Here is a 288,358-nt window from a genome sequence, read left to right as displayed (position 1 = left end):
CTGGCATGCTTAACAAACCAAAGAGAACAATGACTTTGCATGATAACACATATTTTGTGTACTTTTCAAGCTGCAAGACTGGCAGAATAACGGTAACACAGGGAACAACAGAAATCAAGAGCAAGAGAAGAGTTAGGCAGAATCACTTACAGAATGTCAAAGCAATGACATTTCAGGGACAGGAGAGCAGAGCAGTAGTGCCTTCTGACACATGTTGAAAGCAAGAAGCAAGACTGACTGAGAAATTAGAGGAAAAGGTCAGTCAGATAATCCAGATACATTTTCTGAATTATTGTTATCTGCTCTGGAGCAAAGACCATTAAATGAAATTTAGCAGATAGCAAACTCTTGCTGTTTAAAAATATAGGTGTCCATCTGGTGACTGATGTATCTGTGTATCTCTGAGGATTTGCTTTCAAATCATCAAGCGTCAATGGGCTTTCCTTCCAAAGTACTGAATCCAATGACCTTTGTGAAGGCTGCCTGTTATTTCCACTTTTCTTTAGCTAGCAGATGGGTCTTTGGGAGAATTGTCAGATGTGAACAGGATGGCCAGGAACATTTATGAAATCTTTAAAATTTTATCTATAGCACTTTAAAAAAGTTGTTCCACACTCTGAAGGTGTCTCCATTGATCTGAAAGGAAGAAACCATTCAGGTGAATAATAACTTCATCTGCTGCAAGGTTTCCCTAACATCTTCATTTATTGCATGAATGCATCTTTCTATTAAATTCTCCTATCTCCTCCCCTCACAAAGCAATGAATACTATACCATCTTTGAGGGTATCATTTCTAAAGCTAACTTCAGTTAATTCTTATCAAAGATGGTTGAATTCCAATACAGTCTAACTCCAAGAAAGGTGATAGTACCACATCTCAAGTGTACTGGCAACATCATGTTGAAAATAAGCTCCATTTTTCTCTTAGTGTGGAAATTATGTACTTCCATTTTACAGTGAAACATGCCATTCACATTATAAAAATAGATTTCACTTCAAAATAAGAAGTTTAGTGAACCTGATGTATTCACATTTTCTAAACACAATTTCTCAAACAACAGCATAAATATCTGTAAAGCTCTAGTCTTTTTATAAGAGTCTTTTCTTGTTTAAAAACAAATCAGAGGCACAATTTTCATGTGGAGGAGAAAGCCTAGTCTGAGTCTTATAATAGTCCCAGAAGATTTCTGGGCTTCTGCATTGTGTTCAAACTGCCAATTTTCAAAGATGACTCAGGATTAACTTTTCAAAAACATCTAACCATCACAGTAAGTGCCTGTCTCTTTTAAAAGTGTCAGTAAGGCCCATAAATCACTTAGTTTTAATGGGAATTTTAGAACAAAATCCCTTCGTCAGATTTGAAAATTTCAACCAAAGTAAAACATATTTTTATTACTCTACTTGTGAATACTGAACTTGAAAACTCTGCTGAGTCTCATACAAAAGTTTGTTACACTTTCTTTCTTTAATCTGCAATTTTTGTGTTTAGCTAGGAATAGAAATAAAAGTGGCAAAATATACATTCTTGAAAAGATGCTCTAGTCCAATTGGAAACAAATATAAAAGAAAAGCTGAAGGAAAGGTTTCCCTATGGAGATTTCCAACCGAAACAGATTTAGAGAATTTCTAGATTTCCTATACCTACAGATACAAAGCTTCTCAGGATTAGCCTAACCCTTCTGAAAAAGATAGACTAAGTTAGTTCATAAATGTGGGTCCCTTTTGAATAAGCCCTTTAACTAATGTTTAACAATAACTCCTGGTCAGCACTAGAAGATACATTTTAATTCAGATTCGCAACCTTAGCTAAGCTAATTGCATAGCTTAAGTCAAATATCTTAGCTCGAATTTTGGCACCATCCACACTGCGAAAGTCAAAGAGAACACTCTCCCTTTGACTTCCCTTTCTTCTTGAAGAAGCAGGACTGCTGGCATCAACAGGAGTCTCTCAGTTCAAATTAGAATAGCTTCACCAGCCCGCTTATTTGAACCCTGGAAGATTGAGTGAGGCTGTTTCAATCTTCTCTGTGGTATAGATATGGCCTAACATGGTCGATTCATAAGTAATGTCCACTGTGATGAAATTTCATTTCAGTAAGATAGGTATAATTTATACAGAGGGGACAGAAAGAGGTAGTTCCAGAATGGGTGAGAAAAGGATATAAAAAGTATATAATAAAAAAAGAGAGAGTGCGAGTTAACAGTTTTTCTGGCATGTAATTTAGCATAAAATTATGAACAGTAAATTGTATCACCTTCTGTATCGCTTCTGAATTTGGAACTGAACACCGAGTATCAAGAGTTTCACAGGCATTTAGGTACTAAATGGGTGTTCAGTGGCATCAAAATACCTTTAAACATCTAACCCCAAGTTCCCAAAACACAAGTCTAGAATCTGTTTTTACCTACTTTTCAGCTCTCATGTACAGTGGTTGTGTATTCAGCTGATTTGTCACCTAAGTAACTACTTATGGGCTCAGTGATGTTGTGATCTGACTATGAAATGCTGGGATTTTTTTTTTAAGTGCAAGCTTATCCTGAATTTCCTTAGTCTACTTGCAAGATTTGAGCTCCTCACTGATTTCTTTTTTCAATTCCTGTTTATTTTAGTAAAGATTTTAGACTGGGAGTTCCCTTAATTTGTGACATTACTGTTATAGCCAATGTAAATAAATATTACATATGTATTTTCTAGCTACAGAAGGGAAAAGCATTAGAAGCATTTTCTAGAGTTTACCATGTGCTGATTTTTAAATGTTATCTTTAAACAAAATGGCTGGTTCAATTAATTTCAATTACTGTGAGATATTTCTTTATTGGTCAGAGACCATAACTACCTAATTTCTATCTACAATTCCATTACTTGTGGATTTTACAGCTGTGTGGGGAGGGAGATAGGGAGAGGAATCAAATCATGTTTAAACTGGTGCCTGTGGTTGTAACTATGGTGTGGCTACAGTTTGAGAAGTGCTTTTGGGATCCTTCACATTTCTTTTTTCTTTAATTATTGATTAAATGAAACCACTAACATTAATATATTTTCCTATAAAAATTCAGTTTGCTTTTAAAAAAAGGTATTTTGAAATTAAAACAAAATGTCATGCACAAGTTGGCAAACTAAGATTGCTATTTCCATTCTGTCAGAAGAAAAAAAAAATTCTGACTAGGAAATAAATATGTTGCTATGTTGCTTTGTGTCCAACTTTAATTTCTAAAAGACAATTATAAAGTAATGAGCTGGTCCAAAAGGCTACATGTACCACTCTGCATACCTGGCAGTATATTTGAGTTTGAAAGTAAAATGAGTTGCCAGAAATAAATCAGGAACATAAAATAATGAGGACAGACAGCTCCATTCCTCTCCAGTCTTCTCACCTGCTTCAAGAAAAGATTACTTCAGGACATTGGACCTGTAGTCCCTCATACACAGTATGTGTAAAATAACTCTTAAATATGTGCTGATGGGCACATATTGCTTCTGCATTCATAGTTTTATAATAGTGCCTATCAGAGTCTCTAAAGGTGTGTGTAGACTACATCCCTCTTTCAACAGAGGGATGTAAATTAGACACTTCAAAATTGCAAATGAAGCTGGATTTGAATTTTCCACACTTCATTTGCATAATCACATCATGGCACTCTTTCGAAAAAGTGCTATTTCGAAAGTGAAACCGCAGTCTAGACACGGTTCTTTTGAAAATAGAAGCCTTTTTTTTTAAAGATCCTGAAAACCTCTTGTGCAAAAAGCAGTTATTCTTCATAGAAGTGGTATACCTACACCGCAAAAAGCCCTCTGTTCTGCCAGTTTACTGTAAATTTTCATGCGCAAAAACATGCTTGAGGTATGGACATTCCATGTGTTTTTGCGTAAAAACCCTGTAGTGTAGACATAGCCCCTGTGTCTACAGCTACAAACTATGCAATCTCCTGCAGCATATGCAATCTCATTTCAGATGGGATCCGCATGCCCCAGTCAGAGGAAAGTTATCAGAAGGAAGCAATGGGTGGGAGTTCCTGCCAACAGTCCTGCCAGCCAGGCTTCTGACGAGATCGAATAAACTGCTTCTCTTTTCTGGTGGCAATGAGAGATGTGGAGGCAGGGTTAGCCCTCACAGTACTATACTTGTTAGTTGCTTTGGGGGTCCACAGTAACCAGCTGAGGCTATGTCTATACTACACCCGTTTTGCACAAGAAATATGCAAATGAGGCTAAGCATGACATATCACCAAGCCTAATTTGCATAATTAATGAGTGCCCACTTTTTGCACAAGAGGCTTTTGTGCAAAAAGGAGCCATCTACATGGCTCCTTTTTGTGCAAAACCCCCCTCTTCCACAAGAGCCATTCTTCCACATTTTTTCCAGAAAAATGGCTCTTGTGCAAGAGGAGGGTTTTGCGCACAAAGGAGCTATATAGACGGCTCCTTTTTGTGCAAAAGCTTCTTGCACAAAAAGCGGGCAGTCATTAATTATGCAAATGAGGATCAGTGATATTCCATGCTTAGTCTCATTTGCATATTTCTTGCGCAAAACGGGTGCAGTATAGACATAGCCTGAGTGAAGCAGCCTGGAGAGCAGAGCATCCTGAGGAACCAGAGATAAAACCTCTTGAAGCTGCCTACAAGTTGGCTACCCCCCTAGTAGGGCAAACCTGGGGAGAAGGAAGTTAGAGATGGATGCCATCATGAGAGCTCAGACTCATGGATAGAATGAAGGTGCCTAAAGAATCATGACATAAAGCTCATTTGTGAAAGTGAATTTTTACTTCAAAGACCGGTTGTCTGCTTTTCCATACTTTCCACAATGTGTCCTATCCAGGTGCTTCATTTCTTTATCAAGAAGCACCGAGGATATACAGCATTTCCAGTGCTTTTAACCATAAACTGACAGCGTAAACCTATTCAGGTTTGTGCCTGTAATAGATGCACCATTCTTTGTAGCAACCCAGGCATGCCAATAGCAGTAGGGAGGAGGGCCAAGGAAGTAGTTGCTCCAGGGCTCAGAGATTCTAAAGGGGCCCAGGGCTCCTGGACATCATCATGGCTACTGCAGCAGTGGCAGTGACCACAGACTTGACCCCTTTAAAATCGCCACCCAGAGAATCACGTGGTGCACTCCAAGCAGCTCAGAAGCTACTCTGTCCCCATGCCTTCTGCCCAAGGCCTTGCCCTATCTAGGAGCATGGAGCTTCCTCCCTGATCTCGCTCAGGGGCCTGTGGCGGCCATAACTACACTTAGAGTAATCTCTTATGGCATAAACATCCGTCTCAATTATCTTCCTCTAGATTTCAGTGGTCTTATATGGTGGTGAGTAAAACATCATAGTTCTATAGCTTCTATGGAATCAATGTCCCTGACAAATAAAATACTGGACAAAATCAGCACAACTTCCTCACCTTTTCAACAAATGCGTTTGGCTTCTCTTTGGAGTCCCTCATGCAAAGATAACCCTTCCTCCTCCTCTCCTTCCCACCCCTCCTCCCCCCAAAAAAACAGCAGCAGCAAAATATAAACTAACTTCTACCCATCTCAGGCCTAAGTCCCTAAGTTTTCCCTAGTTCTCCATTTTTCTATAGAATGCTGACAGTACTACTGCTTCCCTGGACTTCCTTTTTCAGAGCCCATCACAAGAGTTAACTCTAGTTCTGTAGACTTCTCATGGGTCTCACTTTGTCTGGTTGCTATTAGGTCATTAATTCCACAGAGAAGGAACCTCCAGACTATTTTTTTCCAGGGTCCCCTTCTTCCAACTATTTTTAATTTCTTCCATTTAACACTTCCCTGAGTCAAAAACACCCTCCTGCTGTAAAAAGATGGTGCAAATGAACTCACAAGCTCCAATTAGCCCCTTCTTGGCCTATAGAATTTATATACCCCAGAACATGTCCATATTGTATTTACTGCACAGCAAAGAGTATAGATTTTTCTGAACAATTCTCTAAAATTGATGTTCTTTGATATTATACACACATGTAGATTGCTGTGTGTGTGTGTGTGTGTGTGTGTGTGTGTGTCTAAGAGATGTATCTGACATTGCTCAGGACCTTAATCCAATTAAATTTTTAAATAAAAGGAAAATGTACATGCTTCATTGAAACTATTATATTTCTCAAAAATACAGTATTATTTTTATGAAGTTAATGTTAGTATTTTTAAAAGGGAAATTCTATCAAGTATATTTTATTTCTTCACCCCCTATAAACTCTTATAATTCACTATGTTTTAACAAAGAGTTGTACTTAATTTGGTTTCCAATAACATTGTCTCCTAGTTTTCAAACCATAACCATTGGTTTACCTGTACCTAAACAGAGCAGTACTCCAAATTTCACCATTTTATATCTTTTTCATAAGATGTAATGAGAAGCCATCCGATTCCAGGTTCATCCTATTTTTCTGGCTCATCTTGGTTCATCTCTTTTAACATTTGCAGTTATGTCAGTTTTGAGGACTGTACTTAATCTGGTGATTCTCTCTTTTCTGTTTGCTTTTATGAGAAGCAATCCCATTCTATGAACATCCTGTTTTTCTGGCACAAGTAAACTTTTACATTCCTTGAAGTTGTGTTGAAAGGAAGCTGAATTTGGTGGGCCTTGCTCTTACCATTTAGGAGGATCTCTTGATCAAATAGGCAGACAATATATATTTTTGTCAGGACAATGATCTCGATTCTATCATTATGGAACCCAGTCTTTCATCTTCTTTCACAGCCATCACTTGGGAAACAGCCATGAAAACTTGGAGGTTCACGTATTTTCCATGTTAATGGAATAGAATCAATCAATAGGATCCTATCAATGAATACAATCAATGAATAGCATGCTCATAAAGAAGTTCTTATGTACCTCCATGTATGGAAATTGCTTTCAAAGTAGCTTTTTCTGTATATGTGGTTTAGCTGATACAATGAGATCTATTAAGGCAGTGAAGAAAAAAACTACAATGTTCCTGACTATAAGAGTAAGTTGGACATTAGGAAAAAGTTCCTAACTGTCAGGGTAGTCAAACACTGGAATAAATTGCCCAGAGAGGTTGTGGAATCTCCATCTGTGGAGATATTTAAGAGTAGGTTAGATAAATGTCTATAACGGATGGTCTAGACAGTATTTGGTCCTGCAGTGAGGGCAGGGGGCTAGACTCGATGACCTCTCGAGGTCCCTTCCAGTCCTAGTATTCTATGATTCTAAGAGGGCATCAGTGGGAATATCATCACTTCAAAATGCATCATATTATTGCTGGTAAGGTATGAGAGCAAACTGAATGGCTGTAGAGAAATGTGGCCAATGTGCCTTTTATACATTTAAACAAATAGGAGTAATTAATTTCCTACAACTAAAGCCGTGACTCTGCTTCCCCTTAATCCACCAGACAGTGCAAAATTAGTTGTACCTGTTAATAGGGGTATCACAATGCACTCCCTACACATAGCCCTGGCCTATACTAGGGAGCTATTTTGAAATAACATCCCGTATTTTGAAATAATAAACAGAGCGTTCGCACTACCAAGTCTGTTATTTCAAAATAACGGGCTGGTTATTTCAAAATCTGTACTCCTGCTTTCATTGGAGAATATGCTTATTTCAAAATAGTTATTTCAGGAGTTATTTCAAATTTAGTTACTTTGAAATAATTTCCTAGTGCAGACATGCCCATATACACTTACCTGCCACCAAGGAACAAGAAGGTGGGGGTGGGAGAATTGGTGACTGCTGTCTCTTGGATTGGCACAACTACATATCATCTCTTACTCAAAGCTCAGTCTAGTCCTTTTAACACTTATCTCTGCCTTTCTTCATTCATTTCCATTTCCTTTTCTTCTCTTTTTTCCTGATGTGCCAGAATATTTAATTTCATTTTGTATAGCTTTTATCCTCTTGTACATCATTAGTTTTCCTCACTGAAGCTTTGAACAGTCATTACTATGGCGTCTTTCTTTTATCTTTCACTTGCTTTGTATTTTGTTTCTGCTTTTGGGTTTTGACCTCTCTGTTTCACCCATTGTTTATTTCATTCCATTTATAAAATAATTAGGGAGGTTTTTTTAAATGATTTATTTTTCTTCAACTTGTTTGCATTTTTATTTTATCATTAAATTATTTTAGTTTGCTTTTTCTCCATTTGCTTTATTTTCAATGGTAGTTGATCATCTTATTCTCCTCCTTCACTAAGTCCACATCCCTTAAATGAATCAGCCACAGTAGCTGGCCACCTTTATGGCACATTACTTGGCTATCTACTGTAAATGGCTCATTACAGCTGAACTAGCAGCATAGCTATACAACAGTAGGGGGTGTTTAATTGCTTAGCAACTACCGTTATGCTCAGATGAATATACACAAATTTGAGGCTGTAAAAACAGAAGAAAATTCCCAACTTCCCTCTCCTACCAAACTAGATACTTCTCACTATTTTTCTATTTATTAGCTGAACTTATGTGCTAGGATATGATCAAAATTCAAGTGCTTAAGAAAGGCTGCATAATGGATATCACTTAGTGCCATGTCATTTTCACAATCTCTTGTATTTGTGCATCAGCCATGTGCCACACAATTGTTGTTAATGTCCTCCTCACACTGAGGAACTGCTTGCTGCAGGATGAAGCCTGTATCTGCACTTACAGAGATGGGAGAAAACTGGTTTGCAAAGTGAGGGTACAATGTCTCAGATCAAATGCTTCATGGGGTAGCTGAGTTAGTCTGTACAGGATAAACTTAAAAAACAACAAATGTTCTCGTAGCACTTTATAGACTAACATCTGAAGAATTGGGTCATGTCCACAAAAGTTCATGATACCATCTACATGTTTTGTTAGTCAAGAAAGTGCTACCAGACCATTTGTTGTTTTTTAAGTTTATCAGATCAAATGGTTGAGGGGACAGAGAAGATCTTCACTCTCTCTCTCTCTCTCTCTCTCCCAAAAGCAACATGGAGAGGACAGGCTGACCAGAAACATTCCAGGGGGGAAGCTTTCATGAGATGGAAACTATAATAAAAATCTAGGGATCAGAAGAGTAACCCTAGATATGTTAAGCAAACAGCTTCCCATTTTCACTGCTTGTAATAAATCTTGCCTTTGTTCAGATTACTGTTCTTGGAGTGATTTCATGCAGTTTGCCTTCAAAGAGAAGAAAACCCTGTTGCTCGGACTGCTACTGAAGGGTATAAAGTTTACATATCCCCATTCAGCATTGGTCCAGATGTCTTTTCCCAGTGACTTGTTGTGTTGCCATCAGGCTGCTTTAATGGACAAACTCCTTGTTGACTTCTACAGGAGATACTAAAAGTTCCTAAGGGAGATTAGTTCAACCATAACATTTTACTGACAGGATTAAAACTAAGGCAATCAGCCAGTGACAGCAGGGAAGTCAACATGAAGGGCATTCCAAGTAATAGAAACTATACAGAAGCAGAAACAGTCCATTTAAGAATAACTCCTAACAGAACTAACAGCATAATAGCAACTAATAAATATGAATCACCAAAGAAAAAACAATATCCTGTGTAACCTTTGCTTTTTTAATGAAATTATGCAGGTAAAAGTTAATAGCAATTGAAACTATTGGCATGCCAGAGTTTCGTCTGATCAAAAGGTGTTGGACTGATCTAATAGCAATAAAAAATACGAAAGGATGTTATCTGAAGTAGCTATATCAACTAAGTGCTTCTCTATGGCTACGTCTACACTGCAGGCTTTTTGCACAAGAACAGCTGTTCTTGTGCAAAAACTTGCTGGGTGTCTACACTGCATGCACGTTCTTGCTCAAGTAAATTTACAGTACAGCATCGGACAACAGGGCTTCTTCCAAAAGAGTTATTCCTCTCCCCACGAGGAATAAGCCCTCTTGCACAAGAGCTCTTCCACAAGAAGGCAGTGTAGACGGGCAACATGATTTTCTTGTGCAATAAACCCCTCTGGCTAAAATGGTAATCAGAGCTTTCTTGTGCAAGAGAGTGTCCACCCTGCTATGGACGCTCTTGAGCAAAAGCACATCTCTTCCACAAAAGCACATGGCAGTGTGAATGCACTCTTGTGGAAGACCTTTTGCACAAGAACTCTTGTGCAAAACAGTTCTCGCACAAGAAGCCTGCAATGTAGACGTAGCCTAATAGTATAAATTGCATCGGGTAAAAGCGAGCTACAAGCAAAACCAGTTTATTTTTAAAACTATTTTTCATTTGTTAAATGCTTGGTAAGAAGTAAACCACTGGGGGCTCTTATTTACATAAGCTCCAGTAATTAAATCAATTCCATGTCCATTAAATTCAGTTCAGACCAAAAGTCTGAGCAGGAGATGTACCAGAGCTCCAAAAGCATTCACCATGTTGAATATTTTCATGCACAGTTTGCAAAAACTGAGTGACATTTTCAAGTACAAAATTAATTAGATTGAACGTCAACAAGAATCTTTTTCAAAAAGTCTTTGAAATGAAAATGGTCACATCTGCAGCATAAGTAGATTGTATGAAAAAATCTAAGATAGAAATAAAAAGGTAGAAGGCAAAAAACTGTACCTAAAATCATTTTTGCTGAATTCATATTCTTTACTGTAAAAGCCAAGGGAGATTTATTTCAGGGAAGTTGTGCAGGTCTATGAAAACTAAAAGTTAACTCAGGAACATTCAAGTTTTGGGTTTCTCATTGGGTTTTAATGGCTTTTCAAACCAATTATGTATGGCATGAGTTGAAAAGGAGGCAATTATTAAACATACAAAGCTGTATTGAGCTTTTAACAACAGAACAGTGGCTAAAAATTGGTCATTTGAGGGATGAACAAAAGGGAACGCCACCATCCTGGAAATCAGTAGGAGAATATTATGAGTTCACAGCTCCAGCAGAGTGAGCTTTAAAGCTCTACATTACAAAAGCCCTACCTTCCTGTGGAAAAACAAATCTGTCTCCAGACACACCACAGTAGCACCTGAGATTAGTTAAAGTGCTCAAGATAATAGTCCTTAGATTTAAACATCTGGGACTGGGGCCAGTGTTCTCAGTTGTGGGCCAGTGACTGTGGAATTTATCACTCCCATACCAGACAAAGTCTGATTCTACAGAGCTTCAGGGAAGAGTGCCAGGTTGATCTAATCTCTCAAGCATCTGCTTGAAGTGGGAGTTTGGATAGACGGACTTTTACTGTTTGAACGTAAAAAGCAACAAATAGTCTGGTATCACTTTAAAGACTAACAAAACATGTAAATGGTATCATGAGCTTGTGTGGGCACAGCCCACTTGGTTTGGCTTTGTTTCTTGGGGTGAGGAGGGGGGAAAGGGGAAGAAGAGGCAAAAAATTGTAAATTTTCTACCCAAGTCTATACAGATATTATGAATAATAACCAAACAAAAGTCCTATCACAATGATATCCTAGTACCAGTTGGCTGGTGACAGAGGGCATTTGAATCCACATCTCCAGGGAAAATTCACTCGGTTGCTTAGACCGCCCCATAAGATTAGCTCAGTTGCTCTAATGGTCTCAGTGGCAGATGCAATATGGTGTGAGCAGGGCCGGGGATCAGCTATTTGAGGAGGTTGACTACATTTCTAAAATTGAAGTGGAGCTGCAGCAGTGCTCTATGTAAATCACCTCCAAGAGGGAGTAGCTAAGAGATCCAAGAGCCTGTTTGCACTGGTGCTGTAATTTGCTGCACATGAGGAGAGAAAAGTGTTTTGCACCTCTGAGCCAGAAAGGTGCAGTGTAGCAAAGTGGCAGTGTACACTTAGCCTGGGAATGGAACTCCAATTCTGGCTCATTTTTCTAAGCATTAGCAACACTGTTCAAGAAGACTGCCACTTCTTATCTTTGAGAGGTGATTGCTAAACAAAGTAGATGAAAAGGGAATGGAACAAAGATCTGAACTAGATTTCAGCATAAACCACAAATTTTCCCAAACCCCACTGCTGTTGTTGACTGAGCTCCATTTCAGAGCTATTAGCACGCTCTCAGGCTGTCCTGGTTGACTGAGTCAACAAGATGAATACCAGCACTGCTTCTGACACTGGGAAGATATTTTCCCTGCTATCTTTCCCTTATTCCTAAATTGCCATATAGGCAGTTTTTTGGAACAGAGATCTGTAAAAAGCTTCTAGGAAGGAAGGTGGGAAGCTGTGAATTATATATATTCTATAGGTGAGGATAGGGGACAGGAATAGGTACCCCAAGATGAGCAATAGTATGGGTGGTTGTGAAGGACAGGCATGTCAAATGCTTCTGAGGTCTCTGAACTATAATAGTTTTTGTGCTTAGGACTGAGGCCTTATAGTAAATAATTTGAAATCTCTAAACCAGTGTTTTGAAACTACATATGTTGCTATTTTGATGTCTGAAATCAAATGTGTTCTTGTCTTGCAGTCTCAGAAATTAGGTGGTTGAAGAAAAAAATAGCTTTTTATGCTTAAAAATACTCACTTCCTACTGTTGGTGACATGCTCTTCTCTACAAGGGAAGTGTTTGGATGACAAATTAATTCTCTCTGCATCAAGATGAGAAAATACCACATGCTGTATTGCTTGCTGTTTCAAGATAAAAAACAGAAACTCTGCAAGTGTTTTACAACATGGTTGCTTAAATGAAGTCTTACAGTTTCTGGGATGCTCATCAGATCCAATGGTGTTTATACATCACTGTTCATACAATGCTAAAACGCTGTTTTAGTCTTTAGATTCAAATCAGACACTAAATTGTGATCAGAGTTGCTTGCTTACTTAGGTTATAGCTTTGGAATAATTTATTGCTCTAAGTGTTGTGCAAAACATCCAACAAAAATACCAATTGCAGCATTATTTACTGTAAAATGAAGCCACCTTCTGTAATGAACAATCTATGGCTTTTTCTACACTTCAGGCTTCTTGCTCAAACACTTGCAGACTGTCCACACTCCAAGCCCATTCTTGCACAAGAAAGTTTACAGTAGATCGTCAGAAGAGAGGGCTTTTTGTGCAAGAGTTATTCTTCTCCCCATGAGGAATAAGCCTTTTGTGTAAGAACTCTTGTGTAAAAAGGCTAGTGTGGATGAGAATCTGGCTTCTTGCACAAGAAACTCCTATGGCTAAAATGGCCATCAGAGTTTTCTTGCACAAGAGAGTGTCCACACTGCCATGGACGCTCTTGCACAAAAGCACATCTCTTGCGCAAAAGCACATAGCAGAGTGGACGCGCTCTTGTGCAAGAACTTTTGTGCAAGAACTCTTGCGCAAAAAGTTCTTGTGCAAGAAGCCTGCAGTGCAGACATAGCCCAAGTGTTTTTATTTTTCTGTTACTAAATGCAGACTGGAAAATTTTGAGGACGTTAATAGTTTTGAATGGTAGATAATGTTGTGGCATAGTGGAGTATGTCAGCTATTGTTTTCTCCAATGTTTTCAAAAAGTACTATGAAATATTGATCCAAATCTGTGAAATACCTGCTATCTATATACAAAACTTGTGTGTCTAAGAAATGCTGTTTGAGGCCAGACCTTTTTTTTTTTTTTTTTTTTTTTTAATTATTGAAGGCTCTTGTCATTCTTCATGAGGTTTTATTATTTTAAGAGTAGGGGAATACCCACTGAATATTTCTGTCTGTGTGGAAATACAATTTATCTTGTTGATGGATGAGAACATTTCAACAATTCTAGTAAATGTACTGTATACAACAAACGAAGTGTTCTGACGACTCCACTGTGTGTGGTTGGAAACCAAATTACTCATTCTATCTTAACTGGTTGTCTTGCCACTAACTTTGACCTTGTATGCAGCTGTCAGGCAAACAGTGATAGTAGAACACCATGTATAGTGGTGGTGCTGAGAGCCATTGACCCAGATTGTAAACCCTATATATCATTGTTGGGGTCACTGGGCATGATCTTAGGTAACTCGGGGGAGTGGAAGATCACAAGGATCGATGAAGTGCCCCCACTCTAGGTCCAAGCACCCTAAAAGCCCCCTTCCCGAAAGAGAATGTGCCCCCATCATGGCAGCAGAGACTCATAAATAGGAGTGTCAGGGGAAACGGATCATCCTGCCCCCGGAACCCCGAGTAAAAATGAGGGTGGGAAATTCGGAAATAGACTTTTTAGTGGACTCTGGGGTGGCATGAACCGCTGTAAACCAACTCCTTCAGCTGCCCGTGGCGGACTCCCTCACTGTGGTGTGTGCCACAGGAAAAGGAGCCCAGTGTATGCCCCAGCAGAATGCACTCTGGGAAACAGAACTATAACTCACAAGCTGGTCTATCTCCCCGAGTGCCCAACGCCGCTGCTGGGACAGGACCTGCTTTGTCGCTTAGGTGCCACCCTGCATTTCACCCAGGATGAAATAACCCTTACCTTACCCCCCAAGAATGCCTGGATAATGACTCTAGCAGCTGAGCCCTCTGCTGTGCAAGCCCCTGAGTGGAACCAGTGGGAGGATCAGGTGTACCCCTAGTATGGTCATCAGGGGTCCCGGGAAAGGCCACACACCAAACCCCTGTCAGCATTAAGCTCCTCCTAGGCAAAAGGTTTGGAGCCCTATGGGCATAGTGGAAGGAATAAGGAAAGTAAGAATACAGTCATCAGAAAGTTAAATTAATAGGAATGAGAAACGTTTTCTTTGGAAAGACGAAGCAAGTGATTTGAGGGTATGTGAAGGTGAAAAATGGACTCTGTGGAAGTGTAGAAGGAATTAAGCGATTGCTATAATATATGAAGAGAAAGCTGCTTTAAAAAGTGACCTTGCTAACCTGTCCCTCCCTTAACCCGGCCACTCTTTTACCAGAGACAGAGCAGCAGGAACATGACTGCTTGGAGATAATAGATGCCCAATACTCCAGCCGTCCGGACTTAAAGGATCATCCGCTCTCTAATGCGGATTGTGAGTGGCACACTGATGGTAGTAGTGTTGTGGTAGACGGGCAAAGGAAGGCAGGCTATGCTATTGTGACCCTCCACAATACCGTGGAAGCCGAGGGTTTGCCTGCTGGGACATCTGCCCAGCTTGCTGAACTGGTAGCCCTGACCTGTGCACTCGAACTGTCAGAGGGAAAACGGGTCAACATCTTTACCGACTCTAGATATGCTTTTGGAGTACTACATGCTCATGCTGGTCTGTGGAAACAGAGGGGCATGCTGACAGCCCAAGGCTGCCCGGTCAAGCATGGGGCCCACATTCTTTGGCTCCTAGAAGCAGTGCAACTCCCCTCGGCAGTGGCGGTGGTACACTGCAAGGCTCATCAGAGGGACGACCAAGACGTGGCAAAGGGAAATGCCCGGGCAGACAGGGAAGTCAAGTGTGCTGCCACCCTGCAACCACTGGAAGCAGAGAACGCCTATATGCAGGCCCTCATCCCATCCGTGCGGGAGCTCCCGACCCCTCAGTATTCACCTGAAGAAAGAAAACTGGCCGCCAAGCTCAGGCTCTGGGAAAAGGAGGGATGTCTCCATTCCACAGAAGGAAAGATCCTCCTATCGAAGGACCTAATCCGACCAGTGCTGCGGAGACTACATCAAACCACTCACGCCGGCAAAGAATCTCTAACTCAGCTTATGAATAAATACTTCTTAACCTCTGGACTTCGGCCCCTAGCATCTCAGATACAGGCCAACTGTCTGGTCTGTCAAAAGAACAACCCTCGACCAGGATTTTCAGTACCACCAGCTACTCTGGAACCCAACCCAGGCCCGGGATTGGTTTGGCAGATAGATTTCACTGAGCTCCCGCGGACTCAAGGGTTCAAATACCTCCTCGTCCTGGTGGATCGATTTAGCGGATGGCCTGAAGCCTTCCCGTGCCGTAACTGTACAGCCAAGACTGTGGCTCTCAAGTTTGTCAAGGAACTCATCCCCCGCTTCGGGCTGCCCCAGTGGATGGAATCTGACAACGGAACCCACTTTACATCCAAGGTTGTCCACCACATAGCAGCCGCCCTACAAATCCCGTGGAAGCTCCACACGCCATGGCGACCGCAGGCCAGTGGAGTGGTGGAACGCACAAATCAGACCCTTAAGCGTCACCTCTCGAAAATCTGTCAAGAAGCCTCCCTACGGTGGCCTGATGCTTTACTCATTGTTTTGCTCCGCATCCACACTCTCCCAAAGGGTAGATTAGGGCTTAGCCCCTTCGAAATTATGTTTGGAAGGGCATGGCCTATGAATGGGACACCGGCTATGGCAGGGGAGTGGGAACAGGGATGCGGCTTTTTATCTCAGTATATGTGCTCTCTGTCTGCTGTGCTCTCTTCTCTTCACAGGTACACCAAAGACTCACAGCCTCTTCCACTGGATGCCCCTGTCCACTGCTTGCAGCCGGGAGACTCCGTGCTCATTCGTACCTGGAAGGACGAGCCTCTCCGAGAGAAGTGGAAGGGACCCCACACCGTACTGCTGGTTTCCCACACGGCAGCAAAGGTTGAGGGACACAAAAACTGGATTCATCATTCGCGTCTGAAAGTAGTGCCCACATCGCCGCCAGCAGAACAGTGGACTGTCCAGCCCACCAGCGCATCATCCACTGACACTCTGGGACTTAAACTGTTGTTTAAAAAGCGCTGAGGGGTTAGGGGTTCTGTTGGAAACATAGCTGCCCTGTCCAGTAGACTCACCATGGGTTCTAATGCAGAGTTTGCCCTACTAATACTTTTGGCCACAGATGCCAGTCTCTTGTTGTCTCCCGTGTCGCCCACCACGCATGCAGGATAGGGAAGGGCCTCTGCAAACTTGGCTACTAACACATATGAAGCCCTAAAGGTTGCCTTCGCCTGCGAATTTAATCAGCTTTTGTCCTCAGAATATGAGAAAACTCAGACAAAAGTGTGTTGAGTATTCTCAAAGGAGGGAGCTGTTGGGGTCACTGGGCATGATCCTAGGTAACTCGGGGAAGTAGATGATCACAAGGATCGATGAAGCGCCCCCGCTCTAGGCCCAAGCACCCTAAAAGCCCCCTTCTCCCCCTTCCTCCCCAGACATAACTTTTCTCTAGCTCGCTGATAGCTGGGAACGGCAGCAAGACCTTGAAATTGCCTAGTTACTATCAGTGGTATAGAAGAAGAATTCAGATGTGTTTCTGTAGAGGGAGGAGGAGGAGGGGGGGGGCTGGCAGCATGTCCCAGCGTGGGAAACTTGCTACAGTTCACTATATTCCTGCAAGTAAACAACTTGGGTATATAAGGAGGGAAAACTGCTTACGTTGGTGTGCTTGAGCTGAGGTCTAGTCTCCTGGCACCTATTTGAGCGTTCAAATAAACTGTTTTTGCTTCTCCACACCGGTGTGTTTATTGGAGCGCGCACACCGGGCAACGAACCCAGCTGTTGCTCCCTCGGGCACCCTGTGTGCCGGCAACATCATGGAAACCATTTCAAGTAAGGGTCTCAGGCAGCACTCAGCACCCCACCAGTGGTGGCAAACTGAAAATTTCCCTGTTACTTCATAAGGGTGCCGTCAAATGTTAATATTTATAAAATGCCTTGAATTTTAAAATCACTATACTGCACAGTTTTTAGCCACCTTTTGGGGTGAACTGAAAGAATTTTGTTCCAGAACTCAAGCCCCTATTTAAAGAGTTCTACACCATATTACAGGAGAGAAGAAACTATTGGGCCATTTCATATCTGATCTCTTCCAGATAGGTCTTTTGGACCTGTGCAGAGAGCACAATTAGCTGACTCTTCAACAGCACCCCCACCATTTCACAAGCTTGATGGAGGTTCTCTCTAGAACTGTGTAAAATGACAGCTACATAATGTTGGTGAATTCAATTCCTATTTAGGCACAGAACACGTATAAGAGCACAATATTCTCCAATAGCCCCACTAGAACATCTCAACTGTGTGTGGTAGTACAGGGATCAACTCTTCATGCATCTCAAATCTCTGAATATTGCCGGTAAAAGGGGGTCAGAATAAAACTGGGCCCAACTAGGAACAGACCTCTCCCTAGCACCTCTGATCCCAGAACTAAGATGGGAAAACCCTCTACTCCAGGAAACTAGGGCCCAGGATATAGTTTCCTTTCCCCCCCAGACATGTTGACTGAGAAAAACTGGACCTGCAGGTCCAGGATACATTTAAAGGAGATGAAAACGGTACAGGCAATGGAAGGCAGAATTATAAGCAGAAACTATCACTTTTCTATAGCTTTCTCTCTGGGGATTCCGTAGGCAACCACCAACTGGGTCTAGATATATAAAGCTTTTTTTCAGTCATGCTGCTGCAGAGGGTGCCCAAGAACTACAGCTGGCATAGAGTCAAGGAAGGAATGAAGGCAGGCAGGTTACCCTAATAGAGGAATCTGGAAAAATCTGTGTGGGAGTCTCTTAGATTCATGCAAGAGATAGTTCCCTGTGGATGGGATTATCAGGCCTTTTGTTATTAGCTATTTAGATATGGAAAGATTTCCAAAATTCTGTAGAGGGAAACCACTGGTATTGATGTGTGTGTGCAAACAACAACATCTATTAAGAGCATCAATTTATGCATTATCCTCAAGAAGACAAGACATCACATGCTCTGTGGGCTGCAAATGCCACCACAGCTAAACTTTTGCATGCAAAGATGGCACTATGACAGTTGTGTCTCTTCAAGCCTTAAGAGGATTTTAAGCAGTGTATATGTATGTTATGATATAAAAACTCTAGGCCGTTATTTTTAATTAGTGACTTTGTGAGTTGCTATCATGGGAGGCAGATTTAAATTATATTACCACAAGGCAAAAGCTATTTTCAGCAGCAGGACAATCTCAGAACTAGAACTAGGAGTCAGCCATGTGTTTTGTCTGATATTTTGGAGGAGATATCTAGCACCAAACCACTTTTGAATGTTACTAATGAACATTTGCCTGAGAAGAAAATAGTCTCCTGCATTTATTTTAAATATTATATTTTAGGACAGTCAATTAACTGCTGTTAACACATGCAATTAATGCAAGCACAAATTAGCATTTTTTAACATGCATTTAACCATAGCTCCTTTGGGCAGAAGTGCAGCAGCAGCTGCTCCAAAAAACCTGGTCTGGTCAGGTAGAATAATGCAAGCTGCGGCTGGCGGGTGGGCAGAAAGAGAAAAAGCTAAAGCTAGAAAGAGATGTATTTCTCATCCTGGCTCCAGCGAAGAAGTAAAGACCTTTACACCTCCACCCATATGACCGTATTTCTTAAAGTAAAACTTCCAGAAGGGCTTGCTCAAGCTTCCCTTTTTTGCAGGGCTCACCTAAGCCACCTTCCCTATGATTACAGGGGGCCAGGGCTAGCCTCCTGAGCAGCATCTGGGGCTGACCTCCCTTCAAAACTCCCCACTGTCCACATTGGCATCTACCTCCTCACAATCCTGTGCTGCCTGCATCTGTAGCAGGAGCTGACCCCTGGCCCCGAGCCCTGTGCTGCTCAGAGATGGGTGTGATCCTGAGCCATGTACTGTCTGCAGCTGGGGCTGATACTCCCCTCCTCCCAAACACCATTATGAGCTCTGCGCCACCCACAGTTTGGGGCTGAGCCCCTGTGAACTCCACACTGCCAACTGTGTGTCCCCAGCCCCCCACTGCCCGTGGCTGGGACTCACCTCCTTCCAGTCCTGTGCTGCCCACAGCTGGGACTAGGGCTGACACCTTCCCCATGCTGCTTGCAGATGGGGGCTGATCCCCCTCCACCCCAAACTCTGTGTCCCCTGAGGCTGAAACTAATCCCTGTCTCCCCCCAGTTCTGTGCATCCCCCGTCTCAGGCTGATCCCTCCCCCACAGCTCTGTGCTGCCACCACTCTCTGCTTTGCATCAGGGACAAATTTCTAGATTTGGTGAAAATGTAGGGACAGCTGGGACAGAACTGAAAAGGGAACCATCCTAGCTAAAACAAGATGCATCACCACCTAGTCAGCCCATACTCTATTCCGCCTGGCTGGCCCCTCACTCCTGGGACCTATTCTCCCCACACACACACCTCTGCATTGTGCTGCATTGCCCATAGCTGGCTGCTCACTCTGGGGGTATCCCATAGAGCACATAGGTTTGGGGAGCTCAGTTTCCCTGCACCATCCTCTCCCCCTCACCCCCAGAGTATGATGAGTCCTCAAATTAATCCGCCCGCTGTTGCAAAAAAGGGCTCACTCTGCTGAAAGGAGCCCACCTGACTCAGTGAAATGAAGTGAGCCTGGCAATCCTAAGATCAGAAACCACCCTTCCAGAAGCAGGAGCAAGCCATCTCCCTCATCACCCTCCCTGCAGTTGGGGCTGACCACCCTTCCCCACCCCCAAGCTTCCTGTTTTCCCTGATTCTCCTCCTGCACAAGTCACTATCAGGCCTACCAACAAGAGGGATACTGGGGGGCAACTGTTCTGGGACTCAGTGACTCAAAAGGGCCTAGGCCTCTGTTCGACACTGCTGCTACTTACATCTCCAATGGAGCACTGCATGCTCTGGGCAACACTGAAAGGCTGGCAGGGGGAAACCACAGCAGGTCTGGGCAGCACTGACTGTTGGCTGCCCTTAGCCCTGCCCCTTCTATCTTAGGCTCCACCTCTTCTGTAAGTGCAAGGTCAGACTCCTCCCCCACCTTGGCCAGGGGCCCAGCAATTTTGTTGGCTCCCCTCTGGATATTGTTACCTCTCCTTTCCATGTTCTGCCCCCAAAATTAAATGCAGCAATCTAAGATAAAGATCTCTTTGGACAAGAGATGAATCTCGTGAGCTCAGAAACCCAAACCAAGAAAAGCAACATGAAGAATGTACCTTTCTTCTCTGAAGCATTTCTCCAAAGTACTCACTTTCTGAGATAGTGTTTTTTTACTCTTTTAATAAGCCAAAACTCCTCTAAAGGATACATACAAAATAGGGTTCAAATGGCAAACCCTGCAGCAGCAGATGATAAAAAACCCTCCTGTGCAATTCACTCCCCTACTGAATGTTAATCCTGAGGTAAAAATCTTTCTATGTCCATGGCAAGGACTCTTTTAAATAGGACACAAATATATTGATTATATAGAGGAATTTATTGAATCATTCCAGACATTGACACAGTTCTACTCTGTTTTCATGATCTGGAGTTAATAAACTATCAGAAAAAGTTAATAGATCAAAGCAGCAGCATTTCAGGTCTTTTGAATGAGAAGTTTATGTTTAATATACTTCAGATATTTCTCTGGCTAAAAAGACTTATCTGTAGTTACTGCAAGGCTGAGTTCCAATACCACAGAAGCACTTCAAGTCTGTAGTACCATCTACGTGCAAAGCATGCTTTTACCTCCAGATCTTGTGCTATAGATAACCTACCACCAGCAAATGAATCTAGCCTGCTGCAACCAAGTACAATTGCAGAGTTTCAGGATTTCTACCATGCCATGGATCAAACAAAATAAATTTTAACCAGTGCTATTACAAAGTGGATAGCTATGGACTGCAGACCACTCAACATTGTAAATGACAGAGGGCTATGAGATGTAATTCAGATAACATCTTCCAATCAGTCCAATACCTTGCCCTCCTGTGGAACCATTATATAATAAACACATGACCTATAAAGCAATGAGAGGACTACAATGTTTGGGTATGTCTACACTAGCCCCCTAGTTCAACCTAGGGAGGCTAATGAGGGTGACCAAAATTGCAAATGAAGCATGTGATTTAAATATCTCGCATTTCATTAGCATGTTCCCGGCATGTTGCCCTTTTAGAAATTGACTAGCCCGAAGTAACTGCCCGCGTCTACACGTGGCAGTGAAACGGGATTTCGAATTAAAGCCCTAACTCAAATTAGCTGGTAAACCTCATTGCAGGAGGAATACCAGCTAATTCGAGTTAGGGCTTTAATTCGGAATCCTGTTTCACTGCCGCTTGTAGACGCGGGCAGTTACTTTGGGTTAGTCAATTTCTAAAATGGCGACCAGCCGGGAACATGCTAATGAAGCACAGGATATTTAAATCCCGCACTTCATTTGCAATTTCGGTCACCCTCATTAGCTTCCCTAGATCGAACTAGGGGGCTAGTGTAGACATACCCTTGGTGCTTCTGAAAAATGCACCGGTGATCAGTAGTCATCCTTGGGCAATCACAGCTGTTTTAGTGTCATGACACACCTTGTTGATGCTTCATTGGCACTGCAATTGTTCACTGTAACAGTATCTCAGACTGAAGAGAAGCATTATGCTGAAGTATGTGCAGAGCACTGTGTGGATGTTGTAAAAGAATGGACTATTCAAAAAAATTAACATTTAGTACTGACAGTACATGTAATGTGATGGTAGCAACAGCTAGTCACTTGCCTTTTGAATACACAAAATGCATGTAGTGCTCAGTGATGATGGTTTTGAAAACATGCTGGCAAAATGTAAAAATCTTGTGGGCCATTTCAAACACATTCAGGCTAACAGTACAGAGCTAGGAATCCAACAAGCTGCAAATGGACAGAAACAAGAACTTCTCGTACAAAATATTTCAACCAGATGGAACTCCACATTAGCTATGATTCAGCACCTTCTTGGCAAAAATGCTACTCTCACAAATCCACATTTGCTCTCCCAGAGCACCATCTACCAGGGTTCTGAAAAACTGCAAAAGCCAGAAACACTGGTTGAGCCTTGCAGGTTTGTGACTGAACTCTTGATGGGGAGGGAGAACAACTGTATGTTTCCTGCTCTGATTTTTACCCCCATTCTGCTATATATACCACATTATGGTCGTCTCTGATGATGTTTCTCTCCATTCTTTAACATATGTTGTTAGATTTAAGAACACTTTTATGGCAGATTTGACAAAACACAAAGAAGGTACTAATCTGAGATTTCTAAAGATAGCAACCACATTAGACACAAGTCTTCAGAATTTGAAATGCCTTCCAATCCGAGAGGAACGTGGTGTGACACATGCTGTCAGAAGGCTTAAAAGAGCAACACTCTGATGCAGAAACTGTAGAACCTAAAGCACCAAAAGAAAAAAAGAAAAGCAACTTTCTGCTGATGGCATCTAACTCAGATGATTAAAGTGAACATGATCAATACAGACTACTTTGGATGGTAATTAAGAAGAATCCATCAACAGCATGGATGCATGTCATCTGGAATGGTGATTGAACCATGCAGGGGCATTTGAAACTTTAGCACATCTTGCTACACCAGCTATAACAGTGCTATACAAACACCTATTTTCACTTTCAGGTGACACTGTAAATAAGAAGTGGGCAGCATTTTCACACACAAAGCTTGACAGACAAGTTTGTCTGAGTGATAGGCTGAAAAGGAAGTAAGACAGAGTGGACTTGTAAGCACTACAATTTTACATTGTTTTATTAAGTATAGTTATTCTTTTTTACATAATTCTACATTTTAAGTTCTACTTTCATTATAAAAACATTGCAACTACAATATTTCAATTAGGTGAATTGAAGGGGTTTTTTTATAGTGCAAATGTTTGCAATAAAAATAAATATGAAGTTAGCATTCTGTGTTATAACTGAAATAAATATTTCAAATATATTTGAAGATGAAGTAAACATCCAAAATATTTAAATAAATGGTATTCTATTACTGTTTAACAGTGTGATTAATCATATGAATAATTTTTAAAAAAATATTTCAACAGCCCTATTATGTTTGTATAATTCTGACCATTTCAAAAAGCATGAACAGCTGAGTATGATAATAATTCAGTTTTTTTTATGCTTCAGAAAAGTGCCTTATGGCTGAACACTCAGATTTACTATAGCTAAATATATAAACTATGACATGCATGTCTTTTGTGAACTTCCTACATACATATCTGCATCACTCTGGTTTATTCAGTATTGTTCAGAATATTCATTATTTTAAATGAATTGTGTGTGTGTGTAACACAGATGAGGTTTATAAATAAATAAATTCCCTATTCATTCACATAAACACCACAATATTCCCCAACTGTGTGCTAGAGTAAAGACCTTTTCATTTATTCACCATGCTTATTGACTCTTGAAGCCAATGAATAGGGGAGAGGAGAATATGGGGCTCCACTAGCATTCCCCCATACCATCTAGATCTGTGCAGAGGAGACCATCCACATACACTCCATCACCCAAAAAATCATAGAACAACCATGATGTTTGCTGCCGTCACATTGTTTATTCTGCTTCTGTATTTTCTCTCTTCTCCTACTCTGTGTCTGTCTTCTCTATTTGGATTGCAAGCTCTTTGGGGCAAGGACCATCTACTCACATATTTATATAAAGCCTAGTGTGAGGAAGCACCATTCATGGATAGCCCTTCAGAAATGCTGTAATGAACATGATTAATAATTAAATACATTTGATTTTATGCTGTTTCCATTCTCCAGTGGGGGCACATGTGGGGTATTAAGATGAAGCAAAAATCTACAGCTACTACAACAGATGGATATAAACCTGGAAGAAAGCAAGAGAGAACGACATTTTTACATGTACATTTTTAGATAAACTATGCCAAACACATTTACAAATTAGGAGAGTGAGCAAAATTTGCTCACTTTTTTCAGCAATCTTAAGTGTTTCACATAGGTGACAAAGAAATGGAAACTCTGTCACATTTGCTTGAAGCCAACATCTTAGATTCACTCCTATTGAGGAGAAGTTGTCTGTGGTTGTTAGATAAATGTTTAAATCAGTGTTTTCTAACAGATAAACTGAATATTGCATGGTAAGCACCGATTTGATTAAAAATAGGAGTTTTAAAAACAAAAAGAAAACAAAGTTTTAAAAAAGGACGTTACTGTGCAAGACTAGTATTAAACTGTTCTGAAACCTAGCAAGGTGCACAGTATTAAACAGCTTTGGACCAAGGATCTAGCTAATCAGATAGCCACCATATTATCAAAAGAGATGTGTTCCCTTCATTAAAGGTTTAGAGTCCAGTTCATTCGACTGAAGAATTCAAGTTGTGACTGCCAGAAATGGATAGTGCCTGGGAAACAGAGGGACAGTTGTACAAAACCACAAACTCCCTTCCATTGGGAATTTGGAACCATCTAGTTCAGCCCACGATAGTGAAAAGGCCAGGAATCTGAGGAACTAAGTTAGAGTACCTGGGACATGTACTGAAACAGTACATCTCCTGTAAAGTTCCCACCAGCAGGTCTCCAAGGGCATATCTACACATCAGGGCAATGGTCAAATTAAGCTACACAATTCGAGCTATGTCAATTGTGTAACTTAATTCAAAAGAGTGTATTTCGGCTTTTGGCACTGTCTACACAGAAGGAACTTGAAGGAAGAGCACTCTTCCTTTGACATCCCTTATTCTTTGTGAAATGAGGGTTACAGGAGTCAGAATAAGAAGTCCTCCAGCTCGACAGTATTTTGAAATAAAGGCTTGTAGTGTAGACATGCTCTTTGTTATTTCAGAATAAGGTCAAATATTCCAAAATAACACTGCTGTGTAGATATAGCTCTAGTGGCCCACATGAGGGGTTGAAATTCACAACCCCATTAGAAAGGAAGTGATATGAGAACAAGATCCAGATTTACCATAATGATCTCTGGAGTACCATCCATGCTAAAATCCGTTCAAAAGGGGCTCTTTTTACAATATTTCCATACATGCGACAAGTGCCTGAAATTTTGCTAGAAAACCTTTTGGAAAATATCCAGCCCATGTGGGTAGGCGATCCAACATTTTATAGACTCCAGAGCCTTCAATATCTTCCGAAGTACTAATAATTATCTGAACTTAAACCCAAACATTTGGGTTTGGCTAGATGAGTCCTCTGATCTTGACATACCGAGAAAAGTACACAAGATTTTCCAATTGTTTTTCTCTCAAACCTTTCCCAAAGTAATATCATGCATGTTCATCCAGTAGCTATTTAACTGACTTCCTCACAATACACAAGTCTTCTGAATTGATCAGAAATCATTTTAATCAATTCCATGCATTCCCAATTCTTAAGCTGTGCTTTGGATTTTACAAGAACCCACTGAAGCCCAAATACTTTGGGATTTATGTTTATTACTGATTTCTTGCTAAGAAAGCCCTTTATAAAGTCAAAATGTAGCTAGTTTTCTCATGGCATTTTATTATCCTTTAAGCAGTAGAATACCAGAATCAGAACACATGCCAGAACCATAAATAATTCCCAGAAACATTTTTTAAAAAAACAGTGAACCTGAAACAAACAAACTAAAACAAATTTTCACTTGCACTGTACAGGGCAATATAGTATGCTATGCTGCATTCTAAAATAAATATATAGAACCTGCAGATTCTACTACCTGCTACACTACATCAAAAATAATGAAAAACTGCATTTTTATTTAGTTGAATTTGGCCTCTAACCTTACATACTTCTATTTAACATTCACTGAGCCCTAGAAAAAAAACCCACTCAAATATGGAGGATTATTTTATTTGTAAATGCACAGTAATACAATTCATGTTGCATAACCGTAAGGTTCTCCTCACAATGCTGCCAAGGGAGATTAAAAACCTCCTTAGCAGAGGTATGACATTCAAGGTAATCAACTCTCATGAGCATGAACAGAAAAGCTGATTTGCCTCCTTTTACATACTGGCATATCATATCGCCATCTTCATACCAAGTCCTATTCACACATACTGTAGTAAAAACAGGAGGTCTAGTAGTTTCTGAATCACAAACCTAGTTTCTGAATCACTACGGAAGTCCAAAAGCAATAGCATGGTTTATCTCAAAGGACAGCTTTCTGGTACATGCTGCAAACAGTAAAATGGGAAATTTCTCTAGTTTCTGTAGAAAAATGGATTAGCAAATGACGAACTACTGTTCTAATATTCATAAACAAATGTTAAGTTGAGAAGAGAATTAGGTAGGTGCCAGGATGTGGCATCATACAATATTAAACATGAGCACACAAAAGGCAAAATTTGCTAATATACAACAAGTTTGTTTCTGCTTTTATGGCTGAAACTTATTCACATAAGAGAATATTCCTGGAGCTGTCAGTATTTGTGATTACAGGCAGTCCCCGGGTTACGTACAAGATAGGGACTGTAGGTTTGTTCTTAAGTTGAATTAGTATGTAAGTCGGAACTAGTACATATTGTAGGGGAAACTCTAGCCAAACATTTCTCCAGAGCTCAGTTTTATTCTCCCACACCTCACTTCCCTCAGTCCTTTATTCTCAAGCTTTATTCTCAAGACCCTCCTTCCAGCCGACAGCGGGGGGTGTTGGAGCTGCCCAGGGGCATCCGCTGGGCCAATGGACACAAAGCTGGAGGGGCGGGGTGCCTCCCCCACTGTCGCTGCCTCCCGCGGCACGGGGGGCGCTTCCCCTGCAGTGCTCAGGGCAGCGCCGGCTGAACCGCCTGTCAGGAGGCACGTCTCGGAACACGACCAGGTACCTACGCAAAATAAACCCAAGGACAGGGAATAGCAACACAAGTGAGGGATATCTACAGGGTGAAAAACTGCAACGAGCGTTTCTCCATTGAGTGTAGTGCTGAGGGCTGCGGATAGACATAGCTCTGGGACACCTTAAATTTCAAGCTGCTGCCGTGCAGGAGCCTGGCTGGCGGTGCACAAGAAAGAGCCGAGCACACAGCAATCCCCTTCCAACACCCCACCCCACCCCACCCCACCCCACCCCCGGAGGCTCCTCCACGGAGCTGTGCAGAAGCGGCGGGGGGGGGGGAGGGGGGCACGGACGGTCTCTTTTACACACGAAATTATTAGCAGGAAAAGCATGGAGGAAGGGAGGGAACAGGTAAAATGTCAGCAGGAGCAGAGTTAACCCTTCGCTGCAGGCAGAGGTGCCGGGGCAGCCTTTGGAGGCGAAGCTCCACTGCCGCCCCCCATTACCGCCACCGCAGCCCCAGGGAAGGTGGGGAGGGGGTGGAACGTTCCCCGCGAGTGGCGCGCACCAGGCTCCCCGGCCAGGGGACTCTACGGCACGGGGCCCCAGCGGCAACAAAAATGTCAGCGGGTGAAAAATTTAACCCGTCACCTGCCAGCCTCGGCACGGGGAGGTTTTTTAAGTGGCTCTGGCGGCACTTCGCATCCCCTTCCCCCGCCCCCCCCCCCCCCCCCGCAGCCGGGCTCTGGGGCTGGGGCAAAGCGCGCCCCGTGCGCCCTGACTGGCCGCTGCAGCGCCCGGAGGCCGCAGTCCGGCGCAGGGACGGGTGTTTAATAGCGGAGGTGGATTCCCCTTTAAATCTCCCCGCCTGCCCCCCCTCCCCAGTTCTCCCTCTTACCGGCTCGCTCCTCGCCCTCCCTCCGCCTCCTCCTGCGAACGGGACTCCCAGCCCAGTCCCACAATGCACCGGGCGCGCCGGGCTCCCTCAGCACCGCCTCAATGGAAATGCCGCCGCTGGGGCGCAGCTAGTGCGGGGTGCCTCCCCTACTGTTGCTGCCTCTGGCGGCGTGGGGGGCGTTTCCCCCCAGCAGACGAGGGAGATGCGCTGCAGCTTTTTTCACTGCGGAGGACACGGGTGGCGGAACCACGGCACATCTCAGCGGTCCCGCCGCCCACGTCCTCCGCGGTGAGAAAAGCTGCTCCGCGTCTCCCTAGTCTGCTGGGGGGAAGCGCCCCCCACACCGCCAGAGGCGGCGACAGGGGGGGAGGCACCCTGCACTAGCTGCGCCCCCCCCCCTTTGTAACTAGGGATCCAACATAAGTCGGATTGATTTAACCCGGGGACTTTCTGTATCCTAGAAAGGTGGATAATAGAGCAGCTACATGAATGGCTCAGATATAACATGTACATAATTCCTTTTGATTATAAAGGAAAGTCTGAAACCAAGCGTCTTTTCTTTCCAAAGAAACTAAAAGCGTATGTTGTACAGCATGCCTGAGAGATTACCGTATATTATATGGGCCATGTAGATGCATCAGAGCTTGCACTATATGGAGTATTATGATGCAAACAAATACTGCAGACAGTGTATTTTATAGATAATTCCAGGAATCCAAATAGTCTACCAATCTGGCTAGCCATCTTATGGATTTCTTTAGCACCTATAGTACTTTTATTTAAGAGCTGACAATGATCACTGGGCACACCACTTGTATGCAAAAGAGAGATTTAAAATCGATTCAGCATTATTCTTGACTGTTCAGCTATCTCCTATGGTAATTAATGTGTTGCTTTGATAACATGCTGAAGTGTCTGATCAATAATTAAAGCCATAATTTCAAAAGTCATAAAAAGCACTCTTCTAATGCAGTTTTAGTAAATTAAGAAATTTTCAAGCTTCTGAATAATGGTGGAATGTGGCAAATAATTCATTTATGATAGCCACCGCTGTTACTTCTTGCTTTTGTAATTTTGTAGATGAAGCAAGATGTTGAGTTTGTTTACTCACTTCATTACTTTCACTTGCACAAGTAGTAATTTTTCCCCAGGACTTCTGATACTCCATTTAAAACTTAAAGGAGCATTTCCTTATTTAATGTTTTCGCTTCTAAGGGAACAGTGTCAAAATCTTTTAGTTCTAACTTCTAAATTATCTAGCCCATGCTCCAGGAATCTTTCACACCACATGTTTGTGCTCTACAAGGGACAGATATGATGACAGTTACAGGAATGCAGGGAGATCTCATGGCACCCTGAGATCAGTGAGGCACTGGGAGATCAGTGACACAGCACAAGTCACTCTGAGGGGAGCGGATGCAGAAAAGTCATAACTACACTCTCTCCTTCCACAGCAGCACCTGGACCTTGCTGGGTGAGCCAGGCTATGCAGTTTGCAACATCCAACAGGAGTATTCACATTGTGCATACTTTCCCTGAATGAGAAAGCTCAAAAACATGAAACAATAAGTGATGTTGCTATTCTATACTTGTGAAGACACAAGTTCCCGAAGTATGTGTTGCAACCTCAAGTAGAGTCACAGCATCATTAGATGGAGTTGCAATCCTGATTGAATAAACAATAGGACTCAGAAGTCACAAGATGATTCTGTCCAGACCCCAAATTTGTCTGGACTTGCTCTACAAAATGGTGTCCTCGACAGAGTATGAGCTTCCACATACAGTGCATGAAAGATCATGCTGCATGGAGGATACCATTTTGTAGAGCACAAGTTTCTGTTTGAGTCTGTGAAAGCACTGAGAAGGTTGCAGGACTCAGCCTAAATCTCAAAATAGAGTCATGCATACAAAATATTTGGGAGTTGCTATTGTGACAGGCTTCCCTTGGGCTGCCACGTGGAACTGGGGTATGACTAAGCCCTCAGACTCACCAGCCTGGGCTACCGCTCCTGAAAGACAAGATAAAATCTGCTCTTCCAGGTCTTGCACTTATACAGACACATAAGCAGGGACACACCAAGCTGTGGTTACATTAATTCTTCTCCTCAGCCATTCCTGAACTAACAATAGCAAGGTTACAGCCAACTCCCTGCTCCAGTCAACTCCACAGCTTCAAACCCCAGACATTTATTGCCTTGCCCTGGTTTAAAACAAACAAACTGACCAGTAAAGAAGTAAAAATTACTACCCAACCTTTCCCTCCTTCAATCTGGACAGGACAATCCACTAGCCCCTAATCCTGAACAGATTTCCCTTTTGCACTTTAAACACTCCAATTTAGGTTAAAAAAATCTTAACTGCAGAAAGCTAGATGTTAAGTGTTTATAAGCCATAAGTGTACCAGAGGAAATTGCCTAAGAAATAAAGCAAAAATACAATTTAAGTTCTCAAACCTGGATAGGATTTGAATCAAGCAATGTCTCATCCTGTTAGATAATACAAACAGTCCACCGAGCATCCATTTACAGGCAGTTTTCCCTCTTTCCAGCCTGGAACTCCCCTTCCTAGTTACATCAGTAACATGAGGTCTTTTTTCCTCAGGTTTTGTCTAGTAGGGGGAGTGAGGACTAGAAATATGTCACTTCCCTCTTTTCCAGCTTCTTCCATGTGGAGTCAGACCTGTTTCAAGCAATATCTGCTACTAGTGTTTGTGGAGAGGTACAAACAACAAGATGGAGACTACTGTCATCTGATGTAATCACATGCCTTTGCATGCTTTGATGAGTCATCATGGCACCCATTACCCATATTCTGGCTGAAGCTTTTCAGGTAAAAGTAAGCTTTTCCTATGTCCAATTGACTTCTGAGTCATTATTATGGAGAGACCCTTCACAATGTGCCAGCTAGTGGGGATGTAAACAAATTTTGTGGATGTTACCCAGGAGCAAACATATCAAATATGGATATAGTCAATATAGTCATAACTCCAGATACAAATGATGCAAGTGTACAAATAAGAGAATCCTATTCAAGCAGATTGTAATTTTTCCAATTGATACTTTATATGATATTTTGTGCAAAATGTATCCTAATAATTATAAGATAATTGTATTACTATAGTAAATCTGAGGTACAGAGTGTCACAGATGCTTAAAAATATTCACTCATATTATCTCTTAGAATGAAAATGGGGCTGCAGGTTTCCTTCTAGAAATTAAAGAGAGACTTGTGAGGGGAAATTTAGCAGAAGGCTATGTATGGGCTAGACTCAATCATGATTTTTGCCAGTGTAACTCCACTGACTTCAATGAAACATTCCAGTTGTACCTTAAATCAGATGAAAAATTAAATATTACATTAAAATATGGTTAAAATATGGGAATATAAATCCTGATGCTTTGGCGTATGAATTACCACTTACTAATTGAATTAGGAAGAAGCATCCTCGGTAGGTAGGCTACTGTTTAGTTGTTTCTTCCACCTTCCTCAAAGGTATTAGGTCTTGGCTACTGTCAGACACTGAACAGACCACTGATCTGGCTCAGTATGTCAAGTCTTATGTTTTTACAGCTCTAGTGTGACTGAGATAAGAATTTATCATATTGTATCTAAGCAAGTCACTGCCATGAAAAGCCCTTTATGGTTCTCTTTTCAAGAAGACATTGTAACCATTTTTCATTCCATTCTCTTTGCTTTCTATAACTGTATTTTAATTTTCTTTCATCTCATATTTATCCTGCTTTTACCATTTCTGCATAATTACCCTTCCAACAATAAATTATCAATTTGAAAACAAAATAGCGCTGTTACTTTTATAATGCCATTTCTTATCATTACAGAAAGTGCTTCTAATGGGAAAAGCAGAAAAAACACTGCACCCATATTTAGTTTAATACCTTGTTTCATATTCGTTCAGACCTTAAACACAGGAAACAGTGTATAACAGGTGGCCAGAGGACACCTAAAGTGAATATTTTTGCGCCTCTATAAACTAAGTATGTGGATCTGCCAAAAGAAAACGTACAGGTCCCAAAGGAACATTATCCAAAAATAACAATTACAAAATAGACAATACAGCATAATTCCAAAAGAATTGCTAGTGCATATCAAAAGAAATATCCCTCTTTCACAAATACAGTACTACACTTTGATGGGAAATTATATTGTATGTATAGTAATGCTTACAAGACAGGCAGACAAAGAAGAAATTATAGACACAGAAATTAGCAGAACTCTCTTTCATGTCTACCCTTTCCATCAAATGTGTAATAATATTTTGCTAGTGATGCTTTAAACAGCTGTCAGGTTTTCCTATAGAAAACACATGGGCTACATCTACACTGGCATGAATTTCTGAAAATGCTTTTAACGGAAAAGTTTTCCGTTAAAAGCATTTTCGGAAAAGTGCGTCTAGATTGGCAGGATGCAGTGCGGAAAAGAGTCCGTGGACAATCTAGACGTGGTTTTCCGCAAAAAAGCCCCCATAGCCTTTTTCACGATCGGGGCTTTTTTGTGGAAAACAGTACTATGCAGTCTACACTGGCTCTTTTGCGCAAAAGTCATTCGGAAAAAGACTTTTGCCCAAACGGGAGCAGCATAGTTTTTCAGGAAAAGCACTGATGATTTTACATGAGATCGTCAGTGCTTTTGCAGAAATTCAAGCGGCCAGTGTAGACAGCTGGCAAGTTTTTCCCGGAAAAGCAGCTGATTTTCCGGAAAAACTTGCCAGTCTAGACACAGCCATGTATACATATACCTGTTCAAAAAACTTAGGGTGTGTCTACACTGCAATGTAAGCCCAGGGTCAGTACAATTTGAGTTAGCAGACCCTGCTTTTGTTAAATTAGGACTTAAACACATACGCTAATTTGTATTCCCAGGTTAACCCAGAGTCCCCTGCCTGTGGCTCCCAAGTCTACACTGCATGACCAGTCAAATCATGGAAGATTTGACAGCCATCAGCATACCAAGAGTCTGATACAAAGCCCTTTGAAGCCAATGGAAAGATTCCCACAGAAGTAGCTGGAGTTTGGTTCTCATTGCAATACCCACTCCAGCATACTGTTATTTTAAATTTAACAATACTATCATTTATGTTCAAAGATCATCAGTATTCTTTCCAAGTTGGGTAAGTAAATCTGTTCCCCTTCATTCCACACTCCTGATTTTTTTTTCAAAACGGTGGTTGGACCAGTTAGTTAGCTTCTATCTTGTGCTGATGACCCAATGGGCATGTCTAGTGAAACTTGCTTTCACTTTCAAAAAAGGATATGAAAATTCAGTGCAAATTTGCATATCTTCTTCTGATCGCATTTTCGAAAGAGGATCTTTTGAAAATGAAAGTAGTCTGGATTTGTTTTTTTTTTAAAACCCTTTTTCCTAAAAAAGGTTTATGCGTCCAGACTACTTTCATTTTCAAAAGATCGTCTTTCGAAAATGTGATCAGAAGAAGATATGCAAATTTGCACTGAATTTGAATATCCTCTTTTGAAAGTGAAAGCAAGTCTAGATATGCCCAATCATTGACTGTTTAGATCAGTGGTCACCAATCAGCAGATCAGGATCTACTGGTAGATCTTAGAGCCTCTGACAGGTGATCCTGACTGGTTTGGCCAAGAGGCTATCAAGTGCCAACAGTTCACCTGCCCCTCCCCCCACTGCGCCTCATTTCCTGCCCTTTGCCTTGGAGAGGCTTCCCCACTGAGGAGCCTCCTGCTTTCTGGGAAGGGCAAAGAGGTAGAGGAGGGTGTTGATATCAAGGTTCCCCCTCCCACTCTGTATGCTTTCTGCACAAAGCAGAGAGGGACAGAACAGGGCTTGGGATGGAGTTTTTTGGCTGCTTTTGGGAGTGGTCCAGGGCCGGGAAAGGGAGGGGGTCTGCCTTAGCCCCACTACACCGCCACCTGAGGGAAGCAGTGCCCAGCTGGAGCCCACCTCCTGAAACTCTACCCCAGTTATGACGCCCCTCCTGCACCACAAGCCCCTGACCTAGCCTTGAACACTCCTATATCACAACTGCCTGTCCCAAGAGCAGCTCAGAGCCCCTCTCTCACTACAGATCCCTTAATCCAAGACTAGAGCCTGCACCCCAACTCTCTGCCCCAGCCTGATGAAAGTGAGTGAGGATGGGCAAGAGAGGGAGGATGGAGCGACTGGGGAGGGGGGCTTGGAGAAGGGGCAGGAAAGACGCAGGGCAAGGGTATTTATATTTGAGGTAGATCTTGGATTGCACTTACATTAAAAAAGTGATCTCATGCTTTAAAAGATTGGAGACCACTAGTTTAGAAACACATGATTAGGAGAGCACATACTCACTGTTGCATAAAAAAGCCTCCGCCTGAGCTTACTTGATTTCACACATGCATTTTCTGAAAATACACAAACTGTAAAGTCTAAGGTTTTAAAATGCAACTCATTGTAATCTTTGCAACTGTGTAACTCTCAGCAACTTCGCTTTATAAATTCAGAAACTTACTGTAAGCTGCAACTTTATAACCTTTGGAACTCTCAGCCACTTCGTTTGTAACTTGATCTAAACTGCATTCTCCCCTGAGTGATGGAGAGACAGAGTGTGTGTGTTTTTTTGAAGTTGCAATGCTAAGGCTAGAGCACAAGGTGATGAGTCATCAGACATTGCTGCTTTGCTGGATAAAGAGAAACCTGGGCATGCTCCCTGGTGACGCAGTGGATGAGTCACAGGGGCCATTCAGACACAATATAAGGAGAGGAAACACATGTGAGACTTTTTTTCTTCCCCTGCTCCTGAGAAACTCTTTGCTACAGTCAGTGTCTTTTCTAACCACCTTCCCAGCCATGATGAGCAGACAGACCCTTCAGAACCAACATGCCTTGGCTCCTTCTGCAACCCATATGCTTGTGTAAGTGTGTGAGTGCCTGAGGGCAGGAATGAATGTGTGCTGAATGAGAGAATGAATGGAGAGGTGGGCGTGTGTGAAAGAGACCTCTATTCTCTTTAGTTTAAAACTTTGGTGGCAGCTCTGTCCCCTTTAGTTTAAACCTTGGGTGGCAGCTCTATTTTTGTAGTGCATACAGTGGAGTGCTAATTCCTCAAACAATAAACCCATGCTAGTGTAACCTTTGGTGGTCTCCTGTAGGGATCTTTTGGGGTATCACTCATCTACTTTTTTTCCCCTTTTTCCTCCATGCATCTCTCCTGCCAAAGACAAAAGGACTAGAAATAGCAAAGGCACATGTGTGCCTGCGTGGGAAAAGGAATCCACATTCTTGTATGTTGACCCCTCTATTTCTCCACATGTGAGAGAGACATTTTTTCTTATGAAAACTGCATCCATATCATTTTAATTACTCAGATCAAAGTTTTACATATTTTCAAATTTTTATTTTTGGTTTCTATTTACTTGTATATTTTGTGTAATGAAATGAAAATCTGAAAGCATGTTCAAACACAGTATGCACCAAACAAACCAAATTTCAACTTAACAGCAGCTTCATGAGTGTTTTATAAAAGTATTTAAGCTGTATACATGCTTTATAAAGATTATCACAACTTCCAAACACTGAACATCATCATCGCCATTGACAACACCTGCATGATAATGGCCCCAGCAGTCAATTTCCCCTCTCCAACTGAAGGTCTACTCTAGGGAGTGGTAACAGCCAAAGGAGGACAGGTTTCTAGATAGAAAAGGCAACCAATTTCTCAGCAGGCTTGGGAATCTGCATGCTAATACACTGCCTTTGTAGCTCCAGGGCTAATTCGAAAAAGGTTGCCTTCACCATCCTGAAATTCTATTGCAATAGCTGGTCACCCCAGGTCTATAGAATAATCTTTTTTTCCACCAATTGAACCTGATTTCCTGAGGTCAGAAATAGTAATGGATGTGTGATGCTGCTCCGAGAACAGCTTCTATAGTAACAGTGGCTCAGTGTCTTCCTCCTCCCACTGATACTACTGGAAGAGCCACTATGGTAGCTGCATCAGCTGCTTAGTGGTGCAATCCCATTAAATCCCCCCTGCATGGAGAGTTCAAATAGATCTCCAATAGCATCTGCATATTTGTTGTTGCCAGCATCCCAATATGCAGTATGGTTCCATCCAGACTGGCCAATGGCAATTTGAAAATGACATTAGTCCAGCCAGAAAAAGAAGAACCATGGGAGGGAGAAAACAGAGTTATGGGATTTTTGGACTGTAAACCCAATATCCAGAATTCCACTGACTTGTCTTCTAGGTATCCATGCACAGTGAGAAAAAAATCATAGAATGCACATATTTCAGCAGTGAATCAAAAGGCTGTGGGATACATACCCAGAATGTCAGGCACTTAGTGCGTCTCCGGCCCCTGTCACATGTACGTTGAGGTGAAAACAAAACAAAACATGACTTCCTTCTGTGCACTCGAGTATTGCAGCTTAAAATTCTATTAAGTTAGGGAATGTCAACTCACTGAGAACTAAACTCTCCCTGTAAACAAGCCTTGAAGAAGACCCTCCCCAGAGTGTCTGATAGTCCAGTGGGTAGGTTACTCATCTACAAGATGAGACTTGAGGTCATAGCTCTGCTCCACATCAGGCAGAGTATGCTTCTGAGCCCAGATTTCCCAAATCCGGGGGCATTGGGCTATTACCTACAAAGGGTAGGGAGCACCAGTAACACCTTCTTTCCCCCTTTCTTGTAAGAAAAATCTGACCTGGCTAAAGTACCTAACACACAGTTGTGAAATCTAAGCAGACCCAGAAGATAGACATCTAACTCCCTCCCCCAGGATGCATGGTTTAGACAACATTCCTTTCCTTGGCATTTCCTATTGGCTAGCCTTAGGTGGCCCTTCACTTAGCAAGCTGACATTTGTGGACCCCATTCTTAGGCCTTTAACTCTCCCCATTAATTATATAGGAAGCCTGGATGCATAACTCAGGGCACATGAGGTGCCTAAACATGGGTGTTTCAACACCAAGCCTAAATCTTCTTGGTGGCTCTAGCCCTTTCTATCTAATCTATGGGCAGAAGGTTTTTGTTACCATGACTATCAATCCATTACTGACTAAAGTACTAAATTCACTTTAAAATTAAAAAAATATTACTTTGACATTTATAAGGCTAATAACAGTAGATAAACTATTTCTTGTGAACAGCAGCTACCACTGTGCACAGAGGGGGAACATAATATAGTGCTGGACCACAGGATGCAGGAAGAGTCAGGAAAATCTAGTTTTTACCCCTGACTCAGCCATTGATTTACTGAGTGCATGTCTAAACTGGGGAGTTATTTTGAAATAACTCCTCTTATTTCAAAATAACAAGGTGAGCATCCATACTACCAAGCCTATTATTTTGAAATAAGGGGCATGATATTTTGAAATAACTCTTGTTTGTGAAGAGGAATAAGCATATTTTGAAATAGTTATTTTGGGAGTTATTTTGAAATAACTTATTTTGAAATAACCTGGCAGTGTAGACCTAGCCTAAGTGACTTTGGGCATATAACTTGGTATTTTTACTTCATTTTTACTTCATTTTCTCTATCTTCTGCTACTAACAGAGTTGTATGGAATTTTGCAAATAAAAAAATTATGAGAAATGGCTTTTAAATAACAAAAAATAATATTTACCCAAAAAATCCACTTTGGTCCAAGTTTTCCAGTTTTCCAAAGAAAAAAGAGAAACTGGGTATTTTTCCATCAAATGATTAGTTTCAGTAAAAATAAAATAAACTTTGGAGGTTTTGGTTTAACACTTTCTTTAAAAAACATACTTCAATAAGCAATTAAAACACAAAAAGAAAATAATTGTGTCAAAAATTTCCCATGAAAAATAAGTAGTGTTTTTTAACTAGCTCTATCAATAAACATATTATGGTGTTGCTTAAAGTAATTAACAGCAAATGGAGTATTAATTTTGCTGGCTGTGGTACAAACACATAATAGCAACAATCTCTGCCATCCCTCTAAAATTAGCATGATGATGATGTCCTTCATGGGGGTATTGTGAAACTTATTTTATTGTCTAGAAAGTGCTTTGAGATCCTGAGATAGAATGTGCAAACAAGGTATTATGTGTTGACATCCAATTTACATTTTTCTTTTATTCCTCACATATCAGGAACTATGAATTTTCCAAATATAGAGAGATTATACACTGAAATGTGAGATTCTGTGCTCCAGTTGTTTCTGGTTCAAATAAAAGCAATGAATACCAACATGTACTAATTCCCCATACCCACGCCAATGTAGCTGATCTAAGATGTTTAGATATTATGGAGAGCATCCAAACTTTTTAATGTGGATTAAAACTCAGTACACTTGCTGAACCTTTTTAGGTTCACCTGGCACTAATTCTGTTCATGAAGAAGTTTTCTGATTCACTAATTTTATCTTTGATATCACAATCCTGGTTTTAACTTTCACTGTCCACCTTTTTATTTGAATCAGTTTTGAATGTCCAAGGACTGCAGGATTGGGCACATATCATAGCAAATATTGGAGTGATGGTAATAAAAGCCTTTAAATCAGCCGCAAATACCCTTAAATTTTAGTCATGGGAAAGCTGGAAAAAAATAAAAGGTCATAAACTAGAGTTCAGTTATGGTATCTGATTCTATTTCCTTTACCTGGAAGGCATAATCAAACATACTTGATTTTACCAGATAATTAGACTTGCTCATGTTTCACAACAGTGAACATTTGGCTCCTCTCAGTTATATGAATGTATTACATTTTATTCTGTTTAGATTTCCCGTGGTGTACTTGTTAATGTTCTATTTGTTTTCTGCTATGTATGTTTTATCTTTTAATTACTGGCAAACCAAAGGGCATAGTGCTCTTCCATTATTCCCTTAGAATTTCTGTTACTTTTGTTTCTACTCTTTTCCCCCTAAATTTATTTTATTTGCAGCCTGTTTCCTTTATGGCTTCTGAATGCCTGCAGTACCTGTTGCTGATTAATTATTTCACCAAGGCATTATAGCAGATGTTCTGTCTCTAATGCATACAGACTTCAAGAGGTGCCAGAATATACAACATATGTAATCAAGCTGGTGGGCATACAGATTGAATAGCACACATTGAGTGGCTGCACCAATGATTTCTTGGGAATTCAAAATCTTCAGCAAGTACAGAGATAAGATGAAGTACTGGGTTTAATGCATAAAATGTTTCAGAGGGGTATCTGAGTTAGTCTGTAACAGGAAAAACTGTGAGAGTTATTTGTATAAAAATAAATTAGGGAAGGAGGGAGGGGGAATTCCACAAGCGAAATACAGGCAGTCCCCGACTTACACGGATCCGACTTATGTAGGATCCGCACTTACGAACGGGGCTTTTTCGCCCCAGAGCTCGCAGGCAGTGGTCCCGCCACCTCGACCTCCGGGGCGAGAAAAGCTGCTCCCGGTGCCCCTAGTCTGCTGGGGACCGTCTCCAGCAGACCAGAGGCACCGGGAGCACAGCCACAGCCGCGGCGGGGTCCCGCGCCTCTGAGGCTTTGCCAGAGCAAAGCCTCAGAGGCGCAGCACCCCGCTGCAGCTGCGGCTTTGCTCCCCGTGTCCCTGGTCTGCTGGAGGGGGGTGCAGCTAGTGTGCCCCCCCCAGCAGACCAGGCTTTTGTTGTGGATCCTGGGGCAGAGCAGCTGGGGCACTGCCGGTTGGTCCCGCAGCGCCGCTCTGGGCACTAATGGACCAACCCGGCAGCACCCCAGCTGCTCTGCCCCAGGCGTCCTGATTCAGCCGCTGCTGGTCAGTTTCAGCAGCGGCTGAATCAGGACGCCTGGGGCAGAGCAGCTGGGGTGCTGCTGGGTTGGTCCAGTAGCGCCGAGGAGCGGCGCTACTGGAGCAACCCAGCAGCACCCCAGCTGCTCTGCCCCAGGCATCCCCAAGTCAGCCGCTGCTGAAACTGACCAGCGCTGACTACAGGAAGCCAGAGGCAGAGTTGCTCTGCCCCGGGCTTCCTGGAATCAGTCGCTGATCAGTTTTAGCAGCAGCTGACTTGGGGAAGCTTGGGGTTCTTAAGTTGAATCTGTATGTAAGTCAGAACTGGCGGTCAGTTTCAGCAGCGGCTGAATCTGGACGCCAGTTCCGACTTACATACAGATTCAACTTAAGAACAAACCTCCAGTCCCTATATTGTATGTAACCCAGGGACTGCCTGTCCACAGAGAAGTATTGGATCTCCACTTCATTCTCAAGTTTAACGCTCATGCAAATGGTCTAAATGGTGATATCAGATGGCTCTCACATTATTACCCAACCAAACAGTGAAGGTGTCAATGGTTCTTGATGTCTGTGTAGAATCTGGTGTTAGTACTCTTCCTTTCCTAGTGCAAACTAATGGTTCTTATCAGCCTTGTTTAACTATTTAGCCTTTAAGATGCCAATAGTCTATTTGTTGTTTAAGTTTTTCCTGTTACAGACTGGCTGGGTATTCCTTTGAAATTTATCTACCCAATGTCCTCTTCCCTCCCTCCAATTTTTTTCCTACTCGCCTCCCCCACCCCCTCCCGTCCTTCCCTTATTTATTCTTGGTTCTGGACTTCCAACAGTACGGTCATCTGAAGAAGTGGGCTGTGCTACAAAAGTTCATGACAACATCTACATGTTTGTTAGTCTTTAAAGTGCTACCAGACTATTTGTTGTTTTTCAAGTTTTTCCAGCATAAAATGTGTAAGTTGACCATAGGTGTAGAATTCAGGGGGAAAAAAATTGATGCAGCCCATTAGCGAGGCATTTGTTTAGCATGAGTGAACTTTTGAATTGGTTAGGCTGTTGATGGGCTTCAACTACTTCTGAGTCCACCGATCATAAGTGGCTCAAGGGTCCCATGTGTCCCGACAGCTGTTTGTTGTATCCATTGGTTGGCTCTTAAATGTTAATTGGAAGCTATTTTGGTCAGGGATTATCCTTTCGTGATGAATAATCATCATATTATTATTCCACACAAACTGAAAATCATTCCACTGTATCACATTCGTGACAACATTAAGTTATGTTGCTTATATTGGAACAGAGCTTTCTCCCCCTACAGCTTCATCCCAGTACACCAACTGTATCATATTTAAAAGAAATTACTTGATTTATTGGGTTTTTATTTACATTAGAGGTTGCAAACTAGTTCACATAAACTAAGAAATATCCTTTTCTAAGAATAAGAATCAAACCCAATTCCAGTATTGCTTGGAGGGTGGGTGGTGTTGGAAATGATGGCTAAGTTTTTGGCTTGTTTCACTCAGATGGCCTTCTTCCATACTTTGGATGAGCAGTAGGCTGGCTTTACTGATCCTCTGAATTGTTATCTACCCACTCTGTGTTCCTGGGAAACAAGGGCATAGTATCCGGACTGACTCATGAAAGATCCCCTCTCCTGGCCTCTCCTTAAAGCAAGACCCAACAGAAGGAAGACTTGCAAAAAGCAATGAAAATGTGTGTGGGGGGGGGAAGGGGGTAGGGGACACATCTAAACCCCTCCTGACAAAGGTACAGGATTAAGGAAACACGCCTTGCCTCATCTGCATCAAAGATGGGATAGAGAGGCATCTCCATTAGCATACAAAATGGAGAACAGAAAAGCCAAAGCAACAACCACACTGAAATCTGCGACACACAAAGGATTGCTTGCTGGGAATTCTCTGCTCTGGATGCTAATGAATCCATGTTTGCACACAGCCAGATCAATAATTATCAGACCAAGTTTAGGAGTAAATCGGTATCCAAAATATTGAATACATAGCCAGGAATCAGTTCCTACAGTCTAGCCTAAACAAAACTAGAATACTCCCCTTGAACTATCTGTTTACCCATAAACAAATTCAGTGTTCCTTTTTGAGCCAACTGTTTCCCTACAAAAACCCTTACCCATGCTCAAGAAAAGTGTTTGGATGGCTGGATCTAAATTCTGCATCAGTTCCATTGGGACTTCCATCTTCTCCTGACTGATCATGCTGCGGGCGGGGGAGGAGAGGGCACTTCTCTTCCTGTCTCCAACACTCTAGAGCCCTAGCTACTATCACTAAAGGGAATCCTTTGGACTGTTATTCATGCTAAAATTCGACACTTTACGCTGGTGTCTCAACAAAGACTCTAGTTATCTTACCCATTACAAAGATAGCTTCCCCAATTATCACCTCTAATATCATTAGCTCACAGACATTTATTCCCCCCCCCCCCGCATCCCCCTTCTGTTCTGAAATTTGATTTGTCCTTTTCATATGTGTTCTTTTTTTTAAATTGTATCCTTTGGTATATATGGTTGTGACTATTTTCTTCCACTATTTGATCTGAGGAAGTGGGTCTGGCCCATGAAAGCTCGTCACCTAATAAACCATCTTGTTAGTCTTTAAAGTGCTACATAGTCCTGTATTTTGTTTCATCTGGGAACCTTGATAGATTCAGACTTCACAGAGTGGTGCTTTCTCTAGGTATAGCCTCCAGACCCAGCCTTACCTGATCAGGTATGGTTCCTAGCCCTAACTTTTGTAATCCGATTTGTGGACTGATCTGGGTGGCAAGTGATTGGGGAAGGGGAGGAAATGCTGCAGGAGCCTGAATTACCAGATTCCCCTGTCTTTGCAGCATCAAGAAGTCACAGCTGAGGCTGGAAACAGGTTCACAATGATGCTAAAAGACATCTTAGAGATAGAATTGCAGGCACAAACTTGGGGGGGGGGGGGAAATAGGCCATCTTCCTAGTTTGCACTCAGCACATGGAGTCTGCGGTGCTCTGTCCTAAAACTATTTTAACCTCTCTCTCGTCCATGTCTCTTCATTGGAGGTTCTGGACAGAGATTCAACCTGATAATATCAACAAACAGAGAAAGAGGGGTGGATAGGCCAGGTTTATTTAAATAGCTTTTATAAAGATATTTCAATAGATTATAGTGTAAAAATAAATGTCTAATGCCATTCTTGTTGCCAATTATCTGCTAATTCAGAAGTGTGAAGTTTGAGTTAAAAATAACCATCCACAACCATCTAAAATGCTGTATAAAAATCTATTGCATTAATGTAGGTGCTGGCTGTATTAATTTGGAAAGCTTCATCATTGGCAGAGGTCCAGGAGTGAAAAATAGTCCTACTTTCTTATCTAAATTGAGTGTTATCTGATATTCCTGAAGTTGGATTGTTACTTTCCTCTAGCTCAGCATGAAGAATAGCGGTAATCTTGCTAGTCTTCTCATGAGATAGCAGCAATAGAGTGTCATCAGCATACATCTAAATAAAAGATTTTATTTAGAGAGAGAAAAATTATACGTATACTGGAACAGGAGAGCGTAAACACTTGAACAATTCCAATATTGACTGTGGCATTTGAAAAACAATCCACATATGGTTTCAAATTGTTGCTTCTCTTTTTTAAAGATTATAATCATCAAAATACTCAGTTATTCATACCTAACAGAAATTGTGATGAACTCTTCTACATGAAACAGTCCTCGAGTGAAGTGCCAAAGTCCTGTATTTCAATCTCTTATGTAAGGAGGAAAATATTTCATTTGTAATAAAAGATCTTAGAAGTCATTGATGTTATGAGCAGCAGCCATTAAATCAATATGATTCATCTATGGACAAAATTCCACTTTAGGTTTAATCCATGTTAAAGAGAGGTGAAATACATTAACAGATACATAATGCCATGGAAAGTAAAAGATAGATTCCTCCGTCTATAGCTGGGACAGACTCCCTTCCACTTTTTCTTCCCCTTCTTCCCTCCCCTCCAATGATTTTCACCTCAGACAGCCATTGGTAAAACTAAAAATAAAATTTACTACCATTCCCACCCACAGCAACATCTCAGAAGGGGCATGAAAGAGACGTACATAAACTTGTAGGCAGTACTTTCAAATCCATTACTGAATGGCCAGAGAGGTTAAAGTAACCGTCTTTCTACAAAAATAATTTCAAAATCCAATGACAGAAGGAGACAGCTGAACTGGAGTTCATTTGCAAGATTCAATTTAGGATTGAATTAGGATCTTACCTGGTTAATGCACTGCAAAGGCAATTCCCCCTCTCTTGATATTTATATATTCACATCAACTGATGGGATGAGACATCCACCCTGACTAGATTAACCTTATTAACCCCAATTAACTTCTTTCTTTTTGCTCTTTTATATACACACCTCTACCTCTGTAACTTCCACTCCAATGTATCTGAGGATGAAGTGGGTTTTACCCACAAAACTGTATGCCCTAATAAATCTGTTAGTGTACAAGGTGCCACAGGACCCCTCCTTACTGTTATGAAAGGCTATCATTGTTAATTACACTGTGGATAGCTACAACAGGCTTCATGGAACAAGTGGTTATTATACAGAACTTTTAAAAGTATTTACTATTCATACTATAATCCCAAAGAATCTGTAAGTATGAGGGGCTGTCATGGGAACTAGCACTGTGCAAAGGAAATTTCAGCAATTTCCAAAAATATACTATAGCTGCCATCTAGCCATACCTTTTTTTTTTATTTTGGAGGATGCCATAAGTCACTTTCGATGTTTTCATCAGTCTATCACAGATATTTATGGAAGATAAATATTTTCTAGAGCCTTTGAAAATCCAAAAAGGACATTAAAGCTACATGAATTACACAGGAATTATGATGAAACAGAGTGTATTCATAAATTCCACAAACAGTGCCAACTTGCAAGTCAATGACTCAATAAGAAATATAAAGAGCTATCCAGTTTCAAGACAGCACTGACAATTATTGATTTAGGAGTATTGTAAAATATTTGAGAGTTATAGTCTGAGTGACATGAAAGTACATAATTTTACACTGATGTCAACTCCCTCGATTTCCAAGGTTTCATTTACTTCTTTGACATACCAGTGTTTTGAAATAATATTTTGTGTTCTGATATGAAGTTGCATTATCTCAAGAGGTTATGTAAGACTATACAGTACTTGCTTATTTGGGACGGATTATGATACCCTTATTGACAACATGTAGCAACTGTTTATTCCAACAGTAGCTTCAGAGAAGTCAAGTGGGAATGTTTGCCAAGTAACTTACTGCTCACTAAGGGCACTGGAATCTGGTTCTTACCCATTTTTCATCAACACCAGCAAGATTAATAATTTAAAGATTTTTAAACTCAAAAGGCAAAATTCTAAACTGATTTATAGCCATAGCAACTCTATAGGCCTTGTGGGGTGTAAATCAGCACATTGTTTAGTATAAACAGCTAGCAGCTGAAAAAAATAAATACAAGATTATAGTGTAATAAAAGAAACCGAGGGAAACATATTGTGAACCCAGAAAGGAACTAGGTAGAATGCTTAAAACTTCTGCTATTTACTTTTTCAAGTTGGTATATAAAGAAAGTATTTATCAAAGAAGAGAACATCTTTAAACAGGAGGATAATCTGAAAATATTATCAGTTAACTAGAAATATCTGTTCTTGCTTCTGTTGGAATAAATATGTAAAGAAAGCTTTTCTCATAATATTTTTACATTGAGGAATCAACCATCCCTGCTAGAAAGGCACTATAAATGTATGCATTACAGTGATCAAAAAGTGGTATTTGTTTATATAAGTCAAATTAATAGCATTGCATAGGCCCTCAAAAAAGAGGCACCCTCATAACTACCACAAAATAAAATTGAGTTTGCTGCTTTAAGTTGTTTTCAGTTTTTCGCTTCATGTCCAGGTAAACATAGAACAGTACCAGATCTTATTCAAATTGACTTTGAATAGATTATCCAAAAAAATTATCTAGGGAGAAGATAAAAACTGCTGTAAGATCAGGCATCCTTTTCATGGGAGATGAGGACTAATCAATGATTGTTGAACAATGCATGATGCATACTAATAGATGTCCAAAGACATAACACATCAGGGCCCTTTTAAGTTTAAAATACCAGAAAATGCAGATAAGTCGATATGAAAAGTTACTGTAACTTTAGAGGGTCATAATACCAACGGCTACATGCTGTAACATACATATTTTGCTTTATATATTCACACACACACACACACACACACACACACACACACACACACACACACACACACACTAAGAATATGGTCTGTAATTACACATTTAACAATCTAGCAGCATTAGCACTAGCACTGGAAAAAATAATTTTCCTTTACTATTCAGGTATCAGTCTAATCAGTTTGCTCACATGTGGTGTCTAACTAAAAAAAAAAACCACATGGACATTTGCCATAGGCAGTCAGATTTCTGCAGCTATTAAGAAGGAAGCTAAATTTTAAACATGTTTTCCAATAAGAATCCCTCCCAAGGGAGGGGACATGAGAAATAGGATGAAAATGGTTAAGTCAATACAAGACTGACTCCATTACTCTTGCCATCTGTTTATCATGGACCCTGCTACAGCTGTTTTGCACTCATCTATTGACTAAAGGATATTAATATTGCTTGACAACTGCCTGGTGTATGAAATAAATTATTATCCCATTTTTGCCTAACAGCTGTTGATTCATCCATGCTAACATATTTGTGGAGCATCAATCATGTATTTAGAAGGTGGACAGGACTCATTCTACATTTGGTGGGAGAATAATGGACAATGTAGAAAAGCGGATGGTAGGAGTTAATGACAGGGCTGTACAAATAACTCACAGTTTTAATAAACTTCATATCAATCATATGGCAAAGATGACTTCTTCCCCAGCCTGAAGAATCCTGCAGGTGTGTAGATAAGAGCAATTGCCAAAATATAATTCAAATAAACATCAGTTTCCTAAATTATTCCAGACACTCTTCAAACTGGATGATGGTTCTCAAATGTTTTTCAGCTCTGGGTGGGCTAGAGACAAGAGTTCACTGGGCCCTGGGCAATATAGGGGTAAAGCTCAGCTCAAAGAAACTTGGTGGAAGGGGTGGGGCTTGGAGCAGACAGTCCTCAGCACTGCTTGGACTGCACTGCATGGGCCTCTGGAGCAGTGATGACCGGAAGCATATGGCCCTTTTAAACTCACCAGGCTCCAGGGCAACTGCTGCTTTTCCTCCCTGACTTCCCTTCTCCATGGGCAGCCCTGAGCTTTAGGTTGTATGAGTGGAAAGAATAACTCACCAACCAACATTTGAGATAAAGGACAGAAACTATGGAAGAAATTTTAGATTAATGATGAGGGAATATTGGCTCTGGGAGTTCAGCCTTTCTGTAACTGGAAACTTCATAAAGGTTTTCTTTTTTCCCCCCAAAAAATATCTGGGTTTTCATTGAAATTAGAATGGAATTTTCTTTCCCTTCTTTTCTGCTCCACTACACCTGTTAGAATGAATGGTGTTTGGAGTGCTTTAGGGGTTTTCCCTTCACACACATTTTCATTTTTCTTTTCCCCACACAAACATTTTCCTCTTGGCCACTCTGCAATTTCTCAAAGCCTCCACTTTTAAGAAGCTAAAGAGCAAGGGGGAAAAAAAGAAAAGAAAAATTCAAATTCTCAGCATCTACCACTCAGTAGCAGTGTGGAGAGTCCGTAAGACGGCTAAGTCTAGACACAATCCATTGTCCTTACTGATGGATCCTCAGCCCTATCTGGCTTCCATAAGAACCACCATATTGGGTCAGACCAACGGTTCATACAGCCCAGTATCCTGTCTGCTGACAGTGGCCAATACCAGATGCCCCATAGGGAGGGAATACAACAGGTAATCCTTACGTGATCTCTCCCATCACCGAGGCTTTTCTATTGTAGTCCCTGGAGTGTCAACAATGAAAGTGGTCCAAACCAGCAAATATGAAATGCAGATCAATTCCTAACTGCAAATACAAAAATTATTCAGACAAACAAATGGGAAAATCATATTTAGTAAATCATAACCTTTCCAATGATACCGGATATGAGTTATTTTGCATAAGTCATAAGCTTCTTTTCATAAAGAATATGGAATATAGTGTGACACACATCTTGAAGATTTTTTGAATTAGTACCACAATGTATACTAGCTTTGATAGTAATTAGCTGTATGAGGTTTTTTTTGGAACCTAAGTGTGAGCCTGTGTTTATACCTCAGTGGAACTCAGAATGAGAGCTGGAATGTAAGCTGCAGGCAGGTTTGAGCCCATTTGTAACTCACTGTGTAACTTCTGCTGGGTGGCATCAGCCGCAACAAAGACTTGGTTCCATATCGAAGGGTTGCTCTTGACATTGCAAAACAGAATCTACTTGAAATCCCAACCTAGGAAATCTGAACACGTCTGTTGATACCTCTATAGTTCCCCACTTGCCAGTAATGAGTTTGTATATAACAAAATAACTTCTAATCAAAGGAGAGGAAACAGCATTAATTAAAAAAAAATCCACAAAAATGATTTAAGAGAATGCAAACTATAAACAGCTGCCCCACAGTAGTCTTTTGCAATAGTCCTTTGCTTCAGTCTCCTATTTTACAGTCCAATGGACAAAAACTCCTTTAATATACCACTTGCATTTGGTTTTCTCCATCAGTGAAGTCCCAGAGGGTACGTCTACACTTGTTCCCTAATTCGAACTAGGGAGGCAAATGAAGGCGACCGAAGTTGCTAATGAAGCGCAGGATTTAAATATCCCGCACCTGATTAGCATAGTCACGTCCAGTCGCCATTTTGGAAATTGACTAGTCCGATTTAACTTGCTGAGTATGGACGCGGTACTCAGAGAAAACCCCCTTAACTCAAATTAACTGGTACTCCTCATTGTACCATTGTATGAGGAGTACAAGTTAATTCGAGTTAAGGGGTTTTTCTCAGAGTGCCGCATCTATATGCGGCAAGTTAAATCGGGTTAGTCAATTTCCAAAATGGCGACTGGCTGCGACTATGCTAATCAAGCGTGAGATATTTAAATCCCCTGCTTCATTAGCAGGGCTCGCCCTGCTCACCAACCACACTGTCCGGTGATCTGCGCATGCGCAGATCGTGCTGCACATGCACAGATCGCCCGAACCTGGCTCTTTCGGGTTGCAATCTACTCGCCATAGGAGAGTAGATTGTATTATTTGTCGAGCCCTGTTCATTAGCAACTTTGGTTGCCTTTATTCGCCTCCCTAGTTCGAAGTAGGGAGCAAGTGTAGACATACCCAGAGTGTGTTCAGGTGAGTTCATCCCCCATGTGAGGGTTGTTGCTGTCGCCACCTCTGTCAGTGTAGTTGCTGTTTGCTGCTTTTTAATTGTGCTGCCAGGGTTTCCTCAGGCAGTTCTTAGTGATTTTAGCTCTTAGTGATTTTACTCAGCAGAACCTCACTTTTGCTTCATCCTCTCATTGCCTTTCACCAAAATGCTGTCTCCACATCAAGCCTAAATCAGCTAACCTAGTGTATAACCCAAAATACCACTCACATTTTAAGGAATTATTACATAGCTTCACCAAAGAGCTTTGTGCAATAGTGGGTTAGAATGATTAGGGATGTAACAGTGTAGTTGATTAACTGATAAGCAGAAGTTTATAGGTTATGCTATAGACTACATGCATTCCACCCCACCTCCCGCTCTACGCACCAATACATTTTTTAGCAAGCTGGTCAGCAGCCAGGCTCAGTCCTGGCTCACGCTAGGTCCGGGACCTACCCCTGTTACAACGCTGCATTTAAAGTGTATTAGGAGCCAGGTGGGCAGGCAGCCTGGCTCAGTTCGAGCTCTAAGAGCTCAGTGCCCTCTTTCCCCCTTGGACAGGGGCTGCTGCCACTCCACGCTGCTGCCCCTATATTAGAGGCAGCAGCACAGAGCGACAGGCAGCTGGTGCATGAGGGGAGCTGGTTTTTAAACTGGCTCCACTTGCAGACCAGCTGCTACCTGGCACCCCACAATGCTGTGGCAGGGGGCACCTCAGGAGTGGGGCCAGAGAGCATTGGCTGTTGGCCACACCCCTTGGGGACTATAGAATAGACAAGTAACCAAAAATAATTCATGAGGTTAATAGACTATTCAATTAACTGATATTTAACATCCCTACTGATTATGCACCAATGATTATGATCATGTATATATTTTGACCCCTTTGTATGTTCACCTGGTACTTGTTCACTTATTATTGACCCAACATTGGCTTGTCTTTACCATTAGAGTAAAAGTTGATTATTAATATTGCCTGTTGTTCCAGTTCACAGCCTTTTCTACAAGGCCAATATTATCTCTGCCTGGCTCTTTCTTCAAATCATAATGAAATAATATAAAACAGAATTTGGCAGATACTACAAAAACGGCATAGGATACAGATTTACTGCCATGCCCAAAATCACAAGATTTCCACTCAATTTGGATACCACAGCTGACCTTGAATGATTTTTTTTCAAATGAGAGCAAGAACTGAAAGATGTAACTACAGACAAATTATAATTCAAACTTCAATTTTCAACCTTTTAGCCTTAAATCTAAACCTAATATTAACCTTAAGCCATATATTAAGGAAACACTACTTCTTAAGTCTACCTCTACTTGTAATACAATCATAGCCATTAGCAGGCTTGCCAAGTGACGGCGAGCCTGGCTCGCCAGCCGCATGCTGCTGTGCATGCGCTGACAGTGCTGCACAATTACGACAATTACGTTAATTGTCAAGCCCTGGCCATTAGTACTGGGAAAGACCTAACATATTTAGTCCTGCCTTCTGCTAATGCTGAATTGATTCATCCAGTATCTTCTCCAGTGTTTCAACTATTCAGATGAATGGGATATCAGGATGTATCTGCGGCCCCATTAGACAGAAACACTTCCTGAAAGTAATTGGTGCATATAGCAGCATCCAAGGAGGTAATTTTGAGACCAATTGTGTGGAAGTTCACAAAGGTTCATACTGAATGTTCACCTTGAACTTTGTAAAGTTGGTATTATTCCTGAAGTCGGAGTCCTGTTCATTTAATATGATTTGACCATATGAAAGTTCAGATGCCTTGGCCTTTTATGTTTTCAATAATATTATCTTTTATTCCCTGGGGAGAACAAAATACCAGAGAAAAAAAATCAATTAAACAAATGAAAAAGCAGAATGGTCTCGTGGACACAATATTCTGGCTCATGAGCTCAAGAACAAAGTGTTTTTGAACACTGACCGCACATGGTTTCTTCATACTCCTAGCAATATTTTTTTATTTTGATTTAGTCAATATGGCCTACAGGACACTGCTTCAGGCTATGATCTTGTCAGATCTTCCAGGCTAAACAGACTTGGGCCTCATTAATACTTGGATGGAAAATTTCCAGGGAAAACCTTGAGTGAATGCTGCAGAAAGGGGTGTTAATGATTAGAAAGTGGCAATCTTCTTTCTGAGCAGTATTCCTGAAGGACTATAACTCTGTTGCAGGAAATGCTGTCTTTTTGAAGAGATGTTTAAAAAAAAATTGAGATTCTGACCACTTGTGATCATTAAAGATCCCATTGCACAAGTTGCAAAAAGCCAGGTGTTAGCCTGATAATATAGATGAATACTGTATTTAGTAGATACATTCTGCCTCCCTAATTCCCCCTTGCCATTTTAATTGGAAACTGTGCTGAACTGCTGTGCAGTGTCACTCTGCTCTGTTGAACAGCTGCTGAATTCTCGACCTCAGTGAATCCATTCATGCAGCTTAAACAATGCTTGGGGATAGATGTAGAGGTAATCACCAGTGCTGTATTTTGTTTTCACATTTCTCACACAAATCCAGTCAAAAAAAAGTTAATTAGCTATGATATAATTTGGGGATGCATTTCCCTGGAAACCTGCTGGCTGACACCAGTTTGATATATTACTGGCATAAGATTTATAAAATAAAATGCCTTTCCCTTTTCTTTGTGCTTTGAGAATGGAAGCTATACTTACAACCATAATATGCCCAATTCGCCACTAGTACTTCAGTTTTGACATAGCTACATTTATTTCAGACACACAAAGCTGGAATAAAATAGCGGTAAATCAACTCCCATGTCTTATTCTGGCATGTGTTTGCTAGATTTTGTTCACAAGCACTAGTCCTTATTTCTATAGCGGGTCATTTAATTCATAGGAAAAACTTGTTTTGCCTTTGAAGTGTAAGGTGGTGCCCACCCTGCCAAGATGTGCAAAGGAAGAAAGGGAGGGCGGGAAAAGAAAAAAACAAAACAATCTGGACTTTCCAGACGAGGCTGAGAGATGTGATCCCTTTCTCTCTTTTAGACACTATGGCTATGTCTACACTGCAGGCTTTTTGTGCAAGAAACTTTTTGCAGAAGAAATCTTTGCAAAAAGTGTATCAACACTACAAAAGCATATCGCAAAAGTGATGCGCTTTTGCACAAGAAAGCGTCCACACTGTATGGACGCTCTTGTGCAAGAAAGCTCAGATGGCCATTAGCAGAATGTCCATCAGAGCACCTGTGTTTTTCAGATAGGCTATTTTTGTGCAAGAAGCCCCTGTTGAACACCCACACACCTTTTTGCGCAAGAATTCTTGCGCAAAAAGGGGTTATTCCTCATAGAAAGAGGTATACCTACACTGCAAAAAGCCCTCTGTTCTGCCATTCTACTATAAATTTTCTTGCACAAAAATGTGCTTGAGGTATGGATGCTCCGTGGGTTTTTACACAAAAACAGCTGCTTTTGCGCAAAAACCCTGTAGTGTAGACGTCGCCTATATTACTACCAAAATAGTTGTTTGTTCATGGTTTAGATACAACAGAGATAGGAATATCAGAAATACTCAAGATAGGTAGCTGAGACTCAGGCTATGTCTGCACTACAGAGTTTTTGCAAAAAACTGCCATTTTTCTGCAGAAACTCGGTGTGTCCATACCTCAAGCATATTTTTGCGCAAGAGAAATGAAAGAATAGAGGAGTTTTTGTGCAATTGGTATTCCTCTTTTGACAAGGAAGAATGTCTTTTTGTGAAAGAGTCCTTTCACAAAAAGGTGTGTGAGGATGAGGAAAGAGAGGTTTTTATGCAAAAAGAGGAAAGAGGAAAAAGCACAGGTGCCCATTCTATGCATATCAATCAGTGCTTACTTTCAAGAGAGAGTCCATTCAGTCTGGACACTCTTTCACAAAAGCGCATCACTTTTTTTATGTGCTTTTGGAGCATGGATGCACTCTTCCACAAAAACGTCTTGCACGAGATATCTTTCAACAAGAGCTTCTTGTGCAAAAAGCCAGCAGTCTAGAGGAAGCCTCAGCCAGTCAGCTTTCATCCATGCTTCAGTTTCTGTCAGACATTGGGAAATTCACTCAACAACTCTGCAAAGTTTGGATGGGTTGGGGAATATAATGCTGGTTCACATCCAGGTACTGAAGGCAACCCAATCTTTCAACACCTCTCCAACTTTCCTAGGAGTATTCTCAGTTGCTCAGATAGTGTTTTGAATAGCAGATAATTAGATGACATTGAGAATATATGTCAGACCCCATCTGCCAACTCCAAGGACTAGTCTGACTGTTCAAAAGCAGCTAGTCAGACAGGATTCAACAAGAGGCAATACATTTTTCCTGTGAGAAATAAAGTGCAGCGCAATGTGGAATTTCTTCGCTTGTGATTTGAATTGTGCAAAAACAGAGTGGAGAACCACGGTCTCTCAGCTCAAGCTATTCTACAATAGCTTGTATTGATCGGAAGACACTGATTATTATGCAAAGACCCAAGGAGCACATTCAGCTACCTCTGTGCAATTCTTATGGACTTTTTGAAATAAACTGATCAGTTATGTTTCCTAACTTGGTAATATCTGTTTTACACATTATAATACAATGAGACTGACCCTCCTCTCCCTTACACCAATGAAAAACACCAATAGCTTCATTAAAGTTACTGGAGTTATTGGGTGAAAACTCCATGTAAATAAGAAGAAATCCTGGCCCAGTGTAATGAGGAGGTTGTGTCTTCTATGCTGAAGACTGAACTAGCTTTTTTGTATATATATATAAGGGACAGTTTCCATCGCTATATAAATTTTGGCTTGGACAAATTTTGGCCTGAAAAATGTCAGATTTACTTTGGGCCAATGAAAACTCATCCATCCCATGTGTTTTAATTAAAAAACCTGTATCTTCTATTATAGGCACACATACATGAAGATAAAATTAAAAAAAAAACAATACCTGGAATGTTCCAAAAATAAAAGCAACAAAAAATTGTAAACAAGTTTGGGTTGCTAAGGAACAACCCTGTAGTTACTGGTCACAGGAAGTAAATAGAAAATGCTACATAGCCCACATACTAACCATGAATACATTTTCTTGGCTAATGTGAGGACTGTTAAACACAGAGAAAACCTGATGGAGACAGGAGGATTCATGAGGCTATTGGAGCTACTCCCTGATTTGCTCCACAGCAGAAATGAGCAAAGTAAGGGTAATCTTTCTCTGCAAGCACAGCTGTGCAAGAAAAGCAGCTGTTTTCAAAGGTCTGGCAGCTACAGTATCTTTTAGGTGCAACCACATGCTTTAAGATGTTGTTGCAAGTATAATCAATACAAAAAAAATTGAATAAAAGATTTGCATTCTACCAAAGGTGGCTAACTTTGGTCCTGCTTAGCTGGGAAAGATTTTCTCTTGACAAGTAGGGTTTCATCAGAGTGGTATAATATGTATGCATATATGCTCTTGGCAAAATAAATAAATAAATAAATAATTAAAAGAGATTAAAGGTGAATGATTTATTTACTGAAAGTTAGTGGTAGGAAGGCTTATAAATATGTTTAGAAATCCCATGTGGTGTGCATTAATACAAAATAAAGCAGGCTTCATTTGACTTAAGCCATATTCTAGGTCTTTCAGTTCACTTCCTGACTCTCTTGTCTCCTCCCAATCCCATACTTATAAACCAACACAAACACTGCAGCTACCACTTCTTATAAAATTACTATATAAGGCAAGGAAATATATTTGCAACATGAATCAGTCTACTTGCAGGTGATGAAATCCTATAATTCTTGCTTTCACCCTCTTAATTAAATTCCCTGTCTTTCTACTGTTTTATTTAGCAAAACTGTTTGATCAATTTTATGAAAAAGAACATTGGAAAATGTTTCATGACAGTAAAGTAAATGCTATTCCTTATCTTGAGTATCATTTTCATTATAAAGCCACCCTTCTGACAAAGAAAAGTTCAACCAACAAAGACTTCTGGGTATTCTCTCTCTTTTTTTTTTTTTTTTTTTTTTTTTTGTGTCTTCTAGCAGGGATATTTGACATTAGATTAGATTATCTAATTTTGAGAAATTGAGCTGGACTTTGATCTTGGTTATGTTTTTTATTGTGCAAGGAGCACATTGTATTTTTTCAGATATTAAAACTATCAGATTCAGGAAAACAAAAAAAGAAAGAATGTATATAAAGATTAAAGAGTAATAGAGACCTTAACATTCTGTCTCTCAAAATACCTTACAGCTGTTCCTTCTACTGGCAAAAATACAGTAAAATGAAACCATCTAACCTACATAGTTAATACTTACACCACATGCTTCACTGCAAATTCAGTACATTCAATTTAGGACTGAATAGGGATTTTAACTGGTTAATGCACTTAAAAGGCTATTTCCTTTATTTTGATATTCACATCTCCATACCAAATGCTGTGAATGAGACAGTCACCCTGACTCGATTAGCCTCATATACACAATATATATATACTCTGTCTCTGTAAATTCCACTCTAATTCGTCTGATGAAAGCTTGTGCCCTAATAAATCTGTTAGGCTCTGAGGCCATGTCTACACTAGGAAACTATTTCAAAATTAGTATATTCAACTTAACTACCAATTTAACAAAATTGAACTACTGTGTCCACACTACAGGGAACCTCAAAATTAGTCCAAGACAGGCTCTGTTAATGTAGATGCATTACCTTGAACTTAGGGTGTGTCTAGACTACAAGGTTTTGTCGACAAAAGTGGACTTTTGTCGACAAAACTATACCTGCATCTACACTGCCACTGAGTTCTGTTGACATAACATCGACAGAACTCAGCAGTTTTGTCGATGGCGGTAAACCTCATTCTACAAGGAACAATGCCTTTTGTCGACAGAATTCTGTCAACTGAAGGCGTTATTGCATCTACACTGTCCTTTGCGTCTACACTGTCATGTCGACAAAGTGGCTTGCTTTGTCAACAGAACTGGATGTAGTCTAGACGCTCTTTGTCGACAGAAGCTTTGTTGACAGTATCTGTCGACAAAACTTCTGTCGACAAAAGCCTGTATTCTAGACGTACCCTTAGAGCCCCAGGAAGCCCTGGAAGTAATTTGTTTGAATTACTCTGGGGAGTAGTTTTTTTGAAATAGCAGCACTAAAGTGTTCATTCTGATGAAAAACAGGAATACAGACTTTAAATTAAGCAGCCCATTATTTCGAAATACAGTAAACTTCCGATAATCCAGCACCTTTAGGACCCAGGGGGTGCCGGATTATCAGATATGGTGGACTATCAGAAGGGGGGGCTATGAGGGGTCTGGAGTGGGGTGGGAGGGGATGCCACCCCAGACCCCTCATAGCACCCCCTTACGATAGTCTGGCTCTGCCCCAGGCATCCCTTATTCAGCTGCTGCTGGTCAGTTTCAGCAGCAGCTGAATAGGGGATGCCTGCAATAGAGCAGCTAGGGTGCTGCCGGGTTGGTCCTTTGGCACTGAGGGACCAACCCGGCAGCACTCCAGCTGCTCTGCCCCAGGCGTCCCCAAGAGCAGCTGGGGTGCTGCCGGGTTGGTCCCGCAGCCCCGAGGGGCAGCGCTATGGGGGAAGCCTGTCCGGCTGCCCCAGCACTTCCGGGTTCCTGATGGTGCCGGACCATCAGGAGTCCCAGAGCATTGGATGCCGGACTAATGGAGTTTTACTGTAACAAGCTTGGTAGCGTGGACACTCCGCTTATAAATTTTACATTAGAGGGGCTATTTCCGAATAAAGACCTAGCGTAAGACCTGAGCTAGGTTCCCACAGGACTCCTCATTTTTACAGATACAGACTAACACAGCTACCCGTTGAAGCTTCACTGAAGTTATTCCTAATTTACACCAGTGTGACTGAGGTCTGGAGTGAATTCCTGGTCCCAGTGAAGCAAATGGCAATACTCCCACTGACTTTAGCAAGGCTAAAGTTTCATTCAAGAATTTGGTCCAGAGTCTTTACATAATTTTACTGCTTGCAAATTATTAAAAAGCAAAATTTAATTCTATAAAGTTTCATATGAGTTCAATTTTATTCTCTGTGATCACCTAATAATATGAAGTACATAAAAGGAAAAGAAATTATCTTAAAGAAAATGTCAAATAAAAATTCTGCACACATTTCCTTAGGGCTCAGTTGGAACCTGATAGATGCTTATGCACATCAGAGTATATTTGAAAAATCCACATATGTGCATGCTAGTAGATTTCTGAGGATACATAGTGATGCAAATTGCTTTAACCTACAGGTAGATGATAAACCTTTAGCTTGAAATTAAAATGTTGATAAACTTATAGACAAAAAGGGATAGTACCACCAGAGCAATGGCTGAATTGCCAAGCATCTTATGCTTAACTATAAATGGTCTATTACACATTTTGAAAACTGGACAAACTGAATCACCTCATTAAGAATTGACTGGCTAACTTTTAGAGACTTTTTCCCCCTATTCATCTAGGCTATAATGAAAGATTCTAAAAATAAACCCATAATCACATTCATATGACATTAACCTTTCTTTCTGAACAAAGGACCAGATTTTTAAAGGAAATCAATGGTAGCTAAGTGCCTAAAGATGTTTAAAAATTGCCCCAATGCAAAGAAGATCTGAAGGAAGACTGTTCCTCTTTCCTGATCCACTATGATGAATGTATTTGCAGCCTGCCAAATTACTGAGACCATAGTTCAACAAAATGGACTAAAAAAAGGTTGTCTCCCAAATTTTATCTGCTTATGGGAGAACCAGACTGTTATCAATCTAATCCTTTTATGCCCTTGAAAACAATGATAAATTATCCACACTGGTGCCACATAGAGATACACAGGCATCTTGACAGTCAGTGCTTGGAAATGAAGGACTGAAAACTTTGGTATCATCTGAATGCTGAAGTCTCCCTGTCAGTCTACTACTCATGCCCATAGGTCTCCACATTTTTAAATACTGAAATAAGGAGCTCTGGCTCCCTTCCCATTAATGCCCTGATATCATCTCCCCTTTCACCTTCCAGTATTCTCATGATTTTCCTCTAATACAGTCATGCCCAAGTCCTCCCCTTATAATCTTATTCCAACCCTGAATAGTTTGCCATTCATTACTTCACTGATACATGCATTTCTAAATTATCCAAAACTATATTGTGTGACTCTCAACGTAATATGGCCCATTTAAAATCACATGTAATAAGAAGGACAGAGCTAATTTTACTCACACACAAAACCACTCTCCAGATTACTCAACCAATCAGTTCCTCAGTTAGTGCTTTCCTATGGAAGCCTTTCGACTTCTGATGTTTCAGAATGGAAACTGCATGCTTATTGTTTTCTTCTTCCCATAATTTTCTGTCTTCATTATCTTTTCCAATAGCCTCATAGACACTGCAAAGGAATTGCACAGAACACAATCTGATGGCCATTTTCAGCACTTGGACCTTATTAATGATCACTGTTTAAATAATGTGTCTCTAGTAAGGATCTGTATAAACTCTGTCTCTGAGAGGATTATTAGGATCATGTTATCATTCATTTAGCAACATTAGCACAGCTTGAAGTATCATTGTGTTCTTAACAGACAAATCTTGCCGCTGGTATTCTCATTTGTTTGGAGCTATGTGCTTCTAAATAAATCAATGGGGTTCAATGTAATTACACACTTCTTTCCTTTCACAAGAAATTTCAGAGTGTAACACCTAATAAAAAGAAAATGGCCTTGTAAGCATCACGAAGGGAAAAAATATCCAGGTCCAATCTATTAGCAGCACACAAAACTATAACATACTACACCATCTCAACTAGTACTCACAGTTAGTATACTTCTAATTCAGTTTCAATGTCTGGTATGGACAGAGTGGTTTTTTTAAGACAACTTTTAGCAGAAACTATTTACATTACTATTCTCTTAAAAAAATCTATAGGTTTTTTTCTTGTCCTTGATCCACAATAACTCATGTCATCTCATTATTCCATTATGATCATGGATCTTTCATTGTTTCTTTCACCTCTCAAATACCAGCCTCATGAACCAGATTAAAAACTCACTGAAGCCAAGTGGCAATCTTTCCAAGTTAATTAATGAAAGTGAATCAGGCTCTGAATTTATGGATGACAGCGGACTCTGAAAAATCAAGTCTGAGTTGAAGTGAAGTACTTTAGGACTTTACAAAAGACAGCCTCTAAAAATTTGGGCCCAACTTATATCAACAGCATAAAATCTATGTTTACTATACTTTTTTTTTTTTTTTATTGAGCCTGCCCATCATAGTTAGACATTGTTGGGCAAATTTTCAGCACACCTCAATAATATGACCACAAAGACACTCAAGTTCTTTCTGTCTGACAAATGTAAGAAACTGCAAAATTTGCAAATGCATTTCCTTAAATCTGGCCTGTGACATTTAGCAATTAAAAGTTTCTAAAAAATAGAATCTATAGTACCTTTCCCCTGCAAATTACTCTTAAGAGTAATTTGAGTGCATACAATTCTGCCATAAACAAAACAATGAGTAAGTTTTAGCACTGAACAAATGAAGGCATCAAGTTGACATATCAATGGCTAGATTTTCATCTGTAAGGGTAAAGAAAAAAAATGTTGCATTTACGGTCCTAAATTTCTAATCCTAATCTGAACTGAGACAGTGGTCACCTTTATAAATGTACCAGTTGTTTTAGATATGTAAGAATGTTTACATTAGTAAATTACAGTAGAGTATATATTTAAGTGCAGGAAACTTCAAGTAATACCACAAATACTGAGGTTAATTTAGGCAAAAATGGCACAGATGACAGCACCTGAAATGGAAGAATGGTAAGGAACCAGAGAAAAATCTAATTTAATGTTTATTGAAAGTGCACCAGGCTCCTTTAGATGTCAACCAGAATAATTCCTTCACCTGGGTAAGTTTCCTGCTGAATACCATAGACCAGCTCAGCATAGATATAAGACCAGCACTAACCAGATAACAGTAGCCTACATATAATTCCTGAAAAACAGGATCCTTTCCTCTGTTCCTTGCAGTGTATAGAGCATGTCTGCAGCTACAAACACGTCATACCTTCTAGCTCTTTTTAAGTCATGAATTAAAAGTCAAGCTAAATCCTTATGATCATATCTTGAAAGGATAAAAAGTCCAAAAAGCTTAGCTTGAAGGCTTAAAGAAACTCCTCTAAAATGTATGACTTTTACTATACATACACACTTTAAATTCTACCCGTAACACAACATTAGACAAGGTACAGGGACAATTTTCAGAGCTTTTAACCAACGTCTATGTCATTTTACTAACTTTGACTAACATATATGAGGAGGTGTAATAGGGCGAGCACTCACCACCACAGGCGCCTCCTACTGGCCACTCGAGGATTAGCTCTTTGGTGCTGGAGCACCCCCTTCTGGCTAGTGTCTCACCTGTTCTTACTGGTTATTCTCCTACCTCTGTGTATTAGGACCCACATTCCTCCCACCTGGGTACTGCCATACCATAGTGCCCCACACTCTGAGGTCCTCCCCTTCAAGGAGGTGTGGATCTGCTGCTTTTCCCTATCTTAGCGGCCTCCCTACAGCCCTAGTACCCTGAAGCCTTGCTTCAGCACCTGCAGCCTGGGAGCCTGCCTTTCCTGAGCCCTGCTCTAAATCAGGAAGCCGTCTGCTTCTCTGGCAGCTAGGTCCCGCCTGTTCCCCAGCTACAGCAAGAGTGTGTTTCTGCCCCTCCTGGAACCTTTATTTATACTACCCTCAAATGGGACCTAATTGGCTCATACTGGCCACAGCTGCTGGCTCTACAGCTCCATCCCCCTCCCAGGCTGGGTTTTAACCCTTAAAGAGCCAGTGCAGGGCAGACACTCCATCACAGGAGGTTTTAAATACAGTATATTTTACACTATCCATGTTTACTAAATCCCCCTGTATACTAATTGACTATTAAACAAATATTTAAAAACTTTGGCACTTATATTTACCTTATATTCACTCCATTATCAAGTTTTCACACCAATAGTAGTTATGTGTGCATAAAATGTGAAATGTTAATACAAGCATTTCTAAACTGAAATAGGTTCTCTTCTTAGCACCAATATTGTCAAAAGTAATTCTTAGATAGGATTTTGAGTAACAAACAAATTGAACTATGTACCATAAAATCATCTTGGAATGTCCTTCACCTCTCTGTGACTCTGAGTCCCCCTCTATGAGATAGAGATAAAATACCTATACTTCTTTGCAAAGGACTTTGAGATCTATGGGCAAAAAGTATCATATGGGCCTGCTACAACACCCTTGGAAGCTAATGAAAAGACTACTACTGTCTTCAATGGGCTTTGAATAGGCCTTATATGTTAATTATTAATATCTCCCTATGGGCATATCAATATCCTTAATAGTGACAGTAACCAATAAATGACACGGTAATATATGTTACCTACCAGATTTATCTGAGGCTTACTATGATTTTTAAAACCCTTTTTTATCTGTAAGAGACAGGTACCTTGCTTTATTATTATATACTTGGTATAGAATCATAGAATACTAGGACTAGAAAGGAGTTCAAGAGGTCATTGAGTCCAGTCCCCTGCCCTCATGGCAGGACCAAATACTGTCTAGATCATCCCTGATAGACATTTATCTAACCTACTCTTAAATATCTCCAGAGATGAAGATTCCATAACCTCCCTGGGCAATTTATTCCAGTGTTTGATGACCCAATATCTAAATCGTTGATGAAGATATTGAACAGAGTCAGTCCCAAAACAGACCCCTGTGGAATCCCACTTGTTATACCTTTCCAGCAGGATTGTGAACCATTAATAACTACTCTCTGAGTATGGTTATTCAGCCAGTTATGCACCCACCTTATTGTAGCCCCATCTAAGTTGTATTTGCCTAGTTTATTGATAAGAATATCATGCAAGACTGTATCAAATGCCTTACTAAAGTCAAGGTATACCACATCCACTGCTTCTCCCTTATCCACAAGTCTCGTTATCCTATCAAATAAAGCTATCAGATTGGTTTGACATGATTTGTTCTTTACAAATCCATGCTGACTGTTCCCTATCACCTTGCCACCTTCTAAGTGTTAACAGATGATTTCCTTAATTACTTGCTCAGTTATCTTCCCTGGCACAGAAGTTAAACTAACTGATCTGTAGTTTCCTGGGTTGTTCTTATTTCCCTTTTTATAAATCGGTACTATATTTGCCCTTTTCCGGTGTTCTGGAATCTCTCCTGTCTCCCATGATTTTCTATGGATGATAGCTAGAGGCTCAGATACCTCCTCTATCAGCTCCTTGAGTATTCTAGGATGCATTTCATCAGGCCCTGGTGACTTGCAGGCATCTATTTTTTCTAGGTGATTTTTAACTTGTTCTTTTTTTATTTTATCTTCTAAACCTCCCCCCTTCCTATAGCATTCACTATGTTAGGCATTCCTTCAGACTTCTTGGTGAAGACCAAAACAAAGAAGTCATTAAGCATCTCTGCCATTTCCAAGTTTCCTGTTATTGTTTCTCCCTCGTCACTGACCAGTAGGTCTATCCTGTCCTTGGTCTTCCATTTGCTTCTAATGTATTTATAAAAAGTCTTCTTGTTTCCCTTTATTCCCATAGCTAGTTTCAGCTCTTTCTGTGCCTTTGCCTTTCTAATCTTGCCCCTGCATTCCTGTGTTGTTTGCCTATATTCATCCTTTGTAATTTGTCCTACTTTCCATTTTTATATGACTCCTTTTTTATTTTTAGATCATTCAAGATCTCGTGGTTAAGCCAAGGAAGTCTTTTGCCATATTTTCTATCTTTCCAACACAGCAGAATAGCTTGCTTTTGGGCCATTAACAATGTCCCTTTGAAAAATTGCCAACTCTCCTCAGTTGTTTTTCCTCTCAGTCTTGATTCCAATGAGACCTTACCTATCAGCGCTCTGAGCTTACCAAGATCCGCCTTCCTGAAATCCATTGTCTCTATTTTGCTGTTCTCCCTTCTACCCTTCCTTAGAATTGTGAACTCTATGATTTCATGATCACTTTCACCCAAGCTGCCTTCCACTTTCAAATTCTCAACCATTTCCTCCCTATTTGTGAGGATCAAATCTAGAACAGCTTCCCCTGGTAGCTTTTTCAACCTCTGAAATAAAAAGTTGTCTCCAATGCAGTCCAAGAACTTATTGCATAGTCTGTGATCTGCAGTGTGATTTTCCCAACATATATCTGGATAGTTGAAGTCCCCCATCACCACCAAATCTTGGGCTTTGGATGATTTTGTTAGTTGTTTAAAAAAAGCCTCACCCACTTCTTCCACCTGGGTAGGTGGCCTGTAGTAGACTCCTAGCATGACATCACCCTTGTTTTTAATCCATTTTAGCCTAACCCAGAGACTCTCAACACTTCCTTCTCCTATGTCCATCTCTACCTCACTCCAAGTGTGTTCATTTTCAATATATAAGTCAACACCTCCTCCCTTTTATCCTTGTCTATCCTTCCTGAGCAAGCTGTACCCTTCTATACAAACATTCCAATCATGTGTATTATCCCACCAAGTTTCTGTGATGCCAGCAATGTCACGACATAATTGTACTTATTTATTAGCACTTCCAGTTCTTCCTGCTTGTTTCCCATACTTCTTGCATTTGTTTATAGGCATCTAAGATACTGATTTGACCTTTCCTCCCAGTTTTGCCCTGACCCTCCTTTCTCTCTGCCATTATAGCTCATGCTCCCTCCCATTTCTGACCCATCTCCCATGTCTCCATGTTCTCCACTTACCCATGGGCTTTGCTCACCTGTCCCCGTCAAACCTCATTTAAAGCCGTCCTCACTAGGTTAGCCAGTCTGTGTCCAAATAGGATCTTCCCTCTCCTCGAAAGTTGAACACCATCTCTGCCCAGCAATCCTTCCTGGAATAGCATCCTGTGGTCGAGGAAGCCAAAGCCCTCCCGGAGACACCATCTCCTCAGCCAGGCATTCACCTCCAGGATGCACCTGTCTCTGCCTGGGCCCCTACCTTCAACAGGAAGGATCAAAGAGAATACCATCTGCACTCCAATCTCCTTCACCCGTATTCCCAGAGCCCTGTAGTCACTCTTTATCCTCTGAGTGTCACACCTCACAGTATCATTTGTGCCCACATGGATGAGTAGTATGGAGTAGTAGTCAAAGGGCCGGATAATCCTTGACAATGCCTCCATAACATCTCGGATACGGGCCCCCAGCAGACAGCATACCTCCTAAGATGAAATGTCAGGGCGATAGATGAGCGCCTCCAATCCCCTCAGAAGAGAGTCTCCGACCACCACTACCCTACGTTTCCTATTCACAGTGGTGGCAGCAGACCTCCCAGCCTTGGGGGTACAAGGCTTCTCCTCCTCCATTGTGATTCCTTATCTCCTGTATAAAGAAGAGCATAATGGTTTCCTAGTACCATGGCAGGAGGGTTTGGAGCAGGGATGGAGCAGTGCCTGCTGCCAGAAGTAACCAGCTGCCAGTGTCCACCCTGACTTGTCTCCTCCTCCACCAGTGGTGTGTCCGCACTCCTGTGTTCTGGGACAGCTACCTCAGCAGTCTCCTCATGAACACGATCCAGGAATTGCTCATGGATTCGGGTGCTCCTTAGCCTAGCCAACTCCTCCTGTAGCTCTCCCACCTGCTGCCTGAGAGATTCCACCAGCAGGCACCTTTCACACTGGATGATTTCCCCAGCCTGGATATCAGTAAGTGGGAACTGCCAGCCACAGTGCCTGCAAAACCACACCAGGATCTGGGTAGAGGCATCCATGCTCAGGCACTCTGTCTGGCTACCGGCACAGGTGGAGGAGGCAGAAGCAATGCTGGCACAGGTGTTGCGGGTCTGCTTGACCATTGTAGACCTCTCTCTGTCAAACTCCCTCTAGTGCACCTTTTAAAAATAGCCAACAGGTGAATTCCTAAGAGAGGCACCATGAAGATAGTGGGAACATCATTTACACCAGATTTTGAAGATGTGGTAATAACTGCTGGTCATTAATGTAAAAATCTGGATTGGATGACAAGATTTTAACTTCTTGTAAGAACTGACTAACAGCTGAGGTGACTCTTGGCTGATTCAATATAAAAGGCTCTTTCTAGCAACCACATATTTCTTTAGATGTACAAAGCCAGCTTCTTTGCACTATTTTAATAATCAGTTGAAAGGACTATTAAAAATAAATTATGGCGTGTTGAGGTTTCTGCTGATATATTTTCCAGTCCTATGCAGCCTGGGAAGTGAGATGCCATTTCACAGGGGAATCTCTACAATAGAGCGAACAGATAGAGTTAGAAGAAAACAAGAAATATGAGAAGTCTATGAGTCTACTGGCTTGTAATGAAGAAGGATTATTTTTATTCTGAAACACAATAGAAACTGTCCTGGTTTTAGGTTTCATTATTCACTATTCCTAGGATAATTCTAGCCTCCATGTTTTAGGCACATACTTTTGTATACTTCTTATTCCATACCATGCCAGGTTATCAACTTACCCTTTTTCCCTATTTTAATGAATTCCAGGAAGTCAAGATAGGATGACCTAATCATTGATGCAATAAGAAATGCTTTGGCATATTACAACGGGATTCAGGAGATCTGGGGATTCCATTCCTGGCTCTGTCAGATGTCCTATGTGACCCTGGGAAAATCCTTTAATCTGTTTGTGCCTCTGTGTCAGCCGACAGTCAGGGCAGTGAGTGGTGTGTGCTATACACCCGAGACTTTAACTGCTGAGACCAGGGTCCCTTGCAGCAGGCAACCTGGAGGAGGCTGACGGGTGCCCAAGAAGTGTACAGGGAGAGCTTATAACACCTTAGATTTCAGTTGCTAGAATTCATAACTCCTTCGCAGCGGGCAGCCTTGGGGAAAGACTGAAAGATGCCCCAGGGGATTCTGCCACCTGGGTGTGACACAAATCCAAACGCCCAAGCTCTTCCTATACTGTGTGTGTACTATACACCCGAGACTTTAACTGCTGAGACCGGGGTCCCTTGCAGCAGGCAACCTGGAGGAGGTTGACGGGTGCCCAATAAGTGTACAGGGAGAGCTTATTACACTTCAGATTTTAGCTGCTAGAATCTGTGATTCCTTCGCAGCGGGCAGCTAGGCAGAGGCTGAGAAGTGCCCCAACGGATCTGCCACCTGGGAGTGACACAAATCCAAATGCCCAAGCTCTCCCTATATCTGTCCCTTAAGACCGGCTGAAGTTCTTTTAAATTGTGCTTGGTTCTGTTACAGCAACTGAAGGAGTCAGGTTAAAGCTTAAACAGTTACAGGTTTATTAAAGAAGCTTATAAATCATATGGTTACAATGGCAATTGCTCTATTTCTTAACTACTAGCAAACTATAGATCTTAAAAATGGTTACAAAGAAGATAAAGATAGAAAAATAGAAATAATGGTACCAAGTAACAGCTTACTCTTTCTATGTGTACACTTAAGACAGAGGACCACATCCAGGTACAATTTTTACCCCCTTCTGTGCCTCTCGACTCCAGCATGTCAGGCCAGGGCCGGTTCCTCTATTCCTAGGAAAGACGAAAATACGAGGTGGGCATCCCCATAGAACCTCGAGAGGTCAAACACCTAACCCGACCAGCAGGTAGAGGGTAGAATCACACTCAAAGTGACTGTGCTGCTGGACCTATTTTTATACCCATGGGGTCACGTATTTCTCTTCCTTGTCTGTCATGCCAAATGGTGCTGGTCTGTCTTTTGTGAGACCAGTTCTTACAAGGGAGTTGTGAACTTAATTTACACTTGTAAGAGAGAGAACTAAATTGGAAGTACTGGGCATTCTTTTCTCAGTGGGGGATTCCTCTCCCAGGGACTGTGTGTTCGAATCAACATGGGTGCCAGCCGGGTACTTCTCGCAGCCTCGAGGCCAGCTTATTGCCTTAATCGTTCTCTCCTCATATCTATGTTTTCAGCTTCTCAGGATCAGATGAGCCAGCATAGACTATGCTGATTTTATCGCTCCTTCTCTGTCCTGTATGCTTCAGGAACCTCCGAGAGGCAAATAAGATGGACGAGATGGGGGCGGGCTGTCTGGCTACACTCTGTCAAGGCTGTTCCCCACTCTGGCACTGAGAGCAAAAGGCAGGGGCCTGCAGGAGATTTTAAAAATACCTTGCCTCAACAGGCTTCTACTTAAAAGCTCCCCAAGGTCACAGATATCTTGACCTTGGGAGGTATCTGACACAACCAAGTGAGAAAAACCCCCATACCTTTCTTCATGAACCCAGGAAGAAATTATTTATAAACTTCTTTCAGATGGGCACGCCTAAGCTCTTCTACCAGAAGAGATCTGGAAAAAATACCACTGTAATCTCTGATAGCTGACCTCTCAGTCTTAGTCATGCATACATAGACCTCCTATTACCTTCCAGGACACAAGAATCAAATCATAGCCTTAAAAAGATTGATTTTATTAAAAAAACAAAGAGAGATACTTGGTAAAGCGTACTTGGTTGCTAGGTGTTTTAAAGCACCTGAAAAAAAAACTAATTAAAACATGGAGAATTTCATCATTGAGATTCAGCTTAAAGTTATAGGCTATGTCTAGACTGGCAAGTTTTTCCGCAAAATCAGCTGCTTTTGCAGAAAATCTTCCCAGCTGTCTACACTGGCCACTTGAATTTCCACAAGAACACTGAAGATCTCATGTAAGAAATCAGTGCTTCTTGCAGAAATACTATGCTGCTCCCGTTGAGGCAAAAGTCCCTTTTGAGCAAAGCTTTTGCGCAAAAGGGCCAGTGTAGACAGCTCAGATTTGTTTTGCACAAAAAAGCTCCGATTGCGAAAATGACGATCTGGGCTTTTTTGTGCAAAAGCACTTCTAGATTGGCACAGTAGCTTTTCCTCAAAAAGTGCTTTTTCAGAAAAGCGTCCATGCCAATCTAGATGCGCTTTTCCGCAAATGCTTTTAACGGAAATCTTTTCGTTAAAAGCATTTGCGAAAATCATGCCAGTCTAGACGTAGCCCAAGTGTATGGGGGAGGAGGAGCACATGGACCTAGCACAGAGAAGTTTAACCAATCAACAAAACAAAGAAAATAACCTGATTATATCTAAATAGATATTCTCTATCTACTCATATCCATGCTTCAAGGTTCAGTCCGTTTCTATGCCCAGTATTCTTTGTAGCCACGTTAGTCCTGTCTGATTCAATACATCTTCCCCCTGCCCTCTCCCAGCTCCTGGTTTAAACTTACACAAAGGGGGGGAAAGCAAGCAGGGTTCCTTTCAAATCAAATCTCAACACTTTCTCCCATTGGCTCTCCTGGCTTCCTGCCAACACCTCCTAGCTAAATGAGTTTAACCCTTTAGTCATCAAAAGCTGAGATGTCCAAAAAAGGACAGCACTCCTCCTATTCATCACAGCCTCTGTTCTCTATCTGGAAGAAAAGTAGTAATAATACTTCCTTTCTCCCATCTTTCATCTGCCCGGTCTGTTTAGATTGATAGGTTTTTTTCAGGCAAAAAGAGTATCTCTTACTGTATGTCCAGCAACAGTGTCCCCAATATCAGCTGATAACTCTATGCACAAATGACCTATTAATAGTAACAACAAGGTATGTTTTCATATGTCCAGATAAATCAAAAGCTTATAGAATTTTGTGTAAGCCTTCATCAGGCAAAAATCTAACTACCCAGTTTAAGCCTCTTATTTTTACAACTTTGTTTTCATGACACGTAACTGGGATGAACTACTGATTTTGACAGCACCTGCCAGATGCAGATAATAAATTATTTCAAAGAATCTTCTATTCCTTTCCTGTGTATGACATGTTGTCTAAATGTTGGGTTATACCTGATAAACTCTGTCTGAGGTAGTTCATTTGATTAAAAAAGATCTGCAATACAGAACAGAAATAATGGTAGGAAAATGGAACAGTTTAACAGGGAAATTCAAAGGTGTAGCATTCCAATCTAGCTCTTTCCCCCGCCCCCCCAAAAAACAACAACTAGACAGACCATCCAGAACCTGACAGCTGATATACAACATCCTGTATATGACTTTACAAATGAAACAAAAGGATTGCAGAGTCTTGGGGAAAAGATTCAGCCAACCAACCAAGGATATAAGTGAGAGAATTAGGGAGCTGGGCTACTTAAAAGATCACAGCCTTCAGGAAGATTCTGGTCCAGTTCAGTTAAATGGCTAAAATTACATTTTGGATCACTTCTTGTTTTGCTTCAAACTCATGTGCCTATCCTAACTACGTGTATCTGGCTGGTTACATGTAAACCATTATTTACTCTGGCAAAAAATCCAGGGCTACGTATACACTGGCCCCTTTTCCGAAAGGGGCATGCTAATTTCACAGGTCGTAATAGGGAAATCCGCGGGGATTTAAATATCCCCCGCGGCATTTAAATAAAAATGTCTGCTGCTTTTTTCCAGCTTTTATAAAAGCCGGAAAAGAACGTCTACACTGGCCCCGATCCTCCAGAAAAAAGCCCTTTTCCGGAGGATCTCTTATTTGAAGTAGGAATAAGAGATCCTTCGGAAAAAGGATTTTTTCCAGAGGATCGGGGCCAGTGTAGACGTTCTTTTCCGGCTTTTCTAAAAGCCGGAAAAAAGCGGCGGACATTTTTATTTAAATGCCGCGGGGGATATTTAAATCCCCCGCGGATTTCCCTATTACGACCTGTGAAATTAGCATGCCCCTTTCGGAAAAGGGGCCAGTGTAGACGAGCCCCCCGGGTTTAGGAATTACTTGTATGTAGTTTGAGAGATGAAGACAAGATGCTAGAACAGACATCTATTTAAAGCAAAAAGGTTGGAGAAATTCTAAGCCCAGAGAATATTTAAGATAAAGCCTCACCTAAATATTTGGCATGTAAAGGGGAAAGCTGATCTTGTAGCTAAAGCACAGACCTAACAGTGAGAAGATCCAGTTTCCTTTCCTGTTTTGGCCTTAGACACCCTGAGCAGCCTTGGAAAAACTACTTATGGCCAGATTATGAAAAATGGGGATGTGACATAATTCAGAGTGTCTCTCAGACATGTGGTGAAACTTAGTTCACTTATGCTTGTAAACAGTTTGGGATCCACAGAGGGAACATGCTCACAACTCACAAATGATGGCACTATCAACCATGGCAATTATTGCTAGTATTTCATTAAACTTTGCTATCATTTAATTTGTTATCTCCCACTGGATTTAGCAAATTGGGAGATTTTAGTATTGGGGAATAGGTTGTGAGGGATGGGGAGAATGGGACAAAAAAACCCCCAAGTTTAATGTGGTAGGGGGGATTTTTCCACAAGAGCTACTAGCTCTATCTAGATCATGGGTTCCCAAACTGGGGGGTGTGCCTCCCGGGGGGGGGGGGATGAAGAAATTCCAGGGGGAGTGCAAGGTGACCCATCCTCCCCTCCCGCCCCCCAATCAATCCCTGCAAGTTTTGCTGCTATTTTTGTTTTTCAGACGTGGTCAGTTCCCTTTTTTTTTTTTTTTTGCTCAACAAGTTTTGCGGCTATTGGGGGGGGGGGAGGGCATGAGGGTTTCTCAGATATCAAAAAGGGGGCATGATGCCAAAAGAAGTGATCTAGATCTAGATAATGTACTACAGCTGATTATCAGCTTTGTTTCAGGATGAACATTTTTTATTAATATTGTACTACTTTTTCCTGGGTAGTACACTTGAACTTCTGAACTCCGGGTGTCCCTAATCTCGGAACACCTGTGGTATGGACCCTTACAGGTGGAGATGAGAATGACTGTGTGTGCTGCCACTCCCCCACTCAAGCTGGTGGAATGGCAATGTAGCAATGCACATCTCCTGAAGCTTTATCCATGCCAGTGTAAGAGTGGGAGGGAGTGGTGCTGGGGAGTGGCAGGGAATAAAGAGACATGCGTGCCCCCAGGAAAAAGGCACCAGTTAAGCTCTCCACTTCTATTCCCCTCATTTCCAGACTCTGCAGCACCCTCCCCGGCCTGGCAAATGATTTAATCCAGAATATCCCGTATCCCAGGGCTGCCAGATTAGAGTTCAAGTGTAAAACGCAGCCGCATACTAATAATACTACTAATGTCCACACTATCTGTGGTAGATTCATCTCAATATATATTTCTTTTACCCAGTATTAGGTTGTTATGTTTGCACACATTTCATGTGGTAAAAATGATATTTTATGTTGGCTTAGCTCTAGAAATGCTATTAAATTAAATGTCTGTGTTACTGCTCAGAAAATGCCTGTGCTTTTTAATATGGGTCACTTTCTCCTAGGCCGTGTCCAGACTCAGGGGTTTTTTCGGGAAAAGTAGCCTTTTCCCGAAAAAACTTCCCCTGCGTCCAGACTCAAGCCGCGTTCTTTTGAAATTATTTCGAAAGAATGCGGCTTTACTTTCGATGGCGGTAAACCTCAATTTACGAGGAATAACGCCTTCTTTCGAAAGTTCCTCTTTCGAAAGAAGGCGTTCTTCAATGTAAAGAGGCCGTCTTCAAAAGAGAGCATCCAGACTCGCTGGGTGCTCTCTTTCGAAAAAGCGGATTTCTCTTTCGAAAGATCCGCCTGCAGTCTAGACGCGATCTTTCGAAAGAGGCTCTTTCGAAAGATGCTTTCGAAAGAGCCTCTTTCGAAAGAAGCCTGCAGTCTAGACATAGCCCTACAGGGCAAAATAAGTGGCCAAAAGAAAAAGCTGCCTAGGTTGTTATGCAAGATCCGATATGCTGCCCTGTACCTATTCGGCTAGACAGTGTAGTAGGCATTTTACTGAGCATCTCCCAAGAGGAATTACATCTCTTTCCAGATTAATCTTGTTGAGCAGATTTAATTAATTTGGAATGTTTACACCACAGGCACTACTTATTGTATTTGGAGTGAAAATCTTGAGCAAGCAAAGAAAGCTATATAACAAGGATGAAAACTTTCATTCAATATAACTGTACTGAAAAGAAGTTCAACCTAAAGACATGGGAATACAATAGTCTCCTCCCCCCACCCCCATTAAACATAATTCACTGAAAGCACCAACATCTCTTGAATACTTCAGAGCTGTCAATACAGCAAGTTAGCCTTCAAAGTGTCATTTCATAGACTTTGAAGGAGTATGTCTATTTTAGGAATTATAAGGCACCAGTCAATAGAGTATCAAAGTACTGCATGTATTCATCAACATTCCAATTTAATCTGATTTTTCTGCCTCTTCCCTATTTCCCTATCCACCCATCTCTTCTTTTTCTATCCCTCTCTTTCATCTATCACCAGTCTGAGCCTTAGCTTTAACTTATTCAGCTCTAACACCTTCCCCCCATAACTACACCAAGAGAAGTTGTAATAGTTCTCTCTGGTTACAATTATCACCATCCTTGTGATATGGTATGGCAAAGGGAGGCTGGAGACCCAGTGCTACTTTGTGAGGTTATTGGCATTACCAGAAAATTTCTTTAGAATCAGCTGGACTATTTTATGCTTCCGAGTGTGTTCTAGTCTGCCTTCTATGAAAGACACTTTGATGGTTTCTCTTACTACAAAGGCCCCACTGGTCCTCTGTAGCTTTCACTACCCATGAGCTCAATATTCTTCAAAGCCTTCAGTACTTGTGTGAGTATGATTAATCCAAACAGTACAAGTAGAACAGCCCTTTTGGTTCAAGTTCTGTTTTCTTGGTTTTACTAAGATCCCGATTCAACTGAATTGATCAGAAAACTATCCCTTCACTTTCCTGATAAAGTAGGGAGTAGCATTCCTAGATAGCCGATCATTATTTTTCAAGGTCATCAGTGGCTAAAAAATTTATTGTGGATGCTTTAAGTCCAATGGTAAATATTAGGCTGGGACTGCATGGTATGCTCACCAAAAGAGATGTTCCAATGTGCTTTCATGCTTCCTACACAATTTGGTGAAATACAGTGATCTACCTTGCTAGCATGAAGGAAGGGGCGAATGTATAGCTACTGTTTTAATGTTCTCAGTCAGCAATAGAGTTAGTGTCTTTGATTGGCAGCTGAATAATAGTTTGTATATTCTATAAATGCAATGGGATAAAGAGTTTATGGGGATAAACTAATGTGGTCACTTTACTTAGCCAATATGTAGATGAGAATATTGAAGGGGAGAGATATTCTCAGACCTCTGCTGTAAGGTGGCTATGGTCTATTTCACCGTGAAGCTGAGAGCCAGTGTGAGTTCAGCTTCATAGACGGGACCAGAAAAATCAGTCGTAGGTATTGGTGGCATTCTGTTTGTATACTAAGTTTGTTAAAACAATGATCCTTTGGGAATCTACCATCAGAAGAAGTTTTTGGCATTTAATAAACATTTGGTTGACTTGTCTACATCCATCTCTTCTTGAAGACCAGTTAATTCTCACTATATCGGAGTTTACAGACTCATAGAAGTCATCTAGTCCAACCCTACTCAAGCAGAACCAAGCCCAGATAAATCATGCCATCCAGGGCTTTGTAGAGTTGGGCCTTAAAAACCTCTAAGGATGGAGATTCCACCACTTCCCTAGGTAACACTTTCCAATGCCCACTCCCTTTCTGTAGTGAGGGGCCCAAAATTGGACAATACTCCAGGGCTGTGTCTGGAAAAGGGATGCCAATGAGACACATCGCAATTGCAAATCCATGGGGGATTTAAATATCCCCCGCGGCATTTGCATTTACATGGCTGCCGCTTTTTTCTGGCTTGGGGATAAGCCGGAGAAAAGCGCCAGTCTAGACGCAATTCTCCAGAAAATAAGCCCTTTTCCGGAGGATTTCTTATTCCTACTTTCAAGAAGGAATAAGAAATCCTCCGGAAAAGGGCTTATTTTCCGGAGAATCGCGTCTAGACTGGCGCTTTTCTCTGGCTTATCCCCAAGCCGGAAAAAAGCGGCAGCCATGTAAATGCAAATACCGCGGGGGATATTTAAATATCCCCCGCGGATTTGCAAGTCCGACTGGTCTAATCTGCATCCCTTTTCCGGAAAAGGGGTGCAGTGTAGACACAGCCCAGCTGTGACAGCACCAGTGCCAAATAGAAGGGACTAATCACTTCCCTCTAGATGTTGGAAATGCTCCTACTAACGTAACACAATATTCTATTAGCTTTTTTTGGCAACAAGGGCACACTTTTGACTCATCTCCAGCTTCTTGTCTACTGTATTCCCCAGGTCCTTTTCTGCAGAATTCCTGTTTAGCCAGTCAGTCTCTAGCCTGTAGCAGTGCATGGGATTTTTCCATCCTAAGTGCAGTATTCTGCACATATCCTTGTTGAACCTCATTACATTTATTTTGTCCCAATCCTCCAATTTGTCTAGGTCACTCAGGACCATATCCCTACCCTCCAGATTATCTACCTCTCCCCTCACTTAGGCTACGTCTAGACTACATCCCTTTTTTGATAAAGGGATGTAAATTAGGCACATCTATATTGCAAATGAAGCCGGGATTTGAAGTACAGGATCTTTTGAAATGGAGCATTTCTGTCAAAAATGTCTCTTATAAACTGCCAGTTTTTTTCGAAAAAGTCCCATTTCGGAAAAAAAAGCAGCGGCCACCATTGTACAAATGAAGCATGGGAAATTCAAATCCCAGCTTCATTTGCAATATAGTTGTGCATAATTTACATCCCTTTATCAAAAAAGGGATGTAGTCTAGACACAGGAGTCGTATCATCCATGAGTTTGCTGAGGGTGCAATCCATTCCTTTATCTAGATGATGAAATTGAACAAATCTGGCCCCAGGACTAATGCCTGGGGCATTCCACTTGATACCCACTGTCAACCAGACATTGAGGTATTGATCACTAACATCTGTCACTTAGAATCTAGGTAGCTTTCTATCCACCTTACAGTCTATTCAACAAAGACATACTTCTTTAAACTTGCTGGCAAGAATACTATGGGAGTCTGTATCCACAGCTTTGCTAAAGACAATATATATCACATCCACCAGTTTCATCATACTCACAAAGCTAGTTACTTCATCACAGAAGGCAATTTGGTTGCTCTGACATAACTTGCCCTTGATTAATCCATTTTGACTGTTCCTGATCACATTCCTTTATACACCAATTTAAGTACTAAGTTCTACATTACTTCAATTACTAGACTGGCATATGATGTAGATGCACTTAAATAATTTCATGCTCCAGAACCTCTTTTTGTATCAAAGACTGAAAGGGAAGGAATGGCTTCTACACCTTGTTTGTCTAATCTTGGGCTACAGGGAACTAAATAGACAAAGAGAGATGGGGCTGAAGTGGAATTTAAAAATATAAAAATCTTTGAATGGTGAGAGAGGCGAAATTTACATGTGAGCCAGAGTCTAATTTTATTGCTTCTATCCACCTCAGTTTGAAGAAAGAGCTGCAAAGTAGCTGTCAAAAGTGTTTTGCTCTTATGAAAAGTTCAATGCTATTTTTTTTAAATAACTCTCTCTGAATTTAGTACTTTTAAGAGGTGTTATATTGACAACATTCTTTAACCACAGAACATACACAGCCTGCAGCTGCCGTGGTAATAGTGATGCAATATGCCTGCACTGGCACAAGAATATGCCTCAAATCTAACCTGAAAATGGCACCTGTAGAAGCAAAGAAGTTTTCAATATCCTTCACACTCTTGAGTTGTCTGCTGCTCAGAATGGAGTACCAAGAATTAGGACTTATTCTGATGTTAGTTTTGTGATATGGAGATCAGTAGACACAGGTTTTATTCTGAGAATGTAAACTGGATGAACTGCAAAATTCACACAACTGGGAATTACTACTCACATGGGAACACAATTTATAATCCTGCCTCCTAGACCATTCTCTCCCATTAAGGTAACTTCTTTTAAAAATATCAGATCATGTTCAAGATAGTGCTAAACATGTATAAATGCAGTCATTTTAACAAATCTGGAAGTTTTCAATCACTTTAGGGATTCCACACACAAATCAAAATGGTGAAATTTGACATGAATTGATTTTGGAGGCAGGGGGAAATCTGAAAAAAATTATGAATTCAACCAGAAGCTATTGCAGAAATTACTCATATTTCTATAGCTTCTATGGAGGTGAAAATCAGAAACTAGATAATTACTATGGTATCTTTTGACCTAACATATATATACATTTATGATAACACATTAAATTCATTCTGACAATTTTCATAAGTGATGTATTTTCCTAAACTCTGCCAAATGTATTGGGAGGAGAGGAAGAAAAGAGTTTGGTGATTCTCCAATCTGCTTTGAGGCAGATAACAGTGGAGATTTTCTACTGCATGCTCAAGAAAATAATAAAAAAATGGACCACTGCATTTAATTCTAAGGGTCCATAGGTTCCTGGCTGGGAGTTGTTTCTGGTAGCAAATATTCCATAGTCAGCAATAACTAGGAGCTGCTGTGACCAGCTGAACAGACAGGTGACAAAACAAAAACTAGGGCTGCCAGATGGTTTCAACAAAAATACCGGACACACTTGACATTACATCTCAATCTACATTATATCTTATGTACAATATACTGGATATGTATATTTTCTCATTTATATTTTCCCAATTTGTTTCCCAAACAGAAAGCTCAAATACTGTACTTCCGGTACAAAACCGGACACCTTGCAACCCTAACAAAAACTGTCATCCCTGCACACATACTACCAAATTTACACCCCTTTCCTTTTGGTGTTCCCTAGTATAAGGATAGGATTTTGCCCTTGGTTTTTTATATAATTTTATCTACCAGATCAGTAGATATTTCAGAACAAGGGCACTAGAAAGCCAGGGAGATTTTGAGAGTGACAGAGCACACTGTCAATAATCAGACAAAAATTCCATCCAACACTTGCTAAAAATAGGTGAAAATCACCTGCCCTTCATTCTTATTATCAGTCTGCATGTGCCTTAAGTCATAAAAATTACTTTTCTAATACAGGTCAGCTAAGAATTACAGGATCTAGCAATAACTTCCTTATAGTAGGTCTGTCCCAGTACAATGGTTTCTATGGCTGCACTAGCTGAGTCAAAAGGGCTTAATTCCAGGTATACACACAGAATGCCCAGGGCCCAGTTAATAATCTGGCAAATGTGACATTGTACAATAGACAGTTGGTGCCTCATTCAACAAAACCTTTGAAAATAAAAGCGGTTGTAAAAATTGATATTCTCCCACTGTTTTCTCCTCTCTGGTTGGGGGAGGTGGGTAATGAGCCAGTGGAGAGGGGCTATGAGGAGAACATTTTGAATCAGATGCTGGAACAAAAGGCAAGTTTGGGAGGAATAGAACAAAAAATGGGGGGGGAATTGGGAGAGAAGCAAAGGAGCAACTCAAAGGACCCATATGATTTTTAAAAACCCAAACCCAAAATTCTCTGTTCAACAGGCATGAACAAAGGTCAATAAAACAACAGAAGTCCTGTCCACAAGAAAAAAAAACTCTTGAGAGACAGTATTAGTGTTACCTTTCAAAAGGAAGAAAACTAACATGAGCACAAAAGTCTGTCAAATTGAATTGGACGAGCAAGAGATGCTTAACTCAGAAAAAAGCTAAAAGGGGAGGTAGTCACAGGGACAAAGCTAGGAAATAAGTACGGGGATGTTTGCATGAAAACACACAGCTGAGGGGCTTGCTGTTAGCTAGCCTTTTCCTGCCAACCAGAACCAGAATTGAATGTGAGAAGAACATATGGTTGCTCATGTCCATAATCCAGAAATTCCATCAAATGTATTTTCTTTCTTCATCTATATAAGCTCTTATCATTTGCTATGTTTTAACAAAAAAGGGCTAATAGTTAATTTGGTTTCCAATAACATTTTCTTCTAGTTTTAAGCTGGGGTAGGCAATAATTTTTGACCAGGAGCCACTTGAGAAATTTTTGAAGTGGCCTCAGGCTGCCCCGGATACTTCCGCACTTCCCCACCCACAGACCCTGATTGGTTTGGGGGTGGGAGAACATGCAAAGTCTTTGTTTTCTTTCTCTCCCTCCCCTCAGAGACAACCACAAGCTGGGGTGGATGAGAGTGCTGCAGGGCCCCAGGCAGCACAATTTCACGGCCCCCCCCCTTGACACAGCACATGCGTCATGGCACCATGGCACGTGCGCGGGGCTTCTGCAAGCGCGGGACCCAGGGCAGCTGCCCCACTCGCCCTACCCCAAATCTGCCGCTGACCACAAGCTGTTCTGAGCAGCTGGCAGTTCCCTCTAGGTACTCCTGCCCCTGGCAGTGGAAGGGTACTTCACATGCTCCCCCCTGTTGGCCCCAGGTAAATCAGGGCTTGGGCAGGGGGATCACATGAAGTCTCTCACTCCCTGCCCCCACCCTGCAGGGGAGTGCCACGCTTAGAGTCAACTGCTAACTGAACAGCAGCTGGAGGTCGACATTAACTGCTGAGCCCTATATAGGGTGACTCCAATTGCTCTCCTCACCCCCAAGCCCTGATTGGCCTGAGGGCAACAGGGGGGAGCACATGAAGTCTCCTCACACCCTGTCCCCATCCTACAAAGATCATGTGGTGCTTAGAACCACTGCACCCCTTGCAGGGGTAAGGTTTAATTCAGGAGCAGTCCTATTCCAGGTTTATCCTATTTTTCTAGCTCATCTTGGTTTGGTTTCTTTCAATCTTTGCTCAGGTATGTCAATGTTGAGGACTGTACTTGCTTTGGTGATTCTGTCTCTTTTCTGATTGGTTTTATGACCATTTTCCTGGCACAACCAAATCCTTACCTTGCTTTTAGTTTTAATCAGAAGTAGTTATATACCAAATTTGGTGAGCCTAGCTCTGACCAAAACAGATAATACAATAATATATCTGTCTCATAGAGCTGGAAGGGACCTTGAGAAGTCATTGAGTCCAGTCCCCTACCTACACAGCAGGACCAAATACCATCCCTGACAGATTTGCCCCAGATCCCTAAGTGGCCCTCTCAAGGATTGAGCTCTCAACTCTAGATTTAGCAGGCCAATGCTCAAAGCACTGAACTATCCCTCACACACACAACATTATTTTAGTGTATTGCATGAGGAGACCCAGAAAACTGAGCCCTCCTAACAAGCCCCTTTGCAATCATTCTCCTGGGCAGGTAGACGGTCTTGATGATCAAGTCACACATTTTCTGGCTGTTTTACCCCACTGTGACAGACCGGGCTGAGTCTGGGCACCACTGAGAGCGTCTGCTCAGGGCGAGTTGCTCAAAATCAGGGCTGCTTACAGCCCCTGACTGGAGGCCTTTCCCAAATAGGCGACAAACCAGTCACACCAAGCGTTTCAGCTACCAATCCGGCCAGCAGGAAGCCTCAAAAGCAAAACCCCTCAGATACTCGACCTCTCCCTGCGCCACAATCGGCCCCAGGCCTAACACACTGGTGAGAGGTTATAGAACTCAATCTCTCCTACCCCAAATGAGTTCTCCCAGTCCCAGCCACAGTTCCCAGTCAATTTACACTCTGGATCTTACCCGCAAGATCACGCTGGGCCAATCCTTTAGAATTTAAAATCTAAAGGTTTCTTAATAAAAGAAAGAAAAGGTGGAGAGTAAGGCTGTTAAAGAAAATTCATTATATGCACCAGTCACCAAGTTCTTGATGCAGGATCTCAGCAGAAATGTTATAAACTACTATCTTAAAAGTCTCTGGTGTACATCTGATGTCAGGATGGGTCCACAATTCTTCCTGGCTCTATGTCCCTCACAAGGCTGTATTTGGGATCAGGAGCAGAATTGAAAACAAGATGGAGTTTTCCTCATGGCACTTTATATCCATCCCTGGTACCTTCCAAGCTGGAGCGGGTCACATGGCCAAGTGACCTTATCCCTGTGTCCCATGTCAGCAGCCATGGTATTGGCTGATTTGCAGGTTTCCAGATGCATTCCTCAGGTGTGTATTGGGCACCTTGATAGCCATTGTTCCTGGAATCTCACTAATTAGCATAGTCATTGACTGAACAATTGTTCCATACAACAGGTAGTCCAGAGCCCATTGCTCTGTCTCAGGCAGAGAATATTCCCAGTATAAGCACATAGTCCATATCCATAATTTCACATACAGATATCACACAAGTACATGAACAGCATACATAGAATCAGTAGAACCTAAGCTTTCATTTGACACCTCACATGGCCCCCTCTGTATAAACTTTGGAGCAAACACCTCCCTGTGGGTTCAGCAGTGATCTGGTTGCTCCCCTTAAAATCCTGTAATGTTGAGTCACACATTTTCTGGCTCTTTTATCCCACCAATTTCAAAATCACTGTGTTAAACTGAAAGCCTAAAGAAGGAGTCCAAAGCATTTCTACTTGTTTAATGCCAGGGGTCTTTTTGGAGGCTTTTATTTTGCCCATTAAGAACTTTGGAAGTAAGGGAGTAAGTATAGGTCAAATTTGTGATTATGTCTCCAGGCAGCTCTAGGCAGAGCCTTAATTAAAGCAGAGTTTTAAAATCAGAACTCAATTTGTGAAATGGAAATTAGAAATTAAAATATTATTTTTTTCTAGTGCTCTTGTAATTACCATCTGCAGCCATATTGGATCCATATGATCTCAAGCCTGATTTAAATCCCAGTCTCAGCATATATTCTTTTGCAAATATCAATATGAAGGTCTAAAGCAGTGACAATATGCAAAAAGGAAAAAAAGCAGATTAGGAAAGAGAAAACAGAATTGAGTTGTATATGCTGCATGCATATTTGAGAATTCAGAGTAATTTTTCTTTTTAATTTCCTGAGTAAGATAATCAAGAGGCTGCTAGGTTTGGGAAATATTTAAAATGTCAGTTGAATACAAATAGGAAACCAGAAGTGTTAATTTATTTGTAAACTGGCTTTTAGAATTCTAGGCGTGTTTTTTTAATTCTACATTTGTTAGTTTACAGTTAGCAATGATAAATGAAAATGGTAGAATTACCTCTAGTATATTGCAGCCAATCTAGTTTATCTGCATTGCTAATCAGCTGTTTGGTTCCACATCTATAGCACGGTATAATGCAGAAAGGAAAATCTTTTCAGTGATTGCCACCATACCAATATATTATTGTTACTGTGTGCTTTGTTTCAGTGAAATTCTTGTGACTAATTGATATAACCTGAATAGGTCTGCATTGTAAGGCATTAATGAAAGGATTGTGAGCAAGCAATGTGGACTCATTCCCAGCTGTGAGTAATAACTGCAGATAGTGGTAATCTGCATAGTTTGGTAAACTGATAAATAAAAGGTTATTTGTGATGCATTTTACAATGATATGTGAACTCCAACATTTCCTTTGGAGGTAGGATTTCACAGCATAACACTCAGTGTAGGCAGTGCCTGAGGAGTTAAGTTGTTGTAGCTCCTTTAATATGACAGAAAATAAATTTATGAACTGGTGAAGTGTGTTTTGTCATGCTGTCCTAAATAACCTGGAGTAACCCTGTTTGTATTTTGGAAACCACAATCAAATTTGAAGAACAGAGGTCAGATTACCTTTGATCAAAAGCTAAATTGCCCACTAATCACAGTTTTAAACATTAGCAATCTTTGCCTGCCTGCCTGCTTTTAGTATTGACTAGCTATATGTAGGTGTCTCAATTTTTTTGATTGGTTGTTTGTTCGTTCAAGTCTGGGTAGTGTTATTCCTTTCCCCTCTCTCTTCCTTCTCCCTGCCTCCTTCTTCCCCTTCTCCCCCTTCCCCCCATGCAAGTATACATCAAGACATTAAGGCTGTTTTGTGATGATTTAATAGTGTTTCCTTCAGCAATGTACACCCACTTTTGAAAATGTTGTCTTCATCTCTTGGAGAATAGAATGTTTACAAGTGGGAGCATTAGTAAAACACTGATTAGCATAAAATTGTTACACAAGTCTCAATTTGCATTCTCTGAGCCTTGATTGTAATGAATGAGCTTCTTACACTTTTATCAATTTTGTTGATTTATTCCCTTTAGCTGAGACCCGGCCTAGAAACCTCTTATGAAACTGAATATTTATTTTAAAGTAAAGTAAAAGAAAACAAAAATAATTAAAATAAAGTTTCCAGGACATGATACAGCCTTACTGCACAGCACCACCTACTGCCACATCTAAACTTATTTGGGGATTATTCATTTTATTCAGGTTTTATGCAAACCATTACACAGCAAAGTAAAAAGCAGAACTGGGCTAACAGTATAGCTGTCACACCAGAACTGACCTTTATATTGCAGTTAATTTCATTTCATAATAAAGAAGTGGGGGAAATGTAAAAAAACAATTCTAATTTGTCTTACTTTATTCCACTACCTTCCCCAACCACACACACACTTTCTCCCCCGGAGCAAAAAGGAGAACATGGTTTAAGTGGTGAAGGGTGTGGGGCGTTTTAGGAATGAAATGTTTCATTTTGTTTCAAAACTTATCAGCAAATGAAATTTCTACAAAAAGTTTGCCATTTTTATTTGAAAAGCTTTAAAAAAAATCCAGCAATTTTGAGTTAGCTTTGGTGCCAGCTGTTCCTTGGGGACCTCTCACCATTTGGAAAATGCTAGAGCTCATGGTCTTCTAGTCTATACAGGTGCCCACCTAGAAGGTGTTTGCTCCTCCTGCGTGCCTCATGACTTTTCCATTTTGCCCAGATTCTCATGGCATTAGTATACCAGCCCTGCTGTTTTCCTTGTTCAATCTCCCTATGCCAGGAGGCTAGAGGATGGCATGGGAAGTGCTACAATGTTTGTGCCACGAGAGGTCTTTATGCAGGGGGAATGTTCAAGTAACTCTCAAACTTGGTAAATCACATTAGTGGGTCCAATAATTAGTCCTTAAGTATATAAAGTCATAACTATCAGCTGAGGGAAGGCAGAGAAATAAAATGAGAAGATGGAGAATAACCACACAGAGATGCTGAAAGGCCTCCACAATAATTAATGTAGTTAAAACTCTCAGCTCAGACAATCTGGAGTAAATAATTTGATTCCACAAGGATCATCTTTTGGCACCAACAATCCAGCAGTTTCTATTCCAATTTTGAGCTTGTTTTCTTTGGCATACTTCAGAAAGTGTGCTGTAAAATACATGTAAAGTATACAAACAATCAAATATAATATTTAAATTCCTCCCCTTTTCACCTCCTCTCCCCCCCCTCCCAAAGATCAGCACATTTATTCAGCTATCTATAATGAATGATTGTAGAACAGCCAAGTGAGTCATAGGGTGATCTGTTGGTCAGAATCATTCATTACTTAATAGATACTAAACATACAAAGTATTTAAATGACACTTTTTCTGAAAGCAAAATCACATACAATATATATTCTCATTAAATCTGACATTTAGTCTGAAGCTCAAGGCACCAAATACAAAATTTGCTCTGTTATAAACTGTCCAGGTATATTATCTGACAATATACATTTATACTCACTACTTACAGACAAATCATTCCCTCCTGGTGAAAAATCCACAGAAGGCTCAAAATTGGAGGGGGTGGGGGGAAGAAATCATGGCTCTGAAGTCATAGATTCCCATTATCTCCTGAAGGTGAGATGAGGTCCAGCTACTTCTCCCAGGGGAAATCAAGGATATGTTGTTACTCAATAACCAATGGATGTCTCAAGACCCAGAGGCTATGTCTACACTGGCATGATTTTCCGAAAATGCTTTTAACGGAAAAGTTTTCCGTTAAAAGCATTTTCGGAAAAGCACGTCTAGATTGGCAGGATGCTTTTCCGCAAAAGCACTTTTTGCGGAAAAGCGTCCGTGGCCAATCTAGATGCGGTTTTCCGCAAAAAAGCCCCGATCGCCATTTTCGCGATCGGGACTTTTTTGCGGAAAACAGTACTATGCTGTCTACACTGGCCCTTTTGCACAAAAGTCTTTCGGAAAAAGACTTTTGCCCGAACGGGAGCAGCATAGTATTTCCGGAAAAGCACTGACGATCTTACATGAGATCGTCAGTGCTTTTCCGGAAATTCAAGCAGCCAGTGTAGACAGCTGGCAAGTTTTTCCGCAAAAGCAGATGATTTTGTGGAAAAACTTGCCAGTCTAGACAGCCAGAGAGAAAATGTTTGGGTATCCACCAGGTTTAACAAGGGATGGTAACCTTCAACAAAACTTTCCAAGGCTCCTGTGTTTCATGACAGTCATGCTATGGGGGCCATGTTAAGACCACCGCATAATCCCTGTTATTCCGAAATAACTAAGCGAGCGTCTACACAGCAATTCTGCTATTTTGAAATTATTTTGAAATAAGGATGGCTTACTCTGGCTTCTGTAAACATCATTCTATGAAGAATAATGCCTATTTTGAAATAAGTCATGTGCAGATGCTCCAATTCTGCTATTTCGAAATAACCCATTCTAAGTTATTCCTCCTGGGGCTCTAAATCGAGATAGCACATTTACATTAGGGAAGCCTGCCTCAGACTAATTTTGAGGCTTCTCAAAATAACTATTCCAGAATAGCTCATTCCAAAATAACTGTGCAGTGTAGATGTAGCCCAAAAATCCACTCTGGAAACTAAATACTGAGAATATTAGTTCTTATCTTCTCAGTCAGGTGCCCCATAGCTTTCCAGGTGGATGGTGCCAGGGAAAGCAGTTCTGCATACCCTGGCCTCTTACACTTTCCGTCTACAAAATATCTAGAAGCCCAGCCACATGAATGAAACAAAGCCCAGCTGAGGTTCTGTTCTCTTTTCTCTCCTTACTTCAGGTTTAGAGGGCAGATTTTACTTCCCCTTCTTTATTGCTATATTTTTTAAAAAAGTTTTCCCCTTGTTTTCCTTTATCCCAGTCCGTAATTCATAAGCAGCTGTGTGAACCAGCTGTCAGTGATATGTATGTGAGTAGTGGTGACATTGAATGCAATAGATGCCAAATACTGAAACTGATTAATAGGGATTGTTAGGTGGAGAAAAATTAGGACAAGCCTTTAACTACAACACAAATACATTGAACTTGATAAATCTAGATAGGCAGAGTGGGAAAGATGTAACACTAAAGGGGTAAGTGCTTTCCCTGCTGAATAGGGATAGTTGCCATATTTACTAAACTATGCAGACTGCAGCCGTTTGAAATTGTTCCATCAGTTACAGCCATTAGATCCCTAGGGTAAACTCAATCTTCTGGCCTAAACTACTGACATGATGTCCAGAAATTACTGCCACTGCAGCTGAATTTTTGGACTTTTTACTGATGTCTCTGCTGCCCTGTGTCTAGCATGGTATGCAAGACATGCTGCTATCACTGCACTCTGTTGGTTCATGTGCTAACTTTGTATTTTTAGCTAAGTTCTTCATTCTGGTGCATACTTTTTTTCTGTTAAATTCTGGCAAGGGTACTGATTGCTTCCCACAATGAGGACACCCCATGCATGTTTTTTACATTTTCAAGATATTTTAAGAAGTTGAATTGCAAACAGTGTATCTACAGCTGACTCTGAACTATAATATTTGTGGATTGAAAGATTGTGCAAGTTCCACAGGATTTTCTTTGTACACAGAACTCTGAAATTCTGGTCACAGAGATTGAAGGAGTACCACTGCTTGAAGCTTCACTTGGAGGTTCAGGTGCAAAGAAGAAAAATAATCAAAACCATGTACATTTTTAGCTATCTGCCTGCTGGTGGTTAGCTAAGGGGACGGAGAAAGTGAAATATTGATGTAGGAGAGGGGAAATGTATGTAACTTCCTGGCACAAGTATGTTCTATATATTAGCAATGATGTTAGGACCCATGTAGTAAGTAAGTGCAATAATTGTTCACCCTTTACAATTACGAGCCCACCGAATTTGGATGATATGTTCAGTTGGAAAGTCATCGTGTGTCTATTTACCTATATTGCATGTCTGTCAAAGTTGGGCTGGAAAACTTGGGAGAGCCAGTATGCTAAAGAGCTCTAGCAGCATGTTCTTCGTTTGGGACAGGCAACAAATACTACAAGAATGATGCTTGTTCTCAACATGGTGATACTTTCAACTCACCTAGCAACATTGTCAACCTATCCAACCATACTCTTAGCCCAGCAGAGGAATCTGTCACATCTCGAAGACTCTCCTTCTGCCCCACCATCCCTACAAATATGATTCAGTTCTGTAGAGATCTGGAAGCCTATTTTCTCCACCTCTGCCTAAAGGAATATTTTCAACACACTGATGTACAACATATTGACATTGCTGCTCCTCCCCGTCAATCCCACAAGAGGAAGGCTTCTATGTGGACCCCTACTAATGATCATAACGAGAGTCTTGACTTCTACATCGACGGCTTCCACAAACGTGCTCGGGCTGACATTGTCAGCAAACAACATCATATAATGTATAACCTGTCATGGAGAATGCAATGCTATACACAACCTCAAAAACAATTCTAACATCATCATCAAAGGGGCTGACAAAGGGGGTGCTGTAGTCATCATGAGCAGAACAGATTATGAACAGGAGGTAACCAGACAACTCACCAAAACAAGATTTTACAACCCTCTCTCCTGTGATCCCACTAAATAATATAAAAAAAAAACCTGAAACAACTGCTCATAAAGTTCCCTAATGCTGCTCAGGACCAAATTTACACTTACGCCCACTCCTAATCCTACCAGGAGTTTTCTATCTGCTACCCAAGATACATAAACCTGGAAATCCTAGATGACCCATCATCTCAAGCATTTGCACTTTTACAACAGGGTTATCTGGCTTTATTGATTCTCTCCTGAGACCCTATGTTACCAGCATGCCTCGCTATCTTCGAGACACCACCGACTTTCTGAGAAAACTACAAAACATCAGTTATCTTCCTGAAAACACCATCTGGCCACCATGGACATAGAAGCTCTTTACACCAACATTCCACATGAAGACAGATTATAGACTATCAGCAATACCCCTGAAGACAGCACTGCATACCTGGTTATAGAGCTCTGTGACTTCATCCTCATCCACAACTACTTCTGATTTGGAGACAATTTGTATCTTCAAGTTAGCAGCACAGCCATGGGCACCCACATATCACCACAGTATGCCAATATCTTTATGGCTGACCTTGAACAATGTTTCCTCAGCTTTCATCCCCTGTAATCCTTACTCTACTTATATCACATTGATGACATCTTCAGAATTTCACAGGGATTTCAACAACTTCCACCCTACTATCAACCTCAACCAGTCCACAGGAGAGAGCCACTTCTTTGATACTACAGTACAATTAAATGATGGACAAATTTCCACCACCCTATACCAGAAACCTATCCACCACTACACTTACCTTCATGCCTCTAGCTTCCATCCTAGACACATTTCTCAATCTATTGTATACAGCCAAGCCCTAAGATACAACTGGATTTGCTCCAATCCCACAGAGAGAGACAAACACCTACAGGATCTATATAGAGCATTCTTAAAACTGAAATACCCACCCAGAGAAGTGAAAAAACAGATCTACAGAGTCAAAAGAGAACTGAGACATGAACTGCTTCAAGACAGGCTCAAAAGAGAAAACAGAATTCCACTTGTCATCACCTACAGTCTACAACTTAAATCCCTCCAATGCATTATCAACAATTTACAACCTATCCTGGAAAATGACCCCTCACGTTCAGAGGCCTTGGGGGAAGAGAGGCCAATCCTCAACCTCAAACAAATTCTTTTCAATAGCCACTCAACACACCATGATAATCATCCAGGAACCCACCCCTGCAATCAGCCCCAGAGCCAACTCTGCCCACACATGTACATGTAGTGGGCAGAATTTATACCTGCCTCTGGAATTTTCACTACATTCATCTGATGAAGTGGGTCTTTGCCCACAAAAGCTTATGCTCCAATAAATCTGTGAGTCTATAAGGTGCCACAGGACTTGTTGTCGCTTTAGCAAATTCTTTCCAATAACTACACAACACACCTCCATCATAATCATCCGAGAACACACCCCTGCAATCAGCCCCAGTGCCAACTCTGCCCACACATCTACACTGGCGATTTCCATTACTGGACCCAACCATATCTGCCACCGAATCGGAGGCTCATTTAACTGCACATCCACTAATGTGATCTATGCCATCAAATGCCAGCAATGCTCCACTGCTATGTATATGGGCCAAACTAGACAATCTCTACAGGAAAGAATTAATGGACACAAATCAGATATCAGAAAAGGCAACACACAGAAACCTGTTGGAGAACACTTTAGCCTGCCTGGACACTCATTAATGGATCTCCAAGTCACCGTGTTGTTTCACACCAATTCCACAAGCCAAATACACAGGGAAGGGTTGGAATGTAACTTCATTTACAAGTTTAGTTCTTATCAGATTGGAATGAACAGAGATATTGGCTGGCTCACACACAACCTTCTATATCCTAATGACTTAACCAACTAACCAAATAATGGAGGTGCTAATTGTTCTTGCCAGCCTCTTGCAACTGCTTGAACCATCTACTCCCTGTTTCTCCCCCCCCCTTCTTTTCTCTCTTTTTTTCCTCCTCTTCCGCCTTCCCTTATTTATTCTTGGATCTGGATTTCTAATACTCAAGTCATCTCAAGAAGTGGGTTGTGCCCACAAAAGCTCATGATACCATCTACGTGCTTTGTTAGTCTTTAAGGTGCTACTAGACTATTTGTTGTTTTTTAAGTTTTTCAGAAATTGAGAGTTAGGGTGCATCTACACAGCTCCCTAATCTAGAAATAAGATATGCAATGTGTGCTATGCAAAGTGTGTATCTTATTTTGATTGTATTTCAAAATATCTTATTTTTAAAAGTGGCATGTGAACACAGTGCCAAATTTTGAAATAATGCGCTATTTTGAGACATCCCTTAACACTCATGGAATGAGGATTGTAGGGATGCTGGAATAATGTGCCCGTTATTTCAAAAAATATTTCAAAATAACGGTCGTGTTTAAAAGACATGCGGTAGCTATTTCAAGAAACCTCCGCTGTGTAAACGTACCCTTAGGAGAAAGTAACTGAAGCTGCCAGTCTTCTGTGGGGGGGAGGGGGGAAGGGAGGGCTGGGGCATAAAGATGTATGTGTCCCAGCACTCATCCCAAGATACCCTGTGAATCAGATTGGCCTAATGTGTCCTGGAAAGCATAGACACTGTAACAACTAGAAAAAGGACATGTTTCCCCAACACAGAGTCAGATCTTCTGCCCAATGACTACAATTATGGATGGGTCCAAAACTGCAACTATGCCCAAATATCATAAGGGGGCTGTGGCAGTGTATGCACTCCCAGTCACAGGCAGGAACCTCTTCCGGAGTGGGATGCTGCTTGCTTGGCCACGAGATAGCTGGCCATCTCTACAGGTCCCTGATCTTCCCTTGTCTCAGGGTAACCCAGAGTCCATAAGTAGCCCCGTGCACAGGGCAGTATGTCCTACCAGCCTGAGTCTCTAGACTGCCCTTGGCTCAGGGCAGTGTGGCCTATGGGCCAGAGTCAGTATTCAGCCTTCTGTTCAAAGCAGGGTGGCCTAAGGGCCAGAGTCTGAAGGATCAGAGCTAGCACCCTGCTAGGGGGACCTGAGCCCTCCCTGCTCCATTGGGTCTCAACCCAGGGCCCTCTGAACAGCAGAATGGTCTGCCACTCTCTTGGCGGGGAATCCAGCTGAGGATACCTGGAGGGAGAGACCCTTCCTGCAAACTTCCTGTGTTACTTCCTACTGCTTCGTCTGGGTTAGCATCCCACGTAGCAGACAGGTCTTCCAGTTCCCTGGCAGCAGCGTCTCCCTGGGATCTTGCAAGGTTTATCTGTCTCCTGGGCTCAGGTTCCTGCTGTCTGTGTCACTGGCAACTGCAGCTGCAGCTCAGGAGCTGCAGCTTGAGATCCTTAACCTTCTCTGGCCAGTCCAGACTGAGGTGTTCTGCTGTTTTTTATACTGCCCAGCATTTGGAACATGCCCAGTCTGGGAGATGGGGCAGGATTTCCTCCGCCCACAGGGTTTTAATTCCACCTGCTACAGTGTGGGGTATGCACACCCCATCACAGGGGCACACAGGCAAGAGAAACACTCTGCATCTCTGAAGCCCACACCAGTAAGTGACTTATTTTTTTGTCTTATACTACAGGATGCACTTCTAGCACCTGTCTTTCCAAGGTTGCCTTTTTCTCACTCGCGCTTTTATTTTTGTCTGCAGCCTCAGATAGGAGATCGTGCACTGCTTGCTTCCTACACCTTCTGCTATCTTCACACCTCTTGTTAAATTCTTTGAATAACTTTACACTGGCCCAAGCATTGATCTTTTATCCTGTTGGATGCTACACACATTGAATGAAAAATAATCCTGTACCAGTGGCATAAACCAACAGCATGCTTTATCTGAGCTGCAAAATCTGTTACTAATAAACATGCTACTAAAATGATAACAACATTAAAGACATGGGGGTTAACTACCTAATCCAAATATTTGCTCAATTAAAGCTTAGCATTAAAATTGTATCCTAATATCAATATCGATTTGACTTCCAAGATGTTATCTCTGAGAAGATCAATAGTAAACAAAAAACCACAACAGGGTTAGACCCTTTCATTTGCTTACAAAGACTCTTTGGAACAAAATTATGCATTACACAGTCAGACTCAGTGCCTTCTCTTCAGTCTGATCTAACTTCACTCTGTTTGTAAGCTGCCTTTTTAGATGCATTTTTAAACTCTTTCCCCAAAGATTACATGATTCCTTCTGTTCTTCACTCAGCCATATTGCCAGAGGGCAAAAAAGAAAATACTTGGATTCCTACCATGGACGCCGTGTTACCATGTTCCCACACTTCTTATCCTTATGACACAACTGGAATCATGTCTGCGGGTAGGAATTTTAGTAAACAAATTCCCATTGATCTTAACGCCAGCTCAGCCACTCCCATCATAGCAAATGCATGCTTATCAAGTATTTGGGAAGTAGCTAGAGGCCCAGGGCTCAATATTGGGGCTCCTACTGGTGGAGTCACTAGCACATCTGAAGTAACAGAAGCAAAAAAAAAAAAATTCATCCATGCTAAGTTTCCCTAATGTATACAAAACTGAAGAGAAAACCAAGGCTGCATCCCCAATAATCTCCTGGAATGAAAACAAGGTTTCATTATGCACACAGTATCTGAAACACTGCCTGTCTTTTATATCTAGCCAATAGCCAGATCTACAAAATCCCACACTGGAATGGCTGTGCAAGAGGGTAAGCAGTGGCCAGTGGAGAAAGCCAAGTGAACTATAGCACTTGAACAGAATGACTGCCAGTAGCCAGTACACTGTGCAGAAGAGAGCATACCATTATGAGAAGTATTCACTTCTCCAACACTACTGGTTAGCACATCCTGCTGACAGGCATTTCTAGCACTCTCTGCAATTAGACATTCACTTCAGACTGGCCTGTGTATTGTGGAGGGTCTGTTTGTGCAGCCACTCAGGAGAAATTCCAATGCTGTCCAGATGATCAGCAAAGCACCTACAGCTTGTGTTCCTATTGGTGGGGCACATTTGCACATGCCTCGGTGCACTTAAAATTACTCTGTCTATGAGTGGGAAAAATTAGAGAGCACATTGGCTCCCACCCTACTGTTTGCATGGTAGAGTTGAAGGGAATCATCCCTATTTCCTCAAGACCCACTTGATGTTCAGGTCAGCTGACTGAAAAATTCGGTCTTTAATATGACCAGAGAAATGAACATTTAATCTAAAGATAATTTAGGAGCACACACCATTAAATATGAGCCTAAGCGCTCTTCATTCCATGTTAATTCAGTATGTGTAGTGCCCAACAAATTAGGGGGCACCATTCACACCACAAAAATCTTAAAGAAAAATTAAATTACACCCACTATTTAAGAGCATTTGATTGTATATGGTTACATAATAGGCTACATACAAAACCAAATGATTTAACTGCTGCTGAGCTAAGAATAAACTGCTCTACTGCAAGGCTTGTTTTACACCTGTGTGGGCTGCAGAACATCTAGGTTTGAACAGCTCGAGCTACATCACTTATAGCTACAGTGGCACATATATCCCTAGTATACATTAGTCGCTAGCTTTCTTTGTTTGGGTCTTCTTGGCAGGACTGCTTGGTTCCATTGTTGATCATCCTGTTATGAGGAAATCTAAGTGAACCTATTTTAATACAAGAATGAATGAATGTCCCAATAAAGTTAGGACATGAAGATGGGGGGCGTGGGAGGAAATAAAGCACAATAGTGGAACTACATGCTGTATCATAGTATCTGGGAACCACAGCAAAGATCTTTGTTCTCCAATGTCAAACATTTTACATTAACGTTAACTAATTAACAAAGGCTATATAGCTTAATGGCCTTCCAACCAAGACAACAGGCCTTTCTTTATTGGCCATTAGCTTCCTAGTGGCCTCTCTGCTAAGTGAATATTCCTAGGAAATTATTCATGTTTCTGTTCTAATTCAATGAAATTAAGTAAACTGTGGTCATGCATCTGGATTTTCATATTGTATAAATTATTTTATGCGAGTCCAAGTGCAGACGTAAATGGCATGTATTTTTTCTTCAGTTTTTATGGTAACATAGCATAATTGGTTCTGAGTACTGAAAAGCAGGGTGCAGCTTTCTGGTTCTTTCCAGCCATGAATTATCTGCTTCCAACTATTTTATGGGATTTTTAAAAATAGTATTATGAGCTATTGTGAATTGACTGTGGTAACTCATGGCAAGCAGTTATAAGTTAATCACAGAAGTGAAATGACACACATGACTGGCATTCCTGTTGGAGAGATATGGAGACATCAGGAAAGGATGATTCTGAGAGCCAATCCCATCTCAACCTCACTTAGACACTTGCACAACTCTTAGGGTATTCCTACACTAGCCCCCTGGTTCGACCTAGGGAGGCTAATGGGGGCGACCGAAATTGCAAATGAAGTGCGGATTTAACTATCCTGTGCTTCATTAGCATGTTTCCGGCTGGTTGCCATTTTAGAAATTGACTAGCCCAAAGTAACTGCCCGCGTGTACACTCAGCTGTGAAACAGGATTCCGAATTAAAGCCCTAAATCGAATTAGCTGTTATTCCTCCTGCAATGAGGTAGACATACCCTCAGTTCTTAATGGAACCTAGGCCAAAGAACCTTGACTCATCTCCCCAACCTCCTGACATTCCCCTTTAAAACCAAGGAGCAGGGATATAATAGTACAAAATCGAGTCGTGATATAGTAATGCCAGCAAAGGCTTCCCCTCCAAATGAGAGTTATCTTCCAGCTTTCTGTGGTCAGATATCAGACCCTTTGTACCACTTGGGTGTCATACAAATTATTAACAATTTTACATCCTTACTGGGTCATAATTATAGATGCCATAAATACTGATAAGTTATGGGGATGAAAACAGCGATATAGCAGGGGGAAAAAACATTAAAGAGGCTACAAGATGTCAAGCTCTTTTCTGGTACCCTGACACCCTCCCACTTCCAGTTGATGCAAGTCACACATAGGGGCTACGTCTACATTGGCCCCTTTTCCGGAAGGGGCATGTTAATTTCAGAGATCGTAATAGGGAAATCCGCGGGGGATTTAAATATCCCCCGCGGCATTTAAATAAAAATGTCCGCCGCTTTTTTCCGGCTTTTAGAAAAGCCGGAAAAGAGCGTCTACACTGGCCCCGATCCTCCAGAAAAGCGCCCTTTTCCGGAGGATCTTATTCATACTTTGAAAAAAGCGGCGGACATTTTTATTTAAAAGGGGCCAATGTAGACGAGCCCAGGTTGTGTCTAAACTACATCCCTCTGCTGACAGAGGGATGTAGATTAGGCACATCACTATTGCATCCTCTGCTGACAGAGGGATGTAGATTAGGCACATTGCTATTGCAAATGAAACGGGGATTTAAATATCCCGCGCTTCATTTGAATAGAAATGGCTGCCGCTTTTTGCCAATGTGTCACTTTGCCAGCAAAAAGCAGCAGTCTAGACGAGGATCAGTCGACAAGGAAAGCCTTTTCTGACTGATTCTGTAAACCTCGTTGCACGAGCATAAGGAATCAGTCAAAAAAGGCTTTCCTTGTCGACCGATCCCTGTCTAGACTGCTGCTTTTTGCCAGCAAGGCACTGTGTCAGCAAAAAGCAGTGGCCATTTCTATTCAAATGAAGCGCAGGAGATTTAAATCCCTGCTTCATTTGCAATAGTGATGTGCCTAATCTATATCCTTCTGTCGGCAGAGGGGTGTAGTTTAGATACACCCTTACTGTGAATTTGGTCCATTCCGTTTTACTGGAAACTGAATTCAAATTATATGCTAACATTTTAAATTTCAAGGATTTTCCAGCTCCTCCTTGCAGGATGGGTGCTCTGTAGGAAAATGTAAGATCTGGGTCTCACAGCCCCCCTTTTGCAGTCATTCATTGTAAAGCGAGGTAGGATGCACTCTGCCTTGCTGCCTTAGGAAGCAGCCTGTTTGTGGGTCTTTGTTTTGGGGTTCTTATACTTTGTTCTGAATTCTAACAAAAGAATGAAAATGACGCCACACCATAGCATTCCAGTAAGCATTCATATTTTTAAGCAAACTTATCTTTGTAAGCTGTGAAATAAGATATTTGCAAAGATATCCACAGGTCTTGGTTTCATCAGTTTTTAGAGGCCCAGTTTGGGAATTCTAAAGGCTCAAACAGGGTTTAAAAAAATGGCACTCTTTACCCCCAAAATACCAACCACTTTGGAAAATGCTTATTGAAATGTTAAGCTGTGCTTATTTTGTCATGAAGCTTTTCATAAATCTGAGAGATCTTCTGAGGTGTTCAAAGAAAGGGAGCAGGAGACGCACAAAGCAACTTCCATTAAGAGGATGGATTTGCCTTGACACATTGCTATTTACACAGGGACACATTGCTATTTACACAGGGAAATATTTGCCCTAGCTGTTATATCCCAGCCTTTTAGGTTATAAACCAATTGACCTGGATCATAATGAACATATCACCAGTGAATTAAGACCATGAAAACACTTATTAGCTGAGTAAAGCAAGGCCTTATACTCAACTTGATGGCATTTCTCTGTTTTTCTATCAGTCTATAACAAGATCACGTTTAAAAAGTCCATTTGATCAATTCCAAAATTTCAGGGAACATTCTAGGTGTGAGTGAGCAGAGTCCTATTGATTCTAGTGAAAAATCAGAACCCCCCCTATTTCCACTAATCTCTCTGCTATGAGAACACAGTCTCGAGATATTGGGATGAAACAGTGATCTAATACAGGGCTGTGACTGATCCCTTGTTACTTTGACTAAAGGGGTGAGACAACCACATTAGGATTAAAGCTAGGGTTAGGGGATGGCATTAGGGAGGCAGAGAGCTATCTCTGGATACAGCAGCAAAAGGAAACCCCATGGGCATGATTTTCGTGGAAATCTGGAAGGTTACAAATAATTAGAAATGTGTAAGCTTTAACTGTCCCCAACACCCTTAGGCAAGCCCCTCACTTCCACATCAACCAGTCTCCCACATCAGATCTCTGTCTTCCCAACTCCAGCCCCCCACACTAACCTGAGATGGGGCTGCTAGCAACAGTGGGATAGTGATAGAAATGTAGCCGTGTTAGTCTGGTGTAGCTGAAGCAAAATGCAGGACAATGTAGCACTTTAAAGACTAACAAGATGGTTTATTAGATGATGAGCTTTCGTGATCTGAGGAAGTGGGTCTGGCCCACGAAAGCTCATCATCTAATAAACCATCTTGTTAGTCTTTAAAGTGCTACATTGTCCTGCATTTTGCTTCAGCAACAGTGGGGTGAGGGTTGCAGCTAGGAGTAGTTTGGCTTACATAAGAAATGAAGTACGTGAACTTCTCATTTTAAAGGTTTCAGAAAACAACAAGTTTTGCTCCCTCTCCCTCCCTTTCTGGGCTCATCAGATCAGATCTTTCCTACTATTTTCTCAACTTAGAGCAGAGCTGTGATCACCCATGTGACTGTTCCGTTGATATTATTTCATGCTTGACATTTGCTCTGTTCTCGTTCAATTTTAATCCTTTTAAGAAAACTCAGATGACAGCAATTTATCTACATCAGCAGTACAGCCTAGGAAGCAGCAATGCAAGCTACCTAATGCTGTCCTTCCAATTTGCTTTCATCTTGCCCTGGAAGGACCAAGTGAGAAAAGAAATGCAGTCTTTACACTTATTCCTATCTTGTTGCATTTGCTCGGACTTTCAATAGGAGCGCAAATCCATTTTGATTGTGGTATTTATTGACACACACACCAATGTGCAAGGAACTGCATAGACCGAGACCACAAACACATGCCCTAGAGATGACAAATGTAAGCATTATCAGCTTTATACCCTGTTACTATGGAGCCAGAAGCTCACAAGGCAATTTGTAGCAAGTTACATGCTGTAATTCCCTAATTTCTAATAATTATTTCTCCCTATTTGGCTCTCCATTAAACAAAGTATTACCAGGCTATTGGGGACTGATTGTGTACCTCAGATTCACACTTGGAGCCTCTCTGAGCACCTAGTTCTCATCCACACAGAGTGCAATGAGGAGTGGGTCTTAGAGTGGTTTGGGGATCTGCTTATAGGGAGGAAATGACTCTTCACCAGTTGGATAGGGAGCGGCAACATCATCTCATCAGCAGTACAGAGATTTCCTGGGAATGCAAAAGACAGCATAAGGTCACTGCATTGCGAACCTCCCTTGTACAAGTATTCAAAGAAGGGACAATCGATTAGTGGTTGCAGCCAGAGAGGATTATTAAGGCTCCAGAGATAGCCAAGAATGAACGAGCATAGCTTCTAAGGATTCAAAGGTTTGGAAGAGAATTTATTTTATCCTGTGGGAGGCAAACCATGCCCAAACAATCAAATGGTTGTAGAGAAAACCCATGATGTACTCCTCTCTTCGTATGGGATTTCTCTTGGACAGGAACAACATAGCCTATAAAGGAAATAAATATGTAGACATATAAGGGTAGAAAGTTTGCTCTGCACATGTACAAAATAAGGACTCTTAAGGAAAACTTACCTAGTAAAAATCCTTGCCTACCAGATTTTATATATATCACTGTATTTTTCCCATACATCTACACTGCAGGCTTCTTGCACAAGAACTGTTTTGCGCAAGAGTTCTTGTGCAAAAGGTCTTCCACAAGAGTGCATCCACACTGACAATGTGCTTTTGTGGAAGAGATGTGCTTTTGCGCAAAAGCGTCCATGGCAGTGTGGATGCTCTCTTGTGCAAGAAAGCTCTGATAGCCATTTTAGCCAGAGGGGTTTCCTGCACAAGAAACCCCTGTTGCCTGTCTACACTGCCTTCTTGTGGAAGAGCTCTGCACAAAAGGGCTTATTCCTCGTGGGGAAAGGACTAACTCTTGTGCAAGAAGCCCTGTTTTCCCACACTTTATTGTATATTTACTTGCGCAAGAACGCACGTGCAATGTAGATGTTCTGCAAGTTTTTGCACAGGAACAGTTGTTCTTGGGCAAAAAGCCTGCAGTGTAGACATAGCCTTAATGTCTATGACTTTCCTCTCTGAAATTTACCACTTCTTTGCAGTGAGTTTTCTGTTTACCTAATTGAGTGATTTCCTATCTTCCAGGAACAGATAAGACTTTGAAAAGGTATCGGTTTTACCGTGTGTGTGTGTGTGTGTGTGTGTATTTACACTTACACACACACATGCACACACAAAACTGCTAACAAATTATGATTTATGTTGAAGTGTTAATTGGTTGGCAAGGCAAAATAATAGAACAAAGCTGGAGGCTCATCAAAATTCTCTGCTTTGCCAATATATTTCAGGAAAACAGTGACAACAGGATGAAAGAAAACTCATTCTACCCAAAATGGCAGTCTTCTCTTCCCCAATAGTGTTTAAAAAGAGAGAAAGAGAAAGAGAGGTATTATGTTTTTAGAGTCAAAACTATTTTTTTTTAAAGAATGTTTGTGTTCTCCTTAGAAGAAATGTTTCTTGTCATACTTCCTGGAACAGACAGACAAAGGCCCAAGTCTTTAGGTATTGTTCCACTTCGTGTCCATTTTCAAAAGTGATTTCGACCCGGACACACAAAGGTATTTAGTTTCCTCATTCATGTTAAAAATCAATAGGGGCTCAGGTTCATTCAAAATGTTGAGCAAGCCAATGCCTATAAATACCCTAAAAGACAACTGTGCCAAAGTCTTCAATAGGCTGTTTTAGGATAAAGTCTATGTCTAGACTGCAGCACTTTTCTGGGATACCGGTGGTATCCCAGAAAAGCAATGCCGCATTCAAAGAATGCATCTGCTTTTTTCAGAAAATTTCCATCCCTGTAAACCTCATTTTACAAGGAAGGTGGGATGGCTCAAAAGAGCAGGTTGTTCTGAAATTAGGTGCTAGGTAGACGTGCCAAATTTCAGAAAAGCCTCTTTTGAAAGAAAAGCGGAAAAAGATACTCAAATTGCAGTTCACAATTTGTGTGTCTTTTTCAGACTTTTCTTTGTAGTCTAGACGTAGCCAAAGGAGTAGCAGATGCACAACTTTAGGGAATGGATTACAAGAGTAAGGCAGTGTTGACTAGCAGAAAGGGAATCAGGACTGGCAATCAGAGGACCAGGGTTCAGGAGATTCCCAGCTCTACCACTGTATGTAGAAGCCATAGAGCAGGGGTTCCCAAACTTTTTGACATGGGGACCAGTAAATCCATTCACGAGCTTTTGGAGGACTGGTAACATTCATTTGCATATTCAATAAGCAAATGATGAATATTCAAATAAGTTGTTTCTGATCCTCCCAAAGCCTCCGGTGCCAGCGTTAGCAAAGCTTTTGATTTGGTCACCCACAATATACTTGCCAGCAAGTTAAGGGAATATGGATTGGATAAATGGACTGTACGATGGATAGAAAGCTTGCTATATCAGGGTTTCCCAAACTTTTTACTTTAGTTGGAAACTGTTTTTTTTCAGTACTGTCTTTTGCAGCCCAAAAATATAAACGCATATAAAAAAAAGAATAAAAAATGAATAAATTTTCAGTGTTTCACCCAGCTGCATCCTCCACCCAGCCTGGGCCAGGACGTGGGGGACCCAGCGCCACATGAGCACTTCAGGAGGTGGGAGCAGGAGCAGACTGGGGGTAGAGTATCTGGCTAAGTGGGAGGGTGCAAGGAAGAGTAGGGTTTCTAGGTGTCCGGTTTTATACTGGACAGTCCGGTATTTGAAGGTTTTGTCTGGGAAAGATATTGAGAAATTACCAGACATATAAAGTGTCTGGTATTTTCTAATTAGGTAAGTTTTATTAAAATTAGGTGTATTAGTCCTTAGCTGCCTGGCTGGTAGATGTGCTCACGCTGTCTGAGTGGCTACGTCTAGACTGGCCCCTTCTTCGGAAGAGGCATGCTAATTTCTAACTTTGGAATAGGGAAATCCATGGGGGATTTAAATATCCCCCGCAGGATTTAAATAAACATGGCCACCGCTTTTTTTCCGGCTTGGGGAAAAGCCGGAAAAGAGCGTCCAGACTGGCGCGATCCTCTGGAACAAAGCCCTTTTCCAGAGGATCTCTTGAAAGTAGGAATAAGAGATCCTCCAGAAAAGGGCTTTATTCCGGAGGATCGCGCCAGTCTGGACGCTCTTTTCTGGCTTTTCCCCAAGCCGGAAAAAAGTGGCGGCCATGTTTATTTAAATCCCGCGGGGAATATTTAAATCCCCCGCGGATTTCCCTATTCCAAAGTTAGAAATTAGCATGCCTCTTCCGAAGAAGGGGCCAGTGTAGATGTAGCCAGTGTGTCTACCTGCCAGGCAGTTCGCAACTACTCCAGGGAGGTTATATGGGGGAGGGAGGGAGCAAAATGGAATCCCCAGCCGGATTCACTCATCTGCCAGGGTCTGCATGTGCCCAGGTCAGTCCTACTCTCCCCCCCTTTCTCTTCCCGATCTCCCCAGTCCAGCCCTGCTGTCCCCGTCCAGCCCTGCTTCCAGCAGCCGGTTCCCCCTGCCACCCACCAATCTCACCAGGTCATCCCCGCCCCCTCTCACCAGCCCTGCTGCCCCCATCCAGCCCTGCTTCTGGCAGCAGATTCTCCCGTCCTCTTCCTCCTGATCTCCCCCCAGCCAGCTCCCCGTCCTTCTGTGCAGCCCTGGTTCCGCCGCCCGCCCTCTCCGATCTCTGCTGCCAGACAGCCCCGCTACCCCCAACCCTGCTTCTGCCACCTGCCCTCCCGCGCCCCCCCCAATCTCTGCAGGACAGCCCCGCTGCCCTCAACCCTGCTTCTGCCGCCCACCCACCTACATGCCTGGATCTCCACAGGACAGCCCCACTCCTCCAGGCCTGCTTTCACCGCCCGCATCTCCGTGGGACAGCCCCAGTGCCCCCAGCCCTGCTTTTGCTGCTCACCCACCTGCCCAGATCTCCACCGGGACAGCCCCGCTCCCCCAGCACTGCTTCCCAGCGGCTGTTTCCTCCCCCCGCTCCTCCCAGCTCACCCTGCTCTGCTTCCCTTCCGGCAGCCATGCTGAGGCCCACCAGGCCACGGCCCATAGTTTGGGAAATGCTGCCATAGAGCATCCATTTTCCAGTATTTGTCTTGTCTATTCAGACAGATCTCAAGGACAAACACTTTCTAATTTTGTGTCTATTAAATGCCTAATGCAATCAAACCCTGATCTCTGTTGCAGTGTCCAGGAACTACTCTAAATAAAAGATGGTCATTATAATCCTGCACACATTTGTACTTTCTCATATGAAACATTCCTTTGTAATAAATGCAACAATTTGCATTATCAGAGTTACTCGTGTAACTGTCTGTAGGATAGTGCCAATAATTAAATCATAATGAAAAATGGCCCAATGGACTATGCTGATAACCCATGGTGCAAATAAGAAAATTCTATGGAATACTTAAATTCTTTGTGTTTGTGTTTATTAAGCAACTAACTGGTGAAGCACATCACTGACCCGGCAAAGTCACTTTGGGCAGATTACATCTACGGGAAAGTTCAAGAAATTAAATACATGTAATAGAATTGTTATTAACAGGGATCAACAAACTATAGAGTCTACGCGCCCATGGCGAATAGATTTCAGCCGCGTCCCCCATTTACCGGTGTCTCTTGCGCATGCGCAGTGCGGGGCTGGTGAGCAGCTTTTGCAGCTGTTTGTCAAGCTCTGGTTATTAATGTGCTTGCAAAAGGGAAGTAAATGTGTAGGATTTCAACTTCAAACATTATTCATGTTATTGAATAATTACCATACATAGTAAATTTCAGTCAGAAACTCATAAAGCTTCCATTGCTCTTTCCATAACTAATTTGAATTATTTTATTATTTGTGCCAGTAAAAATATCCTTTGCACTAAAATGACAGTTGAATAGGTGACTCGGATTTAATTTTGTTAGCAAATATTTTTATGAACTCTATTCGTAAGTCATGACTTTTTTTTCTGATGAAAAATAAAAAGTTATTTAAACCACTGTTTCTCGAAGTGGTCCGTGCACCCACTCTGAGAAAGGTGCTTCCGGGCCCCTCCAGTTTACTTACTTACCGGCTCCACAGCAAAGGAGCCTAATGGCTTCCATAAGCGGCAGTTCGCCATTTGAGAAACACAGATGTAAATCTTTCATGCAGCATATTCTAGTGTAAATAAAAAAAATAGTGCATTCAGCTAATTTAAGTGCCAGGATTGTTTATGCAAAATTTGGTATCTGTAGGTAATCACGAAGTATGACAATTTTTCACAAACAAATCCACACAAAAACACTTGAAAATATATACCTGACATATGAGCCTAAATCTATTTGGCAAGTTGTGTTTAAAATGTTTCAGACACTGAAGTATATCCGATAAGCAGAGTTAGTAAATAGTCGGTGCCCATAAACTGTGTAATGGAAATATTTTTAATGTCTACTTTTGAGAGAGGCTCCCAGCTGTGTGGCACTGGAGCGACCCCATAAACTGCCAGAAGCACATGAGTTTTGGTTCATTCCAGTTACTAATGGATACATGGAGGGATCCAAATGTATTCCTGTTTAGTTTTAAACAGTGGACCCTGGAGTTCACAATTAACAGATTCCCCAGGGGCTCTTCTAAACAGGTTTTTTTTTTTTTTTTTTTTTTTGCGCAGAGCCAATTCAAATGCATTAAAAATTAATCTGCCCCCCTCCCCTAAGGATTAGTACTGCATTTATGGTACCAATGATTGCTGTGATTTTCCCAGTTCTGAGGATTTTTATCTTGAATCATAACATAGGGTGATCCAATCTCTCCATTCCTTTTAGTGTTGATGGGCTTCAGAGGAAGCTACAAACTCAGCCCTTCAACAAAGGGAAAATATGTCATAAAATGGGACAATTGGAGGACAGAAGATATTGGACAAAATTAGCATCCCTGAACATCAAGGCAGTTGCTGGCCTCAAGAGCTTTGGATCAGGCCCTTGTTAGAAGGTTAGATATGTGATGTGCCCATTTTTGTTGGGTGTTTTTCAGAAGAGCCCTTAAAGCTGTATCTGTAGCTCCTTTGGCAAAGGCTCCTACTGACCTCAGTGGCCTTTAGTCCAGCCTCAGAGTACCAACAGGCATCTGTCCTTCAGTAGCACTACCCCTACATCAGTAAGTCTTTTTGTGGCTTCCCCACGGTTGGCCAACTCTATCTCCGATGTTATTAGAATTCTAGGACAAGCTCTTCTCTGTAATCTAGCAGCTGAGTCACACAAGTCCATGCTTGATGTATGTTCTTCCTTGGGAACTTACACAGACATCTTAGTGTAGGTCAATGAAAGATGGAGTGTATGTGCTTGGCTGTTATTCATAACATGAAGGAGATCATGGTACAAAAGCTTTCAGTAGCACTGTGGCATATTTCAATGCATCATTACATCTACACCCCATTAACTGAAAAGCGACTAGAAAAAATGATCTTCACAGCTCACTGAATACTTGTATACAGTTTGCATTGTAGCTTTTTATGCAACACAGTAACTGGAGAAAAGTTCACTTTATGCTATAAGAATTATATCTGTGATAGGGAGATAAAGTGTTTCTAACTCTGGCTAGAGAAAGTAGAAGTAAAAATCTGTTTTCGCTATTTTAGCTGCAGTATTTCCTGCATCTTTGAATAAAACCTTTCAGTGGGTCTGTGATGGTGCCTCTGTCCCACATTATGCCCTTTATTCCTTTGTTGCAGGACTCTCCACCGGCAACATCTACATTGAATGTCAGGTATGAGGACGAGCTAGAGTGTTGACCAGAAGTAGGAGAACTTGGTGCTTTCCTTGATAAGGAAATCCTGCTTCCAACTAAGAACCTTAAACACCTTAATACCTGAGTGAGCCATTTGGTGGAAGGGATGACTAGTCTCAGGCAAAGTGACATAAAGGGACTAGCTACCTGTAAAGAAGCCTAAACAGAGAGGTAAAGGTCCTCCCAACAAACCCACAGACAGCCATGGTTCCAAAGCTAGCTGTTTTCGACTCTGCTTCAGCCCTATCATTGCCAGGGTGTCATTTTAAACTAGAAGACTAAGGTTTCATGCCTAAGAGGAGTGATACCTGGGAACCTGCAGCAAAGGTAAATTCTGGCCTGATGGACCTTGAAGGGATTCTGTCCCAACAGTCTGGTTACAGAGGCTTAGTTGGTGTTGGTATTATAGTTATAAGGCCAAATGATCTGCCTCATCTATGATTTCTCTTTCCCGTCTCCACTTTCTGCTACCAATTCTCCCATCAGCTCAAAGTAGGCAAATAAAACAAAATGTTCATTTAAACATCAAAGTCCCTTGTGCAATTTTTAGCTGTTGTTCCTATTTCCCCAAGACAGGGGTGGTTCATAAGCAGCCTGCTTACGCGAGACTCTCCCTAGTGAGACACTAGATGTTTTATGTATCTGTACATCCAGAAGTATGGCTGCTCACAACTCCCATTGGCCATGGTACATTGTTCCTGGACACTGGAAGCTGCAGGAAGTGGCATGGGCAGGGCTACTACTTCCCACAGCTCCCATTGGTCAAGTACAGTAAACTGAAGTCAACAGGAACTGCGAACAATCGTATCTGCAGACATGTAGGTAAATAAAGCAGACAGTGGCCCACCAAGGGCTAAGTTGAAGGTCACTTATTGCCCACCTCTGCTCTAAAGTTATTTATTTGGCCTAATGGCTGTGTGCGCTTTCTTACTTTTTCAAAAGAAAGCTCTGTTTTAGCTCTTCGCCGCAATGAAAGACAACTTGTGTGTCAGCATCGACCAAACTGATTCACTCAATGTTTGCATGTCACAAATGCTTACATCTAAAGTGAATATACTTTAGAGGGATAGGGAAGTGGGCTAATGAACACAATGAAAGTATAAATAGCTGCCACTCAGCTGCAAGTGACCCCCAACTTACAACCACCCTGCTCCTGCCACCACCTTTCCCCAATAAAGTCCTCAGCCAGCTCTGGGAGCAGCTCGTGCTGAACCGCCTCCACCAAACATAGCCCCCGGTTCTGGGGCCCCCATTCATTTTTAATAGGAATGAGGAACCAAAATACCTTTTGAGGGTCTGGGGACTACAACTCCCAGGAGGCAAAGCGGGACAGGACTGGAACCCTCAGTTTTATCATTGCGCCTATGGGAAAAAAGGGTTCAACTTATGATGGCTCGATTTACGACCGTTCTCCAGGAAACAATTAGGTCATAAGTGTGGGTATCACCTGTACTTAAGTTCACCTCTTAAGTCAAGATTTCCACTTATCTGAAAACATGTGCAAATTGAGTCTATCTTAATTTTCATATACAAAGCCAGTAGTGTACCTTGGGGGTGCGGGGGAGGGAATGAAAGCAAAGGAAAAGGCATCTAGAAGATAAACACATCTGGGTCTTGAAAACACAGATGTGACTTGACATATCACGGCCAGTCCTCAATGTGTCATGAATAGATTTGCACATGTATCTGCCAGTTCCTTTAAGGGTAAAAGTTAATTTCCTCAGCCAAAATGCTTTTAAGTCACTAACTAGGTGGCTGTATCTTTTAGTTTTTATGCTTTGCTGGCAACTGTTGAAATACTGAGAATATAGGTTCGCTCGAAGCACTCGATCTTTCCAAGAGATAAAAAGAATATTATCTGATAGTGTCCTGGATGTGGGACAGCATTACATGGAGCAGTAAACTCTGGACATTGTTTGTACAGATAGAGAGAACCATGAAGATGAATGATTATGACCATAGCGCTCTTCTTTTGCTGGTTGGCAGAACTTTATTTTTTCTTTAGTAGGCTTACGTCAAAGTGTATTGGCTCTGTTAGGACATATTAGCAGAGGCATTAAAAAAAGACCATTCCCTCAAGAGAACACATATGGTGGTATATAATTTTAGGAGAGAATAACTATAATCAGAATACATATAAGCTCATGCTACAGTATTATAGAATATTAAATCTCAAGAAAATTAAAAATATACATAAATATTAGTACTAGCTAGCTTTTATTAAAAATGAGGGGACATTGTAACTCATAGCAAACAATTATCCAGCTCATTTTCTATTATTAGAACTTATTTCCCAGATGATTTTGGTGAATAATTCTTGGTTTGTAGATGGTACATGAACAGCTTGTTATACTGTGGAAGGGTTAACTCACCACGGACATGCCCCTCACAGCTAGATGTGGCACCACAGCTCTTTCCTCCGAAGCAATCTTGGCAATGCAGTGGCTTTACTTCTTGTAGTTCAGCCCTCTGGGCAAGTCACATCAGTGCTATCCTTTTGAGCATATCAGCATTTCACTCAGATAGCATCCCTTTGACTCCTCTATCCTTGGTAGCCTCGGGTCTTCTCCAGGGAATCTCTTACCCAAGCTCAAAAGCAAAAACAAAACACTTCATCAAAAGCAACTACTTTCCTGTCCTTGAACTTGGACTTTCCCACTAGCCTGGACCCTCATAGTTCTCCATTCTTCTGCTTAACACTGACTCTTGAAGCTTCCCCTCTGAAGTCTTGCTCCTAGCCTTGAGCCTCTGCTACAGTCCCAAAGCTCTCTGCCTGATGCTCTGCTCCAAGGCCCACTTCAGGAGTTTTCTTCACTCCAGTCTCTTATCCAGACTAGGATGACACTTCCTAGCAAAGAACCACGGGGCTCTTTTCCTCTCTCCTTGCAACCCCAATCTTTTTATAGACCCCCCCCCCCCCAACTTATCTCCACTTGGGACTCATTTTTAATTGGACCTAGGCTGCTCCCAGGTGCAACAAGGTGCCTTAATTGAGCCCTTCACCTCTAGTTAAACCTCATTGGATGTGTCTAGACTGGCAAGATTTTGCACAAAATCTTGCCACCTATCTACACTGGCCACGAGTATTTGTGCAAGAACACTGACTTTGTACTGTACAAAATCAGTGGTTCTTGCGCAAATACTCCGACGCTCCCACTCAGGGATAAGCCCTCTTGAACAAGTATTCTTGCACAAGAGGGCCAGTGTAGACAGCCAAGTTAATTTATTGCGCACTGATGCTTTTGTGCAAAAGCGAATCTTTTGTGCAAAGGCATATGCCAGTATAGACGCTGTCTTGCGCAAATACTTTTAACAGAAAAACTTTTCCGTTAAAAGTATTTGCGCAAAATCATGCCAGTCTAGACGCAGCTAATATTGTGTCTGTGGGAGGTGTATGTCCTCATCACAGGTGCATTCAAGACTGCGGGTTTGTTCTGATTGCACACACTTTGTTCCTAGTCTGCGAGTACCAGTACCACTCTCTGAATCAAATTTCTAGCATGATTATTCCTTGCATTCAAATAAAAAACCTTGTATTCTGTGAATATTCAACATGAAATCCTGTTTCTACATGAAAGTCATTCAGTAGAAAACTCACCAAAAAAACAAACTCATCTAAAGTAAATGTGTTTAAAATATGCAGGAAATAATCATATTAAATATTTTGCAGTTTCCTGTCAATGTTAATAGTTTATCTGTCTGCCTGCCTGCTTATGTAACAGAGAGCCTGAAACTCACTCCATGAAGCTACAGCTTTTGTATAGGGACAGCATAGAAGGAAACAGGTGAGAGAAAGATTTTACACTTTTAATGTTACTTTTATCTTGATCTGCTCCTCATCAAGTGGCAGGCTGCTAAATGTTGTGCCATCTGATTTGAACAGTATTGTTTCTGTAACAGGGTGTGGCGGCATATGGATACCCTTACAGAGGTGTGAGAATATTCTGGGGTGATGATGCTGCCTACTCAGCAGCAGAGTCGCCAACTGTCTCTAGGGTCTGTAAATATTCCCTCATCTCAGGGTAACACCAAGTCTATAAGCAGACCTCGTTGCAGGGTAATATTGCCCAATGGCCAGAGTCAGCAAATAACCTTAGTCTAAGGGTGACACCGTGAGTCGGTTAGTGGCCCTGTTTGCAGGGCAGTATGGTCAACCGGCCAGAGTTCTTAGGCAGCCCATGTCTCAGGGCAGTATGGTCTATTAGCCAGCACCTACAAGTAGCCCATGGTTTGGGGGCAGTGTGGCCTAGTAGCCAGGGTCTTTAGGCAGCTCTTGTCTCAGGGCAGTGCAGCTTAGTAGCCAAAGTCTATAAACAGGCCTTGGTTCAGGGCAATGTACCTGAATAGTCAGAGTCAGTAGGGTTGGGGCAAGCACCCTGGTAGGGGGACCTCAGCCCACTCTGCTCCATTGGGTCCCAATCCAGGGCCTTGTGGGCAGCAGAATGGTCTACCACTCCCTCAGCAGGGAATCTGGCTGAAACATGCCAAGTATACCTAGGTGGGAGAGGCTGCTCCTGCATCCTCCCTGGGTCACTTCCTTCCACTGGTCTTCCAGTTCCCTGGAAGCAGCGTCTCCCTGGAAATCCATGTGGGTTGCATCATGGCCGTCTCCTGGGACTCCCGTTCCTGCTATCTGAGTCACTGGCTGCATCTCCTGCTGTGAAGCTCTGGCGGGAGGTCCTTCTCCTTTCCTGCCAGCCCAGACTGAGCTGCTCTGCTGCCTTTTATACTGACCCAGCATTTGGCACATGCCCAGTCTGGGTGAAGGAGAGGAACTTCATCCACCCACAGCGTCTTAACCCCACCTGTTTCAGTGTGGGCTATGCACACCCCCTCACACAGAGTTTATGCTTTTTAGTGAAGGTATAATTTTCAGTTGTTTGTCTACAGAATTAAGGAAAATACTTTATATCTACATTGCAAATAAGAGTCCTTCAAGGTGGAAGATGCTGAATAATTCCTGAGTCAAAAGAAAAGGTTTCCTAAATAACCAAGCTTTTTTTCATAGCAGTACTGCTAGTGTGAAAACTCCCCTCAGAGTGCCATACTGCAATCATTCAAAACTCAAATGTCAGACTACAAATAAGTTATAGGATTACTATAAGATTTACCAAGCAATGCTTGGGTTCTTAACTCAATATTTGTTTTTTTCAAAGAGAATCTGAAAATGTACATGCTTCGTTTAAATCATTGCTCTGAGGTAGGGCTGAAGATGTGGGGTTTAGTACCCAGGATATCTCAGGGAAAGAGGACTATCACAGCTTTCTCTCACTGCAGCAGCTTGGGGTCATGTGAGAAGCTCTTCTCCATGGCCACTACAGTTACAACGAGCAGAGCCGGGGGAGGAATACATGTCCCCCAGCTGGGACAGGGCCGGGTTCATCACCCCCTGTATTCCTCAGGCAGAGTGAGGAATAGAGCAAACTGTGCGTTTTCCCTTCTCTTCTTGATGAAGAGGAACAGCCAGCAATGTCCTGTACAAATTGAGAGGGAGCTTCAGCCTCCTCCCTTCCCTAAAGGGCACCTAGGGGTGGGAGGCTCAGGGCTGGAGCAGTAGGGCATGCTTCCAGTTAGCCTCTTTCACCTTTCTGGTGATTCTGTCTCTTTTCTGCATGGTTTTATGAGAAGCAATCCCATTTTAGGCTAAGGATATTAAAATGCGGTTAATTGACCAGTCAACGGAATTTCCATTGACTAGTTGACTAGTCGATAGGCACTTCCGCATTCCTCCTTTGAAATGTACATTTGAATTATACATTTCAAAGGAGGAATGCAGAGCTCTGCACTCAGCCCAGGGCCAGCGGGAAGTCCTGCTGACTCCAGGCTGCACGCTGAGTGCTTGCTTTGAAATGTACAAGAGTCCCCAACACAGGCTTTTGTGCATTTCAAAGCCATAGAGTCTGGGATCAGCGGAAGACTCTGAGTGCCTCACTGATCCCGGGCTCCATGCTACGCTGCATGCCATAGGAACCTGGGGTCAACTGTGGACACCTCAGCTGATCCTGGGCTCCCTGCAGCTGTCTCTTTGAATCACACAGATGTCCCTTTAAACCACGCATTTGTGCAATTCAAAGGAGCAGCTGCCCGGAGCCCGGGATCAGCTGGGGAGTCCCCAGCTGATCCCAAGCTCCTCGCGGTATTTCCTGACTACCCAGATGATCCCGGGTTCTGAGGAAATGCCAGGGGAGCCCAGAACCAGCTGGAGGGTCCTCAGCTGATCCTGGGTTCAAGGCAGCTGCTCCTCTGAAGTTCTCCCATTCCCCACTCTTAAGTCACACATACACACACAAGCCAATTTTCACAAATGGAAATCAACTGCGGAAAAAAAATTCACTGCTTTAACTTGTTTTGCTATAAATCTAAGGTTTTTGGAACGTATTTTGGACTTACAGTGAGACAACCTCTAGTCTAGTGGCTGGATCACCCATCTGGTAGAGGGAGCAGTTCCCTTGCTTCAATCGCTTTTCCATTATTTATCCACAGGGGAAATGCTTCAACAGGGCAGTCCTATAATAAACTATCAGTTTAATGGTTAGTATTCTCCTGTCAGGTGGAAGACTCCTTTTTAAATATGTTGGAAATGTCTCCCATATCCCAGGTGAGGGCTCCAATTACAGGATTAAAAGTTACAAGGTGGGCAGGGTGGCACCGTCTCCTCTGGCCATTTTATGTGGAGCAAGGTATTTCCCACAAAGAGCAGCTTAGATGCCTAAACCACCTCACTCCACATGATTTCCCATTCATGGTCTCAAGCAGAGCTAGGCACCTCCTTGCAGTGTAGATTTAGATGCCTATCCCTATGAGGGGAACAGAATTTAGCACACTCCCCTCCCCGGGCATCTCTCATCAGATAACTTAGGGGGCCCTGTACCTAGAGTGCTGTGGATCACATTCACATTCATCTATCTTTTCCCACTCATTGGCTGCGTCTACACTGGCATGATTTTCTGCAAATGCTTTTAACGGAAAAGTTTTCCGTTAAAAGCATTTGTGGAAAAGCTCATCTGGATTGGCACGGACGCTTTTGCACAAAAGCACTTTTTGAGGAAAAGCATCCGTGCCAATCTAGATGTGGTTTTGCTCAAGAAAGCCCCAATTGCCATTTTCGCCATTGGGGCTTTTTTGCGCAAAACAGCTTTTAGCTGTCTGCACTGGCCCTCTTGTGCAAATACATTTGCACAAGAGCGCTTTTTCCCGAATAGGAGCAGCATAATATTTGCGCAAGAACACTGACAATCTTACATTAGATCATCAATGTTCTTGCGCAAATTCAAGCAGCCAGTGTAGATAGCTGGCAAGTTTTTCCGCAAAAGCGGCTGCTTTTGAGGGAAAACTTGCCAGTCTAGACGCAGCCATTGTGTAGGAGCCTAGATACCTAACCAAAACCAGTCGTTTTCCTGTAAGATTTGTTGCCTAAAAGTTAGGTGCTATTAGCTTTAGCTTTGCAATGCCTGAAGGGCTTGGCTACACTAGAGATACTACAGAAACACACTGCATACTGTAGCTCTTCAGTGTAGATACTACCTACACTAACGGTAGGGCTTCTCCAGATGCAGTAGTTAGACTGACAGAAGAATTCTTCTTTTGATCCCACACTATCTACACTCAGTTTAGGTCATTTTAACTGCCTCATTCAGGTGAGTAGATTTTTCCACAGTTTGAATGACATCACTGTATTGACCTAGCATTTTAGTGTACACCAGGCCTCTGTCAATCCCACTCACAACTCCCATTGGTTTTCAAAGCAAAGGAAGTGCTGTTATACTGTTATTCTGGTTTTGACCAACAATTTACTAAACACCCACAATTTCCATTTACTAATATGAAGTCTCAATATTAATAGGCTCCTTTCAAACCTACCACTTTTACATTCCAGTCCCCGGCTGCCAGACAAATGCATTCGTATGGCATACAAACTATCCGTCTACATGTCCACAGGTTAAATCTGTAGACCTCACAATGAATATTTACTCCATTGTAGTAAAAACAAGAAAAGCATTGTGAGAGAACAAGATTGCCGACACAAGGGTTAAACCACAAAGCATAACCACAGCTCCAGCCTCAGAGGAGCTTGATGAGAAAGGAAAAGTAATATCTCTTCTCAGCCAAAGGGCTTTCAATTTCCCACAGCTAGCACACTATGTCATCCAGAATAAATATGTTCAAAATCCATCTGCAGCCACACTAAAAATACAGACTAGCGTACAGTTGCTATTATCACCACACAACTTACATTACAAGATAAGACGTTTCCTTTGGGGGGAGGGGTATCGGGGGAAAGGTTGTTGTTTTTTTTAAGTCAAATCCACAACCCCTCCGCAGCTCACAGCTTAAATATGACTTGTACTAAAATGAATGTGGGAATTTATTCTCCTTCATTTTACTTAATGAAGGCTTCAATAATTCAAAGCAGAATATGTTGCAAAAGGACTCAACATGAACTGAAAATAACTGTTTGGTATCATCTTGCTACAGCCATCTGTCCCTTAGTTAACGGGCTGTCCCTTTTTCAAATATGTATTTCTCCTGTATATTGATGATTGGGCTCCACAAATGTGTTTCAGTCTTTCAGAACTGCTCTTTAATAAATCTTAACTTTCTCACTGCCCCACTGACAGATTTATGATGTGGGACAAAATCATCTTATTTTGTTGTGAAGGCATATCGCAGGTCTCTGTATTCAGCACAAATTTATTCAGGTGGTAAGATCCCGAAAGATGCATGTCATCATGCATGCAAAATATAAAGGCAGTCCTAATTTAAGTCAATATTCCATTATCAATCTATAGACAGAGGAAACTAAAAGATCTGTAAGAGCCTATGGCTGTATTAACTTCACTGTTTCTCTCCCCCAGTGAAGAATCTTTATTGCTAGGGCATGGAATTTAAAGAACACTGCAGTGGTAGAGGCCTTCAAAGCATAACTCTTGCAGGAACCATACTCAATGCAGCAGAGGCCTCTTGTAGCTCTAGACAAAACTTCAGTGTGCGTCCTTGTGAGGAGGCGCCTCCACCTCACACTAGAACCTCCCCTCCGAACGCCGAATCGGGGAGTCTGGGAAGCTGCAGAGTCTGTGGGGAAGCCCAGCCGGGGTCCCGCTGGAGGAAGCACGGGTGGTCGAGAGGGGGACATGGCCCATCAGCCACAAGGGACGCCAGGGGATGACAGCACTCGGGACGTCATCCAAACACGTCATTGGGGGGGAGTGGGGACGTCGGGAGAGGCGGAATCCCGGATGCCATGGCGGGATATTTAAAAGGGGCTAAGGAAGCCTGAGGGGGGGAGGAGCTGCAGGAGAGGAGCAACAAAACTGGAGATCGAGGGAGGCGGATGCCAGAGCAAGCGATGCGTGGACAACCAGGGTGAGCTTAAACCCGGGTCCACCAGGCGGACATGGACTCAGAACAGGGGAAGAAGTGGCTCAGGGCAGGGTCGTGGACCCCCTGAGTGGGGGAGTTTAGGGGCTATAGCCCCCTCCACTGAGTAGGGACCTAGGTTCCTACCTTAGGGCCCTGGGCCGGGATTTGGAGAGAGGGAGGGCCCAAACCACCTTCCCCGGTACCCCGGAAGGTAAACCGGCCTTGTACGAGTAGGCACCCATCAGGGGTGACCCATATAATACAAAATAAAAATAAACTGCGCAACTACTACTGGGTGCAAAGGGGTAAACTGGGGTTTGGGGACAAACGAGAGTGGGAGAGACTCAAACCTCACAAGGAGAACACTTAACAGTCCCCCTCCTACTCAGGAGAACAGATTTTCAAATGGGACTGGGAGAGATGAGTCTGATGCTTAAGCAGGGCTCAGCAACCCTTCTGATTATTTTGGATGTGAATACCATGGAAGAATGTAGCCATAATTAAAGATGGCAAGGTTTAACATTAAAAAAGAAAATTGGGAGAACTTTTCACCTAAGGATGTAAAGTAGTTTTTTGGGAAGAGATTTCCAAATGTAATGTTGCATTGTGGATTGGAGCTTCGTAGAGGAAGAGTTTAATAAAGCCAGGCCCTGAGATGGTATAAATGACAAATGAGAATAGCTCCAGTTAAATCAATCAAATCATGTCAATTTTCATCAGCTGAACATCTGACTGAATCTTTATAGCTTATGAATAGAATTCAAAATAATAGTGTTCATTCACTGGAATGCTTATGTCCTTTTTCTTCTTTTCTTGTTTCACTTTATCAGAGATTTATTTTGTAGTCTTGAAATCTTGGAGCTGTGAAATAATCTTAAATTGATATAATGTGAATCCCATTTTCAGGGACTTTCTTATACAGTTTGATCCCTGGAGTTTGGAAAAGTTCATTAAAAAAATGTCATATTAAGAATGTTTAAAATTCCACTCCATGAGAACCTATTGAAAATTTGCATTTTTCAATTATTTAGTTAAATAGAAAAATCTGATTAACTGTTGTCTGGAATCTTTTATTGCTGGTATTTTTTGAGTCACAAATCATAGGAGAACCCCAAATGTTTAAAACATAAATTCTGGTTAGGCAGCTGAGGCAAAACATAACTATGTCATGTGGTAGAAAATTATTGATGGTGGTCCAAAATGTAATAGCTTTTGAATGGAAAGACATAATTCTCCAGCTATAGTAAAAGAAGGACACACCTTTACTATTATACCTCCAGATCAGTGGCAAAGCCATGGGTACACGCATGGCCCCACAGTATGCTAATGTCTTTATGGCTGACCTAGAACAACATTTCCTCAACTCCCGTCCCCTTTTACCCCTTCTCTACTTACGCTACATCGATGACATCTTTATGATCTGGACGCATGGCCAAGAAACACTGGAGACATTCCACAGAGATTTTAACAACCTACACCCCACCATCAATCTCAGCCTGGACCATTCTACACGAGAGATCCATTTCCTGGACACCATGGTACAAATCAGCAATGGAAAATTAGACACCACTCTCTACAGAAAACCCACTGACTCCTACATGCTTCCAGCTCCCATCCAGAACACAACATACGATCCATCATCTCTAGCCAAGCCCTTCGATACAACCGCATCTGCTCTAATCCCACTGACAGAGACCAGAAACTTCAGGATCTCTACCAAGCATTTATAAACCTCAACTACCCACCCGGAGAAATAAAAAAGCAAATTGAAAGAGCCAGACGAATACCTAGAAACCATCTACTTCAAGACAGACCCAAGAAAACCAACAATAGAACACCACTTGTCATCACCTACAGCCCCCAACTTAAACCTGTCCAACACATTATCAATATACTACAGCCTATCCTGGAACAGGATACTAAACTCCAAGAGGCTCTGGGAGACAGATCCACAGTCTCCTATAGACAACCACCTAACCTCAAGATGATTCTTATCAACAACTACAGGACATACCACACTAATACCAACCTTGGTATCTTCACTAAACCCTGTCACTAAATTTGCAACAAACCTCCATATGGGTGGTCATGAAGCCCCACTGAAGTGAAGGAGATACCTCTCTTGGGGAGGGAACTCTAGTTATTAGGAAAAGGCAGGTAATAGTTATGGGGGATTATAAACATAGATAGCTGGATTTTCAATGACAGAGAAAACCACATGGTGACTTGCCTGCCTGGTGCAAAGGCTGCAAATCTCTCAAGACTTCTAGATAAACATATGTGTAATGCTTGGGAGGAGCCTGTGATTGCAATACATGTAGGTAACAATGACTTAAGGGAGGAAAGGAGAGAGATCTTGGAGGCTAAATTTAGGCTGCCAGGTAAGAGATCAAGTCCAGGACCTCCATGATAGCATTCTCTGAGATGTGTCCAGTTCCATGTATAGGGCCACTTAGGCAGAAAGGCAGGGTCTCAGTTCATGGATGAGAAGATGGTATAGGCAGGAGGGATTCACACTTATTAGGAACTGGGGAAACTGTTGGGAATAGTAGCAGTTATTTGTGATGTGTTATGTTAGGTTTTAACATTTGGCAAAGAGCCTGCCCTTCCTTCTATAGCCCATCTTAACCCTCATTCAAAATATAGGGATGATAAGTTCCTAGCCATTGGTTGGCTGGGAAACCTGGGTGGAAAAGAAGGGGTACTGTCAATAACTCTTAGATAGCTCTTATGAAATAGTTATTCTATGGGATTCAAAGATGCAGGATAACTGTGGAAGAAGGGTTTGCTGAGTAGAGTAGAAATTTAGAAAGAACATATAAAATATATTATTTCCTATGGTCCCTATAGACTATAGGAAAGGACCCCAACATTTCCCCTGGCTCACAAATGTCCAGACTAAATTCACACAACCTATACTGCTTACTAATGTAAAGGACTGCGGACTGTGTTAAGAACTACTGCATCAACAGAGGAAAAGCCTTTGGCTGTTAAAAAAGCGACAGAAGAAGAAATCAAGCTACAGGCACAACTGTCTGAAGGATGATAAATACCTGTTGGGGGAAGAGCTATTTAAGTCAAAGGACAATGTTGGCTCATGAACACATGGTTACTAACTGGCCATGAGAAAATTTAGGCTGGAAATCAGAAGGTTCTAGACATCAGAAGACTGAGGTTGAGGTATAGCCTTCCTAGGAATAGTGTGGGCAGGCAACCTAATTAGTTTTAAGATAGATCTTGATACTTGATAACAAGGGATTGGACTCAGTGTCCCAAAAGGTCCCTCTCAGTCTTGTAATCCTAAATTCTCATTTACTAAGTTCAAGAATACTACAGTGTTTGTGCAAAGGTCAAACTTCAGTGATGATGCACTAGCTTGAGTGTAACCTGATCAACAAATGAGCATTAGGGTATATAAGTGTATATAAATGTCAATTGCACTGACTGGGCAAAGAGTGTAACCACACGCATGATGTGAAAGAGAAAGATGCAATGAGAGAATTTTAAATAATAGTAAAAAGGTATCAAATTATGTCATGTTGAGGACGGTTTATCTTAGGTGTCTGAATATTTGTAGGATGGAATGTTGGCTTGGCTTACATGACAACATACCTGCTTTCTTATCGCTCTGATTCATCAACCTTTATGTAATTTTTCTTTTTAGGATTATTGATTTTCATGACATATGTAGCTTGCTTAAAGATCAAATCAAGGTCTCCAATAGCAACAAGAGTGCTTTTTGTAAAGGGCTGTGGAATGGAGCTATAAACATATGTCTGAGTTCCCAATCATTTTGTTCTGGCCTGAATGGACAAGTACTTCGCTTCTCTCTGGTGTCTCTTTCCTGATGATATTGATTTGTGGGGACAAATAGCTGAAATAGTTTAGAACTAAATTTGAGCCTGCTGAGTAATTAATTAAAGCCCCATTGTATCTGGTGCTGAATGTATTCTGGGTTATTCGGAGTATCTTTGGCTTCTGGTGAAGCAAATGCAAATTAAGAATTATCAGTACCATGCATGAGGTGCTCAGCATATGGACAGGTCCTTCTAAAATGTCTAATTAGTGCTCCATTTAACAATAAGGTAAACGTAGAAACCACTCCTGTGTCATCTTGCTGCATGTATCACTGTCTGGTATTTGGGAAGACATAGTACTGTTCATAAACCATGCCACTGTAGCATAGCATTAATTAATTAATCTTAATAAATTATGAAGTATTACCAAAGAGGCTAAACACATATGCCAAACTATTGTATACCATATTGATTTTTAAAAATATAATTGGCTTAAAAGTACTCTGAACAGTATAAAAACACATAGGGACAAATTGATAGTTACTAGCACAATTTTTATTTTTTTGTACATATATGGCATGTACTTGATTGTGATCCAAATGGTTGGATATGTCCACTAAAGAGATCCATTTTTAAAACATAGGTCTACAGGTCAATTGAAACGACCACACAACATTGGGGTGAGAAGGGCGGCATTGTCCGGTTTGTGGGGGAAGAAATAGTGCTTTATGGACACAAAGGGAGGGGGGAAGAAAGAGAGAGAGACTCTACAAAAGGGTGGCTTATCCCCAAGATTGGAAGAAGAGGGGAGCTGTAAAGGTAGATTTGGGCAGGACCTGCTATGGGCATCATACTACCTGTTTCTTTCTACAACAGCTGTGAAGGAACCTTTTCCTTACCATCAGACTGGCCAAGGTGGAGAAGAGCATTTTCTCTTTCCACAGAGCAGGATCAGGGAGGGCTTTGCTCTGGAAAGAAGTGAAGGAAGCTAAGCTATGATGCTGCAATTCATTATGTAAGTGTGGGGCAAACACTCCATAGGGAATCCTATGACTGGTATGGCAGGGTGCCTATCTCTCTTTCTTATAGCCCACACTAACCTCCATTCAACACAGAGGGATGGTGAGGTCCCATCCATGAGTGGGCTATGGGCTTTCATGGAAAACAGGGGAGTAACAGACCCCCCCGCCCCCCCTCCCCCCGGTAGATAGTGAATGAACATGGGATTTACCTTCACTGTACAGTCATATCTGCTGGGTACTTCTGGACATCTATTAAGTAAGTTGCAGAATGATCAAAACCTTAGCAAATGCCTCCTATCTTTCTTTCAGCATAGCAGGACAAGGAATAGCCTTACACCTCTGTCATGTGTATGTTTAAGGAAGGAGGTATATCCAAAGAGTACTTGTAAAATTGCCTAAAGAAAATTAATTAATATCCACTGGATAGGAAATACGTAGTCCTGGATTTTTTTTTCTTCTAGCTCTGAACTTGCATTAAAGTTGGGCAATTCACTGTCCTTTTCATGCATTTATTTCCCTCTCTTCCCTTTGTCTGTTTTGTCTAGTTAGACTGAAAGTTCTACAGGAAAGAGGCTCTGAAGATCTAATCTTAATTGCTACTTTAATATCAATAATTGTAATAGTTTAGATTACACATGTGCTTTGCCAATATTGAAATAAAGACCAGTACCAACTCCCACCTACATTCAGTCAATGATCCACTGCAGGAATGTTCTCGTGTATAGAGCCCTGCACAGATACAGCATTTGTATCTATGTTCACATATGTATCAACAAAAATGAGTTGCAAATATCTGCACTGACTTCCATGGATGCAGAGGCCTATGAATATAAAGCAGATATCCACAAATTTGCAGAGTTCTACATACAAAATTTGTATCCACATCCATATCAGCAGAAAAGAGCTATGGATATCTGCATCTCCGTCCACGGGTGTGGATACCCACAAATACAAAGTGGATATCTGCAGATTTACAAGGCTCTACTCATATAAGTCAGCTCCCTACCATAAAGTTATCAGTGGAGTTACTGTTCACATGAGTGTTTTCAATGTCAGAAATGCAGGAAGCTTTTTACTCACAACCACAGAACAGAAGTTGTTTCTCGACCTCCTGGTCAGCTTTACATGGCACAGGAGAGATGATAATTCTGGCAGCTGAATCAGAATGAGCCTTTCTGAGTGAATTCCAAGAAAGCTAAACTCTGGACCAGGTATAAAAAAATATGCCATTTTGATGGAGTCAACTGGATTTAGTCACTACTTAACAAATTAATTCTTTACTTGGCAAACAAGTAGTAGACTTATAAAACTATATGTGGCCATCCAAAATTATGCTCAAACTTCTATAAGAACACTGGAAAGAACATGCAGATGCTTAAAGACTGCCTCATTTGTTTGCTTCCCCAAGCTATTGCTTATAAGACTTCTAAAATATCTGCAATCTATTAGGATGTTAATTTATTAACATTGTGAAAAGCAAAGACTCCTTGTAAAAGAATCTCCATCTTGTTTTATAAGATGTAAAACTTGATTTGGAGCATTGCTAATTCATTTTCCTTTTGTTTTCTTTACTATTTCATTTTTATTTTACTGTGCTCTCTGCAAGAGCAGGGGAGGATGGTAATGGTGAATTTAAGCCATCCTGGAGGCTCCTGATTTCTGCTGGTCTGAACTCACAGCATAAGTTAGAGAAGTCAGAAGGACTGTTATAATTTACACCTGGTAATTTGCCCACTGCCTCAAAGGCCAAGTCAAGAAGCTAGATGTTAATGAGGTATAGGGATGTTCCAGCCTCAGTATTTTTGTGCAGAGATAGTTCATGCACCAGGGGCAGGAAGGGAGAGTGGCACAAAAGCTCTGTGTCATCTGAAAAATTCCCAATTAAGTAACAAAGTTCACAACTGTTTTTCACCATTAGAGCAGAGGGAAGGACTTATCCCCATAAGACATAATTTTATATAGATAAAATGTTGTGAGTGGCAAGATAATTCTGTTTTATAAGTCAATATTGAGATGTTCTCCTGAAACATTTTACAATTGTAATTATGTTTTTATTTATGAGAAGATGAGCTTTCTTATATGTATTTAAAAAAAAGTGTCTTTTAAAATATGCATTTTTTGTTGGACATAAAACTGTACAATCAGCCAATATATAATAGCATTATTAGACACCAAGTTTTAATACTAGTTTGGGGTATTACATTCAATTTAATAAAAGCTGTTAATTGCAGTGAGTAGGGATGAAACTGATATAATACAATAAAATAATATTAAAACATAGAATCTAGATATTGCAGTTAGCTAGCTACATTTAATAAATCCTTATACAAATAGACAACATCCTTATGAACAGTAGCAAGAGAATATCCTCTCAATTACATTACAATAGAAAATAATTATTTGATTACTGTCTCATCCTTTTTTCTTGCCTTGAAAAATAGAAGCTTGCACTGCACACATTCATTGACAATGCTGCTGCAAAGATCATTTTCCTAGCCTGTTGTTTTAAGTGTGTTACGCTTCTGTTTCCATCTCTCCATTGGCTCCCCTTTCTCCGTTGCATCCAACACAAGCTTTCTCGCTTCACTTTCCAAGCCTTTCGCAGTCTCTCTCTACTCTGCCTATCATCTCTCATTCACTGTTGCACTGTTGATGAACCTCGAATCACCTCATGATGCCAGGGCAGGAAAACTTTCAAACAAGCACCTTTGCACTGAAACATCTGCACAGCCACCTCATTATCCTCCTTAAGAACTCCCCTTTTACATTACGTCCCCCAAAAACTTGACAGGATGAAACTATTGCCTGTTATGCTGACCAGTACTGTCTCATTGTTTCCTTTATTCCCTCAGCTTTCTGCTTACATGTCTCTGTATTGCTTGTCTTATATTTAGATTGCCAGTTCTTTGGACCATAGTCGTCTTGTTTTTTGTTTGTACAGCACTTAGTACAATGGTTCATGGATAATACGAATAAGAACAAATGTTGTCATGAATTCATTTGTACAAATTTGAGTCACATTTCACAGTTGATAGCAGCTGGCTAACACTTTGGTCTTAAAGGGACACTGTTACTTCAAAAATTGCACTGTCTGAAAATGTTTTTATCTCCTATGAGTAATGCTAAATACATCAGCTGAATATTTGTTGTAGACCAGACAGCAATTAATGTTGATATTTTAAATAATCTCCAGAGTCAAGTCACAAGTAAGATGAATAGGGAAGGATTAATATTCTGCGCTATTTTGCCTGGCTGACTATTTGCTGACTCAGGAAGACAACACTGCATATGCTAATGTTCAGTTCAGATTATGTGTATATTCTTTGCAACAAAATATACTAGAACCATTTTAAGGGAAAGCTTACATTTTATGTATCTGCAGAAGAAGATACAGTATCCAGCTGATTAGCTGAAAACTGGACATAAAACACAAGGTCCTGGTTAAAGATGTAAAATTGAGACTTAAAAAAATATGGTGTAAAGGAATATAATGAATTAGTTGTATATAATTTCCATGTCGATAGCTGAATGAGAAACAGTCATGTAGTTACAGTAATTCAGTTTTGATTTATAACAGAAATAAAAGTCCTCCCCCCTACACCATATTGGTTAGAACTGAGCTGTTTTTCTCTAATTCATTTTTTCCAGCTGTTCAAACAAACCCAAGACACATTTTTTAACCAATTAGGTTATCTCAGAACTTAGCCTCACGTAAGTATGTCACCTAGGAAATGTTAGGTTTAAATTAGCTGTCAATCCTGTCTAATATTTAATTTAGCTGAACACAACCCATATGGAATATAGCACAAAGGTAATGTTAATTTTTGTCTCTGTCAGTAGTCCTTGTAAATGCCTGGAATACTATAATAGCTAAATATAAAGTATGTGTAGGAAATTGATATTGTAGTTGTATTACATTTTGTAGAAATAAAAAATGTCTGAAATGAAGCTTGTAATTAGAATGAAAGGGAAAAGGAAACTAAATACTTGGAATCATGGCACTGAAGAGGCCCAGATTTTCTAACGGACTGAACTTGGGGTATTCACTCCACTAATGGGAGGTAGTAACTGTGATAAGCTTACTTTCTGAGAAAAAGATGTTTGTTTTGAGATATATATATTCACATATACACACACAGAGTGTGAGGAGGGTATGAATATCAATATTATAGAAAGCATCTGAAAAGCGTACTTCATTTCATGTAAGTATTACTATGCTTGGATCTCTAAAATAAAAAAATACACTACAGAATCTAATAAAAAGATCCTTATACACCTTCCAGTGGCTTTGTCCTTAGTTTGCTTACTTTTATTCAGTGCATATATTATTTTCATTTTTTCCCATTTCCCAATTGCCTGTGAGCCGATCGCCATGTTCTTCTTTTGTTGTGTGACATACCTATTTCATACTTCCTGCAGATCATTTTTGGTTTATAGATTATTCAGGAGCAGTTAGCCTTTGTTCATAATTTCCACTGTGATTAGTTTCCATTAGACAGTCAGGTCACATGGCATGCTTATGATACTTGTCAAGATATGCTTTTGTTGTTTTTGAAAAATTTTGCATGTACATATAACTTTTTTGTGGAAAAGGTGCAAAAGTATTTGTTTTATCTCAGAACTTTCAGTGAATACTCTTAGTTTTTGAAAGACAAGCTCATATTTCTTGTTTGTGTTAAAAATGCATCAAATTAAACTCAGGATCAAATCACTTTCAGCTAACACAGGTGACAGTGTTACACAGATACCTTCACTTCTGAAATCTTTCAATGCCCCGCAAATGCATCCTTTGGGGAGACATTGCACTACCTTCACCCCTCTTAAGGGTATGTCTACACTACAGAGTTTTGTCGGAAAAACAGCCATTTTTCCAACAAAACTTGAGGAATGTCCACACTGCAATCACATTCTTCTGCAAGAAAATTGAAAGAACACAGGGTTTTTTCTAGCATTTGGTAATCCTCATTGTATGAGGAAGAATCCTTTTTGTGAAAGAACTCTTTCACAAAAATGTGTATGTGGACGGGGAAGAGGGAGTTCTTTTGGAAGAAGAGGAAAGAGGAAAAATCACAGGTGCCCTGATGGCCATTCTGTCCACAGCAATCACAGCTTACACGTGAGAGCACATCCATTCAGTCTAGAAGTTCTTTTTCGAAAAAGCAGATTGAGTTTTTGATGCACTTATGCAGTGTGGACGCTCTCTTTCGGAAGAAATTTTTTCAGAAGATCTCTTCCAAAAAAAGCTTCTTCCGAAGAAGCCTGCAGTCTAGATGTAGCCTTTGAGTGGAACCTTGCAGACTATGTCTACACTTGGAGCTTAGTATATGATTCCCACCTCGGATTTATCTTCCTGTGCTAGCTCTGCTTGAGCTAATGTGCTAAAAATAGCAATGTAGCACCAGGTAGCACAGGCAGCAGTTTGAACGATTCATCCAATGTATGTACTCACTTTGGTACTATTTTACCTAGTAGTTTCTGGGTATCAGGAATGAGTAGCAGTTATACTGCTATTTTTTATAATGAAGGAATGTCTATGTGAGCTGAGAATCATGCACCAGACTCCAACTGTAGAATAGGCTTGTATCTCTCCATTTACCAAGTTGATCCAGAAGGTCCAAGTGCATTTGGCAAGGGTAGACTCTTTTCCTCTCAGAAACTGTGACAAGAGGATGATTAAAGCAACTCAAATAACATCTCCAAAATAGATAATTATTTATACACCCAACGTATATAGCACACCAAGCAAAGGGTAAAAATTAAGATCTATATGCCTGTTTCCTCTTGCTAATTCTTAATCTTTCCTTGCAGACTTTTGTAAATTCAAACACCTTCACCTCTGTTAGGAGAGATGGCCTGCTTTTTGTGATTTGCATCTTTGCCTGCATTTTCCTGCTGGGCAGCCGATGAGAACTCATTTCTTCCTTAGGCCAATATCTTTTAGTATCTCTTGTCATCCTAGGCTTATGCCTGGGAAAAGTAAACCTTATCAGGGCTGGGTAGCACTAGGTAAGGGTCCTCCCCAATTAATTTCTCCAAAGATTGTTTTTCCAGGGATCCCTGTATTCTTTTGCAATGACTTTATTGTAAATACTTTCATTTTCTGTTTGTTTCCTTCCTGAGAGCCTCCTTATGATTTAGCAACACAATACCCACCAAGCAAACTGAGGCCCACATGATATTCATTTTAAAATATTTACCAACTTTAAAAATTATTATATTTCCTTTTTTGTTAAGTCAGGCATCTTTATGACTGTTGGATATGATCCCACATATCCCACTTCAGGTTGAAATTAAACCAAATCCCACTTCTAGGCATTGTAGGGTTGAAGTATTATAGAATTGATGGCTCCAGAGCTCCCACAGTAATTGCTAAGAGTCAAACATACCTAGAAAGTTTTGCTTCCATACTTTCTTACACAAAAAAAGGTCCCATTGAGCAACTCTATTCTTAAAATTGATGTCAAAATCTTGATGGGTGAGACTGAATGGAGACAGGAAATATGACTGTCACAGTTAATTGGCAATAATAAATTTAATTCATTTATAAATCATCAGCAACAATCTGGCTGGCCCTGCTCCACCGCATGGAAATATCTCTAATTAAAGCATCTACTTACAAATGTATTTGGACTAAATGCACTGGGAGCGCTGGAAACTCCCACGTTTTATTAGTTCAGAGAAAAACTTCCTGGTTTTAGTCAGTAAGCAATATCCTTCCGCAATTTTATGGCCCAAAACACTGCCAAACATTGATAATTTGATAGCTGCTTGGAACAGAGATTTGGGTACAGAGCAATCTCTGATTCTAATAAAATACAACTGTATTCAATGTTAAAAAAGCAACAATAGACTAGAGAGTTTGCTATAAAGAATTTTTTTAAATATGGTGGTCCTCACACAGTCTAATGGTGATGGGCCACACACATGCTGACTGTTGTTAGAGATGTAACTTCCTTTGTGCTAGATTAGCTCATATTATTTGGGGTGATCCCTATATCAAGAATTTCTGCTATGAAGTGGATCAAAGCTCCAGTTTGATATTGGATGCTAAATTAGAGCTCTTCTCTTTAAGGTTTCATTCTTTGATATATTCCTAATACCCAGGATTTAGCTACTAACAAGGCAACATGGTTCCCACATGCAGCTTTTGAAAAATTAATCCTGCAAAAACAGAAATCCATTCCCAATGACCAGCTATGCCTTGCTTGACCTCACAGCTAGTCACTGGTAGGCATTTCACAATGCTCAAAAAATTCAAAACAATTTAGATTGAGTTTTTAGAGGTCTATAATTAATGTCAACCCTGAAGAGTGCTATGTCACTTCCTCTCCTCTCCCTTTATACTAACCCTCTTTACCTACTTTGTGTATTATGATGAATCTGGTATTTTGGTATATTTGCTGAATTTGGAAAAGTTAGTAACAATTATAATGCAGATAACTCATTCTCCAGAACATGTAAAATCATATTTCAATAATTTTCTCTAGTTTTACATTCTTCTACCAATTAAGCATATGTGCCTTCTCCCTAAACTTTAATTATGTTTAAACTCTTTCAACCCAAGGTTCTAAAATGTTTTGATAACTTTTTTCCATGTTTCCATGTTCTAATCTGTATAAGAAGTAGAAGTGTTAGAAATTTAGAAAATTGTTCAGAGGGGCCATCCTTAGGCATACGCAGAATGGGTATCTGCTTAGGGCACCACTAAATTGGGGCAACACCGTGTCCCAAATTAAGTAGTGTCCTATGCCTTATATGCCTAGTGCCATCTGAGGGCAGTGCTTGGTCAAGGCCCCCCCCCCCCCCAGTCCCAGTGACCCAATCCCCTAGCTTCCTGCTCCACCTTCTGGCCCTGGAAGCTCAAACTCTCAGACCTTTGGTTTCCCAGCCCCAGTAGTTGAATCCCACACATACTTCGCTCTGATGCCCAAACCAAGTGGACAAATCTCCCACTCCTCCACTCCCTGTTCGGACCGCCTCCCAGCCCCAGAGACCCAAACCCTCAGCCCTTCCCAGGTCCCACGTCCACCTCCCTCCCTCGGCAGCCAAATCTTCCAACCCTTGCTCTGCCTCCCAGCCCCAGTGACCAAATCTCCCAGTCCCCCACCCACTGCTCTGACTGCTCCCCTCCCCTATTCCTATGGCCCCAAATTCCTTTCCCACTGCTCCACTTGCAGTACCTGTGGCCTCAATCCACCACCACCTGCTCCACCTCTCAGCCCTGGCAATTGAATCCTGCAAGCCCTTTGTTCTGCCTCCCAGCCTTGGCAGCAAAATCCCCCATTCCCCTGCTCTGATCACCTCCCAGCCCCAGCAGTCTAAACCCTCTGCCCCCAGGACCCACAGTGCATCTCCTAGCTCTGGCAGCCAAATCCTCCAGACCCCCACTCTGCCTCCAAGCCCCAGTGGCTGTATCTCCAGTCTCCCACCCCCTGGTCTGACAGCCCCCCTGGGTCTGGTGGTCCCAATTCCCTTGCCACCTGCTCAACCTACTGGCCCATAGCTCTGGCAGGCTTCACCACTCTCCCTTCCACCTAGTCCCCCCATAAGCCTCCCTGCCCTGTTCTCGCCCTACAGTCCTGAGCACAACGCCCCCCCTCCACACACACAGAGCTGCTGTCCTGCTCCCTGGTGGGGGACTAGAGAGTACAGGTGCTTGGGTTGCATAGGGCACTAGAAATCAGAAGGGAGGCTCTGTTGGTCAGTGCAATTTTCCAGATTCAAGAGGTTCAGATAAGAAAAACACAATTTCATATGCAGCTTCTTTACTGAAGACAGGAGTAGCAAACCCTTCAGCGTACGGGCTGGCTTGCATTCACAGCATCATTCATTATCTTAATTGGACTTCACTGAGTTTCCTTGACAGCAAGCAGCTGAGGACAACAGTGCTGTGGATGATGAATAAGGTTAACAACCACTGTCCTTACTTACTAAAAGCTTGTGCAACTTTTCTCTGAAATCCCCAAACTGAAGAACTTATCCAGGATAAAGCGGCCAGCCTGGAATCACACTGTCATATACAGTGCCTTTTCACATGCAATGGCATCAGGGAAGCCATGGTTTTCCACGTTTCCCAATGGACCATGTTGGAACATTTTGTTCTGACATTTTGAGTGTCACCAATGTCTCAATCCTGAAAAATCAGATAGGCCAAGCTACCACTTATCCAGCTATGAAACAAAAACACTGAAGCTCTTTCTGACTGCTATAGACACAAAAATGGAAGGAAATAGCAAAAGCAACTTTTAATTGATGAGGTTAAGCAGTGGGGTTGGAACTATTATTTGCGTTTGTAGGGGCAACAAATAAGGGGAAAATCAATCAAACAAAACAATCATTTAGAAGGCATTTGAAAGGCAATGTTTGCCAATGGAATACCAGGTAGCTATTAAATAAAGGCTGAATTAACTGTTGGCAATGCTACCCTTTTATTGGTAACCATTGTTTGAATAAATACTATTAACTAACACATTTAGTTTTGGTCCCTTGACTTCCCACCTCCCATGTCCATTCAGTGTCCATTTTAGTGGTCTTTAGTGGTCTTTTCAAGAAGCGTGACCTAAACAGACCAGTACCATAACAGATGAAAATCTTCAGTTTTCTGAATGTCAGTCTGCACACTTGCTCATATTAGAACCATTGTGCCCAACATGCTAACCACTAGCCACATTTAGCTATTTGGCCGGTTGAGTGTGCCTAGTTCACTATAGCAGTAGCCACTATTAGTGGCTACTGCTTCAGAACTGGTTGGACACCACGGTACTATAATGATACCAGCCTTGTGGACCCAGAAGAAGAGTAGGCTAAAGTTTATATTAATTCAGATGAGAACTTTGAGGTCCTCACGAATACTGATTGGGGAGCATTTGAGAGAGATGTGGCTGCCACATACCAATAGATCTTATGTCACGTGTTCATAGAGAAAAGTCAGTGGAACAGATTTGAGACTTTTTCTATCATTAGATATAGAAAAATCCAATTTCAGTTCTATCATAAACATTCATGAACCACAAACAACTCAATAAAAGGGAGTCTCAGTAAAGGGGAGTTAAGCCATTTTGTTTTCCTTCCTTTTTTTTAATGCTACTTTTTACATAGTTACTCTAGCATGTCTCTCGCCCTGCCCTCTACCTTTCCACCAAGACCCAACAATTTCAAACCATCAGGAGTACACTTGGAGGCAGGCTTTGCTATCTTTCAATAACCCCAAACTTCATTCTCACTCAGTCTCTTAAACCAGACAGAGTAGATTGTTATCTTTATACCAATTTCACATTTTTTGTTTTTGGGACTGCCATTTATAAACTCTTTCTTGCAGAGGTACAATTTATTGACAAACACATATAAATAAATATGAATGTAAATAGATATAAGGTCTCTATCACATAGCCATTGGGGAGAACAAAAAAAAATCTATAGCTGTACACTGCATTATGGCAAAAGGGAGTACTCTTCTTCAGTGTCCCAATGGGAGCTCCTGGAGACATTCCACCTCAGGATCAGATCAGGAGTTTGGCTACTTCGTTTGGCTACATTAGATTATATATAATGAGCAACTCTCCCAGTGCAGGCTGAGAGGTGAGAGAAAGGGGCATGGCTATACTCTTCTGTCCCTGTTAGAGAGGCTACTACTACCAATGATGCTACACTCAAGCTATTGTCTCTGTGCAGTGCAGGCTACCATTATCCCTGGCACCAGCATGAATTTGGAAGACTTTTAATTGATGAGGTTGAGCAGTGAGGTTGGAACTATTATTTGCGTTTGTAGGGGCAACAAATAAGGGGAAAATCAATCAAACAAAACAATCATTTAGAAGGCATTTGAAAGTATATTGTGTACTCTACTCTCATTTCAGAGCACCCGAATAGGGCCAGTTGTAACCATTCTCTGCACCTTCTGAGGTTCATCCACCTATATTTTTATAAAATATATGGACAGATGGATAATTCTGGTAAAAAACAACACCACTGCCATATTTACTCAGCCTGCTCACAATTCTAGTACTATCTGAAATTCATAAAACCTTATTAATAATCTAGTAAGCCAGTGATTGTGAACTTGCTCTGACTAATTTGCCTTTAATTACTTTTTTTTAAACATAAGAATGTAGTAGATAAATGAAATGAAAAATTCTCTTTTTTCCTTCATAGTATATATATGTAAAGTTTTTGTAAATATAAGTGTGTGGGTTACAAAGCATTTGTAACCCACACACCTGCTGGCTGTGATGAACTGTCCCATTTAGTGGCACTTAGACCACTTACAGCGAGAGATAAGAATGAGTGAGCTCTACAGCCTTAGCTGAGAGCCAACTGGCTTTATAATTCAAGCTCTAGAGGCTCATGCACTAAGCTCCAGAGGTCCCAGGTTAAGTTCCACCTATCTGTGGTTACATATTCATCCATGTTTCTTACATTTCAGCGATATTTTGCTAGTTAAGATTTTACTTGAATTATTTTTGCTCAGGATGGCAGCCAATTATCTTCCTTAATATACTGTGCAGCTGCTTGTACTTAAAGACTGCTCCAAGTTCAGCATTTTAATCCACTGTCCTTGAAAAAAATCTCTTATGCACTCTGGAAATTAGAATAGTAAATTCAGTGTACATATGAACATAGGAACTGCCATGCCAACTTAAATCAATGGTACATCTAGTTTAGTAATTTGCTTCTGACAGAGTTAGTATCTGATCCTTCAGAACAAACTGTAGAAAATACAAGATAGTCAATTATGGAATAACATGCCTGCAGGAAAAGTTTCTTCCAAACTTTGTGCCTGACCTTTCAAAGAAGTTGATGTTAGCAAATCTATGAGTGCAAGCAGGTAAAATGTAAAATTGTCTGGTAGTTTCCTTATTCCATGAAGCATGAATATCTTTATCTCTTTATGTTTTAAAGATACCTATATAATGTAGCTATAGATTTCCATATAGTCAAACCCTTGTTCTTCAATTCTTGCTAAGCTCTTTGCCACGAAATATATGGTCAGTGAGCTCCCAAGGTTAATTATGGTTTGAACAAGAATATATCTCCTCTCAATTTCAAACTATTTGTCTTTCAGTTTTCTTGAATGTGTATATTCTGATATTACAAGAGAAAGAAAATAGGAGCACCTGATTTACCTTTTCTATGTCTTTTGTTAGTTTTATACCTGTACTATGTAACTCTTATTAATCTCCACTCTAAATTACACAGTCCTGACCTTTTCAATGTTTATTTATTCATGCGGAAGGATTTCCTTGGACGTAATAATTTTTCTTGCTCATCTCTGGACCCCTTCTTCGTGTGTGGTTGGGGGAAAGTGCAGAATGCAGAACCTGATGCTATGTCTGAATCCTGCTTTGAATGTAAAGAATATGATGCATAATTTATTTTACAAACTTTAAAAAAATGATCCTAGTTTTTAAAGATAATGTGTTATGGTAAGTATGATAGATTCTAAGCCAAATTATATAGGTCACACATGTATGCATTAGAGAGCAGACAATGCAAAAGTGAGCCTTCTCCAGTAGTGCACCCGCATAAAAAGTGGTCATAGTTGGGGAGCACAAGAAGGGTGGAATCTTTACCTGACAGAGATGTATGTTAGCGTAGTTGTGACAAGGCCATGTTTCTGCATCATAACATTATATGTCCTGGCAAGTACTAGAACTAGATGATGGTTAAGGAGACAGGTTATTCTTTTTTTTTTTTTTTTTTTTTAGTGATGAAGTAACACCACTTGTCCCTGGAGGCATGAATTCTAGGCACAATGCTTCCCTCTACTATAGTTGGAGCACACAGCTATCCACATGTTCCCCAAGCTCTAAGAACCTGATCCAAGCCCCTATTAAATCTACAGAAAGAGTCCAATTGATTTGGTAGGCTTGGGATCCCTAAATTAGGCAAGAAGGTAAGAAAGATTGCAGTTTATGAATGTACATACAAAAATAATTTTAAAGTAAACTTTCAAACAATTCTTAACAGGAAACTGACATAGACTCATCACCTTTTCTTTAAGAAATATGTTGACTTTATATAAATTAATCATAGAATTTACAGACTCAAAATGAAAATGATATACATGTAAACTGCTCCAGGAGAAAAGGAAAATAGAAACTATACAATAAATTATAAAGGTAATCCAAATTTAAAAAAAAACTAAACAAGTAGTCAAGTGCTACTATGTTTTTCTTCACAATATTTACCACTGAATCAAGTTCACAGAATCATAGAAACCTAGGCATGGATAGACCTCAGGAAGTCATCTAGTCCAACCCCGTGCTCAAATACGGAGCAACCCCCAACTAAATTGTTCCAGACAGAGCTTTGTCAAGCCTAATTTTAAAACCTTTATGATGGAAAATCTGCCACCTCTCTAGGTAACTAATTTCTCTTGGGGTACATCTAAACTCTTGGGGGGGGTATGTCATTTTTTGAGGGTTACCGGATCTTTTGAAATGGGCCATTTCTATCAAAAGATCCCCATCTTGAGTATGCGGGAGGAGGGTTTCCGAAAAGCAGCTTTTCAAAAAAAAGCTGCGGCAGCCATTATGTAAATATAGTGCGGGAAATTCAAATCCCGGCTTCATTTACAATTTTGATACATCTAATTTACATCCCTTTTTTTATAAAGAAATGTCGTTTAGACGCACCCTTAGTGAACTGGTTTTTCCCTTATATCCAATCTAGGTCTTCCCCACATTGACTTGAGACCACTGCTCTTTGTTCTGGGAATATATTTAAACAGGTTATTGTTGGGAAATGTGTTGGGTTTTTACACAATAGATGAATCAATCTGATTTTATTTTATGTCTCAAAAAATAAATATTTTTCATGTTTAGTTCTAAAATATAATCCTGATAGAATATTGTTAATTGCTTTCCTAAAAAAATGGAAATAACAAGTAAATAGTATTTGGTCATGATGCAGAAACATTATCATCCATAGATGAACAGCTTTGTATTCCCAATGTCTCTCTCAAAAGATGGAATAAGTTTCTTGACTTTGGTATTTTATGCCTTTTTTAATTGAGTTTTGTTATCAAGAACATCTGTAATTTGATAAAATCCTTCTAATATTGCAATGGAAAGGTGCGGTTTCTGCAACTAGCAAAATTAAATAGCTGAGCTGACAAATATAAAATTCCTGGTTCAAAATAAATACCCACAGATAATCGGCTAAGTCAAATCATCCAATACCTAAAAAGCTACTTCAAAAATTAATTTCAAACTGCTGCCTGAGATTGTTCATCAGCATTCAGCATCAATTTTATGCTGGGACAAAAAATACTTAATTCTTTTCTCAGGGCTGGAGAAATTTCACAAAAACCCCACACCTAATCACCAAGATTTTGTTAATGGCAACAACTCAATCAGCCCCAGCAAGTTTAGCCATTATCATAGCCATCATAGAGAGCCTTATTCTCTGCAAAATAATTTAGGCCCTAGTCATGCAAAGCATTAGAATGTCAAGACCTTTAATACTGGGCAGACCCCCTTTGCTTTTTACAAATATTTGGGAAGGGCTACAAATACCCTTAGTCACAAAAGTACTCATTCTTTGTTATTATTTTACATTACTCAATTTCCATCATTCAGGCACCTACAGCAGTTTCACTTCAGTGAGCAATCATACACCACAAATAATGGATAGTAAATAGTCAAATTGAACAATTCAGTATGATTATTCTAAATTACATGTCACATGAAGTGCTAGCTTATGGAGGAAAATACCTGTCTTACCTCTGCATCAGACAAACCAAAATGTTTTCAAAGCTAGTTGATTACATTTCCGCTTAGTTTCTTCTATAATGATCCAGCCAACATAAGATTTTCTGAAGCATTACTTTATACACTCTTTACAAAGACTGGGTATCAGTTTAGCATTCTGTAACTTCTCCAGAAGCTTGCATTGAAATCTACAGATTCAAAATTAACTATCCAGTCATTGGTGCTGAGATGAAGTAGTGATTGGGGGCCAAAAAAATCCCTTAAAGAGTAATAAGAAATAAAGAGTATGAATGTTCACATGACTAACCAGCTGTTCTGAAATCTAATATTACTCAGGCTATGTCTTCACTATGGAGACCTCTGCCATGTCCAGGGAATGCGTCTGCTTTTTGGACATTTTTTTTTGCAGAAGAACAGACTCACTCTTTCGGAAGCCCTGTATACCTTGTTTCATGAGGAAGAAGGGCTCTCCCTAAAGAGGAGGTTTTTCTGAAATTTGGCCTGTATAGACAGGCCAAATTTTGGAAAAAGCCTCTTCTGAAAAAAAATCGGAAAAAGGTACACAAACTACGGTCCACAATTTGTATACCTTTTTCCAAAAAAGAAGTGTAGTGTAGACAGCCCCAGAGAGAAATAAATTAGCTAAATGAGACGTAGCAGTCAAAGAATTTCTCAGTTCTCCTTGCGAATGAAACATAAAAGATACTATTATTACATTACTATTATCTACATTAGTTCTGCTGAAATTACAGTGTTATGGTAAAGATGATGTATTCAAATATACCTGCAATCTGTGGAAGGACACAAAATATGATAGTGATTATTGACACTTTTAAATAATTGACCGTTTAATTAACAGAACTTAAGCATCAACTTGAAATTAAGATCCACTTGGTATCTCACAAGAAACAAGGCAATCTGGAAAAGGGAATTTCAGGACAGATAAAAGGGTTTGGGGAGGGAAGAGTTCTTACAAAATATGTCAAGTATCAGAGGGGTAGCCGTGTTAGCCTGAATCTGCAAAAGCGGCGAGGAGTTCTCTGGCACCTTATAGACTAACTGAAGTGTAGGAGCATAAGATTTCGTGGGCATGCATCTGACAAAGTGGGTGTTTGCCCACAAAAGCTTATGCTCCTACACTTCAGTTAGTCTTTAAGGTGCCACAGGACTCCTCGCTGCTTTTACAAAATATGGTATCTGTAGGTAATCACAAAGTATGACTTTATTTTGCACAAACAAATCCAAAAAAAACTCTTCAAAATATATAGTAGATATATTTTAGAGAGAGATTTTTAAAATAATGTTAATGTATTTTTTCCCTTATCTTTATTAGTTTTTCTTTTAAGTCTACTCACCAAATTTTTCCTTTTAAAAAAATCAATTTCAAGTGTCCTTTTAGATTTACATTCTTTCATTCATACCCATCTAGGGGCAGCTAATCTCTTGTTCTATTATCGTTGCTTAGGGTTTCCCACTCCGATTCCAATTACACAATCATTCTCAATAACACTGAATCTTCTGCATAGCTAACAATAATAGTTAGATGCAGTAGATTTCTCTTCACTGTGTATTATGAGCCTTAAACTGTGCAAGATGGATACATTTCAGGAGATAATACAAACAATTGTTATCCACTCTGATGGTTTCAACAGTGGGTATATGTCTTAGGGCAGGATGCACCTGTACACTTTATTTTATTTAATACTGGGATTGAGTTAGAGCAACATTTTTTGCAAATGATCTAAAACAATAGAATACAATATAGAAAAGAAATTTTCAAATAATAAAAGGATGTGTATTACTTTATTTGGGAGCAGCTTATCATGTGGAAGGACAATGAAATCAGTGTTCATTTGGCTAACTTTCTAATACTAAATATATAGTTTTAAAGGATATATATTACTATTGGGAAATAACAGCAGCAAGGGTTTTAAAATGGCATGGAAAAACAGAACCCAAATGATGGATGTACTGGTGAAGGTACGCCACCTGTTGTGATAGACATCTGTAGGATCCATGGACCGTGAAAGGCATTTTTTGTATGTGAGAAGGGTATTGATCATTCTAGCAGTGGAGATATAGCTACAGATTTTGCATCTGTTGTGCTGGAAGGGTCTGGTACTACTCTGAGTTGGTGTGTCCTGGTGTTTGGAGAGCTTATTTTTGATGAGCTTAGTGAGTTTGGTGGATGTTTGAAGGTCAGGAGAAGGGGTTCAGGAAGATTTCTGTCAGGATGTGGTCCCCATCAAAAATGGGTTGAAAATGGGTTCCAGTGTTGGGTAGTAGGTAACAACTCAGGGTGTGCACTCAGTAGGGAGTTGTATTAAAGCAGGTTCTCCTGTGGCATGTATGTGTATCATTCCATGATGAGATCATGTTCCTTTTCTCTCGGGCATCTGGAATTGGCCACTGTCAGCAGACAGAATACTGGGCTGGATGGACCTTTGGTCTGACCCAGTATGGCTGTTCTTATATTCATATTCTCTGGTTTTGTTTACTGAAAATAGTTATAAGTATGTCTAGTGTGCACCCCAGGCTCAATCTGTGGTGCAACTTCTGTTGTGTCTGAGTGCTAGATTTTATGTATACTGTCACAGAATACTAGGACTGGAAGAGACCTCGAGAGTCCAGTCCCCTACCCTCATGGCAGGACCAAATACTGTCTAGACCGTCCCTGATAGACATTTATCTAACCTACTCTTAAGTATCTCCAGAGATGGAAATTCCACAACCTCCCTGGGCAATTTATTCCAGTGTTTGACTACCCTGACAGTTAGGAACTTTTTCCTAATGTCCATCCTAAACCTCCCTTGCTGCAGTTTAAGCCCATTGCTTCTTGTTCTATCCTCAGAGGCCAGGAAGAACAATTTTTCTCCCTCCTCCTTGTGACACCCTTTTAGATACCTGAAAACTGCTATCATGTCCCCCCTCAACCTTCTCTTTTCCAAACTAAACGAGCCCAGTTCTTTCAGTCTTCCTTCATAGGTCATGTTCTCTAGACCTTTAATCATTCTTGTTGCTCTTCTCTGGACCCTCTCCAATTTCTCCATATCTTTCTTGAAATGCAGTGCCCAGAATTGGACACGATACTCCAACTGAGGCCTAACCAGCACAGAGTACAGCAGAAGAATGACTTCTCATGTCTTGCTCACAACAGAACTGTTAATGCATCCCAGAATCAAGTTTTCTTTTTTTGCAACAGCATCACACTGCTAACTCATATTCAGCTTGTGGTCTACTATAGCCCCTAGATCCCTTTCTGCTATACTCCTTCCTAGACAGTCGCTTCCCATTCTGTATGTGTGAAACTGATTGTTCCTTCCTAAGTGGAGCACTTTGCATTTGTCTTTATTAAACTTCATCCTGTTTACCTCAGACCATTTCTCCAATTTGTCCAGATCATTTTGAATTATGACACAGAGCAGTCGCAACGCCTCCCAGCTTGGTATAATCTGAAAACTTAATAAGCATACTCTCTATGCCAATACCTAAATCGTTGATGAAGATATTGAACAGAGCCGGTCCCAAAACAGACCCCTGCGGAACCCCACTTATTATATCTTTCCAGTATGTTCGTTAACCATTAATAACTACACTCTGAGTACGGTTATCCAGCCAGTTATGCACCCACCTTATTGAATTTGCCTAGGTTATTGATAAGAATATCATGTGAAACCATATCAAACAGTCAGTTGATATGGTTAGTTGTAGATTTTCAAAGTTTAAGCTTATTTTTCCCATACTTACTACAGTAATTACCATTTCTTGTGCTGAATCTTTCAAAAAACACATTATGGTACAAATGTTTAAACTAAAACAATTAATAGTGCAAATACTAGCATTCTTGCTTAAACAGTAGCTTAATAGTCAGCCACTAAATTGGATATTTATGGAGAAAAAATTATGTAGATTCAATACATTACAAATGCAGCTAACTATAGATGGTAAGATAAGACTTGGATCTCAGGGTATATCACTAAATAAGTGATTCAGAAAAACATGAGCTCAGAGCATGACATTTCATAAGGATCCCCATTCAGAGAGAAATGGTTCTCATACACATTTACAAAAAATGTATTTAACAACAGAAACACCACATGGTGTGTTTGATTATTAAATCTGCATTTCCTCCTCAGTCCGTATGCAGGGGAAACTACCAATGAAATCAATATTTGCAAAATCAGTATCTGATTTTTGGAACCTCCCATTTTTCATGGTTCAGTCTGAGACACTTGAGGCCTGATTTACTCTGGGAATCTAACTTTCTTTAGATTTTTTTATTTCAATAATTGTTTTTTAAATCTTACATTTGATGGAGATCAGGTCCACTTCTCATTTTTAATGGTCTCAAAGTCCAAATACGTTTCCAAATCAACTGCTTTAAGATGTAATCCTTGGATATGAGCTTATCTTAAATCTATTCTTTTGACAGTGGCAGTTAATTGATCTTGAACTCCATGTTAGTGCAATAAGTTAAAAATGTGGTTGAAAAGGGTCGTTAAGAGTTTGAAGTCTCTATTCCAAACAAAACTCTTAGGGCTCGTCTACACTGGCCCCTTTTCCGGAAGGGGATGTAAATTTCACCTATCGTAGTAGGGAAATCCGCGGGGGATTTAAATATCCCCCGCGGCATTTAAATAAAAATGTCCGCCGCTTTTTTCCGGCTTTTAAAAAAGCCGGAAAAGAGCGTCTACACTGGCCCCGATCCTCCGGAAAAGGGCGCTTTTTCCGGAGGATCGGGGCCAGTGTAGACGCTCTTTTCCGGCTTTTTTAAAAGCCGGAAATAAGCGGCGGACATTTTTATTTAAATGCCGCGGGGGATATTTAAATCCCCTGCGGATTTCCCTACTACGATAGGTGAAATTTACATGCCCCTTCCGGAAAAGGGGCCAGTGTAGACGTAGCCATAATGTTCTCAGCTTGCAGTATCTTGTGAGAGTTTCTCTTTCTTCTTGGCATAGTTTTGGCACATTTACAGTTTATGATTAAACAAATGCAGAGAAGTGGGGAGGAGGAGAAGACAACAACCAAATTAAAGCAGATAGTAGATAAGATAATTATTGACAAACAATACAAATTGGAAAAAAAAGAAATATTGTTATTAACAAACAACAGGAAGAGCTTCTTGGAGTTTGACCAGCACAACATGTTACGTATCAGATACTTCAATGTTACTTCCAAACAACTAGAAGCTGAAAAACAAACTAGAGATTATAACTTCTAAAATGCAAAGAAGGGGTGGAGTATAAGATTTCCCTCTTGTTCATACTTCTATAGCTACAGTTAAATTGTACTTGCAAATATGTGATCAGTTGCACTTATAACCAGCCAGTATTCAGTCACAAGTTACTTTGATTCCAGACCTTAAGTACCAGACTTTAAAGCTCTGCACTGAAGGCCTTTCACTTGCATAAAACCTAGATGACTTCAGTAGCCTCCACAAAACAACAAGACTTGACACATACAGATAGGATGGGGTCCTAAATCTGAAGTTTATTTCATCAGTGGATAAATATAAGTTCAATTATTGTTAATGTAATTTACATCCAAAAACCGAGTGTTGGACTTTAAGATTGCTGAAAAAAACGAGATACCCTTTAGAAATGTCTTGTTTTAGAAAACTTTTTAAATTACCCACAGGACTATCACACTGATAACTGATATGCCCATAGTTACACTTGAATAAACCCTTGAACTATCTCATGGGGTATATAAATATACTGGAAAATATATTGTGTAATTTACTACGATTATTAATTACTAATGATTACTGTTGTTGTTGTTGTTATTAGTGAGCTTAGCAGTGGAATTGGCTGATGCATTTCATTACACACACACTAAATATCTATCTATACCACTAGTTGTTATTGTTATTGGCAACTAGTTGGTGTGTTTCTGTTAGCTTTACAACTTTGAAATTTGAATTTTTATCTCCTCCAATCAAAAACTTACAAAATGTTTTGACTTCAGGCCATCTCTAAGAATGAGAATTTCATCTGTTCACTTATAGCAATGAACTCCTTCTAATCACAACACTATTAATAATAGTTGTTCAGAAAGATTAAATTTTCACCAAACTGCAATTTATGTCACTAAATTGTTTAGAAGTTCTCATTGTTTACCATTTTCTTTACTACCACTTACTCTTGTCATTTTGATGGCCTTTTAACTGCTATTAGATCAGCATGTGGAAATTAGTTCATTGCAATTAATTTTACTGTTGTCAACTGGTTCATGAACTTTTTTTGGTTTTTGAAATGTGGTTCATGAATTGAAACAAAAAGAAAGAATACCACCCATTGTGCTGAGTTGAGAATTTATGAAAATTGGTTTATTTGATGGACATGTAAGCATGCAATCATCTGCTTTTAATTTCAGAGCATAGCGCTATAAAGTATATTGATATTAATAAGGCTGTGGCTGTGTTTGCTAGTTTCAGTTCACTCCATTACCTACTGCTGGAAGCATGGCTTGAGAGATTCCAAGAGTGATGGGACATAAAGCAAAATTTCAGTGTTCATTAATTGTGGTTACAAAATGGTGTAATCAAGGGAACATGAGCAAAATAAAATTGAATAGCTAATCTATTTGAGCTAATGCCTTTCATATGCAAGATACTTCAATATGTATTACAAAGCCATGAATTTGACAGAGGTAGCATGGTGACTGGGTAGGCCAACATGGAAGTTGTCATACATTCATAGACAACATTAGGAGGGAGGTATTAAGATAGTAAATGTTCAGGACATCTGGGGTGTTCCCTGTTTTGTTCCAGAAGTGCAATGGATCCTTAGATTTCAACTGCACAACTATCAGATATGGGTATAACAAGAATCCTATTGCATTTTTTCTTTCAGAGGATAATTCCATCAATTCAATACCCTAAGACTGCCTAGATTCTGTATCAAGAACTAAGTGCAGGGACAAAAAAGATCAGAGTGTTAGTCTTCAAGTGGCTCTTTCTACATATTCTCATTTATGATTTCTTTATAGACAAATTAAGAACATTAATGTTACCCCAAAAATATTCTCACTGGAGACCACCCAGGGTTACACTAGTATGGGTTTATTTCCACCAGGTAAAACTAAAGAGGAGAAAGCAGCCACCAAAGGTTTAAGCTAAAGAAAATAGAAGTCACTCTCTCACACACACATACAGACAAGCAATCAAGCACACACCCCTCCATTCATTCACTCACTCATTCACACCCATTCATTCCTGCCTTCAGGCACTCATACACTTACACAGACATATAGGTTGCAGAAGGAGCCAAGGCATGTGGAACCTGGAAGGTCTGTCTGCTCATCATGGCTGGGGAAGCTGGTCAGGAGAGAGAGACACTGGAGAGGAGCTTCTCAGGAGCAGCAGAAGGAAAAAGAGAGAGTCTCACATGTGCTCCTTCTCTTTATATAGTGTCTGGCTCCTGTGACTCATTCAACTTGTCATCAGGGAGCATGCCCAGACTTCCCTTTATCCAGCAGAGAGCATGCCCAGACTGTGATGACTCCTTACCATGTGGTCCATTGTGCCAAGCCTTCTTCAATCACAGTCACACTCACACTCTTTCTCCATTCACTCAGGGGAGAATGCAGCTTAGGGAAAGTTACAAGCAAGGTGGCTGCATGTTACAAAGATTACAAAGTTGCAGTTTACAGTAAATTTGAGAGTTACACAGATTGACAAGGATCACAATAAGTTGCAGTTTAAAACCTTAGACCTTACAGTTTGGTGTAGCTTTAGAAAATCCATGTATATAAATCTAGTGAGCTCAGGTGGAGGCTTTTTTTATGCAACAATAAGAACATAAGAATGGCCATACTGGGTCAGACCAAAGGTCCATCCAGCCCAGAACCCTGTCTGCCAACAGTAGCCAATGCCAGGTACCCCAGAGGGAGTGAATCGAACAGGTAATGATCAAGCGATCTCTCTCCTGCCATCTATCTCCACCCTCTGACAAACAGCGGCTGGGGACACCATTCCTTACCCAGACTGGCTAATAGCAATTTATGGACTTAACCTCCATGAATGTATCTAGTTCTCTTTTAAACCCTGTTATAGTCCTAGCCTTCACAACCTCCTCAGGCAAGGTATTCCACAGATTGACTATGCACTGTGTGAAGAACTTCCTTTTATTTGTTTTAAGCCTGCTGCCCATTAATTTCATTTGGTGGCCCCTAGTTCTTATATTATGGGAACAAGTAAATAACTTGTCCTTATTCACTTTCTCCACACTACTCATGATTTTATATACCTCTGTCATATCCCCCTTTAGTCTCCTCTTTTCCAAGCTGAAAAGTTCCAGTCTCTTTAATCTCTCCTCATATGAGACCCATTCCAAACCCCTAAAGCTAAATTAAAAGTATCAAGGAAATTGGAAGGTATTCTAAAATGATGAATACAAATATATAATCCAGATAATTGTTGTGAAAGCAACATTGTCTTCTATGATAGGATACACAAGGTGACAAATTCCTCTTGACATTAAAGGGAGTTCCACATGCAGAAGATACTAAAATAAATACAAAAGCTCTGATTCTTCAAGTGTAGCTTAGAAACCTCTCATTCATACTGAAGAAGGTAAATTCGCCCTTAAGGTACATGATTCTATATCTGGCCTAAGAAGTGACAAAAAATGAAATAACTATTAGTGGAATAAAAAAAACCTGTTACAAGGATATTCTTATATAGATCTTGATCCAAAGCCCTTTTAAACCTATAATAATTAACCTAAACTCAAGGTCAGATAGCAACCCATTTACATTGAATGACATATTACACCACAAATGGAACCAGTGAATTCAATTGGCTACTTGAGGAGTAAGATGCTACAGTGTAAGCATATTAGAATCTCAGACATAATTAGAATAAGAATATTCCTAGGGAAGTAGTCTATTGATTTCATTGAATTACTCACATAAATAAGGGCTATTCATGCACATGAAGGTTTGATGGATCAGGTCCTAAAACCCAGTTTCAAGTTTCTTCTATCTGTTACATTTTTATGACTTTCATTTTTTTATTTTGTGAGATAAATTTGAAATTAGTATTGAATCATACTTGTGATTAGTCACAGAACTGGCTCACCAAGGCACTATGATGCATTGCAATTGACACAAAAAGTTGACTTCTCTTACTGTTTTCTTTGTATGAAAAGCTGGGCTCATGACATTATCATGAATAAAATATTTGTTCATAGAATATAGCCTTACTGCAATTCAGACAAACAGCACTTTTCATTTTATACTGCACTGAAGATTCATTTAAACAAGGTTAGATGATATTTTTGTAATAGGATATATAAATAAATTCAGCAGCCAAGCACAGCCAGTGTTGACCCTGCCTAGTTAAATATGAAATGGTGTCCTTTTTTCTGAACTTTAAAAGCAATATTTGGAAACCTTTCTGTTTCCATGAAAAACAACTAATTTGTAATATTATCCTTATATTTATAATGAATATAGTCCTTTTTATGCAGCCATATGCAGCTTAAGTATTAATCTTTTCATATTTGTCAATAGTATTAGAATATTATGTGTGTGACAAACATGCTAATGCATCCTGGAAAGCAGGTGTGGTTCATATAAGCTACTTAGTACAAAAGCTTAGGGATTTTTCCAATTTTCCTCTCAGTCACAATGAAAATAAACACAATCAGACATTTACTGATAACAGCAAGTCATTTGCATTTGGAACTAGTAGGAAAAAGGGAGGAGGATAAGGCACTGGCAGCAGCAATGGCATTTTATTTGTCCTTACCTCTTCACCCCTTTTAATTTTTTTTAAGAAAGTAGAAAACTGTGGCTAACTAGCCAAACATTTTTCTAAAAGACTGGTGAATGATAATGTTACCAAATGGTCAACAAACTGCTAAAAAGTGATTTTTTTTTATTTTAGGTAAAGAAAAAGTCAGATTATGATAATATTTGTAACAATGCAATAGTTAGAATGGAATCCTTGCAACAAGCAAATTGGGAAATGAGGAAATTGTAAATATAAAGTACAGGTTCACATTTTAATCTCCTCTCTGAGACTACTTATTTTATCTGGTCTGAGAGTAACAAATGTAAACATAGAAGACCATAAATAAAGCCATTTCAGACTGATGTAGGTGTCAACAACAGCACTTAGGAAGTTAAAATGGGCTTTTCAGTAATAAATCCAGATTTCAGTACTTTATTATAGAGCAATGGTTTTCAAACTATGGGTTGTGACCCAATACTGTGTCGTGGAATGTCACATGCTGGATGTCGTTATTGCAGGGAGATAAAAATGTTAGCTTCTAAGAAAATTTGTAACCTATCAGTACAATCAGTTTGTCAGATTCTTGTTAGATTTCATATTGTCGTGCTGGGAAGATACTAACAGAGGTAGTCACTATTGTAAACTTGTAAATAAAGGAAATAGATACATCTCTATTAATTGTTAACAATGTCTTTAAAAGAATACATGCTTCTAACTGTAGTATTCTAAGTAAACAAACCTAGATGTGTGACTGGCTTCATTTAGCTGTACTGTGCTGGTGGCACCCATAAACTGCATTTAGTGGGAACTGGAAACATTCAATCAATGTCTCTCAAAGGATTAAACTCAGTTGACAAGGCTGTGGAAAAAACAAGCACCCCCTGGGTGTCATTTCTTAATGTGTTATGTAATTGAACTGGGAATAATTATTACAACTGTTGGTTTTATGAAAGCAAATTGTTATGGAAAGATGGATATTTGGCAGGACTATCAAATTACAGAACAAGTAACAAGTTAGGGGTATGCTCTTTTGAGTGGACATTTGGAGACATTCTAAAATGTGATATAACCTAAGTCTTTAAAATGTTAATTCCTCCCTGCTGCATCTTTTAATATACTGTTCTTTATTTCCCCCAAGTTAGGCTCTGATTATTTCTCAGCTGTTGCAAGAAATGCCCTACAAATGCTTTGTTGTTCTTTCTTCAGTAACAATGCAGATAATCTGCCTCTCTCATATTTACTTTTTCCATCTCCACTTTAGTTTGTTCATCTGCTAACCTGCATCATGCAACCAGACACTATTATAAAAACATAACAATGGCCATACTGATTGACATTAATGGTTCATCTAACCCAGTATTTTCTTTTCTGACAGTGTCCAGTGGTAGATGCTTCAGAATAGAGGTTCCCAACCTTTCTAGACTACTCTAACCCTTTCAGGAGTCTGATTAGTCTTGTATATCCTGAATTCCATCTCACTTAAAAACTATTTGTTTACAAAATCAGATACAAAAAGCGTTACAATATATTTACTGGAAAAAATGCTTACTCTCTCATTTTGTCAGTATGAAATTTTTGTTTCTATTGAGTTTGCTAGAGTTTATGGAGCCTATTATAAAATTAGGCAAATATCTCTATCAATTGAGGTATTCCCTGGAAAATCAGTGTGTATCCCAAAGAGTCTGCATACCTCTGATTGAAAATCACTGTTTTAGAGGGAGTGACCAAAAAAGGTCAATTTCAAGTGATGCTTGCTTAACTCAACTTCAGAAAATCAGTATGTGTGTCTATATATATATATATATATATATATATATATATATATATATATAAAAATGACATGCTTAAAAAACCCATGCCAATGAAAATGTCACTAAATTTCCCCCTTCCAAAACCATATATCAATATATTCTTATGATGAGGATAAAATGCCACAAAGAGAGCCTTGTTCTTGGTAGTGATAGAAATGTAGCTGTGTTAGTCTGGGGTAGCTGAAGCAAAATGCAGGACAATGTAGCACTTTAAAGAATAACAAGGTGGTTTATTAGATGATGAGCTTTCGTGTGCCAGACCCACTTCCTCAGATCAAATAGTGGAAGAAAATAGTCACAAGATCACAAAGAAAAAACAGTTTCTTGCCATTTTAACCAGAAAGGACACTCTCTCAATGACTTAATCACCTGCATTCTGCTACAAAGACCTTTTACATCTGCACTTGAAAGGGAATCCTCTGAACTGTCATTCATGTTAAAATTCGACACTCTCCAAAAAGGAATGAACAAACACTCGAACTATCTTACCCATTACCAAGATAGCTTCCCCAATTATCACCTCTAATACAATTAACTCACAAACATCCCACTCTCCCCACCTCTAATATAATCAATTCACAGACACTTACCTTCCTTCCTTTCCCTCCCCCCGCCTGCATCCCCCTCCTGTTCTGAAATGTGATTTGTCCTTTTCATATGTGTTCATTTTTTTAATTGTATCCTTTGGTATATATGGTTGTGACTATTTTCTTCCACTATATGATCTGAGTAAGTGGGTCTGGCCCACAAAAGCTCATCATCTAATAAACCATCCTGTTAGTCTTTAAAGTGCTACATTGTCCTGCATTTTGCTTGTTCTTGGTATTTTGTCATTTCTACGTTGGAAAAAAATCAGGAAGTAAAAAAAAAATACACACGAAAACAAAAAAAAGAGACAAAGATCTAAACACACTCAACCTGCATAAGAATTCAGTCTGAGTTCTGAAAGAAAGTTTGCATCATTTCTTATTAGACAGATTCAAAACCTGAACTTAGAGGAAAGTTCATAAATATAAAAAAACAAACCTAAGTGGCCTTGATTTTTATAACAATGTGAACCAAAGCCCTCATTCAAAAAACTCAAATCTTTAAGTATTCAAAATCCAATTTCAAAGTTTGTGGCTAGGCCCATTAAAAGTTATTTTATTCAAATCACTTTGCCCATGCTTATGCAATCTTTTGATGAACCACCCTGGACACATTCTCGGTTGCAATCAATTATTTCAATCACTCAGAGAAAAGTTTTGCTCTCATATCAACATAATGGATCTTGACACCAATGTTCAGCTCTTCTCAAATGTTCTGATCAGCCATTGGCACTCTGCCCTTAATTATGAATACATTTTTGTTTTAGAAAAAATGTTTTCACTTACTGAAAAAGTTAATAAATAAGAGTTGTAATAATGGTGGAATGAGCTCTCATAATCTAACAGTTCTGTCCTTCCTTTATTTATTTTCACAGTAATATTTCATCTGGTATGTAAGGCTTTTCCCATTTGATAACAAGAAAAAAAGCTTTCTTACGCTCCCACACCCTGAAGACTCCAGATACTTTTGTGTATGTATGCATTTGCAACACTGAATTGGATTCTTAACTGAAATGTGAGCTAAGAATGTTTGCAACAGCAGAGTATTGATTTTATATAATTTAAATGAAAGTATTGTGTTACTCTGCACTTTCTTTTAAATTCTGATAGAAACAGAGATGTTCAGGGCATACAGTAAGTGACAGAAGAATAAAGAATTAATGTCTCCCTTTGACCAAAAAACTATATTTATAAAAACTGCATAAACCATCATGCTATCGAAGTGGAAAGTCTGACAAAAGAGCACAGAGTGTTCAACAGAAAACCTTACACTATGATTATATTAAAATATTATCAATCTTTGGTTTTGTAAGGATAGTAAATATGACAGGATTTTTCCCTCTTTCATTTGCTATAGATTGGTTTCTTTACTATTTCTAGAGGATATTAGTGTGCCTATAAATTGGCAATTAGTTTGCATCTTTGGTTCCTTTACATTCCCTTGAAAATTTCCATCCAAGTATGAAGCAAGTGAATAAGGCAGCCTTTTATATTAGGTTGCAGAAGGATTGGATGGATTTCAAAACTGACACCTCTTACCTATAGAACTCTGATAATTGGATGGCATTTTATTCTAAAAACACAGTGGTTGCACAAAACATTTTAACAGCCACATAGCATTGCTGCTATAGTTAAAATGTGCTTGCCTTTCCAGTGGACAAGTGCATATCTTGCAGAAAGCTATACTCACTTTGATCAAATGAATTTCAGAGTAGTGTTACCATGCCAATGGAGATGACTAATTATCTACTTACCCTGCACAATGAAATTTTTAGTTGCTCATTGTGGACAATGCTAAAAGGAACATTCCCCTTCACCCCTGCAAAGCAGTTAGATACAGTTACAGTCACTGAGCTTCTTTGACTCTGTCCAGCTTCTGATGTTAGTTGGAGTCTTCTCTTAAGGAATGATATTTCCTGATTCTTCAACACATTTCAACGCAAGAGTTAGCTGAAGAAACTGCTCATATTTCACTGTAATCAATAGGTTGGAGCATGAGGTTAAAGTGAAGCCATGTGCTTATGTGCTTTCTTGAAGCAGATCTTAAATGAGTTCAGTTCTCCAGCTGGCACCAGACTTTTTACCCCAAACATCCACTGGTGTAACTTTGTATATTGCTATTGATGGAATAATGTCAATTTATCCCAGCTGCGGATTTGGTCCTCCATAATGATTTGGGTGGGAAAGTGGCTTACATGCTAGGGAAGCTTGACTTGCAAGGGGCAAGGGGAAGCAGAAGAACATATTGTGCCCTGTCAAAAAATGGTACAGCAGCAATGGTCCCCTAATCTCAAGAAGTCTTCTAGTTCTGCACTTCCCCTATGAGAGCAGCTGTGCCTTCAAAACCAGCTCTTAAGTTTTAAGACACCTGCATTTGAATGCATAATGTGGCTGCATAATTTAAAGAATCATTGATGAATTCACAAATGTGACAAAAATCATTCTAGGAATTATATAGATTTGATACCTGACTACCATAAGTTTTTGCCTTCAGATTGAAAACAGTAATATGTATTTGAAGCATTAAATCTAAGGCCCACACAAGAATATTTACTAAGGAAATTATTATACAAATCACTGATATGCTTGCAGATTATGGCTCCCTGCCTTAAAATATTTTACATGGATTGATTGTCTGCATGAAACACCAGACTTTAAAAAAAATCCTGTGTTTGTACACATGCAGTTTCACTCTATATTTTTTTAAATAGGGAACATCTGTAAAAAAAAATTGAAAGGACTTGTGTAGTGTGCAAAACAGATCTGTATATTCTGCAAAGTAAGTAACAGGTTCCTGTCCACATTAACCCCAAGCGAAGTAAATGGAATCTCAAACTGGATAGTTAATTTCCCCTTTTTTTGCAAAAGTAATCAGAAAATGTCACTGGCTTTGTTTCCAAAATCAGCATTATCAGCTTGAATAGAAATCTTGGACTTGTAATATGTCCAAAAAGAATTATTTCCTAAAAGATCACAGCATTTTCATTTATACAGAGTCCAATTCTGTAGTCCTTTCTAATGCAAAACTTCATGGTGGAAAAGCCTGATTAAAGGGTGCAGGATATGTCCCAGAGTATGCAAATAGGCAAAACCATAGTTGATTTATAAACTATATAATTAGATACCTAAAACATCATTAAATTGCAGAGTGAAAGAAGATGAAATGCCAGAATTAAGTTTCCCTCTGCAACCTTAATTTGGCCCTCTTCTGCACATGCATTATGATTAAGGCTCTGGGTTTGACACAGAGGTCATGGATTCTGTGACTCTCTATGATTTCTGCAACAACTGGAGTCCACTTTAGCAGTTCAGGCAGCTACCAGGCCAGATGCACTGGCCATTGATAAGATAGTATCAGCTCCCCTCACCTTCCTGCAACAGGAGCTGGAGTGTAGGCTGGTGCTTTCCTAGGGATTTCAGCTTCACTTGATGCCTCTGCCTGCAGGCACCGTACCCGCAGCTCTCATGGGCCATGGTTTCCAGCCAATGGCAGCAACAGAATCAGGGTTTGGAGTGGAGCAGAGGCAGCATGTAGAGCTGGTACCAGGATAGGGAACCTGTGCCAGCTCCTCAACCCTCCCCCTTCAGAACACCCAAAGGCTCTGTCCTCTCCCTCAAACATCCACAGCGCACACATCATTGGCCACACACCCCCAGCAGCCACGGTGCCTCCCCATGGGCCCTCTCTTCCCAAGGATACCTCTGAAGTTTTAGTCAGAGGTACACAGAAAGTCACAAACAGGTCACAAACTGTGAATTTCTGTTTACTGCCCATGACCTGTCCATGACTTTTACTAAAAATATCCATGACAAAAATGTAGCCTTAATTATGATACAGTCTTTAGTTACGTGCTATTTTTTCCACAGAACCTCTGCTCATTCAATGTACAATGGCTAGTGCTCAGTTAATCAGCAGCTATTCAGTAATTTTTTTTCATTCTCATTGTTCCATATGTGGCCCAGGGTATATTTATTGCACATTCTTCAAATCCTGCTTTGAAAGCAGTATTTTTAATTTGTTTATGGGATTTTCCCTGGTGTTCATCATCACAATAGGTGAATGGTTCCCAAATATTTATTTATTCATGTTCATCACTCTCCTGTGAGATTATTTTCTGCATTGTGTAGACAGGCAATAGAGGCATGGAGAGATTAAAGTCAAAGGTCACTAATTTGGAGGTACCCAATTCAAGATGTATAAGACCTGATTTTTCAGAGTACATAGTATTATTTTGCACTTTTTATATTCAGAATACAACTACCATTGATTCCAGGTGCAGCTCTGAAGATGCCTCTACACAGCAATATTATTTTGAAATAAGTAGCATTATTTTGAAAAAGCTTAGTCTGTGTCTACACAGCAGACAGTTATTTTAAAATAACGTCAAAACACTGTCAAACTGGAGGACTTCTTATTCTGACTCCTGTAACCCTCCCGGTACGAAGAGTAAGGGAAGTTGGAGAAAGAGTGCTCTATTTCAAAATAAGTGCTGTGCAGACGCTCCAAATATTGAAGTAAGTTATTCCGAAATAAGCTATGTAACTGACATAGCTCAATTTGCATAGCTTATTTCGAGTTAAACCCTGCTGTGTACATGGTCTCTGAGAGCTCAGCACTAGAGCTAGTTGGGAAATTTCTGCCTGCCTGATTTTCCAATAGAAAATTCCCTAGTTGCCAAATTAATTTTTCCATGTGGAAACTTCTTTTGCAAAAATATTCAATATTCTATTGAGGAAATAAATATGACTACTGTCCACTTGCAGGGCCTTGTCGATTTAATTCTCTGCCTGCAGGCAGAAAGCAAAATTGACAAAAGCCTTCCGGGAGGGCTGCCAAGGCTAAGGTCCTTGATGCTGAGCTTCCCTTTGCTCCCATTCCTTCCGTCACATCAGTTCTCAGAAATAGAATGGCAGAAAGAGTGAAAGCCTAACCCCCCCCACCCCTGCATCCTCAGCTTGAAGGCTGGAGAATCTGAGCATCCCATCTCAATGCTACTCCAGAACTCAAGTGGAAGGCTCTTGCCAATTTCATATTCTGGTTAAGGATGAAAAATACCATTTTTGAATAAGGAAGGAATGGTTTCCCATTTTTTAGCCAGATCTGCAACAATTGGCACTTACACAGTTATAAGTCAGATTATCACGTCAGGCACCCAGGAAAAGAGAAATACAGTCAGTGACTACTACCTCTGAAAAATTCTGTCAGTTGACTTGATTAGCATCACACGGGAGCTCTGTAGCACAGGTTGAGATAAAATCCACTTCTCCTGGCATACAAGAGTTTCCTTCATATACAACCATACTTCACCACACTATGGAATACACAGAAAATAATGACTTAGCCAATTTCTTAAAATCATGCTTAATTTTGTGAGTTTGTGCTTAATACACAAGTAGCAGCTTTGTAGCCTTTGGTGCTACTCAGCAGAATTAAATTTAGGCACATAATAACTCAGAGCCATGCAGAATATCTATAGAGAAAGTATTTGAAATAGCCATTTCTCTGACCATAATGAACAGGACTATGTAGCACTTTAAAGACTAACAAGATGGTTTATTAGGTGATGAGCTTTCATGGGCCAGAGCCATTTCCTCAGATCAAATAGTGGAAGAAAACTGTCACAACCATATATACCAAAGGATACAATTTAAAAAAATGAACACATATGAAAAGGACGAATCAAATTTCAGAACAGAAGAGGGATGGGGGAGAGGAGGTAAATGTCTGTGAGCTAATGATATTAGAGGTGATACTTGGGGAAGCTATCTTTCTAATGAGTCTTTATTCAAACTTAGGTGTAAAGAGTCAAATTTAAGCATGAATAACAGTTCAGAGGATTCTCTTTCAAGTGTAGTCTTAAAAGACCTTTGAAGCAGGATGCAGGTAATCAAGTTGTTGAGACAATGTCCTTTCTGGTTGAAATAGCAAGAAACTGTTTTTTCTTTGTGATCCTGTCTAATATCTGTTTTGTGGGCATTGATCCTTTGGCGAAGTGTCTGAGAAGTTTGTCCAATGTACGTAGCAGAAGGACACTTTTGGCAAATGATAGCATAAATTATATTTCTGGATGCGCAGATATATGTGTTCTTGATCTTATAACTCACTTGGTTAGTTCCAATAATGGTATCAGCAGAGTGAATATGTGGACAAAGCTGGCAACGGAGTTTGTTGCAAGGGAAGGTACCAGGGTTGGTATTAGTGTGGTATGTCCTGTGGTTGTTGGTAAGAATCATCTTGAGGCGAGGTGGTTGTCTATAGGAAACTATGGGTCTGTCTCCCAGAGCCTCTTGGAGTTTAGTATCCTATGCCAGTATAGGCTGTAGTTTATTGACAATGTGTTGGACAGGTTTAAGTTGGGGGCTGTAGGTGATGACAAGTGGTGTTCTATTGTTGGTTTTCTTGGGTCTGTCTTGAAGTAGATGGTTTCTAGGTATTCGTCTGGCTCTTTCAATTTTCTTTTTTATTTCTCCAGGTGGGTAGTTGAGGTTTATAAATTCTTGGTAGAGATCCTGAAGTTTCTGGTCTCTGTCAGTGGGATTAGAGCAGCTGTGGTTGTATTGAAGGGCTTGGCTATAGATGATGGATCGTATGGTGTGTTCTGGATGGGAGCTGGAAGCATGTAGGTAACTGTATGAGTCAGTGGGTTTTCTGTAGAGAGTGGTGTCTAATTTTCCATTGCTGATTTGTACTGTGGTGTCCAGGAAATGGATCTCTCATGTAGAATGGTCCAGGCTGAGATTGATGGTGGGGTGTAGGTTGTTAAAATCTCTGTGGAATGTCTCCAGTGTTTCTTGGCCATGCGTCCAGATCATAAAGATGTCATCGATGTAGCATAAGTAGAGAAGGGGTAAGAGGGGATGAGAGTTGAGGAAACGTTGTTCTAGGTCAGCCATAAAGATATTAGCATGCTATGGGGCCATGCGTGTACCCATGGCTGTGCCGCTGATCTGGAGGTATAAGTTGGTCTCAAACTGAAAATAATTGTGGGTGAGAACAAAGTTACATAGGTATGCTATCAGACTAGCAGTGGTGTCCTCTGGGATAGTGTTTCTAATTGCTTGTAATCCGTGTTCATGTGGGATGTTGGTGTATAGAGCTTTTACATCCATGGTGGCAAGGATGATGTTATCAGGGAGGTTATGGATGTTTTGTAGTTTCCTTAGGAAGTCAGTAGTATCTTGGAGATAGCTGGGGGTGTTGGTTGCGTAAGGTTGTGAAGAGAGTCTACATAGTTGGATAAACCAGTAGTGAGCGTGCCAATACCAGAGATGATGGGACGTCCGGGGTGTCCAGGTTTATAGATTTTGGGAAGCAGATAGATTGCAATATGAGTATTTATAGCAAGACTATCAAAGACTTGCTTTTGTACAAATGCAAATGATGTGTATAAAACTAATTTTAGATACTGGAGTTTTATAATACATTAATGTGCAGATTGATTTACAATTAGACTGCTAATTTTGTTCAAATTATGGAAATATGGAAATGTCTCCATTGCTATAGTTTCAAGTAGGTTCTATCATAACCTCTCTTTTTTTGCCTCTAAGAACTTTGTTTAGAAAAATATGTTTGGCCTGAAGGTGAAGGATAATTTTTTCACCACAGGCAAAGAAAATTGATCAAACTGCTTTTGATTAATGAAAGAATTGTTCTGATTTGAAATGTGTACTTGTGTCTAAGGTTTCTGGGTTAAGAGAGGGTTATGATTGATGAGAGGGCTCCACATAGTGTGAAGCACAGAAATAACAAAGATCACAGATGAGTAAAACTATGCTAATAACTGATTTTTTTTACTTTTTCCATTAATAGTCTGAAAAATAAATAAAATGATAAAACAAAAAATAAAAAGTGAAAATGTGTTTTCATTAAAACAAAAACTTCAGTTTTGTTGGGTTTTGAGAATAAAATTTAAGAATATTTCTAAGTGAAAAGTTGTTTAAATAAAAATTCATTTTTTTTTATTTATTGCTTTGTTTCTTTGACATAAGCATTTTGGGAAAATAGACACAAATTCACAAAGTTTTGGTCTACACTACAAAGGAAAGTTGAATTAATAAATGCAGGAGTTCACATATCTTAAATTGAGTTCTGCACTGTCCACACAGCAGAGGTCAACAGGAGCAAATGCTCCCATAGGTTGCCCTTGGTCCTCATGAGGAGCAAGAGTACTGGCACTGATGGGGGAACCTGCTGAATTAGATTTATTGGGTCTTCAGCTAAATTGAACCCCAGAAGATCAACTATGGCAGCATCAATCTTCCGCGTAGTGCAGACATGGCCAAAATGTTCTGATCAATCTATATCTGCAATGTTTTGAAAAAAAAAAATTCACCCAGCTCTCTAGATGAGGCCCATGTGTTGGGGGGCATGAACTACATGCTACATACATAAAGTCTCTTTCCATTATTAAAGTGAGTATTTCCAAATTGAAAGCGAAGTGTGTTATGGAACTATTACCAATTTCCAAGGCTAGCTATCTGGCCCCTTTCACAACTTCTTTTTCAATAAATGTTTATGTATCACATTGAAGAAGATTTAAGTTAGCAGCAGCTTAGAATAATAAATATACCAAAAGCTATAAAAATGTCTTACTGGATAGGACTAAATGTTTTTCCTTTACAAAAAACAAAACAAAACAAAACAAAACAAAACCCTTAAAATTTGTATCCCAGTTCAAAATACAGAGATCCATGAAAAGCAAATAAAACAAATAACTAAAATATAACCCTAAAGATCCATTACAAGATAGCACAGTAGTTTAGTAGTACTGTATTTTAAATGAATTCTTCCTTATCTTCTTTAAAGGGCATTGTAAAATACTGTTTGATGTTCTAGGGCATTTGTCCCAGAAAAATCTTGTCAATCAAAAGCACCAGTGAGGGAAATTGCATTCTCAGTAAGGCTGATGATGTTTTATACCTTGGTGAGCTAGGAGTTGCTTTCAGCCCACAGCTGAATGGAAAGGAAATTTCTTTTATATGATCATAAGGCAATACTTCCTTGTAGTAGAATAGTAACTCAAATAGTTAAATTTTAAAAAGTTGCTTGCTTCTAAGCTTAAACTGGACTCCAGAACAAACCCTAAGAACTGAATCAATAGTACTTGATATTCTTTTGTACTCTCAATCATTTCTTTATCTGAGTTGTCCTGGGTTATGTTCCTCCTGAGGGTTTAATCAGTGGTTTGAATGAGAGGAGGAAACAACTGTTATGCATATTTTTATATCAGATTAAATCTGATCTTGTGAAGACAACCTAAGTTTACCAGCAAGTCTTCTGCTATAACACTGTGGTGAAAGTTACTTCTTAGAGGCCTAAATAATTCCAGCTAAGTAAAATTAACTGAACTAATGGGACTTATAATGTGAATTTAGGGAGGCAACTAGATACCTTTAGTGACTACTTATCCACACAAAAATGCTACACTCTCCTGAAGAGAGAATATTTCAAAGAATTTACCAACTGATAAGCATCAAAGAATATCTCTTATTTAAGACTAGATCTGGAGCATTTATCCACAACTCCAACTAAAGAATGCTGTTGAGCTTCAGATACTATAAAGGAACTACGGGGGAAGGATTATGCACAATCCTTCGGTAACTCCTTTGCTTCATAGGACAAGGATATGTACTCCACCACACTTGAGATGGCTCACTCTTCTACCATTTTTTTTTACTGCCAGGAATATAGGCAGGTCCAAAGAGGGGCAGGACCCAATCTCTCTCTACCCTGCATGAATATAGCAGCTTCTGCTTCTTCCTCAAGCACAGAACCAGTGATGTTCTCTGACTGCTTCTGGGGTGCAAGGATAGGGAAGTCTCCTTGTCTGGCTCTACTAAATAAAGGGCAGGAGACACTTGATGTAATTTTACTCAGACTGCAACTTTATTATTAGATCTGCATGTGGACTAAGGTTGCCAGGCAGCTGATTTTTGACCAGAATGCCCAGTTGAAATAGGATCCTGCCAGTTTCAATTAGCACTGCAGATCAAGCCATTAAAAGTCTGGTCAGCAATGCAGCAGAGCTAATGTTGTTTCACTGCCTGCCCTGGCTCTGTTCAGCTCCCAAAAGTGGCCTGTATATCAGGTTTCTAGGAGCAGGGGTGGCCATGGGGACTATGAATGCTGCCCCAGTTCCAAGCATCACCTCTGTAGCTCCTGTTGGATGGGAACCATGGCCAATAGGAGAAATGGAGGGCAGTGCCCGTAGATGGGGACACCGTGCGTAGCCACCAGGCTGCTCCAGCACCTAGAAGTTGGACATGCAAACCATTTTCAGGAAACTGTCTGCAGGTTGTGCTGAATAAACACGGATACTTCAGTAAGGTCCTAAATGTATACCTGTTTAACCAACCATGGCTTAAAGGTGCTCCACAAAAGGAAAAAACCTCCCTGGTCCTTTGTCAATTGGACCATGGGAGGGAAAAAAATCTTTCCTATTCTATTAAATGGCTAGACCTGCAGAGCATGTTTACCTAGGTTCCCATTCCTAGTTCAGTTGGGTAGCATGGGCTGCTGAAATGGAGCTGAAAGACACTCCAATGGCCCCCACACCAGAGTCAATCCTGGGAGTTGAGGAATGCTGACCAATAAGCACCCCTATCCCCCCCCACACACACACTGGTTAATGGGTGCTGGAGACTCCCAGAGGGAGGAGCTGCATAGTGTCCTTTAGGAGTGTCTGCCTCCCTCGTGGTGAGACTGTCCTCATTTCTCAATTGTCCCCACCACGTTCACCCAGCTGTTGATATGGGTGATTAGCATTGTATATTAACTTCACTACTCTGCAAAATAGTTTGGTTGGGTGAGTGAACTCGAATTTCTGAACTGACTGCTGCAGTACTATACTTCTGTAAACTGAACTGGCAAATGGTTTGCAACCAATGAAGCTGAGTAATCAATCAATCCTGGATTAAATCAGAACCATATACTTGAGTTACATCTTCAGCTTCTGTTTGTTATGTTTGGACTTGTGAGAATGTCAAAATTTTTAACAATTGTGTAGCTTCTGTTCAAATCTCAATTGAACATAGAAAAGGTAAAACTTAAAAAACAATAAATAGTCTAGTAGCACTTTAAAGACATGTTTTGTTAGTCTTTAAAGTGCTACTAGACTATTTGTTGTTTTTTTTTACTTTTTTTGTGTTACAGACCAACTTGGATAACCTTCTGAAGATAGCAATGGTACTTATTTTGAAAGAGATGTTCTTATAAAGTTACTTTGCTAAGATTCAGCGATGGAGTATGCAGGTCCCTATTTGTATTTTCTTGCAAACATTGCTCTTTCTTGGAATCTCAGGGTATGTCTACATCTACATGTCAACGGAGCCATGTAGATGAGCTTTGTAGGCATAGCAAAATGAAGCGGCGATTTAAATAATCGCCGCTTCATTTACATCAAAATGGCTGTCGCACTGTGCCAATTAGCTGTTTGTCAGCACAGCACGGTAGACTGGACGCTTGGTGGTCGACATCAAAAGCCTTTGTTGACCGCCCCGTTATGCCTCGTGGGATGAGGTTTACCGGGGCAGTCAACAAAGGCTTTTGATGTCGACTGCCGAGCATCCAGACTACCTTGCTGTGCCGACAAAAAGCTGATTGGCACAGCAGAGCAGCCATTTTGATGTAAATGAAGCAGCTATTATTTAAATCGCCGCTTCATTTTGCTATGTCTACAAAGCTCATCTACATGGCTCTGTCAACAGAGCCATGTAGTGTAGACATACCCTCAAGCATCCCAGTTATTTCTGCCTTTAAACTTTTCTGGTGGATTTGCTTCCAGAATAAGTTATAGCTTTCATTTGATTAAATGGACTGAAATGAATTGTCATTTTCATAAAAGATTGGTCTTCTATTGCTGAAACATCTGACCCTTCACAGTTTCTGACAGATTAAGTAGATAGACAAAAAGCTTTTGACCTAGTTCAACACCAAAAGTTAAACACTTTTCCATTTGAGTGTCTATACCATCAATTTGAGTTCTCATTTTCAGGAACTTTCTTTGCAAACATCAAAACCTCCCAAATTATATACCATGTATAGTAGTTCTCAGACGATAAACGCAAATGCTTTTTCATGGAATCCATTTTCTCTGATAAGATTCAGAGGTGATGTACTTAACAGTTCATATGTAATGCTCAGATATAATTTTTTAACTTCTTAAAAACTCATCACTTAGGATAGCATCATGTGATAAGTATACAAAATGCCCACAGACATGAATATGTATATATGTAGCTTGTGCATCATCATGTTGTAATCTGGTTGCTACAATTGATCATAAGTCTTTTATATTATTGCAACCATTAGAGGCATCGCCGTGCTATTCATGACCCGAATAACTTGCTCATATTTTCTAGAGTAAAATCAATATCCAAAACACCTAGATAAATCCCACCATTGTGTATTCTCCTCACCTCATCCATACCTACTATAGCTATCATACAAAAATTAGGTAGATATTTAGTATTACAGATGAGGCTGGATAACAAAATTATTCAGCATTTAAGAATTACCTAATATTTTTAAGTTTTTGGATTGCAAAAGAGAGATCCTCATTCATAATCTATTTATATCTGATGTGTATTAACATCCAAACATTAAGTGTCACTAATATCTTTGTTACACTGTTAGAAAGGGAAAATAAATCCAAATACTATATCCAACCACAATGCACCCTTATGCATTTTCTGTTTCATCTTAGTGTATCAACTGTGAGCACATTTCTTTATAATATTTAAACTTTATTTTCAACTTAATAAAAGTAGTCATTGTATCATTGCAGAGTCTTCCTTATTCTCAACACATAATTCCAGGAACAAGTCAGTGTATTCAACCACATTCTCAGAACTTCAATTGTCAGAATATTTGTTATGCTGCTGTTCTTTTCAATAAAGAAATTGATTAATAGTTGTGAAAACTAAACTCTCGATTATTCACATTATTCTTCAGAGTGAGTATCCAACTAATTACTAATAAGAACTGATTAGTACTTACAATAATATAATATATTCTCAGTAGTATTCTTAATTTGCTATTCAAGCTGTGTCATTGGTTAGCTAATTTAGGAGATATTGTTTCTTATTCCTAATTGAACGGTTTAACTTAAATGAATGTAAAGTAGTTATTACATGCATTTAGTTTTTATATTAAATTACTTTGAACTATGGGCTTAACATTCATTTTCCATGAACTTCCGTAGGCACAAAACTTCATTGGCATGAATATAAAATCTAAATGAACACAAAAGAGCTAACACTGTACTATTGAAATCAGTGGAATTTTTCAAATGGGAGGGGAGGAAGATCATCATTGTTCTTTTTTGCTGAAAGAGGGGAGGAGTCTAGCCTGGCCTAAACAGGTATCACTGTCTGGTATCAGGGCATGGATGCATAGCAGCCTCTCCCATGTGCTTACTGATGCTTACTTAGCAAAAATAATTCAACTAAAAATGAATTATCTTTTCTGCTTTGTCTAGTTAAACTTAATAGCTTACCTCCAATAGTGGCCTCTAAGGCAGAGATACCAGAATCTGCGATAGCAGAGACTACTATACCCACTCCAGAGGAAAAATGAAAAGGGGAAAGACAGATAAGATCATTGCTAATTCAAAATCTATAAAAATATATGTGTCTAACTTTTGACAAAGGCTAGTTCCTGCACTCCCCAAAGACAATGTTGAAGTGTCCATCAGCTACATAGATGCAGCACTGGGAACAGTTTGCTCCCCCGCAATCATTACTCATCTGCTATTGAATTTAACTAGACAAAAGCAGAAAACGATTTAAGCACAGAGTTGTGTGATCACACATGAGCCTTTGATTCTACTTTAACCCATTCCAGAATCCATAACTTTATTTTCTTTCTGCACGAACAAAGATTTTATAGCCTTCCTCCCTATATTCAAGATGGCCCTCAGTGTAATTTCTTGTATCTCATTGATAACAGTTAAGCAAATTCCTGATTAATCCTTTTTGCCACTGTTGTTGTTGCTCTATTTTTTCCATACTTCTATTTTTTCTTGTATTTTGACATATCATCAGACGCTCATGCCTGACAGCTCTTTCTTGCAACCATACTGCATTATATATCATTTCCTTTCTTGAAGATATAATGTAAAATTTCTCTACTCCCAGAAATACTTTTTCATTTAGGGTTAGAAACATCTGTCATCTACTGCAGGATAATATACTGTATATCCACCTCTTATACCATTTTTCTCAGATCCACTTATTTTCTCCTTATTTTGTTTCCCTTCAGTTAGCAGCCATCGTTCATTCTTTTCAACTCTATGATAATAAATATCTTTTCCTCTCTTTTCCCCCTCATCCAGTTGCCCTTTCTTTAGGTTTAGGCTTTATTGAGCTGAAGTTGATATTTGTGGACATAGTCTAAATCCCTCACAGGTCAGTGTTTATGTATTTTTTATTTTATGTGAGTCCCTCCACAACACTCCCCTTTGGTCTTAAATATTTCAATCTAAAACTGAAGGCAGGGAAGATGGCCTTCTGGTTAAGTCACTAAAGTGAGACTCCAGAGCCTCACATTTAATTTCTAGCTCTGTCACAGAATGGCTATGAGTCTCTCTCTTTTCTGCTTCTATATTTTATATTCCTTTAATCTATCTGAGAATATTATCTACATACTTCACTGTTTAGTATATTAACACTTAAGGACAGGATATTTGCTCACTATATGCCAGTACAGAACCCAGCAGAATGAGGACCTGATCTTGCTTGGGTGCAAGAACTAGGTGCAAAAACAACAACTAATAATACTCTTTTTAAAAAATTAGAATAATCTTTCCTTAACTCATTTTATAGTAGGCAATTCAACTCTTTGCCCCACTTTGATTAAATGGTAATTTGCATAATTACTGAGTCTAGCTTCCTTAATGACCAGGTGTAACAATTTCTGGACAATGGAAGTAAGCTTCTGAATCCTAGGAAGAATGCAAGTTGCCAGGATCTTGTACTCTTTCAATAACCCCATCTGATGTAGCAGAGTTTCCTTCATTGTGAGCTAGGAGCACAGTTTCCTCTCACATGGGCAGAATGCAAACAGCAGATCAGTCCCTTTACATTTTTTTTACTATGATTTATTGAGCACGGTTGTTATGGGAATCATTCTCTAGTTTACAGTGTTTGCCTCAAAGTAGATCCTTCACTGAACTATACAAGTAATTAATGTAGGAAGAAGTCTTCAGTGCTAATGAAAAGATTGTTATTAAAATTATCATTTATTATCATTTTAGATTGTAACAATGTTGACTTGGTCTTTATTGACTTTTAAGAGATACAATTGTTTTCATACATAAGAAACCTGGTAAATATGATAGTGGAGTGCTCGTGGTTTTGGTTGCTTATTTAATTAAATGAAACGTTCAAGTTAATGAAGGTAATTCATAGGATCTCTGTGCCATTTACCAAAGTGTCCAGAACAAAAAGTGTCAAAGATGACACCTCCTTAGCCATAAAACCATAATGATCACCTTCACATGTGTTTATCCAGATTTTCGGTTGCAGCTTTATAAAACTTTTATTTTGTTTTATTGTTTATATTATTTCCTTATTTCCTTTTGAACTACATTTGAAAGATGCAAATAAACAATAACTGCAATTTGTGCCTTATGTAAAAAATAGGAGTATTTAATCTGAAAATTGTATAGTTTAAGTTATCTATGATACACAAAACAGGACTCTCTACTAATCTGCAGATTAACATACTTTGTTTTAATCTTATGTAGAGAACAGAATTAATATACTTATTAAGACATAATTTTTTGAAAGCTTTCCACAAAAACATATAGAAGAGATTGCAACTGAAATAACCATTATTTATTGCTTGTGGTTTTGTTTATATTTTTTTTCTTTTCATACTAATGAAATATTAATAATTAAGTATTTTGCTTGCTTTTAACCAAGATGTCCCCTAAAGTAGGCAAGAACCCACTAAGATATTTTGGAGTCACATCCCTAAATAATTATTAAGAAAGTCAGTTATTAAGATTTGGTACCTACCATTTCTTGTTTCTCTAGACTACATTTGTATTAATTTGGGGGATAAGACATTTTTTTCTATCCCATGTTATGTAGCAACTGAAATGTTGTGTTGTCATGTGAGAAAGGGAGCTGATTTCAAACACTGCTAGATGTTTTAAAAGATCATTTCAACAATGAAAATAAATAAACAGAAGAAAAAAATGATGCTACTATATAAGATTGATCCTAAGTCTATCAGAGGATGACAATGGTTGAGAGGGCATGGTTTGCTGTACAGCTGGGGGCACCATCAGAAATAAATATTATGATCTCTTTGAGCAGGAAACATATAGATGTTATGACAAAGGTCATGTCTATACTTACTGCACCTCTTCTGGAGTTTGATTTAGCAGGTCTAGTAAGAACCTGCTATATTGAATGCTGACGGTACCCCCAGTCAATGTCGGTACTCCTCGATTCGTGAGGAGTAAGGGAAGTCAAAAGGAGCATTTGTTCTCACTGATGTACTGCTGTGGAGACAGTGCTAAGATTGATTTAAGGTACATCGACTCCAGCTACGTTATTTATGGAGTTGCGTACCTTAAGCTGACCTTCCGGAAGTAGTGTAGACCTGACCAAAGTAACCTACCTGTGAATTCAAAATAAAAAACCCAAAATCTTCCTTCAAAGCAACATCAGAACAGGAGATGAGAGAATCAATTTAAAGAAAAAATCAAATTAAAAAAATAAATTAGACACAACTTTTTTTGACCTACTGAGGCTATGTCTAGACTGCAGAGTTAAATCGGAAAAAGATACACAATTTGCAGTACACAAATGAGGTTTACAGTGATGAGGTAGAATGAGGTTTACGGGGATGGTGAAAAAGTGCGTCTGCTTTTCTGAAAATTTTTTCAGAAAAGCGGACGCATTCCTTGGATCCAGCATTGCTTTTCTGGGATAGCATCCCGGAAAAGCGCTGCAATCTAGATGTAGCCTTAGATTGTAAGCTCTTTTGAGCAGAGACTTTGTCTTCATGGCTCTCAAGAATGAATTTAGCATATTTGGGCACAAAACAATATATAGTAGTTGCTTTCATTTTCTCCTAGATTTAAAAAAACTAACAAACCGTCAAGTAACCTTAACTGAATGAGAAATGTAAAAAAAAACAAAAAACAATTTGACAGAAAAAAATTCCATTATTCATAACACGCTCTTGTCATTTTAACCTGATATTCAAACACAGAGGCTCCGTCTAGACTGGCATGATTTTCCGCAAATGCTTTTAATGGAAAATTTTTCCGTTAAAAGTATTTGTGGAAAAGAGCATATAGATTGGCACAGATGCTTTTGCGCAAAAGCACTTTTTGCAGAAAAGCGTCTGTGACAATCTAGATGCGGTTTTGCGCAAGAAAGCCCCGATCACCATTTTCACCATCGGGGCTTTTTTGCGCAAAACACTTTTTAGCTGTCTACACTGGCCCTCTTGTGCAAATACATTTGCGCAAGAGGGCTTTTTCCCCGAACAGGAGCAGCATAGTATTTGCTCAAGAACACTGGCAATCTTACATTAGATCGTCAGTGTTCTTGCACAAATTCAAGTGGCCAGTGTAGACAGCTGGCAAGTTTTTCCACAAAAGCAACTGCTTTTGCGGAAAAACTTGCCAGTCTAAACGCAGCCAGAAGCAATAAGTAGAAGTAGGAGCCATTTACACCGCATTAATGAAATAATTACTGAAATACTGTATCTAGTACTGGTATCCATACTTCAAAAATAATGTTAAAAATTGGAAAGAATCAGAATGGAGCTACAAGAATGATGTGACACCTGGAAAGCATGCTTTATACAGTGACATTTAAGATTTAGCCAAAAGAATCTTAAGAAGGGATTTGGTCATGGTGTATAGCAGGGGTCTCCAAACTACGGCCCGCGGGCCGTATGCGGCCCGCGAGGCCCTCTCATCCGGCCCGTGGAGACCGTCCCTGGGGTGCCGCCGAACGGGCCCTTCTTGCCACGGGGGGGGGCCCTGTCAGGGGTGTGCGGCATGTACTCACGCCGCGCCGGGGCAGGAGAAGCGGGCCACTCTGCTGACAAGCGGCCACGCGGCGGCAAATGGCGCAGGGGGCGGGGGTTAGCACGGGCGGCGTTCCCCCGCCCAGACTGACAGGGCAGCCAGCCAATCAGGGGGCAGGAGAAGCGGGCCGCTCCTCTGACAAGCGGCCGCGCGGCGGCAAACGGCGCAGGGGGCGGGGGTTAGCACGGGCTGCGTTCCCCCGCCCAGACTGACAGGGCAGCCGGCCAATCAGGGGGCAGGAGAAGCGGGCCGCTCCTCTGACAAGCGGCCGCGCAGCGGCAAACGGCGCAGGGGGCGGGGGTTAGCACGGGCTGCGTTCCCCCGCCCAGACTGACAGGGCAGCCGGCCAATCAGGGGGCAGGAGAAGCGGGCCGCTCCTCTGACAAGCGGCCGCGCGGCGGCAAACGGCGCAGGGGGCGGGGGTTAGCACGGGCGGCGTTTCCCCGCCCAGACTGACAGGGCAGCCGGCCAATCAGGGGGCAGGATGGGCGGTGGTGGTAACGCCCGCCCGGCGACGTGCGGGGGAACGTGAACCCCGGCGGGAACTTTAAAAAGGTGACCCCGGGGGGGGGGAAGGAGTGAGCGGTGGCAAGCAGGAGGGGAGGACAGCGTGCAGAGGAAGGGGAGAGCAGGGGGAAAAGCCCCCCCCCCTTCCGGGAGAAACGGATTCGCAGGCGAATATTCTGAAGAGGAAACATTAAAAGCAACAATCTCTCTACCATAAGTGGATATATTTGCACACTATATTCAGGTAAGTTTAACTTAAGAAATCATAAGAATTTTTAAAAATTGTTTCGGGTCATTTGCAGCTATTATTGCGACAAAATTAGTTCGCATAATCAGGTTTTTTGAGCGATATTGTGTGCAAGATACTTTCAGTTTCATTATTTATTCATGTTGAATTCACTTTATTTTAGTGCCCAGCGATGGCGGAGAAGAGGAAAAGAAAAATAGACGATGAGTGTCGGCAGTTTCAAGAAGAATGGAGTTTGAAATACTTCTTCATCAAATCCGGCGAGAAAGCATTGTGTGTGATTTGCAACGAAACCGTGGCTGTGATGAAAGAATACAACCTGCGCCGTCATCATCAAAGCAAACATCAGGAGAAATATGTACAGTTGAAGGGTAAAGTCCGTGCCGAAAAATTTTCTAAATTACAAAATCAACTCACATCTCAGAGGACATTGTTCAGTAAATCCTCAAATGAAAATGAATCCTTAACTAAGGCCAGTTATAAAGTTGCCTACGTCCTGGCTAAAAGTGGCAAACCCTTTACAGATGGTGAAGTAGTGAAGGAATGTTTGTTGGAAGTGGCTGAGGAACTTTGCCCAGAAAAGTCAAAACAATTTGAAAATGTAGCTTTGGGTGCGAATACCATTGCCCGCCGTGTTGCAGACATGGGTGAAAACATTGTGACTCAAATAGCGAAAAATGCAAGCAAGTTTCGCCATTTTTCAATTGCAATGGATGAATCGCTGGACAGCTGCTCCACCTCTCAACTGCTTGTGTTCATTAGAGGTGTGGATGAAGACATGAACATAACACAAGAGCTGGCTTCCCTACATAGCATGTATGGCACTGTTACCGGAGAGGATATATTCAATGAGTTGAAAAAAACATTTGCTGATTATAACTTGGACTGGACTAACCTCAGTTGCCTGACTGTTGATGGAGGAAAGAACATGAGTGGCATAAAGAAAGGCTTGGTTGGACAAGTGAAGCAGATGTGTAATGAGAAAAACATTATACAACCAATGTTCCTGCACTGTATTATTCACCAGCAAGCTTTGTGTGCTAAATATGTGGACATTAGCAGTGTACTGAATCCTGTGGTGAAGATGGTGAATTTAATAAGGTCACATGGGCTCAACCATAGACAGTTCAGAGACATGTTGAAAGATACAGACACAGAATCACAAGATTTACCATATTACACAGCAGTAAGATGGCTAAGTTGTGAGAAAGTTCTGAGCAGAGTATTTAAGTTAAGAAAGGAAATAGGTGACTTCCTGGAAAGTAAAGGCAAGCCACAGCCATTACTGTCTGATGAAGAGTGGGTATGGAAATTGGCTTTTGCTGCAGACATAACTAGTCATTTAAATTTTCTGAACCTAAAACTACAAGGAGAGCAAAATCTAGTTTCTGATCTATACACCCACCTAAAGGCCTTCAGATCCAAACTTGTCTTGTTTTTGGAACAAGTACAGGCCAACAACTTGACGCACTTTCAGCAGTGCAAGGTCTTCATGGCTGAAGCAACAGCTGAGTTCCCCACGTCATTTGCATGTGAGATCATCAAAGACCTCCAGCTGCAGTTTCAGCAGCGGTTTTCTGACTTGGATTCAAAGGCAGAAGAAGTGAGATTGTTTCAAAACCCATTTGAAGCAGATGTGGCCAGTTGCCCAGATGAACTGCAGCTGGAAGTCATTGAGTTGCAAGCAAATGACCTCCTTAGGGACAAGTTCAAAATAGGACTGGTGGGTTTTTACCAGTTTTTGCCCAAGGAAGACTTTCCTAATGTCAAAACTTTTGCATCAAGGTACCTTTCAATCTTTGGAACAACATACCTGTGTGAACAAACATTTTCAAGAATGAAATATGTGAAGAACAATTTGAGAACAAACTTGTCCGATGATAATCTCAGGTCACTGTTGATGTTAGGGACAACAAATCTAAAGCCAGAAATGTCTGCTATTTTGGCATCCAGGAAACAATTTCACCATTCACACTAATACAGGTGTTCATGTGCAGTGTATCAATGTGTTATTAAATAATAACTGAATAAAATAATATTAAATAAATAATTAAAAACAACATCCATGTTTTGATTGTTTTTTATTTGGACCTCAAGTGTGTAGTCGGCCCCCGAACTGCTGTTTGATAGTTAATGCGGCCCTCGGGCTGAAAAGTTTGGAGACCCCTGGTGTATAGGAACCTAAAAAGGAAGAGATTTCTAATACAAGATGGCTTTTTAATCTAGCAGAAAAAGATCCAATAGTTGGAAGCGGAGGTAAAACAAATTTAGACTACAAATAGGGTGACCAGACATTCCAATATCATCTGGATTACCATGTTTTTTGGGACTTTTTTTTATGTATGCAACTATTACCCTCCTCCCATAAGTGTTCCTGCACAAAATCTGGAAAGCAGGTAAAAAAAATAACCCCACTCCAACCACAGATTACCCTCACTCACTGCTCTACATAGAGTGAGGAAAAGAGCTAAGCCTCATTGACCTTTAGGGCACACTACACAGTGGGATTACTTTGGACCAAGGACAGTAAATTTCAAAGACCAGCATCCTTTACAAAAAAAAAAAACCTTAGGTAAAATCAAGACCCTACTGACATTAATGGCAAAACTTCCACTGACTTTGCAAAATTAACTTCAGAATTTCTCCCTTCTCTGCATTAGGCTCATGAAGAATCAACACCTCCGCTCATGTTATCAGTGCCAGCATATTATTATTTACGGCCTCATAGAACTGGAGCCAGTCAAAACTTCAACATTATATCCAAAGCATAGACATTTGCATATACAAGGACAGTTACTGAAAGCATAAATTATATAAATGTCTGCACTATGACTGCCTATTATCAGCCAATCAAATTACAGAGATTTACACACTAACATTAACTACACAAAATCAGCCCAGGAATAGTTAAAGCAAAACAAAATTATCTCTCTACGGTATTCAACATACTTCATAGAATTAAAGAGCTTTCCAGAACAGCTGACAATCCAAGTCCCAACACCATCCTGCGTATGATCAGGAAACACACTGAGCTTCCTATTTATTGCTAGATGCCTTTGGCTTCAGTGGGACTACTTTAATACTTAAAGTTCAGAGTAACTATGTACATACGAACCTTTTCAGGATTGGGATTTAAATGAAAACCAGGACACTATAAAAAGGAGAAAAAAGAAGGAAAGGCTTATGAGTGGAGAGGGTAAAGGTGAATACAATAAGATTAAGTAAACCCACGAAAGACTATTTTTGTTGTTATGCTGCATTTATTTCTTTTACTTTAAGACTAATATTGTTTGGATTTGATTAGAACAAATTACTACAGCAATTAACATGCAATGAGACCCAGGTGGCACTTAGAATCTTTTCTTTCTTATTTCACATAAAAAAGGATCCCAAGGTACACTTTAAAGATCAAAAATTATATTATATTCTGTCATGATGAGATGAGCTGAATGTTAAGCTAAATGGGCTTGATTATCTCAGTGCATGTAATGAAAACTTTTCTTTATTATAAAACCATTAAACATAATTCCATTTAATTTGCCTGACTGGTAATCTCTTCTCAGGGGACACTCAGAACAAAGCCATGGAAACTGAATTGCAGTTTAGAGATATTTCAGCACTGAATAATCCCTAGACAGGGACAGGAAGAGAAAGATGCACATACTCTTACACAAAAACAGAAAGATACTAGACTTTTTAACAACAGTTTTGCAAATCAGAAGACAAACTGTCTTTTTAAAAATGTGAATGCTGAGGCATTATCATACTTGCGTAATTGTAATTATTCAAAAATTCAAATATTTCACATGCAGAAAAAACATTAAGAGAAAAAACAGATCTGATTCAATGATGTGAAAGCCTGCTTTCTGCCTTCTTTCTGTATGTCACCAACGTGATAAAACAAACAGCCTTTTAAGCAAATGCTTACAAAAATTTAAATGATCATAGTAAACTGGATTCCGTTTTGGGTCAATTTGATGCCGTAATCACACAGGGCAATCCCTTCTCATCCTCTGAGATGTAATTAACATATTCTAGCTTTACATTTAACCAAAATGCATAAAATATAGCTAACTGAATTCTAAAGCTCTGGTTGCAACTCCACAGTTAAAGCTGAGTTGATTTTTTGTATATAAAGGGATTTTCTTTCTTTACACTTTATTTTTCATAAAAAAAAATCTGCTGCTTTCTCATGCTTTTTTGAGGATTTACAATACATCTTTTATCTAATTAATTTTAACTCATAATAATTTTGGAAGCCAGAGCAGCCTTTCAAGTTGATGACAATGTGACAAAACAGTCAAAGGTATATTCCCTTCAATATGCCTGTTATTTCAAAAAAGTTCATACACACACACTTCAATAAAACTTCTTTGTCTGCTAACACTGCTGGAAACAGATAATTAATGGTTAAATCTGAAAATAAAATCTTTAAGTCTACAACTTTCAGATTAGGAAGTTCACTCAAACCTCACAATTTCATCCATCCATACACAGCAGAAGACAGATGGCTAAATAAACAAACAAATGAGCAGTTCAGCTGGGAAAAAAAGATTATTCTGGGTTACCTTGCTTCCTACATAAACAAGGACTTGCTTTGAAAGACCTATCCAAACTTATGAATACATTTCATTGAGAGCACTTGGAAGACTGCTGATAAATTATGGGCCTGATATTTGTATTTGAAATCTTTGCTTCTTGTGCCAGAATATGTATTTCTATCATATGCTATTATTCTGTGTTCTGGATAGCTTCTTTCTATGAAGTTAAGACAATGTGAATGAAAGTTTATTTATGGCCTACAGAAGTTTAGCAAGCCTTGCAGAGAAAAAAGAACAGTAGTCCTTTTGGCATAAAAACATCCTGGTGTTTTGCGAAAGATATAATAAATCTGGGCAATAGCTGAATAGCACATGCTACAGTATAGCCAACTTTTTAAACAGACCAGTCCTGTGGGACTGGGAACTGGTGTTTCCGTTAAAGCTTTCTCATTTATTTCATGACTAGGTTATGTTAGGTGAATTTCTTTTGAAGACCATAAAATAAACATTATTTATTTGAATGATCTCTGTTGTTTATTTTGGAGTCTGCAGCCGTTAGGATATGTCTATACTTAAAATGTCACAGAGGGCCAGCTGCAGATGCATTGTTACAACACTACAGTGTGGACACACACTGCTATGATGGTAAGAGTTCTCCCATCACCTTAGTTCATTCACCTCCTATGGAAGCAGTAGCTAGGTCACTGGAAGAATTTTGACCTAGTGTGGGGGTTCGCCCTGCTCCCCCTCCTTTCTTTCCCCTTTTGTCTCCAAGTCACAGTCCCCTTTCTCTGTGTCGTTGCTTTTACAGCCACGGAAGTGTGGGGAGGGGGGTCCAGGCCCACCCTCTCTCCCGGACCCCAGCCCAGGGCCCTAAGGACAGACTCCCAAGGACCTGTCCCACCAGAGGGGTAACGACCTTCAACCCACCGGTGCGCCGGCTCCTTGCCCTGCCCTGGGCTACTTCCACCCTGCGGCCCCGCCCCCCCTCACCGCCCGCCGGCAGTTTCCTTGCGGTGCCTTCTGCTCAGCCGCTCAGCTGAGCCGCCGCCGCGCTACAGTGTGCGCACGACCTTACCGAGCCCCGCGCCGCCCCCATTCGCGACAGGACGATTGCCGGGTCAGTGCTGGGTGGGCCCGCTTCCCAGGGGTATGCGGGTCCCGCCCCGTCACACCTAGCATTGTCTACACTGGGGATTGGGTCTGCTTAACTATGTGATTCAGGGGTATGGATTTTTTACACCCACAGTAATATAGAGGAGGCTGCTTAACTTTGGAATGTAGAGCTGGCCTTCTTTTGTTAAAATCCATGTTAGAATGAATATTTGAGACTCCCGACTGTGTTTAGCGAAGCATAAAATATAAACTAGATGTTTAATGGCACTTCATAAAGAGTGGCATTAAACCTTTATTTTCTTGGTTTGTGTTTTATTTAAAACTAAAGTATGTCACGTAAAGACTATGGCTGGTTCCCTTCTTTTATTTTACTTATAATTGACTAGAAGATTTATCCAGTATTTCTTGAGGCTTTAACTCAAATAAATTTTGTTTTTCTTCATTTAAATTATTGTTCATGGGTTAGACTGTGAAGGAGGAGTTCAGAATGTAGGCTGCCACAGGGACAGAGGACAATTCTAGCTCTCTCTTACTACAGCAGCTTGGGTCTAGGCGAGAAACACCTGTCAATGGCCACTACAGCTCCAGCGAGCACAGCCGGAGGTAATAATGTATGCCCCCTTTCTGGAGGGGACACACACAGATACATATACCGACAATCTCTCTGAAATATATAGTAGACAGCTGTCTCTTTCTCCATCCCTGCTGACCTGCTGGGGTTATAGCTTTTTCGGACCCCCTCTCTCGTCCCTTGCTGCCCTCTTGTGGTAATTCTATAGTACAAGTCCCTCCTACTAAACTCCTCCCTTTCCATTTTATGAGAAAAAATTGAATTCCAGACACATCCCATTGTCCTGGCACAACCAAACCCTCACCTAACTTTAAGTTATAATAAGAGGAAACTGCATACCAAATTTGGCAGTCCTACCTCCTACTGTTTAGGAGGAATTCTTGAACAAATGGACTCAAGATGAAAAGACCAACAGACAGATGCACTTTTCTAAAATATATAGTAAAGCTTTTTATTATTTCAGCTATTTTTGATTTTGTAATTTGGAGTAGCTGTTTTTTTTTCCCATTCCTCTTATTGTTTTTGAGAGACAATATTTTAGCATTCCTATTAATGATATTACAGGAATAAACCATGAAACAATGTCAACTTAGCGTTTGAAAAGAACTTATCTTAGGTATGCACAAAGGGAAGCAAGTATGAAAAAGAACATTGTTGCATGGTAGATGGCAGGGTGCTTCCTAAATTATTAATTTTGTGGGTCACTGGACTTGGAATCATGAGCCCTAGATTCTATTCTCAGCTCTGTTACCTAGTACAAGGCACTTCATGTCTTTGTGACTCAATTTTCCCTTTTGTAAAATGTAGATATTATGCTTGTTCTCCTTTGTAAAGTGCGCTGATCTAGAGATGGAGCCGATCCAATGTCTATTGAATGGGAATCCTTCCACTGATTTCACATTGGATCAGGTCCAGTAAGAAATTATTTTAACATAAAATGAAAATACTTTAACATTATAAATCAGTTCTTTTCTTTCTCTTTAACCAGAAAAAAAGTATGACCTACTCAAACTGAAGATTTAGTCTGTGACGTGTTCATCTTAAAGGAGAACTTTTCTTTAAAATATAGCATAATTTCCATTAGAATTTCTTTTCTTTTCTTATCAATTCATGTTTTAGCTGAATAGGAATAACTACATAATGTATGCATCTCAAATACTTTAAAGCAGCACTACTAACAGTAATACTCTGTAATTAGCGCTTTAAAGAGAAGTTATTTTACTTTGTGCAATGAAACAAGGAATTAAAAGTCTCAGCTATGAAAAATGAGTGTTGAATGTGGAACTATATCCTTTATGATAGTTTGATTTTACCAACCTTTTGCTTTTTCTGGAATTCTTAAATTCATTTACATTTTTCCTTGATATCTCTGGCCTTAAGAAGCTTCCTTGTTGCTAACTGAGCTATGTACATACAACAACTTACATTGGTGTAAGTTATGTGACTCAGGGGTGTATAAGCCACCCCCGAGCCATGAACATTAAATTACTTAAATGCTAGTGTGGGCAGTGCTATACTGCCTCTCACAGGGGCTGGAGTAATTGACAAGAGAACTCTCTCCCATTGACTTAAAACATCTATACTAGTAGCTGAATTTTGCTGTAATCTCTGAAGCATAACCATATTCCTGGACATGCGATTGACTCACATCTTTGGCCTAATCCTATTTATGCGTTACCATTCCTGTCTATGAAACAATAAATATGGAACTAGATCAAAATGTTAACAGCAAAAAATATAACTAGAAAATAACAAAGAGCCTTTTTCCTCAATCGGAGTCATACCCCAAGGCTACAAGTCTTTTGTCAAATTGCTTAAGAGGGATTTAAACTGCTCTAGCCACTAATTTTACTCAAAATAATTAAAAACTAGCTCTATAACAAGTTACCTGCCTGGGGGAAAATATTTTGCTGACCTTCCTCAAATAAAATTCCTTCATTTTTAAAATCTAGACACAGAAATCCCACTTAAACTAGTATTTCCCCTAACAATCCTGATGGATAGACATCTATCAGAAATGATCTAGTTAGTACTTTGTCCTTCTGTGAGGACAGGGGACTGGACTCGATGACCTCTCAAAGTCCTTTACAGTTTTAGTATTCTATGATTCTATGGTTCTAATCCTACTTCCTGCCTTCCCCTCAAGCAAAACTCTAGACAAAAGAATTTCCATTCAGATTGCTAGTCTCTGGAAAAAAATCTACTCAATCAGAAGAAGCAAGAGGCTTATTTTAAACTTCAGTGGGAATAGCAGGTGTTCAGTGCCTTTGGAAAGCAAGTCTTCATTTAGAAGCCTAAATTTAGATTTATATGCCTAATATTACATCACTTTTGGTTGAAAAATTTAGCTTCCATTTTACAGAGAGAAAATAGTCCTTACACATAGTAAAAGGACTACAGTAACTGATATCTAATTGTGTTGTTTAGCACAATCTGACCAGGATTAATGGGTTCCCAACACATTCCATATTGTAACTGTTATTGGTATACTAACTCAAACTTTGCTCTCAGTTACACAACAAATATCTCAACTCCCAATCTCATATCTAATTCACTAGGCCCCAAGCCAAATCATTTACTTTCTCTGCCTCAGTGTTTTCTATCAGTAAAATAGGGTCATTGGTATTTGCCTCACTTATAAGGAGATTGGGTAGAATAAGTCCATTTTTGTAAAGCGCTGCTGGGATATGTATATACACATTTCTGATTTGTGGGGTTAGATGTCTGGACATGAAAAACCGATTCAAAAGGAAAAGTTTCTCAGAAAAACAACATTTTTTGAGAGATAGGGTGAAGGGGCTGGAGCAAGTGATGTGGGGCCACGGAGAAGGGCATATGTGTGTCTGTGTGTGGATGGGAAAGTTTAAAATGCTGATTTCTATTTTGTACTTGTTTTTCAGTAGATGATACCCTCCTTTCAGGAGCTACAAGTTTGCTTTTTGGAAAAAGTGTTTTAAAACAACTTGAAGCAAAACATATTTTGGAAGAACCATCTGAATGTGAACTCATGAATAATTTCTTGTTTTTCTTTTTTGAATGTATAGCTAGTGTGACTGTCTTTTTCCATAGAAGTTAGAGATACCAAAGATTGCTTAGGTCATCTTGCCCATTCCCCTGTGCACATAGGGTTAAGTCCCTATAGTATGCTGCTTGCCTAGTCTCATTCTATATGACGAAGTTGATGCGAAAACTTCCTTTGAAAGGCTATTCCATGGTCTCATAAACCTTACTATTGAGAATGGTTTCCTGATATTCAACCTAATTTTTCCATTTGTTTATTGTCCTCCCATTAAGATTTAATATCACTCTTTTATTTCACCCTCAACAAATCTTTCTTTCCTCCTGGTTCACAAAATTTTAAACCATTATATTAGTGTTGTGGTAGCAACTATGTAGACTCCCAGACACTGTACAGATAGTATCAGACAGTTCATGAGCTGTATACCCTACAGTCTAAGGGCTTGTCTACACTGACACTGCTGCAGCAACTCAATACCACCACTGTAGTGCTTAGTAAAGATGCCGAGAAAGATGCTTAGTAAAGATGCTGCAAAAGAGCTTCTTCCATCTATGTAAGTACTCCACTTCTGAAAGGCACTATCTGCATTGGGGCTTAGGTCAGTACAATTACCTCAAGTGATGCAGTTATACCACCATAAAATGTGTTGTGTAGACCAAGCCTAAATAAACAAAACAGACACAGGGCGGGTTTGCACACAGAAGTCTGTCCTTTGTTGCACAGTAAGGTGGCAGGAAGCAGGCTCTTTAACAGATGTGGAATAGAGGGGAATGGGATTTTCCTTTTAGGACTAGTCTGCATGAGGATGGCTGACAGACTTGCCGTGGGCAAGGTGGTGGTTGGGGGGTTGGCTTCAAGCTCTCTAGAGGGATGGGGCCTTGGGTGGAAGGGGCAGGCCTGGGGGCCTCCCCCAGCCAGCTCTTTGGCACTGCCCAGACCATGTAATTAGGGATTCTGGGAGCAATTTAAAAGGCCCAAGGGTAGGGCTGCTACTGTTGCCATTGTGTGAGCAGCAGCAGTGGCACTCGGGAACCCAAGACCCTTTCAAATCACTATGCTCTGGGGCTGCTCCCTTCTCTCTTCCCTACCCCAACCCCCCCACTCCTTACTCATAACATTGGGCCTGGTCTTCATTAAAAGAACCTATTTACAACATTTAGTTAAATGGCTGTGAGGAAATTCTTACTCTAGTTTGAGTGGGCTAGTTGGTCTATTAGAAACCAGTTGCTAACTGGCTTAAACTAAATCAAAATAAATCTGGTTTAAAATGAAATAAAAATGTCCCCACAGCTATTTGCACTGGCTGAACTAAACTGTTTTTTTAATCACACTTTCAGTGTGCAGACAAGCCCTTTTGTCTGCACCCCAATCCCTTTGCACTGTCATAACCGTTCAAAAAATATGGCACTTCATGGCATGGCCTATAGAAACCCATCAGTATAGGAAGATATTTATATTCAAAGTCAGATTATATCTCAGTAACTGTAGAGATTCTGCAAATCCTTGCACACTAATTGGCTAATAATGAAAGTGGTTATACCACATTCTGATTGAGACAATCCCATTATGCATAATCTGAATTTTTCTAAGGGCTTTATTACCTAAGAGCAATGTGATTCTGTACATTGTAATGAATACTTAAAAACAAAGGGGCCAAATGTATCCCTAGTGGAAGTGGCTACAGTTCTAGCGCAATCAGAGGTGGTGTTCTGACTATATGTGGGCTGAATTAGCTGGGTATTTAGTTCTTGTTTGAGAGCTATAGGCCTGATTCTCTACCAGGTTTATTGCAGTTTGGTGCCAATGCTGTTTCTATAGACTTAACGCCTCTGTCACTCTTGAGCAATGCAGATCCTCTGTTTAAGGCACAGTGTGAGGGACTCTAGATGAATGGTTAAGCAGGTTGTGGATGATTACAAGTGAAAGGACAGAACAGTGCATGGTTATAAAAAAGCTACATATCTTCTACTCTTTAAAACATTTGTTTCAACCCAATTGAAAGACATTTAACGAGAAAAACTGGGGAACAATTTTAGTCTCCATTTAAACATACTGGAGTAGCAATGATTATTAGTGCCTAAAGAGTGAACTTGGAAATTGCTTGCTAAAAGAATGCACACACCTAGATGGAGACATTTGGAAAAGCATCATGGACCCAGGTCCTACTAAATTTAATGAGCAGCAAACCCCTTACAGACAAATGGATGAGCTGATGAGGGAGTTCAATGAGAGAACAAGATAATACACTACAAAGACTTGACAAATCCCAATTAAAATAACTTTTTTTATTAAAAAAGTTATGACTAAAAAGCATGCCTGGGGCAAGCAACTGCCTGCAGAAGAAAGAATCCAGTAGCATTTGCAAACAAAGACATTTTCATTACATGTTGACTAAAGGCATGAAAACTAATGTGCATCTAAATGGGAATTTAGAAGAGATATTAATATTTTATACACCAAATTAAGTGTGGATCTGTTCTCACTGAAGGCTTCAATAATGAAAGATTGAGCCATAAGGCAAAATAAACTTGGCCTTAACTTTAAATGTACATTTTGGCACTTAAAATAGTGACTTGATCTTTTTCTAGAGAAGCTGAGCAAAGGAAGCTGTAGTTGCATACTTTTTCAAAAAAAGTTGTCATTTTAGGTGCCTTTTGAAGGCTTCAGAAATAAACATTTAGGCACCCAGATTTGGAAGTGTTCAGTGTAAGTGTACAAGTTCATCATAATAGGGATCCTTAGTGATGACATTTGTATGTCAAATGTTTTTTAAAAACTTCCTAATGATTTTTTTAAAGAAAGCAATAACATGTTGCATAGCAGCTGGGCATGTGAATCTAGTTACTTTATGTACTTGAAATTGCACTTGTGATTTTATATATTTGCATACACAATTTATACTTCAGATGCATCATGCTGCATGTTTGAAGTATATTCCTTCACAATTTAAACTAGAATGGCTCCCAGCAGAAGCATGATATGGAAGATTTAGAGTATAGTATTCCTATTAGTATGAAAACTAGTAGGGCTACATATAAATAAAGTGGAAGCTAAGCTTGAATTTTGGAGGAGGAGTGGCAGTGTTTCAAACCACAGCTGAGTATTAGAAGATAAACACAAAAGCTGACCTGAATACATCACAAAGGGAGAAAGGAAAAACACAGGCAGTTAAATCCATCCATGAAACCTAAGTAGAGAGCAAGAAAGGATGACAGAAAAATATGGTAATGGCAACAAGAAAGGGCAGAAGGGAAAAAATGGGGAAACCACTGAACCTGGATATTAACCAGGGATATTCAGGTTTTGACAATTAGAGGAAAACCAAACAGGGAAGACACCAAGCACAGCACAGTCTTAAGCAATCAAAAGCAGTACATTCCAGAGAGGGAGATGAGGCAAATATCTGAGTAATGTGATAGTGAAGAACATGATGTGGACTAGTGATGACCCAGAATAAGAAAAGCATAGTATGTTAATTTCTGAGTGCAAGGTAAAAGAAGTGAAGAACAAGGTTTTATTCATTAAAAAAAAAAAAGATGATAAAAATGGCATATACTTTGATTGTAGTGTTTGGCCACACTATTTGTATGTTGCTTCCCTTCTTTGACTATCACATCTTTAAGACCAGGAACATGTTTTCAAAAATGTTCGTAGGGTTCCTGGCACAAATGTGCCCCAATCTTGATGAGGCTTTTGGGTGCACCCATGAAAGTAAACATAATTGGGGCAAAAATAATGGTGTATGGGGAACCACTCCCATAAATATCAACAAATATGACTGGGAATCTGGAGAGAGAATTAAAATCCAGGTCAATAAGACATAAGGACAAAAAGAACATGTGATGCCAGCTAAACATGCTCATTTTTATTCTTGACTGAAATTTAAATTACCCTGCCTTCCTGCTTTAAAATAACATCCCCCCCCCCACACACACACACACACACACACACACAAGAAGAGGAGAGAGCCTGGGAAACTGGGAAACTGTGCAAAATGAATCTCAGGGGAGGCAGCAAGCTTCATCAGCAGTTCTGCCAGCGTCTGCTACATGACCCTCACCTTAGTGGAGAAGGGGTATGTAGGGCTTAGAGGATAAAAGGGAATTTGTTCCATGTGATATAACAGGAACTCGGAGAAGCATTTGATATGTTGCCTCAGGAAATCTCACTTTAATACTAAGTCAGATTCACCCAGATGCAACCAATCTCACATTGACCACAAACTACCTAATCAGTAATATTGAGAGTATGTGAGAGGTGCACATAGGTCAACTGCAGAGGTCAGCGTTGGGCCTGATTTTTATTAAAGATCTGAAAGGAACAGCGCGTTAAATGAATTCTCATGATATTAAATTAGGAGGGGTTATCAACATCAGCAAGGAAGAGGAAGAGTTGGAAATAGGGCAGGAAATAACATGAGGTTCAAAATGGAAAAATCTCCAGCCTAATATCTGAGGGCAAAATAATCCCAAACACAAATGTTTACCAGGAGAGTGATATATTGCAAAAGCAACATCAAAAGGTGAGCTGGGGAGGTAATGCAGAAAAAAATTCTGAATCTGATATGGGTTTGTGATAAGATATGGCAGCAAAAATTCAAATGCAAAGCCAAGTGAGCAGAAGCAATAGGTCATGGACCAATGAGGTGATAATCCCTTGCTGCAAAACACTGGTGAGATGGACTATAGCGTACCGAATACAGATGTAGGTATCTAACTAATAGAAAGAGTTTGACAATTTCAGAAATTCTGAAATTAGCAATAAAAATTATGCATTGGTGGTCCCGATTTAAAAAATGAGATGAAATAATGCTTAGCATTACTGTATATATTCTATATAGTATACTGTAAATAATTTCAGATTGCTTTACAAGCATTAACAAATTAATCCATCCAATTGACCTGTGAATTAGGTAAGGATGTAAAGTGTTGAAATATATAACTTAGATTATCCATTAAGTATTAAAAAGATACTAGATATCTGATTTGGATATGTAGGTTCAATTACTAGCTCTCCCAAAGACTTCCTGATGTAGGGCAAATCACACACAGCTTGTATACATGGGGAAATTTACCAACAAAAATGTTCCACAGAGATAATAAGAGTGCTCTTTTCTAATACACTTTTTCGGAAATGGCATAAGTGTGCCCCTTTCCAGTTTAGCTTATTTTAGAATAAGAGTGTCCACACTGGAAGTTAACTTTAGCAGTATTATTATACAAGGGGAGTTTTGCCAGTATATTTCCAGGTATAAACAAGCCCATATTCCCTCTTTGCCTCAGTTTTCCATCTATATTCATGAAAGTTTCAACCCCTTTCCTTTACTGGAACTTCCACTACTTTAAGGCTACGTCTAGACAGACGTGGTATTTCAGGATACCCAAAGAATCACAAATAGCTAGTCTGTATCTTTAAATGTGCTCATTATTTCAAAATAGATTTCAAAATAACAGGAACGCTATTCCAGCATCTCTTTAACTCTCATTCCACAAGGGTTAAGGGACTTGTCGGAATAGTGTTTTATTTCAAAATTTGGTTCTGTGTAGAAAGTGCCAAATTTTGAAATAAGCTATTTCAAAATTACCTCGAAATGAGCTGTGCAAATTACGTAGCTTATTTCAAGGTAAGGGTGCAGTGCAGATGCACCCTTAGAGTGTCCCATTTTTCCTAAGCTAACTTGCTATTTCCCCTTATACTCAATGACATGTATATTACCCAGTTGCTCCAACAAGCTGTGGTTAGCACATTGCTGACCTAATGTGCCAGCAATATGTGAAGTTCCCAGAACAATCTCACTGGTTTTAACTGGTGCATAGCTATATACAGGTCCTATACAGCAGAGGTTTATATGAGGTAAGTATTAAATGAGCCAACTGAGCTATATTAACAGTGGCATATTGGGATGGTATAGTCGCATCATCCCAGCCAGCACTCCAGAAAGCAATCCAACCCAGAGCTCTGTATCATAACTAGAGAACTACACTCACAGCTAACCCGCATAAGGGGTATAGCAGATGCTGAATAGCTGCAAAGGGGATCATTGCTTTCTAGAGCTGGGGATTGAGGATACAGTCTTAGCCTCTCATCTCTTTTCAAGAGACTATTTTGCATCAGGGCCTGCTAGCATTTTGCACTAAGATTCCAACACAACCAGATTCTACACAAACCCATCTTAGTGAGGATCCAAACACAAGATGGAGAATCCCGGTGGAGAGCTGGTGGCTGGAATACACTCTTTATACTTCGATTAATTTAACTAATGTGGATACTTTCTTGCTTCCTTTTTCCCCTGTACACTTGCAAGTCAGAAACCAGCAAAACCTAGTCTCAAAACTGTAGGTGTCATAATTGGATTGCTAAGAATCTTGCTTCTCTATTTTTAAAGCAGAGAACGTTTAAAAAAATCTTAGCTTTTAACACACACCCATCAGGTTTTATTTTAATTGCTTCATTAAAATATTTCAAAGTCCATCTGAGTCCCTCATCTGTTCACCCTTAAAACTTCTTTAATCAAAAACAGCTTCATTTCCCTCCTGATACCCTACCATAGAGTGAATTATGTAAATGGGATGAAAAAATAATTGGTTGCAAAGCTGCAAACTAGGGGGAATTTGTGGAAAATACAGTCTGGGAATAACTGAGGGACATGAAATAATAGTGACTGCAGGGATAAATAGAGGCTAGTTAAAAAAGACAGGGACAATTTCTATTAATGAATCAATCTTCAGCACACACTTTCCATTTTATCAGGTTTGGGTGGAAAAAAACTTCTGCACATTTTACTTAGTTCTACAGTCCTAAATCGTTTTACATTTTTAATTAAAAAATAGAAATGTAAGGTCGAATTATCTGAATTTACTTACAAGTAAGAAAAATGAAAGCTAAACTAACCAATGTACCTCTGATACATTGGATATACTGTATTTTGGCTGAATTTTCAAAACTGAGTGGACTGAAACATTATAAAAATCAATTTTATTCAGAGGATGATGAGAAATAATCCACTTCTCAATGGATGGTGAGTTATCTAAGGTTGCTCTGTGCTAAAATATTTAGACTCAGCTATTACTGCATTTGTAAAGGAGAAGTTATTGGTAATCAATGAACAGTTTAAAAGAACAGAAGGACATTTTGAAATTCTAAAGCATCAGCTAAAAGTTCATTTTGATTAAAAAACACTTTTGCACAATGAAAGTCTGCAACAACATTACCAAAGAGTTATTTTTCAAAATAAGCAATACATTTTTCTGCTGTGTTTGGGAATAGTAGTTTTGCTATGTAAACACAATATTGTACACTACAATATCCGGTTGTTTACCTAAAGCACTTCTAATGTGTCCATAAAACTTAGGACCCCATTCTCTGATAAGCTATGATTTGTTGATCACTCAACCCATTGACAGAAACCATTTATATGTTTACAGGAGCATGTCTAAGAGATTATTCTTGTCACCACTTAATTGTCTGATTAGTCCAAACCTGTATTTGTATTTGGCATCAATAGGACTACATATGAACTGGAATTTGCAGGATTAGCTACAAGACATTACTTTAAGGGAAAAAGGTATCCTTTCTCCTTCATTCCTCATGTCTGTTGTAGTTTAGAACCTTTTACTTTATTTTCTTCTCATTCTCCCCTTTTTTCTCCTTCTCAGTTATCTGTCAAAGCAAAATTGAGAATGACGGAAAGCTATTGTGAAAAGATGTCATTTGCATTGTTCTCTAAAATGGTTTGGCATGAGTTTAGTTCAATCTGTTTTGTAAAAGAATTCAATTGTCTTGAGTCTCAAGCACCGCCGAGAATATTTTGCCTGAAGAAATTGGCCCTACAAGTAACTTTAATTTATCCACATGGCATGTACTGGGACACAATTGTTTTAATAAAAGGGGGCCTGGGGTCTGAACACAATATCAAGAGCTGTTATTGTGGTTGTGGAAAGAATTCAGGTGACAATATGCAGGCTAGCTACTCTTTTGTACAGTCACCTATACATACGTGCAAATATAGGATGTGGTTGTATATGAATCTCAGGCCGCTGATTTTAATTAATTCCATGGGGTATTTTGAGTTTCTAGTGGTGGGTCTTTAATATGGCAGAGAGCCCCACGCTGAAGCCAAAAATCTATGGGTCCAATCAACTCTGCCCCAAAATATCTGCAGCAGTTTTCAGACATGGAGGGTATGTCTACACAGCAGTATTATTTTGGAATAACAAAGAACGTGTCTACACTTCAAGCCATTATTTTGAAAAAATGGTGAGCTAGAGGACTTCTTACTCTGACTTATGTAACCCTCATTTTACTAGGAGAAAGGAAAGTTGAAGGAAAAGTGTTCTTCCTTCAACTTCCTGCTATATGGACAGCGCCAAAATAGCTATGTTAAGCTATTTTGACTTAAGCTATACAATTGACATAGCTTAATTTGACTTTTGTCCTGCTGTGTAGATGTGCTTGGAGAGGGCTTAAAAGGAGACGTAGCCTAGCTCAGAGGTTTCCAGAAGAAAAGGGAGGGGGGGTAGAGAAGCTTTACTTCTAAGGTTGCTGCCCAGAGGCCAAGCTAGCTTGCCAATGAGATAAGCCTCCTGCTACGAGGAATGACCAGACACTGGTCGACTAGCTGAAATATGGACTGTTTGAAGACAAGTCCTAAATAGAAGGATGAGGTCATTCCCCCATATCACATATCATTGGATGACCCCATTTTGAGTTGTGTATTTCTTGTTCCTGATTTGGACCTCAGCATCTTGGAAGCAATAAGACTGAAGCGTACCAGGGCCAGAAAGCTAGAGCACATGGAACCTTCCTGGAGACAGTGACCTACTAGCGGAGAACCATGGCTGGGTCTTACCCTGATGTGCCAACGAGGAGTGTCAAAGAGCCAAACCTGATCACAGGCCAAATCCTGCAGCCTTTATTCTTGAAAACAATCCTAGACAAATATTCATATGAATAGTCAGACTGAAGTGCATTGAACTAAGGAAAGGATGGCAGAACTGAGCCCTATGCTGTTAAATTTATACGATGGACAATTGGTGCAATGTAATTGAATTATAGACAATATAGAAACCTTCCATTTTCTGGTTTTGGAGTATTTTGGTTGTATCCTGAAAAATTACATTAAATTTGTTATGTAATAGCTACTGGTAACTGTATTTTAAAAAAACTTGCTGTTGAGTATCAGCCCTCATCTAAAATTAGAAGCCCTAATTATGGTATCTAAGTCTTTGATAGGAAAAGGGTCTCTAACTGAATGCTAATTGTAATTCATTTATTCATTAACTCTGCTATAGTTTATACTTCAATGCATCTGCTTAAATGGTAATAAACATTCAAACATTTACCTTTTAATCCATTTGCTTTATTTATCCACAAAAAGCTCATTATTTTTTCAATCAGCCAGCATATTTCTTATGTATAGCATTCTTAATTGGAAATATGCTAGTATTTAAACATCCCTCCTCCAACGTTGGGACACTTCTTATGAAGCATGTGTGCCAGAGAAGAAGAGGATATATTGTATTTTTAAGTCGATGGCAGCTGGAGTGCTGCCATTTTTTGAGTATGCTAATGAACAATGCTAAAAAGAACCCCAAACACTCTATCTTTTAAAAATAGAATTTAGTGAGAGTCATTTATGCTTAGCCTATATTCATATGTAATATTATATAATCCATTTTCAGTTTTATTTTATTCTTGCCATATACAGCTATAACAAATATACAATTTCAACCATCCAGCGCTCACAGCAAGAAGGCATGTGTACACATGTAAACAGATACAAAACTCATACTTTGCTATCATATGGCACTAGATAATGGCTGATATAAATTTTCCTTGCAAAAAAATAAAAGGGAATGGATGAGAGGGAAACCTCATAATTGGGTTCCTTCTTTTCTTTGACACATACAGAAACACATTTCCCTGCTTATGACATAATATCTGCCAAACAAAGGCTCTTTTTCTATCCATGGGTCAGAATTTACTATATATTTTATAGAGTTTCTCTGGCTGTTTGTCTGATCCAAAACCCCTCCTAAAAGCTAAGAGCTAAAAACATCCAATTCAGTATACTGCTTCCTCTTCTAACTTAAAGCAATATAAGTTAGACCGTACCAGGAAAATGGGAAGTGCCTAGAATGGGTACTTATCATAAAACCAAATAGAAATGAATCAATCACCAAAGCAAGTGCAGTCCTCAAAATGGACATGACTGAGTGAATGTTGAAAGAGACTGAACCAAGATGAGCCAGAAAAATAGGATGAACCTGGAATAGGATTTCTTCTCAATAAACCTTACAGAAAAGAAAGAAAGTGGAGAAATGTGGAGTAGTGCTCTGTTTGGGCACAACTAAATGAATGCTTAAGATTTGAAAACTAGAAGGCAACATTATTGGAAACCAAATTGACTGTAACCCCTTTTTTGGCTAAAATGTAGTGAATTATAAGAGATTATAGTAGGGGTGCGAAACTCAGGTCTGAGGGCTGGATGCAGTCCCTGAGGCTCAGGAACCTACCTCCACAGCACTGGAGAGCCCGCGGTGGCACTTCAGCCTATCTAGTGCCCCATGGTGAGGCTGGAGCACACAAAGACTACTAGGCTGGGCCCCCCTAGACACAGATGTGGGAGGGGAATGTGTGGAGTGTCTTTCTTCTCTGTCAGGGGCCACATCAATGAGGGTTTTTGTTTGTTTGGGTTTTTTTTGTATCTCACTCATGTGTGGCCTCCCACTTATTTTTCCATGGGTCAGTGGCCCCAACCTAAAAAAAGTTCCCAAAACCTGGATTATAGGGATGAAGAAACAGTGCATTTGATGAACTTCCCATTTACAAAACATTATTAAAATTAACTTCATAAAAATAACATTATTTTTGAAAAATACAATCATTTCACTAAAACATGTACATTTTCTTTTTATTGAAAAATAATTAATTGAGTTAAGAACCTGAGCAATGCCAAGTAAATCTGCTAGTTAAAAAATAAAAGACAAAAAGAGAAAGATCATCTGTCTCCTAGGCAGTCTGTCATGCCTTGGGCTCAGTTTATCAGTAGTTTCTAGAGCTCTGGATCAGGGTTAGAATCTGTCTTTAGTCCCTCTCCTTTTGATAATCCAGTTCTGTATCTGGTCCACATAGTCTGGGGGGTGGGCATGGTTTGTCGATCTATCCCTGTAATCAGCTGCCTCTGGGGTACAGCAGCTTTCCCCTAGTTATTGCTATTCTTGTGATAGGCTTTCCCCTTTTAAGTTTCTTCCTCCAGCTAGCACACGGCTTGCAGGTGTGGCTGGTTAATGCTGGCTGAACCCATAAGAACTCAGTAGGTTCCTTTCTGCAGAAGTGAAGATGTGTCCCATCACAGGGAATGAGAACCACCAAATTCAGACACACTTATTTGAAGCATCTTTTTACATCAGGTGCAGAATGAATCAGGCTTTGCACAGCTGCTACTCCCCACCTTCTGAGCAACTGGACAGGGAAAGGATGAGAGCAAAGGGCAGAACTTTGATTCCACATCTGTTCCCTGCCAAAAGACTAGCATGAGAGCAGAATTACCTGAGGAGGGGACAGGGATTGAAAGAGTATTCTATATCTGGAAAAGGGCTGTAGGATATTACTCTTCATCTCATAAAGCAACAGGAGAAACTGATGGTCATCTGAGCTCAGTTTGTTATGATTACTGAGGTCATGTTATTCGTTATTTGCAAACATCTGGAACCCTGCTGGGTATTCCTAAATAACTTGATGAACTCAGAAAACATTTCATGAAGGCTAGCAAGCATGGGCAAGTGTCTGAGACACATGAGGAATGCAGATGAGTCACAGTGAAAGCAAAAATATTGCAAGTAAACAATAATGAAATGGCACCCAAACCAATTAACAAATATTTACCAACCATCACCACATAGTACAGAGGTAAAGATGGGGTCTGAATAATTAATTAGCCAAAAACACAGGCTTCATTCAGAATGAACGTGGCTTAACCTGGACACTTCTATTACTCCACATAGGTGTTTTGAGCTGCTAGTAATACCTCAAACTTCTCCTCATTCTACTTCTCTTCTCTGACTCTCTCACAAATCTACCTTGAGGAAGTTGTAGCTTGTTGGTCCCCACAGCATGGTGGAGAAACAGTGTCTGATGGAAGCTTCTATTTATCATTCTTGGTTCGCCTGGAATGATAAATAGTCAAAGTTTGGCCCAGCTCCAGGAAATCATAATTTAAAATAATATTAGTTGGTTTGTTTTATTATTTAATATTTATATTTGTAGATTGAAAGGTCTTTGGGAAGGGGCCATATCCACCTTATACATGTACAACAGCTTGCCCAACATCGCATTGATTCTTGGGTGCACTGAGTGCTGAGGGACACACTATAGCCAGGTCTAGGGAATTAGCTCTCACCTACTCAAGCGTAGACCCTATTGCTGCCTACTTGGGCTCCTTCTTATCTTGCTTCTCTATGTCCTGGACCATCTCAAGGGTTTACTCCCAGAGCTCCTCGGGGTGAAAACAATTTTTTTCCTCGTATGGGGGGAGGGTCACAACTTCCCCATGTGACCCCCCCACACTCATGATTCCACCTCATTCACAGACCTGGGCCCCACTACTATTCCCATCACCTCCCCATAGCACATTACATGGGGCGGGGTGAGGGTGGGGGCTGTTTGACAGCCTGAGTTGTTGCTGGAAGTTCTGCTGATCTACTCTTGATCCAGACCTGCCCCCTACATTTCCAGTACCCCATATCAGCTACTTATAGCCAGTACACATATTCAAAAAAACACTGTACTTCTCACCCCAGCCCTGCATAGCTGCCTCTCCTCTGGCACCATCTGTACTGCAGAAGTCCTGCTGTAGGATAGGGCTAGGGGGATTCTGCTCGCTTTCCTTGCAGGGAGGAGCAGAAGTGTTAAGAGCAGAATACCAGCAGCTCCTTCAGCTGCCATTCTGTTTCCCACCCCCCCACCCCCAGCCCTGTTCTCCTGCACAGCTGCTGCTGTACAGATAGAGCCAGAGGAGAGGCAGCTCTGTGGAAGGACTGTGGGTGAAAAGTACAGTGGTTTTTGAATATGCCTACTGGCTATCAATAGCTGGCCTGAGTACTGGACCTTGCCAGCCACTTTCTTGCCCACTCAGCACACTGAGCTGTTTCTGCTTACTTTCACCTTTGCTACACGTCTTTCTCTCTGCTTCTTGCCAGATTCTTTATCCCAGAGCAAGATACCAGGGTTTCTTCTCCCACTAAAAGTATTTTTCCTTAGCCAGCTCCCTTTCTCTCCACAGTGACTGCAGAAACCTTGCCAACAGTTCCCCCTGCTCTGTTTTGTGGCACTGCATATTCACTTTCTGAGTGTATGACTACCAGGTTCTGTATTTCTTTCCCACTGTTTTTAAAGAATAGCAGAAGGGGAGGATATTATTATTGGAACCTATTTTATTGCATTCTTGATAGATGTTGTAAGAAAAAATATTATATTAAGGTCTCAGTTTTCTATATAATCACCTTTTAGCAGAGCTTTACAATCTTTAAAGGCTGATGGATAATTTTCTGGACCTTATGCAATAACATGCAGAAAAACAGATATGTGATTAGAAGGAAGTTGCTATTTAATCCACAATTCCACAGTGCCTTGTTAGAATTCTCAGTAAAGCTGCATTGTTTTTCCTCTCAAAGCCTTGAATTATGTCAACACACTGGGCATATTTCTTGATACTGTTTCTCTTTTGTTTCATTTACTCACTGTTTTTGCCATTCCTTCCTTAGCTCATTTTAATTAGGTAGTTAAATTCTAGTTTGCTTAAGGGAATACTTAGGTCAACAGAGCCCCCTGTTGCTCTTAACTTCTTGGCTTTATACAAGCCCAGCCTGCCTCTATTCAGCTATACTTGCTTTTCAGTTTGGCTTCGTCTATTCTTGGGTCTCCAAGCATAGCCCGTAAGATTAATGGGCCCATTTATAACCAGCTTAGGCCTTGGGTGGAGTGAACATCCTATGACATCTTGACTGAAGCTTCTGGGCATGCCCATAAAATAATTTATAATAGTAAGTAGTAGCTCCTAAAGGCCCCAATCAGGATCAAGGCTGAAAACACATCAGAATTGGTTCAAACAAGAAATGAGGATCTTGTCTGGAAGGATGTATGAGGATTTTAATGAGACTAGGATAGTTATTTTTACTCTACAATCTGCAATCTTTGTTCAAAATATTACCTGATTTCTTCTGCTGTTACATGTGATGAGATTCTAGACTCTAGTTAAGTGAGGTAGGAAAGGAATGGACAATTTAGTTGGATAACCTCAAGAAGCTTAATCTCTGTGTGCACACATATGCCTTGATCATAAATACTTCTGACAATGTATTTCCAGGTTTCTCTCACTTCTCCCACAACATAAAAGGAACACATTTTTCTCAAAAATATTGTGAAAAGTGTTTTGCTTCACACTGAATTTTCAGCCAACCTGTGTGTCTATATAAGAGTTTGATTATAGAGTCCATCCCATAAATGAGAAATAGTACTCTTCATTTCAAAATTACTAGAAAATTTGTACCATGAAGTGCCTCGTGTACAGTATTTGCAAATTGAGAGTTTTTTCAAACTATTGTCTTTGTAGTCCTATCTCAAGCCTTAGCAGATGGTCATCATGGAGATTAACATAATGAGTAGCTAATGAACTCTCTTAGATCTTTGACATATTTTATGATAATCATCATTAACCTAAGTTGAGAGGTAAGAATTATCATGATTCTCTAGTAATGGGCTTTTCCTCCAAATAGCGCTTGGATATAAGCTTAATACATAGAATAGGCTTGCTCATTTGCGAAAAAACGGAGGTGGAGGGAGGATGGAAAGTTTCCCAAAAGGTAGATAAGCTTCTGATACATAAGCAATATGTTTCATACAGCAAATAATATAATTTTAAAAAACGTATCTAGAATGATAGATGTATTGTAGGCAATAGATCATCTTCTGTCTTGAAGGGAGTTGTAGTAATTATAAAGATTAATAAGAACAAAATTTCTGACACACTGAGAATATGAAAAGCAAATTCCACTTCCTTCCAAACACCTCTCATTTCTGATTTCTTTGCACAAATGAATAATGCATTTCTTCCACTATACTATTTAAGGGTTTAGTCCAATGACAGGACAATGAAAAATAGTGTTTGACTGAAGCTCAAAAAAGTACACAATTTAAAATCCCAAAGCAAAAAGCCTTTAAGTGATTAATGTGAAGCTCTCCATTTTTTGCTCTGGAAAACAGGTGGCTTTGTTAGACTAGAGGTCACCAGTTTTACGCATTCAAATATGTGGTAATTAACATCTAAAGCTATATAAGTTACAGAGGTACACAAGACCAGACTATGTTAGGAAAGGTGCTACCTAAAGATGTAGTAGATGAATATTGCTGTGATTACAAGTATCTGAATTATTCCTCAATTAAACAAACTAAATTATAATTTGTTGTTAGATTTGTTTTGAGGTGATATACAGCTCTTGAATTTCTAGAATGACTGTCCTGAACCTTTAAGCAGGGGGCTTTTTTAGGCCTGAGGGAGGGGATGAAAACTGCTGCAAAAGGGTCAGCGTTGTAGCTGACTATCTCCTCCTAGAAGTGTAGGACTTTAAAGGGGCAGCTTTGCATCTGAAGCTTCCCTTTTACATGGAGTAGATGGGGAGCAGTCAGTCTAATTGCTGCAACTTACTTGTAGTGAATGTCCAGTGTTGGTACTCCATAGTAAAAGGTAATCAGTAACTGGAAAAAGGGCTTTAAAGAAATGAAGGGGGATAGTTGGAGACTCCTATGATTGGGATGGCAGGGAGCCAACCCCCACCCCTCATTTTTATATCCCACCTGAACCCTCCAATGAGGGGAAGTGAATGGTAAGGTCCTGGAAATGACTTTGTTGGAGGGACCTGGATGGAAGAAGATGGAGCTGGTAAAAGCCGCTCCAACAATTACGGAATAAACATGACAAATGGTCTGGTAGAACTTTATAGACTAACAAAACATGTAGATGGTATCATGAGCTTTAGTGGGCACAGCCCACTTCTTCAGATGACTGGAGTTTTGAGTTTAGGATGTGCAGACCCAAAATCAATTGGAGAGAAGGGAGGGGGAAGATGTGCGGGGGAGACAGGGAGCTAGAGGGAATCAGAAACATGGTTACCCTCACTGTACATTTTATCTGATAGGTAGTATGAGACATCTAAAAATAAAATTGTGGCCTGAGTAAACTCACATCAAATGTCTCCTGTCCTTTATTCAGTATGAGAAGCCAACAGGGAACGTATCTCAGAATTAAGTAAGTAACAACAGTGAAAAATCTGCTCACTGTCATGATGAATAGGAAATCTCTACAGACAGGATGCCTAATCCCCTGAAGATACTTGGACAGTGTGGTGGAAAGGGCTTCCTCTGCTGTGGTAATGGAAAGGCAACCATGATAGTTCCAGGAACAGCAGAAAGTATCTGTAATAAAAGGGTGGGTAGGACACACTCAAATGACAAATTAAAAGCTATTAAAAGTAGAAGGGGAAAAAAGAACAGCTGTGTTATGAAATCAATTGGTTTTAAGTTTCAAAAGGGATTAATTGCCTTTGTGTTGTTAAGTTCATATGAACTTGAAACTCCAAAAGTACTGTCACAAACAGATCCACATGAGGGAACTCCCTGCAAATTGAAATAACCCCTTTGGGCTTAACTGTACCATGTAAATCCCCACTGGTGGGATTCACTCAGCAGGACTGTTCACAAAGACCTGAAGTAAGAATACCAGGGTTTTTTTTCACGTAGACCGTTAAATGGTAACTTCTGGTCAATTCTAAGTCACATTCACACTCAGTGACCAATGAAAGATTTCTGTGTTTAATATAACAAGTCCCTGAGCTACCCAGTCTCCTCTTATTTGTTTTTCTTTACTAATCTGACACAAATAGCAACAAAAACAATCATATTGCTTGGCCCTTTCAGCGAGCTATTTAACGTCCTTTTAAAATAATTATTAACTTTTAAAATAACCATTCTGTACATATTAAAAGTGGTGACAGAATCCCTGTTTCAATATCTTTTTGTTGCCAAAAATATTTCATATTTATTTATGTTAGTCTATTGAGGTTCTTCTTAAATCCAAGCACAGAGGCGTCTCACAAAATAGAATGTGTGAGCATATGGATCTCTTTCCTTCCAGTCTGTGAGGACTAGACCCTAGATCTTTTAAAATATATTGGTTTATGCTGATATTTTTGAAGGGCAGGAGCCTGGGAGAAGGCATGCAAGAGTAATGGCAAGCTTGGATTCCAGAACTGATATCAGGGATCAGATCCAGTACCAGGGTCGTGAATCAATTTGAGGCCCAAGCTGATGTATAGTACAATTAAATGATGAACAAATTTCTACCACCCTATACTGAAAACCTACCAACCGCTAAACTTACCTTCATGCCTCTAGCTTCCATCCCAGACACATTACTCAATCTGTACATCCAAGCCCTATGATACAACCCGATTTGCTCCAATCCCACAGACAGAGATTAATACCTACAGGATCTATATAGAGCATTCTTAAAACTGAAATACCCACCTGGAGAAGTGAAAAAAAAACAGATTGATAGAGTCAAAAAAGTACCCAGACATGAACTACTTCAAAACAGGCCCAGAAGAGAAAACAACAGAATTCCACTTGTCATCACCTACAGTCCACAACTTAAACCCCTCCAACGCATTATCAACAATTTACAACCTATCCTGGAAAATGACCCCTCACTTTCAGAGGCCTTGGGGGGAAGGCCAATCCTCGCTTACAGACAACCCTCTAACCTCAAACAAATTATTTCCAATAACCATTCAACACACCTTCATAATCATCCAGGAACCCACCCCTACAATCAGCCCCAGTGCCAACTCTGCCCACACATTTACACAAGCAATTTCATCACTGAACCCAACCATATCAACCACCAAATCAGAGGCTCATTTAACTGCACATTCACAATCGATCTAGTCCATCGAATGCCAACGATGCCCCACTGCCATGTATACTGGCCAAACTGGACAGTCTCTACAGGAAGGAATTAATGGACACAAATCAGATACCCAAAAATGCAATACACCAAAACCTGTTGGAGAACACTTTAATCTACCTGGACACTCATGAATGGATCTCCAAGTCACCGTTTTGTTTCAGGCCACTTCCACAAGCCAAATACACAGGGAAGGATTGGAACTTAACCTCATTTACAAGTTTAATTCTTATACAAATGGTATGAACAGGGACATTGTCTGGCTTGCACATTACCTTCCACGTCCTATGACTTAATCTACCAACCAAACAATTGAGGTGCTAACTGTTCTTATCAGCCTGTTGTAACTATTTGAACCATCACTGTCTCTCTTTTTATTTTTGTCTCTTTTTCCCTCTTTATTTTTCTCGCCCTACCCCTTCCTTGTTTATTCTTGAATCTAGTCTTCTAATACTCCTTTCATCTGAAGAAGCACGAAAACCCATGATACCATCTACATGTTTTGTTAATCTTTAAGGTGCTACTAGTCTATTTGTTGTTTTTTAAGTTTTTACACTCAGAAGTCAGGCTGAGGCGCAACATCAGGTATCTGCATCCGTGTTTAGGTTGCCAGAGCAATTGGGAATCAAAATCTACATCTGAGCTGAGGTCACAGCTGGGAGTTAAAGAACAAAGAAGCAGAGTGATCATGGCAACCAACTAGGGAGCCATATTATTGCCTGGACACTTCCTGGTATGCCCCAGGGACTCATGTAGGAACAAGGACGCAATCAAGGATCTATAGGACATTAGCCCTGCTGAAAGGGAAGGGCAAAGATGGCAATTGCCCTGGGGCCTGGCAATTCAAAAGGGCAAGCTGATGCCATTAGGGTTACCATATTTGAACTTTCAAAACAAAGGACGCACCTGAGAGGTAATGTATCTGTACAGTATAATACATTAATACAACGTGAGTTAGTAGATACTGATACAAATACACTTCCTCTCAAACACTTTTTTGAAAGTTCTAATATGGTAACCCTAGCTGCCACTGCTACTGTAGGAGCGGCAATGACCATAACATAAGGACATAAGAATGGCCGTACTGGGTCAGACCAAAGGTCCATCTAGCCCAGTAGCCTGTCTGCCGACAGCGGCCAACACCAGGTGCCCCAGAGAGGGTGGACCGAAGACAATGATCAAGTGATTTGTCTCCTGCCATCCCTCCCTAGCCTCTGACAAACAGAGGCCAAAGACACCATTTTATCCCCTGGCTAATAGCTTTTTATGGACCTAACCTCCATGAAATTATCTAGCTTCTCTTTAAACTCTGTTATAGTCCTAGCCTTCACAGCCTCCTCTGGCAAGGAGTTCCACAGGTTGACTACATGCTGTGTGAAGAAGAACTTTCTTTTATTAGTTTTAAACCTGCTACACATTAATTTCATTTGGTGACCTCTACTTCTTCTATTTAAGGAACTAATAAATAACTTTTCTTTATCGGCCCTCTCCACACCACTCATGATTTTATATACCTCTATCATATCCCCCCTCAGTCTCCTCTTTTCTAAACTGAAAAGTCCCAGTCTCTTTAACCTCTCCTCATATGGGACCCGTTCCAAACCCCTAATCATTTTAGTTGCCCTTTTCTGAACCCTTTCCAATATCTTTTTTGAGGCGAGGAGACCACATCTGTACACAGTATTCAAGATGTGGGCGTACCATAGTTTTACACAGGGGCAGTAAGATATTCTGGGTCTTATTTTCTATCCCTTTCTTAATAATTCCTAGCATCCTATTTTCCTTTTTGACCACCACTGCACACTGTGTGGAAGTTTTCAGAGAACTGTCCATGATAACTCCAAGATCTCTTTCCTGATTTGTCGTAGCCTGATACTGTACATATAGTTGGGGTTACTTTTCCCGATGTGCGTTACTTTACACTTATCCACATTAAATTTCATTTGCCATTTTGTTGCCCAGTCACTCAGTCTGGTGAGAGCTTCTTGGAGTCCCTCACAGTCTGCTTCTGTCTTGACTATCCTAAACAGTTTGATATCCTCTGAAAACTTTACCACCTCACTGCTTACCCCTTTCTCCAGATCATTTATGAATAAGTTGAAAAGGATTGGTCCCAGGACTGACCCTTGGGGGACACCACTAGTTACCCCTCTCCAATCTGAAAATGTACCATTTATTCCTACCCTTTGTTTCCTGAGACCCTGGTCCTTTAAATTGCCACTGGAATGCTGCACAACACATTCCAGGAGCTTCAGGGGGTAGCCGAATTAGTCTTTTACAGAAAAAAACAGCAAGCCAATGGTCTGGTAGCACTTTATAGACTAACAAAACATGTAGATAGTATCATGAGCTTTAGTGGGCACAGCCCACTTCTTCAGATGACCAGAGTTATGACTAGGGGATAAGAAAACTCGAAATAAATAGAAGGGGGGGGGGGGGGAGGAGAGTGTAGAGAAAGATGCACTGTCACCCATCCCCCTACCTCTATACATAAAGTATCAGTAGAAAGGGTGCTAAAGCTGAGTAGATAAAGATCAAAGTCAGTGGATAGATTGGTAAGGCAGGAAGGATGCCATTCAGAAAGCTGTTAGCACCTTCAGTGATAAAGGGTCTACCACCTCATATCTTGATTAAGTCCATTAGTAATTGAATTGAATTTGCATATGTATTATAATTCCAAGCTTTCCCTGTGTATTTGGCTTGAGGAGCTGGCCTGTGACAAGACTGCCACCTTCAGATCTGTGAGATTATGGTTAGGTAAACAGAAATGTTCTGCCACTGGCTTCTGAGTATTTTCTTTATATATATTTGATTTGTGTCCATTGATTCTTTCCCATAGAGAATGTCCAGTCTGACCAATATATATAGTAGAGGGGCACTGTTGGCATTTGATAGCGTAGATCAAATTACTAGATGAGCAGTCAAATGATCCTTTGATTTTGTGGTTTGTGTTGTTTGCTCCAGTGATGAATGCGTCAGTGTAGATATGTGGACAGAGTTGGCATCTTTTCTAGATGCAGGGCCAGGTTCCTGGAGGCTTATGTTGTGGTTATGTGGCATGATTATCATAAAGAATACATTTCAGGTTAGGGGGTTGTCTGTAAGCAAGAATAGGTTCTTCTCCCAAGGCCTCTGAGAGTGAGGGGTCATTTTCCAGGATGGGTTGTAGATAGTATAGATGCGTTGGAGAGGTCTGAGTTGTAGACTGTAAGTAACAACAAGAGGAGTTCTGTTATTTTCTCTTTTGGGTCTGTCTTGAAGTAGTTCATGTCTGGGTACTTTTTTGGCTCTGTCAGTTTTTTTTTTTCACTTCCCCAGCTGGGTATCGCAGTTTTATGAATGCTCTGTAAAGATCCTGTAGGTGATTGACTCTGTGGGGTCAGAGCAAATCCAGTTGTATCATAGGGCTTGGCTATATACAGTCAACTGAAAAATGTGTCTGGATGGGAGCTGGAAGCATGAAGGTAAGTGTAGCGGTCTGTGGGTGGTTGAAAGTTATCCATTATTTCACTTTACTGTAGTGTCCAGGAAGTGGATTTCCCTTGGGGACTGGTCCAGGCTGAGGTTGATAGTGGGATTTGAAGTTGTTGAAATCCTGGTGGAATTCTCCAAGAGACTCTTTACCATGTGTCCATATGATGATGTCATCGATGTAGCGTAGATAAAGTAGGGATTTTAGGGGGCAAGAGCTGAGGAAACGTTGTTCAAGGTCAGCCATAAAAATGTTGGCATATTGTGTTGTCATGCGTGTGCACACTGGACCACAAACTAAGTATGAGTCACTAGTGTGACACTGTTTCAAAACAACCAACCACCATTCTGGAATGTATAATAGAAGAGTTCTAAACAAGACATGAGAAGTAATTCTTCTGCTCTGAGTTGATTAGACCTCACCTGGAGTAATGTTTCCAGTTCTGGGCACTACATTGTGGACAAACTGGAGAAGGTCCAAAGAAGAGCAACAAAAATTATTAAAGGTCTAGAACACATGACCTATGAGGGAAGATTAAAAGAAAGGAAATTGAGAGGGGACATGACAACAGCTTTCAAGTACCTAGAAGGGTGTTACAAGGAGGAGGAAGAAAAATTAAACTGAAATAATTTGCCTAGGGATGTTGTGGAATCTCCATCATTAAAGATTATTTATAAGAGCACCTGGCAGGGATTGTCTAGATTGTGCTTGGTCCTGCCGTGAGTGCAAGGGACTGGACTTGATGATCTCTCTAAATTCCTTTGAGTGCTAGTATTCTAGGATTATGTACTATGAAAAATGGTCTATTTGCCAAGTATAGACATGGCAGAGGTGAATACTGTTATGTGAACTGTTAGCACTTAGTGTAAATGTTATGAATGTAGCACTTCAAAGTGCTCTCCTCTCCCAACCATCATCACATCAATATTTCAGGATTCCACATCAGCCAGCAATTCTTCATGAAGTTATTAGACTCAACCACACCCAACAATATTTGGAAGATGAGTCTGATGAGTAAGTGATGTAGAGCTGGAGTCTAGAGAAAGTTGGAACCCTAATAGTGTATTGACACTAATTACTTTTAACCAGTGGAGGAAAGAAATGATTATTCCTCATTGTTTGTTGTAGCTACTAGGTCATGCTGAAATATTGATTTTGTTTCATGAGGCACTATTGCTGTGGGAATTTACAAAGTACATTTTTGAAACAATACGCAGGGACTCCATTTATAATAAAACTAGATCAACTTTAAATGGTTTAACAGAGTATTGATGGTTCCCATTTTAAGGCAGGTAAAACAGTACTCAGGATTTAACAGAGAAAGCTCATTTGTATCCCTGTCATTTTAAATAAAAATAAAACAGTAAATAAAAATAAAACAGAGATAACACTTCAGATAATCAGGCTTCTCCCGCTAATTCTGAATACAATTAATTGGATAGTTATTTAGGAATATTTACATTTACAAACTTCTTGCTAGTGTAAAAAAGGAAGGGCAGAGATAAGGATTTATGCCAATTTAGAATCTAACCTGATGTCAACAGTATTGAAATTTGTGTAATTAAAAGTACTCATAATGTTAGTTTAATGTGAAGAACATTTTACAGGGTGTATTACAAAGTGCAATACCTCCAGAGCCAGAGGTCAAGAGTTCGAGCTCCACCCTCAACCAACATGGACCTGGCACCCTTGGGACATAGGACAGATAAGGGGGGCCAGAATGTAGGGAGGTTGGGGGGCTCCTCCAGTGGTGCAGTGCTAGCAACTACAAATTGGTATATGCAGTGACGATCCCTTGCTTCCCATCCATAATCTCCCTACAGTCTGTCTCCAGTTAGACAGAATATTACATACATTATGATCTGCATACAAACTGAATGTACAGATGATCCAGAAAGATAAAATTGGATATAGATACAGATAAAAGAAGCCTGTTTTAAAAGAAACCTAGATATCATCAAGCACTACAGTGATTAGAGATCTCTATTAATGTATGGCAGACAAATTGCACCTAACATACCACTTAGTGTCATCTGGAGTATGATTACAAGAGGTGCTGAGCCCCCCACAACCACTTCTGCAGATAATGTGATTTGAGAGTATTCCTCACTTTGAGGGAGTCATTCAAAGCCAGAGAGGTTTGGCCCTGGGGGGAGAAGGAGGAAAACATTCTCTAAAAGAAAAAGAACATGCTTGTATTGAAACTGCTTCCTTTGGGTGGGTCTACACCTGTGGCTTGAAATAAGCTGTGCAATTTGAGCTATGCAAATTGCGTAGCTTATTTTGAGTCAAGTTCGAAGTAGCTTATTTTGAAATTTGGCACTGTCTACCCAGCACTTATTTCGAAATAAATCGCTATTCTGAAATGGCCCTTACCTCTTGTGGAATGACGTTTACAAGAACTTCGGAATAGAGAGCCCATTATATTTTGAAATAATGGGCATACTCAAAACACATGGAATAGTGCTGCAGTGTAGATGCAACCTTTGTCTCCTGTGTATCTGTGTTAGTACAGTTCCCATTTTCACCATTTTCTCCCCATGTTAAAGAAGCAGTACTCATGTCTGCGAAAGAAGAAATATAAAAAAGAAAAATGGAACAATAAAAATTTGAACATTTGTTAATTTGTCTGTGAGGGCATATAAAGGTATATGTGTTTGGAGGTGAGGGCTCTCTTCTCTCCAAAATCAGCATCTGAAGGCAGGCAGAAGTGCCAAATAAAATAAAGAAAACCAGTGTTTTTGAGATGGTGGGTATTTTCCTGACAGATTGCTAGACATGGAGCATTTGCCAAAGTCTTGTGAATAACTCAGTTTATTCTAATCATTGAGTGGCAGTGGCTGATTCTGCATTTCAAGCTGTCTCATAATAGTTTCTTACAGCATTTTGGGGAATCCTTTTTCAAAACATAGTGGCCTACAGTAGTAATGGTGGTGCTGGGCTTTTCTAAATCTCTCTATAGATTTAATAATGTTTCCTTCTTGCCATTCTGCCATCTATATAGCATTATATGATTTTTTCCTTGTAATTTTCTAAGAAACGTACATTTACTAGATTTCATCTGTAGTTATTTCAAACATTTTCACTTCTTTACCGCTTTGTTACATGCAGTTTGTTACTCCGTTGAAGTTTATAGTCAGTCCTTGTTTAGTTAAAGTTGTTCGTATACTCTGTTAGTTTCTTCTGGGTTGCCAACATTTGCAATAATACCATGTGTCTTACTACTTGTCATAGGCACAGCCCCATGTGTTATATAACCATACAAGATACTCAGATTTCATTAAAGTTTCAAGCCCATATGGCTGTGGAGAACACCTTGAAAACATGACCCAAGAGCACCCTAAACACTCAGATACCAGAAGCTAAATAGAACACAAAGTTTGGAATTTTTTTTAATTAGCACATGATTGTTTAAAGTTTGAGCCTTGATTTTGATCCCTTCTTGGCAATACAGCTATTTTCACATTTAGCTCACTAAAATGACATTTGAATTATGGGAATTCCAAACTTTTGAAATTTTATTTCCCATGAACAGGAGGTTCTGAAAAATGTTTGTTTCGGGCCCATTGACACATGCTGTTTCCAAACTAAAATTGTCCCCCCAAAACCAGCAGCTGGTAGGTAAAATTGACATGACTGAACAGCCCTGTGTAGCGATGGTTGCAAGTTAAGACTGCCAAGAACTACAGCTCTACCCACCATGAAAATTGCTGTGTGGCCAGAGTACTCTGGAAACGCTGGTGTTCTTAGTTCTTCAGAATGGTGCTTGGAGGTCCTAAGTGCCCTGGCTTCAGCTTCCAAGGTCACTACTCCAGAGCCAGAAGTTGAAGCTTGGTTAAATGTGGGGATTTCATTTCCATGGTAGTTAGCCTGAAAGTCTTAAGAGTCTCCAGAATTTGCAGGCTCTGGATCCATAGCAGGGAGACTGAAAGTCCAAGGATGGTCCTGGAGATGTGAACCATGGAAACAAGGGCTTCTGAGAAGTTCAATAGGAAACCAGGTAGGAGTCTAATGGAAGACTGCCACTGCTTTAACAGTTCATAGGACCTAAAATGGTTCTGTAAAACATTTCAAGTTTGAAAATCAGCATTTTCTGATGAATCCATTTTTTTTAGAAAATTTCCAACCAGCTCCACTTCATTTATTTTCCAAAGCCCTGATTCACCTCCCATTGATATCAATGGAGCAACCATTAACTAACAGAAGGTGAAATCAAGGCCTAGAGTACTGTGGGGTTCTCTAGCTCTGGCTCTCATTCACTGAGGCTTCCAGCCTCAAACATACCCATAGGCAAAATGACCTGCCCCCTAGTGCAGGGGTCATAGTTTCTAAGAGCCTTCAATATTTAAATGAGTATGTATCTGCCATACCCTCCATCACCAGAGAATCTAGCCCTGCCTGTAATTCATATGCATGTTGGATAGGAATTTAAATTGACTATAGCATGCATTTGTCATTACAATTTTTCCACACATTTTCATTCTCCTTGCTCTCTATTTCAGCAGTTTCAGTCCCAGTCTTCAGCTCATTGCATAGGCTACTAGACTGGAACAAAGCTCTGTGTGAAACATAACAAAAAAAGGGAAAATCATAAAAGTGAAATTTGGTTATATCCACTATTAAGGGCCTTAATCCTTCAAACCCTGTGGGTTCTGGAACATCAGCCAAAGAGCTCAGAGAGTGGTACAGAGGAATGCGGTGTTGCTGCTATTTCTCTGATGCAGCGAGGAGAACAAAGGTCACTGGCAAATGGCCAAGCAAAGGAATGTCTTCAAAAGAACAGTTTGATGTCAGTATTAGCTAGGACCTGCCAGTATGACAAAGAGGGATACGAATGAACAACACCAACCTCTAGTAACTGAACTTTCCCATATGACTATAAGCATTACATCATACAGTTTCATTACACTAGCAACTTGCTTAAGCAATGATAGATATTCTCTAATTCCAGTCAAACTCTTGCACATGACCACACAGAAAGGCAAAGAAACAGAAGATTCGAGACTGACTCCATGTTGGGAAAGGTATAAGCCAGAAGGTATTGGCTCAGACTCGTCAATTTTGACTATTATGGAAGATAAAAAGAATACGGTATTTTTGACCTTCATCCCTTCTGTGGGGATTCCTCACCACCACCACAAAACAAACTCTGTCTCACGTACCACATGTAACTATTTTTGTAGATTAACATATACCATGACAAAATATTTTAAGTATTTAAAAGTGAAACAACCCAAAGAAATGCTAACAGGAGGAGAAAGAATGTAAGTACAGGCAGTCCCCGGGTTACGTACAAGATAGGGACTGTAGGTTTGTTCTTAAGTTGAATCTGTATGTAAGTCGGAACTGGCATCCAGATTCAGCCACTGCTGAAACTGATCAGTTTCAACAGCGGCTGAATCTGGACGCCAGTTCCAACTTACATACAGATTCAACTTAAGAACCCCAGGCGTCCCCAAGTCAGCTGCTGCTGAAACTGATCAGCAGCTGATTCCAGGAAGCCCGGGGCAGAGCAGCTCTGCCTCGGGCTTCCTGTAGTCAGCCGCTGGTCAGTTTCAGCAGCGGCTGACTTGGGGACGACTGGGGCAGAGCAGCTCGGGTGCTGCTGGGTTGGTCCAGTAGCGCGGCCGCTCCTCGGCGCTACTGGACCAACCCAGCAGCACCCCAGCTGCTCTGCCCCAGGCGTCCTGATTCAGCCGCTGCTGAAACTGATCAGCAGCGGCTGAATCAGGACTCCTGGGGCAAAGCAGCTCGGGTGCTGCCGGGTTGGTCCAGTAGCACCAAGGAGCGGTGCTGCGGGACCAACCGGCAGCGCCCCACCTGCTCTACCACAGGCCCCAGGCTTTGCTCCACGTCTCCCTGGTCTGCTGGGGGGGCACTATCTGCGACCCCCCTCCCCCAGAAGACCAGAGAGACGTGGAGCAAAGCTGTGGAGGACCCGGGCTGGACCGCGGCGCTTCCAGGTCAGCGCTGCGGTCTGGCCTGGGTCCTCCACCGCTTTGCTCAGCGTCTCCCTGGTCTGCAGACCAGGGAGACGCTGAGCAAAGCGGCGGAGGACCCGGGCCGAACCCGCAGCACTTCCACATCAGCAGACCAGGGAGACACTGAGCAAAGCGGCGGAGGACCCGGGCCAGACCCGCGGTGCTTCCAGATCAGCTGGAAGCACCGCAGGTCCGGCCCGGGTCCTCCACGGCTTTGCTCCTCGTCTCCCTGATCTGCTGGCTCCCCCAGCAGACCAGGGAGACGGGGAGCAGCTTTTCTCGCCCCGGAGGAGGCGGGCAGCGGGACCAGGCGTCCCGCCGCTCCAGTCCTCCGGGGAGAGAAAATCCCCGTTCGTAACTGCGGATCCGACATAAGTCGGATCCGCGTAACTCGGGGAATGCCTGTACTGTACAAAGGGTAAAACTAGCATCAGTGGGGTGATACTAAGAAAAAAAGAGGAAATTTAGGCTGACTTCAAGGACACATTACATAACAGAGATTTAGGCTATGGAATGCTCCCCTTGAAACGTTGAATGTACAAACCATGCGAATGTATCCAACAGGGAAGAGGAGCAGAGCAAGGGATTGATTAAATGCATCTGGGAACACCGACATCCTATAAATACATGACTACATTAGGAACGGCACATATAGAAATTGGAAGCAGCATCCACAGCCTCCGGAAGGAGGGGAGACTACTCATCAATCAATAGGTACACCTCTGGCTGAACAGAGTGGCACTGACAGTCTGTTCAAAAAGAATACTATCTGGTCCTTGTTTTCTTAGAAGGATTGAAGCCTGAGTGTGAAGCTTTGAAGATGGACACAAAGGAGGGCACTGGCGAGTAGAGGGAATTATCCTGAGGAGGCGAATATACAAGTTTGCTTGCCAGGGTGATTAAACTCACATTAATAGTTATTTGAAAACCGTAAAAAAGGCTATATAGCAAGAACATATGAATTACTAATAAAGCATGTAAAGTAGACATCACTGCTCATTGTTACTTTGCTATCAGTGAAATGCACTGCAAAAGCTTCACTTCGTGCTGCGCAGTGGTTATTCTAGTGGAACCACTATCATGGGCAGCACATTGAAGGATCATTGCTTTAATGCATCACAAATTGTGTTAGAACTTGCCTGAGAAAATAAATTCTCTTTCTGCCTACATTGTAGTCCACATTGGACAAGTAAGGCTGAGCAGGAGAATACTGAATGAATATTAAAGCATGTCCCATCAGTGTATTTCAAAGATGTTGGGGTCTATATACATGTAGCACTGCCACCTGCTGAACTATTTTTTTGCTATGCCAATTAACTACAATTTCTAAAGTGTGTCCTAACAACTATTTACAATACATGGGACAAAAAGGGCTCCTTTGAACATTCAGTTACCTCTCAGACCATGGAAAGCATAATTCCTTTCCATATCCTGTGTATTTAATTTATAGCAGCTGAAAGTGCAAAGAAAAAAGATGCAGTGCTATTCTATTTTTAATGTAAAGAAATTAGGTACTGGAACTGGCAATCATAGGAAGCAGAGGAATAACCTAATTAGAGATCTTTTTCTACAAGCAATTTTTAGAAGATCACTTGTGGGAAAAATCTATTTATGTGGTAGAAAAAAAGTGTAAAACCTGTAAAAGATTTAACACCGTTTGCCTCTTATATTCATTTTCAGATTCCCCTCTCCATTTTTTGGCACTTTTGTAGCAGAAATTCTATTTTGACTCATAACTTAACAATTCTCTCTTCAAATTACAATTCATTTTTTCCAGTGCTAAAGAAATAAAATTGAAGGGGAAAAATCAGACAATGAATTTTGCATAGTGTTCATGGGTGGTCAGTGAAGGTAGGACTGGGAGAGTTAAGTTCCCAGCCCCACCTACAGCCCTGCCCCTTTCTGCTGAGGCCCTTCTCCTCCCACCATGGGGAGTGGAGGGGTTGAGTGTGTGCACACACACCCCAACTTCCCAGCCTTGGAGCACCAGGGAGGCGCATGATCCAAGCCTCCCCAGCACAGGAGCATGGGGAGGGCAGGCACTCCAGGGCAGCAACATTTCTCCTTAGTACTCCTATAATAGGTGTTCTGGGGTGGATTGTGGGTGGGGCCATGGCTGGCAATTTGGGAAGGCAATGCCTTCTCCCCCTAGGATACCGGACACCCATGATAGTGTTGTAATTTGCATGCAGATTATTTTCTTACATGCTTACTAGTGTAGTGAAATAAATTGGTGGGTGACATTTCTAATGAATTACACCAATGAGTGCTAATTAACATTGTGCCCCTACATTTGGGTAGCTTAGCTGTGTCCAATATAAGACTGATTTGTTATTGATCTTAAAGAAATCAGAAGCACCTACATCTCTGTCGGAAGCTACAGAGGTACTCAGAACTGAAAGCTAAACTTTAGGGCTGTGTCTAGACTGGAAAGTTTTTCTGCAAAATCATCTGCTTTTGCGGAAAAACTTGCCAGCTGTCTACACTGACCGCTTGAATATCCAGAAAAGCACTGATGATCTCTCGTAAGATCTCATGTAAGGAAATACTATGCTGCTCCTGTTCGGGCAAAAGTCTTTTTCCGAAAGACTTTTGCACAAAAGGGCCAGTGTAGACAGCACAGTACTGTGTTCCGCAAAAAAGCCCTGATCACGAAAATGGCGATTGGGGCTTTTTTGTGGAAAACCCTGTCTAGATTGGCCACGGACGCTTTTCCGCAAAAAGTGCTTTTGCGGAAAAGCATCCTGCCAATCTAGACGTGCTTTTCCGAAAATGCTTTTAACGGAAAACTTTTCTGTTAAAAGCATTTTTGGAAAATCATGCCAGTGTAGATGTAGCCTAGTTGTTTCAAGTTAGATTCTCATGGAAAATGTTGACCACATCTCTGGGAATAAATGAAGACAGTGGTTATGAGCCTTTCCACTTTGGGATCCCCTCCCCACCCCTCCCATGGAGTTCATCTCATCTAGCTAGTATCTAATCAAGGCCTCTTCCATTTGGTAATATTAGAAGGTAAGCGTGATTGTGACCCCCTGACATTTATTCATAGTCTCCATGGAACTCTGATCATCAGTGCAAGAACTCCTGAAACATAAGGGTTCATTCTCTAAGCTCGTTTGTTCAAAACACATAATTAAAACCAAATTTACAGTATAATTAGTAGAATATAATACTCTAATATAGTAGTTGAATAGCTAATAACAATACCTATAGAGATGTGTACTCCTTTGCATGAGGTATCAGTGACTTCAGAAGAGAATATCTCCACTCCCTCTACTCCCCCTTTCCCACACACATACATTGTATTTTATTTAGTTTCAACTAGTGATTTTATTCAGGAGCATAAAAATCGTGTCTACACTAGGGAGTTACTCCGTAATACCTATTCTGAAAAGTTATACTAGTCAATCTCACCAGTGTAGACAAGACAAAAGGTCCATTTTAAAAAAGCACCTAGACCCAATTTTCAAAAAGGATAAGATTTACAAAGGCACCTAAACATGCAGATAGACAAGTAATGGAATTTACAAAAGCACCCATCTCCCACTGAAAATTCCTGGGAGTTACCTGTCTAATATATTTAGGCACTTACAGAATCCTTGTAAACCCCAATCTTGATTCTTAGACATTTTACAAAGATAAGTCTGCTTTTCTGTAAGACGAGACTTTTCCAAAATTTAGTGCATCTCCACGATGCCAAATTTTGGAAAAACCTGCTCATTTGAGCCAGCCCCCTTCCTTGTAAAACAAGTTTTACAGGGATGGCGAAAGAACTCATCCACTTTAATTAATAATTTATTTATTTATTCAAAAAAGCGGGCACATTTCTTGGACACAGCACTGCTTTTCTGGGCTACCTCTGGTATCCCGGACAAGCGCTGCAGTTTAGATGTAGCCTAAGGATAGGCCCTATGTTGCCAAGCCTTATTCAAGTGTGTAGCCCCACGTAGGAGAAAAAAAGTGCTTTAACATCTGGAAGAGAATGTCAAGGTAAGGGCTAAATATTATTAGTCGTAGAAATATAAATCACTGCTTTGAAACACCTGGGAATTAACAAACAAAGGAAGACTTTGCAAAAGACCTTGAAGCAAAGGAAGTCTTCTAAATATGTCTGCCCAGAAGGGAGTAATTAGGAAGCTTCAGAGAATAATGTTTATTAGATGCTACAGAATATGATGTACAGAATTTAGGACTGTTTACAATGCCATAATAAAATATTCTATTTCCAGTACTATGAACCCTTACAATTACCAGATGATAAAAATGTTACAGTTATTGAAGCAGCCTGGCACAAAATGAATAATCAGATAAATACTTGACAAAAGGAAAAAATTGACTATACTGATTAAAAGTAACGAAGATGAAGGACTAAAGAAAAAAATTGATAGCAGAAAATATTTTTGAATGCTGGCCAAACAGACAATTTCATGATATGTTTAAGATAAATGGTTTCATTTTCTCATTATTCTCAAAGGCTATAAAGTTGGGTGCACCATTTGTTAAAATGTATTGAACAACTGATTTGATTAATTTGGGGAGACTTAAAAAAACGCTGTGAATTATTGTATATATTTGTTTAGAGCTAGTTTATATTTATGAGGAAAATGTACCATGAACTACGTCCTGCTTTCCTTATTCATTCCCATGGAGTACATATGTGAAAAAAGCAAGAAAATTTGGCTTTTTAAATGCATTCCTAATCCAGTGGCTCTCAGATTACTTCATTTTAAATAATCACACAAAGCCTCTTGATGAGCTGCCTACCACTGTCCCCATTTAAACTACTGAGCAACTACACAGTGCTGGGAACTATTATATCTTCTACTTTCACTTTTTCAGCCTTTGTGGGCCTGATCCTTGAAAGTCTTACTTACATGTAGATCCCTGCAAATCCACGGATATCTGCTTTATATCCTATGTATCCACATCTTCAGATCTGGATGTGAATATCTATGGCTCCTTTTTGCAGCTACCATAGATGTGAATGCAGATGTCCATGGATCATTTTTGCAGATGCAGCTACCAATTTTGCATCCACTTTACTCATAGGAGTGGACTTTACTTATGATAGTTCTCTCATTGACACATTTTAACAGATTTTGCAATCTTGGGCCATATGATTGGAACATCATTTTGCTTCTAATATATAAATGCATAACTTCCTCTTTTTATTCAGTGCCCTTGTTAAAATCCACTTTTTGGCTTCTAAATCTTCATTTTCATAGAGTCATAGAAGCATAGAATCCTAGGGCTGGAAGAGACCAAGTCCAGCCCCTGCACAAATCAGGCCCACCCTAATTAAAATCACCCCAGCAGAGCTTTCTCAAGATGGGACTCAAACTTCTAAGGATGGAAATTCCACTACTTCCCTAAGGAACCCATTCCAGTGCTTTAGCACCCTCCTAGTAAAATAGTTTTTTTTTTCTAATATCTAACCAAGATCTCCCCCACTGTGATTTGAGACCATTGTTCCTTGTTCTACCATCCGTCACTGCTGACAACAGCCTCTCTCCATCCTTTTTGGAACCTCCCTTCAGATAGTTGAAGGCTGCTATCAAATCCCCCCTCATTTTTCTCTTTTACAGACTAAATAAGTCCAAATTCCTCAGCCCCTCCTCTAGGTCTTGCACTCTATACCCCTAATCATTTTGCCCTCCCAGGACCATTTCTAGTGTGTCCGCATCTTTTCTGTAGTGGAGGGTCCAGAACTGGATGCAATACTCCAGATGTGGCCTCAACAGTGCAGAATAAAGGGGAATACTCGCTTCTCTAGATCTGCTGGCAATGCTCCTCCTAATGCAACCTAATATGCCATTAGCCTTCTTGGCTACAAGTCCACATTGTTGACTCATATCCAGCTTCTCATCTGTTGTAATCCCCAGATCCTCTGCTGAACTTCTACTTAGCTAGTCAGTCTCCAGACTGTAACAATGCTTGGGATTCTTCAATCCCACATGCAGAACTCTGCACTTGTCCTTTTTGAACCTCATCAGTTTTCTTTTGGCCCAATCCTCCAATTTGTCTAGGTTAATCTGGACCCTATCCCTGCCTTCCAGCATATCTACCTCTCCCCCTAGTTTAGTGTCATCTGCAAACTTGCTGAGGGTGCAATCTATCCCCTCATCCAGGTCATTAATAAAGATGTTGAACAAAACTGGCCCTGGAACCAATCCTTGGGGCACTCCACTTGAAACCCATCAACAACCAGACATCGAGCCATTGATCACTGCCCAATGGGCCCAACAATCTCGCCAGCTTTCTATCCACCTTACAGTCCATTTATCCAATCCATACTTCATTCACTTGCTGGCAAAAATATTGTAGGAGACCATATCAAAAGCTTTGCTAAAGTGAAGGTATATCACATCCACATGTCCATAGAACCAGTGGCCATTTCCACATTTCCATCTAATGGTCTGTCATTTCTATTATCGGGAGTTAGATTTAAGTTGTTCATGGCAGGAACCTTATTTTATTATGTATTTTTGAAGTTTCATGGAAATTTACAATACTAAGTCAATTACACTGAAAAAGTTTACATTAAAAGAACAAGGAGTCCTGTGACAATTTAAAGACAAACAGATTTATTCAACATAAGCTTTGGTGGATAAAAATCATATATACCCCATCTCTGTGATTTCCACTCCATGCATTTGACAAAGTGGTTTTACCCATAAAAGCTTGTGTCCAAATAAATCTGTTAGTCTTTAAGGTGCCACAGGACTCCTTGTTGTTTTTGCAGATACTAATGTAGCTACCCCTCAGATTAAAAAATGTTACAGTTGCATTCAAAAGCTGAGAATTCCAGAAGTAGAACTGCCTGTGCAACCTTGTTTTACCCTCCTCTTGTGTTTAGCATTCTGGTACACTCCTTAGTTGTATGATCTGATCCTATTACCCCACTCCATCCCATTCTCCCTCACCTTTCCCTAATAGCCTCAGTCAAATGAATACATGCAGCTGCTGTCTTCAGTGTTCAATATGATATCCACAGTGCTCTGTCTTCCTTTCAGTTTATTTTTCTTTTGTCACGACTCCACCATTGGGCTACCTCTTCTTTTCTACTCTGGTCAGTAAAAACTAGTTCAGAAGACGACCATGACACAGCCATCAATATGGATCATTCTGTCCCAGATGGTGGAATCTAATGGTCACAAACCATTACATTTCTCACACTCAAGTGCATTCGTGTTCAAATCTAACACGAAGAGGAAAAGCATAGAAATTTCAACAGGCCTGTTTGATAAAATAACTCTAATTATAAGTGCACAGAACATTGTAGAGTTAGGTGTCCATGCTCAGTGGTGTCTGAGTGCCTAAACAAAAGCTAATATATGAACCCATCCTCACCTATGGAAAAACAAGACGGATCAATTTAGATCTTTCGAAAACAGGGCTACTCAAAATGCAGTCTGTGGGCCACTTGCAACCCGCAGCCTGTTTGTTTGGGACCCACGGTGCAGTTCGGGTTGACAGTGTGGTTTGGGTTGATATGCATTTTAGTAGTTAAATTCCTAGACTGTCATTGCTCATTAAAAATGCTGTCCTATGAGTGGAAATTGAGTAAATATTGCATTTTATGAATATCGGAAAAATTGACTTAAATGGGGCCTGCGTGTTGTGTAGTCTTGCCTTAATTTTTGTATCCATGCCTGCCAGTGTGAAAGAAGCTATTTGCATATATATTTGCATGTATATGCAACCACATTTAAGTTGTGGCCCTTGGCATGTGTTGTATCATTGTGGCCCCTGGGGCTTCCAAAGTTGAGTAGCCCCGTTCTAAAATGTCACACATCCCTACTTTCCCCAGCTTGTGTGTACAGATTTGTTACTGATTATGTTGTATGTGAAACAGTATTGTGTTTAAATGCATAGCTATTTCAGATGCCTTATACTCAAACATATTATTGTAATAAACATTTGATTATTAAAGATGGAATATGAAGGTGAACTAAATGGGAAACCCCTTGGAGTTTTGTTATATGCATTCATATTGAATTAGGATTCATCATAATGGCTTTTTTTTATTGGTCCCCTTTAAAGTAAAATGAAGGAAATGAAAGTTAAGACTTTGTTTTTAGCACTGATCACCATTTATTGTAAGTATTTTGGAAAGATCTATCTTGGTTTCATTCAAATTATGTAATGTTAAGTTTGGGTGGATTGTTGGTGTTTGGTCCATTAATTATTAGAAATAGCAACTTGAACTGATCTGATGTCTTCTAAAAGCAGAGTACTGTATTTTGTAAGTATTTCATTACTTTGCTGGTACAACCCATTCTGCTAACAGATAGCACTGCATTAAGTGATTTGTAACTTCTAAGCACAGCATGCTTAAAAATTACTGTAGTCAGCACAAACCACTACTTAAACTCAAAAATAGGTAAGTTATATTTTACCTACACAATGTGCATATCTTGTCCAAGCCCAAACACATCCTAGAAAAAAATGGAGTGGCTTGGATAGGAGTAAAGTGTTAGAAGTGCCCCTAGTTTGCTGGTTTCATTTGGAAATTTATCCTGGATAAAATCATAGAATCATAGAATAATAGGACTGGAAGGGACCTCAAGAGGTCATCGAGTCCAGCCCCCCGCCCTCAAGGCAGGACCACGCTCCGTCTACACCATCCCTGACAGATGTCTATCTAACCTGTTCTTAAATATCTCCAGAGAGGGAGATTCCACCACCTCCCTTGGCAATTTATTCCAATATTTGACCACCCTGACAGTTAGGAATTTTTTCTTAATGTCCAATCTAAACCTCCCCTGCTGCACTTTAAGCCCATTACTCCTTGTCCTGTCCTCAGAAACCAAGAGGAACAAATTTTCTCCTTCCTCCTTGTGACACCCTTTTAGAAAATATGGTATCCATTTGCAGCGGAGTGGGAAATAGTGGGAAAAACCTTGTAGGATTTAGAAGGAACATCTCAAATAAGATTTCAGACATTTACATGCTTCTGCAAAGCTTTTCTGCACCCACTTTCCTATCCTTCTCCTTACATTTCATCTCTTACATTCCTGAGATTCGTCCTACGTAAGATTTTCTGGGCAGTCCATCCCCCATCCCATATGAGGGAGCAAACTCATCTCAGTAATTCCTCCAATGAATGTTTTATTCAGAAATATCCACATAGTCACATCCTGGAGTTCACAGAAGGGCTGAAAATTCCAGAGTATAAAAGACCTCTCTTATCTGAAAACTACCACTGACATAGGTAGAGGAAGGAGATGGAGGAGGATCTCATGCAGTTTGGGATTTTTCAATACTGAACTGTACTCAGACTAACAAGACATGTCTAAGTCTCAAAATGTCACAAAGGCTATGTCTAGACTACAAGCCTCTTTCGAAAGAGGCTTTTCAAAAGAATCTTTTGAAAAAACTTCTTTTGAAAGACAGCGTCTAGACTCCAACCACTTATTTCGAAAAAGTAAGCTGCTTTTTTGAAAGAAAGTACCCAGGCAGTCTGGATGCTCTCTTTCAAAAAAGCCCTGTTTGCATTCAAGAACGCTTTTTTTCGAAAGAGCATTTTTGAAAAAAGGCATTATTCCTTGTAAAATGCAGTTTACCACAGTTGAAAAAACCACCATGTTCTTTTTATTTAATTTTGAAAGCACACAGTGTCAGTCTAGATGCAGGGGAAGTTTTTTCAAAAAAAGGCCACTAGACACACCCAAAATATAGGAAACATCAGAAGAATCACTTGCTCTCTTTAATTTATTGTTAAAGGAGTTGAAGGAGTGAGAAGTTTGCATGTCTATGCAGTCCTTAACTAGAGGGAGGAACAGACAAAATCCCCACTAAGAGGAGGTCTGATGCTAGGTGATGGGTCTTTCAGGAGAAACTTTAAACTGCATCAAAGCTACAAAAGATTTGGTTAAAGTTCTGTTCAAGTTCAGGGTACTCCTTATCTTTTCTGAAATGGCTCAGATACTTAAAAGAATTTGGTGAGACAATTTTTAACAGCTCCTAAACAATGTTGACCTCTCTCCTTTGGATCTGCAGGTTAGAAATATCCATATCTAAGTGACAGAAGCAGGGCCCTGCATGGATACGCAATTTATATCCGCATCCACTCCTATATCCATAAAAATGAGCCACAGTTATCTGCCTTGACGTCTGCAGATGCAGATATCTGCAAAAATGAGCCATGGATCTCTGCATTCACATCTGTAAATGCAGTAACCCACAGATAGAAAGTGGATACCCATGGATTTGCAGGGTTCTAGTAATTTTGCAGAAATTTGTAGTGCTCTTTCCTATCTCGGGAACAATGTCATGGCTAGTATGTTACTATCCACGGATCTGACAAAGTAATTTGCCTTCTATAGTCAAACCCCATTGCTTTAAAGCAAAAACAAAACACACATCTTGAGTTCTCAGGCTTTTCATTTTACATGCCAGAATAAGTGATAGAATTGGAGAAAATAAAATGTTATTTTTTCCAGCGCTAAAAAAAGTACAGATAATAATTCTTCTAAATCAATTATCTTCAAATTTCTGGTGAACTCCATTTCATAAAAGAAAGATTCATATGTATGGAAATGGCCTACTTAATTCCTTTGTTGTCTGCATGATTAGGAATAAGTTAGTAGGGGGGACTATTTATTTTAAATGAGAAACACCATTTCCTGGGCCCCCCACAGAATTGTATACTTTACATAAATTCTTCCCAGGTTTTTATTGGTCCCAGCTGTGAACTAAAACCCCAGAGATCCATTTTCAATATTATTTCAGTGACTCGACAATAAGAAAAGAACTTTAGAATTGGCATCCTCCCTTTACACTCCTGTTGTCCCAGTTACCATTAACTCAGTACTACACCATTACCACAGTGAAAAAAGCTGCAGCCTTACTCCCACAACAGTAGTTAAATGCTGCAGTAGATCCACAAACTGAATGATAATCCTGTTGATCTTGCCAATAGATAGAATTTTCCAGCATCGACCAAGGACTACCAACTGCCATTGCGTATGTCAGATGAAAGCACTGTGATATCCCCAGCTAGGAATCAAACATTAGATTTAAAAAAAAAATTAAGGGTACTCAAACACTTCTATACATGTTCATGATTAAACATTTCCAGTGAGCCTCTTTTGCATCCCTCCCACTTATTACTGATAGCAAGAGTCCAATATTTGTGCAGGTGATGAAAGGACACACTCTCCTAATTTATAGAAGAGAAGGAAATCAAAATGCTTTAACACTCATCAAAACGTAAGCACAGTTTTTCCTGTTCATGAGAACCACAACCTTAGACTCCTCTTGTATTCCAGAGGCATTTATGTAGTGGAAGGAGAACATTACTTGTAAAAACCCTGAGGTCCTTACTCACTCTCTCAGTCAGGAAAACTCAGAAATGTGTGCTTTGGGCTGTATGGGAGTTTAAGTAAGAAAAGTGAGTAAGGGACATCAAGATTTGATGATCTGCAACGATTAATTGTCCATCAGAAATGATAGCAATTTAGCAATATTTTTGTTGTAATTCTGAGTTAACCAGAGCTTCTGAGTGCCTGAACCTTAGAATCATAGAATGCTAGAACTGGAAGGGACTTCGAGAGGTCAATGAATCCACTTCCCTGCCCTCATGGCAGGACCAAGCACCATCTAGACCATCGCTGATAGATGTCTATCTAACCTGCTATTAAATATCTCCAGAAATGGAGATTCCACAATCTCTCTAGGCAATTTATTCCAGTGTTTAACCACCCTGACAGTTAAGAAGTTTTTTCTAATGTCCAACCTATACCTCTTGCTGCAGTATAAGCATTGCTTCTTGTCCTATCTTCAGAGGCCAAGGAGCACAATTTTTCTCTCCCCCTTCCCCCCCGTAACACTCTTAGGGTACGTCTACACTACAGCGCTAGTTCGAACTAACTTAGTTCGAATTAGTTAATTCGAACTAAGCTAGTTCGAACTAACGCATCTAGAACTAAAAACTAGTTCGAACTAGCGTTTTGCTAGTTCGAACTAGTAAGTCCACATTGAGTGGACTCTGAACAGGGCTTAAGGATGGCCGGAAGCAGTGCCGGCAGGGCATAAAAGGAGGACTTAGAGCATGGAGATGCTGTCTCAGGCTAGCCGAGGGCTGCGCTTAAAGGGTCCCGACCCCCACCCTGGACACACAGTTCTAAGGGGTGCCCCGCTTGCAAAGAAGTTCTGGCTTGGAGTGCCCTGAGTGCCCACACTGGGCACATCACACCACTCGGCCATCAGCCCGGCTGCACTTGCCGCAGGCTGCCATCTGGGGAGAGGGAGTAATTGGGGGGCTGCAGGAGAGCTTCCACCCCCAGAAGCCCGCAGAGCCAGCCCAGTCCTCCCCATCGGGGGCTCGTACCCCATTCCTCCCTCACCACCTTCCACTTACCCTTCCCTAGCCCCCCTTCTTATTGATGTACAAAATAAAGATAACGTTTCTTCCAACATTGACTCTGTCTTTATTGAACAAAACTGGGGGAGACTGGGAAAAGGAGGTGGGAGAGGGGAAGAGAAAGGCTGGGAGAGGGGAGGGCAACTAACATGATCAGGGGTTGGGAACAGGTCCCAGATGAAGAAAGGCTACAGAGACTGGGACTGTTCAGCTTAGAAAAGAGGAGATGGAGGGGGGACAGGATAGAGGTCTCTAAAAGCAGGGGTTGGGTGGAGAGGGTGCATTCAGAAAAGTTCTTCCTGGGTTCCCATAAAGAAGGACTAGAGGACACCAAAGGAAAGGAATGGGTAGCAGGCTTGAAACTAGTAAGAGAAAGTTGTTCTTCTTGACAAAGCAAAAAGTTAACCTGTGGAACTTCTTGCTGCAGGAGGCTGTGAAGGCTACAACTAGAACAGAGTTTAAAGGGAAGTGAGATAAAGTGATGGAGGTTGGGTCCATGGAGTCCTATTAGCCAGAGGGTAGGAGTGGTGTCCCTGCCCAAAGTTTGTAGAAGGCTGGAGAGGGATGGCACGAGACAAATGGCTTGGTCATTGTCTTCGGTCCATCCCCTCCAGGGTCCCTAGGGTTGGCCACTGTTGGCAGACAGGCTACTGGGATAGATGGACCTTTGGTCTGACCCAGTACGGCCATTGTAAGCTCAGGGCTCAGTGTCGGGGGTCTCAGTGGACCCCCTTGATTTTCATGCACACCTGGTCCTGGGTGGCCAGGCTGGCAGCTCTCCTGCCCTAGACGGCCACTTTCCTGTGCCTAGTGCGGAGATCGTGGACGAGGTCCACGATGTCCGCACTAGCCCAGGAAGGTGCCCGCCTCTTGCGGTCCAGGGCAAGCTCCCGGGAGCCGCCAGCCTGGTCCCGGCAAGAGGGGGTGGGCTGGGGGGCATCGGGTGGGTGGCTCTGTGCCGTGCCAGGTGCAGGGTCTGCTAGCTGGGTGCTGGCAGGCTTGCACCTGGCACGGGCACCGTAGCCAGCCCGTGCCCCTTTAAGGGGTCCGGGGCCGGGAGGGGGGCATAGAGTTTCCCTGGTGTTGGCCAGAGTGGCCACCAGGGAAACCTGGGGAGGGCTAGCCTCCCACTAGTTCGAACTAAAGGGCTACACAGCCCTTAGTTCGAACTAGCTAGTTCGAACTAGGCGTTAGTCCTCGTAAAATGAGGTTTACCTAGTTCGAACTAAGCGCTCCGCTAGTTCGATTCAAATTCGAACTAGCAGAGCGCTAGTGTAGCACCTATTAAAGTTAGTTCGAACTAACGTCCGTTAGTTCGAACTAACTTTGTAGTGTAGACATACCCTTAGGTACTTGAAAACTGATGTCATGTCCCCTCTCAGTCTTCTCTTTTCTAAATTAAACAAGCCCAATTCTTTCAAGTCTTCCCTCATAGCTCATGTTCTTTTGAACTTTAATCATTCTTTTCTGGACCTTCTCCAATTTCTCCACATCTTTCTTGAAATGTAGTGCCCAGAACTGGACACAATACTCTAGTTGAGGTCTAATCAGCGCAGACTAGAGAGGAAGAATGACTTCTAGTGTCTCTCTCACAACACTCCTGTTAATGAATCCCAGAATCATGTTTGCTTTTTTTGCAACAGCGGCACACTGTTGACTCATACTTAGCATGTGGTCCACTATGACTCCTAGATTACTTTCTGCCATACTCCTTCCTAGATAGTTGCTTCCCATTCTGTATGTGTGAAACTGATTGTTCCTTCCTAAGTGGAGTACTTTGCATTTGTCCGTATTAAACTTCATCCTATTTACCTCAGACCATTTCCCTAGTTTGTCCAAATCATTTTGAATTATGACCCTATCTTCCAAAGCAGTTGTAATCAACCAGCTTGATATCATCTGCAAACTTAATACACGTACTTTCTATGCCAATATCTAAATCGTAGATGAAAATATTAAACAGAACTGGTCCCAAGACAGACCTCTGTGGAACCCTGCTTGTTATGCCCTTCCAGTATGTTTGTTAACCATTAATAACTACTCTCTGAGAACAGTTATCCAGCCAGTTATGTACCCACCTTATAGTAGCCCCATCTAAGTGGTATTTGCCTAGTTTATTGATGAGAAGGTCATGCAAGATCTTATCAAATGCCTTACTAAAGTCTAGGTATACCACACCACTGCTTCTCCCTTATCCACAAGACTTATTATCCCATCAAAGAAAGCTATCAGATTGGTTTGACATGCTTTGTTCTTTACAAATCCATGCTGGCTGTTACCTATTACCTTATTTTCTTCCAGATGTTTGCAGATGAATTCCTTAATTACTTGCTCCATTATATTTCCTGGCACAGAAGTTAAACTGACAGGTCTGTAGTTTCCTGGGTTGTTCTTATTTCCTATATTTGCCCTTTTCTAGTATTCTGGAATCTTTCCTGTCTTCCATGATTTTCCAAAGATGATAGCTAAGGGCTCAGATATCTCCTCTATCAGCTCCTTGAGTATTCTTGGATGCATTTCACCAGGCCCTGGTGACTTGCAAACATCTAACTTTTCTAAGTGATTTTGAACTTCTTTTTATCTTCTAAACCTTCCCCATTTCCACTAGAATTCACTATGTTAGACATTCCTTCATCATCAGACTTCTTGGTGAAGACCGAAACAAAGAAGTCAGTAAGCACCTTTGCCATTTCCAGGTTTCCGGTTATTGTTTCTCCTTCAGTGAGCAGTGGGCCTACTCTGCTGTTGGTCTTCCTCTTGCTTCTAATATATTTATAGAATGTTTTCTTGTTACCGTCTCTTGCTAGTTTGAGCTCATTTTATGCCTTTGCCTTTCTAATCGTGCCCCTGCATTCCTGTATTGTTTGTCTATATTCATCCTTTGTAATTTGTCCTAGTTTCCGCTTTTTATAGGTCTTTTTTATTTTGACATCATACAAGATCTCGTGGTTAAGCCAAGGTGGTCTTTTGCCAGGCTTTCTACCTTTCCTATGCAGCAGAATAGCTTGCTTTTGGGCCCTTAACAATGTCCCTTTGAAAAACTGTCAACTCCCTTCAGTTGTTTTTCCTCTTGCTTCCCATGGGACCTTACCTACCAGCTCTCTGAGTTTACCAAAATGTGCCTTCCTGAAATCCATTGTCTCTATTTTGCTGTTCTCCCATCTACCATTCCTTAGAATCATGAACTCTATGATTTCATGATCACTTTCCCCAAGCTGCCTTCACTTTTAAATTTTCAATCAGTTTCTCCCTATTTGTTAAAATCAAATCTAGAACAGCTCCCCCCACCCAAAGAGCTTTTTCAACCTTCTGAAATAAAAAATTGTCTTCAGTGCAGTCCAAAAACTTGTTGGATAGTCTGTGCTCTGCTGTGTTAGTTTCCCAACACACACACACACAAATATATATATATATATATATATTTATAAAGCCTTCTCTCCAGCCTTCTGTCCTTGCTACCGCGTCAGCACATGGAATCACTGGCCAACTTTGAATGCTGCAGTTCAGGTAACAAATATTACTGGAGAACTGCCACCGTTCTAGACAATTTATTCTTTATATGCCCTATGAGCATCATACATTTGTCTTGATGACCTGCCCTTATTCTTTTCTGTATGCTCAGATAAGAACCTCTGCCTCCAACTAAGAGAATGGTAGCCAATCTTTATCTAGCTGAGGATCTCCCAAAATATTAAACCCCTTCTATACAGGACTAAATTCTTAGACTTTACTTAGGCAAAACTTCTATTGACTTCTATTGTCCTCAATTACTATAGAAACACCCTTATCCATTACCGTAATGATACAATATGCCTATGCATTTTTTAAGCTTCAGAGGGATAGCCGAAAAAACTTAAAGAACAACAAATAGTCTAGTAGGCATGTAGATGTTATTATGAGCTTTTGTGGGCACAACCCACTTCTTCAGATTGCCATTATTCTAGTGATGTCTACTCCAACAGCTTTTTCAAATACACAGAATCTATTTTAATATATCAACAGGTTTAGTGAATCATTGCTATTCATGAGCATCTCCTATAACTAAGATAGATGACAGCAGAAGAATTCATGAATTCAGCTAGGAACTTCACTATGCTGAGTTAGTTTGTGTGTGAACTGCTTGGCTAGTGCAGTGATAGGTGCTATAGGAAACCCGGTGAGATATAGAGAAATACAAGTAAAGTGGGAAACATCACAGTTAAGGTCTAATCTGATGAAGTGGGTTTTACCCATGAAAGCTCATGACCTTATACATTTGCTATTCTCTAAGGCTACGTCTAGACTACGGGGGTTTTCTGGTATACCGGGACAGATCCAGGGGATGCATCTGCTCTTCTGCTTTTTTTTGTGGAAGAGCAGACACACTCTTTCAGAAGCCCTGTCTTTCTTCTTCCATGAAAAAGAAGGGCTTTTCTGAAAGAGGAGGATTTTCTGAAATTTGGCCCAGTGTAGACGGGCCAAATTTCGGAAAAGCCTCTTGCAAAAAAATTATCGGAAAAAGATACTCAAATTGCGGAGTGCATTTTGCGTACATTTTCCCAATAGATCATTGTAGTCTAGACACAGCCTAAGATGCCACAGGACCTCTCATTGTTTTTACAGTTAGGGTTCATCTACACAGCAGTAGAAATAACATAGTCCATGTCTACCCTATAAGCAGTTATTTTGACAATGTCAAAATAATGTCGAGCTGGAGGACTTCTTACACTGACTCCTGTAACCCTCATTTTACAAGAAGTAAGGGAAGTCAGAGGAAGAGTGTTCTCTCAGACTTCCTACTGTGTAGACAGTGTCAAAAGCCAAAATAAGCTATTTTGACTTAAGCTACTCAATTGGTGTAATTCAAGTTGCATAGCTTATTTTGGCTTTAGCCATGCTGTGCAGATGTGCCCTTTCAGACCAACACGGCTACCCCTTTGAAAGTTAAGGACTGTGTTCTACTTGTCATATTTCTTAGGCTCTTGCTTAGTAAACCTTGGCCTCTGTGTTGCAGTATTCATATATATCTGTTTCATAAATAATGTCCCCCTAGCCCAAATCTATATCCTTTGGATGGAAGGCTGAAACAGCTTTGTTCTAAGAAGAGGAATCACAAATTGCCCTGCTTCTGTGCAATAATTTGTTACCAGGTATAGGCACCATAATTTTAAGCCCTTATTAGGAGGGAAGCTACTGTCTATATAGGATGCAGCAAACTTTTATACTAGATCAGATCCATGGTCAATTAAGTCCAATATCCAGCATCAGATGCCTCAGGAAAAAATGCAAGAAACTCCTCAATTGGCAAATGTGGAATGATCTGCCTCCTAGGCCCTAATACATAGAGATTGTCTGAATCATTAGGCATTTATCCCATCCAAAAGCTCATTTAAGCATTAGCTATTATAAATCTGGATATTCTTGTTATTCATATAGACATCCAGTTCTTTGAATCTTCAATAAATCCAGGGCTTCAACAATATCATGTAGAGTTCCACTGCCTAATTATGTTTTAGGTTAAAAAATATTTCCTTTAATCATTTTTGAATATTCCACCTTTCATCTTCACAGATTCTCCTCTTGTTCTTATGTTATGAGCATGAGGAAGAACAGAAGTCCTTAATCTACTTTTCCAGTACCATCTAGTATTGTGTATACTTCATGATCCCCTCTCTTATTTATCTCCTATCAAAGAGGGAAAAAATCCCAAGCTTTTCAATCTTCTATGCCCTTAATAATTCTCATAACCCTTTTCTGAAACCCTTGAATTCTGCAAGATACTTTTGAGATGGTGCTGTCAATACCAGGGAGCTTGACAGGATTGCCAGCCTCCTGGCCAAGGTAAAGGGAAGGCTTGGTTCCATTCTTTCAGAAGGATTGAGCCTGGGGCAACTAGCCTTCAGCACCACCGGAAGCGCAATTCACTGAAGTTTCCTTCCCAGGCAGCCTTCAGAATTGCCCAGTGTGCACTGCCCAACACTGTGGCAGCTCTGGGCAGTAGCAGCAGCTGGGATCTGTGGATACTTTTGAATCTCCAGGCGCCCAGGCAATTGCCCCCCTTTACCTCCTGTTGGTGGGAGTACGAGGGTATGTCTACACAGCAAATGGCTTCTGTAGATGCTACTGAAGTTAACTGCTATTTCAAAATTAGTTTGAAATAATGGAGGGCTTATTTCAAAAATGGTAAACCTCATTCTATGAGGAATAACACCAATTTTGAAATTGCTATTTCGAAATAAGTGCTGTATAGACACTTATTTCGAAATAGGGGGCCTCCAGCCCTTCTCAGAGTTCCCAGGTGGCCACTCTGGCCACAACAGGGAAAACTCTTCTACTCCCCATGCTCCCCATAGCCCTTAAAGGGGTAGAATCTGTTTGGCCACAGTGTCTGTGCCAGCTCCAGGCCTGCCAGCCCAGAGCCAGCAGTCGCTGCCCCTGATCCAGTTGCCTCAACATGAGCGAGGCAGCCAGTGCCCGCCAGCCCTCTACCGCTCCACAGGAGCAGTCTTCCAGCTCCCAGAAGCCCAAAAGAGGCCAGAAAAGGTGAGAGCCTTCCTGGTCCAGTGCAGAGGTCATGGACCATCCCACGTTAATGTCCAGGAAGTGGCCCTGATGGTCAGACACAGCCTGCAGGATGAAGGATCCCACAGGCTGCAGGTTGAAGAAGAAGTATCCCTCCCAGTTGATGTACATAAGAACATAAGACTGGCAGTACTGGGTCAGACCAAGTGTCCATCTTGCCCAGTAGCCTGTCTGCCAACAGTGGCCAACATCAGATGCCCCAGAGAGTGTGGACCGAAGACAATGATCAAGTGCTTTGTCTTCTGCCATCCTTCTCCAGCCTCTGAAAAACAGAGGCCAGGGACACTATTTCTATCCACTGGCTAATAGCTTTTTATGGACCTAACCTCCATGAAATTATCTAGCTTCTCTTTAAACTCTGTTATAGTCCTAGCCTTCACAGCCTCCTCTGGCAAGGAGTTCCACAGGGTGACTACACACTGAAAGAAGGATGTACAGGGAGTCCTGATGTTCCGGGGCACGGATGGGGTGGTGTGTCCCATTGATTGCCCCCATGCAGTTGGGGAAGCCCTGGGTGCCAAACCCCTCGATCACCACATCCACATCAGTGAGGTGGATGACTCTGCAGAGGAGCACTCTGTTGATGGCCTTGACCACCTGCAGAGGGACACACAAAACCCAGAGTCACTGGGGTGCCAGGGTGGCTGACAGTACTCCTTCCCCGCCACTGCCCTGTGCCCCCACTCCCCAGGAGCGACCCCCCCCCTACAATCCTGGCCACCAAAGGCAGTCTGAAGTGTGGGTAGGACAGCACAAACCCTCCCGGTGAGGGGGACTTGCACCACGTCCTCCCCTTTTCCGTAGGCCAGCCCATCCCCTCCTTGCACCCGCCCTCCTAGCACAGAGGTGTGGCCAGAGATTGTCATACCTGCCTGAGCATGGCTCCGATGGTGGAACTCCCCACACTGAACTGGTTCCCCATGGATTGGTAGCTATCCGGCGTGGAAAACTTCCAGAGGGCGATGGCCACACGCTTCTGGAGGGGAATGGCAGGCCTCATGTGCATGTCCCGTCACCACAGAGCAGGGGCAAGTCACTCACAGAGTTCCATAAAGGTGACCTTCATCCTAAAGTTCGGGGTCCATTGTTCTTCTCCCCAGTGCTCCAGGATGATGTGGTCCCACCAGTCACTGCTGGTGTCCAGACGCCATATGCGGCGGGGCATGCTTGCATCCAGGAGCTGCAGCTGCTCCTCCATGTACCCCAGGAGGGTCCGGATGACAGCATGGGTGTTGGGCTACAGCAGATGCTGTGAGGCAACTTGCAGAAAGTGCAGCCAGGCATGCAGCAACACATCCAAAAGAAGCACCAGAGTGCCCAGGGGCAGCTCCGCCTCCATGGTGCAGAGAGCTGCGGTGTCCTGAGTGAGGGCAACCAGAGCACACAGAGAAAAAAAATGCTTTGCTGCCCCTCAGTGAGGTAGTCAAGCAAGCAGGAAAACCTGAGAACCAGCTGACCAGGAGGGTCCCTTTAAGCACAAGCCTCAGATAGCCTTAGGCAGCAGCCACACAAAGTAACTCCTGACCTGATGTCCTGCTGGAACCAATTTCAGCTGCCCTTAAATGCGATTCAACGTCCAATCAGTGTGGACATGCTATTTTGAAATAGCAAAACACTATTTCGAAATGAATTGTGTGTGTAGGCATGTTATTTCGAAATATGATATTGAGAAATAACGCTGTAGTGTAGACGTACCCCAATACACAGCATGTCACTTAAGGGCAAACTGATGATTTATATATTGGCATAATATTTTCCATATTAATTTCATCCCAGACCTTATGCTTCCTAACATTTGTTTTCCTTTTGAACCACAGCGGCACAGTTAGGACTGATCTGTGTACAATGATACCAAGTCTTTCCATAGTTAATATTGTGAATTTAGTTGCCTGTAGTTTGTATGAATAGGTTAAATTTCCCCCCAAATGTGCATTACTTTCTATTTATCAAAGATAAATAATAGCCTTTATGAAATATGAAAGCAACTTTATTTCAGAGGAAGATTAAATCCAGGAGTCTGATTTTACAACTTTAAAATCAGATAACTTACATGGAAGATGGCAACTTGAAAATATTAAATTTGAACAAAGCAAACAAAGTCAGAATTTGACCTGATTCACCTTAGGCAGTTACATTCTTTGTCTATTTCTAATGAGTTGATACTATGGAATTAAGCAAGACTGCACAAGGTGATGCATCCAGGAACAAGAAGCATGAACACAGGTAGCAAAATAATGCTGAGCTGATACTATTCTCAAATTCAGAATATATGTAGTCCATAGGAATAGGGTGAACTCAAATTATTTAAAGTGATACTGCCGTATTCCTACACACTATGGTATTAACATTTCAATTTATTTTCACTATCAAATGCAAGCAGTGAAACAATAAAAGAGCTTAAGAGTAGTAGAAGAGAGAAAATGGCAGTGGGGAAGAGAGAGACTACACAATGAGTTACTGAGTACTGGAAGACGACATAAAAGCGATATGGAGAAAAAGTCTCAGAGGGGTAGCTGCGTTAGTGTGTAACTTTAAAAAAAAACAAAAAAAACCAATGGTCCTGTAGCACCTTAGACATCACCAAAAAACTAGATAGTATCATGAGCTTTCGTGGGTATAAATCATTTCTTCAGAAGACAAAAATGGAGCAAGAGGCACAGAGGTTCAAATAAAAAGCAGAAAAAGAGGGGAGAGGAGGGAAAAAAACCTGTCAATTAAAGTGCCCATGCTAAATGAGGCTAATAGAATGGGCTGTAAGTGCCCAATACTTAGCTTTTGATGTCATTTGGGGGTTGAAATTCATCCAATTCATCCATCCAATTCATGTCTTTGTTCAATTCTTGGATGAATGTGTCAAATTTGAATGTGAAGGCCTGTTCCACAGACTCTCTACCTAGCTGGTTCCTGAAATTACTTTGTAAGAGAATAGCCATATTTAGATCCATTAGTGAGTGCCAGGGTGAGTTAAATAGTCCCCCAACAAGTTTCTGTATGTTACCATTTCAAATATCTGATTTGTGTCCATTAATCCTTTGTCCTAGAGACTGTCCAGTTTGGCCAATATATATGGCAGAGGGGCATTGCTGGCACAGATCACATTGGTGGATGTGCAGTTATATGAGACTCTGATGTTGTGGCTTATATGGTTAGGTCTTGTAATGTCGCCGCTTGTGTAGATGTGTGGACAGAGTTGGCACCAGAGTTGATTGCAGGGGTGGGTTCCTGGGTGAATATGTTTGAGGTGTGATGTACAGTATCAATCTGTATTACAAAAACAAAACAAAAAAACCCTGTTCTAGCAACTTTTCAGGTAAAGGGAGTAAGTCAGATCTTCCTACTTATCCATAGATTAGTGAACCATTTTCCCTCAAATCTTTTGTCTGTCTGGAAATGTAACAAACATTATCATCAAAGCAGCTGGAAATTGACAAGGCACAGCTTTTGTTCCCAGTCAGCTCAAAAGTTTTGTCAGTTTCAAGTTGCTGCAGCATCAGTGCTGGCTAACCTCTGCATTTATGCAGAGGAGGAGGAAGTGAAGATACATCTATTCTGGGGGGGGGGGGGGAAGGATCACACAAGCAGGGAGAGGAAAAAAGAAACAAAGAAAAAAGGTGTTTTAAATGACAGCTAGATAGAATGAATGTGTGAGCACGCAGTGTGGAGATAAGCAAAAACAAAAATATTTAAAAGTCAAAGTACAGACTAAAGTGCTAAAGACAGATGAGGAACATATATGCAGCACAATACATCAAAAGAAAAAAAAACAAATGGACAAGAAAACACAAGAAAGAGAAGAAAACAAAAATGATGGATTAAAATAGAGAGATGCAAAGGAAAACAGAATAATAAAAATCCATTGCTTGAATTGAATTGTTGTAGGTTTTGAAAGCTTATATTTCTTTTCAATTATTAATTGTGGACTTGATGTATTAGACCAACATTTTTCACATCTCTAAAAAGCACTTTTAACTTGGAGGTTTGACTATCTGGTCACCAAAATGGAAAAATCTATAAAATTAGGTGAACATTATTGATCTTTCTATATACTGTTGTGTAAATATAATTGCAATTTCCTCAGTCAATATCACAATATCAGTGCAATGTCAATGCAAGTCATTTTAAGAATTGATCTAAAATAGGGAGTGTGGCTCTCCTGATGCACATGTAATTGACACATAATTCACCCCCTGTGAAAATAGCCTAAAACCAGGTACACATTTCCCCTTAACAGGTTGTTTGTATATATCATTGGAGGAGATGCAACTGTTGCTGCCATTTCAGACGTCTATGTATATTAACCCTTTAAAGTGTTTCTTCTAAGTTATGAAGAAACTGTATATCCTTGCTGTTTAACATTTCCCTCTCCGCCATTTTTCAATTAAAAAAATTCTCTCCCCTTTTGTGCACATATCCAATATTATTTGACCTTTGTTGACCATAGGCCCCCTCCAAGGAGTCCTTCCTTCCTACAATATTGTCTGTTTTAAGTGAAACTATATTTTTGTTTTCTTTAGGGATAAATAAGCTGCTGCAGCAGAACACATGTAGCTACTTATGCCCACCAGCAAGAGCCTATGACCGTAGCTAGGTCTTTTTTCCTTTTTTTTTTCTTTCAGAATTATTGCTAGCAAAATAAACCTTGAGAACTGCTAAGTGAAACTTAGTTCCTTCCAAGTATGTTTCACAAAATAAGAGAATATGGAGTGGCAACATTAATTTGCAGTATGTCAAAAACTGGCATTTGTCAACAACATTGGACTTCTGACAAACGTGAGCAGATTTATAGCAGTGTCAATTTGCTAAATCAAATGAACACATTGTGGTCTGATGTCCTCCTTAGTTGGACTTCACATTTTGTTGATGTGGCTCTTTATGATTTAATCCTATGATAATAAAGGTAGCCAGTAATAGATTTGTGATCATAGAAGAAAATATAGTATAAGAGAGAAGGAAAAGAATAGAAGAAGGTGTAAGCAAACTAGAATAAGAGAAAACAAAATGCTGCAGAGTTTGGGAAAAATTACCAAGGAGAATGCCTGGAGAGAGGGGAGTTTCTCAGTCTGAGAAATAGCTGTATTCCTTTCAGGATTTAATTAATCTAAATCTTGCATGTAGCAAAACCAGTAAAAAAATGCTCAAGGTTCATTCTTCCTTGTGCCAATTTCATAAATATGGGAGTGAAAAAAAACAATTTGCTTGAAATAAAAAAATTAACACAAATCTTCACATAATCCTCAGATGTAATCCATACCATTACTTCTGGTTTTGGTCAGGACTAGAAGCATAAATGCCAGAACACCCCAAAATTTTACAGATACACACCATGGACCACATTCACCCATGGATGCAAAAGGAATATTAGGGAATCTGAAAGTACAGATTATTTTCCAGAAGTTGTGGTAGTTATTCCAAACTTATGCAACATAATATTTAATTGCAAGTTGAAGAAAATATCAAGTGTTTTACTAGAACTTGTTTTTGCTCTATGGAAACTACTACAGATGGGCTTTATGACCTACCTAGAGAAAAAAATTGCATAAATATAGCTTTCAGATCATGGCTCAATTAATTTTTAAATATCTAACAAATACAGCATTGCTTTGGACTGTATTGTTTCTCAATTATTTTGCTTTCTTTAAATAATTTACATAGCAAGGAGTCTATTATACTACCAATGCATACCAGTGTATTGCTCACTTTAGGGAGGTTTCCCAATGAAACAACTCCATGTCAGGAAAGAAAGTTCCTTGTATGAACCAACATTTCAAAATACAGGCACAGAGTATAATGAGTAGCCAAGATTATTTTTTTAAAAAAATTGGCGTGATCAGGCCCGGCCTTTGGGCAAGGCGTGCTGTCAGGGCCCTGTGCGTCCCAGCTCCTGGCCCTGCCCACCTTACTGGGAGCCATATGGCTCAGCATGCTGCCTTAGGCCCCGCACACTCTTTGGCCGGGCCTTGGCCTTGGCCTGACTTTGAGTGTGTAGCTGCTCCCATCAACTTAATGAAGGTACTGAGTGTTCAGCACATTTTTAAAAAAATGTCAGTTAGGTGCCTAACTTATTATTAGAAGTGCTGGAACACTTTGCATAATGAGTGTGCTGACAGCCAATGAACCAAATTGTAAAGCCTGGATATAATGGAAACCACTTCAAGCCCGGAAGTGTGGCAACACCCCTCATTCCAGCACCTATGCTTTAAAGGCTTAAAGTCAAGCTCCTATTTTTGAAATTCTTGAGTGCTATATTAATGTATCAAGGTTCATAGGATGCAAAATTTTAAAAAATGAGGTGCCATTGTCCCATTGAAATATCCACTAGTTTCAGTGAACATTTTGTAGTCATTAAATTTGAGATGGGAATATTTGATGAGTCTCTTTTTGGCACATGAAACTTTCCTGAAATGGGAAATATGCTGATATACATCATTCCAAGATGTATCCATATGCAATTCTATTTATTTTCTCAGAGGGTATGTCTAAACTACCACCCTAGTTCGAACTAGGGTGGTTAATGTAGGCAACCGAATTTGCAAATGAAGCCCGAGAATTGAATTTCCCGGGCTTCATTTACATCTTGCTGGGTGCCACCATATTTAAATGTCCGCTAGTTTGGACTCCGTGCCCGCGGCTACACGCGGCACGGACTAGGTAGTTCGGATTAGGCTTCCTATTCCGAACTACCGTTACTCCTCGTGGAACATTTAAAAATGGCGGCGCCCGGTAAGATGCAAATGAAGCCCGGGAAATTCAAATCCCGGGCTTCATTTGCAACTTCGGTTGCCTACATTAACCACCCTAGTTTGAACTAGGGTGGTAGTGTAGACATACCCATAGTTATTAGAAGCACTGGCAGACTTACACTGATGTGGCTAGCACTTCAGTTTTATTTGTATCAATGACTTTTCCCATTTTTTGTAAGAGATTATGGAATTGCTGATTGTCCTCTTAGAAGCTTTGAGCACAGTCATGGAATTTATGGCTAGAAGGGACCACTAGATCTACACTGACTTCCTGAACATCACAGGCCACCGAGCCACAAGCAGTGATAACAAGTAATCTCTATCCCACAAATCATCAGTCTTTGCTCTCAAAAAGTCTTCATTAAAATGTACTGACAGATTATTCATTGAGGGTGACTTTGCAGTAACTTTGTCTCTCAGATAGTTGTCTTCAGGTAGTTGTGAAAGAAAAAAAGACGAGTTCTTCTCTCTCTCTCTCATGTATTTTACATTACAAATGAGCTCCAAGCAGCCTCAGTCTAGAAATAACCATATGTATTTTAAAGGTTGTCATCCTACATGTTCTCACAGCTACAAGCAAGGTAAATTATTGACAGGAAAAAAAATGAGAAGCAATAGAGTAACAACAATGTACTGTATTGTTATTCTGCTGATGTTTAAAATGCATCAGTCCATAATCACAAAAGTAATGCATGCTCAAAACATCTACTCCACTTCAGAATCTAACTATCAGTGTTTTCCATAGAGGAAAATTTTGTCCAAATACTGTGTTTCCCACAACTTCCAATTAAACATCAGGTTACATTAGAATACCTAAAAACTTGTAGGAAAATAGTATATGCTTTCAGATTATCTCTGGTGTGCATTGTGAAGGTGGCAGATAAGGTCCTCTTTACAATAGTATGGCCACAAAACACAAGACAAGGTTAAAAAATGGTGCATTTACCATCAAAATCTTGATCAGAATAGTGTAGATTATTGCCCCTTTGAAGGTGGTTTGTTTTGTTGTGTTACAATGTTCTTTTCTTGTAAGATGTCTCATGGAATGTGTTAAATTGACAGCCCTAAGGAATAAAGTTCCTTGTCTAGACCTCATGTGCAATGCACCTGCACATAAGCAAGTGATTAAAGTTAAACATGTGCAATGTTTTTCTGAACAGGACTGGACAAGCATATCTTTAAAATATTTGCTGAAATGATGCCACACTGAGCAGGCACGGTGTGGCACAGAGGCAGTAGTATTACAAGCTTCAAAACCTGAAATTCACATATTCCCTTATGTCACACCACAGTTCAAAATGCGAACCCAGAAGGGGTGGGGAATCCCATTAACTTAATGAGAATATCCCTATTTACAGACATCCCTGGAGTGATGAATTCCTAGCCCATGTTTCCAAAGGCAAAAGGCTTCTGCTATCAACTGCTGAACTATTTAGTTCTTAAAAATATATATATTTATGGTGCTAATCTGAGAAACTTGAATACTCTGATACTCATCTGCTACCCTGCCACACATTTAACAGTTACTGATATCACTGTGAATTTTCAGCTAATGCTGGCAATGATTTAACTAAGAATTACTAGGATTGCTACATATGTACATGTAGATATAAGCCTTTCATGTAAGCTTCAGAGAGGCCTTGCCACCGATGTCTCACTCCTGCCATAGTTTCACTTAACTTCTGACATTAGTTGCTCTCAGATCTGACCCTGCAATCTCACCACTGCCAGAGGCAGCTCTCACTCTGCTGTTTCCACCTTTGTTTTCCTGCTCACTGTTTTTTATCATCATTTCTCCTGCAGATTTCCATTTCACCCACTGCTGGTGCATCTAATAACATTTTCCACTAATGGGTCACTCAAGGTGTTCTTAGATCCTTTAAAGCAGAGTGCATACTACAGAATCTTTACATGTTTAATGTACAAACACTTTGTTTCTCACCCTAGTGGGTCTTAAAATGTAAAACAAAACAAAATCTAGTTTATACTGACTGGGCCAAGTTCTGCTCATTTACATGGCTATTCCATATAAATATATTCACATAACAGATGGGACAGACAATTGTCTACGTAGCTTCTTTGGTGTTACCATATCTGTCTTAACACTAGCCACAGCCTTGAGAAATAAAAAGCATTTTTAAAACCCTGCCTTTCACATGGTATAGTCAAACAACATTTCTGAGTAGTAGAGGTTGCTAAAAAAATTATAGCAAATTTGCAACTTAGGAGGGGACACAAACAGTGTTCCCTTTAAGATGAGTGCTTGGCTGGCCACTCAGGAGAGATATAGGTGCCGCCCAGCTGTTTAGCAGAGCGCCCATACCCAGCAGAATATATTTCTAATGGTGGTGCACATAGCACATGTCTTTGTGTACATAACATTTATTGCACTCATGGATGGAAAACAATTAGAAGGAACATTGGACACACAGGATTTCACCAAAATCCAGACTGGGATTAGTTTAAATTCCACAAATGTATTAGTTAGGGGGAGTCTAAAGCATAAAGGTAACATGGGAAATTATTTTTGCAGTATTCCTGACAGCATACTGTAGTCTCAAGGTAGGGCATAATTATTCCAGTGGATGACTCTTCTCTAACAAACCAAATAAAGCCAATAATAAAGAGCACTGGAAGTTAAAAAATTATAGAACGGAAGATGAACATGTGCTTGAATGAAACAACTAAAACAGCAACTTCAGTTTATTAATTGGCCACTATTTTTTCAAAGAGATATTTACAGAATTAATCAATGAAGGAAGCTGGTCAAAGAATAAATGATGAACTAGACTGACCACAGCAATCAATGGAAAAAGGAAAATATGAGTGCTTAATGATGTTCATTTAGAGAAAACTGAAGAGAGTACATAATTCATAGTACTTAGTCAAACCAAAGCTAAATGAAAGGCAAAGCAAAAACTGTGCCCTGAATTGATTTCAGTGACAGCATGATTTCAAAAGGGTTGCAGAGTTTTAGCTTTGTCATTAGTCTGAGCTGTGCTTTGGCAACATTTAAGAAATACAAGGGAATCTGCTTAATTGAGACACCCTAAAGGGCAGCCTAATCTTCTGATTAAGAAAAAAATGTTTGGAAAATTTTGCTGTTCTCCTTTATCCTAATAAAGTTCCCTTTTCAGTGTTTGTCAGGAAAAGTGGTTTTCTTCTCTGTTTATCATGGTCACAGAGACATACCCACCAATTTTGTGAACCATCCACACATCCCCCATCACCAACAGTTTCCTCTGGGCGCCAGCTCTCATTCTGTCAGTAAGAAGGAAAAATACAGGATGGATTGCATGTGCCTGGAGCTGGCAGAGACTTCCTACCATTGATCCCAGTGTAGCTTCATGAAGAACTATCTGATTGATGAGAATATGTGGGAAGGAAGAGAAAGACTGAGAAGGGTTTGAATTGGAAACATATTTAAGAGGAAAGGAAACTGTGCTACCTGTCATTTGAGTACCCACGTTATATATAATTTGTCCTCAGTATGTTGGTATAATTTCCTTGCATATTCATCCTTAGCATCCTAAGGTGAGAAGGGAAAGAGGGTGGTAGTACTTGCTGACATTCTGGAAAGTACTTTTGCCCACTTCAACAGAATATATTACACTGTTTATGGATTTAGTAGAAAATATTATTGAAATATCTATAGTTTAGAAAATATGTATCATCCACTGAAATACTCAATGTGCTTAATTTGAATGTTTTACATTTTAAAATAAACATACTAGTTTACTCTATTTTTAAAAAAATCACTAATTATATGTGAGTAGAATTTTTTACACAATAATGGAAAATTTATGGAAATTAATTTCCATAAACATGTTGCACCATGAGACAGTTCTTTTCAGATTGCTGTTTAGCCAATCTGAACATAGCTGAGGTCATATCTACTTCAAGGGGAAAACAAATACTGGAATTAAAAAAAACAAACAAAAAAACCAGCCTCGTGTTGGACCAACAGACTTGAAGTTTGCATCTTCACCTGACTAGATATGAAATTGCAGCCAGAGAATGGTAAGAAAGATGATGAGGTCAGAAATATATTCTCAGTGCAATTTAGTTCAGTTAAGCAGAATAGAGGAAAAAATACTTTATGAACTGCTGCTGTTCAGTTTTTGTTGAGAGATGATTAGCTTTCAGAACTCTTGGAAACCAAGACGCAGTTTCTGAAAGTATTATTGTTCATGTTGTATAGTAATTATTTTTTGTTATTTTAAACAGCTGCAGCCTGAAGCCTACACAATACAAATTACACTTGTGTTTGGGGTAGATTTATAATTGTTAGCCCTCATAACAGTTTCTTAGTATAAATGATTTTGTGTTACGTGCAGTTGTAACTTTACCTATGGCATCTGCTGTAAAACCATTACCATTCCCTTTAGTGTCTCTCTTTTCAGCTTTTTTGTTTTGCAGTGTCTTGAGGAAATATCACCTTTGAATTCAGCTACATCTGTTCAGGGTTAAGACTTCAGAGTTTGTTGAAGAATATTTTTTGATATCTCTCAAGGCACTTCTACACAGCAGACCTAAAGTTGAATTAAGCTACGCAACTTCAGCTACGTCAATTGCGTAGCTGAAGTCAAAATAGATTAATTTGGCTTTTGGCGCTGTCTACATGGCAAGAAGTTGAAGGATGAACACTCTTCTTTCGACTTCCCTTACTCCTCGTGAAATGAGGATTATCATGAGTCAGAGTAAGAAGTTATTTCAAAATAAAGGCTTGTATTGTAGACATGCACTATGTTATTTTGGAATAATGTCAGTCACTTCGAAATAACGCTGCTGTGTAGATGTATCCTCAGAGTGTATTCTAAACATTTAGACTTTTGTATGTTGGGAGATCAAATCAAACCTTTGTAAGAGTTTCACAAGGTTTCTTAAAATGTTGGTGATTGGTTTAAAAATCTGGGATGAATAATACTATGGGTGTTTTGACACATGATCATCATGTGTATAGAGCAGAATTCAAGATAATTTATCCCAAATTTGAGCCAAGTTCAAGCCTTGCTTTTATTTGCTTTTTCACTCTTCAAAATATTGATGCCATCCAGCCAACAAGAAGATATAGCATGAGAACTAAATGATCAACCACAAAAGGCAAGAAATTGTTAAAGCAGGGAGTCTATAAACAACTAATTTGAAAAGTTATTCCAACAAACTCTTCAGCAAATACATGAGAAGAAATTTGGGATTACCAAAAGAGGCAAAATTCACAACCAATATTATACATAATGAAGAATTCAGGCAATTCTACCTTTAATTTTTGAAAGTTTCACACCTTGCCCTAACTTGTGCTTTATTCACAGTTCCTACAAAATTGTACAAATTTTCTATACAGTTTTAATAAAATTGATCTTCCATGCATTATACAACTCGTCCTTGCATTGAAATTGGGCAAGAAGTCATTTTCATCTTAAAAAGTGACACTAATGCTTCTCATATGCCCCACTGGTTTATGAGATTTTTCAGAAATTGTGTAAAATAGTGTCTATTAAAGGACGGTTCATTCAAAATAAACTTCATTCTCTTGAGCTTGCAATAAGCTCTGTGCAGGCAGGTCCCTCCGTTCCTGCCAGAGAGGAGTGCACAGTAAACTCAAAGCTTAGGACCTTTTGTCATAAGATATTTAAAAACACTAGGGGGCTGCACCCTGCTTGCTACTCTCACTTACCTCCTCCTCTCTGGCCATGAAAGAGAAAGCAGCCAGAGAGCCTTTTGATTCTGATGACATGATGATGTCATTCTGTTGTCTGGCAGGAACATTCTGTTGTCCAGCAGGAAAAACTTTTGAGAGAGAGAGAGAGAGAGAGAGAGAGAGAGAGATTAGAGTTCAAATATATTTGGAACAATATTTAGAGAGGCATTGTCTACTGGTTAGAGGGAAGGTCTGAAAACAACTGTAACAACTCCTAAATTCTAACTACAGCTCTGCCGCTACTTGCTGTCTGGCCATGGAAAACAATCTCCCGCTCTCAGTTTCCCTCTCTCCAAAATTGGGATACTACTTTTCTGCTTCACAGGGATGTTGTGAGAACAAATTACATTTGCACACAGTTTTCTGAAGATATGATTTACTCACTATTCCAATGCTATTGTCACTCACCTTAATAAAACAGTGTTATGATTAATCTAGTGGAAATGTTAGAAGCTATATAAGAAAAAAAATCTTGGTTTTGGAGTTTTGAAATATTTTGACACCATAGGTCTGATTTTTGTTTTAAAGAACTTTCATAACGTAGTGGTTCTCTCACTTGTCTAAGTTCCTATTTTCTTGAAGCAAAACCCACAATTTGCTATGGGGAAAAAAATGAACCTTCTTACTTGTGAAGCTTCACCAGCAAAAGCCATTTGCTATTTTGAAAAATTGGGAAAAATGCCAAAATTTGTCATTTTCAATTTATGTCTGAAACTTTTCATATAGCTCTAGAAATTAAAAACATTATTCTCAATCTTCCATATCTTTTGTGCACTGGGAATAAGAGTTTCATGGCCTTCATTTCCTGATGCTTTTTTATTAATGCCACTTTTTAGTATAGAAATAAAACATAAATCACATTTTATCAACTAATAGGAGTTATATCTGAAGTTAAGCTGCACCACAGATTGCTGCAGTATAGCTTTAAAACGGAGCACAAACTTGGGTTCAAGAAGTTTAAAGTGTGATTTTGATTTATATTTTAATTCACATATATTATATTTTAGTGGTGTAAAACAAAGGAAATGGCAAACATAGTAAAGTTCACATCCAGATCAATACATTTATTTTGTGCCTGAGAATAAACAGTAGCTAGAATTTATGTGACCTGAAACACTTCATGTTTGGGGGGGAAAAAAAAGAACTGTTTAACTATTTGAAAGTCTGTTATCTACACAACCACATTATACCCACATTCTGCAGTCCTAATTCACTTCTGTCACAGGGAAAATGCCCATTGATTTCAAATCAAGTGTTTTCCCCTGAGTAAAACCTGCAGCATTTGACCTTTGCTATAAAATGCTAAGTATTTACCTCCTCAGCAAAGAAATGTTTACATCTTTTTGCAAAATGCTGAGTGTTGGTAGATGATATAAAATGTTAATGAGTGGATCATGGCATATAGTTTCCCATAGGCTATGAGCATGGGACAGAAACCCCCATCTAAGACAAAGCTTCTTAGAAGGTAATAATTATTCATCTGCAACCCATAGGGAAAGTGTGCAGAGTGCACCATACCTTTGGATGACTAACTTGCTGTTATTACTGTGGCTACCTACTCTGGCCAAATAATGCAAAAAAGAGGAAAGGGTCACACACCGTTCCTTCCCCTTTGGAATGGCTGGCTTTGTTCTCTTTCTCCTCTCCTCTCCACTCACCCACCTTATGCAGGGCAGGCAAAGTAGGGGTAAAGTGATGTGTCCACTCACACTTTATGCAACAGGCAGGGACAATTTAGCCCTATAAGGCACACAGCTCCCTCTGCTGTGATCCTAGCATGAAGCACTAGTTTAATCGTGCTTCCTTCGAGTTAGCACATGCAGAACTGAAGTGTTGACATCACGGCCTAAAGAAATGGACTAACCTAGAGGTCCTGTGGCATTTACAGTTCTACTGTAGCAGACTGGGAGAATGACCCTGTTATGCAGCAAAGCTGTAATTTTAAAATATCTATATAGATTTTAGTGACAGAAATGTAGCCGTGTTAGTCTGGTGTAGCTGCCAGTAGGGGTAATGGAAGGAAACAGAACATCTCTCTCTTCCCCTTTGGGAGGTGGCAGTTTTTAGGGGTGGTGATGGAGAAAAACGAGGGCAGGAACTATTATGGGATATTTCCTCTGCCTTGCTGGGGATAGGAGAGTCTTCTGGCCCACTGTCTGCTTCTTCCCCTTCTAGCTTCTCATAGCTCTGAGATCTCCCCCATCCTATTCAGTACCTCAACAGGAAAGAAAAAGAGGGCAGGAGCTGACAGCAAGTAATTTTGTTGGGAATCTCAGCCACTGATTCCATCCATCTTGACAGCAGGCCAAAAAGCTGGAGATACACAAATGGTAATTGAGAAGTCAGGAAACACTTGAAAAAGCTTTGATCTAGGGTCAGAAGCAAGCACTTAGATAGCTCCAGTGCACTTCAAGTCTAGCAACATGACCTAGTATCAGGATACCTCCATAGCTATTGACAATCAACAAAATATTATCTCATTGGACATAAAGCCTTACAAATATAAAGGAGACACTTTATCATCTATATTTCAGAGCAGTTGATTGGAGTTAGCCTCTTTCATAATTTAGATCAAGATATCTTTTAATATACTTGTAATACAATAGTGCTAATATGGCATTTTCCTTAGCCGTATAACATGGCTCTTTAATAAAAATCTTGTATGCAGTTTCACTCTGGCCAAGTAATAAAACAAGGCACTCATCCTGTTACCCTATTAATCTCGCTAATAGTTATAGCTAGAAAGTAGAATTAATTGCACACAGTGGCTTTGAATTGAATGAGATTTCAATTATAGTCATGAGAATGAAATACCATGTTTGCTTTCTTTAGCAATTTATTCCATGTCAACATCACCACAACCACATCTATCCATGTGTGGCAAGTTTTAAAAACTGGATTTAGTTGGAAGACCACATAAAACTGAACTACCAAGCAAAATTTGCCTGCACTATACCCATAAGGGTAGAGCTCCATTTAAATCAATAGTGCTATTCTGACATTACATTACAGGTTGAACCTCAGTGCTCTGGGAGTCTCTGGTCTGGCAACATCCGTGGGTGATGTAGCTGGACCAGAGAGCCCCAGCAACTGAGGTTGCGAATAGCTGGGAGCAGAGCTGGCTAGTGGGGCCAGCAGGGCAAAAGAGCTCATGGGGCAGCATAGCCCAGCTGCTGGCGGAGCCACTGGAGCTGCAAAGCTGGTGGGGTAGGAAAGCCAACACAGAACAAAGTCAGCGTGGCAGCCAGTAGGACTGCCAGGGACAGCAAGGTTTCTGAAGCCACTGGAGCTCATGTGGCTGTGGAGTCCACAGCTGGTGGAGCAATGAAGCCCAGTGGGGTGACCATAGAACCCATGGAGCTGGCAGGTCTGCAGAGCTGGTGGGGCTAGGGGTAGCAGAGCCTAGTGGCTGGGGAGACACCAGCAGGGAAGCAGTTGGATCTCCCCTGGTCCAGCAAACTCCCTTGTCCGGCACCAGTGAGGGTGTGAGGGTGCTGGACCAGGGAGGTCCAACCTGTACTTTAAATAAGAGCAGAGTTTGGCCCCATAAGTATGATTACTGGAATAGGCGAATATTTAACAAACAAAAAGAGAGTCAGAATTAATGGGAAGTTTGTCAAATAATTTGCCATAAGTGATGTGACCAACTATAATAATGACACAGGATAATTCTATACAGATGTGAGGCCCGATTTCTATTCTCAGCTCTCACATTGCCTTTATATTTATCATAAGTGCTACATAGGTTGGAAGAAATGGGTAGCTCTTGCCCAGGGTTTAAAATTTAGTATTCTTTAAAAACACAAACACAGATTTTCTGCTTCAAACTCTTTTTTCATTTTAGTGGTTTTAACATGGCTGTTTGTCACCTTGCATATTACAGTTTGCAGAAGAAGCTAATTTAATGATTTAACAGGATTGACTGTGTATTTGGCATATTTCAACTAGGAAGCAATAGATATAATTATGCTTTAAAATACTATGCAAAATTTATTGCAGAGTCTTCTACAAAAGTGTTCCCCAGCTTGGTAACTGAATTCCAACTAATTAATAATGAGAGAGAAATGTCCTCATACCAGAGCAGGAAGCTGTAACTAACTATACCTAGATGGACCCCAGCAACAGCACAGCACCTTATTGAAATCAGCTATTACATTACTACTTTACAGATTGTGTTCATTTTTCTTAATTTTTACTATTCTAATATAACAATTATTTTTCATAATGAATAGCATACCACCTTCCACTATTAACTCTGTGTGTGTCTACACAGCACCCTAAACTCAAAATAAGATATGCAATTTGTGAATTTGCATAGTGCAAATTGCGTATCTTATCTCAAATCGATTTCCGTATGCACGCTGCCGTGGGGAGAGAAGATTATCCCAGCCCAGATGAGAAGCACCTCTCGATGGCTGCTGCAGCTCCAATGGGTGCAGCTGGGGGAGGAGTGCATGTCTCCTGGCTGGGGCAGGTCAAGGTTTGTCTGCCTCCTGTGCTCCCTAGCCAGAATGAGGAATGCCGCAAACTGAGCACTTTCTCTTCACTCACTGATGAAGGGAAACAGCCAGCAATGTCCCTGTATGAATCTGGTGGGGAAGCTTCAGCCCCCTCTAAAAAGCACGATGGGGTGAGAGGCTCAGGGTTAAGGTAGTCCCAGATGGGTGAGGGTGCACCACAGTTAGCTTTTTCTACCTAGTCATTCTCTCTCTTTTTTTGGTGTGGTTTTATGAGAAGCAATCCCATTACAGGCACATCCTATTTTCCTGACTCAACCAAACCCTTATCTTTCTTTAAATGATGGTAGGAGGAATCTGCATACTAAATTTGGGGGTCCTAGTTGTTACCATTGAGGAGGAGTTCTTGATCAAACAAGCTCTTTCAAATAGGAGTTCATTATGAGAACAACATACATTGATAAAATGAAGTATTATTAATTCAATTTTATTTAACTTAACAGTGAAAAGTCGCAGAAAAATAGTGACTTGAATTTTAGTAATTTATTTGAAGAAATTAATGGGAGAACCATATAACGGACATAACAGTAGAGATTCTTATACCCAAGAGAGCAATTACAGACCTATTACACCATCTGCCTTCCTAGATTCGACAGTCAAGTTTGTATCATACATAGAAAAGCAGAATTTAGGATTTTAAAGTAAAAAAAAAAACTCAAAATATAGTTTGTTTGTTCAAGCTCACTGACCATTTACAAAACAATAGTAAATAGGAGGGAGAAGGAAGCAGAATATTCATGACTCTCATATTTTTGTCTTGTATATTTGACTTTTGGTAAGCAAAAGGGGATTGTTTAAATGTCAATTAATTCATTGTTGTGCACTGTAGATAAACTTCAGAAGGCCAAAAGGAGAGCAAAGTGAAATTAGAGTTTGTCTTTACAGATATATGCTACCCCCTGGAGGCCCCTGTTGACCAATGTATTTGAGCATGTGGCTAATTTTACCTGAAAAGTCCCTTGAAGTCAAGTCATATATATTGATTCCATGGGTGCTTTGGGACTGAGGCAGCCATGGAAAAAAAATAGAAGGTGCTTAGCACCCACTAGCAGCCTACTCACAGGAACATGAGAGTGGACATACCAGGCCAAAAGATCCAACTAGCTCAGTATTCTATCTTCCAACAGTGAAAATGCCAGGTAGCACCCACAGCATGTCTTGCCTGTTGGTAGCTCTGCTGATCATCCCCTTCCTCCTCCTCCCAGTATCTCCTACTCCCAATATCTCCATAGCATGCAGGAAACACTGGGGCAGAGGAGGAACAGGCTTGGGGTGCAACTTGGTGGAGTAGTGGCAGGGCCTATGGCTGAGTATAATTGAGCATGGACAGACAAGGGAAAAAGCTGGCATCTAAGAGTCAATAGGATGAGTTATTGAGTATGTGTTGAAATGTTCACCATCTTAAATTATATATAAAATTATTACTTGAATCAATAGGTAAAATACTTGATTTTCTTTTAATGTTGATTTGTAGGGTCAAATTCACATAAAATTAGATGACCAACCAATAATTAACACTGAAAACATTTTTAAATTAATGGATTAAAATTAGGCAAGTGTTTTCAGATCCTGGGAGTACGGTTGAAATAAAAATACAATCTAATTTCCATTGCCCACAAAAACAGGTATTAAATACACACAGACTAACATTTCTTTACATTTTGACATTACTTTATTTGATGATAAACTTTCAAAGATAAACTTCAACTAATGTATGAACTACCATAGAATCCCAGGTGAAAAATCACTTGACTGAAATTCACATTCTGCTGAGGTTACAGGCAGCTTATGAACTCATTTTCATTAATTTATGAGAAAAATTGATCTGAAAACAGGGTGTCAGCAGAATAAAGCTTACAAAGCATGGTTTTGTTGATATACAACTGAAAGAACAAACCAAAAATGTCAAAATAAGGCATAAGTAATAGAAGATCTAGGTAGGCTAGAAAACATTTGGGAACATAAAGGGTTTAATCAAGTGATCACTCACTTAGGTTAGGCTATGTTTACACTGAGAGATAAGGTTGAATTTATTAAGATCGACTTTTTAGCACCCGATTTTGTAAAGTCAAAGATGCATGTCTCCACAGTGTACAAGAATTTAATATTGTTTGAAGTAGCACGTCCCCAGTAGGGTAGCTACCATCAACTTTGAGAGCGATGCACTGTGAGTAGCTATTCCACAGTTCCTGCACCCCTTTCCATTCTGGGTTATGCTCCTATTCCTGCCCTTTTTTCCCTTGTTTATCTGCACAGACACCATAGCAGTGTAGGTATGGAACCCATTGTGGATCCCACTGAGCAAAGCATTAGGACAATTATATTAACCATGGTGCATCTAGTGCTGAAGTATGTCCAGGGCATATCCAGGGTCCACTGGAACAAAGATGAATCTTTTCTGCAAAGCACTAGAGTTAAGTGACTGGCAAATGCCACCAGCATTCGATTCACTGATGCAAGTGCCCTACCACACCAACATGGTAACTCTACCTCCATAAGAGGGGTAAGGCTTATGTTGGCATAGTTAGGGTGATGCCATCTGTGTAGAAATTATTCCTTACATTGTCTGTCTTGTCAATTTCATGGCAGAAGCTATGTAATTGTAAAGAAAGCCTCCACTTGCTGCTGGGAGCTAGGGCCAGAAGGTCCAGGAGCCCCTGGTAGGAGCAAGCAACTTTGTCAATTTCACAGCTCAGTAAGCCATGAAATTGACAAGACTGCCCAGCTCATGGTGGGGAGTGGACAGGGCTGAGGAGAATCGGCAGCTGCAGCCTGGTGGCAAGAAAACCCAGGCTGTTTCCCCTGACTCCTCGCAGGTAACAGAGGAGGAGGAGGAGAGAAGCCTTGAACTGCTTCCTCCAACTTCCACAGGGAACCAGAAGCATGAACAGCAGAGTCAGTGGAGCTGACAGATCAGGCTCCTCACACTGCCCCTCTTAGGTCAGTAGAAATGCTCCTGGTGAGGATGCTGTAAATTGACCTAATAGAGGCCTACTTACATACATTCTTTATTAATGGGAAACTTCCACACAAACAACTTAGTGAATTTCTTCCTTCTCGTTCCAGGTATTCCAAGGTCTGCAGGAAAATCTCAGGACTGTAAGTCTCTGGCACTTATTTGGAAGCTGAGCAAGGAGGGCAACTATCTGTAAATTTACTGACAGTCTGTTTAAAAAAAAAAAAAAAAGCTAAAATTGGAACTGGCTGTAAAAATATTTAGGATGCATCTACATAGTGTTATTTTGGAATAACGGCCATTATTCTGAAATAACAATGAGCGTCTACACAGCAATTCCATTATTTTAAAATAAATTCAGAATAATGGACAGCTTATTCTGACTTCTGTACACCTCTTTCCATGAGGAATAACGCCTCTTCTGAAATTATTTCAGAATAGCAGGAGTGTGGATGCTCCACTTCTGCTATTTTGAAATAGCTCCTCCCCCAGGGCCATTCAAAGTAATTACTCCCTAGTGCAGTGTTTCCCAATTTTATTTGGCCAAGGAACCTTTTTAAACTTGGAAGAATTTCAAGGAACCCCTAGGGAAAGTTTGTCAAGCAAAAAAAAGGGGGGAGCGCGAAACCTCCTCCCCCTCCAAATAAGTAAGGATAATAATAATGAACAAATGCTAAATAAGGTCATGAGATCAACATTTAGTTTAATTGCACATATTTAGAAACAAAAATCACATGTACAAAAATATAAAACTCAAAACCTAGTATGAATTATATTGGCAGTTTTCAATGTGAACAGTAGTTTTTCTTCTTTTCTTGGCAAATTCTTTTTATATTTTGTTTAATACTAAAAAGTTGGATTTGCATATCTGGCACTTCATTCAATTGATTTCTGTATTTTGTTTTTGTTGCTGCATAATTCAAGAACCCAGTTTCTCACAAGCATGTACTGGGGAAGGTTAACAACTGACAAATTGCACGTCTTGATAAAGCTGAATATTCTTGACATAAGCCGCCCCAAACCGTAATCAGAGAAATTTCTTTAAATGTTTGTATTAATTGGCCATCTGAAGTGATTTCAATTAGGTTTTCATAATCTTGCATAGAAAAACTGACTGGCTTTCCTGTTCTATTTAATGGATTTCAAACCCAGTTATTGTTGTCATTTTTGGTTGGAAAATACTTCATGATGTTTGTGTATAAATCATCACAAAGATAATCTGCAATGTGCTGGCCAGGAAAAAGAGTACAGGAGACAGCTTGGAGAAGAGTTGTCTGGCCAGAAGGGAGGGTACAAGAGGGGACTTGAGGCAGGGTGTCAGAGCAAGCTGGGAAACCCCGACCTCCCCCTCCAGATCAAACTCTACCACTTCCCCAGCAGGCTGGGGAGGGGCGCAGGGGAGAGAGAGCAGCAGCACATGGGGGCAGCGAGCCTGAGCATACCCCGAGGGGGGCATCAGAGCCCAAGTGTGCCCCAAGGGGGGGCAGCAGAGCCTGAGCCAGGTTCCACTCAGGCAGCAGGTAAAAAACATGCCGAGGTCCAAGAGCGGCTCCTTGGCTCTGGCCACTCCTTCCCCTCACCCTCGCAGCAGCCGCCACTGTAAATGCTGCCGCCTGCACACAAAGAGGAAGCGGTTGCAAGGCACCGGGACAGGGCATTCCTGCAGGCTGAGGAGGGGCCGCACCACGCGCAGGGGTGGGGCAGCCACAGTGGGTGGTGGAGTGGTCAAAGCCGCAAGCCCCCCAGAAGCTCATCCTCACTGGCAAAGCCCCAATGGGAGCTGCCTACGGGTTCTGCAGGGAGCTGGGGAGCAGAATTTTTTTCGCAGAACCCCGTGTTGCACTTCACGGAACCCCAGGGTTCCTCAGAGCACCATTTGGGAAACACTGCCCTAGTGCTTCCTGGGGTTCTAAATTGAGGTAGTGCATTCACATTAGGCGAGCCTGCCTCGGATTAATTTTGAGACTTCCCTGTAGTGTATTTCAGAGTATTTCTTCCAGAATAACTTATTGCGAAACGAGTGTAAAGTATAGACGTAGCCTTACAGAGCAGTTTAAAATCATTGAGCTTTGCAGTGGAGCTGAGGTGTCCCTCCTCCTTGGCCCCAGAGCAAGCTCTGCACTGCAGAGCAGCTCCAGGGATGCTAATTCACAGGGCAGGGCGAAAGAGGGGAATTCTCCAAATGCGGGCTCCCTCTGATGTGCTGTTTCTCCACCTCTGGCTTTGAACTTTACTTTGGCATTGCTAGCATCAGCACAGCAGCAATTTTTGCTGGGCTCCCCATGACTGAGGAGAAGTGGGGGACAGTGGGCTGGGACTAGTACCTTCCCCATCGGTAAGTCACAGCAGGGTAGTCGCTGGTGGTAGCTCCTGGTCCCAGCCAGGTGAATGGCTGCTGGGTGTCCTCTCACAGGGTGGGAGAAGGGCCAGGGGTATAGTAGGAAAAGTATTGTGTCTGCATGCCAGCCAAACTGCTGCAGGTACATCTGCCTGTGTTGCGGACTCCCTCCTCCCCACAGCCGCCTGGATTGGTTTGCCTGGGTTTTACAGGTGCCATCACGATCAGCTCAGCTGAGAGACTGGAGTGTTATGATATATGAATAAAAAAATTTAATATTGCTCACTTTTGTCTTTGAGTCATCTTTCTATTATTTAAGAATCAGTCCATAAAGAGTTTGCTTGTCCATAATTTTCTACATGGTCCATAATTTTCAGCCGTTGGCACTCCTGAAGCTGAATGCCCTCCCTCCTCCTGCACTATGGTACTCATTTTCCCTGAACCCTCCCAGGGATGTGGGGTCTTCATTATTTTAAAGGAAATCTTTCTCCATAATGCTGACAGACAGCTGGAAAATCTGGCATGTTTAAAGAAGCATGATGCCAGGGAAGGTGGCTGTTCCCCAGAGATTGTGAATGGTCTTTGGGCTATTACATTAGATGTTATGTACGCGTAGCCGAAGTACAGACCCATTAGCATTAATAGAAACTACCATGTAAATCCTTCACACATCAGTGATAGACTAAATTCTTTAATACAATGGCTCAAAATGCACATTTGCATATTATAGACTCATAAGACCAAGTATTTTACAGTAAGTCATTTCTCTGAAATTGCATGGTGCAAAATTGTAATTTTTATGCCATAAGTAAAACTATTCTGTTGGTCACCCTAGTGACCTTATCGCTAAACACTAACTAAGTTTTGAAATGGCAGCAGCACAGCAAGTCTCAAAAATCAATTCAATTGATTTCTATTTATGCAGAAGCACAGATCTTTACAGTGGAGGAAGTTCTTTTTTCCAAGTAGATTAAAGCTGGGACTAAATTCAAATTTCCCTTCTCCTCTTCTCGGCTTTCTATGACTATTCCAATAGCTTCCCTCCCTTCCTTTATGAAAGCCTCCAATTACAATTGCTAATTTGCCCCTATTTTTACTATAAGAGGAGCCACAATCAACATCTTTGAGGGAAGGAAAGGGAAAGAGGAGTTGAAATCTGTATCTAGATTTTTCAGTCCATCTCCATATTTTATGTTGCAGACTTAATCTTAAATGTCTCAAAGGTATTTGCTCAATTTAGAATGTAAGAAATGTACTAATTGGAATAACATTCCTCGACACTTGTGCTCCTCGTATGAGGTGCAGGCAGTACCATCATCTTCCTCCAAGGAAGAGTAATTCAAAGACACCTAGCTGGGGGTTTCCTAGCAGTCACACTAGTGAAAGCAGGTGCATTAAAATCAGAACATTTCCTGGATATTCTTGCTTCACCCTTTACTTGTTCTCCATGTTTTCTTTGTTAGGAGCTACAGATTACATGTTGCTTTCAAATCAGTGCTTCTTGAAACAGTTAGCTAGATTCCATATGAGCAAAGGCAATTCTTCATTTATTCCTAACCAGTGCATAGCATCTGAATCTGGAACTGCTTGGTAATAGTGACCTAAAATAATCAAATTGAACATCTTTGGTGGTGAAAATACTACAACACCTCAAACATTGAAGCATTTAAATTCAAAGAGGATTCTACACAAAAATGAGGAAGTTAGAAATTGAAAGGTACAGTGCAAAAAGTGAAATTTCTGCAAGCTGTATGGAAATCTTGTAAAGACATCATAATAGAGTTCCAACTTAAACGTATACCCCAAATTAAAAAAAACAATAAGAGAATTAAAGATGTATCACCATGCCTAAACAAAGTAGAATCATCAGGGAGACAAAAAGGCATTCTTAAAAAAAGAGGAAGTTAAATCCTAGTGAGGAAAATAGAAAGGAGCATAAATGCAAGTGAAATGTAAAAATGATTCATTTAGTTTTTCCACAATGACCATATCGTCCTTGAGTGCTCCTTTAGGATCTTAATCAACTAGTGGTCCCCTAAGGTACCCTAAGACTAAAAACAAATTTGAAGGACAGCTATCCCAAGACTCAAAAAGGAATAACAAAATAACTTTAAAAACAACAATGGCCTGTAGCACCTCAGGGTATATCCACACTGCAGGATAAGGTCAAATTAAGATACGCAACTTCAGCTATGTTAATTGCGTAGCTGAAGTCGAAGTACCTTAGCTTGATTTTTGGCACTGTCCAAACTGCAGGAAGTCAAAGGGAGAACACTCTCCCGTAGACTTCCCTTACTCCTCATGGTAGCAGGACCACCAGCATTGACTGGAGTGTCCGTCTCAATTCAAATTAGCTGGTCTAGTGAAGACACACTAACCCTGGAAGATCTACAGCAGTAGCTTCGGTCTTCTCTGTAGAGTAGAGATACCCTTAGATACTAACAAAAATATATAAATAGTATAACATATTTGTTAGTCTCTAAAAGGTGCTACAGGACGATTAAGTTTTTTTAGTTACAGACTCACATGACTACCCGCTGGGACTTAGTAGCAAAATAGTTTGAGTATATGAAAAGCAGCAAACTTGATAAACAACCAGTGAGAGCCACTAGCTGATCAAAATGCTAAAAGAGCACTCAATGAATTCTTCACAAAAAAGGAAATGGAAAGATTCCCAAACTTGAACCTTTCTTTTTAGGTGACAAATCTGAGGAACTAAGATATCATTAGAGGAGGTTTTGGAACAAATAGATAAACCAAACAATAAGTCACCAGGACCAAATGGCATTCACCCAAGAGTTCTGAGGGGACTCAAATACGAAATTCAAAACTGTTGTTTGCAACTTATCCTTTAAAATCAATTTCTGTACCAAATGACTAGTGAATACCTAATGTGATGTCAGCTTTTAAAGAGTGCTCCAGAGGTGATCATAGCAATTACAGGCTGGTAAGTGTAACTTCAATATCAGGCAAACTGCTTGAAACTACAGCAGAGAACACAATTGTAAGACACACAGAGGAATATAATTTGTTGGGGAAGAGTAAACATGGTGAGGCATGATTTTACTTTACAATCTACTAGAATTCTTTGAGGAGGTCAATAAGCATGAGGACTAGAGGGATGCAACTTCTAGGCCAAGAAGCAATGGGCTTAAATTGGAGCCCCTTTAGGTTGGGCATTAGGAAAAACCTCCTAACTGTCAGAGTGGTTAAACCATGGAATAAATTACCTAGGGAGGTTGTGGAATCTCCATCACTGTGGATATCTATGAGCAGGTAGACATCTATCAAAGATGATCTAGATGGTGCTTGCTCCTGCTATAAGGGCAGGGGACTAGACTTGATGACCTCTTGAAGTCCCTTCCAGTTCTAGTATTCTATGATTCTATGAAATTGATGAGACTGGGATTTTTTCGGTTTGGAAAAGAGATGACTAAGGGGAGGGAATAGAGATCTATAAAATCAAGTTTGTATAGAAAGTAGATGAGTACTGTCTACTTTTAATAAACACAAGAATTAGGTGGTCACCAAGTTAAATAAATAGTCATTCATAAAAAAGGCAGTATGTCTTCACACCACACCCCATTAACCTGTGGAATTCTCTGCCAGAGGATATTGTGAAAGCCAAATCGATAACTAGGTTTAAAAAAAATTAAAAAAAATAAAAAGAAAAAAAGAAAAAAAGAAGAAGATGAATTCATGGAGAATGGAGAAAAGGTTGACTAATGACTATTAGTCAGAATGGGCAGGGATTGTATCCTTAGGCTCTGTTTGACAGAAGCCAGGAGTGGATGACAGGGGATGGATCACTTGATGATTACCTGGTCTGTTCGTTCCCTCTGAGGCACCTGGCATTGGCCACTGTTGGAAGACAAGATACTGGGCTGACAGGCCTTTGGTGTAACCCAATATGGCTGTTCTTAGCTTCTATGTTGAGCCATTTGTGAACCAAAGAATTTTGCATAGTATACTAAAAAAATGGGGTCCCAAAAGAATTAGGAACCAGACTGAGGACAGGGTAGTCATATAAGTTGAAGACTAGCAATGGTGGGCAGCAGGTAATTTCACTACTTGTTAGAGGATTGCAGAAAAAAAAAAAAACCACACACAAACCACACATACACACCACTATTAGAGATCTTTAAAAAAAAGTTTCAGATTTAAAGGGAACTTAGTACAAACTAGCATTCAGTCCTGTTTAGTAATGGAGGTAGAAAAAAAGTCAGGCATGCTGGAGTTTACTGCACAGAGTAAATGACTTACCTTGCCTCCATGTAATGTAGGTATACAAGTGGCACAAATGTCTCTTGTGCCATCTGAGTCCAAACACAGCACCTTGAGGCTGGAGTTGATCTGCTGACAGAGCAGACAACTTTAGACACAATGACATCATAGAGCACATGAAGGACTGTTTCCCTAGCTGAAGATTTTAGTAGTAGGTCTGGGTGACCATGAGAACAAATCAATGACTGGTGTACTAGGCACAAAGCAGCTGATGTCATCAACTTCTAGAGAGCCTGAAGGAGAGGTCATAAACTGACTCTGGTTTGGCTCCGAGTGTAACCTTGATATGTAGGCGGCATCTAGACAGTGGGGGCTATTTCAGGATACCAGAAATATCCTGAAATAGCAATTCTGTGTCTTTAAACTCGCCAGTTATTTCTAAATATATTTTGAAACAGGTGCGCTATTCCGGCGTTCCTATAATCTTCATTCCATAAGGGTTAAGGGACTTGTCAGAATAGTGTTTTATTTCAAAGTTTAGCACTAAATTTCAAAAAATGCTATTTCAAGACAAGCTAGACAAAATTGTGTAGCTTATTTTGAGGTAAGGGTGCTGTGTAGACACACACGTAAAGAGGAAGAGACCTTCACACTTCATATAGATGGCTAGAGAAAAGTCCAGGCCTCTGTGGTAGCTTTCTCTGAAAGTTTTCCACTTCCGTGAGCAAAGCCAAAAAGGCAAGAGAATCTGCCTGACTGAAAAGTTTTTGAAAGTGTTAAGGGATTAATTTTTTGATGCTCTTGGAGCTTCCTGAGAGAAGGGAAATCCATACTGAACCCAGGTGGTTCCTATTTACCATCTGTAAATTACAAAAAAAGCAAGAAAAGAACATTCAATAAAATGGAAAGGTGATACATTTTCCTCAGTGTATGCACATCATGCTTCACTTGGCACACAACCAGGATTCATCAATAAACTGGGTCCACTGGTTGGGTCATTTGCGTCCTAGACTCAGTCCAGATACTGCAACATGAACACTGATCCATGCTCCCAGTAATACATTTAGAAGCTGCTAAAAGGAAATACTATTTTACACATTGTTAAATTAGTGGGTGGATCTCTTTGCCCCAAGACATTAAGAGGCCAAGTGCTGAACAGCATTTAGAAGTTATTAGAATGTAGGAGGAATGAAAATATCCACAGTTACATTTCACTGGATTTTTAGAAGGGAATATAAACTTATACTTAAGGGAATAAGCCAACCACTAATTGATGTAACTTAAAAGGAAATCACCTCTGTGGCTAATTACATCCTGTTTGCTTTTCTTGCATTTCCTATCAAAGATTAGATATTGGTACTGTCAAGCACAGGATATTAGACAACACAGAGATAGCGCTGCAGTTGATGTGCTCACACTAGAAACAAAAAAGCCAATGGGAGCTCCGGCTCCCACTGACATCTTTCCTTTAGCTTCATCATTTCCATGTTTCTGATTAATAATAAACAAAGAGAAAAAAGTGCTGACATCAAGATGTTCCTGTATATGATCTCCATCCTGAAACACATATGCAGGTGAGACCATCCACCTGTGCAAAGCCCTATTGATCCCATACAGAGAGGCTTTCAATGAGGCACTTGCTTTGCTTCAATCAGTTGCTGGGCCACAAAACACAAGATGGCTTTACTCAAGGTAATGGAGGGTTTTGCCTTTAATTTCAGTGGTGTCAGGATTTCACCTATAAAACCGATGACTCAAAGTCTGTCAAAGCACCAAGATGAAGAGATCTTGTGAAAACAGAGACCATGAATCACTTAAACAAAGACTTCTCCATGTGTATGCAAGGCTTCCCAGGAGCTTCCTATTACTCCTTCCTGAGTGTATTTGATATAATTACCTTTTTATTAAAGTATCCCAGGGTAACATTTTCAAAAAGCACCTGTGTTCCATTTTAAAATTGGAATCAATTGGAGTTAATCACCTACTGGAATTTTTTGAAGGCAGCTAGGTGCCTATCTACAACAATAGGCACTTTATACCTTTAAAAATCTGACCTTTAGGAGCCCAAGTCTTACTGAAAGCCACTGGATTTCAAGCTATCAACGTGTCAGAGGAGTAGCTGTGTTAATCTGAATCTGCAAGAACATCAGGAAGTCCCGTGGCACCTTATAGACTAACAGATTTATTGGAGCATAAGCTTTTGTAGGCAAAGACCCACTTCATCTTTAAGATGCTTGTCTATCAAAGTGACTTAGGCACTTGGAAATGGAAACAGAGGCCTACATGACATAGGATGTTATTTTTGCAAACTTTATCCTCAGTGCTTAAAGATGAAATATTTAGAATCATATACATGATTCTGAGTGACTCAGATGAGTGAGCTGCTCTGAAGCGTCATAGACTTTGAAAGGGCAAGCATAAGCTTCAGAAGTTAACGTTTTAAAAACCATGAACTTTTTTAATTATAGCACATCATAGGTTAGAGTCAAAGAATGATCTTTTAAAGTTTAACTCTGAGCTTCACATCATCATCATTAGTCTATTACACATCAAGAAACTGTCAAGAAACGTATTTCCTATCCAGTTTACAAGAAGGAAGACAACGTGTCTAAAAGTCTATCCTTCACTCTTCTTTGCATTTTTACATCTGTCTACTGTAGGATAACTATATTTCCACATGCTGAATATGGGACGCATCGTAAAATTGCATGTATTCAAGCAATTCAATGACATTAAGAACTCTAGTAATGTTCAATTTAATATCAAGTTGACTGAGCTGAACCCCTGTTAGAAACAAATATAGTGCGGCTGAATTTCATTTCTTTCTTTCTTATTTTTAAGATTTTAGGGTTCACAAGAGGAGGGCTTACACACACACAGTCCTGTACAGCTCTCTCAAAAGAACAGAGGGCATATGACCCTTGCCACTTGGTACTCTCCATCCTCCATGCTTAGCAGTGCCCCAGGACAGCACCGCCTTTCCAGATGCAGCAACTTTGAGGCAATGCATGGGAGAGATACACAGGGTCATATTTCCACAAAGTTCAGTAGCTAAATACAAAAAATATGGAAATGGCAGAGGTGCGTAATGACTTCATTTTGGTTTTCACCAAGAAGGTCAGTGGTGATTGGATACCTAACATAGCACCAGTGGAAATTAATTGGTTCAGAAGTTAAAATAGGAAAAGAATAAATTAAAAATTACTTAGAAAAGTTAGATGTCAAGTCACCAGGGCCTGGTGAAATACATCCTAGAATATTCAGGGAACTGACTGAAGAGATATCGGATCCATTAGGTATCATCTTTAAAAAGTCATGAATACAGAAAAGATTCATGAAGACTGGAAAAGAGCACATATGGTGCCCATCTATTTAAAAAAAAAGGAAATAAGGACAACTTAAGGAATTGCATACCAGTGAGCTTAACTTCTGTACCAGGAAAAATAATGGACAAATATTTAATCTCTCTGCAAACAAGAACATAAGAACGGCCGTACTGGGTCAGACCAAAGGTCCATCTAGCCCAGTAGCCTGTCTACCACAGTGGCCAGCACCAGGTGCCCCAGAGAGGGTGGACCGAAGACAATGATCAAGCGATTTGTCTCCCGCCATCCCTCTCCAGCCTCTGACAAACAGAGGCCAAGGACACCATTTTATCACCTGGCTAATAGCCTTTTATGGACCTAACCTCCATGATACAACTAGAAGATAAGGTGATATATAGTAATCAGCATGGATTCGTAAAGAATAAATCATGTTAAAGCAACCTGATAGTTTTCTTTGATAGGATATCCACAGGCTTTGTGGATAAGGGAGAAGCAGTAGATGTGCTATAGCTTGATTTTAGGGAGGTATTTGATACAGTCTCTCAAGATCTTCTCATTAATAAATTAGGGGAATACAATCTTGATGGAGTTACTATAGAGTGGGTGCATAACTTGTTGGATAAGCATTCCTAGAGAGTAGGAATCAATGGGGTTCTGCAGGGATCAGGTTTTGGGAGCAGTTTTGTTCAATATCTTCATGAGTGATTTAGCAAATAGCAGCCTCAACCTGCCCGCACGCCCCGCCAGGAGCATCCGCAGCACGGCGTACGACGGGCAACTGAAACTGCACAGTAAGACACTAAATCCCTTTTCCCCGCTCCCGGTGAGGACCTTGTCCCCGGATCGGCCGCCGGGGGCTTCCCCTTTTCCCTGACCCCTTATCCTATGTTCAGACTAGGACCCAGGGACCTCCCAACAGGGGCCAGGGCAACAAGTTCGCTGACCCCCGGTCCGGATGCCCGGCTGGGTGATTGCACTCTATCCTCAGGACATAAACAGGGAATCATAGACGGCGGGTCCGCTGAACCCTCCTTCCCCGCCGGGAGGGGGCGCTCGCACCCATGATAAGCCGTCACAATACCCATTTGGATAGTAATTTACCACCTAAAAGTTACAGTCAAAACTGATAGCAAACACATATAAAAGCTTGAATTAAATCTAAGTATTTATATGTATTTTATATGAGCATTTCCCCAAGCAAATACTTCAGTTCTATTTTTACTGTGCTGTACATTTTGGCAACACAAGAAGAGAAGAAAATATTCCAAAAAACTCACAGATTTCTGTTTCAAGCTTACAATGGTCCATCACATTTGTGGGGAGGAAGTAGGTCCCTTCCTCAAATATTTACATTTTGAAACCCTATGCAATTTTTAACCCATCCCTTATCCCACAAAGTGACAAATAAATCCCATAGGACTTTCATTCCAGATCAGACTGTTAATCTATATGACCAGAACCAAACCTTCACCCTGCAGTGACCACTACACAATGGTTCAAAAGACTGAAAACCTGTCATAATTTTGTACATGACAGACATCCTTTCTTGACGAAAGCAATGATCGGTTCCACTACTGATGCATATTTTAACCATCACAGTAGTTAAAAATGCTGTGCATTATCATAAACCATCTACCACCATTGCCTGAAGTTGTTTGCCACCAGCTGTGTTCTAGGTTCCAATCATTTGATGTCCAAGTGATATTTTCCTGACAAAGTTTCAGGATCTCGGGGTGTATCTACACTGCACCGTTTTTCCAGAATAATGGCTGTTAATACAGAAAAACAATACTAGCGCCCACATTGCAATTACGTTATTTTGACGGAAAGTCAAAATAACAGACAGCTTTTTCTGACAGTGGTAAACCTCATTCCATGAGGAATAAACCCTTTTCTTAAAAAGCTCTCTGGGTATGTCTACGCTACAAAGTTAGTTCGAACTAACGTCCGTTAGTTCCAACTAACTTTCATAGGCGCTACACTAGCGCTCCGTTAGTTCAAATTTAATTCAAACTAATGGAGCGCTTAGTTCGAACTAGGAAAACGTCATTTTACGAGGATTCAGCCTAGTTCGAACTAGCTAGTTCAAATTAAGGGGTGTGTAGCCCCTTAATTCGAACTAGTGGGAGGCTAGCCCTCCCCAGGTTTCCCTGATGGCTACTCTGGCCAACACCAGGGAAACTTTTCTGCCCCCCTTCTGGCCCCGGACCCCTTAAAGGGGCACGGGCTGGCTACAGTGCCCATGCCAGGTGCAAGCCTGCCAGCACCCAGCCAGCAGACCCTGAACCTGGCACAGATTGAGCCACCCACCCGATGCCCCCCAGCCCTCCCCTTCTTCCCGGGACCAGGCTGGCGGCTCCCGGGAGCTTGCCCGGGACCGCAAGAGGTGGGCACCCGCCTGGGCTAGTGCAGACATCGTGGACCTCATCCACGATCTCCGCACTAGGCACAGCAAAGTGGCCATCTAGGGCAGGAGAGCTGCCAGCACTGGCCACCCAGGAGCAGGTGTGCAAGAGAATCAAGGGGGTCCAGTGAGACCCCCGACCCTGAGCTTACAATGGCCGTCCTGGGTCGGACCAAAGGTCCATCTATCCCAGTAGCCTGTCTGCTGACAGCGGCCAACCCTAGGGACCCTGGAGGGGATGGACCGAAGACAGTGACCAAGCCATTTGTCTCGTGCCATCCCTCTCCAGCCTTCCACAAACCTTGGGCAGGGACGCCACTCCTACCCCCTGCTAATACCACTCCATGGACCCAACCTCCATGACTTGATCTCACTTCCCTTTAAACTCTGTTCTAGTTCTAGCCTTCACAGCCTCCTGCAGCAAGGAGTTCCACAGGTTGACCCTTTGCTTTGTGAAGAAGAACTTTCTGTTATTAGTTTGAAGCCTGCTACCCATTCATTTCATTTGGTGTCCTCTAGTCCTTCTATTATGGGAACTAATGAAGAACTTTTCTTTATACACCCTCTCCACACCACTCATGCTTTTATAGACCTCTATCATATCCCCCTCAATCTCTTCTTTTCTAAGCTGAGAAGTCCCAGTCTCTTTAGCCTCTCTTCATATGGGACCTGTTCCAAACCCCTGATCATTTTAGTTGCCCTCCCCTCTCCCACCCTCTCTTTCCCTCTCCCACAATTCCCTACCCCAAACCTACCATATTCTCTCACACGCAGTGCCTTTTCCACTTAAAGGGACTTTTATAATCACCTGCCAACATGGGCATTGTTGGCTTATATCTCCTCACTGCCAGACTATCAAGACAAAGATCAGGTGTGACTGAAGGCAAAGCTGGAAGATTACAGAAGTGCACGATCAATGTCAGTACAATTTATCCTGAAGAATCTTTATTGTTTATGCATGAGACAGAAAGAACCCAGCTTGACTTTCTGATCCTAGGCTGAGTTTGCACCACTGACAGGAAAAAAAAATTAGTCAGTCTTCAAATGGTGTCACTTAGCTCCATTGACATCAACAGACCTATTCTGTTTAGACCAGCTGAGATTTTGGCCACATTTCTATGTCTTTGACACAGTATTCCTGTGAGACTTAAACACACCACAATGTTACACAGCCAGTCTTCACAGCAGAGCTGCTCTAAGGCACCAATCCTCTTCCACCTTGCATCATTACAAACTGTGTAAAACACTACTGAATCAGAATGATAGACTCTCATACTAATCAGGACCACTCATCTTTCATGAGCATCCCCTCTCTCAGTCCATGTGCCTGCACATACACACACACACACACACACTCTATTTGTGATGGGTCTTTGCTGACTCAGCTCTTTGTGAATCCAGATGTGACATTAAAAAAAAAGTATCCTGAAGGGGCCTTAAGTCCAACGAGGGCTCTCTTGATCGGAAGCCTATCCCTGGGCTCATTTGCAAGGCAACTGTTGACAAGGGATACAGGGGTCCACCAGCTACATGCTTGAGCCACACACCACTTCTCCTTGCATGACCCTTGCCCATGGAAGAGCCAGAACAATCCCGCCCCCTCCATCCCTTGGCCTGTTCCACCCCAGTTCTTTCCCCATCTCTCCCCCCCCCCCCCAAGGGACTAGTGGGGCTAGAGGTCTGGTGCCAGCAGCAGGGATCACCCACACACATACCCAGCAGTGGCCAGGGGAAGTAGAGCAATGCGGCCCTAACTTGCCCTACTCCTCCAAGCTCCCAGTCACATTTCCCCACTTCCCACTGGTGAGTGCGGGGATGGTCCCACCCTCTCTCTTCAGCAGCATGCCAGGACCTGGTGGAGCAGAGCAAACTAAGGTCACATCGCTTCACTTTCCACACTGCTGCTGGTTAGGATGAAGGTGACCCCTGCAGCAGTTTCCAGGGCACCCTGTCAGTCCTCAGAGGTGCTGACCCTGCTGGGCCTTTGCCCCTCCTATCCATGGTTTTGTGGGTACACTCTCCCTCATGTTCCCCACATATCAGCCTTGCTCAGTCCTCAGTCACAGTACCCTGGTTCAAACTGTCTCAGCTCCTTCTGAACTCTCTCCAATTGTCCCTGCTGTTCAAGCAGTCCCAATGAGGAATATTGTTCCGCAGGACTCCCTCCCTGGAGACTCATCACTTCTTGGGGCCCTTCTGGACAAAGCTCTTCAGCTGGATCACTGAAAAAGAGTTCAGTTCCCCCTCTAGGCTATAACAAAGTCCAGTCCACTCTCCAAGTGGCTAGTGGGGAAGAACTAAGTCCTGCCTTTTACTCTAGTCCTAGGCCAGGGATTCTAAGGATAGCAGCTGTTCACCAGATCCCTTTAAATAAATTGCATCACTGCTACAATTCCCTGGACCATTTTCCCATGGCTCCATTATATTCTTTGTCCTTACCTTGGAGCTTTCTCATTGAGTCCCAGCAGTCAGCCCAGAACTTCTTTGCCTTTGTTAACAGTGCTCTGTACAAGCTCCCATAGCTCCCTCAATCAGCTAGGTGCAGCATCCACTCTCCTCTAGCTGTAGCAAGAAATTGATCTCATGATACTCCTGAAACTCTTCTTAATTTAGCCTGCTGGGCCCCAATTAGCTGCTCCCTGCAGCTTCTGATTACAACCACTTTAGATATCTTGGAGGACCTCTCTCCAGCCCTTTTCTGGGTCAGGGTGTGGTAGGGCCATGAGGCCTTCACCTAGTCAACCCCATCACACACACCAAGATTAGATGCAGGTTTGCACAGGTGTAAATAATGACACACAAGTACATATTAGTGAAGAATTAGGCCATACATTCTGTAAAATAATAAAGGCTGGAATGGCAAGTTATAAAGGTTTCCTGGCAAGATCACATGTCTGTAAATTCATTTCTCTTTTAAAAAGTCTATAAAATTATTAAGCCATGCTAAAAGTATTTTAAACACCAATCCACATGACATTCAATAGGATACATTACTAACTAATTTTATGCTAGTTACATGGCTAAAGGCATACACATTGAGCTCCAATTGCATGTATATTTTTATGAAGCCATTTCACAGGTCCTATTCAGCATCACTATACTTATAATTGCGTAAGAAAACTGAGAAGCACTAAAATTAATTGCTCACAAATTAATTTCTAAATTATAAAATTTTATTATGTTTTGAGGCAATAAACATGGAACATACAATAGGTAATAATACCCATTAGATTACACTGCATATTTCAACAACTGTATTTCTAGTTTGACTGAATGTTTGTAATTAGTGTTTTGGCATGAAAGATAAAATGAATATACAGGATAAGGCTACATTAAATTAGGACAGATAAGACACAGATATTGGCTAGGGCCTGATAGGAATCTTGATTACATTAATTTTATACTAGCACAATGCTACAGATGATAGAGGTAAGAGGGAGCAAAAGCTGATCCCAAGTATATGTTCTATGTAGTGGAACAAGTGAACATCTGGGGTGGAGCAGAGGCATTGTAAGCATTGGAATTCTTGAGATTTAATTCTTACTTGATGTATGGTATTTGATAAGTCACTTTACCTGGCTGATCTCATCTATAAAATGGAGATGATACATTTTACCACCAATTTCACAAGGAAGTTGTGAATATTAAAGGGAGAGGATTATGCAAAGTGTTCACTATTTACTTAACCCTGCTCCTACTGAAGATCAAGTAAGTTTTACCATAATTTTTTAGGTAAAATCTGAACACTTTTATAAATTCCACCCTATATAAAGAATGGATCTGATTCTCCTCTCACTCTGGTTTAATTGGCTCAGTGGAGACAATCTTCATCTGCAAATGGTGTCAGTGAAAATCTAATTAAGTTGCATATGTCTGTATAGCATTTTGAGCAAGTAAAGCTGCTATACTAGTTACATGGCTAAAGGCACACAGGTGTCCAAGGTGACATTACTAGTAATCATTTTATTCCAGTAAAAAGGCACTTCCTCAAAAGTTTGCATTTTAGGGTCTGACAATGTGTGAGGGAAGCTGAACATTCCAGCAGTCCAGCTGCGTTTCTGTCACTCAGTGCAACTGTCAATAACTTCCAGACCTGCTGTGCTCTCCTGCTTTGCATGGGGTTTAATTCAGCACATAGTTCACCACTACCACAACGTTTTTTAAAAATATGCAGAACACAGAAGTAGCTTGTATTACTAAAATCCTCATGTGCAAGCTAATTGGTTTAAATAGGGAATTCCCAGGTACCTAGATAAACTAGCTTTAAGCTAACTGAGCCTTCAGAAAGAGGCAAAGCAATGGATATCATAAAACAACTGAGACAAATAGGCTGGTTCATATACAATTATTTTCAGGTATATCCAACTCCAATGAGCATTGTTTTATACTCTACAACAGAGCCTTAATCTGATTGAAAGTAGTTAGAATAGGATTAATAAATGTATTAGAATCTGTGTCACTGAACATTTTTTATTTCATTACTTCTGGAATGAGTCTGTTGGTCCAAGAAAAGAAGAGTCTAAAAGGACATTCATCAGAAATATGGAACAGAATCAGAGAATGAAGACAACCACATCCTAGCCACACAAAGAACAGTCAGCTCCAGATGTTCTACCTTTTCTCTCAGAACAAAAAGAACTGCATTTAAGAGATTCATTCCCCTTCCAGCAGCGGAGAAAACTGCCAACAAAGGTTGTGAAATTACTTTCATTGAAGATATTCGTAGCTGGATTATAGACGTGACATTGCCTATTAAGGCTGGTTTACAGATAATAAACTGAACCCTGCCATGTTGCAGAAAGATGGACCAATTAGAGTTCCTTTTTGTTCCCAACTGATTCTACAATTTAATGAACACATGAAACTCCCATTATCATTAATGAAAGTTTTGTGCATGCACTGAGGGGAGAATAAAGCCCTGTAGATTTTTTTATAAACAGTATGAAGCAAACAAAAATTGTGAATCTCCAAGTGAAGTCACACAAATTGCAATATTCTGAATGAGGGATAATATTTGAAAGAGCAATCCTGGGGCACAGAAAGTAGAAACATGAGAGAGAAAGAAACTCTTACTCAAAACAGAGACAGGCAATTTAGTGTGGGCTCATCCTGAGACTGAATGCCTGCAAAATAAATAGTAAGAAAAAGCTTCCACAACCTAATAAAAAATAAGGCACCTGAGAAGACAAAAAATATTGATAAAAAATGATACCCTTCGATGTTCTGCACTGAATGCTGACACAAGTCAAATATTATTTTCCCTTTTAGTTTCTAAATACTTAGATTACAGTAAGTAATCAGTTGTATTGCTGATTAAAACCATCCCACTCTGAATGCCATCCTGAGACTAGTACAGCATCTCCTTCATTACAGGCAACATTCTGTGCAAAGTCATGGCCCCTTGATCTGTCTGCAAGTAGGACGCCCACTGAAAACCCATCTCACAAGAAAACAAGGGTCATAAGCATCAGTGAAATTCCTCACATCCTGGACTCTGTAGAGAGCACTCAGCAGGCCTAAAGAGTAAAAAGGCCATAATCCTTACAGATTCCTCTGGAAAGTTTATGCAGACTGTTAGTTTGCTGAAACTCTCACTCTGTAGGGGCACCCATCAAATAGAGAGATTCGTGGGGCAGCCACTGGTTTCTGGGTGTATTTACACTGCACCCTAAACTCAAATTAGCTGCACAATTTGAGCTGCACAAATTGTGTAGCTTCTTTCAAGTGTATTTTGAAATAGCTTATTTTGTAATTTGGCGTTGTCTACACAGCACCAAATTTTGAAATAAACCCCTATTCCGAAATGTCCCTTAATCCTGAAAGGGTTCAGAATAGGGTAACTAAAATGATTAGGGGTTTGGAAAGGTCCCATATGAGGAGAGACTAAAGCGCCTGGGACTTTTCAGTTTGGACAAGAGGAGACTGAGGGGGGATATGACAGAGGTCTATAAAATCATGAGTGGTGTAGAGAGGGTGAATAAAGAAAAGTTATTCATTAGTTCCCATAATATAAGGACTAGAGGACACCAAATGAAATTAATGGGTAGCAGGTTTAAAACTCATAAAAGAAAGTTCTTCTTCACACAGTGCATACTCAACCTGTGGAACTCCTTGCCACAGGAGGCTGTGAAGGCTAGAACTATAACAGAGTTTAAAGAGAAGCTAGATAAATTCATGGAGGTTAGGTCCATAAAAGGCTATTAGCCAAGGGGTAGGAATGGTGTCCCTGGCTTCTGTTTGTCAGAGGTTGGAGATGGATGGCACGAAACAAATCGCTTGATCATTGTCTTCGGTCCACCCCCTCCGGGGCACCTGGTGCTGGTCACTGTTGGCAGACAGGCTACTGGGCTAGATGGACCTTTGGTCTGACCCAGTACGGCCATTCTTATGTCCTTATGTTCCTTGTGGAACTAGTTTTACAGGGACGTCAGAATAGCACACACGTTATTTCGAAAGACATTTCAAAATAATGGGTCTGCTGCCAAGATACTGAATATCAGAAATACTTTGAAATAGCACTGCAGTGCATAGGTACACTCTATGTGAATGTGACATTTGGCTGTTACTTTGTGTCAATTATCAGCTTATTTATGTAACATATTACAACCACTTTTCTCAAAATATAACTAAACACAAGACATTACTGAAAAAAGCCAGCCATCCAGCATTTGTTGGCATAAGTTATTCTTTCAAAACTCATTGGCAACACACACATCTACATACATAAAAATCTTCTTCAGAAAGAGGTACCGTATGGAGAACTTAAGCATTTTTGTTGGGAACTGTTGCTTTTGTTTTCTTGACACACACTGACTCATATATGGTCTAATAGCCTCAGTACACAAAGTTTCTGTATTTGATAAGCAGCAGTTTCAGAGCTGACAGTATTCTAGTGTCATCTAGTATATTCTAAGTGACTTAAAATGGCAAATTCCATTACATTGTAATTTAACTTGAAATAAATCTGTTTTTATTTAGAATATGTTCAGATGTGGAAGCTAAAATTAACAATTAGACTCGAAGGCTGTGTCTAGACTGGCATGATTTTGCGCCAAAGCGGTTGCTTTAGCACAAAATCTTGCCGCCTGTCTACACTGGCCGCGAGTATTTGCGCAAGAACACTGACTTTGTAATGTACAAAATCAGTGGTTTTTGTGCAAATACTCTGATGCTCCCGCTCAGGGATAAGCCCTCTTGCACAAGTATTCTTGTGCAAGAGGGCCAGTGTAGACAGCCACATTAATTTCTTGTGCACGAAATCCCGATGGCTAAAATGGCCATCGGAGCTTTCTTGTGCAAGAGAGCATCTACACTGGCACGGATGCTTTTGCGCAAAAGATGGTTTTTGCACAAAAGCATCCGTGCCAGTGTAGACGCTCTCTTGCACAAATACTTTTAATGGAAAAGTGTATGCCTGACTCCTATTACTTTTAAACTGCAGAACTGCAGTGGGGGTTGCTCCTGGACAAGAGTGAGCCAGGACAAAGCGTTTTCCCTTATCGACTAATTTTGTAGTCAATACAAATTATACCAACTACACAATTAGTCAATCCTTAGTGTACAGAGGAAGGACGTAAGAGGAAGTGGAAAAAATAGTGTTCCACTGTTCTCTGAAGTGCTTTTTTTTTTTTTTTTTTTAAAGAGCAGTCTTCATTTTCTCTAGAACCTCCTACTTTCTGCAATATTAACAGAACAAAGTTGGCGTTCTAGGTAATTCACTCTTCCAGCTCTCGGTTCCTTGAGGTACAAGAGCCACAGCGATTATGTGAGCATAACTCCTCTCCTCAATCCATAGTAGGTATCCACTACATTGCACTGCTGGGGCTCAATGAGACAGAAAAAATAAGACTTCCAGTGCTGTCTGCCCTTGACTTTGTTCCCCCTCAGAACAAAGAGGAAATTTTAGCCTGCAGCAACTTTTTTCTTTTAAAGCACAACTCTTTGCTGTTAGCTCTTCTTTAAGTCAGTGCAGCATTTATATGGACACCCAAATAATTCATTTGGACCAGTGCAACAAGAAGTACCGAAGTGACACACAAAGACAGCTCACAGAAAGTCTCAACAAATAAAGTACCGCTTCCAGATCTGAGTTTGCAACTTTAAGGTCATGTCTGTAACAGAAACTCCATATAATCTGTCATCATTAGAGAGTCCATTGGCAAGATGGTATTACTGATATTTTGGGGTTCTTTTTTTCTTATACTGCCTTGTCTGCTGAAGAATCATTATCTTCTTCAGAGTTAGGGCAATGTTAAATAACTGTATAGCACACATTGTCCTACTTTCTAAGTCACAAAGCAAAGAAACCAGAGTATCTACAACTGGTGCCTTGGGAGATATAGTCAGCAAGTAGTTTATCACAGAAAGGAACAGGAGGCTTACAAGATTTAATATTTTTGAGGGTCCAGGTGAAGCTGTAATATTCACTGTGAATTTGTTCTGCTATTCCCTACACTACGTGGATTCATTAAAAAAGCAGACAGACATAAACACCTTAAAAATATGTGCTGAAGAAAGATTTTAAAGTGAACAGATATTTTTGAAAAATCCAAATACTTTCAAGGGAATACCCCTGGGAACTACTGTCGGAATGTGCCATCTTTTCAACAATAAACAAGGGTGAGAGACGTAAGAGTTAAGAGTATTTACTAGCTGGAAGTGAGAAAAATGCAATTGTCAGCTGCAAAATAGTCACTTTAGGGCTGCAGCTGCTTGCCAGTGCCAAATCTAAAGAGTCAGCCCCAAAAAGGACTGTTGGGAAAAATAGATTCTATAAGAAAACAATTCGGCATTGAGGAGAGTTGAACAACATTTAGGTTGTGATTCATAATATGCTTCACACCACTTGCTGAGAAAGTAACTCAGGATAATTATACAAAAACTAAAGTACATTTCATCCAATAAAATGAAAGTGGGTTAGCAAAGTGTGTTATGAATATGTTCTGGGTATAATCAAATTACAAAAATTAAGAAATGGGAACTAAAAACTTTCTTCAAGTGTTCATTGGTGAAGTGGGAAAGTACAGAACTATAGTAACCAGACTGAGGGAGGTAGAATCATAGAATCATAGGACTGGAAGGGACCTCAAGAGGTCATCGAGTCCAGCCCCCCGCCCTCAAGGCAGGACCAAGCTCCACCTACACCATCCCTGACAGATGTCTATCTAACCTGTTCTTAAATATCTCCAGAGAAGGAGATTCCACCACCTCCCTTGGCAATTTATTCCAATATTTGACCACCCTGACAGTTAGGAATTTTTTCCTAATGTCCAATCTAAACCTCCCCTGCTGCACTTTAAGCCCATTACTCCTTGTCCTGTCCTCAGAAACCAAGAGGAACAAATTTTCTCCTTCCTCCTTGTGACACCCTTTTAGATATTTGAAAACCGCTATCATGTCCCCCCTTAATCTTCTTTTTTCCAAACTAAACAAGCCCAGTTCATGAAGCCTGGCTTCATAGGTCATGTTCTCTAAACTTTTAATCATTCTTGTCGCTCTTCTCTGTACCCTTTCCAATTTCTCCACATCTTTCTTGAAATGTGGCACCCAGAACTGGACACAGTACTCCAGCTGAGGCCTAACTAGTGTAGAGTAGAGCGGCAGAATGACTTCACGAGTTTTGCTTACAACACACCTGTTGATACAACCTAGAATCATATTTGCTTTTTTTGCAACAGCATCACACTGTTGACTCATATTCAACTTGTGGTCCACTATGACCCCTAGATCCCTTTCCGCCATGCTCCTTCCTAGACAGTCGCTTCCCATCTTGTATGTATGGAACTGATTGTTCCTTCCTAAGTGGAGCACTTTGCATTTCTCTTTATTAAACCTCATCCTGTTTACCTCTGACCATTTCTCTAACTTGCTAAGGTCATTTTGAATTATGTCCCTATCCTCCAAAGAAGTCGCAACCCCACCCAGTTTGGTATCATCTGCAAACTTAATAAGCGTACTCTCTATCCCAATATCTACATCATTGATGAAGATATTGAACAGTACGGGTCCCAAAACAGATCCTTGAGGAACTCCACTTGTTATCCCTTTCCAGCAGGATTTAGAACCGTTAACAACCACTCTCTGACTACGGTTATCCAGCCAATTATGCACCCACCTTATCGTGGCCCTATCTAAGTTATATTTGCCTAGTTTATCAATAAGAATATCATGCGAGACCGTATCAAATGCCTTACTAAAGTCTAGGTATATGACATCCACCGCTTCTCCCTTATCCACAAGGCTCGTTATCTTATCAAAGAAAGCTATCAGATTAGTTTGGCATGACTTGTTCTTCACAAACCCATGCTGGCTATTCCCTATCACTTTATTACTTCCAAGTGTTTGCATATGATTTCCTTAATTACCTGCTCCATTATCTTCCCTGGGACAGACGTTAAACTGACCGGTCTATAGTTTCCTGGGTTGTTCTTGTTCCCCTTTTTATAGATGGGCACAATATTTGCCCTTTTCCAGTCTTCTGGAATCTCCCCTGTCTGCCATGATTTTTCAAAGATGATAGCTAAAGGCTCAGATACCTCCTCTATCAGCTCCTTGAGTATCCTGGGATGCCTTTCATCAGGACCTGGTGACTTGCTGACATCTAACTTTCCTAAGTGATTTTTAACTTGTTCTTTGTGTATCCTATCTTCTAAACTTACCCTCTCTCTGCTTGTATTCACTACGTTAGGCACACCTCCAGACTTCTCGGTGAAGACCGAAACAAAGAAGTCATTTCCAAGTTTCCTGTTACTGCTTCTCCCTCCTCACTAAGTAGTGGGCCTACCCTGTCCTTGGTCTTCCTCTTGCTTTTAATGTATTTATAAAAGGCCTTCTTGTTTCCCTTTATGCCTGTAGCTAGTTTGATCTCTTTTTGTGCCTTTGCCTTTCTAATCTTGCCCCTGCATTCCCGTGTTGCTTGCCTATATTCATCCTTTGTTAGTTGTCCTAGTTTCCATTTTTATATGACTCCTTTTTTATTTTGAGATCGTGTAAGATCTCCTTGTTAAGCCAAGCTGGTCTTTTGCCATATTTTCTATCTTTCCTACACAGCGGAATTGTTTGCTTTTGGGCCCTTAATAACGTCCCTTTGAAATACTTCCAACTCTCCTCAGTTGTTTTTCCCTTCAGTCTTGCTTCCCATGGGACCTTACGTACAAGTTCTCTGAGCTTATCAAAATCTGCCTTCCTGAAATCCATTACCTCAATTGTGCTGGTCTCCCTTCTACCTTTCCTTAAGATCATGAACTCTATTATTTCGTGATCACTGTCCCCTATACTGTCTTCCACTTTCAAGTTCTCAACTAGTTCCTCCCTATTTGTTAAAACCAAAGCCAGAACAGCTTCTCCTCTGGTAGCTTTTTCAACCTTCTGAAACAGAAAGTTGTCTCCAATGCAGTCCAGAAACTTATTGGATAGCCTGTGCCTCGCTGTGTTAGTTTCCCAACATATGTCTGGATAGTTGAAGTCCCCCATCACCACCAAATCTTGGGCTTTGGATAGTTAGACTGTTCTAGGATAGGTAGACTGTTCTCTACACCATTTCTGTAAGGAGCATTAGATCAGAAGCTATCTAGGCTCTTGATCTTTCCTGTCAAGCCTATTCATTTCCTTTTTACCCCAGACGTCCTCACTATCTGCTTCCCAAGCTATAATCTGCATGCAGGGGTGTACATGCAGGTGGAAGGGGACATGATGGAGTGCAAACAGAACACAGGACTCCCCACTGATCCCTAGCTAGCAGGATCATCCAAAGAGGACACTTCTAGCTAGTGACAAGTTAGTGTAGCCAATGAACATGCTAAGTGGATGCCAGATGCATGTGCGCATGAGAGAGAGAGAACTCTTCTGGATTTTCTCCTTTGACCAGCTCTAACTGGCAGAGTGGAGAGGTAGAAAATTATATGATAAGAGATGAGGCTGGAGAAGCCGGTAGAAATGAACGTACAGTGATACTTGACGGAGGAGACAGGAAGCTTGTATTTGAAGTGCTAGAGCAGGAGGATTCATGGGAGAAATGTATAAAAAGGGACTGACACGGTATATTCATTGTACACATATCACTTTAATAGTCTGACTAGGACAAGTCTAGTTATGCAGAAGTCAGAAGAGACATTGTCTTTATATTTGAATCACTGTCATCACTTGTTCAGGGAAGGAAGTTCAGAGTTTTACTTTTTTCTGTGATAGGCAGAATCTTACACATTAGCTACAAAGAACAAGTTCGATGGTAGCTTTAGAGGCCTTTCAATCATCACAGAGGAGCCATACAATTCTAAAGCATATCTGAAAGATTCTGGACTACTTCTCTCTGCATGGGTGTACATCATTCCAGTTATTTTAAGTTTGTCCATAACATAGTCACATCAGCTCAAAACAGACATTTAACCAAATGTTGGAACAATTGCTGGGGAAAGAATATTGATTTTCCATGGAAACCTAATTATGCTTTGTGTCTTTGGAGACGAAGAGGAAGATTTTCCAACTGCTAAATGGCTATTACAAACAATGGAAAGCTAAAATTAAAATGCAAAAATGTAAATACTGTACTTGACCTTAGCAAAATGTACATGCATTTACCAAGATTTCATAGTGGTTTTATGTTTAGAGAAGTAGAACTGAAATAAAAAATCTGTTTTTCAAGTCACTAAAAAATTCTTATACCCTTTCTTGTGTTGTGCCTGACTCCACAAGTAATCACACTGATTCACAGGTGACTTTAATGGAACTGCTCATGAAGTAAGATACCATTCAAGTGAGGAAATCAGAATCTGACTCTAACCACTTACTAACCGGCTGCATCTAGACTGGCAAGTTTTTCCGCAAAAGCAATTGCTTTTGCGGAAAAACTTGCCAGCTGTCTACACTGGCCACTTGAATTTCCGCAAGAACACTGACTATCTCATGTAAGATTGTCAGTGTTCTTGCGGAAATACTATGCTGCTCCCATTCGGGCAAAAGCCCTCTTGTGCAAATGTTTTTGCGCAAGAGGACCAGTGTAGACAACGCGGTATTGTTTTGCGCAAAAAAGCCCTGATCGCAAAAATGGCGATCGGGGCTTTCTTGCACAAAACCGCTTCTAGATTGGCCTGGACACCTTTCCATAAAAAGTGCTTCTGCGGAAAAGTGTCTGTGCCAATCTAGACGCTCTTTTTCACAAATGCTTTTAACAGAAAAACTTTTCCATTAAAAGCATTTGCGGAAAATCATGCCGATCTAGACGTAGCCACCATGTTTTAGCTGTGCTCTTTGGAGAAGCAGGGGGAAATAGAGGGGTTGGGAAAATGGTGTGAGGAGAGAAGGCTGGGTATTGAGGATTTCTTCCCATAAGTGCTTCAGTTTTGACAACTCATAACCAAGTTTGGTTAGCTTTTGCTTGCTTTAAAACCACACCAGATGATTCAATCTTTAAAAGCATGCATATGCAGAATTATTCTTTCTATAAAGCTCCTGTAAACACTTGTATACTAAGAAGGAAGGACTTTAGAGCTGTTATTTTATGTAAGTTGTAAATTCTGCAGGAGTGGAATCCCTTGCATTCCCTCCTGTAGAGACTATGAACTCCATTGAGTTAGGGGATCTGCCAGCTCACAATCTGCAGCCTGTTTTCTATACCCTCTTAGCCACCTGTTTAAACCCTGTCTAATACCCTGACTGGCCAATAACCCCCCAGAAGACCAGGGAGACGTGGAGCAGCTTTTCTCGTCCCGAAGGACGCGGGCGGCAGGACCGCGGCGCATCTGGGCGGTCCTGCCGCCCGCATCCTCCGGGGCAAGAAAAGCCCCATTTGTAAGTACAGATCCGACATAAGTCGGATCCGCGTAACCCGGGGACTGCCTGTATAGAAAATACCCATTATCTAGGAGCACCATTGTTATTCCCACCATACACATAAGAACATGATGTTGGAGGCTGTTATACTCAGAGACAAGACTGGCTAGACTCAAACACCTGGTCATGACCTGAAATGCTGGGAACCCCTTGGAAGATGAGTTAGCCACCAAAAACCCACACTAGGAATCATCTATTTGATGGAGTTCCAGATTACAGCCTGTTTCTGTCTTTCAGTACCATTAGCATATATCTCTCTTTATATTACTGATCCATCCCTGGAGCCTTTTAGTCTCCAGCAGGGGAATCAGACAAAACTATATCTTTGGAAAATAAGAAATTACTTAACTGTAATTGCTCTGCTCTGAAGATATATGTTATGACAGACCATCATTACCCTCCTCTCCTCAAAGTTGAGGGTTCTGAAATCCTTTTGTCTTTATACTTTTCAAGTTATTTTATACACATAAGAGTATTTCCACCTCTCATGAAATATGAAGCGGGATGCATTAAGAGAATTCTGAAGTTCCACAGCAAAGCTGACTTATAGTACATCCTGCTCAAACCCATGGCTTAAAACTTTTATTTGGGGAGTTTCTATCTTATTTTGGTACTGGAGGCTGACCCAGGAGTTGGGATTTATAACACTTTTTATATTCAGAGAACAGTAGTGTAAGCAAGGTCTGAATAGCCTGTCCTGATTGAGAGGGTCATCTTCAACTGATTTGAACCTCCTAAGTAGGGGACTCAGATTCCAGTTCATAGTAAAGGATAAAGGTGGGTGAGGACAGATGTTCCTGCCTAGAGATGAGGGGGCTCATATTTTTTTTAACATATCCCTCCCCATTGTTCAAATGCAGCATTAGTTAAAGATAATTAAGGCTTTTTTTTAATTTTGTTAAGCTGAAATCATCTGTTGTAGGAAAGCATTTCTTCCCAGCCTGCTTCAGCAGTGAGTAAAAAGTCACCATTTAGAGTAGAAAGTCACCAAGAGCTGAGTAGAATTCAGAGGGTACATCTACACAGCTGCATTTTTTCAGAATAATTCATGTTATTCTGAAATAACAAAAAGCACGTCTGCACTACAAGCCTTTATTTCAAAATAATGATGAGCTAGAGGACTTCCTACTCTGACTCATGGTAACCCTTATTTCACAAGGAGTAAGGGAAGTTGAAGGAAGAGTTTTCTTCCTTTGCCTTCCTGCTGTGTAGACAGCGCCAAAAGCTGAGTTAAGCAATTTCGATTTAAGCTATGCAATTGACATAACTGAAGTTGCACAGCTTAATTCGACTTTTGCCTAAAGGCACGTCTACACAGCAGGGCTTAATTTGCAATAAGCTACGCAAATTGAGCTATGTCAATTGCGTAGCTTGTTTTGAAATACGCTTATTGTGTAGCTTATTTTGAGTTTTGGTGCTCTCTTCACTGCACTTATTTCAAAATAGAGCACTCTTCCTCTGACTTCCCTTACTCCTCATAAAATGAGGGTTACAGGAGTTGGAATAAGAAGTCCTCCAGCTTGACAGTATTTTGACATTATGTTGAAATAACTGCCGGCTGTGTAGACACGGACTATGTTATTTCAAAATAATGCTAGCTATTTCAAAATAATGTTGCTGTGTACACATAGCCTAAGATACCAACCTACAGAGATCACAGTAGAGGCAGGTGCTAGCAGAAGATGATGGTATGCATTGGTGACAGCTGGCAGAGCAGAGCACTGAGTGGCCAGCAGAGCAGCTGATGCCAGAGCAGGTGCCCAGATGGCAGAGCAAGCAAAGTGTATGTGCACGTACATGCACATACACTCTAGGGTGGGAAGTGAACTCATGCACATGCACTTCGGAATTCAGAGTCTTAAATTGACCATAGACAACACCTATGAATGGCATGACGTGGAGGGAGGAGTGAAGGGTACATTAAAAAAACTTTTTGTTGTTGGACTCAAGAACCTGAGGCAAAAGACACTGCCTAACATACTCTGAGGTGAGTGTTTTGCTTGTGGTTTATGAATTGTGCTTGTGACATTTCCCCAAATTAATGCCTGGTTACTTCTGTTAAAAGTTTCTTTTTTTGCACTCAGATGTGTTTGCAAGAGGAGAGGTATTGCCTCTGAGAGGCAACTAAGGTGTGATAGGTCAAGGCTGGTCTCTAATTGTATTGTTAAGTTGGATCCTGGATAATGAACCCAGCCCTTGTTGCTACAGACTTCACCTGGCAGAAGGGTTACATTGGTTTAAAATAATGAAGACAAATTAAGATTGTGTGGACTTGATGGGATGTGGTTGTAGTGTGAGTTGCCAACACTGCTGAGATTTGCTGATGGATTATTTGAAAGGGTATATAATCATTCACAGAATATCACATGATACGTTTCAGCAACTGGGACACTAACGTATCATTACCCTTATGTTTCTATTAATACGGGCCAAATAATGTTTTAATGAACATTGGGCTAGATCCACAAAGAGCTTAGGTGCATAACTCTCACCAGAGAGAATAAAATCCAAAATTCAAATCCTCAAATCCCTGATCAGATGCCACCTAACTCTATAGACATGCAAATTCTCTAGATTATGTGTTTCCACTAACAAAGTCCCCTAAAAATCTGCCAGTCACCATGAGAAGTCCCTTGTATCACATGCTTAAGTCCTATCAGAAATACCAAATGGAGTCAATGTTTCCTCTAATCTTTTCCATCCCATATGCAGAATAAATTTTATGTGCACTGAAGCATGTGCAAATGTGCACCACCAGCAGAAACAAAAACCTGGCTGTGGGTGTTCTGCTAATCATCTGGGCAGAATTTGTCTCCCTCTTGAGTGGCAACACAAGTGCCCAGGTTACAGGGAATGCTACATCAGGTGTCCCCCCACATGTCTCACCTGTGATCTGACAGGTATGTTCACCTAACTTGTTGGTTTTATCACCACATTTTGGAAGAAAGGGCTTAGGTGCCCTTAAATTCAGGATATTAGAGAGAGATTAATTTAACAGTCATGTAACCACAACAAATGGTAGCAGTTACACAGTTATTCAATAGTCCCCTTGGATGGGAATTACAGACAGCATGCACCCAGCCCTACTCTGGGGGAGACCCCTGCCACCCTGTGCTGCCTGCCACCTCTGTCCTACAGCATCCCAAGGAGCAGCCTCTGTCCACAGTGAGCCTGGACCCACAGGAGACAGGGGCTGCTCCACAGCAGCCACCTCTGTCCCCCCCCTTCCCCCAGCAACCTCCTCCCCTCCAGCTTCTGTGGGAGCCAGCAAGGGGGACAGGCAGCTCCCCACATGTATTGGCTCTCACCTGTCCCCCTGTGCATTGGTGTTGCAGGGAGTGGGGGAGGAGGTGGCTCCACAGGAGCCAATATGTGTTGGGGGTCAGCTTGAAAGCCAGCTTCCTGTATATACCTGCCCCCTTCATGCTCCATGCTTTTGCCTCTTTCAGGCAGCATCGTGGGGGTGGGAGGAGCAAGCAGGATTTAATTACAGAGGCAACAAAGGTGGGGGGAGAGCATGTGTGGTCGATAGGATTAACCAATAAGCCCAGGCTTATCAGCTAGTTGTGTAGTTGACTACACGTTGACATCCTACTCCAAGTGAGGTTTCATGGATGTGAGTCCCAAACAGAGATAGGTCCTTCCTTTTGGACTTCAGGTCCCTAACACCCATTGAGAGGTAGGGCTTAGTACCCACTTCCCTCCTTGGTATTTCCTACTAGATAGTTTAGGCTGGTCCTCCGCTCAGTAGGTTGGCTTTTGTGGATCTCATTCTCAGGCACCTACAGCTAGATTCAAAGGAATTTAGGTATGGTGAGGATAAGCAATGCCATGCCTACCTTTTAGATGCCTAGACAATCAATGTGAGTAACAAAGCCTGAATTAGGCACCTGTGTTCCTTGTACAACAAATGGGGAAACATAGGCACCTCCAAATGGGAATTGTGAAAGCCAGCACACTGAGTAGTTCCTTGCTTAAGCTAGCCAATGGGAGATGTTAAACTTCACCCCTTTCTCAGAGATAACAATGTCCAGGCAGCAGGGAGGTGTCTCCCTCCATTTGGGATTCTCAGTTGCAAACCTTCTCCTCATATTACATGCCTATGGTGGTGGCAGGCAGTGATTTACCCACAAAATTTCTAGCGTAGTGGGTATGGCACTCACCTGAGATGTAAGAGGTCCAATTCAAGCCAGGCTTCCCCTCCCCAAACACACACACACAAAATCAGGAAGAGAAGGGATTTGAGCAGGAATCTGCCACCTCAGGTATGTTTAAGTTACTAGCAGAGGAGACCTGGACCCTGGGTCTTCTACCTCCTGAATGAATATTCTAAACACCCAGCGACAGAGTCATTCTCATGCTTGCTTGCTTTCCAGCCCACTGACTCTCTCATTATTCAGAGGGACACAGATTCAACAGGAGCGACTGAGAGAACCCCGCACATCAGAATATCCTATAGCCTAGTGTCTATAGCATTCACTTGACAAGTAACAGATCCCTGATCTTCAGGCACAGGGGGACTTAAATTGGAGGGAGTCTCCCATGACACTCCCCACCTGATTCATATTGTGTATGCTCACCTATAGGGAATCAATCCAGTAGCAGAGGTCTGAGCACACTCAGTGGATTGAGCTGGGCTTGCAAGTCATTTAGAGAAATCCCCATTTTCTTTGGTTCATTCATCACTCTGGGCCTTGGACATCTGCATGCCCATTGTGAGACTACAGTATGCATGCCCACAGGCAGAACAAAAGGTGTTGAGGAAAGTTTTGCGGCAAAAACGTAGTTGGCATGTGAGGCATGTGGCTTGGGGACAGCTGAGGAGGAGTGCTGTGAATCCCAGGGACCTGAATATGGTCTTTAGATGCCTCAAGTGGCGATGAAACACCAAAGTCCTTTTGTGAATGCCTACCCTAATTCTCCCCATGTATTGTACAGGGAGCCTGTGTACATAACTTCAGGCTGTGGATTCCATTAGACAGCAGAGCACCTATCGTTAAATACTGAATCCTAAGTGCCTCTTGTGGATTTTGTCCACTGTATTAATCTTTCTTAGAAAATAATTTTACCCTGATACTTCACTGAAAATAACTTTTGACCTCATTATTTCAAATTCGCTGACAATTTAAAGGAAGATTTGAATTTTAATTCTGGGCAATGCATGTCACAAACATTCCACGTTGTTCACTCTCTCTGCCTTCTTCACCTTCTGCTTCCCACATAGTAATTCATAATTTTCTGCTGTGATAAGATATGCATAAACATATGTTAAGTAATAGAAGCGATGTTATTGCAAGCTGTTTTCTGTGAAGTTCAGTCAGGACTGTTATTAGTCTTGACAAGAAGGCTAATGAATAGGTTCATATTTTATGTTTCACCTCTGAACATACAGTACTTTGGATAAAGCAGAGGAATATGCTGCATGGGAGGAAGAGACTGTGTTGATCATACATTGGTCCCAACATGCTTTATTGGACTAAGAAAAACCAGTCGCATTTCTGCTTCCGATATCCATTAGAACTTTTGCATTGATACAGTGATTATTTACAAACTTTAAATGAGCAGTGCCAGGTGAGTAAGGTTTGGAGAGTCAACTGAGCTCCATTATTTTCTGCTTCCAATTGGGCCTGAAATGTTGTAAGGAAAGTGGTTGGTTTTTTTTAATTTACTTATAATTATGATAATTATATTTATTAAGTATCAGTGTGCTCTGGTCTATACAGGACGTAAAGTGAGATGATCCCAGTGTTTAAAAAACGTCAGTGTTTCTGTTCCTGGTTTTAGTTAAAAGGGATCCAAAAATGCTGAGCCATGTCAAAATGAAAAATAAAAAAGTTACCCAAACTTTTTAAAAGCTATCAGAAGCTTTCACTAGGGTACTGATCAAATTTGGGGAAAAGATATGAACAGCTTCTTTTTTATCCAAATCACTTTGTCAATGCTAACAATCAAGTCCAGTATATTTCCCTTGCATATGACATCCATCACAGTCTCTAATCTTTCAAGAACAGCAGAACAGACCATATGTAAGTGATAGACTTTCAGTTTTAAAAGAGCCTTCAACATGCTGGAAGCTGAAACATTCCAATGAAATACATTATGGGAAAACATAGAAGTGACCTGCAAAGTGGAAAAATGTTGTTCTTTATGATTTTGACGGATAACCTTAAAAGCTTTCTTCTGATACTCAATCTCTCCAATGCCTAACTAGAGAAGGGAGCTTAGACTGAACAGTAGTGAGCATCACAATAGTATTTTAAACAGAGATAAGCCAAACTACAACGTTTAGACTAAATTTTAGCAATGCACAGACTCAGGGTTTTAGTTTGGATCTCTCTCATGTTAAACTCATGTTAAACACAATCTGATTGGACCTAATATCCCTGGGTATGTCTACACTACAAATTTAATTCAAACTAACAGACGTTAGTTCGAATTAACTTTAATAGGCACTACACAGGCAAACCGCTAGTTCAAACTTAATTCGAACTAGCGGAGCGCTTAATTCTAGGTAAACCTCATTCTACGAGGACTAACGCCCAGTTCGAATTCAGCAGTTCGAATTAAGGGCTGTGTAGCCACTTAATTCGAACTAGTGGGAGGCTAGCCCTCCCCAGCTTTCCCTGGTGGCCACTCTGGGTACGAGGCACGAGCAAGCCACCCGCTGCCACCCAGCCCTCCGCCTCTTCCTGGGACCAGGCTGGCGGCTCCCAGGAGCCTGCCCAGGGCCGCAAGAGGTGGGCGCCCATCTAGTCTAGTGCGGACATAGTGGACCTCATCCACGAACTCCACACTAGGCACAGGAAAGTGGCCGTCTAGGGCAGGATAGCTGCCAGCCTGGCCACCCAGGAGCAGGTTTGCATGAAAATCAAGGTGGTCCAGTGAGACCCCCCGACCCTGAGCCCTGAGGTTAGAACATAAAAACATAAGAACGGCTGTTCTGGGTCAGACCAAAGGTCCATCTAGCCTAGTAGCCTGTCTGCCAACAGCAGCCAACACCAGCTACCCCAGAGAGGATGGACCGAGACAATGACCAAGCCATTTGTCTCATGCCATCCATCTCCAGCCTTCCACAAACAGAGGCCAGGGACAACATTTCTACCCACTGGCTAATACCACTCCATGGACCCAACCTCCATGACTTTATCTCACTTATCTTTAAACTCTTTTCTAGTTCTAGCCTTCACAGCCTCCTGCAGCAAGGAGTTCCACAGGTTGACTATTTGCTTTGTGAAGAAGAACTGTCTGTTATTAGTCTGAAGCCTGCTACCCATTCATTTTATTTGGTGTCCTCTAGTCCTTCTATTATGGGAACTAATGAATAACTTTTCTTTATGCACCCTCTCCACACCACTCATGCTTTTATAGACCAGTATCATATCCCCCCTCAGTCTCCTCTTTTCTAAGCTGAAAAGTCCCAGTCTCTTTAGCCTCTCTTCATATGGACCTGTTTCAAACCCTTGGTCATTTTAGTTGCCCTCCCCTCTCCCACCCTCTCTCTTCCCCTCTCCCACCTCCTTTTCCCAGTTTCCCAGAGGTTAATTTTTCCCCCCTCCCCAGTTTTGTTAAATAAATAGAGTTTCTATTTTTGAACACGTGTCCTTTATTTTGTACATCAGGAAGGGGAGCTAGGGAGGGGTAAGTGGAAGGAGATGTGATGAACCGGGCCTTGTCCGGGCACAGCTGAGGGCATCCGCTCAGGGCAAATTGCTCAAATTCGGGGCTCCTTACAGCCCCCAGACTGGTGACCTCTCCAAACAGGCCACAAACTAGTCCCACAGAGCACTTCAGCAGCCTGTCTGAAGCCTCACGAGCAAAACCCCTTGACACCCGAGCAATATCCGTGCCCTAGATGGCCCCGGGCCTCATACACAGGTGGGGGGTCCTAGCACCCAATCCCACCTACCCCGAACAAGTTCTGTCCGGTTCCAAGAAACCAGCCACAGATCCCTGGTCAATTTACCCTTTGGACCATACCCACAAATCACGCTGGGCCAATCCTTTATCATCTAACAGCTAAAGGTTTATTATTACAATAAAGAAAAGCATGAGAGTAAGGTTATTAAAGGAATAGTACATTACATGCATCGAATCTCCCAGTTCTCGATGCAAGCTCTAGTGGAGATGTTACAGCTGCTGGTATAAAAGTCCTTGTTGCACATCCTAGAATCAGGATGGGTTCACAGGTCTTTCTGGCTCTTCGATCCCTGCACTGCTGCCTCTGGGATGAAGTGCTGAGCTGAGAACAAAAATGGAGTCCCCCACATGGCCTATTTATCCCTCCTTCCTCGTCTCTTCTTGGCTGTAGCAGGTCACCTGGTCCACCTTATTCCTGTGTTGCCTGCTGGTAGCACTTAGGTATGAGTCACCACTCATTCTTTAGGTGTGTCCTTGGCCCATTGAGTGCCATTGTCCCACAGGGCCCCGCTGATTAGCATGTCCATAGGCCGGGCCCTGCCCAATGCTCAACCACATCCAGGGAAATATTCAGTATCCATACAAGTACATGCTTATAATTGCACACACAGACATTATACAAACACATGAACAGCGTACATAGGATTATCAGACAGTGAGCTTCTATTCAACACCCCGCATGGCCCCCCTTTTATACCATTTTCTGGGGCCAACACCCCCATCTATGGGTGCAGCAGCGACCTGGCTGCTCCCCTCAAAATCCAATAACGTGACAGGAGGTGAGGGAGGAATGGGGTACGAGCCCCCGATGGGGAGGACTGGGGTGGCTCTGCGGGCTCCTCAGGGTGGAAGCTCTCCTGCAGCCCCCCCGATTGACCCCCCCCGATGGCAGCCTGCGGCAAGTGCAGCCGGGCTGATGGCCGAGTGCTGTGATGTGCCGAGTGTGGACATTCAGGGCACTCCAAGCCAGGGCTGCTTTGCTGTCCCTCATCGAGTTAGACAAGCGAGCGGGGAACCCCTGAGAACTGTCTGTCCGGGGTGGGAGTCGGGTCCCTTTAAGCACAGCCCTCGGCTAGCCTGAGACAGCTGCTCCACGCTCTAAGTCCTAATCTGATGCCCTGCAGGCACTGCTTCCGGCCATCCTTAACCCCGGTTCAGGGTCCACTCAATGTGGACATGCTAGTTCGAATTAGCAAAATGCTAATTCGAACTAGTTTTTAGGTCTAGATGCACTAGTTCGAATTAGCTTAGTTCAAATTAATTCGAATTAAGTTTATTCAAATTAGTGCTGTAGTTTAGACATACCCACAAAGACCTCTTTAAGCACAACTTAATTCCCTAGCAGTCTTCACTTTAGCTATTCTAAAATAAGAAAACTGAGCCAAAGAGCGCACAAGAAGGGGGATAATTGCTTGCCCTAAAATAACCCCCTTCTTAATTCAGCTTTTGGTGTTGTTTACACAACAGGAAGTTGAAGGAAGAACACTCTTCCTTCAACTTCCCTTACTTCTCGTAAAGTGAAGGTTACAGGAGTCAGAGTAAGAAGTCCTTCAGCTCACCATTATTTGAAATAATGGCTTGCAGTATAGATGAGCTCTTTGTTATTCTGGAATAACACTAGTTATTCTGAAATAATGTTGCTGTTTAGACGTACCCTAAGGTACCAGACTGAACAGACATTGAGAGGAAACAAACTAAATTTTTGTGAACAACCCTGCTCCTTTCCTCCACAGATAATTGAGAACATTTCATAGTAAAGTTTAGTTTTTTAGGTACCTCTTACTCATGACATTACTTAAGATATAAAATCAAATTGAATGAATCCAAGACACACTAACATGCATGCACTCTATTGTAGATCTAACGATTAATATTTTGGGGGGGCTCTCTAGGGTCACTTAGGAATGTCCTGACTTCAAATTTAAACACAAAGACATCTGAACAATATAAAGCATATTGAAATTCCATCTACATTTAGAATCAAGACAATTTACTGTAAATATTCATTTTCTGGAGGACTTAAAATAGGTTGCCATTCTTTGTAAATTCAATGGCATGTGCATCTTATTCAGATGCATTGTGTTTAAATTTCCTGTCATTTAAAAGAAAAAGTGCAGCTTTTCTTCAGAGAGAGAGAGAAAGAGAGAGAGAGAGAGAAAATGTTTGAGAGTTCTCTGTATAATCAGTGAAACAATAAAAGTACAAACAATTATATGTTGAAACAAAAACTCCATCACAATTGTACCAATTTTCCATTCTAATTAGGTTTCCACTGAGTTTTTCAAAAATATTAATAGCAATCAAGGATTCAGAAAAACAATTATTTGGGCCTGGATTTATATGTTCTTCAGAAAGTGAAAGAATGTCTTGAACTCAATTTTTTTTTCCTTTTCTTTTTTTCTCCTCTTCCCACTTTTTTCCAGTATACTGCTTTGCTTTTTGTCCTTCCATACAAGTTTCAGTTCAGTAACCATTGCAAGATAAGAATGGGGGGGTGGGGGGGGGAGGGGAAGCCACTAGGGACATAAAGAGAAAAATCTTGACTTCTTCTCTTGTAGAGAAACTGACTTTTAATAAGAATGATGGTGTACACAAAGAACATTGTAACACATTCTATATCCACCTTACAAAATCCTCATTCAAAGTCCATTGACATCACTGGCCTTTGTAATGAGTCTCAGAACTAGGCCATGCTATGTAGACGCTACACTAGGTAGAAACTGTGCAGATATGATACTGTGATAATTCAATTTTTGTATGTTATAATTTTAAATGATCCATTCATTGTATTCTTACTCCCACAGTATTAATGGTATTCTGAATGTGAGGTTTTGTTGCCAGGCATTTGGCTTTTGCTTGCTGTGCATATTTGTGTCATTAAATACAAATAAAAAGTAAAGACAGTGGGTGAGGGGAGCAATTAGTTAAAGAAATAGTTACTCATCCAATGTATCCAGAGTAATTCTATGGAAGCCAATTGAAAATCTGACAATACATTTAAAATTAAACTAAAAAAAGGAAAACTTCCCTATTGATTCTTGGATTTGTATAGAGTTTGAGAATGTAAACCCTTGCTAGAAGAATATAAGGGAAATCAGTATTAGGTGTTAGCTCATAGAACAAAACCCAAAGACAGAAAAATTGATCTACTGCCTTGGGTTCCTGAGCCTGCACAAAGAAATATTACATCTGGAGTTAGATAATTAGTGGGGGTGTAGTAATGTGAGGGGGGAGAAAAATAGAAGTTAAATCTCAAGAGCCTATCTGTCAAGTAGTTGATTATTTCTTCAAGGTAGTTAATATCTTTCTGGCCTTAGAAAATGGATTATTTCTCATGGCAGTTAGTCTTAAACTGACTGTCATGTTTAAGTAGACTTTATATTCTGCTGTGTAAGAGCTCATTCCTCAGGTTCTGAGCTGCAACAACCAGCGCCACCTGAGAGCACTACAGAATCAGTGCTGGAACTGTAATCAGATGAAAAGAGTAAAAGATCGACTAGAACATTTTGCAATGTGGATATCTCTAGTTAAGCTTAGAAGAAAGATAAAAGTTGAATTTCAAATTTGTAGCTGAGTATAAAGCCTGTTACTGGGACATGCTAGATTTTATGACCACACTACAAGGATCACAGAGCAGGAAGAAGAGATCAGAATCTGCTAGGCCACTGGGAAGTGGTATATCAGTGAAGATTTATTTCTTTTGGCCATTTTATTTTCCTGTCAAAATTGATAGGAACTAGATGAGGCTGAAGAACTACTAAAAATGTTATTTAAAACAAGAACTGGCAAAAGCTAACAGGTCTAGATGTATTCCACTTTCTTGCATCCCCAGAAGAAGAAAAAATATTTAACTGACTTTTTAATTATTAAAACTGACTTTATGGCAATGTTTATTAATTGTATCTTAGCATGATATCTACAAGCACTCTCTTAAAAGAGCTGAGATTCTCAAACTTCACTCTAGCCTCTCACTTTTGTTTTATCATATAGCAATATTTTTAGTGAATCAGTGGACAGAAGCAACAATACATTATGGGGATACTATTGTTTTAACTCTCTGGAATTACAAGAAAGAACCTGTGAGACCTCCAGAATGACATCTTTCTCACCAAATAAATCCCCCTGCAAGTATCCTGCTTTAAATCTTCATTGTGGAAGAAGTAAGAAGGTAAATTTTAGAACATATTTTAGAATGGTTTGATTTTTTTTCTGTTATAAATTGCATTTGAATTATTTTAACCCAAGCAATCTAGTACTATTTTTATTTAAGTTGCTCTGTTGCTGTACCTGAAACTGTGCAATAGGTGAACTGAGCCAAGAGGGCCTGGGGATAGGGCCTTGAAATGAAACACACAGAAGCCTATTAATAGTCACAGGGAGACTATTAACTTCCATATTATAGGATATAATTAATATCTCATGCCTCAAGATGCAAATGAAAGAAACCAGGGCCAAGATGTTAAAGGCAATTAAGAAACTGAAAAAATGTTAATATTCTTATTCTTCATATAATGCTGGAATGTACAATATTTCCACTATCTCTTTCTTTAACAACTATTTTTTCATAACTGTCTGCCTCTGAAACTTCACATGAATCTTTTCATAAATGACAGCGTTGCCACTTTAAATTCATAGTATCAGGAAAATTTAACACTATTTCAAATAGCCTTTTTTTTGTTATAAATCACCCGAATCATCAGCCTATCTCAGTAATATTTCTAAGATACTGAATCACAGATGTATTCACAGGATGGGAATCGTATTTATCTGCAGTAGACACGGTGAGACAAACTGGCATGATTAGCCCTAGTCGGAAAAAATATCCATTGCCTTGAAATAAAAGTGATTTCCTCTGATCGAGTTTTGAAAAGGCACCATGAATGCATTTACTCAATTGCCAGCCAAACATCTGTTTTTTTAGAAAGACACATACAGTAATGTTGTGGATATTTATAGTACCCATTAGAAAAGTGGCCTCATTTGTAGACCTATTTAGTATGTTTACATCACTTTGAGTAACATTTCTCTCTCATTTCTTTAGTTACACTTCAATTTCTCTATAAACAGGATAATTCTTCTGCCCTCTATCAAAGCAAAGCAACCGAAAGTCTACTTTCATGCACAATTTGTATGATTGAACTAGTGAGACTTTATTCAAAATGTTCAGATATGATCTTCCTGTTGCCTCATATACACATTGGCAATTTTAAAAGCTGGGACCAGATTTTCAAAGATAGATACAGATCATTTTATGTATACAGATATCAATATCTGATCTGCAAATACACATTGTATATTTGCACATATAATGCAGACTGATATAAATATATGCAATTGCAAGTAGCTGGAGAGAGAGAGAGAGAGAGATACAGACAGAGAGAGAGAGAACTAGGTATATTAGCTGATCACAGGATGTCTATTAGCCACCAATTTAATGAAGCTGCAAAAAAACCCAACACCACCACCACAAACCAAATTCAATCCTAAAATGTGTATGGGTGAAGAAGCACTAATGCCATTGTACAAGACACTGGTAAGATCTCATTTGGAATACTGTGCACAATTCTGGTTATCCATTTTCAAGACAATGCATTTTAAACTGAAACAAACACAGAGAAGATCTACTAGGATCAGGGGAATGGAGGAAAAGAAACTAGAAGATCTTGGCTTGTTTAACCTAACAAAACAAAGGCTGTGATGGGGATAAACACATCAAAGGAGGGCTAACACCCCAAAGGGTGAAGAGCTATTTTTTAAAAAGCAGTGTTAGAACAAGTACAAAAGGTATAAACTATTAATGAACAAATTCGGGCTAGGAATTAAATGAAGTTTTTTAACTATTAGAAAAACCAGATTCTGGAACCAACCTCTAAATTGGAAGTGTGGATGTGGGTAAATCAAGTGAATTAGTTTTGAAGGAGAGATGGAAAAAATATTAGAACATATGGTTGGGTTACCTTTGAGGATGGAAGTACAGGGAGGGCAGGGCTCAGAAGTCTCTTTTGACTTATGGCTTATGTTCTTTAAAGCTCATGCTTCTAGGGCTTCAGCCTGTTTCCTACAGGGATCAGGAAGGGATTTCCTTTCATATGTATTCTTTCCCCCCTGCCCCCTTCCTCTGAAGCATCACAGAAGGCCACAGCTGGACATGGGACACTGGTTAGGGTCTGAGTTAGCACAAAGCATTCTATTCCCCGAGTGTGTAGCTAGCTTTTTCTTGCCCCCATCACAGGAAAGTGTCCTAATCACTGGGCTATAGGCTATTCTATGGCATGTTACTTTCACTGTCTCCTGTTCCATTGTATATAAATAACTAAAGATGCACTGGAGCAAGTCTCTCTCTTCCAGGTGAAAGCTCCAACTATTGCACTGTAGAGTTATTTTCACTGTGTTTTGGATCCATGAATAATCGGTACACTGTGGAATAGCCTGAAAGACATGCTCCCTGAATACTCCATGACCCCATTACCCATGGTTAGAGCACTCTCCTGGGAGTGAGGAGAGGGCAGGGACAGCAGCAGCTCTGCTTCTCCCTGTCTTGAAAAAGAGTTGTTCTGGCTGAGGTGACAAACTATAGGAGAGGATTTAACAGCCATGAATCCTGAGTGAAGACAGGCAAGGCCTGTAAATTGGGGGGGAGGGGTCACAAAGGGGGCAACTGCTCCGGGGTCCATCAATTCCAAATGGCCCAAAGCTTCTAGCCACCACTACCACAGCAGCGGTGGCGGCCGGAGCTTCGGGCCCTTTAAAACTCTGTCAGAGCCCAGGGCGGCACACTGCGGGCAGCGCTGAAGGGCTGGGGTGAGGAGGTTAGCTCCTCATCCCTGCCTCTTCTAGGAAGCCAGAGTCAGCTCCCTCCCTCCCGCTCCCACCGACCCTTGCCATGGTCCCATCAATTCTGTTGCCACCTCCCTCAAGACAGGCACCTGACTCCAGGGTCAAAGGGAAGCTCCTAACTTCCTTTGAATGTAGGGGATTACGCCACACTCCTCCCCTCTTTCTAGTGGCTCCCTGACCAGCTTGCTGGCATTTGTGAATGCCTTTTCAGTTGCTTATTTCTTGCCCCTGCATTGCATATGAAGCCTCAATGGTTATCTTGGGGCGTGGATTCCACTGAGTGACAGAGCCCCTTAGCATTCAATGTTGAAATGCTGCATGTTGCAATGGTAAGTCCCTTTGAGGATATAGCCCACTGTATAGATAATAATTTTACTAATCATTTCTTGCCTGAAAAGAGGTTTGTTTATTTTTTTAAACACATGGCTTAAAAATAAACTCCTTTTACAAATACACATCCAGGTTTTCTGAATAGAATATTTTTAGGAGAGCTAGCTAAAGTAATGTCTGTCAAATCCACTTCCTCCTGAACTTCAGTATTGATTGATGCCAGTAGGAAAATAGAAAAGCTAAACAATGAAAAGGGGCTATTCTCCTTTATCAGAAGAGGACCCAGAGTGGAATACATAAACACAATAGCCAAAAAAAAAAAAAGTAACGTGCCAGAATATTAACTCATTAAACTATTTATAATGAGAAAAATTTTAAACAATTCATTTTATAGAATGAAATTTGAATAATTTTCCCCTAAAGAGAAAATACTGTTTCCCCTTCTCCACCTCTTCCCTATACAGTAAAACTCCGATGGTCCGGCATCTGTTGGTCCGGCACTCCAGATGGTCTGGCACCATCAGGAACCCGGAAGTGCTCTGGGCAGCCGGACCATTTGAGCTGCTCTGCCCCCAACTTCTCCGATTCAGCTGCTGCTAAAACTGACTAGCGGCTGAATCGGGGAAGCCGGAGGCAGAGCAGCTGGGGCGCTGCCGGGTAGGTCCCATAGCGCCGCCCCTCGGGGCTGCGGGGCCAACCTGGCGGCACCCCAGCTGTCCCCGATTCAGCCGCTGCTGAAACTGACCAGCGGCTGACTCCAGGAAGCCTAGGCAGAGCTGCTCTGCCCCGGGCTTCCTGGAATCAGCCCCTGATCAGTTTCAGCAGCGGCTGACTTGGGTACACCTGGGACAGAGCAGCTGCGGTGCTGCTGGGTGGGTCTGGCAGTGCCAAAGGTGGCCGCTACCAGACCAATCCAGCAGCACCCCAGCTGGTCTGTCCCAGGCATCTGGATTCTGCCGCTGTTGAAACTGACCAGCGGCTGACTCCAGGAAGCCCGTGGCAGAGCAACTCTGCCTCGGGCTTCCTGGAGTCAGCCGCTGATCAGTATCAGCAGCGGCTGACTTAGGGACACCTGGGGCAGAGCAGCTGGGGGGCTGCCGGGTTAGTCCAGTAGCGCCGAGGGTGGGCGCTACCGGACCAACCCGGCAGCACTCCAGCTGCTCTGCTGCATGCGTCCCCGATTCAGCCGCTGCTGAAACTGACCAGCAGCAGCTGAATCAGGGACGCCTGGGGCAGAGCCAGACTATCGGAAGGGGGTGCTATGAGGGGTCTGAGGTGGCACCCCGCCCCCCCAGACCCTTTATAGCCCCCCTTCTGATAGTTCGGCAAATCTGATAATCCGGCACCCCCTGGGTCCTAAAGGTGCCGGATTATCGGAAGTTTACTGTACTAACTTTTCACGTGTCACTGAGCAATGTTCCTGCATGGAGGCCAGGGATAGAATTTGAGGAGCTCATGCAGAAGGGTAAGTACATATCCTCTGGGCACAGCACAACTCCACATGTGTATTGTCATGAATGGTGATTTGGGGATGCAACTAGAAGAGACACCAGTAGATTGATTTCTTGGCTATTAAATCTCATCCGAGGAATAATAGGAGCCACTGAAGCAGCCACCAAAGAACATCCCTGCTGTTCTAATGAAATCTGAGGCACTTCATCTCATCTGCTTTGTTGTCCAGCTACTCCAGCTCCACATTATCTCTTAATTTGTCACATTCATTTAGCTTATATACATTTTTCTGCCATATTTCAGACACTATGGATCAGATTCCACGCATATTTATGCGCCTTGGATTGAGTGATTTAGTAGTGTACGGAGAACATATTATCATATTACACTTATTAGTTAGTAATCACAATAAATATTTTCAGAGGCATAGAAAGAAGTGTTATAAGCCAGCAATCACTAAGAGGGAGGTGCAGCATTGAAATAGATTATCCTAGGGAGGGCGTGGCTTGATATGAGGTCTCTTCCAATCCTAATTTTCTATGATTCCATTAAACAAAGAAGCTTCCTATGGGTGCTACTGTGGTTGAAAATGTCTGAAAATAGTAGCTGCCAAACTGGCAGATTTTTTCCTGCTCATATAATTTTTTTGTTTCTAGTACAGGTACGATAATTTGTATTCACTTATCTAATCTAAAATGATTACTAGTTGGTAGAAGCTATGTGAATATTTAATCTGTCCTATTTGCATACTAGCAGATAATTTGGATAGTCGGGTCTATCATATTATTTTTAAATAGTTTAGTGTAACACAGGGGAAGATAGTAATACATATTTTGAGAAAAAGAGATCCTGAGGGTTTCTTTATCATTACATTGCAATGCAAATGCATCCAGAATTAAGCCCTTTTACAAACTGATAATTTGTAGAACTTCCTCAGATGTTCATTACATTTTAATGACATGTCATATTCCCAAGCTTGTAGAGCAGTAATGTATGTCTAGATATATTCGCTCAGGAAAAATATATTATGAATGATTTTTTTAAAAAATCTGAGAATTTACAGAATACAATAGCAATATTTTTCATATGCTGATTGCTACATTTCACAATGCAGGTTCTGTTTGTAAAGTCCTACAAACTAAAAGTGCACCAAACAATACAGTCTCAGCACCCTATAAAATATGCAGCATATCCCTTAGATATGTCATATGCCACTAAAGCCAGCAGAAAGAGTACACTAAAATGTTTGTTTTAGACATAAACTATCATTTTAATAGCTTTTAACATGACTAACATAAGTACATTTTATACAGTTGTGTCTAAACTGCCCTGAAGTTCAGACTAGAGGAGTGTGAATTACAGCACACATCAAAGTACTTCACTATAATTCTGTCATGTGGATGTTGCAGGCACAAACTAAAAGATGTCTACTTTGTGTTAACATGGACCTCTTCAAACAGGATTACATTAATGCAAACTAGGTACCTATTAATTTTGCGCCTGAGGTAGCAACATAAGGGAGCTACAGTGTAGCACTTTGGTTTACACAGTAATTCCTACTCCTATAATCCAAATTACAGGGAAAGGTAGACTAATTCTCAAAGTGCATGTCAATGACTACTTTGTCTGTAGGGTGAAGTCAGTGTTATTTCCTTTCTTTTCCTATATACTTAATGGAAGTGCTTTGAAAACTATGTTGAATATGAGTTTTGTATTAAATAAGTAGAATAAAAAATAGAATTATGTTGAACATAGTAAAGAAAATACTGTACATATGCAGGAATGAAGAATGCTTCAGGTCTATTTTTTCCTCTCATCTCTATTAATACCCTGAAAATATGGCATGCTCTTATTGCTAATTAAATTGTACCTTAAGTACACAATAACATTCCTATTGAAATCAAGTCAAGCTGTGCATGAATATCTAGGGCAGGATTTGACCTGTGCTATTTTACATATACATAATAAAACAAAATTAATTCTAGGAGAAATACTTTAGACTTATTAGAAATATCCCACATACCAAAAGTGTCATGGAAAATGAGCTCAGACAGGTGAAAATGAATATTCATTTATCTGAGGTATTCTTTCTGTTGCTTTCCAGAGTGACCCAGGTATCATTTATGATTTTTTCCTTTAAATTTTAGAATGCAACAATAATTAAAACATTGCTGAAGTACTGCACAGTGGTAGTGTGTACACACCTTATACTGTGCCAGTCAAATGAGACATAAAAGGCAGTATACTGCAGTGTTGCTATGCCAACCACAATTCTGATGACTGTTCATGGCAGAAACCCACCATCATCTTTCTTACCCCCAAATGTTACTATTTTCATTAATTAGAAAAAGTTTCCCTCTCGGCTCCTTCAAACACTTGGCTAGAGTTGGCTAAGAGAAACATACATACAAAACTGTCTTGCTAGTTCACTCCATAGGTCTAGAAGGCTAATAGCCATTTCACATGTAGAGCGACATACGAGGTGAAGTGGACAGGCCTGCAGATTCTTTTCTGAGTTCAGTTTCAAAACAGATACATCCCCCAACCGAGTCTGTAGTTCATTATATGTTGGCAGCACTAAGAACCCCCCAGCTTGCTTTGTAATGAGTTAATAGGAGTTCAGTTAATAGAGAAAAGAAATAAACTCTCCCAAATCAGGGAGCATTTCCTTTTGAAAGCAAATGTTGGGACACAAGAAAAAAATGTAGTTTATCACAAGGGAGCACTGTGTGCTCAGAGAAGCTGTTAACACTATTATTTTTATAGTCATTGCCAATTTGTTTTCCTTGTGGCTGCATTTCTATCAAAATATAAGGTTCAACATGCCAGACTCCACAGGACCTGCCTGTAGTACAGAGCCAGCAGCTCTCCATCAGTGCAGTCACATACGGAGGGCAAATCTAATGCAGAGGTAATGGCTGGTATAAGATATGAACGGAGACGATTCCAAGCTTACCTCAGTTCCATCTGCTATATCTACTCACTGTTAATAAACTGGCAAGATCGTACAAGCTGGAGAGAAGGGCTTGGGCTACCTACAAAGATTATTTTGCATAAATTATAAATCTGACCATCTTGAATATTACATGCCAGGTGGTGCCCAGGGGATGGGTGTTTTGCACATAGCAGTCAGATACTTCCCTGCCCTAATTTATTAAGGGCAAATTAACATATGGATGATTAAGTATGTGTTAGACTATCCCTTAAGCAGTGCAATAGGGTTTCCCTGAAGAAGGATGCTTGGATGCCATAATTGAACCTGAAATTGAATTGAATGCACTGGGTACAGAGAATCCTGTCTTGTGCATCTACCATTGCTTGGAGTAGCCATGAGTTTTCCTGGAAGTCCACAGCAAGGCTGTGGTAGCATGATGATTCCAAGGAGCATTGTAGAGCACTGCTATCACCAGAAAGCACCTGCCTGAAATTCTTGTACATCTGCAATAAAAAGCATGCACAATTTTGTAAGGGGTTTGACTTAATCACTAGGGCATATCCAGGAGTACTTCCCAGCTATGACTTACATGGTCTGAAATGTTGCGACAGAGGGTATGGCAGGCTGACAAGATCAGAAGATGTGCAAATCATTGGGAATGGGAAGGATGGGTAATTACTGGTCAAAAATACCATAGTTGGAACCTAAATCATTCAGGGCTTATGGGATGCAACTCTGCAATTGAGGACCAGCTGATATTTAGGAGGGAATTGTTATCAGTCTGGGAATCCAGCTGGACATGAGAGGTATGCAGACAAGCTAAATGCTGGGGCCTGCTAATGGGAGGGTCCATAAAGTGCTGTTCATTAGGGGTTCTGATTTCCTGATACACTGAAATTAGAAGTAGGATTTAAGGAAGGCATCCCTAAGCAAGCTGAGGAATGGGTTAAGGCTCCTAAATCAAGGACAGTCCCTCCAACTGCTCCCCTCCTCGTGGCTGTTTTCTATTTTTAGCACACTTAAAGAGAACAAGGTTATGTCTCCTCAAGCTGGGAATTACACTCTCAGCTCAAAGTATAGCCAATAGCCTAAGGAAGGAATGTAGAACAAGTTATTCCCAGATAATTCTCAGATGAATTAGTAAAGTTGCACCTAATTAAACAACATCCCTTGTGCCTTGTCTTTCTTCTCCCAGACAATGCACAGGTAATAGTGGATATAAGCTATGAAGAGAGCAACTACTCTATGAAGCAAGCTTAACAGGATCCATCAGTTTCCATTGTAGTGCTCAAGGAAAGATCCTACTTATGTGTATGCATGCTCACTCTCTCAGGGTATGTCTACACTACAGCGTTATTTTGAAATATATTTCGAAATAGTTAATTCAAAATAAGGTATTTTGAAATAACACACCTACACAGATGTCTCACACAAAATGCATTTCGAAATAGCGTTTTGCTATTTCAAAATAGTGCATCCACACTGATTGGACGCTGAATCGCATTTAAGGCCAGCTGCAGCCAGTTCCAGCAGGGCATCAGGTCAGTAGTTACTTTGTGTGGCTGCGGCTTGAGGCTATCTGAGGCTTATGCTTAAAGGGACCCCCTGGACAGCCAGTTCTCAGCTTTTCCTGCTTGCTTGCATACCTCACTGAGGGACAGCAAAGCATTTTGTCTCTGTCTGCTTTGGTTCCCCTAACTCGGGACACAACAGCACTCGGCACCATGGAGCCAGAGCTTCCCCTAGGCACTCTGGTGCTCATTTTGGATGTCTTGCTGCAAGCCTGGCAGCAATTGCTGGAGACTGCCTGGCAGCATCTGCTGCAGCCCGACCCTCAGGCCCTCTTCCTGACCCTCCTGGGGGATGAGGAGGAGCAGCAGCAGCTCCTGGACACTAGCGTACTTCACTGCATCTGGATACTAGCAGCGACCGGTGGGACCACATCGTCTTGGAGCACTAGGGAGACCAAAAATGGACCCAGAGTAGGCTTTCCTGCCAGGCTGGATGGCAGAGGCCGACCACTTAGCTGGCCTGTACACGCAGCCCCGCGTGGCTGCCAGCTGGGAGGCCCATCGGGGGGCTGTCCGTATCTGGGAGGCCCTGCAGGAGAGTTTCCAGATGGAGGAGGAGTGAAGTCTCCCTGGCATGCCCCACTGGGGCCTTGTGACTTTTTCCACCCTCACGTCCTTCCACTTTCCCCTTCCTAATCCCCCTTCCTGATGTAAAAAACACACGTGTTGCCAAAAGTAAACTCTGTTTATTGAACATAACTGGATGGGGGGAGGAGGGGAATGAGGGCAGGAGAAGGGAGGTGAGAGGGTGGGCGAGGGGAGGGGTAAACCTGGGAGGAAGGGGGAGCTCGAAGGGGGAGGAGAAGCTCAGGGTTGGGGGTCTTGCTGGTCCACCTGTCTCCCAGCACTGCGGGTGCGGGGGCCTCGGAGTCCCCGGAGGGGGAGGAGTGGGTATGGAAGGTGGGGAGGAAGAGGTCAGAGGGGGAGCAGGAGTGGGAGCAGGAGCAATAGCTGGGGCGGCAGCAGGGGCAGGAGCAGCAGGAGGCACCAATCTCTGCACGAGTGTCTGCAGGTGGTCGCAGATGGCACGGCCCTGGGCAAGCAGTTCCCATGAGCTCTCCCCCATCGCAGCTGCAGGTCTTCATGCACCCAGTGCTCCAGGATGTGGACCTGCCATCACAGGATCCACAGGTGCTGCTGCTGGTGGTACTCCTGGTTCTGGGCACAGGTTGCTGCGTGCTCCGTGATCAGCAAGGCCTACATGCGCCGTCCCTGGTCTCCCTCTTCCTCCCCCCTCCGCATAAGGGGACAGCGATGGTACTCACATGTTGAGGCCTCCCCGGCCTCAAAAGACAGCGGTGACATGGCTGCTATGATGCCTCAGGGGTCCTGGGTGAGTGCCACACTCCCCTCCAGGCTCCTGTGACTCCTGGCCGTCGTCCTCCTCCTCCATGCTCTGGTCAGGGCCCTCTGCTCCAGAGTCAATTACCAGCTGGGAGGCACAGACCGTCTGGCCCTCCCAGGGTGTGGTCTAGGGCATCATAATAGGGGTAGGGTCTGGGTCAGCCCCTGTTTGGGAGCTGCCCCGGCATAGGCCTGCTACAGCTCCTTTATCTTCATGCGCACCTGCTCCTGGGTGTGCATGTGGCCTTTGGTGGCCAGGCTGGCAGCCATGCGGCTGTAGTCGGCCACATTCCTGCCTCTGGTGCAGAGATCATGGACATTGGCGGCCTCCCTCCAAACCTCAATCAGGTCCATGATCTCCACACTGGACCAGGAAGGTGTCCCCTTTTGTGGCCCCAGCAGGCTCCTGGGAGCTGCCCGCCTGCTCCTGGGGAGCGGTGGAGGTCTGGGTGCCAGACAGCTGGCTCTGGGCTGGCAGGCTTGCAGCTGGCACAGGCACTGTGGTCAGAGTCTACCCCTTTAAGAGCTCCGGGGCTGGCAGGGAGCAGAAGAGTTTTCCTGGTTTGGCTCTGAGTGGCCACCAGGGCACCCTGGGAAGAGCTGGAAGACCCCTATTTCGAAATAAGTGTCTACACAGCGCTTATTTCAATTTAGCTATTTCCAATTTGGCATTATTCCTCATGGAATGAGGTTTATCAAATTTGAAATAAGTGCTCCACTATTTTGAATTAATTTCGAAATAGCGGTTTGGCTGTGTAGACATACCCTCTCATCCCTGACTCTTACTACACAATGAATGGCACGCTATGAATTTAAGTTTATACTAGTATCCCAGCTACAGATTGGCAAACAAGTGGACTCCAGAGGCCATCCTAACAATCCTCAAAAGAAAGCGAGACTGCAAATCAGACACCCTGAGAAGTGTATATTTAGCTAATCTAAACATAGGCCTATGAGAAATATGGCCTGATTTTCAAAGGTTCTAAACACACATATTTCACATTACAGTCAATGGAAGCTGTAAATGTTAGGCACCACATAAAAACAAGCCTTTAGGAGAGATGTATTTTTTTTCCTCTGAATAAGAAAAGTTGTGAATTGTACAAAATGATAGCAATCTTCACAAGCAATGGAAAAAGTGGTGAAAAAGCCAAAAAATGTAGCTGTTTCACTCAAGATGCAAAAAGTTTTAGGTGTAAACCTAGTACAGCATGATCAGTCCCTGCATTGCCCTGGGTTTATATTTGGGGGGAGTGGGGTAATATTACCAGCAAAAATAATTCTAACGACATTTTCAGTTAATCCTTTCATTGGAAATGA

At 40.8% G+C, this 288,358-nt stretch overlaps 1 protein-coding gene and 1 pseudogene across 8 annotated transcripts; one reads left to right on the top strand and one right to left on the bottom strand.

Annotated features, from left to right (window-relative positions):
* The first annotated feature begins 21,045 nt into the window (after positions 1-21,045).
* LOC142830014 (uncharacterized) lies at positions 21,046-23,172 on the top strand (annotated as a pseudogene).
* Positions 23,173-105,137: 81,965 nt separating this feature from the next.
* On the bottom strand, positions 105,138-253,532 carry LOC149524143 (uncharacterized). 8 transcript variants are annotated; one of them, XM_089779118.1, is made up of 4 exons: positions 253,265-253,532; positions 245,135-245,227; positions 231,037-231,149; positions 105,138-105,721 (listed from the first exon to the last, which is right to left on the bottom strand). In XM_089779118.1, the coding sequence occupies exons 1-4, from the start codon at positions 253,278-253,280 to the stop codon at positions 105,713-105,715; spliced, it is 231 nt and encodes a 76-aa protein (XP_089635244.1). In that variant the 5' UTR covers positions 253,281-253,532; the 3' UTR covers positions 105,138-105,712. The 8 variants fall into 8 exon arrangements, 3 of the variants coding, with proteins under 3 accessions (XP_089635244.1, XP_089635242.1, XP_089635243.1); XR_016349791.1 differs by lacking the exons at positions 105,138-105,721; positions 245,135-245,227 and adding exons at positions 196,511-197,768; positions 233,276-233,373 and having other exon boundaries at positions 253,265-253,530; XM_089779116.1 differs by lacking the exon at positions 105,138-105,721 and adding an exon at positions 196,511-197,768 and having other exon boundaries at positions 253,265-253,531.
* Between the last annotated feature and the right edge of the window lie 34,826 nt (positions 253,533-288,358).

The sequence above is a fragment of the Pelodiscus sinensis genome, chromosome 6, assembly GCF_052426305.1.
Source record: "Pelodiscus sinensis isolate ZL-2025 chromosome 6, ASM5242630v1, whole genome shotgun sequence".
In the NCBI taxonomy this organism is placed as follows: Eukaryota; Metazoa; Chordata; order Testudines; family Trionychidae; genus Pelodiscus; species Pelodiscus sinensis.
The sequence above is the reverse complement of the archived record's forward strand: the minus strand, read 5'-3'. Positions and strand labels throughout refer to the sequence as shown.

Coding starts and splice junctions, on each gene's coding strand:
- LOC149524143 (XM_089779116.1), bottom strand. Junction 231,150..245,134: donor CTACATTACATGGAGGCAAG/GTAAGTCATTTA, acceptor CTCTCTCAAAAG/TTTTTCCTGCTGGACAACAG. Junction 197,769..231,036: donor TCATGGCCAGAGAGGAGGAG/GTAAGTGAGAGT, acceptor AATGTTTTACAG/AACCATTTTAGGTCCTATGA.